This window comes from Sarcophilus harrisii, chromosome 5 (assembly GCF_902635505.1).
Source record: "Sarcophilus harrisii chromosome 5, mSarHar1.11, whole genome shotgun sequence".
Lineage (NCBI taxonomy): Eukaryota > Metazoa > Chordata > Mammalia > Dasyuromorphia > Dasyuridae > Sarcophilus > Sarcophilus harrisii.
This window is the reverse complement of record NC_045430.1, coordinates 49,278,468-49,566,825: the sequence shown is the minus strand read 5'-3', so window position 1 is coordinate 49,566,825 and position 288,358 is coordinate 49,278,468. Positions and strand designations below refer to the sequence as shown.

Here is a 288,358-nt window from a genome sequence, read left to right as displayed (position 1 = left end):
CAGTCCAATAGCCTACGGACATTTATGAAGCACCACTACACAGAAGGCCAATCATTTTGCTAAATGCTAGAAAGACATTCTAATGGAGGAGACAATATGGAAATTTTTTTTTTTACATATAAGATTTATACACTAGTATATAGAAGGTAATCTCAGGAGAAAAAAGCCTTTGGAGATGTCCAAGAAAGGTTTCACCTGGGGGGCAGCTGGGTGGTGCAGTGAATAGAGCACCAGCCCTGAAGTCAGGAGGACCTGAGTTCAAACCTGGTCTCAGACACTTAATACTTCCTAGCTGTGTGATCTTGGGCAAATCACTTAACCCCAATTGCCACCACCACCACCACCACAACCACCACCACAACAAAAAGAAGGTTCACCTGGCTAGGACACAACTGTACAGGTATGAATGAGGAAAATATTCTTGATGAGTGATAGAAACTGTCAGAAATTAGGAGAGAAATTTGGGGAACAAGGAAAAGATTCTAACTAACTACAATCTAAATGTTTCTGTTCAAATTTTGCCTGAGAAGTTACATATATGATCTTAGGCAAGTAATTTAACCTTTTGGGATCACAGTTTCCTTCTTTGAATATAAGAGGGATGGACTGCATGACCTCTTAAGATCCCTTTCTGATTTAGATCTATGATCCTATGCATTTTCCAGTTATGTTTACAGACTCAGTAAAAATGAAGTAGACCCCAATGTTCTTACAGACACCAAGACCTTACAGAGTTATATGACTTGAAGTATGGTGGAAATAACACGGAACAGGTGGAGAACTGAGGCATATGAGTATGTGCTGACTGCACAGGAAGACTTCTGGAAGGAGAGCTTGTGTGGTAGAAAACCATTCCCCTCTGCTGGCAGTCTAATGAGGACAAACAGTTCTGGGAAGCAATGATATGGAAGGTGTTGTTGGTGGTGTTTGGGTTGCCATGGTTACAACAGCACAATTCCCATTTTGAACGGGATAGGAGAGGTATCTATAGTCTTCTTAAAGCAGGGACCTTCTTCTCTGGAATGAGAGACATTCCAGTAATGTGACTTTCCCCTCCCTCATCCATTATTGACTGCTCTGTAGACCTCCTTCCTGGAACACAAGCACCTTAAAAGCAGGTTTATATTTTAATTGAACAGAAAGAAAACTTTGGGGTAATAGATTTAATTTTTAAAATAGCTATAACAATAGGTGATAATTATAAAGTGCTTTGTTTACAAAATATACATTTTACCTAGAGTTAGAAGAAAATATGGCAAAAGGATTTATTTGCTTCTGTCTATTGCCAATAGAGATGCCACCATTTTTTATCCCTAAGGTAGGACAATTATAGTTTTGTGTTGATTATAGAAGGCTTAACAATAACAGCAATAGTTAACATTTGTATAATACTCTGCAAAGTTCTTGAAATGTTTCATCACAATTCTCAGAAATAAGTGCTATTATCATCTCCATTTTATAAATGGAGAAACTGAGGCACACAATACTATAAATTAGAAGTCAGGAAGAGTATTAGAGATTTTCCACCTGGATGAACTCTTGCAGAATTTCTTCTTCTGAGAAAACCAGAGAGAAAGGGTCTCTTGGCACAATTTCTACCCGGTGGCATTTGCAATTGACATAGTGCCACTTGATATTACTTCCACCTGAGAGTGAGTGTACTCAAGATGCCATTGAGGGGAAGAATTGTTTCCATCTTTATTCATCACCTTAGGTTCCACTACCCTAATTCATAACCTATGTTGCCCTCTAGTTTGAGATTTCAATTCTTCCAAATTGGAAGTGCTGAAAGCTGTTAACATAATGCAAAGGCTTCTGAGAGATGGAATTTTCAAAATGAACACAGGGGATATTTCTCTTCTCTCCATCTTTCCTTTCTCTCACTCTGACATTCTAGATCATAGGATCTCAGACCGAGGGAGATCCTTTAGTTCAATTCTTTCAATTTGCATATGAAATCGCAGAGCTGGGACTTAAAAACTCAAGTTTTCAGCTTGCTGAACTAGAGTTCTTTTGTACCATGATGCCATGTATCATGACAAGTGAGTATTTTCTTGGGATTAAAATACTTTTGATTGAACATAAGCTTCACGAAGATAGAGAGGATTTTAGTTTGTATTTTATCTTTGGTGTTTAGATATATGGGTGGCTCAGTGGAGAGAGTATCAAGTGAAAACTCATCTTCATGAGTTCAGATTTAGCCTCATAGACACCCCCTACCTGTGTGACTTGGGTTAAGTCCTTCATCCTGTTTGCTTCAGTTTTCCTCATCTATAAAATGAATTGGAGAATGAAATAACAAACCACTTCAGCATCTTTGCCAAGAAGACTCAAATGGAGTAATAAAGACTTGGACCACAATTGAAAAATGACAGGACATTAATGCTGACATATACTTGGTACTTAATAAATGCTTATAGGTTAATTGGCTAATTAAATGCATTTCTCATAAAAGAAAAGTTAACCCTGTTTAATAATAGCCTTTATTGAAATTCAGTACCTCTTTAATTTGTGATTCCATCCCTCCCCTACCTAATATTGCAAATCTCCTATCTCTTAATAAATGATCTTCAAGAGTATTATGGTCATAGAGAATTCTGGGAAGATAGCAGAGAAGGTCATAAAAATTCCAGGCTCTCCAGATTTTCCTCAGAACAAGACCTGTATTTTAGAATGAATAGAGAGCTATTAAGAACAAACAGAAGTTGGGGCAGAATCCTAGTCCTAGTCTAGGCCTGGGGCAATTGGAGAAGATCTGAAAAAAGATATTAGAATTGATATTTGGTCCCTGTGAAGTGTAAACATCCCTAGGCTAGTTTCAGTAAAACTATTGGTAAACCTTGGGGTTAGCCAGGTTGGGAGGAACTTTCACTTTCCAGACAGTGTGGGGAATTTGTGGTTGGAGACTGGGAAGACTGAGGGAACCTCTGCTGATAAGATATGCCAGCTCTTGCTGTGCTGCTGAGATGAAGCCGTTGGGGAGAAGGAACCAGCACAAACTGGATGAATGTAGAAGCACTGGAGCAGGAACACTGCTAGCTAGGGAGTGAGAGGCATTTGCAGGAGGGTGGAGTTCTTAGTTTACGTTTCCAGGATAAAGGAGAGAATTCAAGGAAGACCTGAGTCTAGAGGTGCCCATCCTCTTTCTCCCCTCTGTCCTCCCCAACACACAGGACTAGAGGATAAATATACTAGCAAAGTTATTTTTTTTTTTTTAAAAAGAGCAGGCAAAGGATAAAGAACTCAACCATAGAAAGTTATTATGGATTTAGGGAAACCCGGGGAGGAGAATACTGAAGTAAAAAAAGCTTCTCCTATCCCAAAAAGTAATGTCAAATGATCACCTACCCAAGAAGAATTCATAGAACTAAAAAAAAAAGAACTTTATAGAAATTTAAAAATAAAATGACAGAAAGGGAGGAAAAACTAAAAATAAAATAAAATCAATCCAAGAGAAACAAGGAAATTATGAAAACAAAGTCAACTGACTAGAAAAGGAGATCCATAGTTTTAAGGAAGACAATGACTATTTGAAAATTAGAATTGGGCAAAGGGAAGCCAGAAGTTCATAAGAGATCAAGAAATAATAAATAAAATATAAAGAATGGAAAAAATAGAAGAGAATATGAGATATTTTATATGAAAAATAACATACCTGGAAAACAGATCAAGAAAAGAAAACATAAGAATAATTGTACTATTTGAAAGCTATGACCAAAAAAAGAATCTTGATACAATAATACAAGAAATAAAGAAAATTGTCCTGAAGTGTTAGAACAAGAAGAGAAAGTAAAAATAGAAAAAAATTCACCAATCACCACTTGAAAAGTGGTATAGGAACATCATTGTTAATTTTCAAAACCCCCAGATTAGAGAAAATTTTTATAAGCAGCAATAAAAACAACAAAAATAATTCAATTATTATTGAATTGCAATTCAATAGAATCACACAAGACCTGTCAGTGACTACAACAAAAGGCTGCAAGTCTTGGAAGATTAAGAGAATTAGTTTTGTTGCCAAAAACATTATATCCAGCTACATTAAGCATAATCCTGAATGGAAAAGAAAATCAATATTCAATAAATTGCTAGACTTTAAGGATTTTGTTGCAAACCCCCCTGAACTTAATAGAAAATTTGACATGTAAGAGTCAAGAGAAATAAAATGTAAACATCAATAAAGACATAGTGCTTATATTTTATATGTGGAAATGTAATCCACATACCTAAGATTATCATTAGTAATTAGGCAATTCAAAAGAAAGATTGGGATAGAATTGAGTATGGTATGATTCTTTTTTTTTCCCCCCACAAAATTTATTTATTTATTTATTTTTTATATTATAATAACTTTTTTTATTGACAGAACCCATGCCAGGGTGATTTTTTACATTATCCCTTGCACTCACTTCTGTTCCGATTTTTCCTCTCTCTCCCTCCACCCTCTCCCCTAGATGGCAAGCAGTCCTATATATGTTAAATATGTCGCAATATATCCTAGATACAATATATGTGTGCAGAACCAAACAGTTCTCTTGTTGCATAGGGAGAATTGGATTCAGAAGGTAAAAATAACCCAGGAAAAAAAACCAAAAATGCCAACAGTTTACATTCATTTCCCTGTGTTCTTTCTTTGGGTGTAGCTGCTTCTGTCCATCATTGATTAATTGAAACTGAGTTAGGTCTCTTTGTCAAAGAAATCCACTTCCATCAGAATACATCTTCATACAGTATCATTGTTGAAGTATATAATGATCTCCTGGTTCTGCTCATTTCACTTAACATCAGTTCATGTAAGTCTCTCCAAGCCTCTCTGTATTCATCCTGCTGGTCATTTCTTACAGAACAATAATTTTCCATAACATTAATATACCACAATTTACCCAACCATTCTTCAATTGATGGGCATCCATTCATTTTCCAGTTTCTAGCCACTACAAACAGGGCTGCCACAAACATTTTGGCACATACAGGTCCCTTTCCCTTCTTTAGTATCTTCTTGGGGTATAAGCCCAGTAGTAGCACTGCTGGGTCAAAGGGTATGCACAGTTTGATAACTTTTTGGGCATAATTCCAGATTGCTCTCCAGAATGATTGGATTTGTTCACAACTCCATATTGTATGATTCTTAAAAGCAAAACTGTCTAGGAAAAGGTCCAAATAGTAATTGTTATATGAATGAAGTGTGAGAGCAAAAAATGCCACAGAGGATGAGGGAGGAAGACTGGTAGTTCTGAAATCCTATTCACATCATGAATGGGGTAAAAAGTGAACAATACAAATATAACTAGAAAAATATAAAATTCTTCAAAATTTATAAAAAAAAATAAGAGGTAATAAAACTATCACTCTTTGTAGATTATGTGATGATATACTTAGAGAATCCCAGAAAATCATCTAAAAATTAACTTGAAACAATTAACAGCTTTAGCAAAGTTGCAAGATAAAAAATAAAACCAAACAAATCATCACCATTTCTATGTATTATCAACAAAGTTCAGAAGCAAGACAAAGAAAGAGAAATTCCATTTAAAACAACTGTAGACAAAATAAAATATTTGGATGTCTACCTGCCAAGATAAACCCAGGAACTAAATGAACACAATTATAAAATCACAGAAATAAAGTCAGATCTAAATAATTGGAAAAATATCAATTGTTCATGTAGGCTGAGCTAATATAATAAAAATGACAATTCTGCTTAAATTGATCTCCTTGTTTAGTGCCATACCAATCAAACTGCCAAAAATTATTTTATAAAACTAGAAAAAAAATAACAAAATTCATCTAGAAGAACAAAAAATCAGGTCTATCAAGGGAATTAATGAAAAAAAAAATACAGAGAATGATGGTCCAGTAGTACTAGACCTAAAATTATATTATAAAGCAGCGTCATCAAGATCATATAGTACTGGCTAAGAAACAGTGTGATAGATCAATGGAATAGGTTAGAGACACATGACAATAATCAATTTCTATAGTAATTTAGTATTTAATAAACCTCAAAATTTCAGCTTCTGGGATAAGAATTCACTATCTGACAAAAACTGCTGGGAAAACTGGAAAATAAGATGAGAAATTCAGCATAGATCTACAGCTCACACCCTATACCAAAATAATGTCAAAATGGGTAGATGATTTGGGGATAAAGAGTGATACCATAAGCAAATCAGGAGAGCAAGGGATAAATTTGCCTATCAGATCTTTGGAAAAGGGAGGAATTTATAATCAAAGAAGAACTAGAGAACATTATGAAATGCAAAATGGACAACTTTGATTACATTAAATTAAAAAACTTCTGCACAAACAAAACCAACACAGACAAGATTGAAAAGGAAAGTACGAAGCTGGGAAAAATTTTTACAGCCAGTGTTTCTGATAAAGTTCTCATTTCTAAAATATATAAAGAACTGTCAAATTTATAAGAATATAAGTCATTCCCCAATTGAAAAGTGGTCAAAGGATATGAACAAGTTTCAAATGATGAAATTAAAGCCATCTGCCGTCATATGAAAAAGTGGTCTAAATCACCATTGATTAGAGAAATACAAATTAAAACAATTCTGAGATATCATCTCACACCTCTCAGGTGACCTCCTGTCACTAAGGTGACAGGAAAAGATAATGATAAATGGCTCACTAATGCATTGTTGGTGGAGTTATGAAATGATTCAACTATTCTGGAGAGCAATTTGGAACTACAATCAAAGGGCTATAAAACTGTGCATACCCTTTGACCCAGAAGTACTACTACTGAGTCTGTATACCAAAGAAATCATAAAGGAGGGAAAAGGATCAACATGTACAAACATGTTTGTAGGAGCTTTTTTGTGGTAGCAAAAAATTGGAAAATGAGTAGATGTCCATCAATTGGGGAATAGCCATAAGTTGTGGTATACAAAGGTAATGGAACGTTATTCTTTTTTTTTATTATAGCTTTTTATTGACAAAACATATGATGGGTAATTTTTCAACATTGACCCTTGCAAAAGCTTCTGTTCCAACTTTTCCCCTCCTTCCCTCCACCTCCTCCTCTAGATGGCAGGTAGTCCCATACATGTTAAATATGTTAAAGTATATGTTAAATACAATATATGTATACATATTTGTACAGTTGTCTTGTTATACAAAAAAAAATTGGATTTAGAAAGAAGGTAAAAATAATCTGGGAAGAAAAACAAAAATGCAAACAAATAATAACAGAAAAAGTATAAATGTTATGTTGTGGTCCACACTCATTTCCCAATGTTTTTTTGCTGGGTGTAGCTGGTTCTGTTCATTACTGATCAATTGGAACTGATTTGGATCCTCCTTGTTGAAAATAGCCACTTCCATCAGAATTGATCCTCATATAGTATTGTTGTTGAAGTGTATAATGATCTCCTGGTTCTGCTCATTTCACTTAAAATCATTTCAAGCCTCTCTATATTCATCTTCCTGGTCATTTCTTACAGAACATAATGGAATAATAATATTCCATAACATTCACATGTAATGGGCTGAAGTTTGAGTTGATGCACTTAGGTCCCAAGTACATGAGGCTAAATAGTAATTGGGCTATATTAATATACATGATTGGATAAAGAATGGTCCCTGCCCACTCTCTGTGCAAGTCCTGATGTGTTGTACAGGAAATGCCGATTTTGGTGGGTGGAGGCAGAGAGAGGAACAGGAAGAGAAGCTGGGAGAGATAGGGCCTGGGTCCATTCTCCTGGTTGCTAGTCGTGTGGCTGCGGGTCTAGCTAGCTTCTTGACTCAGCTGCACACATTGCTATCGCCGATTCTCTTCCACCTCCGATCCTTCTTCACTGAGAATAAAGACTGACGATTTTCCCCTAACCTGCACTCCGGACTCCTGCTGATTTTAAAATACGCGATCTTCACATTCACATACCACAATTTACTCAACTATTCTCCAATTGATGGGCATCCATTCATTTTCCAGTTTCTAGCCACTATAAAAAGGGCTGCCACAAACATTTTTGCACATATAGGCCCCTTTCCCTTCTTTATGATCTCTTTGGGATATAAGCCCAGTAGTAGCACTGCTGGATCAAAGGGTATGCACAGTTTGACAACTTTTTGAATATAGTTCCAAATAGCTCTCCAGAGTAGTTGGATTTGTTCACAACTCTACCAATAACGAATGCACCAGTGTCCCAGTTTTCCCATATCCCGTCCAACATTCAGCATTATCTTTTCCTGTCATCATAGCCAATCTGACAGGTGTGTAGTAATATCTCAGAGTTGTCTTAATTTGCATTTCTCTGATTAATAATGACTTGGAGCATCTTCTCATATGACTAGAAATAGTTTCAATTTCATCATCTGAAAATTGTCTGTTTGTATCCTTTGACCATTTATCAATTGGAGAATGGCTTGATTTCTTATAAATTTGAGCCAATTCTCTATATATTTTAGAAATAAAGGCTCAGAACCTTTAACTGTAAAGATGTTTTCCCAATTTATTGTTTCCTTTCTAATCTTATCTGCATTAATTCTGTTTGTACAAAACCTTTTTAACTTGATATAATAAAAAAATTTTCCATTTTGTGATCAATAATGATCTCCAGTTCTTCTTTATTCACAAATTCCTTCCTCCTCCACAGGTCTGAGAAGTAAATTATCCTATGTTCTTCTAATTTATTTATAATTTCATTCTTTATCCCTAGATCATGAACCCATTTTGACCATATCTTGTTGTACAGTGTTAAGTATGGGTCAATGCCTAGTTTCTGCCATACTAATTTTCAATTTTCCCAGCAGTTTTTGTCAAATAATGCATTCTTATCCCAAAAGTTGGGGTCTTTGGCTTTGTCAAACATTAGATTGCAATTGTTATTGACTATTTTGTCCTATGAACCTAACCTATTCCGCTGATTAACTAGTCTATTTCTTAGCCAATACCAAATGGTTTTGATGACCGCTGTTTTATAATATAGTTTTAGATCAGGTACAGCTAGGCCACTTTTATTTGATTTTTTTTTTTCATTAGTTGCCTTGAAATTCTTGACCTTTTGTTCTTCCAGATGAATTTTGTTATCATTTTTTTTAGATGATTAAAATAGTTTCCTGGGAGTCTGATTGGTATAGCAGTAAATAGATTAGTGTAGGTAGTATTGTCATCTTTATTACATTCGCTTGACCTAACCAAGAGCACTTAATATTTTTCCTATTTTTTAGATCTGACTTTATTTGTGTGGAAAGTGTTTTGTAGTTTTGTTCATTCTTGACTTTTCCTTGGCAGTTAGATTCCCAAATATTTTATACTGTCGACAATTATTTTAAATGGAATTTCTCTTTGTATCTCTTGCTGTTGAATTTTGTTAGTGATGTATAAAAATGCTGATGATTTATGTGGATTTATTTTGTATCCTGCAACTTTGCTAAAGTTATGGATTATTTCTAATAGCTTTTTAGTAGAATCTCTGGGGTTCTCTAAGTATACCATCATATCATCAGCAAAGAGTGAAAATTTGTTTTCCTCATTATTTACTCTAATTCCTTAATGGAATATTATTCTATGAAAAAATGATGAACAAGCTGACTTTAGAAAGACCTGGAAAGATTTACATGAAATGATGTTGAGCATAAGCAGAACCAGGAACACATCACACACAATAACAATAAGATTGGGTGATGATCAACTATGAAAGACTTGGTTCTTCTCAGTGGTTCGATGATCCAAGGCAATTTCAATAAACTTTGAAAAGAAAACTGTTATGTCCTGCTTTGTAGAGCTCCCAAGTTGGGAGTGACAAAACATACTGTTTTCTAGAGCCTCCACACTGGGGTGATTAAAATATATTGTTTTAATGGAGAAGTGATGAGGCAGGACTCCTGAGAATGGGGGAAATATGGAGTCCATTTATTCCCAGTTCTTTCACCCTTATATGCCCTTATGTTACCAAAATACTGGGCATGTGCCAAATATATACTGCACATGTGGGACCACATAAACAACTTGCTATCATATGTAGTTTGCCACCTAGTATCACTCTTCCACTTGGCATCACTCTGCTTCAATCACAACACAGGTTGTCACCACTCCTTGACTTCTCAGAAAGACAAAAAGCCTTTAAGGATGGGGAGCCAAATCAGACATTGTTAGCAGGTTCCCTTTGGGCTGAAGGGTCTTATACCTTACCCGGAGTTCCCCCACTGTTTGTGACCCTCTACAGAAAACTCCATCTGCATCCAGAAAAAGAACTATGGAAATTCAATGAAAATCAACAATGCTATATTAACTTCTTTTTTTCTGTTTTTTCCCTTCTCTTGTGGTTTTTACTCTTTATTTCGATTTTTGTCCCCCAACATGAATCATAAAGAAATGGGTATTTATAAAAGTTAATATATATGCATAACCAAAAAAAAATAAAACAATTGAAAAATAAAGAAATAAGAGGGGAAGGGAATGAGATAGGGCAGGGATGTATAGATAAGGGAGCAGGATAAATTGTATAGATTAATGGGAATGGGATAAAGAGAGAGGGAGAAGGTGGGGATGCAGGATAAAGAAGGGATCCTATTGGGGAGGATTTAATAATAGAAAGTCAAGTTAGTGGGTATAAATAAAGTAAAAGAGTTAGTGGGGTAGGAAATAAAATATATAAATATATATTTATTAAAAATATATAAACATAAGAGTAATTATCAGGAGTAGAATTTATTAGAAAAGAAAGTAGGAGTAATAATCATTGATCTCAGACAAAGTTAAAAAAGATTCAAAGATAGAATTCTAGATTATATGTCAACCATATTAATTTTTAGGCTATCAAAACAACTAGATAGTATAAGGTGGAAATATTGCTGTGGCATAGGAAATGATGAGTTGGTGGATTTAGAAAAATATGGAAAGATTTGGATTTAAGAAAGATGATGTTATTCACCTTCAGAGAAACAGAGGACAAACAACCATAGTATGGCCTTATTTAGATATATATGAATCTACATGTGAATAAATATATGTATAACTATATGTATCTATGGATACATATATATGTGTGAATATATATGCATATATATTCATATACATGTATGTATGTGTCCAAGCTTAACTATAGCCTGCTTGGGAAAGAAGAGGAGGAAAGGGAAAAAAGAATAAAGTAAAAAATAAAAAAAAAAACAAAAATAAAATAAAAATATAAAGAAAAAAGTAAAAAAAAGAAAAGAAAAAAATTAAAAATTAAAAAAAAAACAACAGAGGACAAAAGAAAACCTACAAGGAAGCAAAAAAAAAAAAAAAAGATGGACAGTTTTGAATATAATGTGTTCTATTATTATATAGGCTTTCTTGAAATGGAAATCTATTGTTAAATATTTTGAATCCTTCCCCATGTTTTGTTGTGCACATGACAATATTTCCCCATTTTGTATTTAAGTTTTAAGGAAATAAATACATTTAATAATGAAAAAAACAAAAAATATTGTGACCAAATACTTTACTACCAGGTGTGGTCTGCCTTGTGATGAGCCTCACTAAATAGTTGGGCTCATTCTTGGTCCATGGGTACAGATCACCACTGGGCTCTGCTTGAAGGATTTCTGGCGTGACTGGATTGACCGAGGATCATATTCCTCTGGGTCATCTCCATGGGACTTTGGTGTAGAGAATGTAGTGCAATTTAGAGATAAACCTTTAATCAGCTTTTTAGGTAGTTTTCTTGGGATTAATTTTAGGAGCAGGCAAATTACAAATAGATCTGCAATGTGTGTAAACCCAATGAAATGGTAAGGTAAATGTAAACTCTCCCATGAAAACTTTACAATATTTCTTTAGAATCACAAATTTGTACTGGCAGGTGAAACTGAGCTTTTCATGGTGGATGGAGATCTTGATTTGACTTCTATAAAGGGGGAATGATTTCACTGTAAATGAATAAAAAAAGACTTTTTAGGTCTTGAAGAAAACATATATGAAGGCTCCATTGTTAACAGTATCTTTAATCTACCACATAGAGATACATTCATTGTAAGTGCTCCCTCAAGAGTTATCCCAAGGCAAGCTCCTCTTTTTTTTTTTTTTTTTTTGGGAAGGGGTAGTATTTCCATTATTCTTATAAGGATTGAGATGGATCTAAAACAATGTGACTGGCTATTTGCACCAATTAAATTGCATTGAGATCAACTAGATAATAATATCATCAAAGAATTCTTGGACATGAAGCATCTTATAGTATAGACTTGACATTTTATGTCAGTATTCCTTGACCTTAAATTTTTGATTTATTTGACATAAGGCACCATATTCCCTAGGTTTCTTGTACAGTGTGCACATTTGATTTTCCATTTTTGCTCCCTGGGAATTCAGTCAATAAATATCTATTATTAAGGACAACAATCAATTAATTATTTTCTATGTGCCAGAAACAAGATTAAGTGCCAGGGAAACAAAGGGACAATTTGCTATCAAGAAATTCACAATCTGGAGAAAGTCAGGTAGTTTAGTGGGAAAACAAACAAACAAAAACCACCTGAAATTGGAGCCAGAGGACATGGGTTCAAATTCTGACTCTATTATTCATTACTTTTGTCACCTTAGGAGTGTACTGAATTAACCTTTCTGAGTTTCAGTTTTATCATCTGTAAAGTGAAAATTTCCATCAAGCCCAAGATCCTGTGATCTTGTTTTAACTGAGCATCTTTAAAATAAAGTTTTATTGACATCTTTTTTTTAATCACCAAAATTTCTCCAACATTCTTTCTTCCTCTCACCCTGTATGCTATCCTATACAACAAATAATATTTTTTAAAAAATTACTAAAATTGATCAATACATCAAAAAAGTCTGTGCCACAACCATAGCTTACTTCTCTAAGGAGTTGTGATGTTTGTCCTTTGTAACTTTGTAGCACTTTTTTTTGTTTTCTGTTTTTTTAAATCACATTGCTATAGTTATTGTGGATAATGTTTTCTTGAGTATGTATACTTCACACTTCAGATTTTGTAAATTTTTCCATGTTCCTCTGTATTCAGTACATTCATCATTTCTTCCAGCACCATAATATGCTATTATATTCATGTAACACAATTTGATTAGCCATTCCACAATGGATGGGTATTTAAAGATATATTTACTTTAGTCATCAAATTAGGATTTTTGGCACATATACACGAGAAGCCAAAATTTATCTCCTTCCCTTGCTGAATAAGAGTCTCTTTGGGAACATAGATCCTTACCTACTTCCACAAACACACTTTTCAAGATCCCTACCTGCAGCAGTTAAACAGTACCTGATTGTTGAAAAAAGTCATTAGACTCATTCACCTAACAAATCCAAGGAGCCCATTTTTTTACTTAGCAGGAAGAAAGCACTGTTATAAATAGAATGGTGGCAGATTCATAATCTCAGCAGATGTCTTCCTCCCAAGCTCTGTCTTTTGCATTCCTTCTTGGACAACAAATAGATGAGTCAAAACTTGGGACACTTAACCAAATTTCCTTGATTATAGTTGAAACTTTTGGGGGAAATGGAGCCTCTGTTCCAGATGTTCTTAATCAGAGGTTCCCTGGATCAGTTTTTTTGGGTTCCATGAATTTGAGAACACTTATTTAGTCAGTTCTATATCCTGCTATATTGTTGCCAGTAGGGTCTAGGTGGATTGTTTTACAATTAAGAAACCACGCAGAAAAACTTACTCATGTATTGATTTATTCTCTGGATTGTTCCTCCCCTTCAACAACTTCCTTCCTTGGAAGCAGAAAGCTTGATTGGGTACTTCAAGAAAATCCCCAGTCTCACTTTACCAAATAACTACCCTTTGATGGTCACCTTCCTAAGTTTTCTCCTCTTCCCCAAACTGATTCCCAGTTTTATTCCATGTGTTGTCTTCTCCCATTAGATGTAAATTCCTTCAGGATAGTGAAAGAAGGAAGGAAAGAAGCAGGAAGAAAAGAAGAAAAGAAAGACAGAAATAAGCATATATAAAGTGCTTACTATGTGCTAGGCACTGTGTAAAAGGCTTTACAGGTAGTGTCTCATTTGGGAAGTAGGTACTGTTACCATCCTCGTTTACCTTACTTCCCTAGGGTTATAAAGGTAGTAAGCATAAGTATCTGAGGTTTGATTTGAACTCCCAGTTAACAAAGAACTACATCTTTATTTTGCTAACATTAGATTTTTTTTTGTAAAGTTATGCCCTTAGTTTATTGCATTAAACATTTTATTTTGAAAAGGAATCCATCCATGGACTTTACCAGAGACCCATAGGATGTAGATGATGTTTTATATATTATGATGAGAAGAAACTTGTATAAAGAAAGGGCATTCAGTTAAGGGGTGAAAGCAGGTATATGAGGCTGATGGCAGATAAGTGGTATGCTTGTTAGTAGGGTTGGCATAAGCAATGAACTATCTGATAAGTGTGTGTGTGTGTATGTATGTGTGTGTGTGTATGCATGTGCAAATGTGTGTGCATGTGTGTAAGGGAAATAAAAAGGAAGGGTCAGGAGAAACTTTGTACCAAAGTTCCTTGACTCTACACTGTCTGAAAATATTCCTTTAATTTTGCTTTCTTGACTTGGAACAGATTGCATCCTTTCAGAATACAAAGCAATAATCAGTCAAAATAGGATTTGAATGCAGGTCCCCTGACTGAAAGGATCATACATCAAGAGATGGCAGGAGCTTTACAGGACCCTAACTCCAACTTCCTTATTTTTCAGATGAGAAAAAAGAAGGCTCAGTGAATTGCCCTAGGTCACATGATTAAATGTTGGTGGAAAAATTTGAACCCTTTCTTTTTTCCTGGAGTTTCAATGTTCTTTCTGTTGTCACACCACGAGTCTCTTTTCCTTCAAACATGGAATCTTTTGCCTGCTCTATGCATTGAGTCAGTGACCAAAGGTAAACTGTACTCTATAAATCTTTCTTGCATATCATTTGTGTTTATCTTTGTGTGCCAGACTTCTTTCAAAAATCCTATCTCTCTCCTATGTGATATTTATTTTTAATATGATATTTTCCCTATATAGCTGGGGCAGAATAATGTGTTCCCTGTTGTACAGAATGTAGAGTTATTTCTTGTCCAATAAAAGTTAAAAAAACTCATCTGTTCTAAAGTAATTCCCAAATCATCTGCCAAAGGAAGCTACTGAGAAGCATTTTGGCAATATCCTGGGAGATCAAGGACCCTGTTTTGAACTGACCATGCATTTCTCTCCCATTTGTGCAGTTTGTAATATTCCCCAGAAAGAGAATTTTTATTTTTTTCTACAACACAGAACAAATAAATACTCCACCCAGATGAAAGGACAAAGACATATATCCAAGGTCTTTTGATATGCATATAAATGGGTAAATTTGGCATATATGTGGGCAATGTAGAAATTGAAGAAAAAAGAGATTATTGGTTGAATTCTTCATTGACATCTTTTTTTTCTTTCTCCTTAGGTAATTGGGGATTAAGTGACTTGCCCAGGGTCACACAGCTAGGAAGTATTAAGTGTCTGAGGTCAAATTTGAACTCAGGTCCTTCCTGACTTCAGGGCTGGTGCTCTATCCACTGTGACACCTAAATGCCCCCATCCATTTTTTAAAAAAAATTGTGTTTTGTTGAAACCTCAAGGAATTCCTTGCCTGTGACTTCTTTTTGATAATAACAGCTTATATTATTAATAATATTACATTAATTATATATTATATATACAATATTAACCATGCTTTATTAAAATAGATTTTATAAACATTAATATGTTATCAATAATGACTATAATAATTTTAAAAACAAAATTACGTTCTGATTTTCCATATTAAAATTATTAAAAAGTAAAACTATAAGACTAACTTTTAAGAAAATATTCTATTTATGCTTTTTCTTTTCCTTCCTTTCTTCTTTCTTTTCTTCTTCTCTTCCTCATCCTCTTTGTTTTCCTCCTCTTCTTTCTCCTCCTCCTCCTCTTCCTCTTTTTCTTCTTCTCCTTCTCTTCCTCCTTCTTTTTCTTTTCCTCTCTTTTTCCTCCTCTCCTTTTCTTTCTCCTTCTCTTTCTCCTCTTATCTTCTTCCTATTCCCCCCTTCTCTTCTTCCTCCTCTTCCTTCTCAATATTTCCTTTAAACATAAGCATAATTAAGCAAAAATACCTGAATACATTGGCCAGGTCTGATGATGTATGCCTCATTCCATGTCTATGGTCCACCACCACCACTCTACTAAGAGAAAGGAACTATGTTTTACTCTCTAGTCTCTGTGATCAAAATTGCTCATTGAACAGATTGTTTCATATATTCCAATTTCTCAAGGATCTTTGATTTTGTTGTTGTGGCTACTCCTTCCACATATACAGATTTTTTCCCTACTCTGTGACTTAGTAGATGATCTTTAAAATGAGAGTGGTTGGACTTGTTGACTTTGAAGTGGCTGGACTTGTTGACCCTTCTATCACTAAATAGATCATAATCCTATGATCTTCAGCTAGAGTGGCCATTGGGAAAGATTTATACAATACATCACCCAGGTCCATAGTTGAAGCCATTCCTATTTGTTAAGGTCTGCTAGAATTTGTACTCTGTCGGGTCAACTACATGCCATAATGAAGCAGTGGAACAAGATGTGAGTAGAATGTTTTCTCTCTTGCTGTCAAAATGTTCTAATGCATGAGGCATGAGAGATCAACATGGGGTCTGGGTTTTTTTTTTTAATTTTTATTAAGCTACATAGAGCTTTCAAACCTTGGTCTCTGGACCAGCACTTTAAATATAAATTCATTTATCAGATTGATTTCCTCCATGGTAGGAGAGACATGATGCAATTTGGGGTCTGTCCCAGCAAAGATATGGTGGAGGGCACAGGAAAAATATTTCCTTTGCTTGCCTAAGGGTTGGTTCTTTGTTAGACTAGCATTAGTTACAAAAAACCTTTTAGAGATGATGAGATAGCTTAGCGGTTAAATCAATTCCTTCCGTAAGTCTTTATTAAGAAAGCAATCAGGGTGATTCCCTCTCCCAAAATGGGTTTGGAAACTTGAAGATCAAATGGATTAGAACAAATATGGATAAAGGCACAGCATGTTCTAGACCTAATTGACAAGCTTGATGTAAATAAATCACTGATCCTAGATGGCTTTTATCCAAGAGTTCTGAAGGACCATAAGGTGCAATTATGGAGCTCTTAGCTAAATGTAACATAGTCAAGAAGATACTAGAATGTGCCAGGTATTTGAGGGCAGGTAACAAAGTCCTGCCATAGAGATGATGTTTTTGTCATTAATTTGCTTATCACTTCTATTTCTTTTATTTTTATCTTCTTTATTACTTTATATTAGAGAATTAATATAAATTGACTCATGTGAAACTGCAACCACACACACACACACACACACACACACACAAGTCTTAAAGAAATACATATGCTTGAAAGAGAACATAGCATAGTGTTGGACTTAGAATCAAACTCAAATCTTGCTCTTAACACTAATTGTAAGTCAGTGACATAGTGGATAGAGTTCTGGAGCTGGATATCATGAAACCATGAGTTCAAATCCATCCTCAGACACTTTCTAGCTATGTGATCCTGGGTATATAATTTCACCTTTATTTCAGTTTCCTCATCTGTAAAATGGGGATAATAATAGTATCCAGAGCTATTGTGCAGGTAAAATACTTGTAAAGCACTTTACAAACCTTAAAGTTGGGTAGAGTGTGGGCTATTATTATTGTTATTAATATTCCTAGTTGTATAAATATGCCATGTCACTTATTCCCTTTGAAACTCATACAACTTTCTAAGACATACTTATCAGGAGACAAAATCAAACATTTTAGAATTAGAAAGGATCTTGGCAGAAATCTGTTATAACCCATACATACATATAACCCATATATATCCATAAGAATCTCTACTATACCACACTGGTCAAGTACTGATTTTTTTTTTTTTTTTTTTTTTGCTTTACAAAGAATTTCTTGAACTTTTTTGTTCATGACTCCCTTTGGAAGTCTAGTGAAGTCTATGGACCCTTTCTCAGAAATATGTTTTTAAATTCATAAGATAAAATACTTAGAATTTCAAAGAAAGCCAATCATATTGAAATAGTTATCAAAATATTTAAAAATTTTAAAGACTTCAATTTAGTTGTATTCTTTTCAGTCCAAAGATCATTGGACAAAGAAAATTAAAACAAAACATTAATCAAGTAATTCTGCCTTCTCTCTGTTGTCACTTATCCCCATCCCCACCTGCTTCAAGGAGCAGCCAAACATATTCTTTGATTCTCTTGCTATCTGTTTCTCCAAATTCTCATCTATTGCCTTTTCTTTTTCAGATGATTTATAGTATGTGCTGATAATTTTTTTCTTGTTTGTTTCTTCTTCCTTTGATCATCATTTATGTACTCTCTACCATGCTTGTCCCTTCTGGTTCCAGGATTTTCTCAACTGAATTTCTTATTACTATATAGTTCTAGTTAACTCTACATTATAATTCCTTTGTTCTTTTGAATATTTATGAATAACTTATTAATATTTCAATCTAGTCTTGATACAAACACTTTGATCCTCATAATAGCCATGTGAATAGGCTATTATTTTCCTTTTTTAAAAAATTAATTAATTAATTTTAAAATTATAGTTTTTTTTTTTACAAGATATATGCATGGATAATTTTTCAGCATTGACAATTGCAAAACCTTTTGTTTCAATTTTTCTCATCCTTCCCCCCATTCCCTCCCCCAGATGGCAGGTACACCAATGCATGTTAAATATGTTAAAGTATATGTAAAATACAATATATGTATACATATCTATACAGTTATTTTGCTGCACAAGAAGAATCGGACTTTGAAGTAATGTACAATTAACCTGTGAAGGAAATCAAATATTCAGGTGGACAAAAACAGAGGGATTGGAAATGCTATGTAGTGGTTCACACTCATTTCAGAGAGTTCTTTCTCTGGGTATAGCTGGTTCTATTCATTATTGAACAGATGGAACTGATTTGGTTCATCTCATTATTGAAGAGAGCCATATCCATAAGAACTGATCATCATATAGTATTGTTGTTGAAGTATATAATGATCTCCTGAAGTATATAATGGTCCTGCTCTTTTCACTCAGCACCAGTTCATATAAGTCTCTCCAGGCCTTTCTGAAATCATCCTGCTGGTCATTTCTTACAAAACAATAATATTCTATAACATTCATATACCACAGTTTGTTCAGCCATTCTCCAATTGATGGGCATCCATCCAGTTTCCAGTTTCTGGCTACTACAAAAAGGGCTGCCACAAACATTTTGGCACATACAGGTCCCTTTCCCTTCTTTAGTATTTCTTTGGGATATAAGCCCAGTAGTAGCACTGCTGGATCAAAGGGTATGCACAGTTTGGTAACTTTTTGAGCATAGTTCCAAATCGCCTTCCAGAATGGCTGGATGTATTCACAATTCCACCAACAATGCATCAGTGTCCCAGTTTTCCCACATCCCCTCCAACATTCAGCATTATCTTTTCCTGTCATCATAGCCAATCTGACAGGTGTGTAGTGGTATCTCAGAGTTGTCTTAATTTGCATTTCTCTGATTAGTAATGACTTGGAGCATCTTCTCATATGGCTAGAAATAGTTTCAATTTCTTCATCTGAAAATTGTCTGTTCATATCCTTTGACCATTTATCAACTGGAGAATGGCTTGATTTCTTATAAATTAGAATCAATTCTCTATATATTTTGGAAATTAGACCTTTATCAGAACCTTTGACTGTAAAAATATTTTCCCAGTTTATTGTTTCCCTTCTAATCTTGTCTGCATTAATTTTGTTTGTACAAAAGCTTTTCAATTTGATATAATCAAAATTTTCTATTTTGTGATCAATAATGATCTCTAGTCCTTCTTTGATCACAAATTCCTTTCTTTTCCACAGGTCTGAGAGGTAAACTATCCTATGTTCTTCTAATTTATTTATAATCTCATTCTTTATGAATAGGCTATTATTTTCTCTATTTTATAGATGAGAAAACTTTGACTGAAGGAGTTTTAGTGACTTTCTTAAGATCACATAGCTAAGTAAGTGCCCAATGCAGGATCTGAACTCAGCTCTTCCTGTCTTTGAGTCCAGCATGTTGCATGGCACCACCTTACTGCCCAGTCATTGTTTTCCTGCTAAGTTTTGATATTCCTGACTCCTATTCCATCTTCCTTTCCACTACTCTATAATAACTCTATTTATGTATTTGCCCTTGTCTCACAGTATTTCCTTGTACTTTACACACCAGTCAAAATGGATAGGTTGTGGTTGACTAGTATCAATGCCCATCACTTAAATTGCTTCCATGCTTTTACTTGTTCTGTTCTCTGTGCCTACAATGTCTCTTTTGTCCTTACTTCTGTCTGCTGAATTCATACCCATCTTTTTTTTTAAAAAGCCATAAGGATCTGAAAAGGGAAAACACAGCTCTAACTCTGTTATGAAATTGGAAGATGAAAGAATGACATAGAAAGGTATAGAAAGAAAGACCATAGAACACTTCAAGCTAAGTTAGAGCCACGAGACTGTAATAGTGGAGGAAATTCTGAAAAAGAAGCAATAGATTATGTTCCGAAAGAATAATGAAGGGATTCTAGAATTGCTGCCACATGAAAGATTATCTAATAAGGCTTAGAGGAAGAAAAGATGATTATTGGTGATTGGTGATTTCTGCATGTTACAATTAAAAAGATTTGAGAGGCAGTTTCTGCATAATTTAATCATGTTATTGATAAGGCCAGTGTGTTTTTAATAAAAGGATATCTCTCTTAGACCAAAAACAATCATGACAGTGGGCTCAGAGTTTATATGTTCTTTATTTTGACATTTTTTTTACATTTTTCTTTTATTTAGTACTTTGTTTTTTCCTAGTTATGTGTAAAACTAATTTTAACATTTAAAAAAATAACTTTAAGTTCCAATTCTCTCCCTTCCTCTCACTACCACTCCCTGCACTGAGAATACAAGAAATTTGATAAAGGTTATATATGTGCAAGTCATTCAAAACATTTTCATAACAGTCATGTTGTAAAAGAAAACATAGAATAAAAAAAAGCCTTAAGAAAAATATTATATGTTCTTTTGTAAGAGAAATGGCAAACACCTCTACCTGGTTAACAAAATGGGAGGTAGGTTATATTAAAATACCCAAAATGATCTTTTGTATAGACTATCTCTATGCCCAGACTTCCTTTCTCTCCTCTCTCCTCTACCCTTTCTCCTAGCCTGAGCAGAACACTACCAGGGTGGGGTCTTAAATAAGAAAGTTACTCTGATCTCATTGTCAGCAATATCCTTCCAGAGACTGAATCTTTATAAATTAGAACAAGGGGAGATCTCTGGGTCTCCCCAAATTGTTGGTTATTAATTATCATTTCTCTTGTTCACGAGGAGCTAGTAATCAGTCTGACATTAAAAATAGCCAGGTATATGACTGCCCCAAGGCTTCTCACATCTTAGGACAACTACCCATTTCTGGTGATCTGCCGGATGATAAATGGTGTTGCCAAAAGAAAACTGGAAAGTACCACAAAGATTACGAAGACCTGGGCAAGACAATGAAGACATCAGGGACATAAGTGGTGTTTTAATGTTATTTTATGGTGTCATGAAGCCAAACATCATCTCTTCTATGAATTCTTTGATCCTTCCAATTGATAATGATCTTTTTCTCTTGAGACTTCATAAAGTGAATAAACTTCTCTTATATATTTATCACATATTAATTCATATTGTATTTGGGTTTGTTATATTATTTTATTACATTGTAAACTCTAATAGAGTAGTAATTGGCTTTGTTTAAAAACTTTTCTATCAGTTCCAGTGGCTAGACTCCAATATGATCTGCCTAGGGATGGTCAGGTTCTAAACCTTTCTAGTCCCAATCACTGTCTTTTGTTAATGCTGCCTGGGATTGTTTTGGTTATTTTTTTGGCAGTCCTAACACACTATTTACTGGTCGATGGACTTGCAATCCACTAAGACCTCCAAATCCTTTTCAGAAAAATGTTTCCTGATTGTATAACAGCATAGTTGATTTTTTTTTAATGCAAGTATAAGAATGCATTTATCTCTCTTGAATTTGATCCCATTAGAGAAAATTGAGATTTTTTTTCCTATATCATCCGGATGATTGAAGGAATCAGAAGAAAAAAAATGAAAGAAAATCTCTAAGATAAGTCAGAAAAGATTTAGAAAAAACTTCACTTTTTTTCAGACATTTTTAATATCAACTGAATCAAATAGTGAACATGTTCCTTATAAAACTTGTCTGGGAATAGGACCAACATCTTCCTAACAGTAAAGCAAGTCATTTTAAATTTCATTATATTTTCTTTCTCATTTTCTGTGCACATGGTATAACTATAAAATTACTGTGGGATCCCTGATATAGTGTGTGGAACAGCAAGGGTCTTCTGTTCTGTAAGTATGAGCCAGTCTTGGCTGGCTCATCTGTTCTTTCTCTCAGTGATCTGCCTTCCTCATAGTCTTTTGCCTCTGATTTTGTTGGCAAGAGCAGAGCAAGGAAACTCAAGTGCTTAAAGGGAAACTGTATGACCTTTCCAGGTGCTGCTCTCAGAAACCAGTAGATTGTTTCTTTTTATAGGCAGGAAGTTAAATGGAGTTTTTCTTACAGATGAATATAAATCAATGTTGTCCTCTCAGCCAGGAAGTAAGATGCTCCTTTGCAGCTGCTGCTACCTCTTTGGCAGTTCTCATTATGCACAATCAAACTTTGAATGTTAAGCCTAATTGTGATATTAAGACTAAAGTAATGACCATATAGAGTGTTTCAAAAATCTTAGGGTGATTTTGATCTACTAAAACTAGAATAATTAGGTGGTACTGATGAGGTCTAGATATGGGGTACCTAAATGAAATTAGGGTTTAATTGAGGGCTAGTGGCAGGTTTGGGGTACAGGGAGTCAAATAGAGCTCCCCTGCAGCCCCTTTGAATTCAGCGCAAGGATACGGAGTTAAATGAGGTCTAGTAATGGCATGAGAGTCCCCTGTAAAGGAATTTACAGGCCCAAAAAGCTAGATTGATAAAAGAGGTTTATTATGGGGTTTAGAAGTAAGGTTAAAGTATAGTTAAGGAAATAGGTGAAGGTAGAGATAAGAGGGCACCAGAAACAGGATTCCAGTGGACAGAGGGTCCCTGGCATGCCAGGTGTAAGGCTGGAATGTTTGGAACCTCTGCAAAGAGAGGGCTCCAATTTGATTCTTTTATAAGGAGAGATTTAGCTAATGGGGCCTGTCGGTGGAGTCCCAAGTTGGCTCCTCACTGGATTTCAGTGGGGACTTGAGTTTGCTTGGTGGGGGTTGGGAAACTTGAGCAGATCATTAGAATGGGGACTGGGACAGCCCAAGTTGACTCAGATCTGGGTGGGGACTGGGACAGGCTCGTATCTTCTATTGGGATTCAAAGAGGTGCTTTTGACCAGGATTTGTGAATCAAAGGTCCTAGCTTCCTGGATTGATAATGCATCAGCTAAGAGGGGTTGGGAATCTGAAAGAAAGGAATAAATCAATTCTTAAAGGGACTACAACCTGCATCATTACTATAAGTTTGTAGAGTTCTGTGCCTGCAGTCAGGAAGATTTATCCTCATGGATTCAAATCCAGCTTCAGACACTTAGTAGCTATGTGACCTTGGGCAAATCCCTTAACTCTGCCTCAATTTCCTCATCTGTAAAATGAACTCAGAAGGGTAATAGCAAATCACTCCAGTATTTCTGCTAAGAAAACATGAGGTCACAAAGAATTGGACATAACTGAAGATTGAACTACAACAACAACAACAAAAAAAACACTTAAAAATATGCCAAGACTTTTAGGAACTCCCTTATTTCAAATTAAAATTACTATCAAACAAAAAAAGGTCAATAATTTTTATAATTATTATTAGTTTGGGCATGGTAGATGTAATATTCATTTCAAATAGTATCTTTAAAGCTATCTTTGGTTGAGATTTTTTCCCTGGATTTTGTTGTTGTTTTTGAGTCATTTCAGGTTTGTCCTATTTTTCATGACCTCATTTGTGTTTTCTTGGCAGAGACACTGGAATGGCTTGCCATTTCCTTCTACAGCTCATTTTACAGATGAGGAATTGAGGCAAATAGGGATAAGTGATTTGTCCAAGGTCACACAATTTGTAATTGTCTGAGAACAGATCTGAACTGAAATTTTCCTCACTTTAGGCTCAGTGCTCATATCCACCAAACCACTTTTTGCTAATGTGGGTATATCCTTGTATGCAAATTCCTTTGTCATGATATCCCTTTCCTAATCTCTACTTAACACCAGTCCCATTTTACCAACTGTCCTCTAGGCATTTGAAATTGAAAGTCCTATGTACATTTCAAACTCAACATGTTCAAAACAAAACTCATTCTCATTCTGCCCCAATATTTTCCTTTCTGAACTTACCTATTATTGTTGAGAGCATTACTGTTATTCGGGTCACCTTATTCTGGTCACCTAGGCTTGCAGCCTGTCATTCTTGCCTCAATTTACCAATTGCCTCAACTGCTAATCTTTTGCCACATCTTGTTATTTTTGTCTTCACAACATTACCAGTGTTGATCCTGTTCTCTCCATAACCACTGACTTTTTTTGAGACCCATATCACTTTCTGCCTGGACTATTGCAATAGTGTTCTGCCTGGTCTCCCTTGAAAATAAGAGTTTGACGTTATGGCTTCCAGATCTCTTACTCTAAGAGTCCTGAGTTTTAAATCTATTTCTCAAGTTTTTCCTTTCTCCAAGCCATTTTCCACATAATTACCAAAGAGATTCTCCAGAAGTGCAGGTCTGATCATATTATATCCTTTCTCAGTAACATCAGTGGCTCCCTATCATCTCTGAGATTAAATATAAATCCCATTTTTATTTAAAGTTCGGCTTGCCACTTGACTTCAACTTAACTTTTCAATCTTATTATATATTACCCTCCTTCACATAATTCACAGTTCAGCCAAACTGGTCTTCTTATGATTCTTCATATAGAAGATTCCATCTCCCTTTAGTAACATCTGCATTTGCTATCCTTTATATTGGATTCCCTCCATTCTATTATCCCTAATTCCTTATAAAACTCAGATCAATAGAGGAAGTTTTTCCTAATTCATCCTAACTGCTAGTACCTTTCCCCTCAAAATTACTTTGCATTTTTTTGTATTTATGTCTGCATAAATACTTATTATGTTTCCTTTCTCAATAGAATGTATAATCCTTTAAAGGAGGGATTGTTTTACTCTTGTCTTTGAATTCTCAGTGTTTGGTACAATGTTTCATATATATTTGTTGATAGATTGGCTCAGACCTAATTGTATGATTTGCCCAAGTGACATCTATTCCTTCTCCTATGGTATGGAAATCTGTGTTCCTATATATGAAGGTCATTTTTCTTTTCTGTTTAAAAATCTTGTTTAGGCATTTATTTATTTTTTAAATAATGTATCTTGTTATCACTATCTACAATTCATAACTTTGAACTTCCTTTAGTTGGCCAAAACCTTCATTTTCTAGTTCAACCTGTGCTTCACCCCACCTCATTTTATTTTTTTCACCTCATAACAATCTAAAGTCAGTTTGCCCCCTCCCTACATTTTTGAGCCACCTTTCCTTCTCTGACTTTATTTTTCTCCTTTTAAAATCTCTACTTTTTAGTTAAGAAGTTCAAAATTATGCCCTCATCTGTATCTGTTGCCTCAGTGGTCATCCATTTCCAGACCTACAGCCTCAATGATTTCCATCATCCACTTCCTCTCTTTCCTCTATATGTTGCTTAAACTCTGAAGAAGGAAATTGTGCAACAATAGTGACTGAGCTCACAATATATTTATGTTACTTTATGTTTCTCACTACAGTAAAGCAATACTTTTATTCCCCCCATCCCTGTTCTGCTTGTCATAGCAGATCTTTCCTTCTCTTCTCAAGTTTTCTATATTAACATCTCGTTTCCCTTCAGCAGAAAGTTTGTCTCACACTTATTAAAAAAAAGTCATTTGTTATGAGCTTTTTGTCTTCTTCAGTTCCACTCTTTAGTTACATTAACATTATCTTCCTTTTTTTTTCCTCTTTTGCTTATGTGTTGGAGCATGAGATGGCCTTTTTTTTTTATTGCCAACACTAAAACTACCTAATTGTTAATTTCTCCTTGTCCCCTAGCTCCTTAACAATGAATTTCAAACATCCCCAAATCTCCTGCATTAAAAAAAGGCAAAACAAATAAAAAACACTTTTACTTTATTCTATCATACCATAAAACACTTGGTACTAATGCTAGCACATGGTAGGCACTTAAAAAATTCTTGGCGATTGGTTGAATTCAATCCTATATGTCTCTACATTTTCAGAAAAATCTGTCTACCTCCACTTTTTCCTTCTATTTTCTTACTTCAAAGTGTTTGACACTATTGTCAACAGGTTCCTCCTGGATATACCAGTTTCTTAAGTTTTTGTGATACTGCTCTTTCATCTTTCTCTTTCTACCCATCATCCTCTTTTGTAGAATCAACAACCATGTCCTGCTCCCCAGGTATAATTATACCCCAGGGCTCTGACCTATGGCCTCTTTTCTCTCTATGCACTCTCTAATCTAATTTTATCAACTCTTATGGATCCAATGATCATATCTATGCTGATGACTCCCAAATCTATAGTTTCAACTATTATCTCTTTTCTAAGCCCTAGATCCACATATCCAAATGCCTGCTTGACCACTTGGATATCCTTTAGGCATATATCTAAATCAACAAACTCAATATAGAACCCATTATTTTTCTCCCTATACACATCTCTATTAGGAATTCTCTTTTTTTCCTATTGAGGGAACTAAATTTCCTTTTACTCAGCTTTACAACTATGAGTCATCCTTGGCTTTTTATTTTCATTTAACACCCCTTTCTATGTAATAAGTTGTAAAAAATCATATTGATTTCACCTCCTCAGCATCTATCCATATTTTTCTCTAGACTATATAAACCACAAGTATCTTAATCTAGGCTTGCATCTTTTTATTTGAAATGTTGCAATAGCCTTTTAACTAATCTTGCATCCAGTCTGTCTCCTCTTCAGCTCATCTTCCACACAACTGCAAATTTGAATTACTAAAATGTTACTTAGACTTTGTCACCACCCTGCTAAACAAACTTCAGTTCTTTTCTGTTGCCTTTAGAAAAGAATATACTGTATATTATTTCTCATTCCAAACACTTTACAATCTAGTTGTAGCCAATTTTTCTTTTTTAAATTATTTTTTTCAATTAAAATCTATTTTCTCTTTCTATTAACTTCCATTCCATTGGAAAAGAGACAAAGAAAAATAAAATCCTAATAACAAACATTTATAGATAAACTAAACAAATATTAGCATCAGCCATGCCCATTTACCCCTTCTCAGGAGTAATGTTTTGTCTTCTAGAATGGAAGTTGGTTATTATGTTCATCAGAACTTCTAAATTTTTCAAATTTCTTTGTTTATACAATGCTGTCATTGCATTTCCCCCAGTTTTGTTTACTTCAGTCTTTATCAGTTCATATGAGTTTTCTCAGATTTTACTGTTTTCCAATTTTTCATTTCTTTTCATTTTCATTACATTTCTTATGTTTTAATACTATTATATTACATTCACATACTATAATTTGCTTAACCATTTCCCAGTTGATGGGAACTTACTCTGTTTCCAGTTTTTTGCTATTACAAAAAGAATTGCTATAAATATTTGTGTACAAATGAGTCTTTTTTTTTCTCTTAAAAATGTCTTTGCTAAATGCAAATCTAGTAGTATTATTATTGGGTTAAAGAAGAAGCACAGTCTGGACATAGTTCCCAATTGTTTTCCAGAATGGACAAGTTTACACTTTGAGATTATTTACATATCACATCCCTCAGGTACATTATATTCCTTCAAAATAGACCTATTCAATATCACTTATGAGTAATCTTTCATTTCCCATCTCTGCTTTTGCACTCTGTTTCAGATACTTGGGATGCCCTTTCCTTGCCTCTTTGTCTAAGAATCCCTAGCTTTTTTCAAGATTCCATTCAGATGCTATCTACTTCAAGAGACCTTTCTTGGTTTCCCACAGTGGTTTAGTGCCTTCTATTTCAAATCATCAAGTGCTTATTTTGCATTTATTTTATATTTAGTATTCTATGAATATGTTATGGCTCCTAGGGAAAAGTAAGCTTTTCAAAAAGCTTTTTGAAACTCAGGACTGTCTCAGTTTTGTATCTGCCTGATGCCTGATACCTAATGCCTCCCATCATGGCTGGCATATAATATATACTTGCTCTCAATTGGGCAATCTCTTTTGTTTAATTTAGCAAGAGAATCATCAGTGAAGGCTCTTGAGTTACATTTTTTTAAATAGATACTGCACCAAATGTGCTTTCAGCTTGGAATCACTTTTAGGGAATCACCTTTGAGGGAAACCCAATCTATAACTATAAAAATATTATTATTGCCTATCTTCACAGTCATATTAGAACAAAAGGTCCTCAATTTAACATGACCTTATATAGCCTACATCAAGGAATAGGTTGCCAAAATGCTCTGTTCCCCCCCCACACAGTTCTTTTTTGCAGTTTTTTAAAAATTTGAAATTGTTGATAAGCATGGTAAAACAGAGAGAATGATGTATGTGTGAGATAACTTAATTTTAGAGAATTGTCCTAAATCAATCAGGCACACCTATTTACAAACAAGCAAAAAAAATGGTGCCCAAAAGAAAATAAATACTTGACAATGGGGGGAGAGTCATTAGGCTTAGAAGCCTAATGCTTGAATTCGAGTTCTGCTGACTCCTTAGGTCTCAGTTTCATCCATAAAATTAGCACTTTGAACTATATGATCCCTAAAGGCCCCCTTTTGGCTTGGCATCCTATGATTTAAGGAGCAGTAAGTTAGCAGAGACAGGTATCTGGCAATGTTCTTGTAAACATTGTAAACATGAGAGTGGATACCAGGCTGCTTAAATAGATGCAAATTGATTCAGGTTGGAAATGAAGCTCATAAAGGTTGCTGTGGGAATCAATAGTGGGATAGTTCCACTGTACTTCCAGAATAGAGAGATCTAAATCTCTAAGAAAACCAAATCAAATAGTAACAAAACAAGTTCACGAATTTTTGGTTTACAAGACAACAACAGCAACAACAAGATTACATAATGATCAATTCTGATGCATGTGGCTCTTTTCAATAATTAGATGATTCAGGCCAATTCCAATAGATTTGTGATGGAGAGAGTCATCTGCACCCAGAGAGAGGACTATGGGTACTGAATGTGGATCAAAACATAGTATTTTCCACCTTTTTTTCTTGTTTGCTTCCTTTTTTCTTCTTCTTTCTCATGTTTTCCTTTTTGAGCTGACTTTTCTTATGCAGCCTGATAATTGTGGAAATATATATGAAAGAATTGCTGTTTAGGGGAGGAGTGGGGGAAAGGGACAGAGAAAAAAATTGGAACATAAGGTTTTGCAAAGATAAGTGTAGAGAACTATCTTTGCATATATTTTGAAAAAAATGTGTCCAGTTTAGACACATATGAAAAAGCTTTAATAATAAACTTTTAATTTTTATTGAATGATAACTCCATCAAGCAACACTTATGTCCTTGACTTCCAGTGTCTTTGGAATTATGATCCTGCAATTGACATTAAAAAGTCTTACCCTCTAAAAATAATTTTAAAAACTAGACACAGCTATCCTGGTCCTTTCTTAAATGCTAGTCACAAAACCACAGCAGTATTGTCAGTCCCAACATGGACAACTGGAATTGCAGTGTCATGGAAACAGAAGTTCTTGAAATAGAACAGAAATTGGGTCCTGTTTACATATAAACAAGCTGTTAAAGTTGAAGAGGCTTTTTAAAATTTTATTTTTAAAATAATAATCTTGATTCTCTATTTAGTAAGGAGGAAGCTGGTTATTGTTGAAGTAAAAAAAAGAAAAACCTTAGACTTCCTTAATGAAGTGGATGCAAGGAAGATTTTCTTTCTTCTACCTACTACTTCAGAAATGGTATTTGAATTTAGGTCATCTGTTAACAACTTCATTCATCCAGATTGTAAGTTGGTTGCAGATATCTCTTTCAAAGGGAAAAAGTTAAAAATTCCTTGCATTTCCATCTCCCCACCATTAAGGAAAATTAGCATTTAAAATTAAGATGCTATCCCTTTGAGAGTAAAATCCAAATTAATTGAATAGAAAAAAATAATGGAAAAATTCTTCTACCTATGGGAAACTTTCTGGAATTCACTGGAAAATTTCCAGCAATATCTAATTAATTCATTTTAATTTTCCAAAAAAAAGTTTTTAGTAGACTGAATATATATATATATATATATAATATATATATACATACACACACATATACATGTATATATACACACACACACACACACACATATGTGCACATAGATTGTATCTCTCCATATTTACAATTCTTTCATTATAGCTATCAAAATTATTATAGAGCTACCAAAAGAGATATAGAGAATTTTTGTTTTGTTTTTGGAGGCAGTTCAATTTAAATGACTTACTCAGGGTCACACTGCTAGTAATGTCTGAGACCCTAATTTGAACTTCTGACTCCAGAAGTTCTCTAAAACTGTTCTCTAAATAGCTCTCTTTGTTTTAGAGAAATTGCTGATTTTAAAAGAAATCTGTTCCAAATAAACAAATAAATGTTTATATATGTTTTGTACAAATCTTCTTAGATTAACTCTCAAGTCATTGACATATTTTGACATTTTTGTAAATGGTTTTATTCTATTTCATTTATATTTTGTTAAGGACATGGAAATGTTGATGATTTTGCAGATTTATTTTATATGTTATTATCTCATTAACTCCATTTTTAGTAGGTTAATTTTGGTTGAGTCACTTGAGTTTTTATGGATGAGATGGACTAGGGCAAATGTACATTCAGCAGATCTATACTGTAGGTGAAACAATTGGGATACATTGAGATATTACTTACAAAGTCTGAAGAAGAATATACCAAAAACATGGACAAAATCTTGAACTTTATTACTGCAAAAAAAAAAAGAAAGAAAGAAAAAGACGATTGAAGAAACATCATCAATGACCAAGCTTTATTTCTAACTCACCGTGTACATAAAAAGTTATTAAAAAAATCATATTACATACATATATGTAATCAAGGGCATCTTTGCTCTTGACAGCTTTAGTAGGGAACAGGCAGGCTTTCATAAGCAATATTTCACAGGAAAGCCTCTTTTATTTTCTATTTTATTGATTTCTCCTCTTATTTCACAATTTCTTTCTTTGTACCTGCCTTTTGTACTTTAATTTATCATTTTTTTCAATTTCATTAACTAAAATTTCAACTCCTTGGCTTTTTTCTTGTTAGTCTATATGTAATTGACATCAGATTGTTTCTAATTACTGCCTTGGCTACATCCTATAAATTGTGATATGTTGAATTTATAGTCATTATTTCCAGGAAAAACTTAAATTTTTGTAATTTAGTTCTTCAGCCCAGACATTATTTAGCAAGCCATTTTTACATTTCCACAAATCTAAGTCTACAACTGTTGTTCCTATTTTTCTGATTATTATTTTTGTTGCATTTTCATCTATTGCTTATAATTTCTATCTTTATAACTTTTACATGTCACAGGTCATGTCGCATGTCACATTTAAAAAAAATTCAGTTGTATATGAAACATTAACTTTTGATACTGTAATTGCAATATACTTGCTCAATAATCAATGCTTTTCATATTACCAAAGAAATGGAGCTGTAATATTGAAATTTTCATTATTAATAAAACTTGTCCTTCATTTAGCTCTAATTATCTGTCAAATCTCATTTGTTCAGCATTCTATTTTAAATGTATAACTTTTTTAGTTTATATTTTATTTGATTTATCATATTTCATTAATCAAGTATTAAAGTCTATAAATGTGATTTTATAATACTTAATTTCTTTTGCAACTCAATTAGCTTTCCCTTTTTAATTTAGTTACTATCCAACTGGAACAATAGATTTCTAAAATTATATTCTCTCTTCATTAATATTGTTAAATAGGATGAAAATTCCTTGTTTATTTTTCTTAATAGTATGCTATTGGTTCCAAATTGTGACTACTGAGGCAATTAATGGCATTGTAGATAGAGTTCTGGACTTGGAATTAGGAAGATGCAAGTAAAAACTTAGCCTCAGACACTTGTTAGCTATGTGACCCTGGTCAAGTCATTTAATATCTCATTTTAAAAATTTACTCTCCCATAACACAGGGATCTCAAAGGATTATTATGAGGATCAAATAGGATAAGTACTTAAAAACCTGACACACCATAGGCACTAGATACATGCTTATTTCCTTTCCCACTATTTGAAGCCTAATCAAATATAGAAAGAATCATTATCTAGAAATTGTTTGCTATGTATAAATTTATTCTAATGGGATTGAAATATTAGGGAATAATGTTAGTATAACTCAAATTCTTTGTTTGCTTCTCCAGGGAGAAACATGAAGAGAACTCATCTAATTGCCCCACTTAATATTAATTCTAGCAGTAATCTTTCCAATACCCACTGTCAGGTTTTTATCAAGGTAAACCACCATATTTCATATGTACCTCCAGGTATAGTATGAGCTATGGACAGAAATCCCTCTCTAATTCCTGATCTTTCACTAGCCCCAGACCTTGGACCAGCAGTTGTAGCCCATTAGGATTCTATTCTTCAGCTTAGGCACAGTCCCTCAGAACCTGGAGCAGGTCCAGAAATGGTCCAAGGTTATGAATACTGCTGTCATTATTTATTCTAATTTTTTTGTGTTTCTGAACTATTTGAAATGCATAAACCTCTGTTATGACTTTTTATTAAGTTTCTATCTTTTTTATGGGTCACTGACAAAATTTTTGAATGTTTTATCCCTAGACCTATTTCCCCCATGATTTTGTATAGTGTGGTGATTTTTAGAAAGGCATATATCTTGTTAATAAGCAATCAAGAAAGTTCTCGACCTCTAGAAGCTAACATTCTTTCTAATGGAAGGTTTGGAGGGAAGGACATATATTCACATTGACTTATCAGAGCTGAGGGATTCAGGGATGGAGGCCCTTAACCAGTGAGAAGGAGGTGAACCTGATAGTTTAGAACCTGATAAAGAAGGCTTGGTGTGAAGTGGTAGGAGAAATGGTGCAGAGGCTGGGGCCCTAGGAAAATTAAGGGATAGTATGTGTGCTGTAGGGATACTACAGAAATCTGGAAAGAAACAGAAAAAGATCTGGTAAGTTGAGGCTTCCTTTTAAAATGCTAAACTTGTGCTTTAGAAAAGTAATAAGGAGGTAAAAAGGAAAACATTAAAACAAAGTTAATAACATATATTTTACTTAATAGCTAAATAGAACAAAACTTTATTTTTTGTTGTTGTTCAGTCATGTTCAAGTCTTTTGTGACTCCATGGACCATAGAACACTAAACACTAGGCTCTTCTATCCTCCATTCTCTCTCAAAGTCTATCCAAGTTCATATTCATTGTTTCCACTATCTCTCCATCTTATCCTCTGATGTCCTCTTTCTCTTTTCCCTTCAATCTTTCCAACATTGTTTGTTTGTTTGTTTTAGTTTTGTTTTTGTTTTTGTTTTTGTTTTGTTTTGTTTTGTTTTTACAATTTTTACAATAATAATATGTGGTCAAAGTATTTAAGCTTCAGTTTCAGTGTTTGATTTTTTTAGTGAGTAATCTGAATTAATTTCTTTAAGTATTTATTGATTTGATCTCCTTGCTGAATAAGGGATTCTCAAAAACGCATTAACTAAAAAACAAAAATAATTTCTTAGTCTCCTGCCAAGTCCATCTGAAATTATTGATATTGTTGTTATTATTATTATTACTATTTTGAACCAGACCAGCAGCTATACGACTCTGTGAATAGAAAGCTGGGCCTGGAATCAGAAAAATCTCTTAAACACTTATTAGCCATGATTCTGGGCAAATCATATAACCTTTTCTTGCCTCACCTTTTCCATAGTACCTGCTTCCCAAGGTTGTTGTGAAGATCAGTTGAGCTGATAATTCTTAGCATAGTGCTTGGCAAACAGTAAGCACTGTATAAATGTTGGCTACTACTATTATTGGGATTTTAATTTTATTTGATGGCGAATCCTTATGAGGAGCCCACCCTTACCAAGGAAGATCAGTTTTTGTTGGGCAAGTTACACTTGAAGCATCTTATCCAGAACCATAGAGATGATGTAGATCAGAGAAAGTATTTGAATTTAGATCTCCCTGCCCCAGAGGCTGCCGTTTTATTCATTGCTCTACTTGCTTCTTCTTTATTATATTGCCTTTTAAATGAACATTTAGCACTTCTAGGTCATTATTATTTGTAGCCTTTGGTAAAAAAAAAAAATCATTGAAAGTATTACTTCTGAGATAAACTCCCACCTTTCAGTGTATTTACATATTTAGAAACGAGCCCCAGGAAGACCGTTGGGGTATTACTTGAAACCTCTCCCATTTTCTGCCTTATCTGGCCAAAGCTGTTTTCCTGTTTCTCTGCAGCTCCCAGCAGGAAACCACAGTCGCCCCCGCTTAGCATCTCCCCGGGAGGGAATGACGCCAGCAGAATACTAACAATATGTAACGAGCTACAGTCTCTGAAAATGACCACAGGATATTCCGAGGACTCCGTTTTCACGTCCAAGAGCCTCTTTTCAACCCTAATAAGGTGAAGCAAGCAAACGCCATGTAAGCAGAGGGCACATTCAGCTCTATTTTCTCCATTTTGTTGACTTAGCAACAACCTCTGAGTTGAGAAAGCTATTTTAGGACCAAAACCGTTATTAATCTATAACCAGTGAAACCTGGTCCTATTTGCTAGCCAGAAGGTTGCAGCAAACATTGATTTACATAGTGATATATCACTCTGCAAGAAAAGACCACCATAAGGAGGTCAATTGAGGACCATCCTGGGTCTCATTACTTAAATGATGCTCCTTCTTAAGAGTCCCTATGTCACTATACTGAATCCTAAGTATGAAAACAGCAAAAGTCTCTTCCATTCACATCTTCCAACATGAGAAGCAGATGTTAAAAAAAACAAACAAACAAAAAAACAAACTAAAGCTAAAAGGAAGGAGGCAGTTAAGTACCATAGTGGGACCTGAGTTTCCTTAATTCAAATCTGGCCTCAGACACCTACAAGCAATGGACTAGTCACTTTACCATGTTTGCCTCAGTTTCCTTATCTGTAAAATGATCTGGAGAAGGAAATCACTCCAATATCTTTGCCAAGAAAATCCCAAATGGGATCGCAAAGAGTCAGGCATAACAGAAAAACATAAAAAATGAATTGTATTTGTCCTATAAAGATGTGAATTAGGGACGTGATTAGCAACTTTGATTTTGGCAACTGACTTACTGGCAAAATCCAGCATTTATCTTTTAATAGCAGCTCTAGAATACTCTCCTACTAGAATTCCTTCAGGGTGACTTTCAATCCCAAATCCCATGCTTGATCGATTTAAGGGCTCTCTCCCTGCTGTGAAAACACAAAGGTGCTTTATAGCTTATCTTCAGTGAAAAAAAGCCAAAATTACATCCTGCAAATGTTTAGAACATGCAGAAAGAGAAGTAGGGGAAACAGGAGTGGACTAGAGCAGTCAGGTAGAGAGAGCCTTATGGGCAATGGGGGAGGAAAGGAGCACAGATTAGGTTTTATGTAGATGATGGGAAATGCTCCTAGGATGTTTTGGAGTTGCCAGGACAGGATAAAATATCTGAATGGATCTAAAAACTTCCATTTGCCTTGCTGATTAACAGCTTCTCCGTGGAGAACCAATCAGACTCACCCAGGCAGGACCCCATCTTGTCTATATTACACCTGTACTATTCTGACCCTCAGAATGCCCTGATCTTGTATCTACCCTAACCTAGGTATTGTCTAAATTGCCCAGATGCAAGAACTTAAGAGAGACCTGAGATTTCCAGTGAGAACTTGATGCAATCATTTACTGAGTTGTGGCAGCATGGCTTATTATGAGACCATTACCTGATACCCACAGACCTGGAGTTCCTGGTGACATCCCTGGTTTACTCAGTGACTTTGGAGTCAGAGAGGACCCAATTTCAAACCCTACTTTTGATGTTTTTGATGTGACCTAGGCCCTCAGTTTCCTCTTCTTAGTAGACTTTGAATTCTCTTCTTCAGTTACATATCTCTTCCTAGTCTTGCATCAGTTGTATCAGTAGTAGTAGTCCTAATGTGGGGGCATTAGGTTCATCATATTCCAACCCCTTCATTTTATGGATGAAGAAACTGAAATCCATATTGATATTGCCCTAGTGCCTTTACTCAGTTAAACTATGTTATCTGCCTATTTCTAGGGTGGAGTGAGGATGGAGGATGTCATCCCATGCTTAGGGTAAACACCCCCATAACTCACCAACAGGTTTGAGGCCTGTTGGTTACCCTTAACCTGGTTTAGTTCATTTGCTGAGATAGCTTAGTGGGGTATAGCTCCTGTGTATGCTATAGCTTCTTTGAGCCACAAGTGAAAGTTGAATTCAAGGTAGACACCAAAGGTGAATAAACAGATCTGAAAAAGGCTTTACAAGCCCTTACATGGAATTATACAGAAGGAAGTCAAGAACAATACAGGCCATTTTGTTATTATTCTATTAAAATTCTAATTTTATTATTCTATTAAATTTTATATACATCATATCATATGTAAATTGTAAATTTGTGATGTAATGTAAAAATGTAAATGTAAAATTATAATGCCATTCACAAGGTGGATAACATTATATTATAGAGCATTTTTTAATAAGATCCACTGTTATTCAAAAAGATCAGCAAATGCATCCAAAATAATAATAGAAAATAACATTGTGCAAATTATTGCATATAGAAATGGGCTATCAACTGAGGTATTCCTTACTACATGTATTTTGGGCAGACTTACCGAAGGACAATAATTTGACTCCAGAACTGAATAGGATCTCAGGTTTGGTTAAATTTGCAAAAACTTTGTAGCCATTTTAATCAACCAACAAGTACTTATTAGATGCTTACTGTGTGCTAAGCACTTTGCTAAGTACTGGGGATGCAAATAAAAAGTTGAAACATTTCTCCCCCCAACAAGTTATTTTCCCAGTGGTGAATCATGACTATGAATCGTGTAATATCATAAGCTAAGATGAAATCCATTTGGAGGTTACCCAAAAGGCTTGAGAAAGATATATGATCCATATGAGTAAGGAGCAACATATTACCAACAATGACATACACAAGAAATGATGCAAACCCAAAATACTTCAAGAACAATTATAGTTGAAAAATTAGACCATTCATATTAGATAGGGATAGATAATCAGATGCTACTCTAATATTTCTTAAATAAAGAACCATAGCAAATTGGGGACATTTGGTAGATCTATAAAGGACTTGAGAGACCATAAGATGAGGAGGTCTGAATGGGTTGTGATCTGCACCAATGAAAGCAAAAGTCACACAGGATCACCCAGAATGTTATGCCCACATCAAAAAAGGATGCTCTCTGAGCAAAACAGAACTGTAATAACTCAAAGGAAACATAAGGTGTGCAAATTTAGAGACATCTCCACTCCAAATGTTCATATGGTATTTGTGCTTGAGCTGTGGGAGAACCTTAAGGGCACAGTATTTTTTTAACCTTGTATATGCTCAAAAAAACATTTTTTGAATAAATAGCTTAATAAGCAAAATAATGAACAAGAAAAAAAAATACTAACTACTGGGTAAAGATATTTTTGACAATGATATAATTTAATCATCATTGATTGCCAGTCTGTTGAGTCAGAGAAAAATTCAGAACAAAAACTAATTTCAAAATGGAAGTTTGTCTGCAAACGTATTTAACAAATGTACAATACCTAATGAACAAATTTAAAGATGACACCAAAACATTTTACAAAATTAGCTCAATCTGTTTTTATTATTACCAAAATAGATTTATTTTGCAAATTCTTTTTCAGGAGGTATATAGACTTTGAACAGTTAATTAAAAATCCTGCTTCCTGAGAGAAAACAGTGTATTTGAATTAAAAAATGGAAGCTAAAAGATTTCTTGACGTGTGTGTATGTGCATGTGTGTATGTGTGTGTGTGTTTGTAGACCTAGTAGATTATGAGTTAAAAGAGTGGGAAAAATTTTGTAGTGTAGAGAGTAAGTTCATAGTCTATTATCTTTGTCATTTATATTGGTTCCCATCAGTCAACTGTAGATGTTTTGGGAAGGTCTTCTATGGTCCTGTGTTAGTCTTATGAGAAAGGCAATCAGAGTTGCACTCGTGCTCTGTGTTAATCAGTAGCTAGGAGTTCATCATCTCAGGGGAGTTATGACTTTGCCAGAGATATTGTTGAAGATGGAGGGGAAGCCTTCAGCATGAACATGATCATGGCCATCAATAATTAATATTGACACAGCACATTAAGTTTTGCTAAGTTCTTTACAAGTTTTATCTCATTTGATCCTTACAACAATTCTGGAAAGTCAATGTTAGCTATTGTGACTTGTCCAGGATCACATAGTAAGTATGTGAGGCTTCATGTCCGGTGCTCTAGCAACAGTAACACCTAGCATCTTCTCACTTTGAGATTAGTACAGTTTAAAGAAGAAAATCTGAAGAGAGGTCATGAATGCCTTTGTATATCATTCTTAGGATGGTGTATCCCTCTCTCCATCCTCTTGTTATCTGTGCCTTGGAATTCTAATTCTCTTCTATTGCCTCATTAGGATCCTTTTGTTGTTTATTGTCTAAATCTCTCTTTCCATATTTCCCATTTTCTTATTCCCCCCAACACCTGAAAAAAAAAATCACCTTCATTGTCCACTTTCTCTGTTCACTTATTTTTTCATTATCTTTGGATTATGAGGACTCTCTATTAATAATGAAGATGAGGATGATGTTAGGTAGTTTTAAATAGTACTTTTTGGTTTACAGAAGGCTATCTATGTTATTTCATTTTATTTTTACGCCACCCATATAAAGTAGGTACTATCCTTATTTTAAAGATGGCTGACCTGAGACTAAGAGAGGCTAAGTTATTTGTCCCCAGTGTCATATAGAAGGAAGATTTGAATAGAGCTCTTCCTGACCCCCAAATCTAGCATTTCTAAAGGTATTCCATGTTGTGGGAGAGACAGAGAGATAACTTGAGAAAAAGAATCTTCCAAGAAGCTCATAATTATCTGTATTTTCAGCTTCTGTCAGTCTTCCTATAGCTGACTTTCATGCAGCATTTCTTAAAGCCCACAAGGGATTTGTATGGATTTCAGTGAGTCTCGAGCTTGGGTGGGGAAACAACTTTATTTTACTCTAGTTGGGTTCTCACACTCCTTCACTTCTCCACACAGACTCATGGTTAATTACCACATGCAATTAGATGCAACACACTTAAAGCACCTATTATTTGCTAGGGGAGATATCAAATATAGATATAGCATGCTTTTTGCTTTTTGTGGTTTAATATGGTTGTATGTTGTTGTCAAGTCATTTTTTAGTTGTGATGGGGGTTCCTTGGCAAAGATACTGGAGTGATTTGCCATTTCTTTCTCCAGCTCATTTTACAGATGAGAAAACTGAGATAAACAGGGTTAAATGACTCGCTCATGGTCACACAGCTAGTAGTGTCTGAGGCTGGATTTATACTCATGAAGTTGAATATTCTTGACTTCAGACCCAGCACACTATCCACTGCACCACCACTCTGCTCCTTAATTACAATATACAATAGGTGCATCAGAGATGTTCAAAATGGAGAGAATGACATCTGAAGGCTTTTTAAATCTAGCTAGTTTTTCTAGCCTTCCCTCTCACTAGACTCAAGGAAAAGCCTGGCATAAAGGAAAGCCACCTTAATTCTCAGAGAAAAGCCTTCCCATATTCTATTCAGTGAGTTTGAAATGAAAAGGAGCTCCATATTCCTAAAGCTTGTTTTCTTTTATAAGAAGATCAAAGGAGAAGTTAATGCAGTGTCATTACTAGAGATTCTTATGCTTGGGACAAACGTGACCATGGTAAGCAGTACCAAAAGAGCCCTCAAATGCTCTTGAGGAAGCACTGAACACTAGTGAGGGCTCCAAAAGAATTGATGGTGGGAAGGGAGGAGAGAAGAAAGCCATCTATTTTAAAATATTTATGCTAAGTGCTAAATTCAATAGCTGTTGTGTTATGTACAATCTATGAGTACTAGCAGTGCCCTGCAAATTTCAGTGGCTCTGAGGCAAATCTCCAAATGTCTCCCTACTCTAGTTCTATGTTTTTATTGCTCAGTTATTTTCAGTTGTGTACTCAATTAGAGTTTTCCAGTCAAAGGTATTGAGTAGTTTGCCATTCCTATTTCCAGGTCATTTTACAGATGAGAAAACTGAGACAGAGTTAAATGACTTACCCGGAGTCACACAGCTAGTAAGTTTCTGAGGCCAGATTTAAACTCAGATAAATTTTCTTTTTCTACATCTAGCATTTTATCCACTGTGTACCCTAGATGCCCACTGAAGTTCTAGATTGAGCCAACAGTCTATGAAAAAAAAATCAGCTTTATGTTACCTTTAGGTGTTAAACATATTCTTTTAGGTTGACTAGCCTGAGGACAAAATTCATCTAAAGTAAAGGCATTAAATAAAATTGTATAGTATGAAAAGTATTAATAAAACATTTCTCTAATAAATCTAGGGCACAAAACACTTCAAATCAATGGGAAAAGTGGGCACATGCAGAAAACAAATATGGAACAATCACATAAAGGAACATATGTGGCCAGCAGATACACAAATGGAAAACAAACACGTTGACTTTGGCACATGTGTGATGAGATGACTCATCCTTCAATGCTCTGGGGCCACTGATAACTTCTGGTGTTCTTAGTACCCTTCTGCATGGATAGCCCTCACTGTATGCTTCTATGCTACGCAGAAGGTCTGTGCTGGATACTGCTCCTGGGATGAGTAGTCACTCTTGGGCATGTAGTGCTAAACACTGGATGTTGGGCACTGATTATGGGTTAGATGGATGTTACTCATGTGGTTTCTGCCAGATGCTTCTGGTCGTAGCTCCACATGGGGACGTTACTCTGGAACTTCTTCTGTCTTACAGCTTCCAACAAACATAGTTGTGTTCTGCCCTTATTTTAAAGCCAGAGATTTTTTAGAACTTGGAGAACTTTTTCTTTTATAAAATCAGCCACCTTTGCCTTGGACTTTATTTCATTCTCTTTACACTCAGAAATTACTATCTTACAGGAGAATTTCAGCTTCATCTCTTTAGATGAGAGAAGTTAGCTAATGCGCTCAAGCATAACTTTTTCTTTGGTCTAAATTTCATGATTATTGGACCTGGGATTTCTTTGGATGATTTCACTTTAGCTCATAGTAAACTTCCCTAAGATCTCTTGACTTCAATCTTTGAAGGCTGGATTCTAAACTATGTAAAAACTATTTCCCCAACAACTATCAAGCAGCCCTATGGTTCAGGGTTCCCTAGTTTTTTAATCTTAAATTTCTTTTGTTCTCGCATAAGATCAGTGAATGAAAAAAAAGCACAGACACAAATCTAAACCCAGGACACCAGGATATATAGTCTTTTCTACCTGCCTACCCACATTCCTGGATTTTCATAATATAGAAAAGGCAAGCTAAATCCTGAAAGGGCCATTGGGATCATCCTTACATAGGAAATAACAATCATTGAAATTATTTTGCTGCAATAATTCTGCCAAAGTAAACTTTGTTGCATTGAATACTTAAAAGGGGGCAGAGCCAAACTCTTAATTCCACAATATTCATCTGAACCGAGATCCACACCAAAGAACACCAGTTATGTAGAGATACAGTAAAATGTCTTTCATGCTCTACAAAGGGCTTTCATTTGACAAAAGGAGGTGAATTCTTTGACTCTAAGGATTTCTGGAAGGGTGTAGGATAGATTGTGGCTGTTTCAGCAGTATTTCACTTAAGCAGCTAATTTATCTGATTATGATAACTCTAAAATAAATTAGCTTGGCTCACCTCTACCATACACATGCTCTTAAAAGAAATTTCAAAGCTTGCTGCCCTCTGTAGGTTGAAAATAGACTGGCATCTAAGTCCTAGATTGGGGAATTCTGCTGGATGACTCATCTTTTCCGTTTTTATTACAACCCATATGGTTTTCCATCTTTTTCTCTGATTTCATCTAACTTCAAAGATTGTTTGTCTAGGGCAATGGAAAATGGATAAGATTCTGTATAGAAAAATTGAAATTATGCCGGCTGATTCATATCTAACATTATGAGTAAACCTTGATTTGGGGTAAAGCCAAAATCTTCTTTGAGGACATGCAGTACTTCAAAAATCCAAGCTTTAGCATTGACGTTTATGTGAAAGTCAGAGATGAGCCCTGGCTACTGGATATAGTTCTATGACCCAAAGGCCTTGTATGCTTAAAAATAGCCTGGTAAGCAATAGACAACTAAGGCAATAGCAGGGATATTTTTAGGCCCAGGGGACTTAGGGGTGGACCCAGCAAGGAATAACAGAGCAGAGCTCCAGTGGATGAAGTTCCCTTCTATAGGATTTCTCAACCTTCTGGGAACTATAAATTAGATCCTGGACATTTTAGCAGCCAGCAGAGGTCTGTAAAGAAGAATTGGAGTGAAGATAGGAAATTGATACTAAGGGACTTAAGGAAGGACTAGTGAAAGGGCATGGGAATAAATTATAAGAATGTTAAAGAAGGAAATATTAGGAGAATTCACAGGATAAGAATAAGAAACTGGTGTCACTATTGTGGTATTAGGTTCTTGATATAAATAATTTCAGGATTCAATTTCTTTAAGTATAAATTGAATTTCATTATGTTTAAATACAATTACAGAGCAAAATCTGTATTGATTTATTCACTGGGGAAATTTTAAGTGCAAGAAAGGAAATTTTAAAGAGGTCTTGTTTTGTTTTAGTCTATATCCTACTCTTCATGATCCCTTTTAGCATCTTCTTAGCAAAGATACTGGAGTGATTTGACATTTATTTCTTCATCTCATTTTACAGATCAGGAAATTGAAGCAGCGTATAGTGACTTGTCTAGGTCACACAGATAGTAAGTGTTTGAGACTGGATTTTAGGAGGATTGGAGTCTTTCTCACTCTGGGTCCAAAACTCTATTCATTGAACTACCTAGCCACAAAATAAATAAACCAGCCATTCTTGAATCTGAAAGGGATTACTGCTTCAAAACTAAATGGTGAAATGAGCATAGAATGCACTAGACCTCCCAAAATGCAATAAGAACATTTTTGGATTATGCTTATCTAGTTTTGTTATCATCTCTGATCAGGTGCTAATGTTATCAGAAGAGTCAGATTTCAGGCATAATCAGAGCTCTTCTCAGGCAGCTTGAGAATCTTACCAGTTTTTCATTGCTTCTTTTTTCCTTTGTAACTTGATCTGATAACCACAAATAACCATGATGGATTGGATCTTTGCCACAGGTTCTAAATCAAGTTGATTTGGTGCCAAGAGTTTACACAGGATGCAGCTTGAAATATTCAGATGGAAAAAAATTGAGTTTTCTTTTTCATTTTCTATAACACTATTTTAGGAGATGGCACTGTATGTGAATATCAAAGTGACAATCAATGGAATCGGTCATTTTGAGACTGGTAGACTAGGGAAACACTGAATCTTAATGTTTTGAAATGCAAAGCTTAGCATCAGGTTTCTTATCCTGAGAGCCACCAACCTTTTCCCTTTAAGGAATCCATTGATAGATTTCATTTTTACTTTCACCAACCTTTACTTAATTTCACTAACCTTTGGTTTCTCCTGTAACACTATATATTTTGTGGTATGAATTTTTTAAAAACATTATTTTGAGAAGGGGTCCTTAGGCTTTACCAGATTAACAAAGGAATCTGTGATTTAAAAAAAATAGATTAAGAACTTTAAAAGGTTTAGTGTATTTTAAGATCAGGAGATCATATTGATATAATCGAAAGCCATTCATTTCAGAGATTGTTCCTAAGGGACAGGAGAAAAGAGGGAGATAAATCATTTAGGTACTCTATTTAATGAAAATCACTTTAATAATCTATAAGAAAAGGCAAAATAAGATAAAATTTTTTTCTTTTAAGTACAGTTATTAAAAGCAGCATGGAAGAGTGATATTAGGGTCATCTGAATTAAAATCCTGTTTCAAATGCATAATGACTGTGGTCAGAGGCAAATTCTTCATTCTCAATATAAGTAGACAAGATATCCCTAAAACATTAATACTGTTTTAAGTTATTTAAGCTTTAAACCTGCTCTAAGAGTGTGACATACATATATACAGACATATATATTATACATTCACATATGGAGAGTTTCCACACTGTTTCTTCCCATATTGATAAAATCTCTCTACATCAAACTAATATAAAAGCAAGTATATATAGATAGCATGTATACATATATATATATATATATATATATATATATATAAACATGTATACACACAGGCCAGTCTTAGATATATCTATCTATATATCTATCTATATATATGTGTATATATTCATATGGACACTAACTTGGAACTATATATATATATAATATACATATACATACACATAGACACATATACTGTCCACATGTATATATATGGCTTACATGTATATATAGTAGGTATAATGCATACATACATATGCACATGTACATATAGGTCAGTATGTATATATGGATGCAAAAATGTACATAAATATATACATATGGACATGAACACACCTCTATATGTATACATACATATATGTATACATGTGTCTCTTATGTATGCATACTATTTACATTATATATTTGTGTATATATGTTAATCTGAGATGGAAAGATTTTATCAATGAAGGAAGCAGCCAATGGGGAACCTTTCTCCATCAAAGCAAATTAGCAATTCCTCTATAATTCTCATAGAGAGTTGTATGGGGGAACATGGCAACTGAATGATTTGCTCATGGTCATGAAGCTATTATGCATAACAGGCAGGACTTGAATCTAAGTGTTTCAAATTTCAAGACTGTTCTCTGATGCTTCTTCTATATAAGTAACATGTACACATATTTATTTTACTTATGCATGTAAATGGACTTGGAAAAGGAAAAAAAAAAAGCCCCTCACTAGGTCTGAATTTTCATTGTGTAAACAAAACCATCTGTTATATGCAAAGAATTTTGGTCTCCAGAGTGTAGAACCATAAACAACCAACCCTTGAAGATTTCTTTCATTCATTATTTTAGTTTGAGAAAAAAGTTTTCCCACAGTCCTAATCCCTTTATTTTATCTGTTTGTAATCATTTAAGAATTTTGGAAGTTGTTCTCTTTTCTAATATCTTATGAACTAGTATAATAAGAATAACTTTTTAGCGCTCTATACTTGATTCCATTTTCAAATAAATGTTTAGTTGTTTGTCATTTGAATAAAAATTTCAAAATGTAGATATTGTGATGAGAGGCAGTATGATGTGGAAGCTAGAGCTCTGATCTTGAAGTCAGAAAAATTTGAGTGCCAATCCTGACTCTAGCCCACACACTCTGTCTGACCTGGGTAAATTTACTTAACCTCTCAGTGTCCTAGGTACTGACAAACTCTATACATTGTAGAAAAGATGCCAGCCTGGATTGGTAGAGAGAATTTCCCTATCTAGGATCTCATTATACCAATGAAATCACAGACTCAGACCCTATTTGTTTTTCCATACATAAGAAGAAACAATTATTCCATTTTACAATTGGGAAAACTAAGGAAGAGAATGCTAAGTTCAAGGGCTCACAATTCTTCAGTGGCACAGTGCCATCTACCTTTTTGGACTCCCAAATGAATAATTTCAATACAATTTTTTTGAACATTGAAAGAAAATATGGCTCTGAGAAAAAAAAAAGAAAAAATCCATCTCCAGTAGACCAAACAAACCCAACAACTGGGAAAAAAGTTAAGTCTCAAAAGAGAAAATTAAGCATTTTTTTCTTTCCCTCTTCATCCCAGAAATAAATTTCCAAGATATATTTGAAAACAGAATACATTTGCCTAAAAGAGCAAAAGGAATAAGATTTGTCCTAGCATGTAAGCTTTTTGAGAGGAAGGATTGGTTCATTTCTGTCTTTTTTATCTCTTAATACTTAACACAATATACACTAGATGCTTAATAAAAAATACTTGTTGATTAGTCGATTGATTGATTGATGAACACAAATCATATAAAAGTATGTTGATGCTTTGGCTCAAATGAGATAATGTGTAAAATCCTTTATACATCTTAAAGTGATATGTGAATATTATTATTGTTATTAATTAGAAAGTGTCTTGAACTACATTTACCATAGAACATAAAATCCCAATGGAATTATTCAGAGTAATGGAGGAGGAGATAAAGGTCAGAGATCACCTTAATTCTATCTCTTATGCTTTCACTTTCAGCCCATGAGTCTGCAGGAATAGCACTTTAACTGACTCCCATCATACTCCTGGGGGTGACCAAGAGCTAATTTCTGCTTTTCCTAGGAATAAATTAGGATAGTGAAGAAACCAGAAGAAATCTTCTTCTGGGAAGGGCCTATTATTATTATTATTATTATTATTATTTTGCTAAGAAGAAGAAACTGCACCTGAAGTTTCCATTAGGAGCATATTTCTGCATCTGTTCCAATCTAGACCTGAAATTCCTGTTTATCTTGTTCTGTTTCAAAGAATCATTTGACAAAATTTCTACTATGGTGGAAATAGGATAGTAGGATGATAAAAGAGACCTCAGAGATCATCTGATATAACCTTTTCATTTCATGGCAGTTAGATATTATGATGATTAGAGGGATGGATTTGTAATTAGGAATACATGCATTCAAATCCTGCCCCAAATATTTATTAGCTGTGTGACCTTGGACAAATTATATGACCTCTTTTAGTCTCCATTCCTTCATTTGCAAAATGGGGAAAATGGCAAATAAAGTGCATTGCAAACCTTAGAGCACTATATAAATAATAGTTATTATTTGTTATTACTTAGGATTGGGAAATCGAGGCCTGAAGAATTTTGATTTGCCTAATATAAGACAGGGAAGAAGAGACAGAGCTGGGAATTTGAACTCAGGTTCTTTGACTTTAGAGCTCACACTCATTTCTTTATCTTTGACTGAGTATGCTTGCTGGCCATGGTTATAATTGGGCCTCTAGCTTTCTGGTCACGTGCTTGGGAAGAACAGAAATGTTATACAATCCACCTTCTTAATTTGGATATATAGTAACTCTTTTTTTTTTTTTAAACTATTTACTTTGGCCCTGTCAGTACTAATAATAATTCTCTTCATATTTGCTGAGTCATTTGTTTGGGAACAGGATGTGCCATGTATTTTAAGTGACAAGTGGGACAGTCTTCCCAAGCACAGTTAAATTCATTTTAATAATTTGAAGTAATAAAAAGTTTAAGAAAACACATGAAACATTATGAGGAGGAGAAGAGAGTCAAGCTGTCTACTACCCTTGACTGAGTAAAAGCCCCTTCTGTAAGGCCCATTTGTCCTCCATCCAGTTAGCCAAGAGGAAAAGCTAAGATGACTGTGACTTTTACCCTTTCCTTGCCCACCACCCCTTTCCCCCCAAAATTATTTTTAAATTATATATATTATTATTTTTCATATGCCATTTACTACTACATGTATAGTTAACAACTTCCACCACCCATTATTTTCTCAATTACTGGTCATTTTGGAGCCAACTGTCTCCAAATAACCTCCCATTCTTTTATCTCCATCGATCTCAATCTTATGTTCTAGTCTGACCTATCTATTGTGCCCTCTGGAATTCCTGTACCATAGCAAACAAACTTCCCTTTATCTGGGACCTGTTTCTCTCGTACTCTTTGTATTCATTAGAGACCTGACTCCCCTAGACTAATTTATTCCTGACAATTTTTTCTAGCATTTACTGGACTTTTATGCGTAGCCTCCAAAACCTAACCTTGAACATGGATTTTGAAAATCCATTGTTGAGAAGTGACAGTCACTTCTAGACCTTCCTTTCCTTCCACCACTCATCAGCCTCCCTCCTTTGAATTTTATTTGATTAAAATGCTCTTTTCTAGTCAAATCATGGTGATCACTATTTATTGACCCTCATTAATTTTATTCTTTTTCTTAGGGAGCCTAGCCCCAGATTTATCACTTTTCTTCCCCCACTCCCGGCTCTAATTTCTGCCATTTATTATGACCCTTAACTACAGGTGTTCTCTAAGGCGCTATCCTAGGGAACTTGAATATCCAGGCCAATATTTGAGGGTCCTCAAACTCTCTAATCTCCCAATTCTTCTATTTCCTGAAATCCTATTACCTACTTCTTTATTCATCTCAGTCACATATAGGGTTAGTCATATTCTGGATTTCAACATTACCAATAAGTGTTGTACCTCCTTAATTAAAAACAAAAACAAAACAAACAACAACAACAACAAAAAAAAACATTATGCTATAAATTTATGTTGTGGTTCAGTTGTGTCCCACTCTTTGTGACCCTGCAGACCATACTGTCCCGGTCTTTTTGGCAAAGATATTGGAATGGTTTGCCATTTCCTTTTCCAGTAGATTAAGAGAAACAGAGCTTAGGTGATTTGCTCAGGATCATAAGTTATTAAGTATGTGAATGCACATTTGAACTCACATCTTCTTAACTCCATTTCCAGCATTCTATCCATTGAGCCAACTAGCTGCCTCTAAATTTGTGTTATCAGACTTCAATTGGGTCCTGACTGTAATAAGACAGTCCTTTTATTTCTCTTATTACCGTACTATTTCATTCCTACAGAAGATATATTCCAAACCTTCTCTTCCCATCTTTTCTCCTCTCTCTCTCTCTTCCCTTGAGTTAAGGACCTCACTTCTTATTTTATGGGAAAAATTGAAGCTGTTTACCACTAACTACCTCTTTCTCCCTTCTCTTTATCTCAAAACCCTTTGATATCTTTTACTTTCATCCTTCTCCCATTTTCTCATAGTAAAATTTTTATTCTCTTTGTCAATGCCAACATGTGTTTCCTTGATTTTATGACTTGCCAACTCCTCTTACAGATTATCTTCTCAATCATCTCTCTTTTGATTAAACTTCAAATTCTTTCTTATTCTTTGGTTTCTAGCAGCTTCATGCATGCCTCAGTTTCCATCATCTTACATTTTCTCTGAGGCAATCAGGGCCAAAAAAAGAAAAGACCACATGAGCTTGGTCTAGGACCTTTTGTTGGCTAATCAATGGAAGCCCCAGTGATTAAGAAATAGAACACATCAACATCATCAAAACATATACTGTAATTTACAATCTCCTCAAGTTGTCATTCTATATCTTTCTTCCCTTTCCTAGAAAAATTGTCTATACTCATTGCCTCCTCTTTTTCTCCTCTTCCTAATTCTTCAGCCCTTTATAATCTGACTTCTGATGTCATCACTCAGCTGGAACTGGTTTCTTCAAAGTCATCAATAATCTCTTAATTGTGAGATCATTTAAAATTATTTTATTAGTCCTTATCCTGTGTGACTTCAGTTGCAGTTAATACCATTGACCACCCAGTTCTCTTTCTTCTCAGGTTTTTGTGACACTGATATCCTGTTTCTCAGTTGTTCTGGCTCTCAAAGATTGGTCAACAAAGGTTTCTGGTCAAGCCCACTTGGTCTTTGTTTTGACGATTATTGTCCCCAGAGTAAATGTAAATAGCAATTTTGTCTATTTTGGACAGAAACCCTGAAGGTCTTACTCTCCCAGATCAATTCCTTTATCCCTCCACCCCAACCTTTTTGACTAGGTAAAAAAGGCCATTCTTTGCCTTATTTCTTTCTTATATAATTTGAGTCATTCAATGGGTGTTGCCTCAATCAAACTGAGACTTTAAAGCCCTTAGCTTAATAAAACCATGGTCTTCTCCTGCGTCCAGGGCTATTTTCTAGTCACACTGATCTGTATCTGGCCACTGGACCCAGATGGCTCTGGAGAAAGTGGGACTGGTGACCTTGTACATCACTCCTTCACTGAAATCCACCTCACCTTGGCATCAACTCCCTGAGGTCATGGTCATCTCTTTGAGAACAAAGGACAAACAGCAGCAACAATCTCCCATTTCTCCTGCTAATCACTTCTCACTCCCTTTTACTATCTCACTTTTATTATAGCCCTTCACTGTGGATATTCCCTATGGCTCTATTCTGGGCTTGCTTTTCTCTTCATCTTTCACACTTGATAACCTCATCAACTCATTCCATTTGATTGTTATTTCTATGCATATGACTTGGATCTATATCTCCAACTCCAGTCTATCTCCTGAGTCTCAATCTGTATTGGAAACTTCAAACATCTCACACTCAATATGTCTAAAAGAGAACTCATTATTTTTACTTTCAAACCAACCTCTCCTCTAAATGTTCCCTTTTCTATTGAAGGCAACATCATTCTTCTAGTCTCCTAATGTCATAATCTTGGCCATATCCTTGACTCCACCCTCTCCTTTACCTCATATATGCAATTGGTTGATAAAACCTTACTTTTCTTATTTCTACAATCTCTCATTTGACTCCTTTTCTCTATCCATAGGGCTACCTTAGTTCAGGCCCTCTTCACCTCTCACCCAGACTATTGCAATGATCTCCTAATCTCTTTGTCCTGTCTCTTTCCTCCCTAGTTCAACTTCTCTACATGGCTACCAAAGTGATTTTCCTTAAGTACATATCTTATTTTGTCACTCTCCTACTCAATAAAATTGCAATGGCTTCATTTGGATTTTAAGATGAAACATAAACTCTTCCTTTTAGATTTTAAAGAACTTCATATCTTGAATCCAACTAATTTTTCTAGCCTCAGTGTGTGCAGCTTTCATACCTAGAGTTCTTTGATCCAGCCAAGTTGGCCTTCTCTCCATTTCTCATAAGAAGTACTCAATCTGTCATACTCATGTTTTTGCATTGACCATACCCAATATCTAGAATACACATCTGATGTAAACTGTGTCCTCTTTAATTTGGGGGAAGGGGGGGGCGGATGTAAATTGTATTCTGTTTAATCTGTGGGTGAAGGGTTGAAAAGGCACTGATCTAAACTGTGGGGGAAGGGTGGTCCAGAGTCTCAAACATTCCCAGCCTCTGGGAGGGGCACACCCTTCTATCCATGAGGGAAACTCCCCAGATAAGTAATCTCATTCAATTGGAGATCTTGGCCTGGGGCACAATCACTACCTTCTATTGATGCAAAAAATTAGCTCTTAATCTCCTTGACCTCAAACCTCAGAAGACTAATAAAAGATGACTCTGAACCCCAAATCTTTGCTAAATTTCCTTCTAGACTTATCCCTTTGGGTCTTTCTCAGTGTAAACCTTTGCAGAAGTACTAACAGGATTTTTTGCCCACTGATGAAGATATTTTCTTCTCAGTGTAAACCCATCTGCTCAATAGTCCTAACAGGGTCTTGCCTGCTAAGAAAGTTGTCTTCTTAGAGTACTATCTTCTTAGTGTAAATAAATCCCCCTTTGTCACAAACTTTAGGTTTGTGAATTCTTTTCCAAAAGATTTGTGACACCCACCAGAGGGTTATCTCTCAACCCTCAATTGTCATCCCCCAACACTCCCTCCTCAGTTCTGCCTTAGAATCCCTAGGTTCTTTCAAAATATTACTCAAGTCAATTTAGAACTATACCCAAAGGACTATTAAACTGTGCATACCCTTTGATCTAGCAGTATCTCTACTGCACCTGTATCCCAAAGAGATCATAAAAAATGGGAAAAGGGCCCAGACATGCAAAAATGTTTGTAGCAGCCCATTTTGTAGTGGCAAGGAACTAGAAACTGAGTGGATGCCCATCAGTTGGGGAATGAATGAATAAGTTATGGTAAATGAATATAATGGAATATTATTGTTCTTTAAAAAACAATCATCGGGATGATTCAGAGAAGCCTGGAAAGACTAATATGAACTGATGCCAAGTGAAATGAGCAGAACCAGGAGATCATTATACATGGCAACAATAAGATTATGAAATGATCAACTATGATAACTGTTTTCAACAATGAGGTGATTTAAGACAATTGCAATAGATTTGTGATGGAGAGAGTCATCTGCATCCAGAGAGAGGAAATGAATGTGAATCACAACATAGTATTTTCACTGTTTTTGTTGTTGTTTGCTTGCTTGCTTTTTTATCTCTTTTTTTCCCTGAACATGTTTAAGAATAAATATTATAGTAAGAAATACAAATGTAGTTAAATACTAGATATTATCAGAAAGTTTGCTTGGGTTCAGATTGTGAAACCCTTTAAAAGCTAAACAAAAGAGTCTATATTTTCATCCAAAGACTATTGGAAGATATCAAAGTTAACTGAAAAGATTTGCTTAAAGAAAATCACTTTATCAGACTGAAGTGGAGAGAGGCTTGAGAAAAAGAAACCAGCAAGGGGACTGCTACAATAATTTAGATGAAAGGAGTAAATTTGGGTTAACATGACAGCTGTGTATGCAGAAAGAATGGGTAGGATTCCAGAGATATTATAGAGAGGAACGATAAGGTTTGACAACTAATTGATTATATGGTGTGATGGAGAGGCAAGAATCAAGAATGAGGCCAATGGTATGAATCTGGGAGATTAGAAAAATGGTGGAGCCTTTGACAGAAAATAAGAAAATGTGGAAGAGAAATGGGTTTGGGGGAAAGACAATGAGCTAGCCGAAAATGATCATAGCAGAGGATTAAATCTAGGTCTTTTGTTTTCATTTTTCTTGCTGAACCCATTCTCTTGTTTCTCTTTCATTAGTGGGACTGCAAGATCTTCTATTTCTTAAGAGTCTGGCATTGCTCTAGAACTTATCTCTCTAGGAGAGGGATCTTAGGTTCTTGAACTTTCTAGAAACTTGACATTGTACAGAAAATTTCTCTCCTTTATCTAGAAGATTGGGGCCCAAAGTACTTAAGCCCCACTTCAGATAGTCAGAATTCAGGAACTACTATCATTTCTCTCTATATATTTCCATTCCACTTAGATGTCATCTCTTAAATTTATTTTTTTCAATTTACAAACATTTATTTTCTTTCTCTATTCTATCCCTTTCTCCATTGAACAAGAAATAAAAATAAAACATTTGCAATACATGTTCATAGTCAAACTAGATAAATTCTTGCATTGGCTATGTCCCCAAATATATGTCTCAATCTGCAGCCTAAGTCCATCACCTTTCTGTTAGGAGCTTGCTTCATCATGAGTCCTTTGGAATTATAGATAGTCATTGCATTGACCAGAGTTCCTAACTTTCAAAGTTGTTTGTCTTTTATATGTTTTTATTACAGTGTAAATTAGTTTCCTGGTTCTGCTCACTTCAGCCTGTATCTGTTCATCTTGTCTTCCCAGGCTTCTCTGAAATACATGCTTTCATCATTTGTTACAGTACAATAATATTCCTTTATCTTAGTTTGTTCTTCCATTTCCTAGTTAATGGTAACCTCTTATTTTCTAGTTCTTTACTACTACAAAAAGTGTTCACTGTTATCTATGTCATTTTCCTTTTCCTTTTGTTCTCTTTGGGTTATAGACCAAATAGTAGTATAACAGCTACCATCTTTTGACCAGAAAAAATATACCCCTTTTTTTCTCCACTACTGGGTCCATAGATTTGGAATTCCATTCAGACCTTTAGAATCATAGGTTTAGAGCTGAAAAGGAAATTCCATTCAGGCCATTAAACTCAAAGACCTCGTTTTACAAAAGAGAAAATTGAGGCTAAGAGAATTTAAATGAGTTAATACAAGTGGTGTGTGTCTGAGACAAGATTTAAACTCAGGCCTTTTTGATTTCAAGCTCAGTAGTCTGCCTAATTGGGCCATGTGGCTTTGAGCCCAGATGGATCTCTACTCCCAAACAACTTTCTTTACAGAGACAAGCATTTATCCTCAGACATTTTACTTGAGGAATTTATTCTGTTTTTAGTTCTGCTACACTCTGTATGTACTCAACTCTTTCAGCATCTCTTCCCTACCCAGAAGGTTGACTCTGCTACTGATCTCTCTCTCTCTCTTTCTTTCTTTTTCTTTTCTTTTTTTTTTTTTTTAACATTCCCAGCACAAAGGGGATGGCTCTGACACAGCAGTCTAAACCAACCAGTTTTATCCTCGGTTGAACCACAACAGCCCAGACCTGTGACCTTGTGTAAGAAGGATTGTTTCTGAACTGTATCACATCAACTCTGCTAAAAAAGCATCCCGGGCTGATTTGTTAGACATAACAAATACTTAACTGGATACAGTATATATAGGTTGAGGTGGTGGCAAAAAAAGATAATCTTTTTAAAGTAAGATTTTTGCTAGAAAAAATAATAAAATTCATCTGAAAGAACAAAAGGTCAAGAATATCAAAGGAATTAATGAAAAAAATACAAAGGGTGGTGGCTTAGCAGTACCAAACCTAAATCTATATTATAAAGCAGCAGTCATCAAAATCATTGGCTAAGAAATAGAGTGGCGGATCAGTGGAATAGATTAGATACATAGAACACAATAATCAAGGCCTATAGTAATCTAGTATTTGATAAACTCCCAAACTCCAGCTTCTGGAATAAGAACTCAATATTTGACAAAAATTTCTGGGAAAAGTCGAAAATAATATGTCAGAAACTTGGCGTCGACCTCCGTCTCATACCCTATACTAAAATAAGGTTAAAACAGGTACATGATTTGGGTATAAACGATGATTCCATAAACAAATTAAGAGAGCAAGGGATAATTTACCTATCAATTCTTTGGAGAAAGGTGAATTTATAAAGAACTAGAGAGTATTATGAAAGGCAAAATGGACAACTTTAATTACATTAAATTAAAAAAGTTTCTGTACAAACAAACCCAACAAAAACAAGATTAAAAGAGAAATATAAAGCAGGGGGAAAAAAAACTTTACTGCCATTATTTTCAGATAAAGATCTCATTTCTAAAATATATAAAGAACTTTGTCAAATTTATAAGAATACAAGTCATTTGCCAACTGAGAAGTGGTCAAAGGATATGAACAGACAATTTTCAGATGATGCCACCAGATAAAACCATCTGTAGTCGTATAAAAAATGCTCTAAATCACTATTGATTAGAGAAATGCAAATTAAAACTCTTCTCAGATTGGCTAAAATGACAGGAAAAGATAATGATAAATATTGGAGGGAATGTGGGAAAACAAGGACACTAATGTCTTGTTGGTGGATTTGTGAAATGATCCAATCATTCTGGAGAGCAATTTGGAACTATGCCCAAAGGGCTATCAAACTGTGCATACTCTTTGTTTCAGCAGTGCCACTATTAGGTCTGTATCCCAAAGAAATCATAAAGGAGGAGAAAGGACCCACATGTACAAAAATGTTTAGAGCATCTTTTTGTGATAACAGAGGATTGGAAAGTTAGTAGATGCCCATCAATTTGGGGATGGCTGAATAAATTGTGAATTTGTGAATTGTGAAAAATGAAGATTATCCAATATTATTGTTCTATGAAAAATGGTGCACAAACTTATTTTAAAAAAGCCTGGAAAGATTTACATGAACTGATGCTGAGTGAAACAAGCAGAACCAAGAATACATTGTACACAGTAACAGCATGAATGTGTGATGTTCAACTATGAAAGGCTTGATTCTTCTCAGTGTTTAAGTGATCTAAAGCAATCCCAATAAATTGTTGATGCCATCTGCATCCAAAAAAGAGAACTAGGGAGATTGAATGTAAATCACCTAGTGCTATGTTACCTTCTTTCTTCTGTTTTTTTTCTCTGCCATTGTTTTTTTTTTTCTTTTCATTCTGATTTTTCTCTTCCAATATAATAAAACAATATGTATTCAAATAATAAATAAATAATATTTTTAAAAAGAAAAAAAGCAAGATTCTTTTCACACACATAAAAGTCTGTTTTTTTCTTGAGATGTCCATTTTCATAAAATGATAGACTCATTGCCAAAAGAGGTCCCAGAAGTCAGCTTGTTTAGTCATTTCATTTTGCACAGGAGGTAACTAAGTGAGTAATTCAAGGCAATACAAGTGAATTGGAGAGTTAGAACTTAATGACATTTAAAATGGTAAAGAATCTTAGAGGCCTTCTTCTCAAATCCCTCATTTTACTGAAGAGGAAACTGAGATTGAGGAAAATCAAATGATACTCCCCAGGTTCTGTATGTGGTAAGTGGTAAAACTCAAGGCTTCCAAACCCAACACTTTCTACTGCTTTACAATGTCTCTGAAAGGTCTGTGGAAATAAGCTATTTAGGCCATTATTTGAAAGATTAATTCATTCATTCACCATATTTATTATATACCCATTATGTTCCAGATACCCACCTGGGCTCTGATGATGCATAAATGAAACAGTTTTTGTTTTATTTGATTATTGCAATGTTCCTTCACTAAAGCCCTCCTCTGAGGCCATATTGAAAAAGTGGCCACCATGCATTATCAAAGGCCATAAATTTTCAGTTACATTTTATTGAAGGGAAACAACATATACACAGAGAAGTTAATACGAAGTATGTAATAATAGCTAGCTCTTATATAGTGCTTTAAGGTTTACAAGTTGCTTTATATATGCTATACAATAATTTTAATAATAGTAATTGGTGACTTTTACATGACACCCACTATGTACTAGGCACTGTACCAAGTAGTTTAAAGAAATTATCTCATTTGATCCTTACAACAACTCTAAGAGGTAAATTTGTAAATTAAGAAAATTGAGGCAAAGGAAAATTAAGTGTTTTGCTAGGGTCATAAAACTAGTATCTTAGGCTGGATTTGAACTCTGGTCTTCCTGCCTCCAGGTCCAGGACTCTTATCTACTCTGTTACTAATTGCTATATATATCATATACCAAATAAGTACAAAAGAATTTGTTGAATTCGAAGATCAAATGAAATAATGATTGAAAAGCATTTAGCCCATAGCCTGGCACATAGTAAGGGCAATATAAAGGTTAGCTACTACTACTACTACTACTACTACTACTAAAATAAATAAATAAAATAATAAAAAGACTTCCTATAAAAGGTGGTTCTTCAGTTGAAACCTGAAGGGGTTAGTCAAGTTAAGAGCTGAAGGGGAGAAGAGAGGGAGTGGGGACACTTCTTCTACAATGGCAGATTCTAAAACCTGTATCACTTCATAGATGGTCCCCAAGAGCTGCGATAAGCAAAAAATTAATCATTTTGCAACCTAACTAGTTATGAATCTTTTAGAATTTAGGCAGACTGGTCCAGAGGTGTAGATACAGATTTCTGCCTTAGGGCCCCTAGTCATCTCTTTCCCCAGCCTGTTAGGAATGACAGATGGCAGTTAGGTGGTACAGTGGATACAAAGCCAGGCCTGAAGTCAAGAAGACTTATCTTTCTGAGTTCAAATTCAGCCTCAGACGTTTACTAGTTGGATGATTATGGACAAGTCACTTCACTTTGCTTGCCTCTATTTCTTCATCTGTAAAATGAGTTGGAAAAGGAAATGGCAAATCATTCCTGGATCTTTTTCAAGAAAACTCCAAATGGGGTCAAAAGACAAAGAGTCAGACATGATTGAAATGACTAAACAATAGTTGAAAGAATTGAAAATTTATGGCCTTTGATAATGCATGGTGGCCACTTTTTCAATATGGCATCAGAGGAGGGCTTTAGTGAAGGAACATTGCAATAATCAAATAAAACAGTAATAAATGAAACTGATTCAGGTATTATAAGTCTAGATTGTTTTGGTTTGGACTTTGCTGCTCATGATCTGGATCATCTATAACAAATTATTGAATTTTGTTGGTTACAATTATCCTTTACAAGGAGGAAATTGAACTTGTTGCTCTCTAGGCTTTCTTTCAGCTCAGCAATACTAAAATTATATGATTCTTTAAAATTTAAAGCATAGCATCAGTCCACTAGAAAACATTAAACACTTACTATATGTCAGGTACTGTGCTAAATACTGGGAACACAAAGATCCCTCTTTTCCCCAAACCCTCCCCAAATCCAAAATTATCCATGCTTTTAATGGAGCTCACAGTGTAAGGGGGAGAGACAATATACAAACAGCTATGTACAAATAAGTTATGTACAAAATGTTTGTAGATAATAATTAGAAGAAAGGCACTAGAATGAAGGAGTATCAAGAAAGGTTTCTTTTAAAGTTGGCGTTTTAACAGAGACTTGAAAGAAGGCAGGGATACTAGGAGGAGTTTATGAAGAGGCAAAGAGGAATAGCATAGAAATAGATGCCAAAATACTAATTGAAAAGAAAAATTTTAAATACAAAGTTTGTCTAAATTTTTTGAAGGATTTTTTTCATCCTTTTGTGAAATGTCAGATTAATTGATCACTTTTCCAATTCTGCGTGATTGGAAGTTCTTTAAAAGAATAAATTTAAAGTAATGATAATAATAAGAACAAGTAGCATTCACTTTATAAATATTATCTTTTTGTCTTCCCAATAGACCTTTTATTATTAGTACAATTATTCCTTTCATGTTATAAATGAAAAAACCCAGGCCAAGAAAGATTAAATGGGGGGAAGATTCTGAGAAAATGGCGGAGTAGGTTGGTAAACTTCAAGCTCTTCAGATTTCCCCCACAAGTAGAACGAATTTGCACCTCAGGCCAAACATAGACTCATGAAAAATCACGAAGACTTAGGGTAGAACAAGGTCCTGAGATAACCCGAAAAGATCTGAAGATCTGACCCTGGCTTGTGATTAACCTGTGTGAAGTGCAAACATTTCCAGGTTAGTTCTACTGAAACACAAGGGGCTAGTTGAGTGTGTCTGGATTGTCAGCAGGAACCACAGAGACTTTCACCTCCCCAATTGTTTGTTGAGTTGGGGTTTGAATCCCAGTCTACAGAATGAACCTCAGTTGATTAGGAATACCAGACCCAGGTGTGCTGCTGAGATGTGGCTCTGGGTGAGAAGGAATCTGGTGCATAAGCAGTAGGACAGGAATGCAGTTGGCTGTGGGCACTTGCAGTAGGGTGGAGCTCTTGGTTTGGGGTTCCTAGTCAGAGGGGAGAGCTGAAGGGAAGCTTAAGGCACCACTCCCACCCCATAATTAGGGGGTACTTACACTAATACCTCTTATTTTAAAAAAAATGAACCAGCAAAGAAGAAAGAACCCCACCAATAAAACATATTATGGGGACAGGGAAGACCCGGGTTCAGCTTCAGAGGAGGACACTTTAGCAAAAAAAAGCTTCTACCCCAAAGAGTAATGTGAAATATATCCTGATCAAAGAGAATTTATAGAAGAACTCAAAAAAGAATTCAAAAAATCAAATGAGAGACATTGAGAAAAAACTAAAGAAAAAATTAAAACCATCTAAGAAAAACAAGATTATGAAAAAAAAGTAAACCAATCAGAAAAGAAGTTACAGAATCTTAAAGATGAAAGTTACTCTTTGAAAATTAGAATTGAGCAAAAGGAAGCCAATGAAGCTTTGAAAGACCAAGAAATAACAAAACAGATTATATAAAATGAGAAAATAGAACAGAATGTGAAATATTTTCTAAGAAAAATGACAGATCTGGAGAACAGATCAAGAAGAAAAAATATAAGAATAATTGGATTGCCAGAAAGTTGTGACCAAAAAAAGAACCTTGACACAAGTATTATTGCGAAATAATTTTGGAAAATTGCCTTGGAGTGATAAAACATGAGGGAAAAGTAGAAATAGAAAAAACCCATTGATAACCATCTAAATGACATCTCTTGTAGAAAACATACAGGAATATTATTGCCAAATATTGAAAGTCCCAGAGAAAATTTTTCAAGAAACAAGGAAAAAAAATAATTCAAATAAGTTGGAGCTATAATTAGAATTGTACAAGACTTATTATCAGCTACAATAAAAGACTACAGATCCTGAAATCATATTTATAGACAAGCAAAAGATCTAGGTCTGCAGCCAAAAAGTATTTTATCCAGCAAAATTATCTATAATTTTGAATGAGAGAAAAAATGACATTTAATGAACTTTTAGATTTTTAGGACTTTTTATCAACCAAATCCAAATGTAACAGAAAATTTAACATATAAAAAGCCAATATCAAAGATCAGTTTTAAGGACATGAACAGGGACAAACTGTTTAAACATTGCTAAATTGTTTATGTTTTGTTTTTTTTTTTTTAACATGGGAAATGTATACTTTATGTTTAAGATTTACATCAACAATAGGATAGCTCAAAAGAAAGATTGGCAGAGTAAAGGTAAAAATAGTAAACATGTTATACAAAGGAGGTACAGAGGAAGAACTGACACAGAGGCGTTAGAGGGGGGAGGAGAGCTTGTAGTCCTGAAAACCTACTCACATTGGGAATGAGTTCAATAGGCAGCTCTACATATATATATCGTGAAGGGTATAGCACCTTCCAAAATCTATAAAGAAATAAGTGGGGAGGGATGGGTGGATGGAGAAGCAAAGGGTGAGGAAAGAAGACAAGGGAGAGGTTACATAATAGTAAGGCAGATTATGGAGCATAAATTAATGAAAGAGTCAGCAGGGATGGGAAAGACATGTGTGTGTGTCTAGGGTGTGTGTGTGTGTGTGTGTGTGTGTATGTGTGTGTGCGCGCATGTGCGCACGCGTGTAAGTGTATATCTATCTATCTATCTATATATATCTATAAACATATCTTTTCTTAAGTGTAGCTTGGGAGTGGTGGTGGAGAGGATGAAAGGGAGAAGAAAAATAAAGTAAAAAAGATATGCAGCAAAGAACCAAAGAATAATTTACAAAGAGGTAAAGAATAGAAAGGCAGTCCTGGATATATAACTTCTTCTACTAATATGTATATACTTAAATTGGTATTTATTGTTATATATTTTGAATCCCCCCTGATTTTCTCCTGGGCACATGACAATGTTCTCTTTTGTTTTGTTTCATTTTGTTTTGTATTACTTTTCTTTCTTTTTTTTTTTTTTCATTTTTCTTATTCTGTTTCTTCAAATGAAATAAATTTTGGGGAAAAAAAGATTAAATGACTTGCCTAGGGAGTCATAATTACTGAGTCTGAGATAAGGTTTGAATTCAGGTTTTTCTGACTCTAGGTTATCACTCTATTCCCTGAATCACCTATCTGTCTGGCATTTACAATCTATTATCTTGGTTTCTTTCACTTTATTTCCTTCTTCCAAATCTCCTCCCCCAAACAACAACAACAACAACAACAACAGCAACAAAAAACCAACCCAACCAAACAACAGAAACAACAAAACCTAAAAACCCATGTTGTTCCCTATAAACTGTGAAAAGAAAATAAAGCAAAAAAAAAAAAAAAAACTTAGCAATATATTTATAAGTTTAATATGCTATTTTTTCATTCAGGACCATATCAATGGGTCAATGATGCAGTACATTTTATTCTGTGCTTAGAATTAGGAAGACAAGGTCAAATTCTGAGTTAGACCCTTACTGTGTGATTCTGGATGATAATAATAGTATTTATTTAGTTTTTCAAAGTTTGCAAATATATTACAAATATTTTATCATCCCAACGACTCTGGGAGGCAGGTGCTATTCTTATCTCTGTTTACTTAAAATGACTTACTTCACCTGGAAAATGACAGAATTAGGCTCATTGCTCTCTAAGGCATCCCAGCTCTAAATTTATGATTATAACATGCTCAGGCTCCATGGTCACTTTTGAGGTGGCCACAGGAAGAAGCCAAAACCAGAGTGGAATTTTCTGTTCTGTAACTGGTTTCTAGTTTTTTTAAGATTGAAGTGAAGTTTAATTTATCTCATAAAATTATAAAAAAAAGGGGTTTAGGTCTACTAACAACTATTTCTATATGATAATTGACTGAAGCCTACAAAAAATCCCTAGGAGAGTTTCAAATATAATTTAATATCTGATTTTCCCCCAACATTTTTGGGTAACATTTAAACTTCATTGTTACTAAGTTAAATGGGAAGCAGAAGGGTACAGGAGTTCCTGGTCTGAAATAAAAAGGAAGCTCCTCTGAAGTCTTGTGTGCCCAACAGAAACACTGATCTCTAGCAAACATAGCAAGCTTTCTTAGCAGGGATTGCTTTTATAGTGGAAAAGTGTCTTGTAAATTTAAGAATCTAAAAAAAGTAAACCATTGTGCTTTCTTCCAGGATATTGTTACTTATATTTGGAGTCTTACAAAGAGCTACAAAATGAATAATTTTCAAAAACTTATGATAATAAGAAGGATCATTACAGAAACTGTACAAATCATCTATCACTTAATGATAATAAAAATAATGGTTCCATTCTTATAGAATTTTGCCAATAATTATTGTATAAGACTTTAAAGTTACAAATCCCTTTTTAAGATGAATTTCATCTTCACATCATTTTACCTCAATTAAATTCAATTCTATAAATATTTATTAAGAACTTCCCATGGGCGAAGGCAGCTTTAGTGAAGTAGAAAGATAACTGTCTGGGGAGATAGAAAGATCTGAGTTCTCATTTGTAAAATGAGATGAGAAAGATGGTCTCTTTCATTTTTAAATCTAGAAATATTGACACATACTGATTGTGTGATCCTGGATAAGTCACTTAAACTCTCAGTACTCTAGGCAATTATCTTCCCCCTATAAGTTGTGTTAGGCTATAGGACCTAAAATAGTAAAGGAAATTCCTCATCTGGGAGTTTTCTACATTAGTGAAATCAGCTAAGCTGTTATAATTAAGATCCCGTGCTAGGATTTTATGCAAAGCAGAGCAGGTATGTAGATAAGAAAATGCAAAATTATTCTGTGTCAAAAGCACCAATAATTGAGAGCATCAGGAAAGACTTCATGGTACCCAAACTATGCTTCAAAAAAAAAGAAAAGAAAATGACTCTACAGAGAAGGTAAAAAGGGAAAGAAATTTAATTTGGGGATTATATATCCAAAAGAGATCCAGAGCTGAGAAGGACCTCAAAGATCATCTAGTTCAATCATCTCATTTCATGAATCAAGTGTAAGCAAAGTGTCTAAGAGCAGATAAGCTTTAGGTATAGAGGTTGGATTTATACCAAGGTTTGCTAACTCCTTGTGTATTATTCCGCCCATTGTTTTATACTGCCTTTCACGGGATTTGGGAGGATAAAAAAAATATAGACTCTTTTAAATGCTCACTAAACTTATTAAATACTAAGTAAACATTTCCAAACAATTCTAGAGAGATGTATATTTCTTTCATGTACTCAAAAATACTTCTCTGATGGGACAATGATTAAGGTGAAAAATAAACAAATCTGTATGTTTCATTTTAAAATAGCATCTTATGGGGAAACTCCTTTTCATCTCTGCAAAAAAAAAATGTTCTCAATTAAAATATTGACATAAATATTACACAAGTACTGTGACATTTATTGCATAACCAGCTCAATTTCTTTACTGGTTTCTCTTCTTTCCTTCCTTCCTTCCTTCCTTCCTTCCTTCCTTCCTTCCTTCCTTCCTTCCTTCCTTCCTTCCTTCCTTCCTTCCTTCCTTCCTTCCTTCCTTCCTTCTTGCCTTCATGCTTTGCTGCCTTCCTTCCTGCCTTCCTTCCTTCCTTCCTGCCTGCCTTCCTTCTTTTCTCTCTCTCTTTTTGTTCTTTCTAAAGCATTGTTTTTATAAAGTACAAAATGTCCTCTAGATGGCGCGCAAAGCCTTTTTTTTTTGGACAAGTTCTATTTCAGGGAATAATATTGCAAAGACAAAACATTTCAAATTTCTCTTCCTCACCTCCCGCTTCTCTCACACACACATATTTTTAAAAATACTCTCTTCATTGAAATTTTTTATTCTGAGAGATTTCGTTCTAATTCCTTTGCCTATAATTTACTCTAAAGAATTAAAGGATGGTTCACTGAACTTAGACACAGAAACTACTGAGGACACATAGAGATTAAAAGAAGCAAAAGGTATTCACCAGGGACAGGAGTAGAATTGTGGTGAGAAGGGAAAGCTCTAATACCTGAAAGAGCAAAGTGTCTGGCGAATGGATATTTAGGTAAATTAAGTTGGTAGTAAAAAACTCAAGCAGAAATGGGGGTCATTAATTGCTACATAAAGATCTTTGTGGGCTGCATATTGGCTTAGTTTCAAAATGTAAAGTTACTGATATTATGTTGCATTTTATTTATTCCGTTAAATGTTTTCTTTGCTCAGTTAATCGATCTGGTTCTGCCAAACTTGGGATAAGTGGCTTGTTTGATATCTCTGGTTTATGGCATCTTCAAGGTATTCTCAAACCAGAAATGCAAGATAATTGAGAAATTATGGGTCATTTGTCCTGACAATTTTAGCATTAGAAAGGACTTTAGAAAATCATCTGTTTATAGTATTATGGATTTAGAAATGGAAGGGACCATCTAGTATTAATCTGCTCATTTTACACATAAGGAAAAGTGACTTCCACAGGGTTATACACAAGTGGAATTTGAATCTAAATATTCCTGATTTCAGGTTTAGTCCTCTATATACTTTACCATATACTTCTGCTTCTCGATTTATAGAAGCCAAAGTTCAAAGTCACATTTTTAGTTAGCAGTAGAACTAAGTGTAGCAATGTCTATAGAAGACAAAGAATACCATACACAGCTATTTTGTTGTTCAGTCTTTTTGCTTTTTTCAGTTGTATATGACTCTTTGTGACCCCATTTCGGATTTTCCTGGCAAAAAATTAGAATGATTTGCCATTTCCTTTTCTAGCTCACTTTCCAGATGAGGAAACTGAGGCAAAATGTGCCTAGTTCCATAACTTATAAGTTCCATAACTTATAAGTATCTGAGACTGAAATCGAAGTCAGGTCTTCCTAATTCCATTTTCTATCCACTGTGCCACCTAACTGCCTCTCACACAACTATGTTTGACTTTTAAAGAAGACTGGAAGTTACATGGGAGCAGATTTTGACTCAAAGGGAAAATGTTTAGTGATTCATATTTAGAATAGGTTCTGCTCTTCACTATTATTATATATTGCTCTAGAAATGCTAGCTATGGTAATAAGTTTTCAACATCATCACAGAGAAGATAAAATTGCTCTGCTTGCAGATGATATGACACAGGATTTAGGAAACAACAAATGGCTCAGCAAAAGCCCTAATTGAGATGATTAATAATTTCAGTCCAGCAGCAGGATATGAAATAAAGACATCAAAATGCCCTGAATTTCTATCCCATGGGGAAAAAACTCCACAACCCTAAAACCAAAACAAACAAACGACTCTAGGAAGAAATTATGAGAGAAAATCCATTTAAAATAACCATAAAATGCATAAAAATATAGGAGTTAACTTACCTTGGACGATGTAAACTTTATATAATTACAAGTGCTCTACAGAAATAAAGATATAAATGGAGAAATATTCACCACTCCTGCTTGGGTTATACCAATTTAACAAAATAAAAACTAAATTAATTTATGCATTTATTTCTATTCTAAGTAAATTATAAAGGGGAAACTTTATGGAACTGAAGAAAACAAACAAAATTCATCTAGAATAATTAATTAAAATCATAAAACAAAGCAAAATAAAAAATTCATCTGGAAGAACAAAAGGTCTAGAATCTCAGGGGAAATAAAGCATGAGAAAAATATGAATGAAGAGAGATAGCATTATCTCACTTCTTCTTACTACGGAACAGTTGTCCATGGAACTATTTGGTTTGGATGATAAGCAAGAAACAGATGCAACAAAAGTCCAATGTTTGATAAATCTAAAAACATTAATTATTGGAGACAGGACTGTCTTTTTTAAAAAAAGAATTGCTAGAAAAATTGGAAAGCAATTTGTCAGAAATTAGATTTAGACTACTATCTCACAATGCATATCTCAATAAACTCAAGATGGAAACATGACCTACATTAAAAAATTAAAAAAAAATAAATTAAAGAAATAGAAAAGAAGGAGATAAAGTACCTTTCGCACCTATGGCTACGGAGACAATTTTTAATAAATGAAGCATAGAAGAGATCATAGGAATCGAAATAGATCATTTTTATTGTATAAACTGAAACAGCTTTTGCTGTTTGATGATTATGATGATGATGATGATGATGATAGGCTAAGAAAAGAAACCAAAAATTAGAGTGGAGAAAGTATTTGTATCAAGTAATATCAATAGAAACCTGATGCTAAGGAAATATAAATAACAGACACAAAATATGGTACCAAGAGAAATTCATTAATAGATAAGTAGTCAAAGGAAATGAACAAAGAATTTAAATTTTTTTATTTGATGCATTTTGTGGAGAAGAGCATACCCTGGGAGATTGGTTGAACAGTCCACCTATCCCCGGGGGGAGCTTTATGAGGATTACTTGCAGGCCCTATAGGATCAGGATTGGGTGAATTTGGCTTGGTCACATAAGTACTCTAGATGTGTACCCTACCACTATTGTCCTCTAAGTTTGTACCCACTCTTCCCATAGTCTGTGTGTTTATAAGAAATCCATTCCTAGTTTATGGAGAAAATATTTTGCTGCTATCTTTCTTACTATGCTATCTCATTAAATGGCTTTGCTTTGAACTGATTGTATCTATTGCCTGACTGTTAATGAAAAGCAAATCAGTAGGGGATTGTAAACTCTAGTGTTAAAGAGTATAGCCACTTAGGATTTCTCCTAAAATCCAACCTGTGCGTGAAAGGACAATGTGACAATTTGAAGAGTAGCCCAAAGATGTCAAACATGGGATGTTTCTGTTTTTGACTTCTTTGGATTTATATAATTAGTGTTAATGAATCTCTCTATCAAATGGTATAAAGATTTTAGCTTTTTTTTTTTTTTTTTTGCATAATTCCAAATTACTTTTAGGATGGTTGGACCAATAGCACATCAGTGTTCCTGTTTTCTTCTAGCTCCTCAACATAACTATCTTTATCATCTTTGACAATTTGTTGGACTTGAAGTAAAAACTCAGATTTTTTTTTTTATTTATAGGAAGGAAGGAAATAAATCATTTATGTAGTACCAGGTTCTAAATGATTTACAAATATCATATCATTCGATTTTCACAGCAATCCTATGGAAGCAGTTGATATTATTAATTACATTTTATAGTTGAGGAAATGGAAGAAAATTGAGTTTGTAACTTGCTATGAGCCACACAACTAAGTATGTAGGACTGGATTTGAACTGTTTTTCTTTCCTTTAGCCTTAGTGGTCTATCCCCTTGCTACCTACGCAGAAATATTTATCTATATGTATTTATTTATACATTCACACATATATATTTAAATATATGTACACACATATATATATAACACATATACACATACATATTTATATCTGTATATACATACATATAAGCATACACATACCTAAGTGTGTATATGTATCTCTGACTGATATGTACCTATATATGTATATGTGTTTATAGTATATACATATCTATATCTCAGGGATATACACATCTATATCTCATAGGAGATATTGTTAAATTTTCAGTGTCAGAACACATACATATCAAAAAGGCAAAGGCAAATAAATCAGGACTTGATTTATTGTTTCACTGATTATCTAGAATTAAGAAAGTGAGAAAGGAAATGTTAACCATACAGCTAGGACTCAAAAGTGTGTGGGTGAACATTTCTCTTACCGATAGCTGTTTGTTTAAACATTCATGTATATAATGTATTCATATATGTATGCACACACACACATATATATATATATATATACATATGCACAGTTACTACAACACTAAATAAAAAGATCATTAAAATCAAACTCCAAGAAATTAAAAGAATCAATGAAGCTCCCAGAGATCAGATAATGAAATGAACTTCCTTTCTCACAACAGAGAAGTATAAGACAAAATAGTACAAATTTTTTCATATTTGCTCACTATATAATTTTTTTGGTTACTCCTAGTTTCAAAAGATGGAATTTAGGTGACACCACTGTGTCAAATCTAGCCTTAGATACATGCTAGCTGTGTGACCCTGGTATATTATATAATTTTTATCAGCCTCAGTTTACTCATGTGGTAAAAGGGGATGTTGATAACATCTACCTCACAGTATTGGTGTGAGGGAAAAAATTGAGAAAACACATATAAAATGCTTTGAAAATGTTAAAGTGCTATATAAATACTAGCTTTTATTATTCATTATTACTATTACTACCATTACTCTAGAAGTGGGAAATGTTTTTCCTCTTCTTTCCCAGAAAAGACTGCTACAGAACGCCTCTATCATGTCCATTAATAAATATGCATTAATAAAACTTACATTTTATTTATTTATTAAAGCTTTTTATTTTCAAAACATATGCATGGATAGTAACCTTGTGTTCCAAATTTTTCCCTCTTCCCCCACTCCCTTCCCTAAATGGCAAGTATTCCAATATATATTAAAGATGTCAAATCAAAAATATGTTATATATATATATATACACACAATTATTGTGCTGCACAAGAAAAATCAGTTCAAAAAGTTAAAAAATATGAGAATAAAACAGAATGCAAGCAAACAACAACAAAAAGAGTGAAAATGCTATTTTGTGATCCACACTCAGTTCCCATTCTCTCTGGGTGTAGATGGCTTTCTCCATAACAAGACTATTGGAACTGGCCTGAATCGTCTCATTTTTGATGAGAGCCTTGTCCATCAGAATTGATCTTCATATTATCTTAGTTGTCACATACAATGATCTTCTGGTTCTGTTCACCTCACTTAGCATCTGTCTCTCCAGGCCTCTCTGAAATCATCCTGCTGATTCTTACAGAAAAATAATATTCCATAACATTCATATACCATGACTTATTCATCCATTCTCCAACTGATAGGCATCCATTCAAGTTTTCAGTTTCTTGCCACTACAAAAAGAGCTGCCACAAACATTTTTGCACATGTGGGTCCCTTTCCCTCCTTTAAGATCTCTTTGGGATACAGACTCAGTAGAGACACTGTTGGATCAAAGGGTATGCACAATTTGAGAGCTCTTTGGGCATAGTTCCATATTGCTCTCCGAAAGGGTTGTATCCATTCATAGTTCCCCCAATAATGTATCAGTGTCCCAGGTTTCCTATATCTCTTCTAACATTATCCTTGCCTGTAATCTTAGCCAATCTAACTTTGTATTATTTTTTCTAGCTCTGTAAAATAATTTCTTAGGAGCTTGATTAGTATAGTACTGAATAAATAGATTAATTTAGGTAGAATTGTCATTTTTATAATATTTGCTTGGCTTACCCATGAGCACTTGATATTTTTCCAGTTGATTGAATCTGACTTTATTTGTATAGAAAGTATTTTGTAATTGTGTTCATTTAGTTCCTGGTTTTGTCTTGGCAGATAGACTTCCAAATATTTTATATTATCTACAGTTATTTTAAATGGAATTTCTTTTTGTATTTCTTGCTGTTGGACTGTTGATAGTATATAAAAATGCTGATGACTTATGTGGATTTATTTTGTATTCTGCAACTTTGCTAAAGTTGTGAATTGATAAAACTTATATTTTAAAAAATGGAATGTATTTCCTCATAAGGTCCCAATCACTGGTTAAGGCAGATTGGGCTATTTAATTGAAAGCATTGTAAAATGACATTGATGCAACAGGTAAAGGATTGGGTTGCATTATTTCTGAAGTTCATCCCAATTCTCCTATCTCTTACATGTGGGAAAAAAGGAAGGGAGTTATGGAGGGAGAGAAGAAGGAAGGAAAAGAAGAAGGAAGAGAGGGAACAAAGAAGAAAGGAAAAAAAGAAGGAAGGAAAACAAGGAGAAAAGAAGGAAGGAAAAAGGAAGGAAGAAAGGGATAAAAGAAAGAAGAAAAGAAAGAAGGAAAAAGGAGGAAAGAAAGGAAAAAGAAGGAAACAAATATGGGGAGTGTGCTAAGAGGTGGGCTTAAAAATTACTAGCAAAATGAAAGACAGAAACTTGCATTTGGGGGAAGCTAGGTAGTGCAGTGGAGGACCTGAGTTCAAATCTGATCTCAGACATTTAACACTTCCTAGCTGTGTGACACTGGACAAATCACTTAACCCTATTCTAATGGGAGAAAATAGTATAAAAAAGGAAGCCAGGAAGGGAGAAAACTGGTACCTTGTCATGGGTATCTTGGTTCTAAAATCCAGAAAGTTAGAACAGAATTGGAAAAAGAATGAAGGTAGGCTGACATGGTCTCTTCCATAAAATGGAGACTCTAATAATAACTCATTACTGGGAGAAGTGGGAGCCATATCTCAGAATGAGCAAACTACAGATATCATTCTGTTGTATGACAAGGAAGTGCCAGACATGAAGGGAAGTCCCAGGATGGCAAACACATTGGCTTTGTCTCTCTCTGCAAGTGTCTTAACTTCCCAGTGTCCAAGACAACTTTCTAAAATCATATGTTGCAGCAAAGTTAGCAATATGCCTTAGTAGAAAGTTTCCTACAATAAAGGTTCCTTCCTGAACCCATGAGTTCAGGGTTAAAATAAATAGCCCACTAACTTGAAAACTCTCTTAAAATTAATATAACCATTTCTGGATATTGCTTATTATTATATTACATAAACCAGATAGAAATCTACTAGGTTTTATGTTTTATAAGTGTTTTTATAAATTTATAAATTATAGTTTATTATATTATAAATGATATAACATTATCATATAAATATATATAATTTATAAATGTTTTATAAAAATTGTTTTTTATAATTTAATTTATAAAATTAGAACTAAAATTCATAAATTTGGGGTTTGTAAAACACTTTACATATATTATCTCATTTAATATTTAGAACAACCTAAGGTACTATAATTATTGTTGTTATTTTATAGATAAGGAAATTGAGTTTGAGGAAGATCAAATGATTTACTCAGGGTTACATAGCCAATATTGGAGATGAAATTTGAACTTAAATCTCAGTGACTCAAAGTCTCCTGCTCTGTATACTATCTTACCCTGCCTTCAATTTGAGGGCTTACAATTTAAACTAAGCTTTTCTTTGTATTTTTTAAAAATTGTATCCAGAAAAAAACCTCAGACTATTATTAATTGATATTTATGTTAGACACAAATAATGATGAAATGAAGGTATTTTTTTCTACTTCGTTCCTTTTATAGAAATTCTATCTCAAAAATATCTCACTTAACTCTATTATTTGGAAAATAAGCTGCTAATACCTGTTTTTTCCCTTGTTAATCAGATTTTAAAAAATGCACTTTGAAAGTAAATGTGTTTTGACTTCATCTCCCCCTACTCCCATACCCCAAGACTCAGAATCTAATTTTTAAAAAGAACTTGAGTGTTTATAAAAAAGATCTCTGTGTTATTACAACTAATCTTTGGAATAGTGTGGCCTTGTGTGATTTACAGAGTGACAAGGATAATGTATTAACAATGAAATATACTGGAAACATTCACTCCATTCTTATCTTAATGTCTGTCCGGAGCAGCTTTCACAGTCTGGCCCAACTTGGCAGGTCATACCAAAAATCTAACTTGTTCAACTACCCGAGACAACACTTACTGAATTTAAACAATTCACCAGTAGAGGGCTTTCCTTCACTTAAAAAAAAAAAAAAAAATCTCCTGAAATTAAGGAAAAGTACTGTGTCTTAGTGAAAATTTGGCCATTTCAGGATCCATTTTGAATTGGGAGAGGTGGGGGGGCAGGTGGGCGGGGCGGGAATTCTCTAAAATGCAACATTTACAAAAAGTTGTATTGCTTTTATAAAAGGGAAGAAAGTAATTAACTAGACACAAAATAAGCAAAATTTTACCAAATAAAGAAAATGAACTACTGATTAATAAAGTAAACTATAAGATAACAAGGGGGTTGGGTTCAATTATTTCCTTGATGTAGGGAAGGTCCAAGTAACTGGTGGTTCTTTTTTGCAACTTATAGCCTTATTTACTCAGAGAACTGATAGGTTAAGTAATTTACCCAGGGACACACACACTCATCTGATCTGAGTGTTGGAAGTAGGCTTAGAGCCCAAGTCTTCCTTGCTGTCCACAAATAATGCCAAAAACAAACAAAAAGCCCTCCAAATTCCAAATTCATGCTTTTGAGATTGTCTGACTTCTCCCTTTTCTTGACTATTTGGTTAAATCATAGGAACTCATATGGCCTTCTTGCTTTTATTAACATAATCCATATAAACCTGTGCAAGGATTGGGGCAAACCTAATATATTTTGTACCTAAGACTGGAATATACAGGAATCAGTTTCTTGAGAGACCAAAGGTTATAGAGAAATACAGTCAGGAAAAGTAAATGGAGCCAGAGGCATGAAAGACATTGACAGAGAGGAAAAAATGCTATCACGAAAGAATTCAACTTTAACATACATTTAGGATTATAATATGCAGGGTGTTTTTTTTTGGGGGGGGAGGTGAAGGTGGGGAGAAAAGGAAAGTAAGGAGATAAAAGAATCCTTACTTCCAAGGAATTTACACTTTATTTAGGGACACAAGGCCCATATGTAGAAATATAAAAGCTATACAATGTTGTATATATAATGAGTGGTCAGTGAAATCAAAAGGAAAATTCTCTCAAAAAATGGAAATAATAGGATATATTATGACAATGAGTCCCCAAATGGTTATGTATCTTTTTGAGCAAGGGGAAAGATAAGGGAAAATGATTCTATTTCAGAGTATGTAAGTTCTGCTCTTGCTTTATTTTTGAAGGAAATATCACTGTAAAAACTTAATGATGATTGGATATATGGAATTAAAATTAATCCTTAATTTTTAATTATTAGTTTTTATTAATTACTGGCAGTTATAGAAGGATGAACACATATGAAAGGGGCTGTACATATACATATATATAATATATGCAAAGAAATTTCTGGAGGATAATGTATAGATTATATTAATGTAAGATGTTAATAATAGAATTGGCATTTCAGAGGACACAATGGAAAGGAGGGTTGAATATGAAAAGGATTCTAAGAGGTGGAGATGAAGAGACTATTTTTACAGGTGTGGGGAATGACCTGTATGAATGTAGCTAATATATAACTATAAGCTGCTAAAGTCAATATTTCTGGGGAAGTTGTTCATTTTCAGATATCAGTATTTTCCATGAGCTTTGAGAAGGGTTTTAAGTTTTTTCTTCTAAAATATTTGTGAACTATATACTTTCAATATTAGTGAGTTAAATTAATAGCGTTCCAAAATTTTTTGAATGGGTGTCATATGAGACGGAGATGGAAGAGTCCCTCAAAGTGCCTTCCTACTATTTTCATCAAGAGTCTTTATTCAAGGATTACAATTGAATGCTATCCACAAGTATTTGAAAGTTGATCACCTGAAAGAAGTACTTGACTCTTTCTCTTTCTTTCTTTGTTTTTTTTTTTGTTTATTTCTTTCTTTCCCTTTCTTTTCTTTCTTTCTTAATTTGTTTCTTTCTTTCCCTTTCTTTTCTTTCTTTCTTTTTTTTTTTTTTTTTTTTTTTAGCACCAATTAGCAGACCAGAACCAGAAACAATGTTAGAAAGTTATTAAGAGTTATATTTCAAGTTGATGGAAGGAAAAACTTAACAACTGAAACTGGTTGTCAAAAGTGGAATAATTTGTTTCTGAAGATGATGGCTTCTTCTTTATTGAAAGTTTTCACATAAAGTCTGGATGCCAATTCTTGAGGAATTTGTGGGAGGGAATCCTATTCAATCTGCTATAGTCTAGCTCTAGATGAACTTTTAGTTTCCCTGAAATTGTATGATTCCATGATGTGGCTCATATACAAGTGATTTGAACTTTTTTTTTGACAATTTAGCTCATTTCAGTGAAGAGGATGTTGAAGAAAGGAATTGTAAAGAAAGTCTCAATCAAGTATATTTCTTGACATTTTTTTATTTAAAGGATTTTTTTTTTTTATCATAACCTTTAAATATATGCAAAACAACAACACTGAATGAGCCCATCTTTGTGTGTAACTCACTCTTCACTACTGGTTCATTCGCTGTCCTGCTCCACCACTACACTGCTATATTCTACTTCTACAACAGCTTTTTGGTTCCAATGCCAGTTACTTTCCTTCTCAACCTCTGCCTCTTGCAGATCTCTTTTAGGTTTTAGTTGCCCCATATCAAAATGTAAGTTTGAGAGTAGGAACCATTTTGTTTTGTTTTATTTTTTTATACTTCAAATCTTTTACTCTAGGTTTTATCTGACTTTGAGGCTAACATTCTTTCTACTAAGCACTTTCTTTAGAATCAACAAAGCTTTGCACAAAAAAGGACCAAAGTCTATATCGCTGAAGATCTATATCACTCAATATATCAGAATCAGAAGAAGTCTATATCACTCAATAAGATCACAGATGCATTTGTAAAAATTTGAAGCATCAGTAATCTTATAATATAAATTGCTAAAAATGTAATTATTATATTATATTATAACTTTTTGAAGGATATAGACTAGATTTGTGATCTCATATCTAGAAAGTCTTGGGTGAGGAAACTCCCACTATTAACGCAGATTGGCACCTTTTCTGAAACTTGTAGTCAGTCTTATGTTATCTTTAGAAGTTAAATGATTTGCCCATGATCACAAGCCAGGATGTGTCAGAGATGGGATGAGAACCCAGGTATTCTTGAAGTGCCTTTTTAATACTATATCATACTGTTTCTGTATCTTATTCATTATCATATTCATAAAAAGATCTTCAATAATCTGCTAAGTAACCTGTGCATTTGACATCTTTTATTTAAAGGAGATTTTTTAGCATAGCCTCTAGGTGTATCCCAAACAAATATCATTGAATGAGCCCCTCTTTGTATGTAATTTATTAATAATTCCCATTTTAGATTGGCAGATATGGTAAATACTGTGTCAGCCCAATGTGTCAAAGGTGGAGGAGAAGAGGAAGATACTTCTGAACTCATAGGAACTATGATAGATTCAGAGAATCTTAATGTTGGAAGGATATTTGAAGGGATCTTGTCCAATCCATATCTAAGCAGGAATCCCCTGTAAAATATCCCCAATCAATGGTCATCTGGCTTAGGCTTGAAGATCTCTAAGGAAGTAAAGTTGGATTTGGAAGAAGGGGATGAGCCGTGTTGTAAACTATGCTATATCATTGTTTGTACATGGAAGAAAAGCTGTTAGCAATGACATTTGTCATTTAGGAGAACTTGATATCTCTCAATCTTGCCATCTAGGGGAAATAAGAGAGGATGAAGTAGTATTTTGAAAAACAGTATTTAAATTTGAGAGTCAATTGTTTTGATTTACAATTCTGGTGTTATGTGGATAGGTATTGGGTATTGGACCTATTGTTTCACTGATAAAGGGAAAACTGCTATTATTATAAATCCACACCTTCTCTGCAGCTATGAATCTCCAAATTTTAGATAGTTGCCTAGAGTACAGAGAATTTAAATGATTTGAGCAGGGTCCCCCAACCAGTATATTTCAGAGAGAGAATTTGAACCCCACTCTTCCAGGTTCTGATGCCAGCTCTGTACATAATTGTATACTGCCTCTTGCCATAGTGACCTGAAATAATAAATGAATCCATAGGTTAATATGTGATGAATCAACTCCCTTCTTTGATAAATCAGAAATCAGATAGAAAAGAGAAACAAATAAAAGAAAATTAAGTATCTTATGAAGTGTCATATTCTCATTCAAAAAAGATCTCTCAAATATATAACTTTTAAATTGTTTTATGAAATGTTCCTAAAATTGCCAAGCACTAGAGCTCCTACATGATGTCATGTAGAAGAACTAAATTCAGAATGACTAAAATAGCTCAAAATATTTTTATAATTGCGGAGTGTGATCTTGTCACTTCTAGGCTATATTACTCAGATTTGTAATAATAACAATAATCATACTTCACATTTCTAAAGTGCTTAGCTCTTTGCTTAGGCTTCTCAAAATTATCTCATATGAACTAATATAATTAGCACTGGGTAATTGTGACTAGAAAGTCACAGAAAAAACTCAGGGTGCCAACATAGGGGTATGGGTGGAATATTTTTCTTTTTTGTGGTGACCAACATCCTCCCATATTGATTTAAAATTTTCTTGGGGCCCATGGAGCTACTACTTGGGTTTCATGAAAACATATTTTATAGAAAACTGTGCTATTCTCCTTACATTCGTGCAATACATTTGCAAACTAACATCCATTTTAATATTAGCAGTTATTCTGAACTTTTTTTAATCCAATATATTGGAAACCATTGGTGATTAAACTATCAATATGGTAAAAAACTCTACCTCATAAGTCTGACTTTTTCCTTTTTCATTATTTTGTTCATTGTTCACTCATTTATTAATTCAATAGGTATTTTTTGAGCATGAATTAGGTATGAGATACTCTACTAAGAACTGGGAAGGATATACTGATAAGTGATATTGTTGGTATTTGAACAGATTCATAATTTCAGTGGTGTATTATCAATAAAAATGTCAATTCCTCTTCAACTTTGCCTCCCTTTACGAGGTAATCTTCTTTTAAGCAAGGATTGTTTTAGTTATTGTTACATTCTAATTGCAAAAGACAATACAACTAAGAAAGCAGAGGATATAGAGGAATGTTACGGAAATGTTTCTCTAGAGCAGGGGTGGGGCACCTTTTTTTTTCTGTCAAGGGCCATTTGGATATTTACAACATCATTGGGCATACAAAATTATCAACTTAAAAACTCAATCAGTGGGATATATCTTTTAGCTCATCATCTCCTGTGGTTGCCTTGGCAGGGCTAGACCAAATAATTTCACCAGCTTTATTCGACCTGTGGGGTGGACGATCCCCACTCCTGTTCTAGAGAGATATTTGGAAAGTTCAATTGCTGTGATGATAGGTCAGAAAATTCCTGGAATGAGACTTTTGTAATTTTGGAGGGTGAACAGATATATTGAGGTCTCTTGTTACAGTGAAATTCTGGATCTGCCTTCCCCTACAAAACCTGTAGAATCATTCGTTGAATTCTCTGGTATTCCTTCCTTGTAAAATTGCTTTGTTACATAATTAATCTCCCTCCATCAATGAACTTGTTCCATTTGCCAGAATTCCTAATTACATCTTCCACACCAAAAACCTGACATGTATTTATCACAGAAAAGTAGAGGTACTTTCCAGAGATGACCCATATAATATCAGGGGTCACAATAATAATATTGTGAAATTTTGTGAATTTGTGAAGTTTTTTCCTTTTCTTCTTCTTCTTTTTTAAAAGGAATTTGTTAGATGGGATGACTTTCTGAGAAAGGAAAATTGTAAGATACATTGGGAAATCTAGGCAATGTACAATCAAAAGATATAAATAAAATATAATTTAAAAAAGAAAAAAAATCAAGTGAGAAAATTCCTAATGTTTCACTAGTAGAAGGAATAACATTTATTAAATTCAATATAAATTAACATAGCAGGAGTAAAAAGTTTATGTTCTCCCATTTCCAAGTGGTATTTCTAGAGGTTCCTTACACAGGACAGAAATATGAAATACAGTCCCACAAAAATGTTTCCTTGACTATTGTTTTTAATGTGGACTTTTGTATTGAATGGGTTGAGACATGGCTCAGTTTTTAAAGATCATGTTCCATGTGAGAAAATGTGCCCCACTCTCTTAGCAAGAAGAGCACTTTTTATTCTCCACAATACAAGGCAGCTTCAGACTCCCTTGTTAATTTAATATCTTTTCACAAGCTGATTGTGGACTCACCTGTCTGCCAAATTCCTTTTGTAAGGTGGGAATGAAATACACAAGCTGTCAGCATAAGGTGAACAGTGAGGATTAAGCAACAGTCATGGAGGTATTCATCTAAATCACTCTTTATAGGTGATTCTTCTTATAGTCAAGTCTTCTGCCCTTTGTCTTATTGCTTTGTGAGGAAGATAAAGAATGTTGAATATTTGTGCTTTTATATTTTGATTTTTAAATTTTCTTTTAAAATTATGAACTTGACAAATAGCCACAAACAGGAAAGTTACCAGATAAAAAGGACAAAAAAGGCACATGCATGAAACTGTGATTCTTTTACATAGTTAAAAAACAATAACTTCCTATTATATTTAACAAAATAAAATCAATGCTGGTCTATTGTCTATATCCTTTTCTGAACTTCTTTCAACTCTCTTCTTTGTATATTTTAAAATTTTTTCTCTTTTATTGTTAAGAATTTGACAAATATCAACAAATATGAACATTCCCTTGTACAAAGAGAGAAAAAATAGTGTATATGATACTATGAATCTCTATTATGTATGTGTGTGTATGTATGTGTGATATGTGATAAATTTACTATTTATCATGGTTTTTCCAATATACTGGACCTTGCTACTATCTCTTCTGTATAGTTTAAAACTGTTTCACTGACATTCATTTCTTTCTTTTTTCTTTCCTTTTCTCTTACATTAAGGGGAATTATTCTTTCATAAATCCATTAGATTTTTAGATTTTTTTTCTCCCCATTTGAGGGAGAATTCTCACTTGTGAATTCTCTATGTTTCACTTTTAATATTGGCAATTTGGTTGCCCAGGTTAACAGAAGAGGAAATATATAGATGAAGAAAAAACTTTTGACAAAATACAGCACCCATTCTTATTGAAAACACTAGGGAACATAGGGATAAATGGAGCTTTCCTTAAAATAATAAGCAGTAACAGTTTAAAACCTACAGTGAGCATTATTTGTTTTTTTTTAATTTTTAATTTTTTAAAAATTTAATAGCCTTTTATTTACAGGTTATATGCATGGGTAACTTTACAGCATTAACAATCGCCAAACCTCTTGTTCCAATTTTTCACCTCTTACCCCCCCCACCCCTTCCCCCAGATGGCAGGATGACCAGTAGATGTTAAATATATTAAAATATAAATTAGATACACAATAAGTATACATGACCAAACCGTTATTTTGCTGTACAAAAAGAATCAGACTCTGAAATATTGTACAATTAGCTTGTGAAGGAAATCAAAAATGCAGGTGGGCATGAATATAGGGATTGGGAATTCAATGTAATGGTTTTTAGTCATCACCCAGAGTTCTTTCTCTGTGTGTAGCTGGTTCAGTTCATTACTGCTCCCTTGGAAATGATTTAGTTGATCTCGTTGCTGAGGATGGCCAGGTCCATCAGAACTGGTCATCATATAATATTGTTGTTGAAGTATATAATGATCTCCTGGTCCTGCTCATTTCACTCAGCATCAGTTCGTGTAAGTCTCTCCAGGCCTTTCTGAAATCATCCTGTTAGTCATTTCTTACAGAACAATAATATTCCATAATATTCCTATACCACAATTTATTCAGCCATTCTCCAACTGATGGGCATCCATTCAGTTTCCAGTTTCTGGCCACTACAAAGAGGGCTACCACAAACATTCGTGCACATACAGGTCCCTTTCTCTTCTTTATAATCTCTTTGGGATATAAGCCCAGTAGTAACACAAACATTATTTGTAATAGAGAGAAGGCAGATGCATCCCCAATAAAATCAGGGGTGAAACAAGCATGCCCACTATCACGACTATTATTCAGCATTATACTAAAAATATTGGCTTTAGCAATAAGAAAAGAATAAGGAATTAAAGGAATTAGAATAGGCAATGAGGAAAAATCTATCACTCTTTGCAGCTGATATGATGATATACTTAGAGAATTCTAGAAAATCATCCAAAAACCTACTGGAAATAATTCACAGCTTTAGCCAAATTGTAGGATATAAAATAAACCTATACAAATCATCAGCATTTCTATACCTTACTGACAAAGCCCATCAGCATGAAATAAAGAAATTCCATTAAAATTACTGTAGACAAAATAAAATACTTCAGGGTCTACCTGCCAATACAAACCGAAGAGCTTTATGAACACAATTACAAAACAACTTCTTACACAAATAAAGTCAGATCTAAACAATTGGAAAATAATCAATTATTCATGGCTAGGCTGAACTAATATAATAAAAATGACAATTCTACCTAAATTGCTCTGCTTTTTCAGCACCATACCAAGCAAACTACCAAAACATTATTTTATGAAACTAAAAGAAATAATAACAAAATTCATCTGGAAGAACAAATGATCAAGAATATCAAGGAAATTAATGAAAAAAAAACCCATAAAGAATGGTGACTTAGCAGTACCAAATCTAAAACTATATTATAAAACAGCAGTCATCAAAACTATTTGGTATTGGCTAAGAAATAGAGTGGTAGATCAGTGGAATATTATTACATACACACAATACAATAATCAAGGCCGATAGTAATCTAGTATTTGATAGACTCCCAAACTCTAGCTTCTGGAATAAGAATTCGTTATTTGACAAAAATTGCTGGGATAACTGGAAACTAATATGTCAGAAATTTGGCATAGACCTACATCTCACACCTCATACCAAAATAAGGTACATGATTTGGGCAAAAAGGATGATAGCATAAACAAATTAGGAGAACAAGGGATAATTTACCTATCAGAACTTTGGAAACTAAAGTCATCTATAGTCATATGAAAAAATGCACTAACTCACTATTTCCATTGTAGCTATAATCATTTAATTAATTAGCATTTATTAAATGCTTCCTGGCTACTTTTACTACATGATAGATATGACTGAAGACACGATTATCTTGACAAAGACAAGAATGAAATGGTCCCTACCCTCAAGAAGGTTACATTCTATTGGGATAAAAGAATGTGTAAAAGTAAGTTGATATATAGAAATTAACTGTTCTCATCCCTCTCATTTATAGATAAAGAAACTGAGACACAGAAATATAAACTAACTTGTCAAAGTTCATGAAGATAAGATATAGCAGAGTTGGGATTTGAACCCAGGTCTTTTTATCCCCAATTCCAGGGCTAGTTCCATGATACTACATTATTGAGACCAGCTTTGGAACATAGAACAACAATAATTATTATTCTATACCTTTGCATACTTTAAGAAGGCTAAATTGCAAAACTAAGACCAAAGTTAAAGACTATCAGGTGAAGAAATTTGAGACTTTTTAATTTTCTTTTTAGATAGAAAAAGTGAGTGTGATTTTTGCTGTACATTAAATATATAAAGATGGTGGTGAATGGAATTTTAAATAAATTGAAATTCATAAGGTAGCAAGTACTTTTTTTTTTAAAAGAAAAGGAAATGCCGATTTATACAGGAAATAAAAATTTTCATGTTTTCCTGGAAAAGTTTTCACTTTTCATACAGTTTTACATTGGAGACTTTGTTATAAAATATATTGTCAAACCAGATATTAGGAGAACTTCCTAAGTATAATAACTCTGAATGTTTAATTCTTTTTTTTCCCCCCAAGAAATAAGCTTATTAACTATTTTTCCAGGAGGCTTTGGCTAGTTTCTAATTGAAAGCTAGAATTAAAAAGAACTCCTTCAGTGACACACTGGGAAAACAAAACACCACAAAACAGTATTTTTTAAAAGTAGAATCTGGAGACTTTTCATTGTTTATGTATTGGTTTAATAAGTAGGTAGACAAAACTAGATTTTACTGTGAGCTAGGCAAGGTGCTTAGTAGTTGATTATGGTGATACTTTCTAGCTGTTTGACAATAGATATTGCACTTAAATTCTCCCAGCCTCAGTTTCCTTATCTGTAAAATGCAGATAATATTAACTTATCTTACAGGGTTGTTGTGAGGACCAAATTGGATAAAACATACAAAAACCGTTGAAAACCTTAAAGTATTATATGAATATCATGATTGTTATCATTATTAATGACTGATAATTATTTTTTATCAGTTTGTCATTTGTCATAATTTGGAGAAAGATTGGACAGTATTAGGACATTATTAATGACATCATTAATAATAATAAAAATAAATTGAGATGGAAATTTATCCTTTACAATTAATGTAAAGACAAAGGCTAACATTTTAGAAAGAGCAGCACTGCAGTCAGAAAGATGAGTTCACATCCCTACTTTATCAAAACACTTTATCAAAATTAATAAGAGAAAATGTGATAAAAGGACTGCCTTTTCTAATTTTCCAAATACCTACTCAAAATCTTTGAATCCACTTTAATACATATCATTATCCTTAAAAGATCTCAAATGTATATTTAGGAATTTAGTTGCTAATTTTCTTTTGTGACTAGACTATCATATACATTTATCAGTGATTCGGTAGATACATATTTTAGATTATATTAACATCATATCTATATACACATAAGCCAATTCAATTATTTAACTAAGTGATTTATCCTGTTTAGTTATTTTTCTGAATATGATATAAATTTAATCATTACTAATCTACTAATAGCCAATCCATCAATAACAAATGTCCATCAAATACCTATTAATTGCAAACCAGCCAGATAAAACAATTGAACAAATTTGCATGTATGTCCATAAACATTTATAAAATACTCTTTATGCTTGAATTGTCATGTGAATTTTGATATTCTTTGATCCTTATCTGCATAACTTCATATCTTCCTTGGATTTGAAAATGGGTAATAACATGACAAGAGAAAAGAAAAATTAAAAATATAAAATCTTTATTTTCTGTTTACTTTAAAATTTTTATTTTTGTGAGATATTAAAGAAGAGAAAGGGACATGTATGTGCAAAAATGTTTGTGGCAGTTCTTTTTGTAGTGGCTAGAAACTGGAAATTGAATGGATGCCCATCAATTGGAAATTGGCTGAGTAAATTTTGGTATATGAATGTTATGGAATATTGTTGTTCTGTAAGAAATGATCAGCAGGATGAATACAGAGAGACTTGGAGAGATTTACATGAACTGACGCTAAGTGAAATGAGCAGAACCAGGAGATCATTATACACTTCAACAACAATACTATATGAAGATCAATTCAGATGGAAGTGGCTCTCTTCTGCAAAAAGAGGATCCAATTCATTTCCAATTGATAAGTGATGAACAGAACCATCTACACCCAGCGAAAGAGCACTGGGAAATGAGTGTGGACTGCTTGCATTTTTGTATTTCTTCCCAAGTTGTTTTTACCTTTCTAAATCTGATTTTTCTTGTGCAACAAGAGAACTGTATTATGTACACATATATTGTATTTAAAATATACCTTAACATGTTTAACATGTTTGAGACTGCCTGCCATCTAGGGGAGGAGGTATAGGGAAGTAAGGGAAAAGTTGGAACATAAGTGTTTGCACAGGTCAATGTTGAAAGATTACCCATCCATATGTTCTGTCAATAAAAAGCTATTATAATAAAAAAAAATGTTGCTTTTATATCACCTTGATTCTGGATAGTTCCAAGAGAAGCATCCACTGAAACAAATAAAAAAGAGAAAGAGAGAATTCAGCAAAACAAATGATGTACAAGTATATCCTAATATAATAAAGTAGATTAAACAAATTAGTGTAAATTAATCAAAATTGAGAATATATTCAATATTTTATACCCATATTCTCCCACTTCTACATACATGGGTGAGAGGTCTATATTTACATCATTTTAGTCATTGTATATATTGACTTTATGATTCTTCATACTTCATTATGATTTTGTTGATAGGTCTTCCTTCACATGACTCTCTAAATTCTTTGTATTCCTTATGGCTTATGACATAACAACATTTAATTACATTAAAATACCACAATTTCATCAACTATTTTCAAATTAATGGGATATATTTTGAAACCTTTTTGTAAAATTTAGTAATTATTTACATTTATATATTTGGTGACATGGGTAGATAGTGAAACACGAGAAGTGATGATACATGAAGATAAGCAAAGAAAAGTTGGCTTTAGGATGTATGGAAGTGCATAGGAAATTTTATATAAATCATGAATATGCCTTATGAAAAAAATTTAGAAGGCAAAGAAGTCTTTAACTGGAAAAAATTTTTGCAATCACTGAAGAAAAGTAAGAGATAAATTCTAGTGTTTTGCAAGGGAGAATGATATTTCATTGTCTAGAATTGTGTCAGAATATAAAAGAATTGTGTGAAAATGGGTTAATTATTTATTTACTTTGTCCTCATTTATAAAAATGTAATTAATAATAATTCAGGAAAAATAAATTCAGTAAGAGAAAATATGTATATTTCACCCTATTGTGCTTAATATTCAATTAGAGTTGTCCTGTTGTAGGAATGCCATAGTGAAATACTATATAGGTATCTTATGTGTGAAATTGTAAGAGCTTCCCAGAGAAGAATGACTGATAAAAGGGTTATTAGGTGGCTATTTTGCTATTTGTCTTAAACAATGGAAAAATGAGATACCGGGTAGAAGTCTAGATGAAAGTTAAATGAGTTGATTTTTTTCCCCATCAAGATAAAGAATTCCTATTACATCATAAAGCAATTCTACTTTGTATACATGAAAGAGTCAGTGGGACAAAATCACAGATCCTCAGAGTATTGAAATAAAAATGATTGACATATGTCTCTTTTAATGGCTTCTTGTTTCACTGATGGAGGCTGTAAAGAAACACCTACAGAGACACTTTGACTACATGTTGTATTTTGCATTAGTTTCTCCTTACCCTCTTTGTAAAGCTACTTAATGCATTCTAGGAAAGCAATATCGGGAGATGAACTTAAGTTTCTTAAAGCTTTTTTTTTTTTTTTAAAGACAACAGTGTACTTTATTCATGCAGTGCTTAAAACCCACAGAAATGAATTATTATTGCATCATGAAGAATCAATAACTTTTTTTCCATTCAAAAGTTATAAAAGATTGATTCAGTAAAAAAAAAAAAAAAAAAAAAAAAGGAAAAGATTTTCAGGTCTCTGTGTGTGTGTGTGTGTAACTAATACGAGCTTAAGTAAAGAGTCACCATGCATCATTAATGAGAGACACCCAAGCCAGAGACACTGCAGGCAAAATTTCAAAAGGTTCTGCAGTTGTGTGGAGTAAGGGGTCTTGGATTTTCTTTGTTTTGTTTCCTCATTTACTGTGTTATTTCATATCCATGTTTTTAAGTATTTAAATACACCACAAAGACAGAGACCTCTAAAATGCCCTCATAGCCAAGGCCAGCATTTTGGATATATTTCTGGGTGAGAGGCTGAACTGAAATGAACATTGTGGGAAAACTCAATTTAATGATACCTTGGTGTATTTTCATCATTCACACCCTGCTGTTTTCCTTGCAAGGTAAGGATTATCTTATTTTATTGTATTATTTTTGTTTTGTAAATAATCAGAAGCTCCCTTTATACTTCAAAGATGATTTAAAAATCAAAGGATGGATAGAAAAAAAAAGTATAAAATTCCTCTGAGAAAAACTTTATGATGTTTCATTTTGACCATTAGACCTTAGTTTCCCTCGTCATTCTTATCATAAACTTCTTTTTTGCTTTATTGTCAGGAGGTTTTTTTTTGTTTGTTTTGGTTTTGATTATTGTAGTTTTTATTTTTTTTTCATTGCTTTACAATAATAATATGTTTAACTTTTTTCTTTTTTTTTTTTTTTTGGTTTTGTCCAGACTTGTGATTTCACTGTGTGGGGGAACTCCTTATGTGAAAACCTCTTTCAGTGATATAGATAAACAACTTATCCCTAACTTATACTTTTAGAGAGTTGCCTGATACTGAAAGGTTCAACAGTTTGCCTGTAAGTTACATAGTCAGTACATGTCAAAGACAGGAGATGAATTTAGATCTTTCTTATTACAAGGCTTGATTTCTATGGCCATTTCAACATGCTGCCTCTTAAGAGCTATTTACATTTAATTAAAAAAATTTAAGTTAAATGTGTGGCAATTAAGTATATATATCTCTTCTTAGCACCTCTACTCTAGTTATAATGGGATGTTTTAAGAAAGATAGCTCTTAAAATTGTTAAACAATGCTCAAAATTGTTTTATTTCTTAATTTTTTTTCCTGAAAGTAATGGCAAAGGAAAAACACATTCATGTTCAGTGTTAGATTTTCTTTTTCTTCTAGAAAAATGATGTATATTTACTTTGGACCTATAGAGTAGAGGGAAAAATTAATGGTCTACAAAAGATCATTTAAGTTCACAGGTTTAGAGCTGAAAGAGGTCTCAGAGGTCATTGTACTCAACTCTCTCATTTTACAGTTGAGAAAACTGAGGACTACAAATAGGAAGTGACTTATTCAAGGTCACACAGGAAATAAGTAAAAGTGGAGTTTGAATTTAGGTTCTCTGACAATAAATTCCCTTCCCTTTTCATTGAAAATCATTGCCTTGGGTCTTCTCCTTATAAATGTATTCACTTCCATCTTTAAAGGCCCAGAGCCTGTACCTAGATCTAAAAGTAATTTCAGACGTCATAGATTTTCATGGAATTTTATGATTAGAAAGCATTTTAGAGGCCATCTAAGCTTCATCTGTTTTCTGATGCATGTATTCTTTCATGCTTAAAAAGGAATATAAAAATATCCCACTTTATACACCTTATATAATGAAGAACCAAAGTGCAATCTCAGTTGTAGAAGGTAGTTAAAATAATAACCTATTAAGGGGTGTAAAAAAAGGAAAGAAGAAACAAGGAATCATCTCTCTCTCTCTCTCTCTCTCTCTCTCTCTCTCTCTCTCTCTCTCTCTCTTCTCTTTCCATTTCCTTTTTTTTTCTTTTTTGCATTTTTTTTCCTTTAGGAAGATCTTTCTTTGCATCATCCATCTTGACAAGAGCATCAAAGTGAGTATTATTATTCCTTTATACAAGCTTAAAGGTCAAATTGATTAGATTGGGTAAAGTTAAATTTACATGTTTAATTTTTGACAGAATTAATCATGTAATTCTAATAAAGGAATTTTACATAAAAATACTTCTTGGGAACTATTCCCCATGTTTTAAAAAATCAATAGCTATTACTTTGCTTATTTGTGAAATCAAACAACATAGGATCATAGAAGTTTAGATTTACAGCTAAAAAAGCTCTCAGAGGTCATTTGATTAAAACTTCTCACTTTGCAGCTGAAGAAGTGGAAACCCAACAAAATGATAAGAAGGGCTTGAACAAAGGTCTTGGGACTCCAGAACCAGTGCTTTATGATATTCTTTATTACAATTTCCAAAGAGACATTCTTGGTAATTCCAAATAGAAAAGGACATTGGGAATGTAGCATCTTAGAATATCATTCACTTAATGAAAAACACTTATTAGGATTTTTTAAAAAACACATTATAATCATTTCTGGAATCCATACTTTCGTGATATGGAAAACAATGAAGCAAAATGTGTTTTGCAGTGGCTGAATTTGACCATGTATGCAATGTTCTATTCTATTTGTTTTCCCTTCCCCCTCTTCCACCATAAGGAGGAAGGAAGGTTTCATTATCTATTATCTGGAACTATCACTGGTTTTCAGTTACTTAGATTTTAGTGACTTTTAACTTACATCATTGTCACTATAAATATTGTTTTTTTAGTTCTTTAATTATTTGATTATTCTAGGCTATAGTAGTTTATATTTTTCTTTTTTGCAATTTCTCATGCTTGTCATTTTTTATTGCATGATAACATTCCATTACATTTATATGCCATAGTTGTAGGGTTTTTAAAAATCATTTCTTATTCAATCAATAACTACTTTGTTTCCTTTTTTTTTTTTTTTTTTTTTTTTTTTTGCATCCTTAAGGAGTGCTGCCAAAAATCATGGGCATATAATAGATCTTGACTCCAGCTTTTGACTTTCTTGAAGTATATGCCTGATAGTAGCATTTCTTTTTAAGCTGCTTTCAATGATTGTGTCCCTTCTCTCCCATTATTGAGGGATTTGTTGATATGTGTGTATCACCACTAAACCACATGTATAGATGTGTGTAGCAATCTATCTGTGCCTCCCCAACTTTGGATATGATCCTTAAAAATCCTATTTTTTTTTTTTTTTTTTGTTGTTGTTGTTGAGGCAATTGGGGCTAAGTGACTTGCTCAGGGTCACACAGCTAGGAAGTGTTAAGTGTCTGAGATCAAATTTGAACTCAGGTCCTCCTGACTTCAGGGCTGGTACTCTATCCACTGAACCACCTAGCTGCCCCGGATCACACTTTCTCAACAATTATCCCTCCATTTGCTACGTGATAGACCAGTCATATATTTCCTAAATGGCATCTTTTACAGTACTTCTAGTGTATAGTACATAATAAATACCTGACAAATATTTTTGATCAGTTGCTTCTCTTGTAGTTCTTCATTTGTTATGTGTTGCAGAGTACAAATTTCTACTCTCCCAAGCACAGAACAAACCACATTTCTATCACTGTTTAAAAAGATAAGTTCAATGACTTAAATACCCTTTAGAGAAAAACATGATTATAACAGGAAACACAAAATGTGATTTCCAGATTAAATTGAGCTTTTTAGTGAAAAGTTGGATTTCACAGTTACAAATACCATCAATAATTTTATTTCTCTACTTAGATTGATTCTAGAATTAAGTTTTTGAGGCTAAAACTAAAGAATTAAATTCCATTTGGGAAAAAAATGATCTTTTAGAATCCAATATTTATCAACCCACAACATTCTCTAAAGTCATGGGAATAGAATTGTCTCAGCATTGGTACAACAGCTTTACCCTAAAATTAAAAATTCCTTTATCCCCATTACAAGGCTCCTCCCTAACAGAGAATTTATATTAGAGGCAAGAGAGTTTTGTGGACGATCTCAAATTTTGTAAAATGACACGGCTCCAGCCCCCCATGCCAGGTCCTCAAATCCTCTCCTCCCTCCCAGTCGACCTTTTAAATGTTAACCCAAGAAAGACCTCTTTGATAAAATGATGGAAATCAGGAGGAAAAACAGCAGCTCTCTCTTGGGAAAGGTTTGTTCAGGTTGCTTAGGGACCTGTGATTATGCAAGATCTTTTCTGTTTTCTTTCAGAAACCAATTTAATGCAATTCGACAGAAAAGATCTCCCCTTGCAGCCCAGGTAGGTAGGTCATGCTTCCAATCCAGAAAAAGACTGAGAAATAATCCCCTCCCTGATGGAACTCCACTGTCATTTCAACAATGAAGTCTTTGTGACTCACAACAGGGCAGGAGAAAGGTGGAAGAGGCAAAGATTTTTTATGGATTCTTGGCTAAAATTCTCAAATTCATATTCAATTCTTGATTTTTTTTTTTGCAGCAAAATGTCTTATAGGACTTATCTGCACAGTCTCCCTATTGATTAATTCACATGCTCTTGGAAAACAGAGCTCTGATAGTCAGATACTGATGGAAAGAAAGATTCAGAAATAGTCTGGTAATTAAGGGAACAATGGACAATGAAAGAGTAGAAATACTTTCTTGCAAATGGGATAGTTATGAGCTATGGTGGTTTCCCAGGGTGGAGACTGCTCTTTTCTAGGAAGTAATTTTATTTTATTTTATTTTTTTCTGAGAGGCCATTTGTCTGTGGAAAGAGAATTTGTCATATCATAATAAAAACAATTAATGTTTATATAATACCCTCAAGTTTTCAAAGCACTTTATATATAGCAGTTAATCCTCATGACCACAATGGAAAGTAGGTAATATTACCATCCTCATTTTACAGATGAAACAAGTAAGGTTGAAAGATGTTAAGAAATTTAGGTAAAGTTACACAGCTACTAAGTTTCTGAAGCAGAATTGAACTCATATCTTCCTGAGTCCAAAACCAATAGTCTATCTAGTATGATAACTTGCTACCTCAATTAGAGTTATGTTCAATTTTCACCTCAGATGCTGATTACCAGTGTGATCTTAGATAAGTCAGTTTAATTTCCTGGGCTTAGTTTTTTTTTTCCTTCTTTAAAATGAGGGGTTTGGGTTAGATGATTTCTGAGATCTTTTCTAGATTTAGTTTTAGGATCCTCTGAACCACAGACATGTCAAAATGGTATCATGAACTCAAATTCAACTCAATTCAACTAATACTGTTTATAGAGTTTTATATGAACTACTGGGGAAAAGCAAAGCTGGGCTAAAAGTGGATCCTTTTCCTTATAGATCTGAAAGTTTACTAGTACTATAATGTGGACATAATTGATTAAATAAATGAGAAAAAAACCAAACTTCTATATGAGGACTGAGAAGGAAAAGGTTCCCACTGATGAGATTAGAGGAGGGATCATGCAGGAACTGACTTTTTATTGGACTTTAAAGAATGATGGAGAGTAAGAGACAAGGGTATTTCTGGAATAGGGAATAGTGTGAGCAGTACCATAGTGAATTCAAAAGGGAACAAAGCATTGGCCAAGTTATTTGGAGGATAGAGTTTCCATTGGTAGGCAGAACTATGTTAATTGTCTATGTTTATATTTTGTGGCTTCAAATTTTGATGTTTAAAACTTTGTTGAATAAATGGCTAGGGGGTAATAGAACATGAATATCATAGACATAAACTTCCCAGGTGAAACAAGAAGAGAGTGATTGTCTTAAGTTTGTTCAGCATGGAAATTCTATTATACAGCATTTTAAGGCCATATGCTAAGTTTATAGGAAAGTCAGAATTCTAAACTACAAAATGTGAGATTTCTACCTGTGGCTTTTTGGAGTCTTATCTTTTCCCTGAGGCCTCAGTGTATAGTGGATAGAGGATCAGGTGTGGAATAAGGAAACAAATATTTGTTAAGTGCCTATTACATGACAAATTCTATGCTATTTTACAAATATTATTTTATTTGAACACTTTTTAGAAATATTACTTCATTTGACTTTTATAATAATCCTTTGAAGTAAGTGCTATTGTGCTTTTTATTTTACAGTTGAAGAACTTGAGGCAGACAGAGGTTGTTAGTTAAGTGACTTGCCTAGAGTCACACAGCTAGAAATTGTCTAATGTCACATTTGAACTCCTGTCTCTCTGACACCAGGCCCAGCAGTCTCACCACTATGGTACCTATTTGCAAGGTCCTTTTCTTCTTCTTCACCTAATGGGGTCCTGACTCTAGCTTAAGGTAGAGAGTAATATAGTAGCCCTTAATTATTAAATAGCCCGGAATTGTGGAGTTTGATAATTGTGAGGTGAAGAGGATTAAAGGGTACTTTCTAAGAACTAAGGCACTGGGGCAGCAAGATGGAGGAGTGGATAGAGCACCAGCCCTGGAATCAGGAGGGCCTGAGTTCAAATCTGGCCTCAGACATGTAACACTCCCTAGCTGTGTGACCCGGGGCAAATCACTTCCCCTTAATTGCCTCTCCAAAACAAAACAAAAAAAACCCTAAAACTAAGGCACTAAAACCTTATTCCTTCCAGCAGAAGGAAGTGTGTCCAAAGTTGGATTTCATCTTAGAATGAATTTTAGAACGGAGACACTTTGTTTAGTTACCTTTTATTCATCAGAACTTTGATCAGTGTAGTGGTTATAGACTAAAAGAGTTATTAGCCTGCTGTGGACAATGAGAGATTTAAATGGATTGCTGCAAGGTCAAGACCAAAAGAACCTGTAAACTACCTCACCCAGCAAATACTGGATCTCTTTAATAAACAGAGACTTATCTCTGGCAAAATTAGTATGGAATGTCAACTTGTTGGTACATAGGAAACACTTAATAAATCTTTTTTAGTTCATTCATTCATTTTTAGGGTATAATAGAAAAAGCAATGAAGGGCAAAATGAATTTATAGCAATCTTGGTGAGAGACACAGTGAAGTTATATCAGGATCAAAGCATTTAGAGATGAAATTGGAAAAAGGAAAATGAACAGATGGGTCTGAGGTCACCTAGCTAGTAAGAGTTTGATTTATAATCCAGACCTTGGTATCTCTTGACTGTAAGTGCAACACACTTTGTGGAGGGAAGGGTGAGGAATAAGTATTTATATAGCACTTACTATATGCCAGGCACTGTGCTGTGTTTTTTATAAACATTATTTTATTTGATATTCATAACAACCCTGAAAGGTAGGTGCTATAATAATACTCATTTTACAATTAAGGAAACGGAAGCAAACAAAGGTTAAATGATTTGTCCAGAGTCACAGTTAATAAATATCTGAGAATGAATTTGAACTCAGATCTTTTTGACTCTAGAATGAGTACTCTATCCATTGCAATTCCAGTGCTCTCTAACTCTGTCATGCCACACTGAAGAGCTTTGGTTTTATACAGAATGAGTACCCAGAAAAACATAGTTATGATGATATAATAAAAATAATTATATCAATAATATTCAAATAATGTTTACGCTACACCAGCTCTCATTTGATAGATGAGGAAACTGAGACTCAGCATGAATAAAGAACTTCTTCATGGTTACTCAAGTGCCAAGGACCCCTGATTCCAAATTCAGAATTTTCCGATCATTAAATACCATCACTTGTAATCATGAAATTGAACATAATTAGATAATTACACATCATGAATTATGAATTAGCTAAACTAAGTAATAGAAGAGGATGTGTTTTGATATCTTCAGAAACATGTAATATAATTGGGAGGTATAATTATTTCACTATTTTCTTTTTCTGTTTCAAAGTTTGAAGAGTCAGATTCACGGAATTATCTTTATGAAGCCTCTATTCAAGGAAGGAGTCAATCAATAGGTCAGTGTTTTATCTTTTTTTTTTCTTCTTCCTAAAATGCCCTCCTTCAGGGAACAATACAATGACAGATTTGGTTTCTTTCCTGTTCCCATTTAGCATATGATGGGACTGAGTCAGAGTAGACAGAGGAGTAGCCATTTAAATACCTTTCTCACTGAGTACTCTATGTTTTTAGTAACTTGGTTAAAATAGTATGACAGCTATGATCCTTATTCAGGAAAAGAAAAAAATGACTGGCTGGCAAGAATCATTTTTTTTTTTTTTCAGAAGTGTTGCCACCTTGCATTTTCTTTTATCTATCCTCTGTTTCCAAAGGCTGGAATTCAGATATTATACATTTTCAGAGATGCCTGAAATTTGATTTATTTAATGATGAAGAGATATTCTCCTCCTTGAGATTAAAATTCTTCTTATTTTTTTGCCCTCAAGTTTGTTATTTGATGTAAGTAACACAATTGGACAAAGACTTTAATTTTTAAGAAGAGAAGCTTATGTTTCATTGATTTCATGGGATCCATTGTGCAGACTTTTATTTTTCTTTGTATTTTGAAGCATTGATCCATTTGAAAAGGTATTAATTTTTAAAATAATTTATAAGTGTATCTCTAAAATGTCTCTCTAAAAGATAAAGCATGTATGGATTTAAGAACATGTGGTAAGGACTGGATCTTATATTATTGGCATGGAGATTCTTGGTAGGAGAATTCCTCTCTCAAAGTAGGTTGGCAACTTCTCTGCCAATTTTGTCTTAAAGAGTTGCCTAGAATACAGGAAGGTAAATGGTCTTGTTGAGGATCACAGAACCATTATGGGTTATGCTAGGACTTGAACCCATTTTGGGGGGTATTTGAGAGTGGTTCTATATCTACTCTTCAAAAAGATCCTGATCAGGTATCCGTATTTATGAGCATAATTATGTCAATTAGTTTTTCCTCAATTAAAATGTGTTTAAATTAGAGGTGTCTATGGGCAGCCTATGGGCAGCAGGGTCTGCAAATCTGAGTACAGATCAAATTAGATTAAAATGTAATTGGAAAGTTACACTGGGAAATTTGATTTAAATATAATTGGAAAACAGTTAACAAAACAAATAAATTTACAATAAAACAGATCACATTTCATTTTAAAACAAAGTCAATATGCAGTCCTTGGGAATCCTTATGTATGGATTAGTGGCCCCACCTATTTAGACCATTTACCCCATTATAAAAATAGAAGCATTATAGGACCATAAGGGGGAGGGAATTCAAGATATCATCCAGTCCATCCCCCTGCTTGTACAATGTTTTGTGCATGCATAAATCAAGCCAGGATTATACTTATCTATCCTTTCCTTTTAAAATCTCCATTGAAGACTGAACAAGTTGCTTTGATGATAAATTCTGGTGGCTCACCATTCTTAAATACATTCCCTGATGAGTAACTTAAATTCCTCCAACTGTAATCTGATCTTATTCTCTCTTGTTCTGTTCTCAGTAGATACAAATGATAGCTTTTGACTGACTCATTTACTTTTATTTTTTGAGATCACCCATTAAGTAGAAGCAAAATTAGGATTAGAACGATTAGTTTCTAGAATCCTGCAGGTTAGCTCAGTCCCCTAGGGCCATGTTAGTTTTCTTGACATAAAAAAAAAATTCTATATAGACTGGGAATAACTTTGGTCTTTGCCTTTAAAATATGAGTCTGAGAGAGTGCTTCATTTTAAACTTTTCATAAAGAATAATATACAAACTTTAAATGGAAAATATAGATTATTAACATCAAAGCATCAACATTACAATAATTTTCATATCCCAGTAATGGATGGCTATGAAATTATCTGTTCCCCATGATTCTTATTTTCCTGAATAATATTTTTCGGGAAGTGATGATCAAGGGCATTTTTTTTTTTTTTTTTTTTTTGCAAGGGGGAAAGTAAAGGGGAAGAACTTCTAAATGGGATTTCATAGCTGATCTGATTTCTAGTTGACATTTCTTAATATTGCATCAAGTTCTGAGGAAGAGATGAATATATGAACAATTCCTGCCAAGCTTTGTCAACAGAATCATCAGCAGCTTGTATATTTCTGGTTTTTGTCCACTGGGATTTGGATTCCTTACATGGGAACTTGACCTTTCAATTGCTTGGAAGAGGTTAACCTTTACTCCCACATTAGTTTGAGCTTTGCAAGCCTCTCTTCCTGCTTTTTGGAGCACACACTGTAAAATGAACTGAGGGACATTATTGGTTAACTGTTTTAGTCAGAGACCATAGTGGAACTGGGTTCTGTTTGAGTTAACAGTGACTAAGTTTAGCCTAAGCTAAACCTTGATCTATTGTGTTTATATGAAGCGATGCATTCCAGAAGTCAACTATTTTTTGATTTGCAGGTTCTTGCCCTCATGAATGCCTAAATGGGGCTTTCTGTTCTGCGGCTGGTACATGTGACTGTCAGATATTTCAGGCTCTTGGGGAAAGGTGCCAGATTGGTAAGTTTTAGAGATATGCAGGGGAATCCAGTTTCTTAATTGAGGGAAAATTTATGGAACAGTTTGCTATAGTAGTAGTCATCCATACAGCTACATGGCAATCATAATGTAAATCTACTGAAAACTCTTCAATTCAAGCTGGGTAATTTAAAAACCAACGTAAAAGTAAATAGATGTACTTACTTTCCCATTTCTGCCACCCTATTTTCACAAGCTACTCTTATAGTTTAGACAGAGCCAAAGCTTTGAACCTGGGTTCTCACTAATTGTATACCTATTTTTACAAGCAAGACATTATTTGGAGCCAGTGACTGATCATGACCCCATAACATGCTCATTTGTCATTGTTTTGAATGAATTGGGGGAAGGAAGGTTGAGTTTCTGAGCATGAAAGTAGCACATCACTGGTAAATGAAAAGGCTAAAGTTTGTATAAGGTCAGCCTATTTGATTAAAAACAGTGGTATCATAGACTTATTGGCTCAATATACTTATTTTATTTTTGTAAGTGGCTTATATTTACAATGGTTAATAGCTCTGAGCCTTTTTTTTTATCTTACTAGTACAAATCAGTGTTGGAACCTTTTTGCTGTTACAAAGAAAAAGTTATGGAGAATGGGTAGGGTGAGGAAGAAGAATAGAGACAGAGAAGTCATCTGGTTTAATTCCTTCCTTTGATAGATGAAGATCAGAAGCTTAAAGAAGCAATCAATAATCAATCAACATAGAACATTTTATGTAGTAGCAAAGAACTGGAAACACTATTAATGCACATTATGTTAAATAAATGAAATGGAATCTTTCTAAGAAATTATAAGAAATTTGCAGAAGTTATATGACATTATGAACCTAATGAATACCAATTTTCTGACTTTGTCTAACTCTCTTCCCTATCCTACCTGACTGCCTCTTTAGCTCCATCCAAGTGAATAGGGATGATATCCAGGAAGAGAAAAGTAGTAGGGGTGAGGTGATACACAAGAGGAAGAAACAGTACAGATAAAGCATTTCTTTTATTTGAATTTGACTACAACTTGATATTATAGATTTTAAATTTTTATATAAATTTTTTGATTAAAACATATTTCTCATATCTGTTTAATTTAAGATTAGGCACTATTAGGTCACTGGCATTAGGCTATGGGAACAAACCATATTGTTAGGAAGTATTTTTGCATTTGAATAGATACTGGAGAAATCTATTCTTTCATTGACTAGCCTTCATTATTTGGGGTTTATTGCAAGAGCACTTGATTTGGAGTCAAGGCATGGAATGGATCCCTCGTTATATCAGCATACACTACATAATTCTGGAGAGTCATTCCATCCTAGGAATAAATTTTTCTCCTGTGTAAAATGGAAGGATCATAGGATTATAGATTTAGAGCTTGAAGAAGCCTTAAAAAACTTGAAATCCAATCTCTTCATTTTATAGATAAGAAAACAGAGAGTTTAAGTGATTTAAGTGATACTACTACTAGTAAATATCTGAGGTTGAATTTAAACCTGGGTCTTTGCAACTCCAAATATATGTGTGGGGGTGCCTCTAGATGGCTCTACTGGATTTGCTTATTTCACTTTTCATCAGTTCTTATACATCTTCCTATGCTTCTTTGTAATTTTTGGATTCATCCTTTTTTTGTGACATAAATATGTCATTACATAAATGTATCATTTATTGTTTAGCCATTCCCTGTTGATACCACTTTCATACTCCTTAACAGCATGGAAATCCTACTAGATAACATATATTTATTTATATGCATAAGCATATGTATTTTCAGTCTTCCCCTCCGGAATTTATTTATTTAGATTTTTTTTTTTGGACTGGGTGAAAGAGGAGATTGTTTCAGTTGCTACCTAGCCCTAAGCATGGGTGTGACATTAGTGAAACTGAGACTTGTTGAAGACCTTAGCCTAAAAAGGCCAAAATCTCCTATGTTATCCAGGATCATTTCCAATCTTCTTGATCTATATCTTGCCACTGGACTCAAATAGCTCTGGAGGGGAAAGTGAGACAGCTTACCTTGCACAGCCCTCCCTCACTTAAATCAATTTACTTGCATATGATGGCATCATCTACTTGATGTCATTGTCCTCCTCAAGAACAAAGAAAAACAACAATAGGTATACATGATTTTATATATACATATATATATGCATATATGTATATATACGTATATATATTTCAGCATATGTATATATTATATACATATATGCATAAATAATAAATATGCATATTATATATAAATAAATATATATAATATGTATAAATTTATGTATTACTTTATGATTTGTAAAACATTTTGTAGATAAAATTATTTTTATCTTTTTATCCTCAGGATAGGAGGTAAGACTGATTACTCTTTCCATTTTTTGCAAATGTGGAAACTGAGGGAAATAGAGATTAAATGACTTTTTTTCATGGTCACATAGCTGATAAGTATCTGAAGTTAGATTGAACCCAGGTCTGAAGATATTACAATAGATTCTGCTGTAGAGAGCCACAAATAATAGGGGAACTCTGGGTAAGGTATAAGACCCTTCAGCCCCAGAGGGAACCTGCTGACAATGTCTAGTTTGGCTCCCCATCTCCCCTTGGGAGTCCTTCCTGAGAAGTCAAAGGTGGGTGGCCACCTGTGTTCTACTTGAAGCAAGGGATACTTACAGTAAAGAAGCATTTATATATGAATAGCAGGGTGCTTATAGTTAGCACTTGCTCAGTATGCTGTGGTGATGTAATTGTACTAAGGTATTTAGGTCCTGAGAGGACTTGAAATAAACAGACTCCATTTTTGACCATCCTCATGGATTCCTTGCCTTCATCACTTCTCCACTAAGACCAAGGATTCGAGCTGGTCCTGAGATCCTCCAGAGACCTAGTTCGGATGGTACATTTTAGCACCCCAACTTGGGGGCTCTAGAAAGCACACTACATACTGCAATATTGATTATGTTTATATAATGATCAGAATTAAATATGCACCTTTTAAAATGTGAATCTGAATTGGCTCTTCTGAAGCATTGCAAAAAAAAAAAAAGACAAATTTAAAAAATACTGCTAATTATGACCTTATTTTGTTTTGTTTTCTTTAGTACCTAACACAGGTAAAGAGAGAGATGGAATCTGCAAAACCTGGGGACAGTACCATTTTGAAACATTTGATGGTATCTACTATTACTTCCCAGGAAACTGTTCTTACATTTTGGCAAAGGACTATGGTGCTCAAGAACCGCAATACACTGTTTGGGTAGGTAGCTCAGGGATGGAAGTAACTGTGGTTAAAAAGATCTTAATTCATGATGGAAAATACAGTATGATTCTAGCTTTCTGAACAGCTTCTAAGTAGGGGAAGTAGAGAGACATTGAATGGACTGAATCAACTTTTTAGTATAATTTGAGTAAAGGATCAAAGGTGAAAGGAGAATACTTGGGTGGGCATATACTTATCAAGCCACCCAAAGTACTCTGGAACTATTGATATTTAAAAATCAGTATTTGTTAGGTGACATATCCTTATCCTTAAGAAATATCATTTGAGTATTTTTTTTTTTTTATTTTGAGGGAGTAAGGTGAATGGATACCTCACTGTTTTTCTCTCTCCATATTTCTTTTTCTTCCTCACTACACTTCTTCCTTCTACATATTTTGGGTATGTATGTGTGGGAGAGTAGAGATCTGAAACATTCATTTCAACCATGAGGGGAATTCTCAGTATGAAAACACTTTCCTTTGAGACAGATTGTGACTGCCCTACAACTTTTAGTTAAGAGTGTTGATTGGGGCACTAATTAATTAATTTGCTTTCTCCTTTTTTAGAAAAAGTAAATTAGCTGCTGGTTATCTATTTATTTTGGAAAAATCAGCTCAGATTTGTTTACCAAATAAACATTTTTAAATATTCAATTTTGTTTATCTCTTCTTTGATTTTCAAAATTTCTCTCTCTCTCTCTCGATGTCTGTGTGTTTATTTAGGGGTTAGGTGACTAGGTGACTTGTTCATGGCCATACAGCTAACAGGTAACCAACAGGATTTGAATCATCTAAGTTTTCCTGGCTCTAAGATTGGCTTTCTATCCATCATTCCATACTTCTTCTCTTTTCTAAGGGATGCTTTTTCTTCTTTTTCTTATATATAGCATTACCCTCATCAGATAGAAATATTCCTCCTATTGATAGAAAGAGAGTGCAGTGTTTCATTCAGCACAGATGTATGAAGAGATTACTTGTACATGTTGAAGAAGCATTGTGATGTCATGCAGGATTTAAGAGCTAAAGTTTCCCACTGTCTTGATTTGCTGAAACATTTTTCTTTTTCTCTCATGTCTTTGAGTCATCTTCTCCTCCCACATACGACCAGACATTAATATATGCAGATGGCATAGTTATGATAGCAGAAACAAAGGACTAAAGGCAGAGAAGGAGAAAAAACAGGTGGCCCACTGACAAAGGAATGGAAATAAGTGCTGATAAAAGTAAAAGAGGACAAACGTTAAAAGGATTCAGAGAAGCTTTTTAAAACAACAGCAACAACAAAAAAGGTCATTAAATTCTTGAATCCCAGGCAGGAAATAGGTCATGTTGAAAGTTACTAAATGGAGCGTAATGACTCAACAGGATTACAAATCTGTCTGCAACTGAGACACAGACAGGGCTGGCTCCAGGAAAAAAAAGTAGGTAGGAAGACTTTGTTTGTGTCTAGTGTTCCCATTCTACCTTCCAGGGCTTCTTCTATAGACCTCCCTCAAATGCTCTTTTTTTTCCACTGGCCTGCCCTTTCTCATGCTGTCCCAGATTCCCAGGGCTTAGTGCCATCAGCCCTTTCTGCTAGCCCTTTGTTTACCTGTGTTGCTTGGCTGAATGCAGTGAGTCCAGGTTTGGGAGTCATTTAGAGAATCAATTCTCAGCTTTAAATAAAGGATCCTATGACTATATGTCTCTTTTACATCTAAATCTATGGTGATATGATCATCAGGGCCCAAAGCTAAGTAATAAATGCTTATTGATTCAAATTCAATAACCACTTAATAAGCATAAAATAAATGATCAATGTGCTGGAATTTTTGAAACACATACATCAGATATTCCCATTGCCCTCATGAAGCATACAATCTGATAATAGGGAAAAGACATATACATAAATAATTATAATTAAAAGTAGAGCAAAATTCATTATCTCTGCTGGCAAATATCTTTCCTCTTTCATATCCCAAATAGCACTTCATTATGTACCAACTTATTAATGATTATAATGTATTATAGTTACTTGTATTGGATCTTATCCCTGTTTAAGGCACCTAAGTTTCATATGGGTAAAGATCATGGTTTAGCTAAATTTGGTATTTCATATCTACCATAGTACTTTATATATAATTGTTGCTATTGAGTTATTTCAGTCGTGTCTGGGACACTTTGGAGTGTTTTTTTGTTTTGTTTTGTTTTTTTTTTTGTTTTTTTTTTTGGTAAAGATACTGTATATAGTTTACTATTTCCTTCTTCAGCTCATTTTACAGATATGAAAACTGAGGCAAACAAGATTAAGCGACTTACCCAGGGTTATACATCTAAGAAGTATGTGAGGCTGGATTTGAAATCAGGTCTTTTTGACTCCAGGGCTAAAACTCTATCCACCTACACTACCCAGGTGCATTTGTTAATGTTAATGCACAGGTGATTTGTTAATGTTTTGTGAGTATTAGACTCAAGAAAGGATTATATTTAGTTATTAATTTTGAGATATAAACCCTAACTTTGTTTCTCTTTTTAAAAGGTTGTTTATGTTAGGGGTGGCTTTGTTCATGGATTCTCTTTCAGATTCACAAAAAGAATCTTTTAAAAAAATTTTATTTAAAAGTTTTTTTTCCATGAAATTGTGTATACACCTTCTATACTTTTTTTGTTTCCATCTGGATTTGTGATTTTATTAATGCAATGTACTCTCACTATGGAAATTCCATTCCCTCTACAATCTTGGATTGGCAACATTTGGAATTCTATTTATTTCTTTTCATACTCTTGCTCTCTTCTTGTCATCCCTCTCCTCTCCTAATTTTCCTTTCTCTATGTTTGTATATGTTTCTCTATCTCTATATACTCATATATATAGTGTTTCACAAATATTAATAAAATTTTAAGCTCTTAAAGCATAAAACTGAGCTAGGATTTCTGGGATCACCCAGCATATTAGGGGGACATCAAAATTACCTATAATGGGGAAAATCAGTGCCCATCCTGCAACTTTTAGTCTGAGATTCAGAGGGCTGCCTGGGTCACTGAAGTGTCAAATGACTTTTCCAGGACTGCTTTCCTAATAAAAGTCAGAGACCTTGAACCCAGGTCTTCCTGCCTCCAGCTCTTACTCTTATTCCTCTATATCATGCAGACTTTCAAATATTCTTGGCCATGCTCCATTTAAAACGTATTTCATGATTCTCTAGCAGATGATGTCATGTTACAAACACATTGTCCAGAGTTTGGTAGAACTACTTGTTTCCATGGGTCTTTTGAATTCTAAAACCCTACATGGGTAGTTTCAGGTCTTGAAAAGAGAAAAGTGCTATATAAATGTAAGACTAAACAATGCTAAAAGCAACTCAATGAGATTTAAGTTACATATCTATAATCTATCTCTATATATGTATATATTTTAGGAAATCAATTCTCTTTACTGATTCACAAAACATTTCTAAGCTCAAGATAACATCTCTCTAAATTTGCCCTGACATTTCAGTTGGAGAATGTAATTTGCTCTTCTGTTCTAAACTTTCCATTGATACAGTAAGTGATCCCTACATGTACTTATATATCATTTGTAAAGTGCTAGGGAATAATGGGACTATGGAAATGCAACACTTGTAAACTTATTTTTTATCTTGGTTCTCATCAACCATATTTATTTTTCTCCCTTCAAGGTTCATAATAGCCCTAAGTGCATTGGTTCTGTGTACTATTGCCGTCGGTCAGTCAGCTTGTTCTTTTCAAGCCAAGAAGAAATTCTCATTTCTGGTCATGAAGTAAAAAAAGATGGAATCAGGTATGATCTGATAGTTGCTCAAATGAAATTTGCGATGTAATTTCTTTTTTTTTTTTTTTTTTGCAATGCAATTTCAAAACTTCAGAGTGGAAAGCGTTTTTGGGAACAAGAAAGTAGCATTTTCTCTTTTAAAATAAACCTAAGAATTTACTTAGTGAGAAATATAATTTCACAGAACTCATTAGGATGTAAATTTCTTTAATTCAGGGACAGTCTCACTTTTATCTCTGTATCCTCAGCACCTAGAAAGTGCAAATAATAAACACTTTTCAATTATTCACTATGGAAAGCTACTTTTTTTTCTCTTTGTCTCTGTGTCTGTCTCTCTTTTACAAAACACTTTCCTTACAATCTCCTCATGGAAAAAGTGGCACAGGTGTTATTCTTCCCATTTTAGGGATGAGGAAAATGAGGCAAAGAAGCAAAGACTTGTCCAGAGTTATATAGTAATGAGTCAGAATCAAAATCTAATTCAAATTCAATAGGCCAAACCCTATTTGGTCATTGTTTGGGTCCTGATTGATTCAGATTAAATATAAATATCAGTCATTTCTGCTTTGGCCAGAAACCCTGAGAGTCTTTCCTTTCCTCTCATCCTTCCCTTCCCTTCCCTTCCTTACTTCTTCCCTCCCTCCCTCCCTCCTTCCCTTCCTTCCTCCTTCCTTACTTCCTCCCTCCCTCCTTCCCTTCCTTCCTCCTTCCTTCCTCCCTTCCTCCCTCCCTCCCTCCCTCCCTCCCTTCTTTCCTTCCTTCCTCCCTTCCTCCCTCCCTTCTTTCCTCCCTTCCTCCTTCCCTTCCTCCTTCCTTCCTTCCTTCCTTCCTTCCTTCCTTCCTTCCTTCCTTCCTTCCTTCCTTCCTTCCTTCCTTCCTTCCTTCCTTCCTTTTCTCCTTCCCTCCCTACCTTCTTCCTTCTCTCCTTCCCTTCCTTTTCCCCTCCCTTTTCTTTCCTGTCATGATCCTCCTCCAGATCAAAGGACAATTATCAGAGTGAGGCAAGATTTTAGGATTGATACAACCTAAGTGGAGTGATCATCTTTCCCTCTTCTTGTTCGAAATTCATTTGCCTTATTCATTCTTATTTCAGGTTTAAAGGAAATGGAGGGAAATATTCTGATATTTCTGTATTAAGATTAACATTACATTTCTCACAATGGTTAATGAGCTTCAAGGCCCTATCTCACTAGACCAGATTTTTAAAAATATATTGATGATACCTCTTTCCTCAAAACTCTTTGCTCATTTCTGTATAACATTTCCCTTAATTTTCTATGTTTAATTAAATAATATTAGTAAATATCAATTTAAATAAATATCAAGGCTAAGATCTATACTATTTATTGATAATATAACAGACAATAAAACAAAGACATAAATTCTTGTTTGCAGTCTGTGTGCTATGGGAAATATAAAAGCCAAGTCAGTCTTAAAAATCATTACAACCAGGATTGCATCCAATATTTTAAGAATCATTTTTATAAATACTTCTTCAGCAGATAAAGATTTCAAATAGTTCTCTTGGGAAAGTTCACTTCATCTTCTTTCTCTCTGCACTTTATTTAATCTTTTTAAAACCATGACAGGTAATCTTTTAGAATGTCAGTGAAAATTCAGTCTCCTCCTCATAGACTCATTATCCAAAATTCCATTGCCTTTAAAAGATATGGTAACTATATCTAGCCTATATGGGCGAGGCTCCAGAAGCTAGTGTTATAATAGAATTAAGAATTTAACACTGTCAAGATTCATAGAGATTTTCTAACCCAGACCCCTCATTTTATGAGAAAGGATAAAGTACTTAAAAAAAAAGGATGCAAGTTGATCAGTTATTAAGTTTATATAATGAATGAGTACAGATGCTCCTGGCTTCCTTATTCCCCAAATGAAGACAGATTGTGCCTTGAATGACAATATGGAATTGGGACTCTACTTTCTCTCTCTCCATTCTATCCTATTTGTTGAAATGACTCCCCCCGTACTGATCAGAATTTGACTATTAATGCTAGCTAATCCCATATTTATATCCACTTGCATTCTTAGTTCTGCTTTATGGCCTAAGAAACCTAGTTTAATTCTTTACTACTTGGGGAACTTATAATAACACCCACCAAACCAGATCTTCTTCATTTCTAGGGCACTTTCTATTTAGTGTTCTAATTTCCAATAAAGCATATCAATTGATTATCCTATTATTCTGTTCAGCATTTTTGTGGCTTCTTGGACCATAGCTCTCTTTGCTGCTCACCAATCTGTTATAATGTATTGCTTCCATATTTTAATGTAAGCTCCTTGAAAACAGGAACATCTCAGTTTTGAATTTATTTGCTCAATGATTAGCACCATGCATGGCACATAAAAAGTACACAAATAATGCTTTTCATTCATTTATTCATTCACTCATTAATTGATTTACTATTTATTCAGTCTCATTCATTTATTATACTATATTACTATCTCTCTTATTTTTAATAGAGCACTTTCCTAACAATTACCCTATGAGGAAGGTGGGAAAAGTTTTATTACCCCCATTTTAGAGATGAGGGAAATGAGAAGTATTATTAATGATTTGCCCAGAAACACAAACAAAACACTCAGTAAAGATTTGAACCCCAGTATCTGAGTTCGTTGCCCTTTTAATATACCTTCTGACTTAGGGATGAGGGGAATAGGACACCTTGAGACATGTATTAGCGTTGTTATATCTATTAATATTTGAGTAAATATTGCTTTAAGATAGTAAAGGTGGTAAAGACGTTCCTGAAAAGATGCTGCCAAATTCATATACTGGATACTGAGCATTAGTGATATTTTGGAGCTATTTGGTTGAGAGAAGGCTCTAAAGTGCTTATAAAAAGTTTTTAAAAAGTTTTGTATGGAATAAGAACAAGCTAATTAGTGCTGGAACTATCGGTGTTGAATTATGCTTTTAAAATCCTCAAGTTATGATACTAAGTTAACAAGATTATGTGATGATCAACTCTGATTAACTTGGCTCTTTTCAATAATGAGATGATTCAGGTCAATTCCAATAGACTTGTTGTTGTTGTTGTTGTTGTTTTAAATTTATTTACTTTTAATATATATAAATTATGTTGGGAGAGAAAAATCAGAGCAAAAGAAAAACCATGGGAGAGGTAACAAAAAAATACACAAAAAGAAGTGAACATAGCTTGGGTTGATTTATATTCAATCTTGTAGTTCTTTTTCTGGATGCAAATGGTATTTTCTATCCAAAGTCTACTGAGATTGCTTTGGACCACTCAATCACTGAGAAGAAACAAATATTTCATAGCTGATCACTGCTAGTTCTTGCTGAAATTCTTTCGGGCTAAAATCAACTGTCATTTTTTATAGAATAGAAAAAAAAATATTCCATTATCTTCATCTGCCACAGCTTATTCACCAATTCCCTAATTGATGGGCATTCACTCATTTTCCAATTCTTTGCTACCACAAAAAGAGGTGCTACAAACATTTTTGCTCAAGTGGATCCTTTCCCCTTTATGATTTTCTTGGGATACAGATCCAGTAATGGCACTGCTGAGTCAAAGGGTATGCAGTTTGATATCTCTTTGGACATAGTTCCAGATTGCTCTTTGGTTGGATCATTTTACATTTCCACCAACAATGCTTTAGAATCTCAGTTTTCCCACATCCCTTCCAACATTTAACACTATCTTTTCCTGTCATCTTAGCCAATTTGAAAAGTATGAGATGGTACCTCACAGTTGTGATAATTTACACTTCTCTAATCAATGGTAATTTAGAGCATTTTTTCCCCATATAACTAAAAATGGCTTTAATTTTGAAGGATTTTATTCATTTTTTTTGCTGAAGCAATTGGGGTTAAATGACTTGCCCAGGGTCACACAGTTAGAAGTGTTAACTATCTGAGACTAGATTTGAACTCGGGTCCTCCTGACTTTAGGTTTGGTGCTCTATCCACTACACCACTTAGCTGCCCCTTGCTTTAATTTTGAAAACTGAAAATTGTCTGTTCATATCCTTTGACCATTTTTCACCTGAGGAATGACTTATATTCTTATAAATTTGACATTTTTATTTTAGAAATGAGAACTTTATCAGAAATGTTGGCCATAAAGATTTCCCCCTAGTTTTGTACTTCCCTTTTAATCTTGTTTCTGTTGGTTTAGTTTGTGCAAAACCTTTTTTATTTAATGTATTTAAAGTTGTCTATTTTGTCTTTTATAATGTTCTCTAGTCCTTCTTTGGTCATAAATTCCTCTCTTCTCCAAAGATCTGAGAGGTAAATTATCCCTTGCTCTCCTAATTTACTTATGGTATCATCCTTTATGCCCAAATTATGTACCCATTTTGACTTTATTTTGGTATGGGGTGTGAGACGTAGGTTTATGCCTAGTTTATGACATATTATTTTTGTGAAATAGTGAGTTCTTATCCCGTTTATCAATACTAGATTATTATAGACCTTGATTATCATATTGTGTGTTTCTAATCTCTTCCACTGATCCACCATTCTATTTCTTAGCCAATGGTTTTCATGAGTGCTGCTTTATAATATAGATTTAGATCTGGTACTGTTAAGTAACCATTATTTTGTATTTTTTTTTTCATTAATTCCCTTGATATTCTTGACCTTTTGTTCTTTCAGATGAATTTTGTTATTATTTTTGCTACTTCCTTAAAATAATTTTTTGGCAGTGTAATTGGCATGACACTGAGCAAGTAGAGCAACTTAGGCAGAATTGTCATTTTTATTATATCGGCTTAGCCTACCCTCCAATAGACTTATGATGGAGACAGCCATTTACATCCAGAAAGAAGACTATGGAGACATTATGTGGATTATAACATAGTATTTTCACCATTTTTTTTGGTTGTTATTTGCTTTTTTTCCCTTCATTTTTTCCCTTTATGATCTGATTTTTCTTGTGCAGCATGGTAAATGTGGAAATATGTTTAGAAGAACTGTACATGTTTAACCTATATTAGATTACTTGTTATCTAGGAAGGGAGGGAGAAAAATTTGGAACACAAAATTTTTCAAGGTTGAATCTTTATATCTTTATATGTATTTTGAAAATAAAAAGCTATTTTTATATGTATTTTGAAAATAAAAAGCTATTATTAACAAAACAAAAGAAATTCAAAGCTTTATACACAATTTTCTTTTTTTTGTTCGTTTTATATGGAAATGTTTGGTTGTTGCTATTACTAACTTTATAATGAGATTAAAAAAAAAACTTCTAATGTCAATTGAATGTATGCTGTTGTTCATTTATAGCTTACTCTTGGTGACCTTATTTGATGTGTTCTTGGCAAAGATATTGGAGTGGTTTGCCATGTTCCTCAGCTCATTTTATAGTTGAAGAAACTGAAGCAAATAGGGTTAAGTGATTTTCCCAGGATCAAATAGTTATTAAGTAGCTGAGGACAGATTTGAACTCAGTAAGATTCCGACTCCTGGCCTGGCACTCTATTCACTGAGTCATCTAACTGCCTCCCAATGTGAGGATAGGTAGATGAATATGTGAAGGTCCTGTAATTTCTTTAACATGGAGAATACATCTTTACCTTGGCTGACACAGAAATGAGCCTATGTATTTATTAGATAAGGCATATACAATTAATTGAGATACATAGAAACTACATGACTTGTTCAAAAATCACACAGCTAGTAAGGGTCAGAAGAAGGACTTATTCTAGGACTTCCAAGATCAAAGCCCAGAATTTTGTCTTTTATTCCAAACTGCTTCCACAATTTGGGAGAAAGCAATGATTTTAAAAATAATTTCAGTAGTGATTTTTGTCCAAGTTGAAACTAGTCAAATACTATTGGAGGAAAGAATGAATCTGTTCTAAACATAGTCAGTGCCTAATAGATATTTGTTTAATGCATTAAGTAAATTAATGAATAAGACATGATTCCTGCTTTCATAAGGCTTACCTTCCATTAATGACATGACACAAGTATAAACAACTCTAATATAAAAGGTAATACACAATAAGTTAAGAAAATTAAAATTAAAGTGCCATGTAAATTCCCAGGGAGGGCAAAAAAGTTTTCCTAGAGGTGATATTTAGATTAGATTTTATGGGAAAAAAGAGATATTAAAGAAGGGAAAGGGACCTATATGTGCAAAAATGTGGCAGCCCTTTTTGTAGTGGCTAGAAACTGGAAATTGAAGGGATGCACATTAATTGGAGAATGGTTGGGTAAATTGTGGTATATGAATGTTATGGAATATTATTGTTCTGTAAGAAATGACCAGCAGGATGAATACAGAGAGGCTTCGGGTGATTGATGGACTGATGCTAAGTGAAATGAGCAGAACCAGGAAATCATTATACACTTCAACAACAATAGAACATGATGATCAATTCTGATGGATGTGGCCCTCTTCAACAATGAGAGGATCCAAATTAGTTCCAATTGACCTGTAATAAACAGATCCAGTTACACCCAGAGAAAGAACACTGGGAAATGAGTGACCACAACATAACATTTCCACTCTTTCTGTTAATGTTTGCTTGCATTTTTGTTTTTTTCTTCTCAAGTTTTTACCTTCTTTTTAAATCCGATCTTTCCTGTGCAACAAAATAACTGTATAAATATGTATACGTATGTTGTATTTAACATATACTTTAACATATTTAACATGTATGGGATTACTTGCCATTTAGGGGAGGGGGTGGGGGGAAGGAGGGGAAAATTTGGAACAGGTTTTGCAAGGGTCAGTGTTGAAAAATTACTCATGCATATGTTTTGTCAATAAAAAGCTATAATAAAAATAAAATTAAAAAAGGATTTTATGGGAAAGATTAAAATTCAAGAGATATAAGGGACCCTCATCAAAGGCATGGATAAAGGCCTAGAGATGGGAATGTGCGGGGTATATGCAAAGTATTATGAACCATTCATTTTGACTGCTATAAAGGAAAGAAGTATAACATAAATATGCAAAATCAAATGGTGCTATATTGAGGAGACTGAAAAACCAGACTAAGAAATTTTAACTTCATTTAGTAGGAAATGGAAAGAGACATAAACAAGTCTATATATAAAGAAAATCAATTTGATACCTCTACAAAGGATGAATACGAGGAAAGGAGTGAGGCAAAAAGGAAGCTGTTAGGAGGCTGTGGTAATAGATGGATGATGAGTAAATAAAGGGCAATAAGTGTTTTATTTTTTTCTAGTTGTTTCTAGTGGGAAGAGAGAGGTTAGGCCAAAAATTTTGCAAGACTTAAATTAAAAAGGATTTGGTAAGTGATGGGGACACTTCCTTTTCTCTTAAATCTAAAATATTAATATAATGTAAAGTTGTCAAACATGACAGACTGGGTAAATGGTAATACCTTTGCCTGAGATAATGAAATCAAAAGGAAGTACAAGCTTTATTGGGAAATACTATGTTTAATTTTGGTTATGTTAGATTTGAAGAGTCATTAGGATATCCAGGTAAATACATCCTGTAGATAATTGGAAATATAGGCAGGATCCAAGGAAAACTGTTATTTCCAATTTCTGTGACTTTCCTCTTTGTTGTACCCCACACCAGAATGGACTCATTTCCCACTCCCCTCCCTTCCCTTCCTTTAAGGTTCAACTCTCCTTTATGCTGGATATCTTGATTTCCCCTCTTCTTAAATCACTTTTATTCTTTTCCCCTAAAGCTAGAAGAACAATTATTGTTGTTAATTGCAACACTTTGTGCTTTGCACATGGAAGAAATTTAATACATATTGGTTATATTGGTATAATTGGCTTGAAATGAAACTGATGTCTCATTTGTATTGATCACATTCTGCTTTGTATTATGGCTATTTGTATAAACATCTCAAACCTCACCCCCATTAGATTGTAAATTTCTTGAAGACTACAGTTTAGTATTTCTTCTTTGTATCTTTAGAACTTAGTATATTGCCTTGCACATAGTTTGTCTTTTAGTACATAATATATGTTTGTTGATAGATTGAATTAAATTGAACTAAATTACTGATTGCTTGCAGATTGGATGTTTGGTAACTAAGTCTATTGGTATTAATGTGAAAAAGTTTTCTTTCATTTGAAGAACCAAATCATCCCAGAAGACTTTCATTATCACTGACTTCATATCAGAGCTCTTAGGAACACTATTATTCTATTTTTCCAGGTTGACATTACCACAGACAATTGGGCATGTTCACATTGAGAGGCTTGCTGACTACATTCTGGTGAAAACAAACTTTGGCTTTTCATTAGCTTGGGATGGCATATCTGGCATTTACATCAAGTTGTCTGAGGAGCACAAAGGAAAAACCAGTGGTCTCTGTGGGAATTATAACGACGTTCAGTCTGATGACTTGCAAATACAACATGGTAAGTAAAATGCCTACATCAACCAAAATACAACTTGAAGTAGGTGGGATTTGAGCTGAATCTTGAAAGAAACCAGAGAAATCAGAAGGTGAAGGTAAATAGGAGAGTACTACAATCATGCCAGTGGAAAAGGCAGTGTTGGGAGATTGAGAGATGTTTCTGAAGAGCAAGAAGGTCTGGGTCACTGAATCATAGGAGACATAGAAAGAATTAAAGTGTCAGAAGACTAGAGAAAGATAAGATGAGTGTCTGTTATGAAGGGCTTTAAAAGCTAAATGAGCAAAGTCTTATTTGATCCTGGAATTTATGGGAGCTATTGAAGTTTATTGAATGTTGGGGGAGAGGGAAAAAACCTGAACTTTAGGAAGATCAAGGTTGTGAGTCTGGGAGACAGAGAGAAGGTCAAGTTCTCTTGACCTTGGTACACAGTTAAGTCCTTTAAAAAAATGCATGTTGTTGTTATTCTTGGTGTGTTAGAATGTCTTCTTTCCCCTGTTCAAGCTGTTAATTTCAAACAGATTCTTAGAAATATCAGTTAGTTGGTAATCCCTTTTCCTGTATAATTATTTTAAGTGATGCTTGAGTAGGGTGGTACCTTATTTCATGTGAAACTTGAAAAACAGGAAATACTTTACATTTAACTAAATACAAATATAAATTTGGAATACATTTGGGGCATATTTGCTTGTTTGGGAGAGAGATATTTTATTGCTAATTTCAGAAAGGTTATCTTAAATGATCGCAAATTAGTAGGTTTTTTTTGAAAGATAGGGTGATAAACAGAGGAATGCAAAGAAAATGATACAATTATTTGGAAGAACTTTATTTCCAGGCAATAATTATCTATTTGATTATCCACCCATTTTTGTTTGTGAGATATTTGTTATTTTGTGAATTATATTCCTTTAAACCAGCAAATCACATTAATTCTTAATGTATTAAAAGTGATTATTTCCAAAAGTCTTACTTTTACATGTTAAGATGAGGAATAGAAAAATGAACAACTTAAATTTTATCCTTCACAATACCTGGTAGGTTGGAAAAGGGAGTAAAATTAACTTAAAATCATAACATTTACCTAAGTGAACTATTGAATGTTTAAGTAACAATTATCTTGATGATCTCTTAAAAACAGGGTTTATTTTCAACACAGATACCAACATGTAATGGTCAAAGAATGAAAGAATTGCTGAGAACTATATTGTCGTATGTCCTAACAAATAAATATATAAATGAAGATGAAAAATATTTATCTCTTTAATAAGCAGAGCAGGGCTGGTCCAAAGCAGGTCAACAGAAGTAGCCAAAAGGCTTATGAGTATATTGTATACCCCAGTCATTTTATTTTGCTTAATACCTAATATTGTCAGTGGGATTATTGCCACTTTATTGCCAGAAGTATCCTGTCAAAATGCAAATATTCCCCTCTAAAAGGATAATATTTACATATTATTAACATGGCAGAGATGATTTGTTAAGTTCCTACAAGTGAATAGGGTTCTGATGATGTGATTCACAGCTAAGTTTTGTAGGGGCAAAGGAAAGGTTTGTGCCACAGTCAGCTCCTTATAGGACTTCTTCTAATGAATCTCTCAGGCAAATTTCTATTCTTGCCCTCTCTTTCTAAAATCTTTCCCCATCTTACCTGTCCTCTTCTTTTTGAACAAGATTTGAAGCTTTTTGAGAGCAGTATTCCAGCCATGGGTTTCACTTATCTCACTAAATCTCAGTTATATCTATAAAGTCAAACTTACCTTTCTATGTTAAAGTGCCTACTTCATCTTGCTTATTACAATGCATGCATTTATAGACATCTGAAGCACATGTTTGATTGCTAGATCCTTTCCTTTCTCCCCCAGGTATTATTAATAAGTACACTATTTTTTCTTTTAATTTTCTTTTTATTTAAAAGAACAGAATAGAAAAAAAGAAAGACAGAAAGCAGAACATCAGGGAAAATTCAAAATATATAACAAATTTCTAATTCAAGAAAGGATATATTCTTCTACTATGTAGAAGAAATTATACAGCTCCTTTCTTGAATTTTCTGAATCTCTATTGCTATTCAGCCAAGTAGATCTTCAAGCCTCAAGTCAGAAAGACTTCAGTTCAAATGTGACCTCAAACACTTATTAGCTGTGTGAGCTGGGGAATTCTTAAACTTTGGTTGCCTCGGGTTTCTCAGTTTTTATATGGAGATAATCTAATAGCAGCTACCTCTCAGGGGTATTGTGAGAATCAAATGAAATGATATTATAAAGTGCTACAATACTTGGTACATAGTAGATACTACATAAATGCTTATTTCCCCTTTCCCCTCTCTCCCTTCTTACATTATTGCTAGACTCATATTTGGTAGATGATATTCATCTACAAGAGGAAACTTATAGGCCAGACTTCTTGTTAAGTACATAGATAATTTTCTTCTTAGATCTGCCTTTTCAGTTTAAAGCCATTTTGATGAGTTAGTAATATATCAAGTAAATATATTCTTAGCTTATTAAATGTATTTCATCTCTGACCAGAACCCTGTGGTCCTAGTCAAACTGTGGTCCTAGTAATACAAATCCATTTATCTGTTCATTTCCCAAGGGATCAAAGAAGTAGGTCATTATTGGCTTTAAAAAATACCTAGAGCTTGTTCAGAGATCAGGGCATGGAAACCAGAGCAGAAACTGCATAAGCTTGATGAAGGGAAGAATTAAAATGGTGGAACAAAGAAATCTTTATTGTTTATTGTTTGGAGTTATAGGCATTACTCAGGGAAAGAGAACATATACTGAATGGATGCTATGGTGGGATATTTGGGACAATATGAGAATCCTGGGTTACTAGAAATCAGAATAGATAAGAGAAAATGTAATGACAGGAGCAAGATAGTTTCATAAAAAGGAAAGTAGAAGGGCATTGAAGACAATTTTGTCTCTGGCTAGCTCTGAAATTAAAGAAATAAAAATAATTTTTATAGCAACGTCTACTAACCTCAGGTTTCTCCATAAAGACTCCCCTCCCTCAACCTATCAATACTGCCTTATGCATGTCTAGGTGTTAGGTTTTTTGCTTTTTGTTATAAGAAGATTGGTATTCTTTCTATACTTAGTCTTATATTTCTCTAATATAAATAATATTTAGGGGGCAACTAAGCAGTTTGATTAAATGCAGTTGGGAATGTAATTTCTCATCTGTGATTTAAAAAATTGTATTTTTCTGCTTGTGTGTATCTTATGCTTCAGGGGCTGCATCACAAAGAAACTAGGCTTTTCACTGTGTGTGTCCAGGAAGATTTAAATTTTTTGCCAAGAGGAAATTGAATGTGCCCTCTCCATAATTCATGCCTTCTGAGACTGAGGGCTGCATACAAAATGATCTCCAAGTTCCCTTCCAGCTCTAAAGTTCTCTGATCTGTGATTTTTGTTTCACAGCATTTTAGATTTCAAAACTGCCAAACTAATATTTATAAGGTTCAAGATTAGAAAACTTCATTTTGAAAAATCCAGTTTTTCAGGTCCTTTTAATTAATTACAAGATAAGTAGTGAAATATATGTCATTTATATCCTGGAGTTAGAATTCTGGGAACTGAACTTCAGCAATCCTTAGTTGCACTGAACTTTTGTGGAACAAATCAGGCTTAGAACCTGTGGGCTATTGAAAAGAATATTTTTTTTATTTTTTGATTGCAATAACAGTAATGATATTGAAATTTTTTATAGCAATAGGTATTTTTAATAGAATATGATATATAGTTAGACTTTATATTAATATCACGGAGTTATGAGAGACAGGATGACATAAGGACAGAGAGCTAACTTCAAAGCTAGAAATAGCTGGGTTCAGGTTCTGCCTCTAACACATGTTTGCTGTATGACTTATAGTCAAGTCATTTTTATCTTTTTCATACTCTGGGAAACACCAAAGAAAATACTAATCCACCTTGTTAGAGAAAACTCCCTATATTAATGAAATTGTTGATTGAGTCCCTATCTTTTCCCACAGAACTAATGCAACTTAAAAGGGGAAAAAGGAAGGGAATAAGTATTTATTGAACACCTAATATGTGCCAGGCACTGTACTAAGTACTTTGCAAATGTTATCCCATTTGATTCTCACAATAACTCTGCAAGGTAGGTGCTGTTATTATTCTTTTTATAGATGAGAAAACTGAGACAGAGAGTAAGTGTTCTATCCACTGTGCACAGCCTCCACAAATAACTTGAAACTGTGCTTTTAAAGACGCACATGGTTAAGACACTGACACTTGGAGCTAGAGGGATCTCAGAGATCATCCTGTCCAAGCTCTTCACTTTATAGATGATGAAATTGAGTTTAAGGTCATGCAACTAATGAATCTTAAAGATGAAATTTAAACCCAAGAATCTTGTTTATTGTGACTGTTCCTTCCATGATGCCTATGGTGATTCCCACGTCTTCAACTTTTGATATTATCTCCAGTTTATCATGTATAGTAATTTGAAAGCTGTGTACTCCTTAGATTGCATGTTCCTTTAGGGCAGGGGATTTTTGATTTTCTTGTATCCCTAAAGTTTAATACAATGCCTGGCGCATAATAGATGCTTAATAATTGCTTGTTAACATAATTCTTTCATTGATTAGATCTGAAAAAAAATGCTCAAGAAATTGTTGGGGAAAAATATGTTTGAGGAATTTAGTATTTCTTCGAGTTCCCCTGATGTAGTCCCTAAGTTGTCCCTACAAAGGAGGCTAAGGTTTTGCCATGATTTTCAGGCCATGATTGCTGTTAAAGTGTGGGATTGTTAGGCTCTGTTTCTAATTTTTGACTTCTTGGATTAGGTATATCAGGAAGTCCTCTTCTCCAAGCTGATTGAATCTCTTCTTCAGTCTTTCTGTCCCTCTATCTCTTTCTTTCTCTGTGTGTATATGACAGAAATAGAGAGAGACACAGACAGACATACACAGAGACAAAGAGATACAGAGACAGAGACAGACACAGACAGAAAAACAGAGACTGAGAGAAACAGAGTCAGAGAGAGAAAAAGAGAGACACACGGAGAAACAAAAACAAAGAGAAACACAAGAGAGAGATATTGCAGTGGAGGTGAGGATAAGATTTGGACAAATCTATAACGTTATCAATTGTAGAGAAAACATTCACCTGCTTTGGTGGAATGTTTCCTCACAGGGCTGCTCCCTAAGCTAATGAAGTCCTATTCTCCATCTTCTAATAACATAAAAACATAAGCTCTCTGAGAGTAGAGATTGCTCTTTTTCTTCTTTGTATTTCCAGCATCTAGGATAATGCCTGTAGTAAGCACTTAGAAAATACTTCTTGATTGATAGGATATAAAGTTATTTCTAATCTTGAAATTTTCACTTTGTTTATAATGAGAGAAAAGAGTTTGCATTTGTGGAAAATAATGTTGTTAAATGTTTTTGAGCAGAAGATGAAGTTACAGAAGACATAGCCCTATTTGCCAATAGCTGGTCTATCCATACTGCAGAGGATGATGGGTGTATAGCTACTGACTCAGATTTTCCAAGTCCGTGTTCTACAGGAATACATCCTTTTGAGGTAAATTGCCTTTTTGTCAATTATAACAATGGTATTATGTAGTCATCAGAATATGAGCATGTTGTAGTTGTCCTTCATTCCTGAAGAGGAATAAAATAATGTCACTATGTTAGTCAAGTTATGATGTGTCTAATTGTGGTTGATTCTGAGCCTTATACTACCTCAAAATGCTCTGCCACAAGTTGGATACAAATATTCCATATGAACATTTGGGGTGGATTCTCTAACTTTGAGCATCTCGAGTTTCTTCTGAGCTACTTCAATTCTGCTTTGCTTGCTTAGCATGATGAGGGCATTTCATGCTGGGTGGTTCTGTGCCTCTCTGTCATACAATCAATTCTAAAGTTCTTAAGAAAGACTTTGAGAGAATCCTTGTATCACTTTTTCTGATCACCTTGAGCATTTGCCCTGGGTGAATGCTCCATAAAATTGAGGTTTTTGTGGACAAATTTGCACATTTAGTGCAAATGAAATGTTGCATTTCACTTAAATATTTAGAGCCCCATAAAATTCTAGAACAGAATATTGTGAAGCTTTTTATATAAAATTTTACTAGTAAGTTTTAGCTTTCAGAAGTCACCATGGGGCCTGAAGGTTCCTTTGACTTCTCAAATATAGGAATATAAGATCTAGCAAGACCTATCAAAATGGAAAAAAGCAACAATAATGACAACAAAACCTTAAAGTGTGTATTTAGTGAAAGATCTGAAGACTTAGTAAAAATTTGAAGTCAAAAGTTCAATACTTTGCACTTAGTAATAACTTAAATGTTCATCCATTTCTTTCTAAAATCTAGATTTGAATCTTGGGTCTGTTACTTACAACATTTAATCCATAATAATAATAGTAGAGATTTTCATGGGGCTTTCCATATATCATCTATTTGATCCTTATAACAATCCTTTGAAGTAAATACTATTGTTCTCCCCATTTTATAAACAAACAGGTTTAATGACTTATTGAGGCTCACACATTTACTAGAATTCTGAGGTAGGATTCAGAATCAGATCTTTTTGATTCCAAGCCAACACTTTATCTCCAGTACAATCTAACTGCCTTGTGATGATATTGATGTCTGCTAAGGCATGGATGGAACTTTGATATCTATTAGTGGAAGGGAGATGCACATCACTGGGAGCAAAGATGTTTGTAACCTATTAAAATTCGAATGAAATGGCTTTTGTGAGAAGTTTGTTCATTAAGAAGTGAGTCTTTTTCTGGGATGGAAAACTCCATCTGCATCTAGAGAGAGTACAAAGTCATACACTGAATGGGGATCAAAGCATAGTATTTTCACTTTTTTGTTATTGGTGTTTGCTTGTTTGTTTTTTTTTCTTCTGTCATTTTCCCCCCCATTTTGGTTTGATTTTTCTTAAATAATATGAAAAATATGGGAATAGGTTTAAATGAATTGAACATATTTAACCTTTATCAGATTGTTTGTTGTCTTGATGATGGGAAAGATAATAGAGTGATGGAGAAAAATTTGAAACACAAAATCTTGCAAAAATGAATGTTGAAAACCGTTTTTACATGTATTTGGAAAAATAAAATACTATTGAAAATTTTAAAAGAAGAAGACAACAAAAGTAGCAGATTTTTAGGAATTGTAGCAATTACTTTGTTAACTTATTAGACACTATTTGAATAAATACTAAAATTTAGAAAAAGAAATGACTCTTTTTTTTTCATAAGAATATGAGAGAGACATGGCTTAGGGTATACAGAGTGAACCTCTGAGTCAAGGAAATCTGGGTTTAAGTTCCATTTTTTGGACAAATCATTGAAACTCTCAGTATCCCAGGTTACATACTAAAGCTTTAAATTGCAGAGTAGGGCCAATTCACACAAATGAAGGCAGTTCTGCCCCTTGTGTTTCTCTATGAAGAATCAGAAATCTAGTTTTAAAACATTTCTGAGGAAAAAACTTATCTTATAAATCCTGGGCCGTGTCTCCTTTTTTTTTTCCTGGAAAAAAAAATGAAGAAAATAGAAAGTACATTTTCTGATGTAGAATTTTTTGAGACACATAATGTACAAGATGGTGAGGAAACATGAGAAAAAATGTCCTCTGTGGCTCCCTTCAACAATGAGATGATCCAAATCAGTTCCAAATGTTCAGTAATGAAGAGTGCCAGTTACACCCAGTGAAAAAACTATGGGAAATGAGTGTGGACCACAAAATAGTATTTCCACTCTTTCTGTTATTGTTTTTTTGCATTTTTGTTTTTCTTCTCAGGTTATTTTTACCTTCTTTCTAAATCTAATTTTTCTTGTGCAACAAAATAACTGTATAAAATATGTATACATATGTTGTATTTAACATATACTTTAACATATTTAGCATGTATGGGACTACCTGTCATCTAGGGGAAGGGGTGGGGGGAAAGAGGGGAAAATTTGGAACAGAAGGTTTTGCAAGGGTCAGTGTTGAAAAATTACCCATGCATATGTTTTGTAAATAAAAAGCTATAAAAACAAACAAACAAACAAATAAATAAAGTATGATCCTGGGCAAGTCAAAAAAAAAAAAAGAAGAAATGTCCTCTCACTAACTATGCTCTTCTTCTGGGCAGGTGATTTTCTTCAAGTGTCAGATACTATTGCAGTTTCCTTTCCTCAGCTGTCATGAGTATATTGATCCATATTCCTATATTGCAAGCTGTATCAATGATCTTTGCAAGTAAGTATGACGGGATTTCAGAAAGCAATGGTATCAAAATTCAATTTTCTTTAGCCAATGAAGAAATATTTTTTAATATCTGGGTTAATTTCTAGCCTCAATCAAGAAAAGAAGAAGGAGAGCTATGAAAGGATCTGAAAGTATCAGAATGATGTCACTGGGATGGCTATGAAGGACAGGTCACTCTTACAAAACTATTGGATGAAGGAGTCACTGCTTTTGTTTGCCTTGAAACTTTGCCTTGTGGCCCCTCCTTTCAGAGCTCTTCTTGTAGGGTTATGCTATATAAGTGGAATCTAGGAATAACAGGGATGGTAAATGAGACAATTGGTTCAATGGCTTTTGTTGATCTCTCTCATTTTTTTTTTTAACCAGGTAAACTAGGTGTATTCATTCATCCATTCATCGATTCATTTATCAAACAAGCATTTGTTATCTACTACATGTGGACCAAGTAGTGCTCAGGAAAGATGCAAAATTTGGATAAAACATGCTTCTTCTCAACATATACTTTATACTTCAGAGGAGGATAATCATATCAATACCAATAACCATAATATACACTGTTACATTGTGTACATTCATTAGAAAATATGGAATAAGGAATTTGCTCCAAGAAAGAGATGGCAGTTATCAAATCAGCATATATAAAAAGTGAACAAGATCACTTTCTAGGATGGATCAGTGAGTTAGCCTTCAGCAGATCAATTATTTAGAATGTCATGAGTTAATATTAGCGATTAATATGAATATTTCCAGGATAATAACAGCTGTCTAGGTTCCTAGGATCTCATCAATTCAAACTTAAATTGTCTAAAAGAGGCCATTTTTTTATCTTGAGACTTAATCTCAGTTTATTAAATTTTCTAAGACCTCAATTTGTCTGCCAAGTCATCATTTCTAATGAAATTCAATTAATTGGACTATTTAAACTATAGTCTCTGGTTACAATAATTCAGAATCCCATGTTGTTGAGATGACAACTTGATAATAGGTATGTTGAAAGTATTGAGAGCCAAGAATATATATAACATCTTAATACCATTTATCTGTAAGACTTTGTCCCTATTCTGTTTCATGTGCTTCATCTTTTGTGTTGAAAGATAAATATGTATTTTATAATATCAATTTTACAGATTTTTGTTAGATTAATGTTTCAAGAATTAGCAGAATATTTAAGTTTATTTATGAAAATCACATAACACCAGTCAAAGAGAGACAGTACGATATGGTGGATAAAAAACTGACTTTAGAATCAAGGTCTATATTCACATCCTGTTGATGGCATTTACCATCTGTATGACCCCAGGAAAACAAAATAAAACAAACCAAAAAATCTTGTCTTGTACCTGATCCCGTACAATTCAACAGAGAAATTGCTGAAATGCAGTAGAAGAGGAATCTCTTCATCTGGAGATTCTTACCTCAATGAAATGATGAGTCTCACTCAACCAAATTGTAGTTAGTAGCATTAGTAATTTATAACTTATAAAACTCAAAATTATATTTGAAATGTCATCTTTTAAAAATCAAGACTACTCTGGAAGCTTTACAAAGTTTATGTTCCTAAGAATCAAATCAGATCATAATGAATTTTAAATGACTATCTGAATTGTTTAGTTTTGCTGTAATTTTGTAGTACTTTTGTAATTGCTTTAATAGATGGAACCTCAGGGGGTGAAAGTGGGGCTTGTAAAGGGATTTTGTTGAAATGGAACTTAATGAAACCTAGGAAAATCTCAATGGGACAGGCATAGAGAAAAATAAATATGAGGCTAGGGCCACATATTATTAGAATGGATACCTCTTCCAACAGAAATGAGTTCATAACCCTTCAAAAGGTGTAGACTTCAGAGGTTCTTAATTTTTTTGTGTTTATTTTTCTGATTAAGTATGTCAATCTGCCAGTCTTTTGACATAATGTTTTTAAATGCATAAAATAAAATACAAAAAATTATAAAGAAAAGTAATGATATAAAAGTAAGTTATCAAAATATTAACAAAAAACAATCTCACAAACTTCAGGTTAAGAACCCCAAATCTAAATTGTAGGAAGATCCAACATTAATGTTCATCAATCCAAATATCTTACATTTTTTTATCTTCTGCATTGAAATATACACTCAGTATAAAAGAGAAGAACACCTATTGCCACCAATGATTGTTGAAATTCCCACAAAGTGACTAGCAAGAAAGAGGAGAAACCCAGTAGTCTAGAAAATTCAAAAGCATGATTACTGCTTTTTTTTGTGTGTGCATGATCCTGGTTCTTTTTTTATTTTTCAGAACTAATGATGATCATACTTATTGCCGAGCTGCTACAGAGTATGCTCGAGCTTGTTCCCATGTTGGTTACCCCATTCAAGAATGGAGAGATGATTTTCCAGCATGTGGTATGTTTTCTTCTTTTTTCCAAATTTAATTTATTAACCAAGGCAGAACTTTAATTAGGGTTGGGGCAATGGAGCTTTATCCTAAGGACTTAAATTTAGAAGGTGCTCATTGCACTTATATTCCTTAAGTAGTCCAGAAAGAGCTAGAAAGTAGTTCAGAAGACTGGTTAATTAAAATAGGAAGCTACTAAACAGTGCCTACTTTTAATGATGCTCTCTCCCTCTCTCCCTTCCCCTTCCCTCCCACCATGGTTGCAATTTAAGTGAATGCCTCTTATATTTTACCTGATGCCATGCCATTTTTTTTCTCCCCTTAATGTTTTCAGTGGCAAATGAAAACTTCTGAAAGCTTATTTTATGTAATTTGTCCTAAGTAAACAACTCTTAGTCACAGGACTGCTCTTAACACAATTGGTAGCTTCAAGTGCTCAAAATTGACTTTTGAGTGTGATCTGGGTTAGTAAATTTAAAAAGTATATCTATTGTTACATTGCATGTGATTATAATGTCTTTTCCTCTGAAAAAGTTGAGAATACAGTTGGTTAACACATCCTCTGCTTGAATATTTCAGTGGATAAATGTGATGATAGTCTTATTCATCGGGATTGTATTAGCTGTTGTCCACCCACCTGCACTTTTGAAAAAGAGTGCCTTGGGAGCAATCTTCAATGCCTTGATGGATGTTATTGTCCTGATGGTAAGTGTAGACATCAAATTAATACAATCTTGTGGAGTAGAGTGTCTGACCTTAAAAGAAAAAAGAGGGTATGATCTCAGGTGATTTCCTGTCTTTAGTTATGACTTATGAGTCCTGAAATAATATTTACCTTATAAGCTTTGGTCAAGAGTGTTTAGCAGGAGCTTCAGTTTAGATACTTCTCAGTAAATACAGACACAAAGGCATTTTGGATGTCTCACAGAAGACAAAACTTCTTAAAATGTTGTTGAGTTGCATTTGTACTTTAAAATTTAAGTAAATTTGAGGTGGAGGTAGAGGAGCTAAGCCATACTTGTAATAATACTCTGATTCTCATTCCAATTTTAATATTTTCTTGCATATTTAATAAATATTCACATTTATATTTATATCCCATTCATTGCCTGACTGTGATGGTTTTTCTTGGAAGCAGCTTTAATATCAGTTCAAAGTAATAATCACTTCAAATACAGCCAGCTGGTAAAAATGCAAGCGTTTATTTCTCCTTACAAATTAGCCCCGTTAGTTGAGGCCTATCTCTCTGCCTGGCTCCAAGAGATCTTGTAGCTTTGTCCTTGGCTTCTGCCTCTGCTTTCTTCAGCTCCAGCCAGCTCTGACTCGTGGCTTCTCAATCTCCAGTCTGTGGCGAGTCGTCTTTTCTTCCAGAGTGTTCTGTCTCAGAGGCCTGTTGATGTTCCGGAGAAATTCTCTTTTTTGCTCCAAGAGCTTCCTTCATTTATGTGATCTCCCAAAGGTTAACTCCTCCTTCTTGAGGCAGGGATTATGGGTTATCTCCCAGAGTGCTCTCTGGTCCTAAGGAAGGTGTGAATTCAGACTAAGCCAGGCCTGAATTCTTGTGTGAACTCCATTGAGTATTTAGATACTTGAGCTCTCTAAAGGTGTGAATTCAAGCATTGTTAAATCAGTTCCACTTAGTATCTTGTTTCAAGTTCTGGCCCAAAATAACTCTTAAGATTAAATTAACTCCAATGTCTTTAACACTTTGTAAAGAAATGTCTTAACACTTTAGTAAAGATTCCAACACCTGACCAATAGCCAACTTTGTTGTCAGCTTTTATATAAAACAATTCACTTTTACTCCATTCACAACTGGAGAAAATTTGTTTATTTGGGAAAATATCTGATCTCAACTAACACCAATCTTTGTCCTAATGATTGGAATAACAGTTGTTGCATTCATTATGGCTCACTCTATCAAACCACATTCCCACTGGAATCCACAGGATGCAACAACTATTATCCCTCAGGATTTTCTCCACTAGAATTTATCTTTTAAGACTCTATTTATGCTCAATGAAACCTCCACACGTGACTTTATCATCTTTCCATTTTTGGAATTCTTATGGTACTTAAAATATGTACTATATTAATTAGTAGTTCCTAATAAATTTCTGTCTGATTGCTTCATTCCATTCAACAAACTTTATGTATAATGGTAACTGACACATGTAATGGGAAGCAACATAATACAAAAGAAGAGTACTTAATTCAGAGTTAAAAACTCTGGACTTCAATTCCAGCTTTACTACTTTTTCCCAGGGTAAACTTGGTCAAGGCATTTCATTTCTTTGAGCTTGAATTCCTCATCAGCAAAATGAGCACATTAAATAAGATGCTTCAAAAGTATCTTTGTTTAAATCTCTTTTCCCACTCTCCCTACCAATATTTTCCACCTTTATTTATTATCATCCTCTATTAAAAGGCAAACTTCTTGAAGACAGAACTGTCATGCTTATTTCTATTTGCACATCCAGGGCTGAGCATAATGGCTGAAATAAATTGTAAAAACTTAAGGAATTCTTTTCCCTTCATTTTTTTTTTCAGCCCTGAACCTAGCATCCTTTGCTTTGAATTTTGCTAAGCACCTTACATACATTATAATAGTTTAAACTCCACAACAACCCTGTGAGGTAGAAACTATTTTATAGATGTGTCAATTGTCTATGATCACATCATTACTAAATGCTGGATGTGGATTTTGAATCCTAGTTTTTATAACTCAAAGCCGAGCACTCTATTTATTCTTCATACCATGCTGTTACCTTAACTACATGGTAAATTTCTTGAGGTCAAGGACTGAAAGTTATTGAACTTTCTCTTGGCTTTCCCATAATACTTAGCTTAGTCAACACCTGTAAAATCTTCAATAGGCTTAATTCAGTAAAAATTTGAAAAATGGAGCACTAAAATAGCTCATAAATTTCTAAGTCCTCCACTGACAACTCTGTTTTAATCTTCTTAAGTTTCCAAGTTTCTTCTTCATACCCCAAAGATCTATCATTTCATCACTATTTATATTCCTATTAACTCAGACTACTGTATAATCAATGAAGATATTAGGCACTGACTATATACCAAGCACTGTGATAAGTGTCTACAGTACAAATACAAAGAGACTCTTAAGGAGCTTGTATTCTAATAGAGACAGACAATATATAGAGAGAAGTGGTAGTGAGAGAGAGGTATTTGGCTTGGGAAATCACAAGGATCCTTAAAAATAGTTTGCTGTATATTTAAGCTATATCAATTTACTTGATGTCTTGGGGAAGGAAGAGGTAAGGAAGAGGGGTAGAAAAGTTTGGACACAAAGTCTTACAAAAAGAAATGTTGAAAACTATCTTTATGTATATTTGGAAAAATAAAATGCTATTGAAAATTTTAAAAAATAGTTTGCAAGAAGAAAAATCCACTCCCTTGTTATATTATATGGAAGCGGTTCACTCTAATTGCAAACTACTTTAATTTATTATTTGTCATCAAAAGCCATTTTGCCTTAAGAGAAGATTGACAAGTTGCAAAATGTTTATAATTCTTTATAAAATTGTAGACTTATCATCTATTTTTATATGAAAGGTATTATTGTAAAATAATGCCTGTGTTTTTGAATTAAATATAACTTTTATTTTTGACACTTATAGCTATGAGTTTACAACTAAAATTTATTATTCTGGCTGGCATAAGAAGGTTGATTGACAAGTTCTCTTAAATAACAATGGCAAAGTTGATATGATTATGGTATTCATTGGAAGAGGTAGGACACAAGCAGGGAGGAGTCTACAAGAATAGTTACATTTGGAAAATTTCTAAAGGATTTCTACTTTGTTAGACATTCAAGACTGAAAATGTAATAAAATATGTTGATCTATCCACTGAGTGGATTAGAAGGTCTGTCACAGGAGATGATGGACACATTGTAAACTTCATACCATCCCATTTCCTCTCTCTATGTCTTTGTGCTGGTGATCTTCCATGCTCTGAATGCTGTCTTCTCATTTTTTGGCTTTTAAAAATCTTGGTTTCTTACAAAACTTAGCCAAAGCACTACCTTCTCCAGAAAGCCTTTCTTGGTTCCTTTAGCTACTGGAAGTTAGCTCTTCAAAATGGTTTTCCATCTACTCTCTATATATCTTATGTATGCCTGTTTATTTGAAATCTTCCACATTGGAAAGTTGGCTCCTTGTAGCAGTTACAATTACTACTTTTCCTTTTATCCCCTATGCTTACTAAGTACAGTGCCTGGATCACAGTTAATACTTAATAAATGCTTGTTGAATAAAATATTAGCAAGTAGATAGTTTGGATTTATACCAAGAAGGCAATATTTAATATTAGGAGGACTATAATAAGCATAATTGACCATATCAATAACACAATCAAAATAATCATATGTTTATATCAATAGATATAGAAAAAAGTTTTTGACAAAATACATCCCTTCCTATTACATACACTAGCAAGCAGAGAATAAATGGTGTTTTTCTAAAGATGATAAGTAGAATCCATTTAAAACCAAGAGCAAGTATTATATGTAATGGAGATAAATTAAAGTCTTTCCAGTGTTGGAATTGTGACCTTGTTCAACCATTCTGGAGAACAATTTGGAACTATGACCAAAGAGCCTTAAAACTATGCACATCTTTTGACTTCACAATACACTATTAAATCTGTATCCTGAAGAGGTAAATAAAAGGGAAAAAAATAACATTTTTGGTGGGAAGGAGAGCGGCAAAGAATTGGAAACTGAAAGGAGGTCCATCAATTGGGAATAGCTAAACAAGCTCTGGTATATGATTGTGGTGGAATGCTACTGTGCTATAAGAAATGATGAAGGGGATAATTTCAGAAAAAAACCTGGGAAGACTTATGGGAACTAATATACAGTGACAAGAGTAGCGCTAGAACTTTGTACCCAGAAAAAACAATATTGTCATGATAATGAACTGTGAAAGAGTTAGCAAATCTGATTGATAATGTGATCCACAATTATTATTCCAAAGGATTTATGATGAAAAACATTATCTTCAGAAAGAGAACTAAAGAATTCTGAGTGCAAATTGAAACAGATTTTTTTCCTTCTTTATTTTTCTTGCTTTCCCTACTGTACCCCTCCCCCTGAAGGTTGGCTAATAAGGAAATATTTTATGCATAACTTTATATGTCTAATGAGGATCACATTTCTTGTCTTTTTTTATTAAATGGGGGAAATGATGGAAAGAGAAAGAAGATAAAAATTTTTAAAAATGAAAAAGTGAAAAATGCTTGTTGATTGATTGAAATATGACCATGTTATGCAGATATGGTGTGAAACAAAACTTTAATGTTTTGTTCTTTAATCACTATCTTTAAATATATACTTTCCCACAGGCCTCATAATGGACAATGGAACTTGTGTAGCCTTGGAAAAGTGCCCCTGTAGTTATCGTGGATTATCTTATTCAGTTGGTTCAATAATTGAGCAGGAATGTTCTGAATGGTATGTTGCTTTCTCTTTCTAATTGTTTTTGGTGGGACTAGGGAAGATTTTTCCTACTCTCCATTTTATAACCCAATCATGGAGCCCATCTCCAACATAACCACATCTATCCTGACCTCCCAAGATTCTTTGTTCCTTGTCCCTCCCCCCCCCAACTTTCTTTGTTCCTTGTCCCTTCCCTTTGCTGTGCAAATCTCCCAACATCCACCCCTTTCTTCTGACCTTTGAATTCTCAGACACCAAAAATGGTAGCTGTGCTGGAGCTGTGCAGGGGAGTCCTATCTTGTCTCTTAGTTTACTTTATGATTACCAAAAGTGATCCTTAGAGGGGAGACTCTTTGTAGGAAGAAATTATCTGTAAGTAAGAGTCTTGCTCCCACACTTTCCACTTTGGGTGATTTACAAGAAGTGATCAGAAATATATGAATTACAATTGATATGTAGATTTCATAACATCTTTCTTCCCATCTTCCAAATTTTCATATTGTTGTCAAAGTCACCACCATCCTTCCATTCACCCAGATTTTCAGTCTCATTGTAATTACCTTGACAATTCACTCTACCTCATCCCATGTGCCCAATCAGTTGCCAAATTTTGCTGTCCTATTTCCAGAATTTTTATATCTGTTTCATTTTGCCTACTTACACAAACAGCAACCACCTAAATTGAGGTCCTCATAATTTTTATCATACTAATTCAATATGTTCCTAATTGGTCTCATTTTCCTCAAGTTTCTCCCTCTGCAATCCATACTACACTTACCTGCCAATGATTTCTCCAAAATGATTTCCTCAAAACTCAGGTCTGATTGTGTCATTTCCCCTACTCAGTAAACTCCATTAGTTCCTATTAACTCTTGCATCAAATGTTTCATTCTCATATCATATTTTTAAGATTTCTATTTTGTACATGTTTTATAAAGTGCAAAATTATTAGTAGAATAGTATACACATGTGATTTAGAAATAAGTGCATACATATTAAAGGTATATAATCAAAAACATCTTTTTAATGGAAGTAATGCATGATTTAAAAAAATTGGCAACCACTTCTCTGAGCAATCAATTCACATTTTATGAGATTTTTTTCTAGCTTGATTTTCTTAAAACCTATCAGCATTGCTTTCTGAATATTAGTCAATATAATGTTTGGAAAAATACTAACACAATATTTTGTATTGTGTCTCTTCTAGTGTTTGTGTTGGTGGAACTTGGAATTGCACAAAATTTGATTGTCCAGGTAACCTTATAGTTATTAACTTTTCGATTGAGCAATTTTCTCTAAAAAAAAAAATCAACTTTAAGAAGTAGGTGGTACATTGGGGAAGCTAGTTGGTGCAGTGGGTAAAGCACCATTCCCTAAAGTCAGGAGGACCTGAGATCAAATCTGGCCTCAGACACTTAACACTTCCTAGCTGTGTGCAAGTCACTTAATCCCAATTGCCTCAGAAAAAAAAAAAAAAAAAAAAAAAAAAAGTGGATGGTACTACTGATGTTGTAGAAACACATTGTTTTAATTTGTGTATGATCTGCTCCTGATGGATCAAAGGGCAAATGGTTGTGATGAAATAGAAATTAAGGGGTATGCCAGAGTCCATTTAAAATGGGATTACAAACCAAAAATCAGGATACAACTAGGAAATATCAATTAAATGAAATATTTCACCTGGTTCTCTGACAACATATTAGGAAGTTTCAATGGGTTATGGAATATAATAAGAGTAGTGAAAAAGATATTTAATCATTTAATGAATTTTAAAAATTGGACTGAATAATTTGGAAATTTGTTCCAGAAACTTGTTAAATTAGTTAACTTATCAGTTAAGCTACTGAACAGTTAGAATTTCAGTGATCAAATTATATGATTATTCTATCCTGAACTGAGCTGTTTTTATTCTATCTATCCCTCTTTTTATTTCTAGTTGAGTGTTCAGTGGTTGGTGATTCTCATTTCACAACATTTGATGGTCGACATTATACCTTTTTTGGTGTCTGCCAATACATTCTTGTCAAAGGTACTGGGAAAGATAAATTTACAATCACTCTACAGCAGGCTCCTTGTGATGAGGTAAGAAGGACATCTTAATTAAAAATCAAAATGAGTATGCTACTCAAAGATTTCAGATGACAAGCTATGTAATTCAGTCCTGGTAACAAAAGTCATTGGAAGTTTTTTCATGACTAAATGAGTAAAATCACAATGAAACAAATCCACATGAAATAAAATTAAATTTTTTCTCTGTAAGAGTGATTTCTGTTATACTTAGTTTTTTGAGGCTTTCATGCATGATTGCATAGGGGAAATAAGTATTTGATTACATTAGAACAGGTGTCTTAAAGAGATAAATTCCTTTGATGACAAGATTGAATAAATTTAATACATTGCCAAGTGGATATGACGCATTTCTTAATGTACTAGAACATTTATTTTGTGTAGAATTTCTTGAACTAATAAATATGTAAATAATTTATAGTGGAAGAAATGAGGTCTTTTGTCTACCTCTCTAAATCTGAGCATGTCAGATTTCTGACTTTGTATACCTAGGGCTTAGCACAGTGCCTGGCACATTAAAAACCTTTAATGAATGCTTGTGGACTTATAGTTTTAACACTTAATCTGGCAAATTTAATATCAAGTGTTCAAAAGTATAAAAAAGATTGCATTTATGATAATTAATGTGTACTCATCTTTCCATAATGGTTTACAATGTGATAATATTATCTCATTATATTTTCACAACAATCCTGTGAAGAAGGGAGGCAATTGAGTTTTGCCTTTAAAAAAATGCATGTCAAGAAGTTAAATCTGTTTCAGAGGTTTAAATGTTAATTATATATATATAGTTTTCTTCTGGTTATTCTGAGTATGTGTGTGTGTGTGTGTGTGTGTGTGTGTGTGTGTATGTGTGTGTGTGTATGTGTATGTGTGTTACCTGCATGCATTTTGAAATGTGTCTGGCCTCAATGTACTATAAATTACAAAATGAAATTTTACATGGATACTTAAAAAATTCCTTATTTTCACATTCTATATTGAAGCTGTCAACAAGAAACTATGTGTCAGGCATTAAGCTATATTCTGTCAAAAGACTTGTGAAATATAAGGCATAATTATCACTTTGATTTGCTCCTTTTAATTTACAATTACTTTTGTGCCAAGGATATACATTTTGGTTAATTGTCTCTCTCTCTCTCTTTCTCTGTCTCTCTGTCTCTCCCTTCTTCCCTCCCTCTTTTCCTCCCTCCTTCTTTTCCTCCCTCCCTCCCTCTCTGTCTCTCTGTCTGCCTCTCTTTTTTCCTCTCTCTATCTCCCTCCCTCTTTCTCTCCATTTCTCCCTTTCTTTCCCTTTCCCCCTTTTCCCTTTTCCCCCTCTCCTCTCTCTTTCTCTGTCTCTGTCTGTCTGTCTCTCTCTGTTCCCCCTTTCTCCCCTTTTCTTTCTCTTTCCCTCCCCCAATCTTTCATTATCTGTTTTTTAATATAGGACCTTGAATGGGCCTGCCTTCAATCAGTAGCACTTCTTCTTGAAGATGATTTTAATAAACAGGTAATCCTTAATCGAGGAGGTGAAATCATCACAGGCCCAAACCAAGGTTTTAATTTGAATGGTAAGGAACACTCTCTAAAAATGGTTTTGATTGAGATATAGTTTTTATATCCCCTTAGTTTCCTGTTATATCTCTCCCACTTCTCAGAAATGTAGAGCAATATCTTAAAACAACGAATTAGGAAGAAAAGAACATTTCAACAGAATTAACAACTGCATCAATTAAGTCTGATAGTATCTATCGTGTCCCATATGCAGTCCCTCACCTCTGCAAAGAAGTGAGGATGGTGCATCTCACACCTTTTCTTCAGGGTAATTACATAGGGATTAAATTTGAATTTTTATTGTTACTTCCATTTACATTGTGGTAGTAATGGTATACAATGTCCCAGAGGTCACAAAGCAGTTATAAGCTATTAAAAATTTGTACCTTCATATTAAGACTTTTGAGAATATCCTGTGTATTATCTCCTACTTTTGCTTTATTCCACTTTTCATCATTTTATATAAGAGGAATCCTCTTACTGATTATTTTTTCTCATGATGAAGTCTCAAAGAGTTAGGCAACTAGGTGATGCAATGGATAGAATGCTGTGCCTGGCTTCAGAAATACTTGAATTCAAATATCGCTTTTCAGACTTACCTCATTGGGTTGTTGTGAGGGCCAAATAAGATAATATTTGTAAACTGCCTGGCACATTGTGCTATATAAATGTTTACTAATATTCATTGCCCAGGCTGGATTTTTTGAGATGCTTAAGTGTCAGGATAGTAGTGAGAAAGGAAAGAATGGGTCAAAGATGAGAGAAATTTAAAATAGAAAACTTGATTACATAACCAAGATGTTGTCCACTCTCCTCTCTGCCTTTGTTATCCCCACTTAATTTTCTACATTATTAATTCTTATTTAGTGATTTTTTCACAGTCTTTGAGGAGGTTGTGACAATGTTCTAATGGGTTTATACTAAAAATTCTTCAATGATACTATAAGCACTAAAAACATGTAGGATGCTATCAGTAGTATGTTAAATTACCTTAAGGTTTCAACACACATTTTGTTATTGTTGCTAAAAAAAAAGTCTGAGGAATAAAAATGATCAGAACCAATGCATTATACTTTATTGAAGCTCCAACACATCCATGAAGCCTTCTGTAATCATTTTAAACCATAGGAATCTCTTTTGTTTCCAAATTACTTTTTAAATATCTATTGTTTTTGCTACTCATTTTATGTATCTAAATTTTTATGTGGGTATACCTTATCTACCTAACTAGACTATAGGCATTGAGGATCCAGTTGGGTATGATGGAAGGGGCATTGATCTGGAGTCTATGATGACTCAAGTTCAGATTCTGTCTCTGGTGATATATAGCTATATGGCTTTGAGCAAATCACTTAAGTTGAGACATAAAATGAAGAGGTTGATCTTATGGATGCTGAAGACAATTTGAGATTTAGAACTATGGTTAGAGACATAATATCCTGCATTTTTGATTTCCCACAGCATCTAATGAAAAGCTACTGCTATACTTCACATTCAATACATATTTGTATAAATATAATAAGGCAGTGGGATCATGTGTAGGATAATGAGTTGAAAGTGACTTCAAAGTTTTGAGTTTGAGTGACTTGGAAAATGAGAGCACCATTTACCAAGTCAGTGAAGTTAGGAAGCAAAGAATAATATAGGTAGAAGGGTGGAAAGTTATATGTTGAGTTTGTTGAAGTTGAGGTGTTGGCAAGACATTCCCAAGGAGATGCTCAGCAGTTCATGGAGATCCTGCCCTGGGACTTGGGAAAAAGATGGTTAACAAAATGCAAATATAGTCAGCAGTATAAAGGTAACAATTCAGGCTACTATAATGATTGAGATCTTTAAGAAAAGGGTCTTGTGGGGAGAGCAAAAGTCAGTTGACAAATACTTATTAAGTGATTAGGGTTTTTTGGCTGGGATTGAGACATAAATGTACTAGCCTTGCCATCAAAGAACTTATATTCTATCATGGAAATTAAGATATGCACATAAAAATACTTCAAAATAAATACAAGATAACTTCAGAAAGAGCTGAGTGTCACAATGTTTAGAGTGCCAGGTCTTCAATCAGGAAGACCTGGATACAAATATGGCCTCAGACACTTACTAGCTGTGTTACCCTGAGCTAATCATTTAACGCTGTTTGCCTCAGTTACCTCATCTGTAAAATGATCTAGAAGAGAAAATAGAAAACCACTCAAAGAGCTTTGTCAAGAAAATCTCAAATGGAGTCACAAAAAAAGTTGGATAAACCTGGAAAATGACTATACCACAATGACAACAAACTTCAGGGGAAGAGAAGAAAGCAAAACCCCATATTCAGGGAAAAACCAGTCTGTATATTTGTGAGAAAGCTGACCATCAGAGTCACGAAGACAGGCTCATTTCCTACCTCTGATTCATAAAAGCTGGAAGATTATTACCATGTTATTTCTTGGTCCAGTGTCCCAGGCAAATCTCCCAGAGAGTAGGCTGATCAGCAGAGTGAAAAATAGTGAATAATTTCCCATCTGCCCCTACCTAAACTCTACCCACCCCCAACTCCCAATAAAAAATGAGGAAGAAGATCCAGACAGGAAAATAAAAGAGAAGAAGAAAGAAAATTATCCAGTTTAGGGTCATGGAGAACATGAACATAAAAATATTTTTAATTAATTATAATTTTAAATGTATTATGCTATAATGAATTGCTCAAAATTGAGTAATTTGATTTTTTTTTTCTTAGCAGAATTTTATTTTAATGCACCAGGAGAATTTAGTATTTAAAGAAAAATCATCCCTTAATTTTTTGCCAATAAATTTGAATGTTCATTTATAGAGGTTACAAATATGGATTGGCTATTTTTTCTTAACAGTTCTTTCAGTCTGGGGAAGATAAAGATTTAATTCTCACTACTCTACTATAGTCTAGGCTAGTCCAGAGAGTGAAATGTTATCTCAATAAACCTTGGGATTAACATTAAGCCTGTTGTAAGATGATAGGAAAAGATAATGCTAAATGTTGGAGGGGATATGGGAAAACTGGACCCTAATATACTGTTGGTGGAATTGCTATCTGATCCAACCATTCTGGAGAGCAATTTGGAACTATGCCCAAAGGATTATCAAACTATGTATAGCCTTCGATTCAGCAATGTCTCTAGTGGGTCTGCATCCCAAAGAGATCATAAAAAAGGAAAAAGGACCCGTATGTGCAAAAATATTTGTAACAGCTCTTTTTGTAGTGACAAGAAACTGAAAATTGAGTGGATGCCCATTAGTTGGGGAAAGGTTGAATAAGTTATGGTATACAAATGTTATAAAATATTATTGTTTTATAAGAAATGATCAGCAGCAAGATTTCAGAGAGGCTTAAATGAACTAATGCTAAATGAAGTGAGTAGAATACAGAAAACATTGTACACAGCAATGACAAGAAAGTGTGATGATCAACTCTAATGGACTTGGCTCTTTTCAACAATGAGGTGATTCAGGCAAATTCCAATAGACTTGTGATGGAGAGAGCCATCTGCACCCAGAAAAAAGCACTTTGGGGACTGAATGTGAATCACAACATAGTATTCTCACTTTTTGTTGTTGTTTGCTTGTTTTTTTTCTTTCTCATTTTTCCCCTTTTTGATATGATTTTTCTTATGCAGCATGATAAATGTGGAAATATATTGAAAAGAATTGCACATATTCAACCTATGTTGGATTATTTGCTGTCTGGGGAGTGCGAGGGGCAAAGGAGGGGGAAAATTTGGAGCACAAGGTTTTGAAAGAGTGAATGTTGAAAACTATCTTTGCATGCATTTTGAAATAAAAAGCTATTACTAAAAAATTGAGCCTGTTAAAAAGACTATCAGTTAAACAGATTCACAGAATTCAAAAAATCAAAGAAATTAAACTTTGGAAGAACTGCTAGAGGCCATATAGTCAAAGCCAAGGCCATAAGGCATCTCATAATTTCTGCTGTTCAGTTGTGTCCCACTCTTCCTGAGCATATTTTCTTGACAAAGCTACTGCAATGGTTTGCTATGTCCTTCCAAATAATTTTATTTTATTTTTAAATTTAATAGTATTTTTTCCAATTACATGTAGAGATAGTTCTCAACATTTGTTTTTTGTAAGATTTTGAGTTCTAAATTTTTCCTCCCTCCCCATCTTTTCTTCCCTAAGACAACAAGCAATCCAATATTGATTATACATATACAATCATTTTATACATTTTTCTCTACTAGTTGTATTGCAGCTCATTTTATAGATGAGGAAACTGAGGAAAAAAGATTTAAGTGATTTGCCCAGGATCACACTGCTAGTAAATGAACTCACAAAGATGAGTCTTTTAAATACCAGGACCAGTTCTCTATTCACTGTGCTACCTAGTTGCTCATTATAACTTACAAATGATTGTTTAGTTTCTGCTTAAAGACATCCAAAGTGGAGGAACCCATAAATTTTCAAGGTATCAAATTGGGAAACTCTGAATTGTTAGGAAGTTTTTATTTTTCACCTGACTATCTAAATTCTAAGTCAGACTCTGCTAAGTAAGACCCAAGGATGATACCGTTGCTTTTCTGTGCCAAGCTAAGGGTGGATTCTTACTTTGTTCTTTAGACTCCCAGAACTCTAGAGCCCACTTATTTGATCACTTAACTTCTAAGGAGTGCAATATTTGTGTCTGAGAGCTGGAAAAATCATTCCTGCAATTCTTGGGAAATCCTGGAGAGTTGTCAAACTGAACTATACAAGCTGATTTTATGTGCTTTCTTCTTGTGCAGGACATGTTGAAATTCGAAATCTGTCCTCTTTGTTTATTATTCTGAAAACTAGATTTGGTTTAAAGATTATATTTGCTAAAGATGGGGCAAGACTTTATATTCAGCTCAGTACTGAATGGAAGAGAAGAACAATGGGTCTGTGTGGAACTTTCAATGGGAACATAAGAGATGATTTCATGTAAGTATTACCTTTGTATTATTAACCTGAGTCTAGTGACTGATCTCTTAAAGGATGAATTATTGACTCTAAGTTCTCTAATAGATACTCATTACACTAAGAAACATAACTATGTAAAAATTAATGTAACTTTTAAAATGTCAACTTCATTTAATATTCTGTTGTTTGGTATTCAGGACCAATCAGAAGCAGATGCTAACTTTATCTTTCTAGACTTAGTTATTATTATTTCACTCCATCAGACAAACTGGATAAGTTTCAGGCTCTCAAATGCATATCATGGCCCCCAACATCTATGCTACCGACAATTCCTTGAGATTCCTGTTTTTGATATTTCCTTCTTTTCCTATTTTGATCTGTTAAACACTTCTTTTAGAGCCAATCTCAAGTGCCCTCTTCTTTAGGAGACCTCTGATCACTCCAGTTGTTGATGACTTTCTCTCCCATCTTAGTGTTTTGTCTATCACACTTATTGTTGTCTGTTATTGATTTTGTACCCTTACTAGACTGTGAATCCAGTAAGGACAAGAATTTATTTGAGTAAGATTTGAGTGCATATTTTATTTATACATTGCAACATGTGTACAGGGTTTCTTTACAAAAAAATTACTCGGGAATTTCCTATTCCAATGAAATCACAGATCTGCTCTGAGCTCTAGCTAATGTAGTAACACTTTTTCTAAACAATTTTTTCTTTTGCGGGGGAGTGTCTCCCAGTTTCCTTAGTTTTGGCTATCATACATACTTTATAGACATGGAGATCAACAAATAATTATCAGAATTTTTAAACAGTTGATTGATGTGTTTATTAACTTATTTATTTATAATAAATAAGCACTTATTTATTGTCCAGCACTGGGCTAGGTATCCTGAGACCCACAGAAACTTAGGAAAAATAATTTTTTGCGGTTAAAGAGCTAAGTTGGGGAAGACAAGACTAAAATACATAAATTAATCAACAAAGTACTTTTTATATGTCAGGAACTGTTATAGGTGTATACAAAAATAACCATAATTTAAGATTTCCTTGAAGGATCAAGTATAATTTTATGTCAATTGACTAGCCTGCTTTTTCTAGTATTAAAGTCCTACTACTAAGTCCTAAGCACAGAATCACGAATTTAGACGTAGAAGAAACCACAGAGATTATCTAGTCCAATCCTTTTATTTTATAGATGAGCAAACTTAGACTCAAGAAAGCTTTGTGACTTGCTTCAAATCATATCTTGTCAGAGTCTAGATTTGAACTCAGACTTTTCTGATCCAAAGTTCATTCCACAGCACACTGAAATCCTTCTGGCAATGTAGCAGCAAACCCAGGTTCTGCAAGTATATGGCAAGTCATGAAACTCCAGGACCACTTCATATATAACTTTAATGACTGAGTTTATATGCTGTTCAAAGCACAACCTTCATAATATCCTAGAGGCTGTTTCCATATCCAGAAGGTTGGCCACAGGGAATGATCCTTTTTTGGTCCTAGATACTTATGAACCTATCTATTATGGCCAAAGAGTGAGGGTGAGGTACTGCCATGGAGGGAATACCTATATTGAAGAAATCACAGAGCTCCTCAAATAATAAAGTAAGCCCCATGGTGGCACAGATTCCTAATTATTCATATAAGTAAGTAAATAGTTTTTGACAGTTCTTATCTTTGTGTCAAGAAGTCAAAATGGCACCTTCCAAATAATGCTTTAAAAGACATATCTATCAGGTAAAGGGGAGGAGAGACCCTGGGGGCAAATTCTCTGACCTTGTGATCCAAAGCCCCATAGAGGAAGAGACTTTAGGACACAGACCTATTGGGGGATGTCAGAGACCTAAAACCATGTGGCACAAATTCTGGGACATTATGAAGATGCTACAGGAGAAGCCACCACTGGGCAAAGGAGCCAAGTGGGGCTAAGTCAAGAAGGAGCTCAACTAGGATACAATTGCCAAGAATACTACCAAGTAGTTTTATATAATAACTGATTATTCCTGTTACATGTAACACACCCTGGCTATGTGATTCTACCTGACTCCTCAGTGCTTCACGTAATGTTCTTCTCTAAAATATAATGTTCTCTGGGAGCATATTTCTTGGGGGGCTTCTGGAGGCAGCCTTCCTTTCTGTTCAGTATAATAATCACCTCAAATGCAGCCAGGAGTTAAAGTCCAGATCCTTTATTGTTTCCTCCTTCCTTGGGCCCAGTTAGCTTTCTTAGAGGCCTATCTCTCTCCTTGGTTCTGAGATCTCTTGCCACTAGTCCTTTGTCTCTTCTAGCTTCTTCCTCTAGCTCCCCGAGAATTTTTCCAGCAAGCACAAGGGTGGAAAATGGAATGAATCTGTCTCTGTCTTTGAGAGTGGGCTTATCTCTTAGTGGACTTGTCCTTTAGTGGGCTCCTCCTTATATATGCTCTCTTAAAGTTCTGAATCTTGTGGAACTCTAATAAACACTAAGAACTTGAGAACTGTTCAGTATCATGCTGAATTAGATAATTATTGTCTCTATCAATTCCAAGGACTTAGCACCTTGTAAGAATCCTAACAGCTTCAGAAAATAGAAAGTGCTCCCTGCATTGGCAGAGGCATTTCCTCACTTAAAGATTCCCCAGTGGTTCAAAAGGAGAACTTCATAGGTTCAGACTCTTGCTAGTTAGGTCTTAAGATGAAAATTTTCTGCCTGTTGGGGGAGTGTAAGTGCTATTTTTTGGAATTCTAGGAATAATAGACCCAAATTACACAACTGTAGTAGTTACTATTATCATAGGTCCAGTTGAGGATATGAGGAATACTATAATTAGAAGGATCATAGACATCTTATTGATTATTTCTTTTATCTCATCTCAGATGTGGTTCTCTCAATTTTCATGTTACTAATTCAGTTATGTTTTTAAAGACGATTTTATCACTTGTCATTACTCTGTTTATACAACAGATATATTGAGTAACAAAGAGATGATTTCAATCCATTTTCTTGCTCTGATGTGTATCAAAATAGATTAACAGTTAACATAGGCTAGAGGGTAGAATTATCTACTTAGTTCTAAAGCCTCAACCTCTTCCATGTGCAGACAATCAAAAGTTATGTCAATGTATGACATTATTTCAGGGGAAGAAATGGCTGACAAGCATTTTTTAATTTTGTGTATATGAAGTCAAATTTTACTTCACAAGGAATAGATATGCTCTGGCAAAGTTGAATGGACAATTTCAATCACTTGAAAATTACTTTTAGGTGGATTATTACAATAAGTCAACAATGGAAATAGTGGTATTTATCCTTAAAAAAGAAATATATATGTATATAAAATAATAAACTTTATCTCTCTTAAACTTTTTATTTATTCCTAAGAATATTTAAATGAAATGTGATAGACAAAACTCAAGGGGATTGCTCCCAAAAACTATAACTTTGCTCCTCACCTTTTCTGAATCTGTTTTATCTTTGAACTTTCAGAAGGTAGAAAGATTAAACAAAAAACAGAAAAAGAAGAGAAAGAAAAGAAGAAAAAGAAGGTAGTAATAACAGGCAGAATTCTGGAATAGTTTTTAGGGGGTGCCAGAGTTAGTTAAAACTCAAGAACTAGTTTTTAAATTTTGGATATGAGCATTTGCACCTCAGAAGTTGGCAAATGGTGTGAATTAGGGGTTGAATTATTGTTTTGTTCATTGTCTAGATTTAAGAAAGTGTTGGAGAAAATGGTCAGTAATTTTAAATTTAAAAGCATATTGTGTATTTTTTTTTCTTGAGAGGTGGTTGTGAAACATTTATTAACACATCATTACAATCAGAAATGGGGGCAGAGAATTTAAAATGAAGAATGTGTAAAAACAGTTAACACGTATGTAACATCTACTATGAGCCAGGCACTGTGCTAATCATTTTACAAATATTATCTCATGAACCCTCACAGCAATCTTGGGAAATGAAGTTATTGTTATCCCTATTTTATGGGTGAAAAAGTTGAGATATACAGTGACTTGTCTAAGGTTACACAGCTAATTAGTTCCTGAAGTTAGATTTGAACTTAGATCTTCCTCACTTTACACCAGCCACATTGTGCCACCAGACTACCTGAAATGTTACTCTTCTTTACACCTAAACCTTAACATACTACAGTGAGAGGCTGTATCTATGTACTTATAATTGAATTGTACCAGTGCTGAAACATTTGATTAGTTGGGACTGAGCTGATGGATGAGCTGATATATAGCTGACTGTCAAATTTAGTCAGGAGGACCTGAGTTCAAATCTGGCCTCAGACACTTAGGAGCTCTGTGACCATAAGCAAGTCACTTAACCCCAATTGTCTCACAAAAAAAGAAAAAGAAAAGAAAGAAAAAAAAAAGTTTGTTTTTATTTACATATCTAACTCCAATCAGTGTCTCACAATCATATAAAGAACATGGTGCCTTGGTAATACTGGCTAGTCAGTTAACTAATTTTTTTTTTTTTTTTTTGGCACTGTGCTAAATGTTGGGGGATACCAAAAAGGGGCAAAAACAAGTGTTAATATTGGTTCAGAAAGAGTGTAAATTTGTTCATTTTGAAGATGGCTTTGGGACTTCAAGGCTTTAAACTTCAAGGCTTGATCAAGAGCAAAGATTTTCATTACATCTCATTCTCAGCAAACCTAAAGTTATTTCAGAATAGAAGCTTACAGGGGCAGCTAGGTTGTGCAGTGCATAGAGCACCAGCCCTGAAGTCAGGAAGACCTGAGTTCAAATTTGGTCTCATTTACTTAACATTTCCCAGCTGTGTGACCCTGGGCAAGTCACTTAACCCCAAATGCCTCATCAAAAAAAGCAAAAAAAAAAAAAAAAAAAAAATGGAGGCTTACAGAAGAGAGGGGAATCCAAAACATGAAGAAGCAAATAGAAGAAATACTACAGTTAACCATCAGGGGTATCTTTCTTATCCTTTTTTTTTTTTTTTTTTTTTCCTGTTTTAGGTCTCCAGGAGGTATGATTGAAGGGACCCCACAGCTCCATGGAAATGCATGGAAAGTTTCCTCAGCTTGTTTTGCCCCTGTCAGAGTTCCTCTCTTAGATCCATGTAATATCAACCAAGAAAACAGTAAGCCTTCAGATGAAGGGGGAATTCTTCTGGGCATTAGTAGTATGTTGGGGTTGAGCATAAAATGGGTGGTAAATTTCAATTCTATTTTTCTATAATCAGTCAAAACAATTGCTAGTACATGCACTTATATTATATTACTAGTACATTAAGGACTGAAAAAATCTTGATGTTCTTTTCTTGAAAATAAGCCCCTTGAAAAGACTACTGGGTAGAGAATGGCTGCTTTCATTTACTTTATACTCATAAGTTTGCCCATTTTGTATGTTCAAGAATGTATTATTCACCCTTGACTCTCCCAGAATCCTCTGATACAATCTCTTACATTTCACAGTTGGAATACATCTGTCCTAGGAGACCTGCCATATTCCAACTGTAGTTCCATTGTATTACAGCCAAATATGCAACTACTTAGTTGTGTCTCTTTCTTGCCATCAGATAACAGGTCCAGAGTTAGAGCATAAATAATGGAGAAATGAGCTGGTCAGCAAGGACTCTATGACCTTAGCAAGCAGAGATCCAGGATGCCCCAAACTGAAATTGTTTGAGCTCCAATTTGGAAAGTCTAGGCAACCCACATGCCAAGAATGGCAGGTTATCCTTCCCTTAAAGGAAAGGTGGAAGATGTAAATAAACACTGCATATTTGGCTTTAAATAATATTTTTAGGCTCTTCACATTGTCATTTGGTGTAAAATATATATTGTATAGTATATATGTATATATATTTATTTATACATACATAATTATTATGCTTCTTTTAACATATTCTTTCCTTTGTGGAGTATAAATATATTCCTGTGTTTTCCTTCTAATACACTGGTAACATTGACTGTACATTAAGAAGGGAGCTTCTCTATTTTGCTATGGATTTTGTTGTACTGTTGTGTGGATGTTTTTATTCAATTCTATATGTTTCATGAGGACTTATGAAATAGGATAGGTAGAAAGAAAGAATGTCAGACTGTAAATCAAGTTCAAAAGATCATAGATAAAGCTGCAAGGGAATTTAGAATTCATATAGTCCAATACCCTCATTTTTTGGGGGGGGGATGGTGGTCATTCAGTTATGTCCAATTCTTTATGACACTATAGACTGTTCATGGAATCTTCTTGGCAAAGACATTGGAGTAGGTTACTATTTCCTTCTTCATTGTGTCTACATTTTGCAGATGAGAAACTAAAGCAAATAGGGATTAAGGTGTCCAGAGTCTCACAGCTAGTGTCTGAGGCTGGATTTAAATTCAGATTTTCTTGACTCCAGGCCTAATATTCTATCTATGTACCATTTAGCTGCCCATAAAGGCTATGTCACACCCACTAATGTAGGTATAACCCAAAGTTCTTCTCCTTTCTGTCAACTCCTAATTGCTTGATAACTTTGTTAGTTGCCATGGATTCAATTAACAACCTTATGTTGATTATTCACAGGTCTATATGTTGAGCCCTAGTCTTTGTTCTGAATTACATTGTGCAATCACCAATTGTCTAATGGATAGCTTCAATTGAATGTCCCATAGGCATATCAAACTGAGTCCCACAATGATTCATTGGGTTCTACTCTGCTCCAAATCACTTTTTCATTTTCTTCCTATTGTTGAGAATATCATCACCTTTGTGCCTACTGAGGTTTGCAATTTCTTTCTCAACTCTTTACTATCATCCACCTCACATAGTTATTTGTCAAACCCTGTCATTTCTACCTACACAACATACATCCCCTCTTCATACTGAATATTCCCCATCTGCACTATGGCCAATAACCTCTTGTTTTGTTTCTTTATCTCAACTCCAGCTGCCAAAGTACTTTTGAAAAGCTTTCATCTGACAATGTCACTCTCCTATCCATGGATAGAATACCATATCCATTCCTGTTATGGGAAATGCTGTTGTAAAAATCTCTAGCTAACATAAAAATATTCAAACTATTAATTTACCAGTGAATACTTAATAAAATAATTTTATGTTTGATATAAATATGAAAATAAATTTAATTAAACAAATTTAAAACAAAAGCATGGAGATCTGCCCTTGATTTTTTTTAAATGGAAAGAGATTTAGTTTAATGAATCTATTGACATAATGACTTAATTTGATAGAACAAATATTTATAAAGAGCCTACTATAAAGATAGAATACCAGGCTTGCAGGGTATATGATATGGAAGAGTGTGCTGAAAAATGTTTAACAACCAGCTTTCTCCCAAAAGTACAAAGTTTAATGTGAATTCTTAACAATTTCCTATCACTTTATAAAGTCTAGCCAATCAATAAAACAATCAATCAAGTCCTGATTTGTAGCATTTGTCCATTTTTGAAGTATAAATGCTGATATTGAAATTTAATCTTTCAAGTTGCTATGAAGCCATTTTGAGCACACCCCTGACAAGTGGTATAATATACAAAGAGATAAGTAAATGCAGATATATTAAAAATAATACAGAGCAATTTCAAAGAGAACCATGACACTAAAAAATGAAAGAAAAGAGAAATGCTTTCTACAGGAGGTGATTCCTGGGCTTGTGCTTTGAAATAAGTTAGAGATTAGAGGGAATGTGTTGTTTCTTGGTTTACAACAAGAATTGTGAAAAAGGATTCATTCTTTTCCAGTTGGATTTGCCGCCCACTGTGATGTCATCAACCAAGAGCTTTTTGCTCCATGCCATGACACTGTCAGTCCAGGATTATACTACCAACTCTGCCGTTTTGATGCCTGCAAGTGCGGAAGCAGCTGTTTATGTAATGCCCTAGGACACTATGCCTACATCTGTAGCAAGCATGGCATTTTCATTGATTTTCGGGCTCACGTCTCATTCTGTGGTGAGCATTCCTATTCTCAGAATTGGAAAGGGTGTCAAGGAAAGCCAACACATTTTGAACTACTTTGTGTAATTTCTTGTCCTTTTATGTAATGGAACTGAAAAAAGAAAAGGGAATTTAAACTTCTTGTCCATAGCTATAACTACATATCAACGTAGAGGCCCAATATTGAAATCACAATAGTAGCATCCTAAATGACAGATAACTTAGTCATTTCACAAATCAAATTTGTCATGGTAAGTTTTATTAAGTCTTATGACATTAACCATAAAAGGAGCTCAATGAAATTTAGTAAAATCAGGGAGGGAAGATTTCTGGTAGATTAAGGCTCAATAGCTAATTCTGATTATCTCCTACACTTAGACTTATAAGAGTATGACCAACCAAATAGGGGGAGACCAGAGGGATACACTCACAGATCTGAAAATGAGGAAAGACTTCAGTCTAGTCAGACTCACACATGAAAGAAATCCTGACTACAACTTATTTGAAAAGGGGTCATTTATCTCTTTTTGAAGATTTCCAAGAAGGGGGAAACCATCTCTCTTGTGGTCACCCATTATACTTTTGGAGCTCCTAATTGTTCAGAAGTTTTTCCTGACATCAAATCTAAATTTGCTGCCGTAGCTTCTAAACTCTTTTTTTCTGATTCTTTGAGATCAAACAGAACACATTCAGTTTCTTTCCTCACCATTACTCTCCAGATACTTGAACATAGCTATATACCCCAGAATCTTCTGTTCTCCTGATAAAACATCCTGGTTCATTCAACCTACATCACATAAATGGCTTAAATAATGACTCAAAGCCTTTCCTCAGACCAATTCCAAATTTACTTATGTCCTTCTTAAATTATGGTGCCAGAACTGAAGAAGATATTCTTGATGAGATTTGAGGAGGGTAGAATACTGGGGGAATATCATTTCCTCAGTCTTAGAAGCTATACTTCTTAATACTGTCCAAAATTACATTAGTTTTTTTTTTTTTGACTCCTACTCATGGAATTGTAGTCCACTAAAACCCTCAAATCTTTCTCAGAGAAAGTTCTATCTAATCATATCTTCCTCTTCAACTTCTGGTTGTAAAATTAATTTTTATGCCTAGGTGTAATTCTCAGAATGCTATCCCTATTGAGTGTCATCTTATTAAACTTTAATAAAATATTCTAGCCTGGCAAGACATTTTTAGATCCTGGCTCTGTCATTTAATGTATTAACTATCTTTTCCTTCTGTGTCATCTGTAAATTTGATGAGCATTTCCTCTATGCCTTTATCTAAGTCATTGATAAAAATCTCAAACACCAGAGGGTCAGATATTAGATACCTGGGGTACTCAGTTTGAGACTTCCTGCTAAGGTTAACCACTAACAATTACCATTTGAACCTGGATTTCCAGCTGGGACTGAATCCATCTAATTTATTGCTGTCTAGTGTACATCACTTTATCTGCTCCACAAGAATAATATGAGAAACTTTATCAAAAAGCTTTGGTAAAATCTAACTAAAACTGTGCCCATAGCATTCCTCTCACCTATCAATTTAGTCATCCTGTCAAAAAAAGAACTAACCACAATTTATTCCTGATGAAGCCATACACGCTCTTTATACTCATTGACTATATCCCTTTCAATAAATTTACTTATTTTTCTTTAATAATCCATTCTAGAATTTTTCCAGGAATTACAGTCAGGTTTATTGATCTACAGTTTACCAACTTCATTCCCCTCCTCCACTGCACCTTTATAAAGGGGTAAAAGATTTCCCATCTCCAATCTTATGATACTTTTACTATTTCCTACTCTTTGAGCTATCATTGAGAATTGCACTCAATACAAGTCATTATATAATTTCCTCTAATTTTCATTCTGATTGAGATTTGAAATATTCTTGGTTGCTGTTGTTGCTTTTTAATACTATTTGTATATGTTCATTGTGCAACTCTAAGCAACTAGTTTAAACTTGACAATCACACTCAATTTTCTTTTATTAGTCTCAATAACTTTAATTTTATATTTTCCTTAATGTTCCTTAATCCTGCTTTTCCTACAACTTTCTTTAGGCAGGTCCCAGAAACAACATCTGGACTTAGAGATTTTCCTTCTTCAAATTTATCTCAATTTTTCCTGGATTTGTCCTCCTTGAACTCAATTTCTTGCCTTTTTCACTAGTCCTTAACATGTACAGAATTTTCTTTTTATGCCCTTCTACTCCCACATATTCCTTCTCTCACAGGAGATTAACTAACAGAAGAAGGTTGCTTATTTCTCTAAGAACAATAAAAAATTTAACATTTCTATCATTTCCATTGTTCTTCCTCTAAAATTGAGTAGAATGATTGATCATCAGGATAGGCATGAGACATCCCAGAACTGGACTGTTTTTAACAAAGAAGAAAAAGTTAGTGGCTAGTATGCCAATTGGCAACTAAAAAATCATAAAGAGAAACTGGACAGTTTTGGAACTTCGAAGAATTATTGCAGTTATAAAAAAATTAAATCTCTGAATAGGGAATCATAGTAGTAATGATTTTAGTTGGAAATTACAAATCTAATATGGACTATCACTAAAAAAGGTAACGCCTGGTTATTTACCTCCATCAAAAAACAAAACAAGTAGATAAGTTATAGTGACAAGAAATTTATTTAACAATAAGAAGAATTTGACTGTATATGTAACTAAACTGTAAAATAGGCTTCTAAAGAAGGCTGTAGAATCTCCATCCCTGGAAATGTCTTAAAAAATAAGTTGCTAATGTTTGGCTTTAATGGTTTCATCATAGCTTTATAGCTAGGAAGGAGGCAGAAGATAAGGACTGATGATGATGATGATGAACTTTTGAGATCCTTTTATTACTGGACTCCAGAGTTTTCGTGTGCATATTGATAGTAATTATTTTTGACATTCCTGTTTCATGTCAATCAAAGATGCATAAAGCATTAAAGAATGTTTTCACTCTCTGTAGAAATAAGTAGCTCATGAGTAATGGTGCTTTCTCCTCAGCCGTGGTGTGCCAGAAAGGCATGTTGTACCATCCCTGTTCCTCTTTCTGCCATCATTCCTGTGCTGCTCTTTCCTCCATGGAGAGTTGTGATGATGATTGTGTTGAAGGCTGTAATTGTCCAGAAGGCAAATACTTTGATGAAGCAATTAGCTTTTGTGTGCCCATGTAAGTCATAGAAATAACTTGAAAGCATCCTGCATAATCTCTTTCCAAATTTCTTAGAAAACAAAAGGTTTCATGGCTTTTTGGGTGAGTTTTATATACCCTCCCCCCCTTATTTTTGTTTGATTTTCTTTTGCAAGATTTTTTTTTTTTTTTTGGTGTGTTAAAAATTCAGATATTTCATCCAAAGAATTTCTTCTTCCCAGCAAAAGTAACAGTCAACAGTGACAAATAGCTAAGTGTAAAGGAATTTTTTATTTCTGACATTCAAGATTTACCCTAAAAGACTTATCAGGATAATATCAGAAGCTTACAATCTCTATAGTGTTTGCTATTTAGATAGCTAGGATATGAAAAACTTATGCCTACAAGAAATTACTAGGATAAACTTTTTTCTTTTTAGTGGAGGGCTGGTCCTGTGATTTCATCAGTAGAAGGAATTCCCATTGAATAAACTTCCTGTGTCAGTTTAGATCAACGATTGCTCTAATTTGGAGGGATGTCTGAAACTCTGATTTGTCCAGATAGTTATATACTAGTAGAGAGACCTAAACCTAGATCTTCACTTCTCGGCCAGCTTTCTATCTACTATTTCAGTGCTCCTCAGATGTAATATATTTTAATGTAAATTTTAATATAAAATAAAGGATATAAAAAAGACCTTGCCCTCAGCCTATAGCAAAGTCACCCATTGTCCCCATTTCCCTTTTCAATTTAGATATAGCAAATGCAAAGTCCCAACAAGAGCTGGTCAAGTTCAGAATAATTGCAATAGCTTGGGAAAGTTAGGGTTCACACTGAGAGCTGGAATTCCTCTTTGTTTCACCAATCTCATATAAATCAAAGGCAAGTCAGATCAGAACCAGAATTATAAGCATGCTGGTAAAATGCCTGTGAGATAAATGGTTGTATTTGCTGTGCTCCTGAAAAATTTTATTCTAGCTCTTTATATTTGCTTACTTTTTCCATCTTGGGTAAAGTTGTCTTTGCTAATCATACTGCTGATCGGTGCTTTATGGTCTACAAAGTATTGTCCTTCAATAGCCATAGATGGAGGTATTTTAAGTGCTGCTCTCCCAATTTTACCAACTCAGAGAAAGTTAAATGATTTGTCCCTCCCCTTGACATCTTAACTATGACTATTATTTTTGAAAGTCTACAAAAAGTTGGTACTGGAATCTGCCTTCAGATTCCAATTCCACTTATGTTTTAGTCTTACACATAGGCAGAAAAGTCAGATGTTTTTGGTAATTTCCTCTCAGAAAGCAGCTTTTTCTAGTCAATCTGTGGTTTAATGAAAAAGGCATTAAAATTTCATTTAAAAAATCACTCAAAGTTGCTTTCAAATAGTACTCCTTAAATAAACTCTAATTCTTTGTTAATATTATGTCATAATGCCCATTTTAAACTATAAAGAAAAATAGCTTGCTCCTTTCATCTGAAACATTGAGGTCCTTTTTATTACCTCTCTTTTGTTTATGAGTTATTAATTTTAAACCATTGATTCTTACAGATTTAGCTGCCATTGCTTTTATAGAGGCAGTCAATATCAACCTGGAGAGCTTGTAGCTACACCAACTGGCTTATGGTATGTTTCTGATGTGGGGTTTGTGTTTGTTATTAACACTAAGTCACATTTTGGTAATGTGACAATTAAAAAAAAATCTCAATTATAAAATATGAGGCATTGTGGACATCAGTCTTTATTGAAAAATGCATATATAAGCTTTTTATTGATGATCATTCTGATTAATAGGACTTGTAATGAGTAGGTAAAATTCAGCTGGTATGAAGAAGTAATTATTTTTCATGGTAAGTTCATTCCTAATTAATTGACCCTTAAGATCATTACCTTGTGGCCAACCTATTTATAATAAAAAATTTAAGAGTTTAGTCATCCTAGCTCTGACTCTCTTCTGTTCTTTTCTTCACTTCCTTCTCCTTCCTTTACACTTCCCCATCTCTCCTCTTTCCTCTTTTTTTCTTTATCCTCCTCTTTTTATCCTTCTCCTTCTTCTTTTTTGCTGCTAGCATTAAAGCTTATGCTTTAATGATGACATGGCTTTTGAGAGCCCAGAGTCACCTCTGTGCTAAAATAAGGCACCAGAGAAAGACCTTAGGATTGGTCCCTATGAATTAGTCAGATGACACTGAGGCTTATTATTGATGCAGTTAGGGAACCAAAGGATGCTGTTAGTGGCAGTGCAGAGAGTTGTGGGAACCTCTCTTTGGTCAGTGCAGGTCCAATGTAAAAGAATTCACAAACCCAAAATATTAGACTGGCAAAAAGGAAGTTTATTGTTGCCACTACAGAAGCCAGCTTTTGCTAGGAAGATTGACTTCCAAGTGGCAAAGTCCTGACAGAGAGATAAGGGTCCTAGCAGAGAATCCTGGCAGAGTGATAAATAGAGGTATCAACACTGAGAAGAGGGTATCTCTTTATAGTGGGCAAGGGTCCTGACAGGCAGCTATGCCAAGGAGAGAGAAATTCCTTGACAAGGCATGGTCCTGCTTTGGGCCTCTGAAAAGAAATGAGCCTAAAATTGCCCTTTAACAGGAAATCTGAGACTGAAGTTTCAATTGAATGAGATGACTGCCCCCAGGCCTAGATTCCCAGTTGAATAAGACCACTTAAGTTCGAGCTAAATGGGAGTGGTCCTGGACTAATTTTCAGCTCAATAGAGGATGCAGTCAGCTACTCAGTAGAAATATCAGGTCCAGATCTTCAGCTAAATGAGACCACTTAAGTTCCATCTAAGTAGGAAGTGGTTCTGGGCCAATCATAATGAAACTACTTAACTGCCCCAAGGGTGGGGCCCTGTCAGGAGAGTTTCAGGGCTCACCCCAAAAATCAAGGACAGTTTCAGAGTTCACCCCATCATTTTTTGCTGATAAGTGAGGTGTATGATTTTATCCTTATATCTGTAAACATTTAGTTCTAGAATATTTAAGAGTTTTTGAAATAAAAAAGGAAGATTTGTTTGAGTTATGATTCTAATAACGATGCTTTATTTTCTTCTATTAGTCAGTGTTTAAATGGGACAGTGAAATGTGCTGAGCCTTCTCCTGCTACTGTTGGTGAGTCATAGAAATAGTCTTTTTCCTAAAGCAAACCGCCATTTTACTGTTTTTACTGATTTTAGCATGGCAATTTAGCCATAATGGCAATCCTACATTCAGTTCAACAATATTGACTTTGTGCCTACTCTGTGTGAGGGAAGGGACAGAAATCAAGTTTTTGAGTAAAGAAGATATGAATTCAAGTCTCATTTCTGTCATGGTTCTACTGTATGACTTGGACAAGTATCTTAATCTTTCTCTACCTCATTCTCTAAGACCAGACATTTGCAGCCTCTGAGTTTCTTCATTGGAAGTTTCTTCCCTTTAATCCCACTCAGCGTGTAGGGAGTGGGTAGAAAGAAGGAAGATACCCTTCCAGCCATGTTCACATTAATTTTGGCTTAGTAACAAAGTGCTTTCAGTTGGTTTGCTAATTCAAATCTAGTTAATAGTTAAATATTTTTGATTTAGAGTCATTTAACAGTATTTTAGACACACCTATTATGTGATAGATACTGGGGATGCAAAGCCAGAAATAAAATAGCTGCAGCCCTCAGGGAACTTATCTTTGATTGGGAGTAGGCATTTACTTAAAGTATTTATAAGATTTACACAAAATAAATACAAGGTAACATACTGAGGTTTAGGAAGAAGAGATTGGGGAGATTTGGGTGGGTAGGGTTTTATTTATTTGTTGTTTGTTGTTGTTCAATCATTTTTCAATCATGTACAACTCTTCATGACCCCATTTGAGGTTTTCTTGGCAAAGATACTAGAGTGACTCGCCATTTCCTTCTCTGATTCATTTTATAGATGAGGAAACTGAGGCAGACAGAATTATATGACTTGCTCTAGGTCACACAGTTAGTATGTGTCTGAGACTAGATTTGAATTCAGGTCTTCCTGATTTATGGTATCATGCTCTATCTACTTCTCCTAGCTGCTCCTTCATTTATTAAGTAGGACTACATTAATCTTGTACCTATATCCAAGATGCTGATGTATGAGTTTCGTGTCCTATAGAAAATTTGTCAATTTGTCTGATTGCTGTAAACTACCAACTCTGTTCTCCACATATATAAAAGGTGCAAATAAAATGTAATAGCTTGTAAATAATGTTAGTTACTTGGTTGGTAAATAGATGGTTGGAGACAGATAACAATGGCTGGATCAGGATCAGGATCAGGAACAACTAAATTCAAATCCTGCACCAAGGAGTTAATAATTATGTGACTCTGGAAAACTCACTTCATTGTTCTCAGTCTTAGTTTCCTTATATGTAAAATGAGTGTATCTACCTCACAGAATTGTGAGGATCAAATAAGAAGCCATATGTAAAGTGCTTAAAGTACTATATAAATGCTAGTCATTATTTATTATTATTATTAATAAAATTTATTGTTGTTGTTGTCTGTCCTTCATTCTTGAAAAGAACCAGTTCATCAGGCAGTTGATGCCATGTCATGCAAGTGAATTGGATTTAAGAAAGGGAGGAATGTACAAGGTCTCCTGCCTCACTTTCCCCTTCAGAACCATCTGGGTTCAAGTGGCAAATATAGATCAGGACGACTTGAGATGGCAATGGAGACCTTTTAAAGTTAAGGTTTTCAATAGATCTCTCAGTTTGATTGAGGTCACATCCATTTAGTAATTATGGTTAAGTGTCAATTGGAGTAAAGAATCTCCTCTTTCACCTAGTCAAAAAAAACAAACAAACAACTTAATAAATAAATCTAGGAGGGAAAGATTCTCAGCGTTTCTGGCCAAAGCAGAAATGATTGCTATTTAAATTCAATCTGAGTCAATCACGATCCTATAGAATGGTTACAGAAGGGTTCTGTGAAATTTCCTGAATAATAATTAACCAGAGGTTCCGTAGCTACTTTTGTAGACACATTTAAAACACAAATGTACATTTATGTGTGATTATTTTCTTGCAAATTATGTGAAATTAATAATATCTAATTTATGTTTTCTCTTTGAAGTTCATACATGCCCAGAAGGAAAACGCTACTTTGACTGCAAATTTCCTGACCCAGAATTACCAGCGGCTGGTGTAAACTGTGAGACTACTTGTGTAAGCTTGGCCATGAACTTCACCTGCACCCCATCCCCACCTTGTGCAAGTGGTTGCATTTGTCCCCCAGGGTAAGCTGTTCTTTGAAGAGTGTGAAGATCTAGTATTTGTCAAAAAGAGACCACAATCCAAGGAATTTGATCTATACAATTTTTTTAAAGGGACTTTTACTTGGTGAAAATAAGATGACTGAAGGTCATTTTTACAATTGATTGTTGTTTAGTAATTTATTGAGTTGTCAAATGAATATCTAAGTTTATGATATTATATGGTCTAGGGGATATAATGTTAAGCTTGAAATAAGGAAAATATAAAATGGAAGGAACCCTACAATAATGCTTCCTTTGTGTAAGCACGATATCTTATATAAATAGTCATAGTAGTTGAAAGTGTTGTTCAGTCTTTCAAATCATATCACAACTCTGTGACCCAATTTTGTTTTTCTTGGCAAAGATATTGGAGTAGTTTGTCATTTCCTTCTACAACTCATTTTACAGATGAAGGAACCAAGATAAATCGGGTTAAGTGATTTGCCTAGAGTCTCATAGTTAATAAGTATCCCAAACTGGATTTGAACTCAGGTCCTCCTGACTGTAGGGTTGGGCTCTGTGCATAGCACCACCTAGTTGCCCCTTCATTTTGTGGTTACTTTATATGCACTTTATTGTTGTGTAGATTGGCTCCTTTTATTGAATTTGACCTCCTTGAGGGCATAGACTACTACCTTTTGGTCTTTATCTCTCCAGTGCCAAGTCTGACATATAGAAGCTACTTAAAAAGGATTATTGATTGATTGAATGAATGATTACAGGAATTTTGGCACTTTACCTTCTCTGGTCTAGTTACTTGGTTGGTAAATAGATCCTCTGTACAGCAGGGATAAGAATGCTTTTGTAGTCAGTTCCTTTCTCATTGGGTTGTTATTGGACTAAAAATGTAATGCCAGAGAAACTGAGGCAAGATAGAGATAGAGAATATTTAATATTTTATTTGAAAGGGAGAGATTTACTGGGACCAAATGGATCCATGCTTTGGTCCCAGGGTTGAATGAGACTATCATCTCCAAAATCCAGCCAACAATGTGAGTTCTCAATGACATATATATGTGGCTCAAACACAGTGGGTAGACTGAGGCAAAGGCGGAGTCAGGGTGCTGAGAGCTGAAAGAGACTCTGACAGGGTAGGGTGAGCCACCAGAGATGGGGATGACATAATGGGGGGAGGCATCTTGATAAGCCAGTATCTGATATTCTGATAGCTTGGGATGGGGAGAGGCATTCTGTTAGTCTAAAATACAAGATCTTTTATCCTTATCAAATATTCTGATGATTAAAAGGGAGGGGTGGTCTTGCAGGATTGAGCAGAACAATTAGAAACCCTAGGCAGGACAATTTAAGGAAACTGAGTCAGGACAATTAGGGAAACTGAGTCAGGATAATTAGGGAAACTGACTCAAAATATTAAGAGAACTGTGGCACAACAAAATAACATATTACATATAAAATATTTTGGAAGATTTAAAGTGCAATATGAATGTTAGTTATTATTACTTCAATAATGAAATTATAGTTAGAAACTATAAATAGGTAGCCTACTGTCTTGACTAAAGTTTTGAGATACTGTCTCAAATTTGAAGGATACTGTCTCAAATTTGAAGGTAGCCATTTTTCATCACTGAACTTCTGATATCAACTAATATTTCAGGCATCTTTTATTTTATTTTTTTTAAAAGCAGGCTGTTCTAATGATTCTTCTGCTCTGTTTAAAGGAGTTCTTAGAAAGGAGTCTATAATTTACACAACAATTCATAAGTTTTTTATTCCTTCAATTAATAATTATAAATAAATAATATTATATTAATTATATTATAAATAAATTAGCATAAATAATTATTTTAATGTCAGAAAGGCCTCATCCATGGTGGGAAATCTTCTGGAGGCATATTTCTTTTCTGTAAGATACTCTCAGTGTTGCTGTTTTGATACTGAGCAGAGCAGGTTCTGACAGACATTCTCAAGGCAAATAGGTCATTCAGTCTTAATTAGTACATACATTCAAGGAGATAACTGGGTTGTAGCCCTTCTAAGCTATTAGTCAAAACAGGAGAGGCCCTGTAGTTTATTTACCAAGAGACATGGCATAAATGACCCATTTCTGCATATGAAGAAAATCCAAGTGATTTGGGATAGGTTTCAGACTTTTGACAAAAGAGTTATGTCTGATATGGAGAAAATGGATTATGAAGAACAATTACTTATCCATGAGAATGTAAACAGTGACCAGCAGTAATTAGGTCACAGCAAGGAAAAAAAAAAGCAAAAATTTTGTTTTAGAGAGCAAAAGAATAATCAAAGCTTGTAGGATTGCATTTCTCATAACTTTTCTTTTTCTTTCGAACTGAAGCCATTCTTCCAATGAGGATCTTCTTCTACCATTGCCCATTCTCTTCCCAGAACACTTAAGTGTTTTAAGTAATTGCACAGCCTATAGCATGCCAATTATTATTTCTTTTTAATAAAGCTTTTTATTTTCAAAACTTATAGTTTTCAATACTTACCTTTGTAAAACCTTGTATTCCAAAATTTTTTTCTCCCATCTTTTTCTCCATCTCTTATCCTAGATGGCAACTTATCCAATCAATGTTAAAGATGTGCAGTTCTGTATATATTTCCACAATTATCATGCTGCACAAGAAAAATCAGATCAAAAAGAAAAAAAATGAGAAAGAAAACAAAATTCAAACTAACAACAACAACAAAAAGTGAAAATACTATACACTCAGTACTCACAGTCCTCTCTGTTTGCAGACGGCAAACGCTCTCCATCACAAGATCATTGGACCAATCATTATTTCTTAGAAAATTTTATTGAAGCTTTTTTGAAAACTTCATTGTGACTTCAATTGACAAGCATTTGTTAATCACATATTATACATCTGGCATTGTAGATATAAATATGGAGACAAAAATGAAATAGTCCTGCATCTTTATGAATTCTGAACTTCTATTCCAGTGGACCTATAATGTGGCTATTTAATTATTCAAATCGCAAGTCATCTATACCTTCTTTTCCTCTATATTCTCCAAGAAAAACCTTCCAGAAAAATGAATCAACAGTAAATACTCCATAGAAGCTAAGAACATGAAGCTGTAGTCAGCAGGAGTTTTATAAGACTGTAGACCAAGAACTGGAAGACCTAGAGACCATTTGTTCTAGCTCTAATTTATTGATGAGGAAGCTGAGGTTTAGAGAGGTTAACAGACTTGCCCATGAATACTCAGCCAGTAGGTTTTTGGATTAGGATTTGAACTCAATTCTTCCTCACTCTAGCACTCTCTCTACTGTAATTCACTGGAATTGTGACTTCCTTCCATCTTCAGAGGCTCTAGTGTAAGAATGGAGAAAACATGATAGGAGTCCTCCATGACTGAGTGGCAGAAGGAGAAAGGAGGTAAAGATAGAGGGTTTTATAGTGAACTGTTTTTAAGAAAGGGTCAAGATTATGAAGTGAGGAAACTGGTTTGACCTTTGTTCTGGAATAGGCCAACAATTTTAGAAGGGTGATACCTTAATCAGCAGATGGATTAAATTTAAATGAGATATATAGCTGTATAAAGTCTTCAGCCTCAGTCTGCTTCAAGCTTCAGAGTCTAGTGGCAAGACCTGGGTCAAGAAGACTGTTAAATTTTTAAAGGTTGAGAAGGATGGTGAAGGTCCTGAAGTTATAATGAAGCCAAGAACAGAATCTATATAAAGTATATTACAAAAATCAGTAGAAAGAATTCAGTGAAAAGAATTTGGTAGAATCCAGAAAAAAGTTTTTTCCAAGGTAGAAGATATGGGGTATGAAATCCAAGGTAGGTAAGATGTTTGTTGTTTGTCTTTCATTATTGAAGAGGAAAATTACATCAGGGAGGTGATGCCATGACATGCAAGTGAGTTGGATTTAAGTGAAGGAGGGCTGTGCGAGGTTACCTGATTGACTTTCCCCTCCAGAGTCATCTGGGTTCAGTGGCAAGATATAGATCAAGATGAGTGGAGATGGCCCTGGATGAAATGGCAAGATAGTACACAAAGAAGGAGAATAGGAGACAAAAGAAAAGACTTTTATAGAGGATATAATCTTTTTGTGATGAATGAAAAGTTTGAGAGACATGATTTCTGGATAATTAATTATTTTATTAATTTATGGCTAGCAGAAATTAAAATGGTTATTGGCATTCTCTCATGAACCAAAGACAAATTATGGAGGTCCCTCAACACTTATATGCCCTTGGAAGAGTGGGTGTTCTTGACAGATGTATATCAACTTGGCCTGGTTAACAACTAATGAGAGAATGAATATTATAATGAGAGCTAGACAGATTCTAATGAGGGGCTGGGGAACTTGATGTTAGTTATGTCACTCTTACTTCTCTGTATCCAAATTACCTTTCTCGCAGGCAATTTAGACAAAGACATCTTCTTCCATCCAATCCTGTCTGAGTGGAACATAATTACCTGGAATTCTCCTAGTTTTTTTGTAAGGTTTTATAGTTGGGAGGGATTCTACCCATATACCCACTAGAGCAAATTCAACTATCAGCAATGTCCTTTAGAAACTGGTTAGTAACCTACAGGGGTTTATTTCTGAATGAGGAAAGAGAAAGAAACAACCTTAATCTCAATTAATAATTGGTTATCAATAAAGGAAAGAAATAATCATTTCATTCTTTTGAGACTGAGTCCTCTACTTTTACTTTTATATTGGCATTGAATCATATGTATTATCATATGTTAAAGAAAAATTAATTTTGACATGCTATAAATATTGGTAAGGCATTATTTCAAAAATATCTAACCCTTCAGAGCTATTAAAAATTTAAGTGTAGCAACCTCTCTAGGGTACCTCCCCAATTTAGAACACTCAAGTTTCCAAATGTGGGGAGTGATGGTACAATGACTAAGGTTCTAATACTTAATCTATAGATTTGGGTTCCTACAACTGTAGTTTACAAGCCCCCATCAATGTACTTTCTATTAGCAATCAGAAAGTAGAACAATTCACTCCAAGCAAAAGGATTTATTGAATTACACAGTTATACAAACACATGACAGAAAGATAATTTATTTTCTATTTACTATGTGTCAGATGAAAAAGAACATGGCAAAACACTCCAGTATCTTTATCAAGAAAAACCCAAATGGGGTCATGATGAGTTGGGCACAACTGAAACAATTGAACAACAACAAAAATGTTCCAGATACTGTACGAAATACAAATTAAAGTATAAAAGATATTCCTTACCCTTATGGATGTGTGGGAAAAGGTAAAGAACTTACAGATTCTAAAGTAGATCAAGCCTCAGTTTCGGCTTCTCCGGAGTCACGTGAGTTTAGATAAGGCCTCGACTACATTCCATTGTCCAAGGAAGGGATTATGTGGCAGAAGAAGCTGTATATCACCTTGTCTACTACATTCCACTGACCAACTAGGGGAATAGTAGATTTATGTGGCCAATCACAATATATAGAGGGTGGGATTTGGGAGGTTCTTTGTCTGAAATGTATAAAAGCTGTAAGCATTTTCAAGGCTCTGGCCCTATCCTGCTGTGAAATTTTGCTTGCAGACCAGGATAGCGTCCGCTTCTCAAGATTCTAATAAATAATTCTGCTTTCTATGAGTGATCTCTGTAGTAGTCAAATTGGGTAGGTCTTTTTGTTCCAAACATGCAGATTATGTTCTGATGGAAAAAAAAAAAAAAACTTTAAAGAAGAGTTAGAGAAAGGATGTGAATCTATGAGGGGCATGGCACCTAGCAAGGAGGAGAAGTAATTTGGAGAATTAATCAAGTCATGAGTAACAGAGCAAGAACAGTAATTAAAAACATTCACTCTTCTAAATTTAAGGTATAATCTCCCATTTGAAAAATCAATAAAAATTTAGACACATAGTAAGGCATATACATGTGGCTAAGGCATCTTGCAATACCAGAACTACAGGACATTATTGCAGAATCCTCTCAAAGTTCCCCTGTCTGGTGCAGAATTTCTGGTAAGTTGGTCACTTAGTGGGTTATGAGGGTCTGCTCTTCCCTAATGCTAGAATCGCAGTTTCCAGGGCTAGTAGTCTCTTGAATCTATGGCCAGACCTCTTGTTTCCTACAAGAGATCAACCTTCAAAATATATTGGCTTTTAACATTCATGGACAAGTTCACACAATGGAATTGCTGTCTTCAAACTCAACCAGAAAAAGATGTTCATGCTTCATATAGGAATAACAGCTTATTGACAGATTTTTCACAAATCAGTACGTCAGTGTGTTTACTTACATGTTGTGATTCTCAATTGAATTGAATAATCAAAGCCTCTCTTCCTTACACATTTTCTCTATTTAAATATTTGCCATCTCAAGCAAATCAACCAGAGGGCTTTTTGACAAAATCCAATTTACAAATAAACTAAAAATTAATATTTTTCTCTGAGGATCTAGATCTGGCAGCCAATGGTCCTAAAGATCTTCTAAATGAATATTCCAACTTATCCCTCACTAGGACAAATGGAGCTAACCTTAAAAGAAATCATACAAACTCAGAGAGGTCTTGGAAAGGTATTATGCATTCTGAAAGAGATGACGTACTTGGGAAATTGGCTATTCAGGGTTTCTGGAAGATCAGTTATCCTAAAGTATGTTAGTAAAGCAGATAAGTTATTTGATATTAAGATGAGCAGTGCTGCTTAAATGTGGAAAAAATAAGCCTGGACTAACTACTTTAATGTTCTATTTGCTAAGCACAAGTATTCTAAGAATGCAATATCTTCACTGCTTATATCAGCTATGATACTGATAATGGGCATGGTTATATAATAGACATCATATTTAGATTACATAATAGACATTAATTATTTAAAACAAAATATTGTGACTCATAAAAATTCCGAAAAGCTGATTGTCTTGTCATAATACGGGGGAAAAAACAGAAAAATGCTAATTTGGGGTGCATATTGAATTATATGATTGTTGAAGTCCCTTCTAATGCTAAAATTATTGTAGAACTAACTTTTATGTATTTGAATCATAAAAAATGATATATAATACTAGCTTTTGCTGTTGTTCAATTTCAATTGTATGTGACTCTTTGTGACCCTATTTGGGATTTTCTTGTTAAAGATACTAGAATAATTTGCCTTTTTTTTCCCCCCCAGCTCATTTTACAGATAAGGAAAGTGAAGTAAACGAGGCTGATTATCTTGCCCAGGGTAACACTGTTAGTATTTGTCTCAGAAAGATTACTGTTCCTGATTTGAGGCCAGATACTCTGTGCACTTTGGCGCCACCTAGCTACCCCAATACTAGCTAACATTTACATAATTTATACAATTACATTTCTATTATACCTTACATACTTTATCTCAATGAATCCTCACAACAATCCAATGAATAGGCATCACGGGAATTGATCATTTCTTTTTCTTTTCTTTTCTTTTTTCTTTTTCTTCTTTTCTTTTCTTTTCTTTTCTTTTCTTTTCTTTTCTTTTCTTTTCTTTTCTTTTCTTTTCTTTTCTTTTCTTTTCTTTTCTTTTCTTTTCTTTTCTTTTCTTTCTTCCTTCCTTCCTTCCTTCCTTCCTTCCTTCCTTCCTTCCTTCCTTCCTTCCTTCCTTCCTTCCTTCCTTCCTTCCTTTCTTCCTTCCTTCCTTTCTTTCTTTCTTTCTTTCTTTCTCCTCTTTCTTTCTTTCTTTCTTTCTTTCTTTCTTTCTTTCTTTCTTTCTTTCTTTCTTTCCTTTCTTTCTTTCTTTCTTTTTATAAAAGAGAAAACTGAGGATTGGAGATATATTAAATGATTTGCCCATTTTCACCTCGCTGTTTAGTTAGCGGCTACATTTGAATTTGGATGCCTTGTGATCTTAGAACTACTACTTTTCCACTATAACACACAATATATAAATATTTGATAACATTAAATGGCATCTTTCAAATTTATAATGAATAAACTAAGCTTTTGTTAATTTACTTTAATTCATCTCCTAAATTAATGAAATATGACTATATATAAATATTTTACTAGAATGAGCTATAGTAACTTTCCATTTTTTCTAACTTAAGAGTTTAAGGAAAAAGAGTTAGTATAAGAAAATGCCATGTCATGCACAAAGTGCAAGAGGATTTTTCTGATATAAACTCAGCAATTTAGTTAAGAAAAATCTGATATGTTTTGACAATAAAATTTCATATAGCTTTGGTGCTTAGAATGGTAAAAGATGTTTCTCTTTATCATTCAAATGTCTATTTCTAGTTATTACACAAAAAAAAAATTCAAAGGCATTTTAATGTAGATGAAAGTCAGGCATTGTAGATTAAATGTTGAGTGTAAGAGGGTTACAGGAACATTGTTAACAAGGTTATTAATTTGCTTGAAAGACAGCTTTTAAATTGAAAACCATAATATCAAGGGTTTTAAAGGCAATGGAATACAATTTTTTACATAGAATTTTTGATGACAAGCAAGCTAGTATGAAGGATTTTTTTTTCCCCCTTGCCATAATTGACTTCAGAATTTTTGGGGAAAGTGCTTCTACTAAAAGACAGTATTGAGAATTTTATAATTTTATAATTTCATATTTAAGACTAGCCCTGGGTTTCTCCCATCATCACCACTACCACTACCAACAACAGCTCTTACTTATCAGGGTACCTCCACAAAGGGCTATTGCTGCCTCTAGTTGCAGGAATAACCTTTAGGCACTCACTCCTAAAACTATGCTTTCCAAACCTCTACCAGTGTACTTTCCATTAATAGTCAGCCGGATGGAGAAAGAAATGTATTTTGAGATATGGCCAATTTGAAAGTTTGCTTTATTTGACTACATATATTTGTTATAGGAGTTTTCTTTTTCTTTTTTCCTTTGTCCTTCCAAAAACAAGCTTTGTTAATTAAAACAATTGTTTCTACTGAAAAACACCCTATAATTATTCAGCCTCTGTTCAATGATATACATTTCTGAGGCACCTGTCACTTTCTGATGTAACCCAATCTGTTTTTGGACAGTTATTAATTTTAAGGCTTTTCTTGACATGGTATTTAAATTTTTGTCTACTAGCAACTTCTACCAATTGTCCCAATTTTCCAAGATGAATCTCTCTAGTTCTTAATTTAAATTCTCATCTTGGAAACTTGCTACTATGTCATTGTTCTTAAACTCATTGTTCCAATTTCAAACCAGATAGCATAGAATTCTAATTATTTTTGGTACCATTTCAGTGTCAAAATTTTCTCGATAACTGATTTCTCTTTAATTAGGATGTCTTTCTAGTTTTTCAGTTTGGATTCGGTCAACTATATTGATCATGGATGAATCCTTTTATTGCCGTCAAGTGGAAATATTAATTATATTAGTTGGAGGTGTTGAGCAAAACTTCAGGGAAAATATGAGATAGTCATGGATGTTTTGTTAACTTGTAACTTTCAAAGAATATAGATTTAGAGCTGGAAGTGTCCTTGGTTATTTTGTCTAGCCTCTTTATAGATAAGAAATTTAGGAATTTTAAATAAGAAGTCATTCTCAAATATTCAAATATTCTATAATCTTATAGATTAGACAGTTCCCTTTATTGATGTAGATTACAACCCAGATTACTGCCCATCCCATGAAGCTTCTTGTCCATGTTTTCTCCAAAGTAATAAACTATATGGGTTTGTGCTGAAGGTCTTCCTTACTTTCTTCCAATATCATAAGAGAATCAGTGGAGCAGAATGGTTGTCTACTTGTCATTCCTTGCTCTTGTCACATGTCTACCTTAGCTTTTCTTTCAGTTATTTCAGATAACAAAAAAGAAAATGCTTTGTGTCATCTGAATTCTTTAATAACCCAAGATCATGTAAATTATAAATACCAGAGCTAAGATTCAGTCTCTTGTTCTCTGATCTCTGAATATACAGTTCTTTTTTTTTTTTTAACTTTTTTCATCTAATGTTATTCTCTTTTTTTAAATTAAAGCTTTTTATTTACAAAACATATGCATGAGTGCTTTGACCCTTGCAAAATCTTCTGTTCCAAATTGTCCCCTCCTTCCTCCCACTCCCTCCCCTAGATGGCAGGTAGTCCAATACATGTTAAATATGTTAAAATATATGTTAAATTCAATATATGTATACATGTTTATATAGTTATCTTGCTGCACAAGAAAAATCAGACCAATAAGGGAAAAAAAAAATCTGAGAAAAAATAAAATGCAAACAACAACAGTAAGAGTGAGAATGCTATGTTGTGGTCCATACTCAGTTCCTACAGTCCTCTCTGGGAGTAGATGGCTCGCTTCATCACTGAACAATTAGAACTTGTTTGATTTATCTCATTGTTGAAGAGAGCCATGTCCATCAGAATTGATCATCATGTAGTTTTCTTGTTGCCATGTACAATGATCTCCTGATTCTGCTCAATTTCACTTAGCATCAGTTCATGTAAGTCTCTCCAGGCCTTTCTGAAATCATCATGTTGGTTGTTTCTTACAAAACAATAATTGAATATACAGTTCTTAAAACTATATGATGTATCCTCATTTCATTTTGCAGGATTTAAGATTTTTTAAATGAGAAGTCCAGTAATTTTTATGCACATATTATGGCTTGAAGTATCTAAGAATCTTATCAATTTTTAATATATTGATTTTTTTGTAGTCACAGTGTATCAAAAAGGCTTTTTTTTTTTTAAAAGAGCTTTAGTACAATCATACACAAGATGTCTCTTTTTCACATACCTCAACTTAATGTATGTTCTGATGACCTATATAACAGTGTCAGTATTTTGTAGTATCATCATTCACACATACATATACATATATGTATATGTGGACATACATGGACAAAAGATAGTATTTTGTTAATATTTAATATGAGAATATTCTGCTGCTTGGATATTTTCTTATACTTTTAATTTAAATTAGTATTTTTCACTAAGCAGTTTTTATTTCTTCATGTTGAAGGATGGCAGAACACAAAGGAAAATGTTATGTTCCTGAGAGCTGTCCGTGCCTCTGGAAGGATTGGGAATACCTTTCGGGAGAAGTGATTTCTACCCCTTGTTATACATGGTAATGAAATTTCAATGATTTCACTGTGGTTTGGTTAAATATTTGTACTGGCAGCAATCTCTGGCTGATAATTATTGAATCTGCCTCCTTCTCATTTACCAAAGGCAACATCAACATGAGTCACTTCTCAAAATCTACTTATTGAATGGAAATGGAAAATTCTAGGAAGTGATAAGGAAATCACTTTATTATTTATCTGCTCATTGATTTAGCCTGTGATAAAAGAGTGGACAAATATAAAACCATATGTGATTGAGAGAAAAATATTAAACTTGCCAATAACTATGACAATTGATAGAAATAGGACAATAGAATTTCTTGCCAAGTTTTCCATTTTTTCCCCCTGAGGCAAATGGCGTTAAGTGACTTGCCCAAGGTCACACAGCTAGAAAGTGTTAAGTATTAAATATCTGAGGCTAGATTTGAACTCAGGTCCTCCTGATTTCAGGGCTAGTGCCAAATAGCTGCCCCTTTTCCCATTTTTTTAAAAAAGGGAATTTCAACATAATTTTAAAGAGAAGCTTTTTTTTTTTTTTCTATAGTAGAATGGCCTCTATAATGTGGGCAAATATTTGGAGATTGTAAATAAGATCATCTACCTCATATGAATAAATTTAATAAAAATGAAACACTTTACAAGAGGACTTTCAGGAGGGGACAAGCAGAGACATTTGGGGAATATTATTTCTAGTTCCTAAAGAACTGAAATTGGAACTTTGCTCATTTGACATGGAAAACTTTCAGGTGAAAGACCTCCTCTACTTTTGCAAGTCAGTATCTTTTTTGCAACTTATGATGTTAGAAAGCTATTTGGAGCACTGAGAGATTTTATAATTTCCCCTAGGCTGCCTACTATGCAGGGCCATCTCCAGTCAACCTGTTTTGTATCTGCCCACTGGACCTAGATGGCTCCAGAGGAAAAAGGGAGGCCAGTGGCTTTGTACATATCTCCCTCACCTGAATCCAATTCATTTGCATGTTATGGCATCACCTTTCTTATGTCGTAGTCCTTTTTGAGAATGAGGGACAAGCAACAATAACTGTACTCACAAGTAGTATAGATTGACTGTGGGATTTAAACTCAGGTTATCCTGGTTTCTAAGCCAGCTCTCTGCCCATCTAACAGATGCATCTTCTTAGAAGTTCTAGCAATCTGGAAAGACTTTGAGTTTGGATACAAACAGTATATGTCATCTGATGACCAGTTTAGTATGGTTCTGGATTCACATTATAATGTCTCTTCATTGGAACATTAGCTCAATTCAGTTTACAGTGTCTCATTTCCAGGAGAAGCATTCAGTCAGTAGAGGGTAGTAAAAATTTCTCTGAAACTCAGTTATGATTTATACAAGTGGAAGGAAATCCTACATTGATTAAAACACAAGTTTTCATCTGAAAATACTTAAACCATTGAAGAGATGTGAAGTATTTCCTATCAGGCTTGATTTAGTTCTTGGTTCCCTCACTTACTTTCTGTGTGAGTAGGTTATATATTCTAAATTCAGTTCTGATTCTTATTAATTCATCTATACACAGTGACTATTGTAAAGGTTGGGTGATTTAGAAAATAAGCACTAATGCACTAATGTTTATACTGATTGGAAGAAACTAACAATGAGAAAGCTTCTTTGGAAGGTCAGTAACATTGTCACTCTCATAGTGTTTGTCGACGAGGAATATTCAATTGTACTTACTACCCATGTCCTGCGGTGTGCACAGTTTATGGGGATCGTCACTACCATTCATTTGATGGACTGGAATTTGACTATGTCAGTGATTGCCAAGCTTTCCTAGTCAAGGTAGGTGAATTATTGTTTTTCTATATTTATATTTGTGCAAGATTCCTGTTCTAAAGAATGAGAACTCCTAGTCCATAGTAGGTTTAGATGTTGTGAGTAAAGCCTAAAGAAAGAGGTAGCTGTCCTGAGTCAATTTCCCAAAGACATCTTTGTATCCTATTATGTTTAAAATATAAGAATAAGTAGGGTTTGAATAAGGGATGTATTCTTTCTTGGTTTGATATGGTTTAAAACATAAAATAAAATAAACTTAAAGAAAAAAGATTTTTAAAAGTTATTATAAAATTCAATATAATATACATATAATACATAATATAAAATATATATAATATAAAAACCGAAGATTAATCTTTTTATTATTATTAGTAGTAGTCATAATAATACTTATATATAAGAAGATCCTTATAAAGTGGCCCTATTTTAAGGATACAAAACAGGGAACATATTCTTTATGAGTTATGGAAATCATTTTTGGGGAAAGGATCTAATGCTGTGATTTCATCAATATGAGGAAGTCCAATTGGGAACTCCTTCTTCTGATGCAGACTGGCAAATGGTCTGTAATTTATTCTTCATGTTAAAATTTTTTTGGAGTGTTTGAGTCTTTTAAGTATCTGGGTAGCACAATATAGAGTCCTAGCTCTGAAGTCAAGAAGACTTGAATTCAATCCCAGCCTCAGAACCTAAGTCACTTAAACTCTGACTCAATTTTCTCAACTGTAAAATGGGAATGATAACAGCATCTACCTCCCAGGGTTGATGTGAACATAAAAGGAGATAATATTTGTAGTTTTTGCAAACCTTAAAGTATTATATAAATGCTAGTTACTATTATATTATAGAAATGCCATTACAGGCAATTAGTAAACAGTGAAAGTTATTTGAATTGTAATACCATAAATTTGAAAAAATACTATATAATTTTTTTTTCTGAGGCAATTGGGGTTAAGAGACTTGCCCAGAGTCACCCAGCTAGGAAATATTAAGTGTCTGAGACCAGATTTGAACTTAAGTCCTTCTGACTTCAGGGCTGGTGCTCCCACTGTACCAGCTAGCTGCTCTATATAATTCTTGAAATACAAATCCTGTTAAATTATTAAAAATTTTTTTGACATCTTTGGCTTCAATAATTCAATTTATAAATGAGAATTTTATGCTTGAGAATGTGACATGAATCAATACAATAAGCTCCTAACCTCCAGCAATGTAATCATGTAATTAACTTCCTAATAAATGGAAATTTTTTTGATTATGATCCTTTGTGTCATTAAAGGACTTTTTTGAACTATATTTTAAGTATATCATCATATAAGTATGCCAATTATTCCCATTTAAAAATGATTGCAATTAACTGAAAAGTGATCATTAAAGCTGACAATCTCTCACTCTTTAATAAAGCTCATGTGTTAAGACTCCCCTTCAACCAATCTGATTTACTTTTTTTTTTTTTTTTGATGCTTCATTGTGAGTGATTTTTGAGTTTCTTGTAAAATGAGCTGCTGAGAATGGTGGAATTCTAAAGTTCAAGAAGTTATTTGGCAGTCACATAATGAAGGAAGATGGCAGGTTGCCTCTAGCTTTTCATCAGTGAATAACAAGACACAGGTGATGAAAATGTACTCTGTGAGTATTTGTATAATCAGAACAAGTCTTGTTTTAGCAAAGGGATTCAATATTAGAGTGTTGAATCTTTTTTTAAGATATGGACCTTAAATCAAGAACATGCATAACAGTGTAAGATAAAATCCTGAAATTTCATGGCTCCACTGAAACTCCTGCCTTAGAGATAACTAGAGACTTGTGAGGTGATTGGAAGTAAAGCAGAAGGAGGGAGGACAGAAAGGATGTTTAGGAATAAATACTGTGACATTGTGACAAACATATGACAGATTAGAAGAATTGGCAAGAAATACACAAGGTCTGTCCTTTGTGGGTGAAAATGTGTGTGATTTTGTGATTTCCCTGGTATCTTTAGGCAAAACAAGTAGAGAAATTAGATGTTAAGCTAAGGATGTGGTTTTACTGGTTGGAATTGGAAAAAGGTCCAGAGGACAGTATCTTAGTAGCTAGACCATAGTGTCAAGGCTGGTTATGGAGAGGTAAATGATGTCACAGAGTAAGGTATATTTGTCTTTTTTTATTATTATATCTTTTTATTTACAAAATGTATGCATGGGTAATTTTTTCTACATTGACCTTTGCAAAACCTTCTGTTCCAAATTTTCCCCTCCTTCCTCTCACCTCCACCCCTACATGGCAGGTAGTCCAATACATGTTAAATATGTTAAATCCAATATATGTATACATATTTATATAGTTATCTTGCTGCACAAGAAAAATCTGATCTAGAAAGAAAAAAAACTGAGAAGGAAAACAGAAATGCAAGCAAACAATAACAGAAAGAGTAAAAATGCTATGTTGTGGTCCACACTCAATTCCCATAGTCCTCTCTCTGGGTATAGATGGCTCTTTTCATTACTGGACAATTGGAACTGGGTTGAATCAATTTATTGTTGAAGAGAGCCACATCCATCAGAATTGATCATCATATAGTCTTCTTGTTGTCATGTATCATGATCTTCTGGTTCTACTCATTTCACTTAGCATCAGTTCATGTAAGTCTCTCCAGGCTTCTCTGAAGTGATCCTGTTGGTCATTTCTTACAGAACACTAATATTCCATAACATTCATTTATCATAATTTATTCAGCCATTCTCCAAGTGATGGGCATCCATCCAATACAGTTTCTAGTTTCTAGCCACTACAAAAAGGGCTGCCAAGAACATTTTTGCACATGTGGGTCTCTTTCCTTTCTTTAAGATCTCTTTGGAATATAAGACCACTAGTAACACTGCTGGGTCAAAGGGTATACACAGTTTAATAACTTTTTGAGCATAGTTCCAAGTTCTCCAGAATGGTTGGTTCTACCAACAATATATTAACATCCAATTTTTTCCCCATGTTTGTCTGTAAGACAAGCTTTAAGACAATGTTTGATAAATGATCAGGTGCCTCAATAAGGGAGATGGATTTGAAAAATGATTATGGATTGTAACATTCTCTTTTCTAGAATATAATTGTTCTCTGGGAGCAGGTTTCTTGGGGGGCTTTTGGAGGCAGCCTTAGTTTCAGTTCAGAGTAATAATCACTTCAAATGCAGCCAGGTGTTAAAGTTCAGATCCTTTATTATTTCCTTCAAAATAGCCCCGTTAGCTTTCTTAGAGGCCTATCTCTCTCCTTGGTTCCAAGAGCTCTTGCCACTAGTCCTTTGCCTCTGCCAGCTTCAGCCTCTAGCTTCCTCCAAATCCAAAGCCTTCAGCCAGCACAAAGGTGGAATATGGAATGAATTGACGCCACCTCTGAGAGAGTGGGCTTGTGGGCTTCTGTCTTGTGAATCTCCTGGACTGAATCCTGACTTGTAAAACTCCCTTGAAGGCTCTAGTGGACTTGTCCTTTAGTGGGCTCCTCCTTATATATGCTCTCTTAGAGGTGTGAACTCTAATGTGTGAACTCTCTTAAAGGGGTGAACTCTAAAGGTGTGAACTAAGTACATAAGCATTATCTCTATTAACTCCAGTGACTTAGCACCTTGTTTCAAGTTCTGGCCCATAACAATGGATCATGGGCTTTAATATCACTATGAGATTTAAAGAACAGGTTTGGCTTAAGCAAGATAATGGGAGATATAGGAAGATAAAGGGTTGTAATAGAATGTAAAATTCTAATTTGGGGAGGATGCAATTGTGATAGATGTTTAGGTATAACATATGATGATGTCATAGTTGAAGTGTGGATTGAGAAGGAGAGTATTATAGGAGTTGAGGAAACTGAGGAATTTTATGATCAGATTGTCAAAGGGGTAGTTAAGATAAGTATTTGTGGTGTTCTCTTCTTTTTTATAATATATGATGGTTCTCTGGGAGCAGGTTTCTTGGGGAGGTTTTCTGGAGGCAGCCTTAGTTTCAGTTCAAAGTAATAATCACTTCAAATGCAGCCAGGTGTTAAAAGTTCAAATCTTTTATTGTTTCCTTCAATATAGCCCAATTCATTTTCTTAGAGGCCTATCTCTCTGCGTGGTTCCAAGAGCTCTTGTTGCTAGTTTCAGCCTCTCTCTAAATCTTGGTTCTGCCCGACTGCAGATTAGTTTCTCAATCTCCCAAACTGAACTCTCACTCTGTCAATCTTCTGAAGTGATTTCTGGCTCTAGCTCAACTCCGATTTGTGGCTTCTTCTGAATTGAACTGACTTTACTAACTCAGCTCCTTTTTATGCTCTTTTAGAGGTATGAACTCAAAGGTTGACTCCTCCTCTGAGAAAGTGGGATTATGGGTTTCTGACTTGTGAATCTCATACTGAAACCTGACTTGTGAACCTCTCAAAAGTGTGAATTCCAATGAGTACTTTTAGTGAGCTAGAGAATTTGCTAAGTACCATGCTAAATTAGGCAACTGACATCACTTTGTAAGAATTCTAACAAGTATTGATATCTCTGAGGATAAAAGGAATACAAAGGAAAGCTTGGTACTAAAATAATTGTAAACGTTGGGAGAATAACCTAAATGTTGGTGGATGAAAGCAAGAAAGATGGGTAGCTAGCATTACCTCAAAGAAGAAGGACATTGAAGAATGGTGGTAGAGGAATGGTTTGGAAGAGATGGTAGAGGAAAAAAAGGACATATTCGCTGCTCTTCCTAACCTTGTTAGTTAGGAGGAGAAGAGATAATTGGAAATGAGATATCCTTAAGGGAGAACCAGATTTCTTTTAAATTGAAGATGTGGAGGTAATGAATATTTCTATACAACTTTAAAGTTCACAAAGTACTTTATATATGTTCTCTCATTTAGTCCCTCAAACAATCCTGGGAGATAGATACTACCATTTCTTCCATTTTTATAAATAGGTAGAGGTTAAATGACTTTTTCTGTATTCTATAACTAGTAATTATATGAAGCAGGATTCAAACTCACGGACTCTGTCCATTGTGTCTTTAACTTCCTCTTGAAGATGTCAAATGTTTTATCAGCAATAGAATTGCAGGTGTCAATGTCCACAGAAGAACAGGTTGGGGTTTAGATGAATCAAGTCTTATTTTCTATCCCTATGCTTCCTAGAATCATGTTTGGATATCTGATGGGTACTTAATAACAATTCATTGATTAACTCACTTCACACAATCATATCATCAATGAACCAATCACCTAGAATATTCCAACTCCCACTCAAATCACCAATCTTGATTAGATTTATTGTCCTCTATGGAGAAAATTGGGGTGGGAAGAAGAAGTTGGGGATGACTTGTGCCAGAGACTAGTTGAAATTAATAAGTTTGGAGACAGAAAATGCTTGGAGCAGAAAGGAAGGAAGAAGAAAGATTAGGTCAAAGCTGAGATACAAAAGTCGGTAAATACAAAACTGTATTAAGATGAAGTCAAAGCCTAGAGTTCAAAGGCAAACTAAGAAGGACATCTCTTCATAGGAAGAAATCAGTGAGCTAAATCTGAAAGAAGTGTCAAAAGTGAGAAAGTCTGTGTTGAACAAGTTCCTGGAAGCAACATGTCACACACACACATACACACACACACACACACACATACACACAGACTCCACACCACACATTACATTCTTCATTGTGTTTACACATACCGCTCTTATTTTACTGTAAAAAATATTTCAAGGAGATATTTGCTTGAGTTTCCATCTTTGGCAGAATAGAAATTGTTTGATGCTGAATCCAATGCAACTGCTTTTTTATTTGTTTCAACAGTGCTGATTTGCTCTACTGGCAGAAATTGTTAGCCTCTCTTAAATTCCTTGCTTCCACTTGAATTTTCCAAAATCTCTCTTTCTATTCTAATTCATAGTTCCTGCTTAGTTTCCAAACTTAATAAGTTGCACCCACTTGGATGGAAGGAAACATTCCTTCTTTCTTTCAGTGAGTTAGGAAATTTGGTTTCCTAATTCAATCTAAATAATTAAGTTCTGTCAGCATGTTCTTTTTAATGAGAAAAGAGAATAAGGAATGTTAAAGGAGATGCTAGAAATTTGTGCTCTATTTTCAATTCAACAAACATTCATTAATTGCCTGCAATATGCAACAATATGTAATCTTTCTTCAATATACAGCTCAAGAAATGCCTTCTACTTGAAGTCATTCTTGAATCCCTGGATTGTTAGTATCTACTCTCCCAAACTATGTTGTATTTATTGCTTCATATTTATTCTACCTATACTTCCATATATACTTGTCTCCTTCTTTAGAATGCAAGCTAGTAGGGATTTTTCAAACACTGTTTTTATGTCCCCTATGCCTGGTACATAGTAAGTACCTAATAAATATTTTTTAATTGAAAGCTAGGATAGCTTAAGGAACCCTAACAACTGGTACTCTGCATAATTGATTCCATGATGTATCAAGGACAAGTCATTTCATTTCTGAGGGCTATAGGTAAATTCCTAAAGACTCTTAAGTTGTAAATTAAGCAACCAATAAATGAATGAATGAATAAAAAAAAATATTAAGGGCTTGTGCCAAGTTCTGTGCTAAGTACTCATGATACAAATACAAAATCAAAGAAAATTCCTGCTCTCAAAGAGTAAGATCAGAAAGGAAAAAGACAATTAAGGGAGTGATGGTCAACGAGAAGGGCTTTGGTCTAGAAAATTGCCAGGATGTCGAGTGGTGATTAGAGCCACAGCACCCCATCCAGTAATGACTGTACAGTGAAGAAATAGCAGATTTGAATGAGTGTGTGTGTGTGTGTGTGTGTGTGTGTATGTGCTCGCAACAGAAACACAAAAAATATGGCAGTCTCCTGGGACACTTACCTAGTATCCTATCTCTCCTTTCCTTCTCATTTCCTACTGGGAAAAGAATGAAAGTTGGAAAGAAAGATAAGAAGGAAGGAGAAAAGGAAAGAGGGAAGGAAGGAGGAAGGGAAATAAGGAAGGAGGAAGGAAAGAAGGGAAAGAAGGAGGGAGGAAAGGAAAGAAGATGGAAGGAAGGGAGGGAGGGAAGAAAGAAAAAAGCAGGAAGGAAGGAAGGAAAGAAGGAAGGAAGCAGGGAAGGAAAGACATAAAGATTGGAAGAAGTAAGGATGAAAGGAAGGAGGGGAGGGAGGGAAGGAGGGCAAAAAGGAAGAAAAGAAAACAAGAAAAGAGAAGAAAAGGAAGAAAAGAAAAAAGCTCTTATAAGAAATAAGCATAATCAGATAAAATAAATCCCCCAAAGTTCTTTTTCTGCATATTGAGCCCACCACTATTCTTTTAGGAGATAGGTAGCATGCGTCATCACTGGATCTGGAATTATGGTTGGTCAATGCATTGGTCTGTCTTTGAAAGTTGAATTTCTTTACAATGCTGTTGTTATTACATGAATTGTTCTCTTGCTTCTGTCTGTTGTACTCAGTATCAGTTCTTAGCTTTCTCCAAAACTGGTTTTTTAAAATAATTTTAATAATATTTTAATATTTATATGCAATAATTTATCCAACCATTCTCTAGTAAATGGATTACCAGTTTATTTCCATTTCTTTGGTTTTGTGAAAAGAGCTGCTATGGATATTTTGTATGTATGAAGATTTTTGTTCTTTTTCTTTAATCTCTTTAAGCGTATAGGTCTACTGATGCAAGTCAAATGGTAGAGAATGGTGGTATGACAATCCCCTCTGGTTGGCACACAGGCCCAGTGTGAAAGAATTTGTGAACCCAAAAAGTCTGAATGGCAAAAGGGATTTTTATTGGCATTGAGAAGCCAGCTTTGCTAGGAAGACAGTCTTCTTAGTGGCAAGAGGTCCTGTTAGGGAAACAAAAGTTAACACTGTGAAGAGAATGTCTTCACAGCGGGCAAGAGTCCTGGCAGGCAGCTGTGCCAAGAAAAGAGGTTGCTTGGCAAAACATAATCCTACTTTGAACTTCTGCAGAGATTTGTAGTTCAAAATTGTTTTTTTTATAAGAAGTCTAAGGCTGGGGCTTCTGGTGAATGAGATTCAAGGCCTCCAACCCTGGAATTCCAGTTGAAAAGAGAGTACTTATCTTGGAGTTTCAAGCCACTCAATAGGAATATTTGGCAGAGACCTCCAACTGAATGAGACCATTTAACTGGGACTGGGAGTGTTCCTGGGCTAATCTTCAACTCAATAGAGAGTGCAGCTAGTCCCCACCAAGATTTCCAACTGAATGAAACCACATCACTGACCTGAAGGGTGAGTCTCTGTCAGAGGAGTTTCAGAGTTCACCCTGCCAAAGTCAGGGGGAACACAATTTGAATCACTACTAATGATATTACTAGATCAAAGGGATATATAGTTTAGTGACTCTTAGAACCAAGAATAATTCATAACTTCGATATATAATACGTCTGGTTTCCCACAATTCTTTCAAAATTTATCATTTTTTCTTTATTTTTATTTTTGCCAATCTGATGGGTACAAAATGGAGCATCATAGTTGTCTTAATTTGCATTCCTCTATTATTGATATGAATATTTTTTCAAATGGCTCCTAATTGCTTGCATTCCTTTTTTTGGAAAACTGCCTGTTAATTTGATCATTTTATCTTTTTAATAAATTGACTGTTATTCTTATAAATTTGAATGAGCTCCATTTGGATAGGACACCTTTACCAAAGAAATTTGCTATAAAGATTCTTTTCTTCAGTACTTTTTTATTCTAATTTTAAAAACATTGGTTTTGTTTGTGCAAAAATGTTTTTAATTTTATGTAATCAAAATTGTCTATTTTGTCTCAAGTGATTTTTTCCATCCTTTGTTTGGTCATGAAATTATAGTTCTAAGTGGTAGTTTCTTGGATTATTATTTTGCAAAAGTCTCACTTTTACTAAGAAGTGTAGGAAACACTATGTGGCATTTCTTCTCAGTATAATTCAGTTAAACAACATATGGCAAATCAAAAATATTGTCTTTGGCTTTGCAGAATGATAATAATTTCATACCAGAGATAAATTCTTCTTAACAAATGCAACATGTTTTTCTGGGTTTTGAAATTTAATCAGGCTGCATAGTCAATTTATCACTGCTTGGATCTTTTCTGTTTTGATTTTTCTCCAATTGTACTTTGTTGTCTTGTCTCTCCGAGAGTTGAGTTTTTTCCCATGGCAAAGAGCCTTCACTTTTTTCTCACCATGCTGCTGTGAGATGATCAGTATTTCTTTTGGAAAAAAGAAAAGAATTGTTGCCAATTTTTTTCTATTTACTTAGTAATTTTCAGGGACTAGAATCCATTTTATGAATAGAAAAGAAGTTTTACTATTTTTCCTCTTGTCAACTATTTCCCTTATCTCCTTCAGATTGCACATTCTAACTATTCTTCTTAGGATCAGTTAACACAATCTTAAATTCATGATGCTTATCTCTTCCTGTTGAAGATATAGTAATGAAATTTATAGTCATGAATATTTTTATTATTGTAATTGGTATAGGGAACCTCTCCTTAGGAGGTGTATTTATGCTTATATTAAACAGAAAAAAAGACTTCTTTTTCCTCTCATTTCCACATCCAAAACTTTAGACTGGTTTATTAATATCATTTTAAAATTTGTTTTTTGGAATTGGTATTGATATATTTTCTTTTTATGTAGCTTCTATTCCCAAATTGATCCTTCTCACTCTTTCCTACAGAGAACAAGTCTTTGTAAAAAAAGGAGAAAAAAGGAGTCATTAAGTGACACTAATTTTAGGTGACATTTCATGTAATTGTGACAGTTCTACACTCATAATCTCCCACTTTTGCAAAACAAGGAAGGAAAGTTTGTTTTCACATCTCTTCCTTTGTGGCTATGTATTATCATGTATTATCATCTATAATTATATAACACTCATTTTCTTTTTGTTCTGGTGATTCTTTCCATATGTATTGTGGTAGTCATTAAATGTATTGCTTTGTTGGTTTTGCTTACTTTGTCTTTCATCAGTTCATATAAGAATTCCAGTGACTCTTTGAATTCTGTATCTTATATCCTTTTAAAAACAAATGGCACTGTGGAAATTATTTTTGATTGTAATTCTAGCTCCTTTGCCTTTCTTTGGAATATATATTCCAAGCCTTCAGCTCTTTTAAAATGAAAGCTACTAAATCTTGTGTGATACTGAGTGTGGCTTCATGCTATTTAATTTTTTCCTCTTCTGGTTGTAATATTTTCTTCTTGACCCAGAAACTCTCGAATTTGGCTATAAATATTCCTGGTATTTTTCATTGGGGAATCTCTTTCAGGAAATGATTGGTATATTCTTTTAATTTTTATTTTGTCCCTTGGATCTATGGCATTAGGACAATTTTCCTTTATAATTTCTTTAAATAAGATATTTGAGATCTTTTTAGTTTGGAGCTTTCAAGAAGTCCAATAATTGTGAAATTATCTTTTTTTTTAATCTGTTTTCAAGTTCAGATGTTTTTACAATAAGATATTTCCCATTGTCATCATCTTCTTCTTCCTTTTTTTAATCTTTTGACTCTAATTTATTGTTGCTTAATGCCTCATGGTGTCATTAGCTTCCAGCTCTCCAATTCTAATTTTTAGGAAATTATTTTCTTCAGAGAGATTTTGTAAGTCCTTTTCCATTCGGCCAATGCTGCTTTTTAAGGAGTTCTTTTTTTCATTAATTTTTGTGCTTTTTTATGATTAAGTCAATTCTGTTTTTTAAGATGATGTTTTCTTCATTTTTTGTGCTTCTTTTACCAAGCCACTAATTCTCTTTTCATAATTTACTTGCATTACTCTATAATTTTTTTTTCAATTTTCCTCTTCCATTTTTGCTTACTTGTACAAGTTATCTACTCTTCTAGGAGCTCCTGTTGGGCTTTGCTATTTTTCTTTGAGGCTTTGCTTGTAACAATTTTTACATTGCTATCTTCTGAGTTTATGTCTTGGATTTCCCTGCCACAAGAACTTTTTGTTCTTGTTGTCTGTTCATTTTCCTAGTCCACACCTTAACTTGGAACGTTCTACTCACTTGTAGATAGGAGAGATTGTCCCAAGCTTTAGGTTTTTACAAACTGCTCTTTTCAGAGCAAATTTTGGGGGTCACCTCCAATCCCCTGCAACCACAAACATTAGTGCTGCCTTTGACTCTGAAAATGTGATCAGGACCCTTTTTCCCTTTAACTTATAAGAAATGACACCCTCTGCTCTGGAATTGCAACCCAGAACTGTATATGGTCTATAGAGTTGCTGGTTAGCATCAGCTTCCCCCAGTGCCAGCAAAAGGACATTTGTAATCTCCATCTGGCCAATTTTCTGACTTATCATCTGGGCTGAGAGCTCCTGAAGCTTCTGCCCCTGGTTTTGCAGCTGTCTTCAAGATTTACTGCCACATGTATTTGAGGCAGATCCTCTCACAGTGTCATAGACCTCCCCTTCTTACCATCTAAGTTGTCTTAGATTAGAAAAATAGTTCACTTTAAACTTTTCTTAACTCTGCTACTCCAAAATTTGATTTGAAGTGTTAAGTTGTTTGGAGGTAAATGTTGGGAGGGTTTCTACTTATGTTCCACCATTTTTGAAAAGTGTCTTAAGCTTTTATTTTGTTGATCTGATCTCCCTCTGCTACTGGAATTCATATAAAGAATCATAGAAAAATAATCCTTTCAAAGACTATACATATGTAGCTCCTCCCACCAGTTGCTAAGGTTACCAGTTACATCTAATTCCCAGGCCTTCAGAAAAATCTCTGGCCACTGTCTCCCACAATAGTTCTTACCAATCTTACCTCACTCAGAAATCTTTAGAGGTCTCTTACCACCATCTCACCAGGTGATGGTTCTATGTTCAGCAGAGCACTCCAGGACAGCCACATGCAAGCTTAAGATCTTTATTTCATGTGTTCACATCCTGCCTTCGCTCTACTTCCTTCTCCCCACTCCTTATATCGGGTTTATTAGTTCACACGCACAGCCACTTAGAGAAGGAGATGCTATTGATGACACAATCTCAGTGCGACCAGAGCTTCCACTCATAAAATAGTCCCTGCTGGTCACAGAAAAACCACATCAGGGAATCTTAGTCTTCAAGGCCTTTGTACTTCCTGATTGCACTGTGCAGGGCTCCTCCCCTGACCCTTACACACATACCTCCATAGACCCACATATGTATTTATATTTATGTAGATATAGATCTATCTATCTATCCTCCTTCCTACTGCAATTTTTTGGCTTCTCAGGTCAATAAGCACATTACTATATATTAGTCTTGGTGTTGAGTGCTGGAAATGCAAAGAAAGGCAAAAATATATCAAGAAGTTTGCATTTTAAGGGAGGAGAGACTAAGTGTGTGTATATATATATGTATATATATATATACATATATATATAGTGTGTGTATGTATATATATATATATAAAATTTATATGCATATATACAAATAAAACATATGCATGTATAATATACATTTTTGTTTGTATGCACACATACATAAATTATATATATGTATACACACACATATATGTATGTGTGTGTGAATAAGCTTTCATTAAGCATTTACTATGTGACAGGCACTAGGGATCTTGCCATTCAGGACCCCTCAAAAAAGAGACATACAGAAGAAATTGAAAATAATCTCAAAGAGAAGTTACTAACAATAATATTAAGGAAGACTGAGAAAGGTTTCTTATAGAAAGTGGTATTTTAACTGAGATTTGAAGGAAGACAGGGATGATGAGGTGAATGGGTGTTCAGGCTTGGGAAATAACCAGAGAAAATTCCTGATGGGAGTCAGAAGATAAGAGTGCTTTATTTGAACAAAGGCAAGAAGGCTTGAATCATGGGATCATTGAGGATAATAAAGTATATGAAGACTGAAAAGTAGGAAGAGGCCAGGTTATTATAGGCTTTGAACACCAGAGGATTTTTTATTTGATCCTGGAAGCAACTGAGAGATACTGGAATTTATTGAATAATGAAGTAACTTCATCAGATTTCTGCTTTTAGAAGCTCACTTTGAGCAAGGAGAGACTTGAGACAGAAGGTCCAAAAAGAAAATTAGAATAATAATCCAGAAATGGATAGATAAGAGGCCTGTACCAGAAAGTAGCAGTGTTAGAGGATATAAAGGGACCTCTATGTTGTTATTGTTCAGTTTCAGTTGTGTCCAACCCTTTGTGATCTCATTGGGGTTTTCCTAGTAAAGATACCGTAATGGCCTGCCATGTGCTATCCCAGGTCATTTCACAGATGAGGAAATTGAGGCAAATAGGGTTATGTAATTTGCCCAGAATGACCTAGCTAGTAACTGTCTGAGATTGTATTTGAACTCAAGAAGATAATCTTCCTAACTCCAGACCTGGTGTTCTATCTACTCTGCACCTAGGTGCCATGAGAGTTGTTTTTAAAGATATAATCAAAACAACTGGCAATTGATTGTATATGGGGGTGAGAGAGAGAACAACACTTAGGTTATGAGCCTGGTGGCACTTTCAACAGTAATAAGGAAAAGGAGCTAGGGGATAGATAATGAATTCAATTTAAGATAGCCATATCTATTTCTCTTAATTATTTCTTTATCTTCCCAGATCCTCTTTTTTCTTTCTTCAAAACATAAGCAAGCATACTTCAAGCTTCGGTCTTTATATATTTTATTTATTTATTTTGCTGAGACAATTGTGGTTAAATGATTTGCCCAGAGTTACACTGCTAGGAAGTGAAGTGTCTGAGACTGGATTTGAACTCAGGTCCTCCTGACTTCAGGTCTGGTGCTTTTTCCACTGTGCCACTTAGCTGCCCCTGTCTTAATATTTATTTTTTAAAAGTGTCTCTCTAAATATACAGTTCTTGGAAATCTTATCCCTTCACATGGATTTAAGCATGTATATACAGGTCTAGTTCCACATTTCCAGACATCTCCAGGATTTTTTTTTTTTTTTTTTTTTTTTTTTTGCATCTCAAGCTCAGGAGTGGGGCAGAGACTTTGACTGTGACTTATACAAAAGAGAACTTTTGTATAAGGAAATGCCCTCTATCAATTCAGATTGGCATCTTTCCTAAAATTTATAGTCATAGTTTCCCAGAATAATGAGAAATTGAGTGATTTACCCAAGGTCATAAAGCTAATATTTGTCAACTGTGGAATTTGAAGGTCTTCCTGCCATCAGACCAACCATTTTTCTATTAAGCCATTCTCCATATCTCTTTCTGTAGCAAATAAGGGAAATTTTCTGTGGGAAACAATTTGTTCCATATTCTTACTTGTGTGTGTGTGTGTGTGTGTGTGTGTGTGCTTCAGAAAATCATTGTCACAACTATTTTCATTTCTAGGAAAAAAAGAATTGTGGTTAACAATGATTGTTCATAGATTCTTACTATTTTTTTTTTTTAACTTTGCAGATATATGTTGCTTAACAATGTCTTCATCATCACCTGCAAAGCCTAAGATTAACTGAAACATATTAGAAGTGAAAGTGAAGGGAAGTTATACTTAAGGAATATAATTCCATTTTGTTATCTGCCTAATGTGCTATCATAAAAGAGATTGTATCACACGTAATAATAATAATTATAATAGATAATATTTATTTAGTATATATGCCATTTATAATACTAATATATATATATATTATATATATAATTTGCATAATACTTTAGATACATTATCTAATTTGAACCTCCCAACAACTCTATGAGATGGATGCTATTATCCTTACTTTATAGATGTGAAAATTGATGCTCAGAATGGCTAAGTCACTGCTTCAGGTTTTCACACAGCTAGTAAATGTTTAAGAAAGGATGCAAGCTTGTCTTTCTGTCTCTAGCAGCCTCTAAACAATATAGCCCTCCATAACTATGCTTTAATATAAATATTTATATGGACAAAGTCCAGACTTTTCAGAGAGGGGGAGGTAGGTGGTGTAGTAGATAGAGCACTGGGCGAGGAAACAGGAAGACTCATCTTTTTGAGTTCAATCCTTCCTCAGATGTACTTCCTAGCTATGTGATCCTGGCAAATTACTAAACCCTGTTTAACCTCAGTTTCCTCACCTATAAAATGAACTGGAGAAGGAATTGGAAAACCACTTTATTATCTTTGCTAAGAAAATCTCAAATGTGGCCATAAAGAATTGGACATGACTCAATAACAAAAGAAAGTCTTTTCGCCCAACTTTTCATCTCTCTTCCTCTAAATAACTCTAAGAAGAATAGCAAAATTAAACCTAATATGTTTTTCCTTTAAATTTAAAGGCCTGATATTTTTTTTTTGAGATTTTTCTTGAAAATAATTACTGAAGTGCACCACTAGGCAAATACAAAATATAAAAGCATGATGGTTTCAAGTGACTCATTGGATAATCACCTTAAGGATCCTTATTGTTCTCTTTTTTCATTATCAGGTTAATGCTCGACAAAGGAATTGCTTCATAAGAAACAAAAGTCTGAAGAAATCATTTGGTAACCAAAGACAGTTTAAGAAATGTGCATAGCATAACAGGGATCAGTAAATAGAAGAGAATGATTTTGATCAGCAGTCATTAATAGATAACATTTATATAATGGTTTAAATTTTGCAAAGAATTTGAAATTCATTATCTGATTTGATCTGAATAATAATAGCCTTGTGAATTACGTTGCATTATTAACCCTATTTTACAAAAAATGAAATTGAGACCAAGAGAGATTAACTGACTTGCCAGAGTCACATAGTTTGTGTTAAAGGTAGGATTTGAATTCAGATCTTCCTAGTTGCTTCCTAGCTGCCTCACTGAATCCATTATTAGTGATAGGGAAAGGATAAATGGAGATAATATATTTACTAAGCAGTGATATAACTATGATGCTCAGTCCTAGGTGCAGACATGTTTATTCTTTAGTGTTATGGCGATTAAAATCATTCAGCCTTCAATAAAAGAGACTGAGGCAGAACTCTGAATCTCTGCTTGTTTAGGATTGATTTACCAATTTGTAGATGTGATTTGCTAGGTGCAATCACAAATTCTTCTTATTCACCTTGAGATATACAAATGAATTTATTTTCTTCTCTGTTCATTTTTAGTGCTTCCTATATTCCTTCTTTAGCCCTCACTTTGATTCTTGTGTAGTCAACCTTAAAAGAGTTTGGGAAAATATTTATTTGTATAAAGTCTAATTCATCTCTATAAATTTTCTAATTTTTTAAAAAAGATTTATTTTATCTTTTTTTTTGTTTCTTTTTTAAGGGATTCATTCTCTGTGTACATCATATTTTTATCCTTCCTTTTATAAATTATAAATCAATATTTGCATATTCTAAATATTCACTAAGCTTGTGATTTCACAAAGCAAAATCATGTTTATTAATACAATGTTATCCTTAATCTTTCAAGTACAGATGATTCAAATGTTCTTATTGCTACAAATTGCAGACAATTATGTCAGGATCTTTTAAGTTTCTCTAAGAGAAGCATTTTGTTACATAGTTTTTTTTTTTTAACTTTCAGTTTACAAGCATTCATTTTGTCTCTCTCCCATCACCTCTATTAATAAAAAATAGATAAATAAAACCATTATAACAATATGTAAAGTAAAGCAAAATAAATTCCCATATTGACCATGTTGAAAAATGTTTTTATTCTTGAATCTACTGACTCTCTATAAGGAGGTGAGTAGTCACAGTTGTATGTTGGTAAATATTTAAAAACTGCATTTCTAGAAAACAAGTTTACATGGCATACTTTTGAGTTTAATTTGCTTTACTAACATTTTCTCCATCACTTCTTTAAGTCTACACCCAATCAACAAAATAATAAGCCAAACCCCGATTTTATCCATTGCCAGATTTCTGGAGTATAAATGTTCTCAATGAAAATTTAGTGAGATCTTGACTCTAGCCTAAGCTGTTAGCATCCTCTGGAATCATGGTTGGTGATAGTATTGATCATAATTGTTAAGTAAATCTTTAGTTATCGAGAAGACTAAACAAAACAAAGTAACTTGTTATTTTAAATCCATGTTCACATTTCTGCAGAAAAAAAAATAAGATTGGTGCTTAAAAGGGATCTTTTGATGAATTGTAAGCATGTATAAAAGGTAGGTAGAAGTTCAGTGGATAAAGTACTGGGCCTGGACCTGGGTTCAAATTTCCTTTAAATACTTTTTAGCTATGTGACCTTGGACAAGTCACCTATCCCTGTTTGCCTTAATCTACTGGAAAAGGAAATAGCAATAATTACAGGTTCTTTGTCAAAAAAATCTTATATAGGTCACAAAGAGTTGAACATGACTGAGTAACAACAACAAACATGTATGAAAATTATTGTACCTTAGGGGGTTGTTTGTATTTTTGTCTTTATTTTGTATGTGTATTTTTAAAGTTCTCATTGTATGAATTAAAAATGTTATTTTTTTCAGCATTTTTTTTTGGAAAAATCAAAGTCATGGTGGTCTTCATTAGGAATGTGATTGGATTTTATTCCAAGTGAAGTCATGGTTACTAACACAATGTTCTCCTTAATCTTTCAGAGTGCAGATGATGCGGCTATATCTGTTCTTGCTCAGAACAAAAAGTGCTTTGATAATGATATTGTTTGTTCAAAAAGTTTGCTGATTTCTGTTGGGGACACTGAGATTTATTTGAATGACTCCCCTTACAAACAGGTTAGTGAATTCATTTACTTATTTGGTTTTTCTCTTTAACTTGTCTTAAGCAGAGTAAGCAGAGTAAACTCGGAAGAGAACAGATGTGGCTTTCTTAAGGCTTTTTATGTGCCATAGATGCAATTTCTAGCCTCTGAGAGGCCAGGAATTTTCTTTTTAAAATAAGTTTTATTGGTAACTTTTACTTTTATACTTCAGTTCTTCACTGAACATTTTCTTATAACAAAATAAAACAGTTAAACAAAGTCAAATTATATATGTCATTTGTATATTCCACACCTGGAATGTCCCACTTCTCTACTAATGTCGCTTAAAAAGGTTTCATTATTTGTTGTGCAGGACCTAGATAGATCACTGAAATTATTCACAGTTCATCTATGTTTTAGTGTTGTTTTTGCTTATATAATGAAAGTCATCATATAGACTGTAATTCTGGTTCTGCTTACTTTACCTAAACAGAAAATTTTGTTTAAGTATTTCTATATTTTTTTTGTATTTCACAAACTTATAATCTCTAATATCATTTTAATATTCGATTACATCCATATACAATTTGTCCAAATGTTTCTCAGTTGGATGAATCATAAAACATTTATTAAAAGGCATGTGTTAAATTCTGGGGGTTAAAAATTAATATTTCTCACCCTTTAGGAGAAGGAGAAAACAGATCACACAGGATTGTGGTTACTGAGGAAAAGGTCATGGAAAAAAATTGGGAAAGGGGATGGCAGGAATGAGAAGACAAATAGCATTGGTAAAATGGGACTCACTCTTCAGTTTACTTGTGAATTCTGAATTACCTTGAGAAATAATTTTCTCCCACATTTTCAAAATGGGGAGAATTCCAAATATTTAAAACATAATGTTATTTATTTGTTTTAAATAATTGCCATTCCTATATATTTGTTGTTTCTATTATCAAATAGCCTGGAAAGGTAAGCAAAAGGCTGATTAGTAAGGGCTTTAAATGCTTAATGGTATGTCTATGGGAGTTATTAGCATTGGGTTATATTGTCAGTTCTAAAGATGGTGTCCAGAGCTAAATCTTATTCATCCATCCAGAAACAATAAAAATAACAGAATTTGTGAAAAAATTAATTTATTTTTGTAAGAATAGCAATTTATCAATTTATATTGATAACATACTAAATAATAACTAACCATTAGTGGACCAATAAACCATTAATAAGTACAAAGAAGAGATGAAGGAACAAGGAAGGATCATTGGTTCAGTGAGGCAACACAAATGCCATGACCTGGGACCTATGATAACCATCTATGCTCCATGGGAAGAGTAATCAGCAGGGTATGATATATTTTTGTTAGAGTATATTTTGTGTATCCACAAACACTATTTGTGACTTTATTGAAGTTCCTAACAGAGTGGCAATGAAGTTGGTAGTTCTGATAAAGAATGAAGAAATGCTTTGTAATAAGTATATTAGATTGATAGGTAGGTACGTAGTGGGGAAAAAACATTTATTTAATACTTTGTGATAGTCACTATACTAAGCATTGGGGATACAAATGAAAACATTCTAGATAGTCTGCAAGTGTTGTTTCTAACAAATGAAGATAACATAGAAAGGGAACCTGGAAAGTAGTTTAGGGGAGAAGAAGGAAAAGATAACATTCCTAGTAGCATGATAAGAGATGTCTGCACTGAAGAATCCAGAGGTGGAGTCTAATTTTATCAGAAAGAGGGAGTAGAGATGATTATCTAAGTGGAAAATGCCTGGAGATGTTCAGTGATAATCTAATGCCCCAAACCTGAATGCATTTGTGATCTGGCATTTTAAGACCTATAACCTTACTGTCAGGGCACAGTGTAATAGTGCACAGATCACCTGTCAGGTTGGAAAGTCACTTAGACCACAGATTCTTAAACCTTTTCCACTTACAACTCCTTTTTGCCTGAGAAATTTTTATGTGACCCCAGGTGTATATAGGTATATAAAAAAGATATACAAATCAAACATTTATTATGATAAATAATAATTCTGAGACTCCCACATTCAATTAAGACCCAATATGGAGTCATGAACCACAGTTTAAGGAGCTGGAACTTAGAGAACTCTTTATAAACTGTCCCCTTTCTACATTTGCAGTCTTTTTCATACCTTATTCCCTTTCATGTTTTGTGATCTAATGACATTGGCCTCCTTGCTACTCCTTGAACCTGTCTTTGCACTGAACAATTTTGCTGGTTATCTCCCAGGCTTGGAATTCTCTCTCTTCCTTGATTTCATTCAAGTCTCAGCTAAAGTTCTACCTTCTGTAAAAAGTCTTTCCAGTCCTCTTAAAATTTAGTGCTTCCCCTCAAAGATGACTGCTAGTTTATCCTGTTTGTTTTTTTATTCATGATTGTTTTCATGTTATCTCCCCCATTACACTTTGAGATCCTTGAGAGCAGGGAATGGCTTTTTTTTTTTGTTTTGTTTTGTTTTTATTTTTGCTTTTCTCTCTGACACATAATAGGTATTTAATAAATTCTAGTTAACTAACAACCAGATTGTTAATTAGTAGAGACAATTGAGTGTCATCTGTTCATTCACCTAATGGCAGGCACAAAAGAACTAAAAAATGGATGCCATTGTTGGCTATCACTTAACATATGACTACCTTACCTATCTTAGTTTCTTCAATGGTCTTAGTTTATTCTGAGTCTGAATTGTACTTGCAGTGTAATTGTGTAGCTAGATCACATTATCCTGAGGACACTGCCAGTTTCATGTGCCCTGGCCAGGTCTAGTTGTGCATCAGCTACATGTTCTGGAGTAGAGTTTTCTTGTCTATTTCTTTAAAAAAAAAAGTCTTCTTGTGGGTTGACAACTTTTCACATATCCTTGCAGCTGAGCTGTGTTGAGAAATCAATCTATATCAGGGAGTAGAGAGGGTAAGGATCTAATGTTAGTGATCTTATCTTCCATCCCCAGCTTTTCCAGTATTCTGGAAAAGATAATTACACTGAGAACAAGATAGTTTTGCAGGTAAACCACTCATATGGAACCTTGTTCCCTGAAGCTACAGTTTCTGGAATTCCTTCTTCAACTGGTTCTACGTAAGAATCCATGGACTTCCTCAAGGTCAGAATTTCTGTCATCTGAGAGAGAGGTTTCATTTTTGTGTTCCTAGTAGAATGGGGATCCTGGTAGTAGAACTGTGCTTACTTGTGAACAGCATTAAGAAATTTGGGGATGAACCTGAGCTGCTTACATTGGACAGGGTCACACTGCTAATTAGAACTAATTAGATTCTTGTCTCTGATTTTGGAACTAGGGCTCTCCTTATCTCTCTTACCCAGAAAGGACATAGGAGGAGAATCTCTCCTATTAGCAGGGTGACATTCAATGATGAGAATTGGTTCAGAGTCTCTTGTCTGAAGCAATGTAATGTAATTATTCCACTTTTATTTGGTAATAGTCAAGAGTAGAAAAGAGGAACTGACTGACCATGACACCATGATACAGTGATCAAAAGACATGAAACTATATTATATCAATAGATATTGAAAGAAATAAAGATATTAGATTGGAGAAAAAAAATACACTTCAAACATTTTAAAAAGCACTATCTGGAAGAGCTAAATCTTATTTTAAGTGCCTAGGATCAATGTAGACAGTGGGAGGTCAAACAGTTAAATAGTCAAGTGCCATTCTAGCATTTTTAAGTGCCTATTATATTCCAGGCACTCTGATAAATTGTGGGGACACAAAGAAATGTCAAAGATAGTCCCTGTCCTCCCGAAGCTTAAAGTGGATTTAAAGTAGACCTTTTAAAACTTGGATGTATCTCTGAGCTCAACTGTTCTCTACAATGCTGCAGATTACATCTCATCCATGCCTTTTCATCCTGTGCTTCTCTTAGCCATATTCTCCTGCATATCCCTTCCAAAGAGAGGGAGTCTACTCAACAAGCTGGGTTCTTTTTCTAGGTCTCCACAGATTGTTTCAGTATCAGTGATGCATAAAAGCTTCCTGTTGGTTATCCCTCTTTTTCAATACTTGATCAATTCACTTCTTCTGTTTATACATTTCTCTTCCTTTCAAGCCACTTTTCCACATGCTCTATTCAAATATTCATAGCCCACTCTTGTCCACTTAATACAAAAATATTCCCAGAAAATGAGTTAGCTTTAAAATTGAATGGTTGTCCTTTGAGGGACTGAGTCAATAGAGGTCTTTAAAATGAAGCTGCATGAGGATTTGTCAGTGATAATTTTGAAATTGTTTTTGTATTAAGTATGTGGTTAAACTAGCTTTCCCCAAAGTCTCTTCTAATTCTATCATTCTCTAAATGTGATTTCCTTACTCTTGCCTCCTTTTCTTGATTTGTGCATAATTTCTCTATTTGAAAAGCCCCTCTTTAGTTATTTAAATATTAAATAGCATTCAATTTGGTGCAATCTTCTCTAAAATTAGAAGATTGATTGATGGATCAATCTAACAGGTATTCATTTTGAACCAGATTGTGGTCCCTTTAAGAAATTGTATTTCCTATTGATATGTGATTTCTTTCAGATTCCCAGCCCCTCCTAGCTGAGGCATATCCTCCCCAGACAAGTTGTCTTTCCAGGATGCCAGAGCCTTTGATTCAATTACAGATCCTGGTCAAAAAGCATCCCTTTGAATTCTAATAGGAGATCCGGGCTTGTCCCAGCCCCCACTGGGTCTGAGCCAACTTGAGCCAACTCCCACTGAGTCTGACCTGTTCACTGTTCCAGCCCCCACCAAGACATTATATATAAAAGAGCCAAACTAAAACCTTCTTTTTGCAGAGGTTCCAAACATGCCAGCTATGCCATGCTTGGGATGCCAAGGAGCCTCTGTCCACTGGAATATTCTTTTTCAGTGTTACCCTCTCTTTACTCTCACCTATTTCCCTAACCAGACTTTATGCTTCTCTGTCAGGATTTCTAATCTTACTTGCAATCCCCATAATAAACCTCTTTTATCAGTCTAGGTTTTCAGGTCTGTAAATTCTTTTACAGAGAACCTTTGCACCGCCAGAAGGGAGTCCCCAAAATTCTCTACCCTTGCGCTGAATCCCAAGGGGTTGCAGGGGAGCCAAACCTCTCCATTTGGTTTCCTGAACCTTGAACCTGCCACTAGATCTTATCATTTAATTCCCGACCATCAGGAACCCTAATCTCATTTTGGTTCCCTAAATCTAAACCTTATCAATTTTACCTTCACAAAGAGCTTGGAAGGATTTTATATATATATATATATATATATATAGTGTGTGTGTGTTTGTGTGTGTGTGTGTGTGTGTGTGTGTGTGTGTGTAATGCTGGAGAAACTGAGGCAGAATAGAGATTAGAGAGTTATAATATTTTATTTGAAAGGGAGAAATTTATTGGAATTGTAATGCCGAAGAAACTGAACAAGACAAGAGATCAGAGACCAATTCAATAGTTTATTAAATGGAGAGAAATACTGGGACCAATGGATCCATGGTTGATCTCAGGGCTAGAGGAGACTATCATCTCAAAGAGTATTCCCCAGGTATTGGGACAGCAAGCTTTTTATAGATAAAAAGAACAATGACATAATGGAGGTACCTAGGTGGGGATAACTTAATGGAGGGAGGTTACTGATATTCTAATGACATCTAAAATGAATAAACCTTTATCTTGTCAAACATTAAGAAGGAAAGGTTATAACCTGAAGCAGAATAACTAAATAGGACAATTGGAGAAACTGGGTCATGACATTAAAAAGGGAACATAACAGGATCAAATGGATCCATGATTTGGTCCCAGCGCTGAATGGCACTATAGTCTCCAAGAATCCAGCATCGAATGTGGGGGTACAGAAATTCTTTATAGGGTGACAGGAACAATGACATAATGAGGAGAGGCACTGGAGATGGGAGAGGCATCTGATATTCTGATGGGGAAAGGTACCTGATATTCTGATAGATTGGGATGGCTAGAGGCATCTGAGAAGGTCCTTCTCCTTATCTGGATCATCATGATTAGGAGGGAGGGGTGGTTTTGCAGAACAATTAGGAACTGAGGCAGAACAATTCAGGGAAATTGAGTCAGGAGAATTAGGGAAACTGAATCAGGACAATAAAAGAGAACTGTGGCACAACATATGCATATATATATATATATAAACCCAATAATACTCAGAACAAAAGAGATGACCCATATACTTATTCACTTAATGTGAGAGTAACAAGTTTATTTTTTCTTTTATGGATAACATGGAATTTATCTTTTTATACAATTTTTTTTTTTTTTTTTTTTTTTTGCCTCAGAAACAATCAGGTTTCCTGGAAAATAAACCAAAATATCAGCTTTGGAAGGCTGGGTACTACACTGTTGTACATTTCCCAGAGAAAGACATTACAATTCTTTGGGATAAGAAGACGACTGTACATATCAAAGTTGGATCGCAGTGGAAGGTAGGTCAAAAGTTGACATCTAATTAAAAATTTTTAGGGGATTGGAGACAAGAACCTTTTTTTAAAAAATCATTGTAAAAAAGTTCTGGTGTGAAAACTTCCAATACTGATGCATATCAATAAGTAACTGTGATTTATAGTCTAAGAGTGTTGACTAAGATGCTGAAGGATTAGGTGATTTGCCCAAAATTACACAGTTCAAATGTCAGAGGAAGGGACTGAATTTTATAATTCTGCAGCTGATCTTCTACTCATTCTTTCATACTGCCCTTCTCTATTTATATGAGATATATGAGATAAAAAAGTAAAATGAAATTTTTGATGCTTTGATTAAACTTTTTGATGTTCCATGACTTCCACTGAAAACTTCCAATGTCTCAGCCTGTCCTGGGACTAACCCTAATCTCTCAAAGGCTATGCCAGCAGAGCTCAAGCTCTAAATTCCTCTGGCGGATCATACCAAGCTGGAAAGACTTCAAGTATCAGCCTAGAGAGAGACTATATATCTATCATCCAGAGAACCAGCATAACTACATTTGCAGAAGCTTATCACTAGTTTGGCTCAGGAGAAAAGGAATTTTTGGCCACAACAATTGTTGAAGATTATCTACCAGGTCATGGTGGGTTGAGACCTACATCACTGGAGGGTATACCCAACAGCAAAGAAACCACAGATGTTTTAAATATTGACGAGAGGCTGTTGTTTGGAGTCAAAATAATTCCTGTTTTTCTTAATAGATATTTTCTGAAAGTCTATGGTTATATGTAAGAAGGAAGTTTGGAAGTGGGAAAAGTTTTAGTGGGGGAAAGATAATGAGTTTAAGTTTTGATATGTTATATATATATATATATATATATATATATATATATATATAAAACATCCAGTTTGAGATATTTCAGGCAGTTGGAGGGAGGTAAGATTGGAGGTTGGAGGTCAGCAAACAGGTCTGAGCTGGCTAAGTAGCTTTTTGAATTATCAGTACAGTGATGATATTTGAACCCTTGGGAGCTAATGAGTTTACCAAATGACATAATTTAGGGGGTAAAGAAGAGGACCAGAACAGAATCCCATGGAACATTCATGGTTAATAGACATGACCTGAATTAAGATTCAACAAAGGACATTGAAGAATAGTTAATCAGATAAGAAGGGAAATGGGAAACCCAGAGAGAAGAAAGTATGAAGAAAAATGGATGATTAACAGTGTCAAAGCCTCTATAGAAGTCACAAGGAAAATGACTAAAAATAGGCCATTGCATTCATTTGGCAATTAAGAGGTTATTGGCAACTTTAGAGAGAGAAATTTTGGTTGAATGATGATGTTGGAAGCTAGATTATTGAGAGTAAAGAAGAGATTGGGAGGGAAAAAAAGTGAAGACATCTATTATTGATGACCTTCTTAAAGAGTCTAGCCACAAAAAGCATAAAAATTGGGGGCAATAGAATAGATTGATTGAGGTTTCTTGGAGGATAGAGGAGATAAGAGCATGTTTGTTAGTAGTAGACTAGCAGCCAGTAGCAGCCAAGGAGAGAGGCTGAAGGTGAGTGAGAGAGTGAGGATGACAAATGGATCAATCTGCTGAAGGAAATGGGATGGAATGAGATCAGTTGTTCAGGTAGAGGGGATTGCTTTGGCAAGAAGAAAGCCATCCCTTTATGTGAGACAAGAGTGAGAGAGAAAATAGTCACAGGATGCATCTAAGGAGGTAAAGTCAAAAAGAGGAAAGCAGAGGGAGTTTTTAGTTATTGACCTTAATTTTTTCAGTAAAATATGAAGAAAGGTTCTTAATTGAGATGGTGATGGTAGGCAAATCCATGGAAGGATTAAAAGGGATAAAAAGGTTTGCATGAAGCACTGTGGAGAATGGGAGAGTGAATTGTTCAAGGAGGTGTAGAAGTATTGCCTAGCAGGAGTAAGAGCCCAGTTGATGCTTTGTAACCTAAATCTGAAAATACCATTTTCATATATTTTAACAAAAACAAGAAATCTAAAATTGGAAAAATAGATTAAAAAAATCTAGCATCTTTGAGCTTAATTATGTTTCATGGTTAATCAAATCATTAGTTTTTCTTTATATTTCAACTACACCCACAAAGGTTATTAGTTATTTTCTAAATGGTTAGGTTATTGACTTATTAAGCAATTAGTATAATGTTTTATTCATAAAAGACATTATAAGTATATGATTGATTTTAGATAGATTATATAGTGAGGCATATCTTTTGTATTATTTCCAGCTTGCTTTTATTTTTAAAATATATAATCACTTCAGTCTCTAACTTTAAAAACTATTCTAATTGTATCTCTTTCTGGCCTTCTTTTTGTAATCTCTGAATTTTTATAAAAGATGCCTCAAGGACCTTTATCCTCTGCATTAAAAAATGATGCTTCTATGACCCTCATTTTGGTACTATGTTGCTGTCCTCTCTCATCTTCCCACTATCTCCATAAGCACTTGAAAAGATGATTTTCTTTCTCTTTTCCTCTTGAACAAAATTTGTCATTTTCATTTTGTATTGATCTGTAATAAAATTTAGTGGAAAAAGTGTAGCAATGACTGCTGTGGAAATATTTAGCTCAAATACTTTTAAAATGTATGAACAATTCTAATAAAACATATTTTACAAATACTAGTTTGACAATAAAATATGAGAAATTTCTGCTTATTCTTTAGGGAAGACTTGGAGGTTTGTGTGGAAACTTTGACAAATGTACTTCAAATGATATGACTACATCTAATAATATGGAAGTGAGAAGTGCTCAGGTGTTTGGAGAAAGCTGGACAATAGGACAGGTAAGTTAAATGTTCAAACTTTAAAAAATTATATAAAATATATTTTAAGCTAGTCTTTGTTATTAAGAATTGCCACTTGGGGCAGATAAATGGCACAGTGGATAGAGTCAGGAGGACCAGAATTCAAATCTGGCCTCAGGATACTTGACACTATATAAATCACTTAATCCTAATTGCCTCACCAAAAAAAGAAAAGAAAAGAAAAGAAAAAAATTTGCTATTCTAGTAAAATGAATTTAGCATAACATATCTGCATCTGTATTCTGTGTGATAGTATTATTGGCATCTAAAAACACCTTTCTGGACTTAAGTAACTCGCACCATCTCTAATGGTGAAACTAATTCATAGAATTGATCTTTAATATAGGGATTGTATCATAGATTGACAGAATACTTTAGAGACTATAATTACATTGGAAACCCCTGTCATTTTTATTGAAGGAGAACCTCGGGCTGAGAAGAAGTGAATTGTCCATAGTTACATTTGTACAAGGATCAGAGAGAGGATTTGAATCAAGATTCTCTTGATTCCAGGGCCATTATTTTTCTAACATACTACACTGCCAATTATTCTCCAGAGGCAGAGATGTTTCTTTAATCTTTAAGTCCTTTAAAAAAGCAATAGAAAATGTTTGCTATTCTTGCAAGGAATTCTTAATTATATCTACCAGATGTATCATTGCTTCCTTTACGTGGTATAAAGTTATCTCTATTATTTACTTAATTTATTTTTGTAATGCTTACAGAAATGATTTTAATATATAAAAACTTTTTGAACATATTTTGTTTTTGTATAGCTTAATTTTTCTACTGCCTCTTACCAAAAATCTATCCCATATAACAAAACATATTTTTAAAATAAAAAAATCATCAACATTCATAGATACTTCAGAAATATAAAAAATATAAATAAAGTTCCATACCTGTGGAACTTCAACCTCTGCAAAGATTGAGGGAAATCTTTTCTCATATCTCTAAATATTTTATTTTAATCATGACTTAAAAAAATTAAAAGAAATAGAGAAATTTTGATGAGGGATACTGTTAGGAGAAAATATAACGAGTCTTATTTTAGACATGTTGATTTTGAGATGCCTCTTTTACATAAAAGTGGTGTTATTCAGCCAGTAATAGACAAAATAGGAATGTAGTTTAGAAGAAAGATTGGGACTACAAATATATATTGACGAGTCATCTTTAAGATGACATTTCAACTTGTAAGAATTTATAAGATTACCAAAGTATATAGTATAATTTGGATGTATGATGATCTAGCAAAGGAGACTGGTCAAACTGATAAGACAATAAAGAGAAGAGAATTGAAGAGGAGAGGAGAGGAGAAAAGAAGAGAAGAGAACAGGAGTCTAAGGAAGGAGTATCCTGAAAATGGTGTGATCAAAAGTGTCAAAAAGGCTGAAGGGTTTAATTCAAATAAGAATGAAGAAAAAGGAAGTTAGATATAAAAATATAAATAGATCTCCAATGTTCTTTCCACTTTGAGATTTTGTGATATTATGTCACAAATACTTGCAAAGCACTCCAAAGTGTTTTAGCTGAAACTTATTTAGTATCAAGAGAATATGACAGATATTTTGTTTGAATATAGATAAGGAAGATAGTTTGGGGGTCCCAAAATTAGTGTACTACATTTTAGTAGACTTTTGCCTCTAAGACTGCCTATGAATTTACTTATTTTTTCCAAATAAAATAATACTTAAAACATTCCACTTCTTTTTTTCTCCTCAAAATTTCAGAAATTGGTTAATTGGTACTTATAATTTTATGATTTCTAGTGCATGACACATAGTAAGTTAATTGATTGATTGATTTCCTAATTATAAATTATTGATAAAATATTACATATTGTATATATGTATACCTATATATATATAGAAAGCACTTTTATTCTTGATTATAATTATGTCTTGTTATGCATATACCTTATTATTCTCATTTACAGATAACTGTCTTCTTTTTCTCTTTTCCAACAGTGTGAAAACCCAAATGAAACTGTCAGACCCTGTGAAGCATATCAAAATAAGTTTCCTTATGCCAAGAAAGAATGCTCAATTTTGTACAGTGATATTTTTGCCCCCTGCCGAAATGTGGTAAAGGAATATTTTATTAGATTATAAAATAGCTGAATCTCTAACACTAATATGATTAGGATAAATATTTTATCTATGGAATGGTGTAATTTGAATTTCCAGTCTCTTCTATCTCTCTTCCTGCCCCTTCATTATTAGTTTTCTGTGTTGTTTTTTAAAATTTTTCATTTTATTTTAGGTTCTAGAATGCTGAGATCAACATAATCCTCTAGGTGGCAATGTTAAGCTTATGATAGATCTTTTAAAAACATGAACTAAAATTTTTTTTTTTTTGACATGGACTAAAATTTACTTTAAAAGTGTAGCATATTACTCAGTGTTCAAAACTATTAAGTATATCCATGGCAGTATTTTATAGCTAATTAATTTTTAAAAATTATTGTCATTCTCTCCTATCCATAGATTGATGTGACTTCCTTTGTCAAAAACTGCCATACAGATACCTGTAACTGCAACCTTGGTGGGGATTGCGAGTGCCTTTGTTCAAGTATAGCTGCCTATGCTTACAAATGTTGTCAGGAGGGGGTCTCAGTTCATTGGAGAGGCCCTATCTGTGGTGAGTCCTCAGCATAGAATGCATATCAAAGAGGAACGTGTTTGATGTGAAACATTGAAATAATTTTACTAATTTATAATTAAGATTCTAATTAATCACAAAAGTATGATAATATAATTAGATACAAGATAATGATTTGTAATTATAAAATTAATATAAGATAACATAATGCCCTTTAATTAAGACAACCCAATGTATTCATCCTGTTTATAAGAAAGAATATTTGAAGGGTGTTAAGAAAATTTACCAACTTAATTTTTAGAATTTTATTTTTGTTTGGTTTTAGTTGTCACTATGTTTAACATGACATCAATTTTTCCTTATTTATTCCATATTAAAAAAAATCTTCCAAAGATGTGATTTATGACTCCAATTTTCCTACCCATTTATGAAGCTTTGTTTTTCTGACTAGAAGTTTTTTTCTCCCCAAGCCACGGTCTGAGTTCATTGCCAGACTAGAATCTTTTTACTTATTATTCTACTTGTGTAGGAGGCAAGTCAGTTGAAGCACACTTAATGATTTTGAATTTTAGGCTGACATTTTTAAATTGGGAACACACGGTTTCCTACCTGTTAATGAACTCTCAGGGAAAACTTGCAATTAATTAAGATGTACTATAGTCAGAGAATCTTCATGGATCAAAGTAAATTGCTAGTTTATAGCAGCTGACATATATAGAACCTTTAAGTTTCACTAAAGGCTTTACCTAAATTCTTCATTTGATCCTCACTACAACCCACTAAAGTAGGTATTGTAGCTTTTGTTAACTTCATTCTACAGATCAGGCAAGTGAGGCACAGAGCTAAAAGGACTCACTTATGTCATAAGTAGCATTTTACTGTTACTCTGTCAAGCCTACAAAATCTGCTATCTCAAGTTATCTCTCAGTTGTGATGTAACTTCATGCTCTTTCTACATTGTTACTAACAAAACCAGGTCTTATTTAGCTTGGTATTGAAATAACCAACTGGTTGTGTTTTCTATAATTCAAGATTCATATTTTTTCTTTTCTTTTCTTTCTTTCTTTCTTTCTTTCTTTCTTTCTTTCTTTCTTTCTTTCTTTCCTTCTTTTTTTTTTTTTTTTTTTTTTTTTTTAGCACTTGATTGTGAATCCTACAACCAAGGTATGTGACTTTCCCCCCATAAAGTACAATACTATATTTCAGTAAATACATTCTCATGTGACACTCCTTTGAATAATTTGGATCAGAAACAAAGATTTAACCTCAATTAAAGCTTTTAATTATTAAAAATTCATTCATTTATTTAATTCTGGGATCAATGGATTTAGTGAGTCTTAGAGTAGTAGAGTAAGACTCTTAGAGATTATCTCCAGTTTTCTCATTTTAGAAATGAGGAAATTGAGAGTTAGAAAAGAGAAATGACTTGCCTAAGATTATAGGCATTTGTTTCTCTGTGATTTTTGTTCTTCATGGGTATTTGTGCTCTGAATGATAGAGATGATAACAATATTTGTTTTTTGAATAGAGCAATGCATTAAAAGAATAACTTTTATCAGTATAATAGGGACTGGAAATTCTGTATTAAAAGTCTGTGTTTTGCCATTAGCACCTTACGTTTGAAAATAATAGAAAGATAAAAAAAATTAAAAGAAAGATTTAAAAAAAAACATGAACTTTTATTGCATGTATAATATGTGCAAGAGAATATTAACACATTGTGGTTGGTTGCCTGGTTGGTAGTTGTCTTCTGTTCTCCAAGAGGGCCAAAATGACATCACAATGTTGGAGACAAGGTACAGTGTGTTCAATTATTAGACCAATACAAACTCAGAAAAATTACCACAAGTTGGCCACAGATAGTGCACATCAACACTTGGAGTGGAGATGGCTTTTAATTTGTGCATTTAACATTTCTCTTGAGCTACTGTAATTCTGCTTCATTGATAGAGCACAACACCTTCTTTGAAGTGGGCATGCCAGTGCCTCCCATATCACACATTTGATTTCAGAGAGAGATTGTGAGTAATCTGAAGTCTTATGAGCAGAAACATATATAGGGAGAGAATTGGAATCATGAGTTTTTGTTGTTGTGTTCTTTATTTTCATATTTATTTCTAAATTATTTTATATACACACATATTATTTTTTGTATGTATATATATCTCACATGTTTGATTTTTTTCATTTAATATTTTTTGTTTTGTTATTACACTGATGTACAGAGATACTGATAAGAAAACTCTCCACCAATGCAGATCATCAACTTAAAAACCTTAAAAAGTTGTTTGGTGTCATTGAGATTGTAACTTGCCCAGGGTCACACATCTAGTATGTGTCAAAGTAAAACCAGAACTCAAGTTTTTCTGATTCCAAGTCTTCTAGGTACTTTGCTAGACCAATTCTTTTTACCTTAATTATACTTTAAAAATCCCATCTGAGCTCTGTTCGTTCTTATCCTTTTCGGTCTTCAACACTCTTTTATTTGTTCTTACTTATATATAAATTCTTTTAAATCTTTTAAATTTATCCTTTGAATCTTCCTTCTAGAACTCCCCCTTCTGTCACACTGGTCTTCTTAGATCAATTTCTAAAATTTTCACTTGTGCCTTTTGCACAAACTATTTTATATACAGCTTCCAAATATTTTAAATACAGCAAGAATTACTCCTTGAATTAAATATATAGATATAGATTCTTTTATATACTTATTCACTTTAAAAAGACATTTTATCTTACTGAAATTATCAATGTCTTTTGTTTTCATGCAATATTAATTTTTTTTCTTTTTTTTTTTACATAATAGCTTTTCATTCTCAAAATATATGCAAAGATACTTTTCAACTTAACTCTTTTTTGTTGTTGTTGTTGTTGCCATCATGCTTTTTATTGTTTCATTTTCTAGGGTATCTACCCATTGATTTTAATATTAGCTGAAAATTATAGCTTTTTATTGACAGAACATATGTATGGATAATTTTTACAATATTGTCCTTGCACTCACTTCTGTTCCAACTTTTGCCTTCCCTCCCTTCACCACCTCCCCTAGATGGCAGGCAGTCTTACACATTCTACATTCACTCTTGCAAAATCTTGTGTTCCAAATTTTTCTCCTTCTCATTTTCCCACTCCTCCCCTAGACAGCAAGAATCCAATATATGTTAAACATGAATAATTCTTCTGTATATATTTTTACATTTATCATACTACATTAAAAAAATCAGATGAGAAAGAAAACAAAAAGAAAGCAAACAACAACAAAAAAAAAGATGAAAATACAATGTTATGGTCCACATTCAAATCCCACAGTCTTCTTTCTTTATGCATATGGCTCTCTCCATCACAAGTCCGCTGGAATTGACCTAATTCACCTCGCAATACTAATTTCTGAATATTTCTATCTTTTACTTTCAAGTGAGCCTTATATTGTCTAATAATTTTAACTACTCCAGAGCTCAGGGAGATGAAATGTTGTCTTCTCATCTTCTTTATTAAGGGTACCCCAACTCCTAATCCAGTGCAAAGGATTTTAGAGGATTCTGGTTTCTAATTAAATGGGATAGACTCCTTTACTTTCAGAGGAAATTACCTAAAGCTTAGGTTTGACTCGCATATAGGCTTCTCCAAAAGTAGCAAATAGAAAGATACTCAATGTATAATATGAATGAAATATGGGACAGTTATTTATTCATATTGTAAAAAGTAGTCTATGCATTAAAGACTCTTATAAATAAGTGTACTTTGAGAGAAACTTTAGCAAGTAGCAGCAATAACTGTTATACTCTTTCTGGTGGTTAAAACACCAAGACAAAATGCAGTATGGGGAATTGATGAACAAATACTTTATATATAACCTTGATTCTGAACTTTCCAAATAAGTCCCTTTGGGTCTTGTCTCATGGTAAGCCAGACCAAAGTTGAGCTTTTTCTCCATTTGGTAATCATCATTTCAGAAATTTCCTCTTCTTAAAATTAACTGCAACCAGGGAGTCTAAGATCCAACCTCTTAAATTTGCAAAGCTGTGACTATTTCAAGATCATTGTATGATTCTTACCTGTCTGGATCCTAAGACCTATGCTCAGATTACCTTATTAAATCCTGTCCACCTACCCTATTTTAGATGTCTTATGAGAATGCTTCTATTTGCATAAGCCATCTCCCTATATCCCTCTAAGAATAAATTCTAACAATTCTGACATTATTTGTAGATAGGAAGAAAAGAGAGAGAGACCAATGGAAAATCACTTAAAAAAAAAAAAGCATCAACTGAGTCAATGACTTTCTGCTGGAGCCAATAAGGTACCTTCCCATTTTAAGGTATCCAAATCCTTCAGCCCTGAATTATTTCTCTGGAAGCAGTTTGGACTCTATTCCAAATTCAACCCCAATACATCTGTAATGAAAATTTAAAAAAAAAAAGTTTAGGGAGCTTAGCAAAACTAAACAGATGTATCAACTATGTCTGGTATTATATGCAGTTTTACACTGAAAGTTTTACTTCTTCAATGAAGAGAGTAAAATTTATTTTCTCAACCCTTTTGTGGAACAACCTTAGTCATTAGAATCATTTAGTTTTATTTTGCTATTTTTTTCTATGAACTTTGTTATGTTTATAGGGACATCTAGTTGGTACAGTGGATAGAGCACCAACCCTGAAGTCAGGAGGACCCGAGTTCAAATCTGGTCTCAGACACTTAACATTTGCTAGCTGTGTGACTGGGCAAGGCACTTAACCCCAATTGCCTTGGGGGGAAAAACATTGTTATGTTTATGTATAAACATATGTGCGTATGTGTAAATGTATATACATATATATGTAAATGTATAAAATATTTTCTTGGTTCTGCTTAGGTTCACTTTGTGTCAGCTCATATTTTTCATATTAATTGTTCCTGTACCTCAATGATTTTCCATTACATGTGAACACTGTTTGACTATTCTATAATCAATGGGTACCAACTTTATTTCTGTTTTTTTTTGATTAGTCCTTGAATACTGAATCTCTTCTTCCCTCTGTAGAACCATTTCTTAATATCTTTTGCATTCTACCTCTCTCTTTGAGTTTATTGCAGTGTTTTCTGTTTTGAGTGCATTTTACATTAGGCATTTCAGCGAGACTGATTCTTATTTCATTTATTATACTGTGTAGCTATCACAAAATACCATAGAATTGATATGACAGAGAACCAGCCTTGTCTACATAGAAGCCTTCATAGAGACTGAAGTTGGTTTATTCTCTGAAATTTTTTAAAAAAGTGAATAATAGAAGGCCAGGGAAATGGGAAAGCATGCTGTAGAAGTGGAAAGAAAAGAAGAAAATGATAGTATTATTAATGGGTGATAGGAATAAATGTGAGAAATTTAAAAGTAGCTAGAATGTTAATGTCTGTTAGGAATAATCAGGTAATGAAGTGATTATAGTGGCCTGTTTGGGGCAAATTTCTATTCATAGATCTAGCCATGATGACTAATCCTGAAGATGGGGTCATTTTAGGGGGGATGGCAATGGAGTGAATTCTGTTCTTGTAGGGAGTTAAAGTGGAATAAGAATGAATCTTAAATATGACCAGAGGGACCAAGAAAAATCCAGTGGGAAATAGGGATGCCTTCATGGTGAACTTCAGGGGAATGTTAGTCAACAGGAAAAGAGATGCTTTCTTGACACACCAAAAACTGTATGATGACATCCTAAGGGCACAGATTCTGTCTTATTTTTCAGTTTGTATAGTGGAAAGATCTTTGGTTTGGAAGTCTGTGTATGAATTCTGGTTCTGCTGATTACTTCTCGTGTCTCCTTAGGTCAGATATTTAATTTCTCTGGTCTTCAGTTTCTTGATCTGCCAAATGTGAGTATTAAGCAGCATTACAGGTGTTAAATTCACAGCTCCCAAATTCCTAATGGAACCAAATCAATTAAAAGTAACTAGGAAATATTTAGCAAAATAAATAAAAATACATAGATATGCACTACACAATGTAATTTTAATTTGTAGATTTCTAAATTGATATGCATCCTCCAGGGATCCCTTTCTATTTGAATTTAACTTACTGTAATACATGTTTTCTAAAGTCCTTTCTAATTCTGAGTCCATGATCCTATAATCCTCTGTAGGCTATACAATTGCTTAAATGATTTCCTGTTTTTATTGTACTACATATTATCAAAGTGATTAAGGAGAATAATAGATATTCTGAAGAAAAGTTTTAAATGATTTTAGAAGGCTTGCTAGTATCACAACATCCTTCTGACAAAGGAAAGAACAAGAGACCTTGTCTGTATGTGTTCCTTTGTAGTGTTTGCTAAACTTGAAAGTGGAATTTTTTGATTGAATGTACTTCCTGTACTTTCAGACTCCTTTTATTTGATTAGACATTCTTATTACTGTTTTTAAATTTTTTGCTGCAATGAGTGATTGCCTAAATAGACAACTAAATTACAATCCTCCTTGAAGAAAATTAATGATAGGGTCAGTGCTCTTATTCTCTGTCACTAGTGAAATTGCATGAAAATAAACAGAGAAACAGGCCATTAATTCATTGTGGATTGTATTTAATTCAGAAACCTTCGCTTTTTATACAAATGGATTTCTCAGTCAGTAATTGTTTCTTCAAGTTGCTACAGTAGGAAGTTTATACAGTAGAGTTTGGGAGGAATATTGTTTTATTATGTGTTTTTGCTTTATCTTGATATTCTTTTGGATGACCTTATTGGGTTTGGGAGAGATATAAGAGCTCAAACAGAGAGATAGGTCTCTGGGCTAAATGGGCTAATTTGGAAGGAGAAATAAACGTTTGCATTTTTACCAGCTGGCTGCATTTTGGAGTAATTATTCAATTATAACTGAAACTAAGGCTGCTTCCAGAAAACCTTCACACACACACACACACACACACAAACACACACACATACACATGTATATATGTATGTATATATACACCAAGAAAACACAGATACTTCAGTAATCAGCACCACATCATACATATATGGAACCATCAGTTACAGCAAATGGAGAAGTTTTGGAATGTTGTGGATAAATTCACTTACCTTGACAGTATACTTTCCAATGTATACATTGATAACAAAGTTGATATCACATTGTCAGAACTAGCTCAGTGTTTGGGAGGCTCCAAAGAAAAGTATGGTAGAGAAGAGGTATTAGACTGACTACCAAACTAAAAATCTATAGAGTTGTTGTGCTGACGTCATTGTATGCTGTAAAATCTGAATAGTATACTAGCACCATGCCAGGAAACCAAATCACTTCCACTTAAATTATCTTCGGAAGAGTCTGAAGATCACCTGGCAGGATAAGATGATAGATATTGAGCTCCTTTCTGGAACTAAACTGCCAAGTATTCAAACTCTACTGCAGAGAACATAATTCCATTGGGCTGATCCCATAGTTTGAATGCCAAATGTTCTCTTCTAAAAAATACTATTTTATGAAGAATTTACACAAGGCAAACACTCACAATGTGATCACAGGACTGCTCAGCATGGTGTGCGCTCAGCATGGTGTGCCTTCATTAGAGAAAATGTGCTCTATGGGCAAAGCAGAATTGAATTAGCTCAGAAGAAATGTGAGATGCACAAAGTTAGAGAATCAGCCTCAAATGTTCACAGGAACTATTTGTATCCAATTTGTGGACAAGCATTTGGAGTTTGATCATCATACAGTATTGTTGTTGAAGTGTATAATGATCTCCTGGTTCTGCTCATTTCACTTAGCATCAATTCATATAAGTCTTTCCAAGTCTCTCTGAAATCATCCTGTTGATCATTTCTTACAGAACAATGATTTATGTGGATTTATTTTGAATCCTGCAACTTTGCTAAAGTTGTGAATTATTTCTAATAGCTTTTTAGTAGAATCTCTGGGCTTTTCTAAGTATACCATCATATCATCTGCAAAGAGTGATAATTTGGTTTCCTCATTATCTGCTCTAATTCCTTTAATCTCTTTTTCAACTCTTAATGCCAAAGCTAGCATTTCTAATACAATATGGATTAGTAATGGTTTCACCCCTGATATTATTGGGAATGTTTCTAGTTTATCCCTATTACATATGATGCTTACTGATGGCTTTAAATAGATGCTACTGTGGCAGAGCCAAGATGGCAAAGAGGACATATGCTTCTTTCCAAGCTGCCCTACTACCCTGAAACTATTTACAAAATTCAGCATCTGAATTAGTGCTGGATTGTCAGAGAGTACAACACATTACCAACAGAAGTTAATCTTGAAGATCACCAGAAAAGATCTTTTTTGATTGTGAGCAGGCATGGGAAGAGGCCAGGCCAGGTGCAGGCACAGGCAGGCAGGCTGGCAGAGCATGGAACACAGCACACCCTGAGCAGACTGTGATTGGGGTGTGGCCTCTGCAAGTAGAAAATCTAGGAATTTCCATGCTATACCACTTGGTGCATATACATCTAATACCGATATTGCTTCATTATCTTTATATCATTATCCAGCACCAATTCAGATGCTGAATTTTGTAAATAGTTTCAGGGTAGTAGAGCAGCTTGGAAAGAAGCATATGTCCTCTTTGCCATCTTGGCTCTGCCACAGTAGCATCATTACCCTTCATTACCCTTTAGCAAGATATATACTTTAGCAAGATATAATTTCCTTATCTCTTTTAATTAGATCAATTTTTGCTTTTGCTTGATCTGAGATCAGGATGATTACCCCTGTTTTTTTCTTTTTTTAACTTCATCTGAAGCATAATAGATTCTGCTCCAGTCTTTTACCTTTACTCTGTATGTATCATCCTGTTTTAAATGTGTTTCCTGTAAACAACATTCATGGATTCTGCTGGTCCAGAATGAATTCAAAGGCTGAATTTGTTAATTAGTTGAGGGTCCTAGGAAAAGATCAGAAAGAAGTATATGTCCTCTCTGCCATCTTGGCTCTGCCCCCGATAGAATTTTTCAATATGTATGCTTTGGAATTGTCTTAGATATTATCTTGATCAGAATAGCTAAATCTTTCACAATTGATCTCTTTACAAAATTGTTGTAAAATTATTATAATTGTGTACAATGTTCTGGTTCTGCTCACTTTACATGAATATGTATATATATTCATGTATATACATGAATACATATATATTTTCTTAGGATTTTTTTGAAATCATATTCCTTGTCATTTCTTATAGCATAATGTCTTATAATCAGAAATATATACCATAACTTGTTCATTGAGTCCTCAGTTGATGATTATCTCCTTGATATCCAATTCTTTGCCACCACAAAAAGAACTGTTATTAATATTCTTGTACATTTAGGTTCTTTTCATTTTTTCCTTGATGTCCTTGAGATGCAACTTAGTAGTGGTATTGCTCAGTCAAAAGGTATGCAGAGTTGTATATTCCTTTTGGTGTGGGTCATGTTAGTGATTCTGATAATTGTTAGATAGTCCTCAGAACTATTTTCATTCTGCCTCAGCAAAAAAAAAATGCAAATATATATACAGAGATTTTTTCATTTGCATTTCTCTAATTAGTAATGATTTAGAGAATGTTTATATGAGTTATCAGCTTTGATTTTTTCTTCTGAAAACTAATTATATCATTTGACCATTGGGGATTAGCTCCTATTTTTATAAATTTGGCTCAATTCCCTACATATTTGAGAAATCAAACCTTTATCAGCAAAACTTATTGCAAAAAAAAAAAAAAAAATCTCCAGTTTCCTGCTTGCCTTTTAATTTTGACTGCATTAGTTTGTTTATGCAAAAGTTTTTTTATTTCAGGTGATCAAAAGTGTCAATTTTATTTTCCTGTAATCTCCCTATCTCTTTTTTGGACATAAAATCCTCTTTTGATGTGACCAGAATAATTTTTCATATTTTTTCAGTATACTTATGATTGACATCACCCATTATTTCTAAATCAATTATCCATTATATCCACTTATCTTAGTAAAAATGTGGAATGTTAGTCTATTCCACTGATCCATCACTCTATTTGTTATCAATACTAGACTGCTTTGATGAAGATTACTTTGTAATTTAGTTTAAAATATGGAACTACTAGACTACTTGACATTTTTTCCATTGATTTCTTTGATATTCTTGACCTTTTGTTCTTCCAGATGAATTTTGTTATTGTTTTTCTAGCTCTATAAAATATTTTTTGTCAGTTTAATTGGTATGGAATTGTAAATTAAGTAGCACTATCATTTTTATTATATTGACTTAACCTACCCATGAGCCCTTTAAGATTTCTCTGATTTTTTAGGTCTCTCTTTGTGTTTTCACCCAAATCTAATTATGTTCATATAACTTCTGGAATTGTCTTGGAAAGTAGACTCCTAAGATTTATATTGTCAGTAGTTGTTTTAAATGGAACTTCTCTATCTCTTCCTGTTCTTTTGGTAATATGTAGAAATTCTGATGATTTATGTGGATTTATTTTATATTCTGCAACTTTGATGAAGTGGTTAATTATTTCAACTAGTTTATAGTTGATTTTCTAGGGCTAAGTACATCATCATATTATTTACAAAGCATGATAATTTTGTTTCCTTGTTGCCTATTTTTATTCCTTCAGTTTCTTTTACATGCCTTATTGCTATAGTTAGCATTTCTAGTACAATGTTGAATAATAGTGGTAATAATGATCATCCTTGCTTCATTCCTGATTTTATTAGAAAAGCTTTAAGTTTAGACTCATTACAGATAATGCTTGCTCTGGTTTTTAAATAGATACTATTTACCACCTTGAGAAAGTCTTCCTTGATTCCTATGTTTCTAGTGTTTTTTAATAGGAATGGGTATTATACTTTGTATCTGTCAATATATTATATATATATATATATATATTTTACTGATATGGTCAATGATGCGAATAGTTTCCCTAATATTGACTAAACCTTGCATTCCTGATTTTTGATTTCATGACTCAAGCCCTCCATCCTGGCCATAGTGTAAGATATCTGTAAGATATGTTAAAGTGATCTCCTTGCTAGCATTTTATTTATGATTTTTACATCAATATTCATTTAAAAAATTGGTCTACAGTTTTCTTTCTCTGTTTTTTTTTTTCTCCCTAGTTTAGGTATTAGCATCATATTTTTTGTCACCATACTTTCTGTCATTAAAACAATTTTATAGGACTTCTTTTTATCAGTTTTTCAAATATTTTATACAGTATTGGAGCTAATTGTTTCTTAAATATTTGAAAGAATTCACCAATGAATAATTTGGTGAATCTATTTGACCATGAGGATATTTTTCCTTAAGCAGTTCATTTGTGGTTTGTTCATTTTTAAAAAACAAAATGGAATTATTTAAATATTCTATTTTTTCTTCTCTTAATCTAGGCAGTTTATATTTTTCCTAAACTTATCCATTTCACTTAGATTGTCAGATTTATTGGCATATTTGAGCATAATAACGTCTAATAATTGCTTTAATTTCATCTTCATTATTCATGTAGTCACTATTTTCATTTTTGAGCTTGGTATTTTGACTTTTTTTCTTTTTAAAAATTAAATTAACCAATTTGGTTAAAAGACCAATATTGGTCTTTTAAACTACTCCTAATTTTATTTAGTAATTCAGGTTTTTTTTTCCTTTTAAATTTATTATTCTCTACTCTGATTTTCAGAATTTTCATTTTGGGGCTTATTTGGGGATTTAAAATTTGTTCTTTTTCTAGTTTTTTTTAAGATGGTTAGACAATTTATGGATCTGTACTTCCCTTTTTTATTGATGCACACATTTGGAGATGCAAAATTTCCTTTAAGTACTACTTTGGCTATATCCCACAAATTTTGCAGTGTTGTCTCATTGCTGTCGTTCTATTTAATGAAGTTAATGATTTCTATGATTTTTTTCTTTGACTCACTTATTCTTTTGGATTAGATTGTTTAGTTTCCAATTAGTTTTTGATTTATGCTTTCATGGCTATTTATCAAATGTGATTTTTATTGCATTAAGATCTGAAAAGGGTACATTTGATATTTTTGCTTTTCTATATTTGATTGTGAAATTTTTGGGCAATTCATACTGCTCCTTGGGGCCTGTCCTTCTTTGAAACTGAAAGATACTGTTCTTTAGAGTCTCTGATCCCTTAGAGTCACAAGTGATATTGCATCTCATTGTTTTTAATCCTTTTTAACTGAAAGTGCTCTTTTTTGCCCTTGGACTATGATTCACTGAGTCTAGGCAATGGAGTTTTTTTTTTTAAATTACAGCTTTTTGTTGACAGAACATATGTATGGTAATTTTTCAGCATTGACCCTTGCAATCACTTCTGTTCCAACTTTTCCCTTCCTTACCTTCAACCCCTCCCCTAGATGGCAGGCAGTCTCATACATGTTAAACATGTTAAAGTATTTTTTAAATACAACATATGCGTACATATTTATACAGTTCTCTTGTTGCACAAGAAAAATTGGATTTAGAAAGATAAAAATAACCTGGGAAGAAAAACTAAAATGCAAGCAGTTCACATTCATTTCCCAGTGTTCTTTCTGAGTGTAGCTGGTTCTGTTCATCACTGAGTAATTGGAACTGATTTGGATCCTCTCATTGCCAAAAATAGTCACTTCCATCAGAATTGATCGGCAATGGTCTTGGATTCAGTTAAAGAACAAGAGGATTCTGTAATCTCTTTCTGACTAATTGCCAGGGTTTTTTTTTTTTTTTTTTTTTTTTGCTTGTTTGTTTGTATGTTTTTATCATCTCTGGTTTAGGACTACTTAAGCTGCTACTGCTTCGTTTTCCACCACCACTGGTGTTTTATACATGTGAACTATTGACCAGCCTACTCTATCACTCTCTTTCTAACCTCTGCTGTTGTCTTGGGTTAGAAAAATGTCTCAAATCTCAACTTTTTTGAAGCCCTGACACTCCAGAACTTGCTCTATGTTGTGTTTTAAACTTGTTCAAAGGAGAAGTTTGGGAGAGCTTAACTGAGTGCTTTTCTACTCCATCATCTTGGCTCCATCCTTGAAAGACCTTAATAGACTTTTTATTTATTTGCCCTTTAAACCTAGAAAATGGAATTATCATCTCTAAGAGCAAAAAGGCTTTATCCAGAATAGTCATGAGAGATTAACCTTATTTAGCATAGTGCCTGGCTCATAATAAACATTATGATTGAATTAAATTGAATTTTGAAAGTCATGAAATAGGTTGATTAAGGAAATTCAATCAGTATGGTTTATCTAGATTTTAGCAACACATTTGAAAAATATCTCTTAGGATTGTAACTCAAGAAGTGACAGTCTTTTTTGTGTCTGGAGACCTGCAGTAGTGTTCAGTTCAGGGCACCACAGATTAGGAAGAATATTGATAAATTAGCAAGAATCCAGAGGAGAAAAGTAGTCTAATGAAGCAGTCCATATCGTATGATGATTTTTTGAAGGAACTTGAGAAGTTTAGCTTGGAGAAGTTTCATGATATCAGGATGTGTTCAAGTATTTGAAGGGCTAACATAAAAGAGAGAATATAGTTATATAGTTTGACCTCTGAGAACAGAACCAAGAAAAAATTTCAAAAGTTATAAAAAGTTACAAAAGTTAAAAAAAGGTAAATTTAGGATTAATGTCAGGAAAAATTAAGTTATTTTATTAAGTTAAGTATATTAAAATTTAGAGCTGTAGGAAAGCAAAATGATCTTCTCCAAGGTTACCCATCATGGGGTACTTTCAAGCCCATTTCTTAGGTATGTTGTAGGTGGGATTTATTTTAGAATATTTTAGAATAGGGATTTATTATGGAAGGTCCCTTCCAATTCTAAAATTCTATATTCAAAGAATATAGAGAGAATAGAATGGTGTCAGGATAGATTTTGAGTAATTCCAGTCTTACTGAGGGAGAGGATACAATAGATGAGGTTGAGAAGGACGTGAAGAAGGAAAAAGAAGTTGTACTGGAAGAAAGTGTCACAGAAGCCAAAGAATTTAGGGTTAGGGTGATAAGCAATATCAAGAAGTACACAATATTCAAGTAGAACGAGAAATGAGAGAAATACCTTTGAATGTGCATTTAAGGGATTATTAGAAGCTCTGGGGAGAACATTTTTAGCCAAGCAGCAGATTTGGAGTTAGCAAACAAGAGATTGCGAAGTAAGGGTTAGCTGAGGAAATAAGAGAGTTTAGTTATGAAGGATAAAAGAAACTTTTATAATGATATTCAGAGGATAGTGGGGCCAATACAATGATTTTTTGTTGTTTGCTTTTTCTGCATAAGAGAGGCCTGAGTATATTTGTAATTGGCATGAAAAGATCTAGTGGCTAAGGATGGATTGAAGATGAAAAGAAGGAAATTAGTGATCAAGGGGTCTATAATTATTTATCTGTTGTTCTGATAGAGGACAAATAACAATAACGATGCCGTGACATGCAAGTGAAATGGATCCAGATGTGGATCAGAATGAGATGGCTCTTGATGCACTAGGAGGCCTTGGCAAAATCTTTTTTTTTTTTTAATAGCCTTTTATTTACAAGTTATATTTATGGGTAATTTTACAGGATTGACAATTGCCAAACCTTTTGTTCCAATTTTTCCCTTCCTTCCCCCCCACTCCCTCCCCTAGATGCCAGGATGACCAGTAGATGTTAAATATATGAAAGTATAAATTAGATACACAATAAGTATACATGACCAAACCATTATTTTGCTGTACAAAAAGAATCAGACTCTGAAATATTGTACAATTAGCTTGTGAAGGAAATAAAAAATGCAGGTGGGCAAAAATATAGGGATTGGGAATTCAATGTAATGGTTCTTAGTCATCTCCCAGAGTTCTTTCACTGGGCGTAGCTGGTTCAGTTCATTACTGCTCCATTGGAACTGATTTGGTTCATCTCATTGCTGAGGGTGGCCAGGTCCATCAGAACTGGTCATCATATAGTATTGTTGTAGAAGTATATAATGATCTCCTGGTCCTGCTCATTTCACTCAGCATCAGTTCGTGTAAGTCTCTCCAGGCCTTTTTGAAATCATCCTGCTGGTCATTTCTTACAGGATAATAATATTCCATAGTATTCCTATACCACAATTTATTCAGCCATTCTCCAATTGATGGGCATCTACTCAGTTTCCAGTTTCTGGCCGCTACAAAGAGGACTGCTTGGCAAAATCTTACAGAAGACAAAATATGGAAAGGGATTAGATGGGAGGAAGGAGAGGTACTTGGAATTACTTTGTGTAATAAGTAAACTTAGAATTATATGTTTACTGAAATTCACAAAGATTTGAAGGAGAGATAAGTTTTTAGAAATTATCAATATGCCTGAATATACATATCTCTGGTCATTACTGCATCTGTTTAAGAAGAACCTATAGGGATAATGGATAGAGAGCCAATCTCCAAGCCATGAAGACTTGATTTCAAGAGTGCCATCTGACACATACTGGCTTTGTGTCCCTGGGCAAATTTCTCAAATTCTCAATGTTCTAGACCATAAGTATCAAACATGTAATCTACAATATCCTTGCAACATCTAGAATTACAGAATCAAGGCATGTGATAGCTTAGATATCATCTTCTACAATTCTCTCATTTTTACAGATGAGAAGATATTTCAGAGAAGTTAACAAGCCATACATAAAAGTTCCATTTTCTCCAATTTGGAGCACTTTATCTTCTGAATAAAGTTCAACTTTTTTTAAAACAATGAATTTATTTTGTCACAGCTAAAACACACTTTATTATACAAATCCAATTCTACCTGTTTTTTTAATTCATTAGCAATACATTTAGTAAAATGATAGAAATAAGTAAAACCATCCGTGAAAATTCATCTTTGACTTATCTTTGTTTCACCAGGACTTGGAGAAGGACCATATATATTGGCTAGCTATGGAAGCATTGGCACAGTTCTTGGAGCAAATATTACCAGTAGAAAAATCTTCCCTTTAAAAAGAACTAGTCCACATGATTTTGTGTTTTTTAGTTTTATGATAACTCCTGGACTTTTCAGAGAAAAAAAATCATGTAAGTATGTTTTTAAAAAATCTTTGTCATACATGGATATTAACAAATTTGAAGGAAAAATGCATTCATCAAACGTCTACTGTGTTAGACACTACTGTGTGTACATTTTCCAAATGTGTATTGTTTCATATTGTCTCACTTGATCCTCACAACTAGGTACTATTCCTATTCCTATTTTGTGATTAAAGAAACTGAAGCAGAGAGTGACTTTTGCACATTTACAATTAGTAAATATCTTAGGTTCTATCTGAACTCATATCTTCCTGATTTGAGACCCAGAGCTCTATGCATTGCTCCTAGCTACTATAGATAATAGGATTTTTTTTTCCCAGTGGAATGTTATTTTATTCTATCTTTACATCTTTAACATTTACATTGTAAGAACTTAAATGCTTTTTATTTAAATTCATATAGATATATTAGCTAATGTGGATTCTTTTTTCTAATAAACCATACTCATACAATTTTTCTTATTTTCCAGACACATTTTGCATTCTCAGGAAGAAAAATACTGTTTTCAAACTTTTTTTTTTAATATGAAAGAACAGAAAATAGATATTAATTTGCATATGATTGGAAGATAAAAACTTGAATATTCACAGAGGGAATTTAGATATATTTTAGATTCAAAGGTTTTATTGAGACAATCCGTTCTCAGAAAGTGGAGTTTTAATATTTGATTTTAGGGAGATACTCTTTTTTTCTTCCAAAGTTATTTTATTTGAAGAAATAGAATAAGCAAAAAGAAAAACAGAAAAGCAATATGAAACAAAATGAAATAAAACAAAAGAGTACATTATCATGTTACCCTTTTAATGGTTCATATCAATTCATTTTTTCAAGTGGCTTCTTAAATGGCAACAATAATTTTGAAATAAAAATAAGAATTCATAAATTGACACTGAAAAAGGCTTCTCTTTTATCTATGACTTATAAATTAGGGAAACAAAGAATAATTTAAAAGTACCTGTAAATTCTGTATATATACTGGTGATTGAATGTATCAAAATAGAAAGGTAAATTGAGTTTTTTCTTTAATTCAGTAAAAATGATCATATTACTTCTCTCTCTCTGTTTTTTTCTGCCTTTTAATTTAGTTTTTCTCCAGCTTTTATGCAGTGATACATACATATCTTTTATTGAAAAGTAATCTTAATTGATGTCTGGGTAGGCATTAACTATGCTTGTATCTTTTCTAATGATCAATCAGTCAGTCAATAAATATTAGTTATCTACTGTGTGTCATGTTCTATGCTAAGAGCTGGGAATTCAAAAAGAGGAAAAAGACAGTTCTTGGTATGAAGGAACATACCCACCTAATGATATTTCTAGCTTTATTAAGGGTAGACAATTCCATCAGAAAATAGAAGAAAACCTATCCAAGACCTTCTTGACATTTTAACAATAAAACTAATCCCTCTACTTTCCAAAGTGACAATAAAAGTATTCCTATAGTCTTTGGGGTTACCATTTCTTATAGGAGTGGTTAGAGACCTCAGCAATAACCTATCTATTTCTACATTTTATATATAAGTGAAGTGAAGCTTCAAGAAATGAAGTGATTTGCCTAATTCAAGTATAACTTGGATTTGAACTCATGTCCTTTGATGCTTCATATATTACATTATACTGCACTATGAGGCACATTGAGGCAGCCACTGATGGACCTATGAATAAGTATAAGAATTCTGGAAAGTAATTTGTATTACAAATTACATCAAACAGTACTGAATTCTACATACCTTTTGACCCAGCTATGCCATTGCTAGTTCTGTACCCCAAGCAAATCCAAGAAAGAAAAAAATGTCCTTTATATACAAAAATATTTATTTATAATGACAGTGTGATTTGGGGGTAGGAGAGAGTTAAAATATAAGTTTAGCAGTCTGGTTATATGTCCATTGTTACCAATTTCATTTTTTTTTTTTTTTTTAAGAAACAGAGTTGATTGTCTTTGTTCTTTCTGTGTTACAGCTTTATCACTGGTTTCCTTAGAATCTGCTGAAAGGCCAAATTACTTTCTCTTTGTCCATGAGGATGACACCATCAGCTTGGAACGATGGGAGGCAAACTCTGGTTTTCGCCGAAATGCCACGTTTTTCCACCACCAGGGCCTCTGGATTCCCGGTTATAGTGCATTTGAATTACACAGCAAGAAAGGCTTTTTCATTATCTTCACTGATTCCACTGTCAAAGTCTCCAAATATGATGATTCTGAAGATTTTAAGCACGCCAGTAGTTTCATCATGGAAGGTATGCTAATAGGTCCTTAGAGAATGCTAAGCTAATTCTAACCTAAATAACAACAATAACATTTATTAAGGATGTACTACATACCAGATACTGTGCTAAATACTTTGCAATGATCATTTTATTTGTTTTTCACAAAAATGTTGGGAAGTAAATGCTATTATCTCCATTTTATAGATCATAAACTTAAGGGAAATCAAGGTTAAGTGACTTGCTTAAGGTCCATAGTTACTCAGTGTCTGAGTCTAGATTGGAACTCAGATCTTCCTGACTCTTACTCCCATCAGGTATTTACTAGCAGTATGAGCATGGACCTTATTTAACCCCTATTTGCCTCAGTTTCCTCATATGTAAAATGGGCATAATAATATCACCTTTCAAGGTGTGTTATGAGAATCAAATGAAATAGCAATTGAAAAGTGTTTAATACAGTACCTTGCATATAGTAAGCACTATATAAATGTTGGTTGTTGTTATTTCCAAATCACTTAGATCTGGAGATGGAAAGGAAACTTCGAGTTCATGAAGTTTAACACCCTCAATTCATGCATTAGGAAACTGAAGCTTATAGGTTTTTTACATAAAGCACTTTATTAAAGTGCTAGCAATATAAATATTATGATTCACAGTTATTAATGTAATCTTTGAAAGTCTATCATCATAAAGACAAAACAAAATAAAAAATCCAGAATCAACCTGATCAGTCACCCTGACATTCCTCTCCTAGGTCATAAACCTTTAAGTGACTCAACTGAACATACTGGATCTGATCTTTCCTCACTAGATTTTCTGCCTTCTAAGTTGACATGACTCTGCATCAGATGGAGGAGGGACAGGCTTTCATGTGCTCATGTTTATATGTTTCTTCTAGCATCATAATTTATATTTATATAGTACTTCAAGTTTTGCAAAATACTTTCCCTGGGTTACTTGATCCTCACAACAACTCTGGAAGATAAGTGCCTTTGCATATGAGGAAAATAGAGGATTAAAATGTAAAGTGAGTTGCAACATACTATCTTTGCATTTGCTACTGCCAGTCTCTCCTAATTCCCAGGGCTTCAGAGAAATTTCTGGTAAGTATTTGTATCAAGCTTACCTGTTTCTGAGGTCATCAGAGACCCTCATGACTGACTGATTGTATAAAGTATGGTCCCACAGCTTTGTAAAGATTGCTATAGGATTGTCCCCCATTATGCTGATTTCTATATACAGCAATGGTGGACTTCCTCTCAAATCTATGTCCTTTATATGAGTAGGCATGATGCCATTCTGATAGTAGACAATCTAAAAGTTCTGTTCACTTCCTCGTCACTACTTCCTTACATTAGATTGGAGATATCCTATCCTGAAAAGGGGAGAAGGGAGGCATCCATAATAAATTGGAAGTTGGAAAAGAAAACAAATTATTAGGACGGAAATCCTGAATGTAAAAAAGATAATCCAGAAAATATTGGCAACTTGTGATCTATACACCTACTTTTTCATCTTTAGAAAACAGAATGATTTGCACACATATTAAAAGCGTCTTTAATGATAACATGAGAAGAGAATAGATAGAGTTTCACAATTGGTTTTCTGCAGGAGACCACATTTTCACAGTAATTAACTCAATCATCACAAGGAAACAAAAGCCCAAGGCAATTAATGTTAATTGATTTTTTTTAAAAACGCATTTGACTTGATAGAGCAAAATACAACCTTATTAGTTATTCTCCAACTAATTTTCTCCACATGTCAAAAACTATTTCCAATTTCTTAGCAGGTGCCACAGAAAATATTTCATGCTTTTCTGATTCTGAATCACAAATGAAACTTTTAGATGTAAGCTCCCCCCTAAATTCTGTATCATCCTGAAAGATGCCTACCCAAGAATTCAGAAGGAAGAAAACTTAGATATCATAATGTCCAAAACCCTCACTTTAAAGATGAGAACATTGACAATAAGGTTAATTCAAGTCACAGCACTGGTCATTGACAGAGAAAGAATCTAATATTATATCTTCTTTCTTTATAGCCAGGACTTTCCTGGTCTACCATGTTGTATGGTGAGGTATTCTATATTCTTCTGTGTGAAGAAGACATTGGGCTCTTTATACCTAACATGAACCACAGCAGTCTCCATAATAAGGAGTCCACTCAAAGGAGTCCAACAGCCTAAACAGGAAAAAAAAAAGATGAAGAATGTGTCTTATGTATATATACTGATGAATTGATAGCCTGTTGAGTTAATCTATCAGCACAGACACCTTGAATAGACATTGCAGCTGAACAATGAACCAGGTCCAGAACTGAATAGAATCAAGAGAGGACAGGACTTTAAATGACCCATATCCTGAAACAAAAGGCACATTTTTTTTTTTTTTTTTTTTTTGGAGCAGAACAGTCTCTTGATTACATACCTTCCTGACCCATTACAGTCTGTGAAGAATAAAAGTTAAAGATGACTCAAGGGTCAATTAATAAATGTACAATAGTTACAAAAAGTATCTAAATGGTATAATATTAGCTGAAGACCAGTAATGACATGTATGAGAAGTGATGTTAATATTTTCATTCAAGAAATGAATTGGAAAATGAAGTGTATTTATTATGAATCAACTGGGAGCTGTAGCAGAGAGATATCTGACCAAATGTTGAGTAGGTAATCGTGAAATGTTGAAAGAACTAGAAGAAGTTATCCAAGTGATTCATTATCCTTTTGATGGAAGACTAATATAGATATTTTTAGCTTTCATAATCTGGCCCCTTCCTACCATTCTAGACTTCCAAACTTTGTAGGTTCTTCACTTTTCCACTTACTCCAGCTGCAGTCATTTAGTGGCAGCTCCTCAAACATGGCAAATCATTACCATGTTTTTGCACTGGTTGTCACTTATGTCTGGAATAATCTGCTCTCCTCTCTTTAGCTTCCAATTTATCTCATTCCTAGTCTGCAACACCTGTGTCAGCAAAGGTTGCTCGGCAACTCCTTCAGATGTTATGATCCATAGCTGTGGAGGCTCTCAGAGAATTGATCTGTCCCTTAACACACCTTTTTATTGTACTATGTTATGTAAATGCTTATTTTATTTCATAAATTAAAAAGAAAATAAGAAGAAAGTTTAGGTATCTTACATATGTGAGATCTGAAGTCTATCTTCTAACAAATATTAGCTATGATACTCCAGATAAGTCACTTCCTTAGTGCTCCAGGAAGTTTTTAGAACAAGAAAAAGAAAAGCTGATATCAACCAACATTGGTAGAAAAAGTTCCTTATCTAGAAATTCTTTATAACAATGAAATCATAGGTCCAGTTCCTATCCCAATGATCGAACATGAGGTTTTAGTTACTGAATCTATATCCTTGTATCATCCTCTCATAAGAGGAGCTCCATTTTGGGTTGGATCTCCAGAAGCCACACTGTCAGGTGGCTCCCATGTATTCCAAGATATGGCACCCAATGTAGGGCAAGAATTACAAGAAGAACCAGATCTGTTTGTGAGAAGGATCCTTCCAGAGTTAAGGAAGAAGAGCCCTGGTAAGACTTTAGTTGGGGTAATTAAATGGGCCAATACATCAAAGGGCCAAACCAGGAGACTGATGAGAGACTTAAATGCCTGTTCTGACTATAGTTCTTTTCTCCCTTTGAAAGTTTGCCTCTATTAACACCTGCTACAACCACCCGGAAGTGATAGTGCTGCTTGCATTCTTCAGTGTGAGGACCATGCTGTGGGGGGAAAATAACAGCCAAAACCAAAAAACAGGGAATTGTTAAGGGACAGGCCAATTCTCTGAGAGCCTCCACAGCTGAGAATCATAACATCTGAAGGAGCTGCAAGGCAGCCTTTGCTGACAGGTGCTGCAGATTAGGAATGAGATAATAGAGACAGAGGGAAGAAGAGAGAGGTCAGACAATGCAACAACCTCTCAGTCAGAGAACAGCAACTGCCTCTCAGTGTCCTTGTATCATCCTCTCATAAGAGGGGTTTCATTCTGGATTGGATCTCCAGCAGCCACTGTCAGGTGGCTCCCATGAATTCCAGCAGAAACTGAGGCAAATAGGGTTTCATAACTTGCTCAGAATGAGCCAGCTAGTAACTGTCTGAGGTTGGATTTGAACTCAAGAAGATAATTTTCCTAATTCCAGACCTGGCATTCTGTCTACTCTCTCACCTAGGTGCCATGATTGATGTTATAAAGGTATAATCAAAACAACTGGCAATCCTGTCCACATTAATTTTATTTGTACAAAAGCTTTTTAACTTAATATAATCAAAATTTTCTATTTTGTGATCAATAATGACCTCTAGTTCTTCTTTGGTCACAAATTCCTTCCTCCTCCTCCACAGGTCTGAGAGGTAAATCATTCTATATGTCTAGATCATGAACCCATTTTGATCTTATTTTAGTGTATGGAAACACTGTAATGTTCTCGTTTGGTTTTCCTGGAGGTGTCTGGACCAGGCTTCATTTCAGTAGAGATGTTACCATGAGAATAGCCAGATGTTAAAGTCCAAATCCTTTATTATCTCCTTCAATGGAGATCCCGGAACCAAGGAGAAAGATTCATTCCATCTTCATCAGCTTTGTGGTGGCTGGCCTGGCCTCCTTCACTTCTCCACTGAAACCAAGATTGCAGAAGGCCTCTAAGAAAGCTAGCCCAGGTCCCAGGCAAGGAGACAAATGAGGGTTCATTTGGACCTTGCTCTATTTTCATGAAGGCTTCCCCTCTGTCTTGTCCCAGAAGGGTGCTCCATGCTTTGATAGCAGCAGCAGCATCCTGCTCCTTGCCTGGGGCCTGGGCTAGCTTTCTTAGAGGCCTTCTGCAATCTTGGTTTCAGTGGAGAAGTGAAGGAGGCCAGGCCAGCCACCACAAAGCTGATGAAGATGGAATGAATCTTTCTCCTTGGTTCCCAGAGCTTTAGCTCCCGCCTCCAGTCCTCTGTCTTCTTTGGCTCTGAATGAATTTGACTCTTAGTCTGAGTCCCAGCTTATATGCTCTACACTGAGTATAAACCAATCATTACATCACTAGGAAACCATTATTTGTTGTAAGATTAAATCAATCATACTGAACTTAGAGAACTATTTATCACCATGCTAAACTAGATAACCATTGTCTCATCAATATTAGTAGAACAGTAGTTAGTAGGTGTTAAGTTAGTAGAACGTCTTGTTAGATTCCTTGTTTCAGAATTCTGGCCCATAACAAAACACCAACAATTTATTAAGGGCATACTCTATGCCACACACTTTGCTAGATATTGGGGGTATTGAAATAAATATGAAGCAGTCTTCCCCTCAAAAAAGACCTGTTTTCTAAAAGGATAGGGAAGATGGGAGACAACATATACATGACTCACTTATAGTATTGTCAATAGACTATCTTCTTTCTGAGAACCAGTCTATCTAAGCCAGGAGAGGCTTATCACTAGCTGGCCTGGAGTTTGATGGCAAATTTTTTGCTCAAGAGAGGCAGCATGACAGACTAGACAAGGAGACAGAGAGCTGGCTCAAAACCAGGAAAATTTAAATTTAAGCCCTACATATATAACATGTATTATATGTATAACTTTATACAAGTTATTTTATCCCAGTACCCTGGGTAACTCTTGAGGATTATATATTGAAGGAAGAGTACCTCAAATATTGGTAAAGAGAGTTTCTTATTGGAAGGAAAGAATTTTCCCATTATGTTACGGTGTTCCAAACTAGCGAAAACAACAATTCAGAGACTTCTAATTTTTGTTTGAAAGAAGAAACTTACACAGCATATGAATTCCAAGAAACTAGTTTTCTGTCTTAAAATTCTTGAATAGGTCACAAAGCAGAAATCTTTAGCTTAGATATTAATAAGATTTTAGGAGAAGACAAATTCAGTTGCTAACCAGTCTTACTTGAAATTGTAATAGTATTCACTTATGATTATCTGTTGAAGGTTTCCACTTTCATCAAGAGAAAATGTGCTATCAGACAGTAAAAACTGATATCAAATGTAGTTTTTGGATAACAGGCAATGGATGAATAAGCATTCAACATGAAAATCTTTTATTACTACAAAACTACTCAGGACAACCTGTAATATAAATCTCAGCAATATACTCAAAAGAAAGAAACAATCTTCTAGAAATGACAACTCCTGGCATACATAACCAAACTTAATATCCTTTATCTCTATGCTTTTAAATTCCAAAGATTTGATATCCAAGGACTTTCAAGACTCTAGAATTATCCTTCATACTTTCACTATCATTTTTTCAAGGTATAAATTCTTTAAAATATACAGGTTAACATTTTTGTTTTTGTCTCTTTCTTTCCTAGAAATTCCAGCAGCAGTACCTTATAGAAGGATGTGTGAGTGGCGATATGAACCATGTGCTACTCCATGTTTTAAAACTTGTAGTGATCCTGATGCACTTGCATGTAAATTTCTTCCACCGTGAGTAGTATTTTCTAGTTCAATGGGGAATTTATGTGATACATAAATTGCAACCTCAGTAAATATTATTTTTAGTGCTCAAAAATGCTCCTTTAAATATTGGATATAAGAAAAATTAGGATCTTAAGCTCTTGAAGAAAAATTAGAGAACATCTAGCCTGACCTAATAGAAGAATATCTGTTACAATATTCCTGAAAAGAGGTTATTGGATTTTTTCTTGGACACAGCATGACACAGTAGATAGGAAGGTTTAGAATCAGGAAGATTGGTTCAAATTCTTCCTTAGATACCTACTGTCTGTGAACACTTGTGCAAATTATTGAGCTGTTCTGATATTTTAGTTTCCTCATCTATAAAATAATATATATTGTTATATAATATATAATATCATTACATATATATAATATATAATCATATATTCTATAAAAACTCAGTAGTCTTTAAGGTCTATGATCTTTAAAGCTATGATCCAAAAAGTCCTATCGACAAAGTATTCATAATTTAACAAGATAGATCATAATATTGTATAACTGTCTGCCTACAATTACAAGGGACCTTAGAGGTCATTTAGTTCAACCCTTTCCTTTAAACTGAGTCTTAGGGGATTCAAATGACAGTGAGCTGCAAAGCCATATTCAAACTCAAGTTCTATGACTGATTCAGATTCTCTTGAATTGAGAATTCTCTCCAATGCATGACACAGAGAAGCAATTCTATTTTAATACATCATCTCTAATTTTTAGAATCTTCATCTTTTTATTACACTATAATCCTCCCTTCGGTTTCTACTCACCAGTCCTAGTTCTAATCTTTGAATTTATGAAGAAATGTGCTCCTTCATCCATGGAGTAGATGTTGAAGTATTTGTTGAAAGTAACTGGCTTGTCAGCTCCTTCCCCTGTTAGCATAGAATATGTTTTCTATGTAATGTATTATAGTATTATAAATAGTATAAATACTATAGCATAGATGCCATGTATACTACTAAGTATACCTTATATACACACTGCTATAACATATACATAATTGTATAATATATGGTATTAGGTATACAAGATACACACAAGGTAAACAAGAGATAGATTGTTCCCATATATGATATTCACTATACTATATATATATATAAAATATGATATACATTATTATTATATCCATTATATATCAGATATGTATGCAAGGCACAACACTAGACATTGTATAAATATAATGTTTAATACTATAAATGGTATCTAACATTGTATGGTCACATTGTGTATCTGTATACATTGTAAAAAATACTGCGTAAAGGCATTGCATTTAAACATTGTCAACACCGCATTCTGTGTAGATACAATATATAGCACATATACTGCATAGAGATATTGTTTCTGTCAAATGTTACATAGATACATTGTATTCACATATTACAGATGTCACATACTGTATAGCTATAATGCATAGCATGTACATTGTATGGATAAATTTTATTTATCTATCACAAGATATATTGTATCTATCCATTAGAGACACTATGCACTGTCTGGATACAATGTATAGCATGGACACTGTAGGTTCATCTTATCTCATCTGCAACATGCCTGAGAACTTATATCCATTTGATCTCTATTTGAAGATTTCCGGGCTCAGGAATCCCTCCTAAATCTAGAATACTCATGTTTGTACAGGCTTAATTGTGTGCAACTTTTTCATTGTGTGAAGATTAAAATATGCTTTTTGATTAAATATCTAACTGTAGCTCCTGCTATGATCCTCTGTAACCCATTTAACCAATCTCCCAAATGAAACTCTTTCAAATAATTGAAGGCAACTATATTAAATATATAAAAGAATAACATTGAGACAGCTACTTGGACTCATCATTTCTATCCAAACTCCATTAAAATACGAGAATAACAAATTAACAATAATGATAATGACTTGTATAGGTTTTTTTTGAAGCTTGCATAACACTTAATATAAAAAAGAACTCGTGAGACTCTCGAGTTCCATAGCACCAAAGAAATTCAGGTGGATTTTGATTATCTAGGATATTGTAGAGATGTGTGATTGTTCTAAGGATTAGGTTAGACTATTCCCTTTAATGCTCAAATTTTCTGATTCTTTTTAGAAAAACGCAAGAGGAGGAGTAGAAAAATGGGCATGATAATAGTTGTAAAAAGAAATGATTAATGATGAGCTAACTTTGGAGTCAAGGTTCAGGTTCTGGCCCTGACACATAATAACTATGTGACCTTGAATAAATCACTTATCACCTCCAGAACCTTGGGTAACACTATATGACAACTCATGATGGACAGATTGCTGCTCTGAATTATGGATGAAAAAGTAAAACTGCAAGTTCCCTACAGTAATGAAATCATGGGTTCATACTATTCTAAATTCTCAGTCCTAATGTTCATCATTACCAAACTGCACTTGAGCTAGATATCCTCCACTGGCAAGAAATGTTCTTCTGTTCTCTTACTTGATAGGTGCCAGCCCTATCATGAAATAATTTTTCATGTAATATGATATGCATAATATCATATTATGGATACAACATATTTTATGTCATGTAATAAAGACAAATCCAGACCATGCCAGTAAATGTAAGTTCTGACTCACTCTTGTGTAACCCTTCTCACTTTTGTAATAAGGGTGATGGAGCCATCAAAGGGTGTATAGACAATTTTTAGAATATTTTCTGTTAGTTTTATAACTAGAACAGGTAGTTGGAACAGTGGTAGAATGCTGAATCTGGAGTCAGGAAGATACAATTTCAAATATAGCTTTAGACACTAGGGAGCTGTGTGACTCTAGGCAAGCTACACCTATCTCCCAAGATTGTTGTAAGGGAAAAATGGGATAATATTTGTAAGGCTCTTTGCAAACATTAACACACTCTATAAATGCTAGCTATTATTCTTTACTGTAATGACCAGTAAGTTTCTTGAGGAATCAGACCACATCAATGTTGACCTTCTTTCTATACACAGAATTACGATAAAGAAGATATATAATTTTATATGTGGCATATATATCTATATCTATATAGATTATAGATATATTTGGAAAGATAATTAATGGAGTAATTAATAAAGAGTTGCCTTGCACATCATGGGTATACTTTATGACCCTGGGCACAGAGCACCCCAAATAAATCTCTAAGACAGATTATGACAAACTATATGCCATTGTGCATTGGTAGAAGTTGTTTCCTCATGGAGAATTTCCCACCCAGATCAAAACATTGAATATATATCTACACATATGATGTTATACTTAAACTACTACTAAATATCTACTACTATAGCTAATATTTTATATAATTGGACTGAAAATTTGGTATAGATATGATTTGAAATGTTTATCTTAGAAAGATCAAGTCAATTTTACTGTGAAATAGTATAAATATAGATGGAATTTTGCTTTTATTTATTCCAACTCCTAGTTCAGTAAGTTGTACATGGCCACTGTTTAGAAAATGTTAATTGAGGAGGGAAAAAGAATAAATATTTATTCCTACTAAACATTTAAACATAATATTTGCTAACTTCTGTGCTAATTAGTGCTTTTTACATTTATTATCTGATTTGATACTCACAACTCTACAATTTAGGTGATGTTATTATCTCTATTTTATAGTTAAAAGAACTGAGGCAAAGAGATTTAAGTGCCTTACCTGCAGTCATATAATGAAGAAGTGTCTGAAGCTGTATTTAAACTTGTATCTTCCACATGCCTACTAGCACTATTCATTTTGCCATCTAGTTGCCTCATCCAATATTGAATTAATGAATTAATATTTTAAAATTTGAAAAGATCTGGGATCCAGGTCTGCAGATTGTAATATATCTGTCTTTGTAGATGGAAGTGTGAATGGTGACCGAAAAATTCATCATCTAGTAGACAGACTGCTAATGAGCCTCTCATTACCTAGACTGGTACTCATAAGATATTTTAACACTAGGACTTAAACCCAAAGCTTAAAGCTTAATAGATCCTAAAAAAAACCCCAAGAATTGGTCCTCTATTAGCTTAGTATTTGGATCATGAAATGAGTTCCTCGTACATTTATTAAAAAATAAATTGTTTGCTGAGATTCAATGATACTATGTGGGCTCCATTATTGGTCAGGTATGTAGAAGGTTGTCTTTTTTTTTTTTTTCCTCTCCTATTTTTGTGGTTGACAGGATCACAGTAAAATATAATGGGGGATATGATACACAGTCTAAATGAACACCATGAAAGAAGCAGTTTTGTTCATTGATCATTTTGAAAGGCTTAAGTGACACAAATAACTTTAGAGAGAGCAAAAAGAACCCAGTAAGATCTGAAACCAACATAATTTTTTTGTCTCTAAGAATAGTTCCACCTGTAGGTTGAGTGCCCCCTAGTGGCAGTTTTAGCCTGAATCATAGGCTCATTAGTTTTAGGGCAGAAAGTAATCCTATGATCATAGATTTCAGTATAGTCAGAGAGCATCTTGTCTGCCAGTATCATTTTACAAATGAAGGAACTGAAATTTAGTAAATTTCCTAAAGTTGGATTTGATCCTAGATTTTGACTCCAGATAATTTAATTTTCTATCTCATGCTGCTTAAATTCATCATAATCAAATAATAAGTTAATTATTGTATTATAAAATTTTTCACTTTTAAAAAGCCTTAGATATCATATGGTAGAATTCCCTCATTTTATAGGAGGGGAAAATGAATAGAAATGAAAGCTGTATCTTTGGAGAGAGTATCAGTGTGTTTATATTACAGATCTTATACATTAGACCCAGTCTCTCTTTTGATCTCAAGGCTCACCCTAGATTTGTGATTGATCTAAGGATTTTTAGAATATTCTTTTCAAAGCACAAATTATGTTATTATTTATAGAAAAAAGCAGGAGGAAAAGTAGCACAAATGAATGTTATTAATTATATTTCCCATTTTTTTGGTTGTTGTTGTTGGGTGATGAGGGGAGCAACTAGATCTATGGATCCACTGATATTGGGAACACCACATAAAGAAATTCTATCCCTCCCAAAGTAAATTGTCATCTACATTACTATGTTTAGTTTTAAGAAATTCCTTGAGCACTGAGAGGTTAAGGGATTTGTACAAGATTATATAGTCAGTATGAATGATTTTACATGAAGTGTGTGCAAAACAGAATTTATTCTTTTTCTCTAAGTCTATCTCTTTCTGGAACTTCACTATTTCTATTGAAGCTATTCCAAATTTTTCAGTCATTTAGTTTTGCAATCCATTGATTTCTCAGTCTCATTCATTCAATATTTCAAGTTTTTGAGAGTTTGGCCTGCACAACATTTCTCACATCTGTCTCCTCTTTCCATTCACATGGTCACCATCTTAGTTCAGTCCCTAATCACCACTAGCATGGATATGGCAATTGCCTCCTATCTCTACCTTTAGTGTCTACCGTCTTCATGTGACTGCTCAATTTCTATTCCTAAAACTCATGCTTGAGCAAGTCACTCTCCTGACTTCAAGAATTCCTCTTGTCTCTATGAAAAATAGAAATCCTCTCTTTGTCATTTGAAGTACTTCACAATTTTTAGCTATATTATACATCAATTTCCTTAATGACCTACTTGCTGTTCCTTTGCATAACATAACATCTTCTCTATCTTTGCCTTTGACTAGGCTGTATCACATGACTGTAATGTCCTTTATCCTCAAATCTGAGATATTTTGTTTCCTTCGAAGCTCAACTAACATATCCTCCTCCTACTACCATTGCATTGTTTTTACTCTGTGTGTATGTGTATGTGTATGTGTGTGTGTATTTGTATTTCTTCCTATAGAATATAAATTTCTCAAGGGCAGACACTTTCAGTTTTATCTTTGTATTTTGGAATTTATTTAGTGCTTAATAAATATTTTTGATAGACTTTTTTAAGAAGTATGTGAACAAGTTTTTTTTTAAATTGTACTGACATCATTAATAATGTATTAAAATATCCTTAAATAACACTGAATGACAGAAATATGTTAACATTGTTGAAATCACACAGCATAGTCTCTACCACTTACTAGTGTGTGAAAAGGGACAGAGGTCATGAGAAGCAATTCTTATGGAAGGGTGTAATACTTACCATGTGAAGAAATTATGGAAGATAATGCCTCAGTTAAATATATTATAGTATGTTTTCATAGTAGGCATTTGATAATTTTTTTCACACATTATGATTCTATTTTTCTTACTTTAAGATTGATTCTTATACCTTTTTAAAATACATATTTAAAGGGTTGAAGGATGCTTGCCATACTGTCCTAAAAATATGATCCTTGATGAAGTCACACTTAAATGTGTTTATCCTGCAGACTGTAAGTATGTGTTTTATTTTATTGTGTCAAAATAGTTATAATGGCTAATAATTTTCATATTTGCAGTCATCTGTTGTGATTTCCCTGGATTTCATGGTCGATTTTCATTATATAATTTCTCATCATTCCTCCTTCTTCCTATAGCATATTTTGATCCTTAAAGCTCCCACATCCAGTGGCTCTCAATGTGGGAGTAAAGGAGCTTTAAGGATCCCTTGGGTTTACTGCAATGGATTCAAGAATCCTATGTAAAGCCTTGCCAATCTGATTTTTAGCTTCTAAAATAGATGTAATAAAATTCAGTATAGCAAAAAAGCAGACATGCCTCGTTATATTGAGCAGTAGTTGTATTTATTTAAATGGTTGTATTTATACATACTTGTACATATTGTTTCCTGATAGACTGGAAGTTCCTTGAAGGCAGAGATGATTTTATTTTTATCTTTGTATGCATAGTACCTAGCACTATGTCTAGCACCCAGTATTCACTTAAGAAATGTTTTGGATTAGATCTAACTGTTTAGATTGAAGTCAGGAATACCTGGGTTCAAATCTTGCCTGAGAAATGTACTATTTATGTAACTCTGGGCAAATCCCTTGTCTTCTCTGGGTCTCTATAAATCAGTACAATTATAACATCTACTGCCTAAAGTTACTATAAAGAAGAGCACTGGCATCAAATTCAGAAGACCTGGATTCAAATCCCACTTCTAACATTACTTATATGATGACAGAGATAGGAACTGGATCTGTGATTTGATTAGTGTTAGGAACTAATTAAGGTCATCACCTTTTCTGAAGTTTGTTTTAGCTGTGTGGGGACACTGAGAGATTAAACAACTTAAAAGCATATGTCAGAATCAGGATTAGAACTCAATTCTTTCTGAATCCATGGACAGCTTTCTAACCACTATACCACTAATTATATGACCTGAGACACACCATTTAACTGATCAGTACCTCAGTTTTCTCATTTGTAAAATGAGGAAATTAGACTACATCACATCTAAAATTCCTTCCAGATGTAGCTTTGATGATAATCTATGACATGAGGTATATATGTATACATATATATATATGCATAATATATCTATACTAACCTATATACATATATAATGCTTTGCAAACTTTAATCAACTATGCAGAATGTCCTTTTTATTGTATTTACTTATTTTTTAATAATAGCTTTTTATTTTCAAAACATATGCAGTTTTCAACATTCACCCTTGAAAAGCTTTTTGTTTCAAATTTTTCTTTCTCCTTTCCCCCACCTTCTCCCCAGATAGCAAGTAATCTAATATATGTTAAACATGTGGAATTCTATTATACCTGTTTCCACATTTATCATACTGCACAAGAAAAATCATATCAAAAAGAAAAAAAAGAGAAAAGACTAAAAAAAAAGCAACAACAAAAATGTTGAAAATACTATGTGGTGATTCACATTCAGCCTCCACAGGAGTCTTTTTGGATGTAGATGACATTCTCCATCACAAGTCTATTGGAATTGGACTAAATCATCTCATTGTTGAAATGAACCATGTCCATCAGAGTTGATCATCTCATTATCTTGTTGTTGCTGTGTACAATGTTCTCTTGGTTCTACTAACTTTAGTTAACATTAGTTCATGTAGGTATCTTCAGGCCTTTCTAAAATCATCCTGCAGATTGTATCCTATAGAACAATAATATTCAATAACATTCACATATCATAATTTATTTAGCCATTCCCCAACTGATGGGCATCCACTCAGTTTCAAGTTCCTTGTGACTACAAAAAGGACTGCTACAAACATTTTTGCACATGTAGTTTTTTTTCCCTTTTTTATGATCTCTTTGGTATACAGACCCAGTTGAGACACTGCTGGATTAAAGGATATTCATAGTTTGATAGCGTTTTGGTATGCAGAATGTTTTAAAAGTCTCAGTATGATTTTAAGCTATTAAAGTTTAAAAGTGAATTTTGGGGATAAACTTTTGGAATAATCTAAATAAATTTAAACTATGGATATAATATAGTTTCTTCACATATTTCTTCCTGCTTTCAAATATATGAAGCAGCTATTATGTTGAAAACATAAATTAATTTAAAAGATTATTGTATTCATATACACAACACTTAATTTTTTAAATTAGAGGATATTAATAGTTTACTTACCTTCCTTTAGGGTTCCTTAAAATCTTTTAGAGTTATATGGGATCCCCATGCTTAGGTTGGGATCTTCTGTATTATTTGAATTTTGATAAACCTAATCTCATGAAAATATGATTTAAAAAGCCAATCTCTGTTTCTTTATAGGTATACCTGTGCCAGTTACAGAAGCTGTAATAGTCAAGCCTCCAAAGCCAGGGGAAACAGGTATTATTGGCAGCAATAACATTAAAAGTTACATTACCCTAAATCAAACTTGGAACAGTTCTATCATTAACTACTATTTGCATTCATCTACCCCATATACCACATTCTGGGACTATTCCATTAATTTCAATAATGAGAAAACAGGATGTTGACAAACTTCTTATTAAGAAAAGCTATTCTACAAGAGGTCACATGTGGAAAATTCTTTGATCCTATGCTTTAGAAATGTGGGCAACTGTAAAACAAGGATTGAGAGAATCTCAAGTCAGAGGATGTGGCTTTTATCTCATTAACTGATTTTGGGTAAATTCCTTAACATTTCTGGGTCTCAGTTTACTCAGTTGAGAAAGGAGTTTCTTCATCTATCAATTGAGATGAGATAGCTTTTGAAGTATGTTCTAGTTTGAAATATGCAATTTCTATATAGTACTCTTGGACTTTGCCTCTGTTACAAATCTTAATTATTCTAATTTCATTAAGAGTTCTGACACTAGAAATTCTCCTTGCCTAGAAGTATATCATTTCCCCAGATTTGACTTCATTTTTCTTAATGGAAGTCTTTTATCCAGGGGGTGATTTAATGCTCATCATTATCATTATCAACATTATTCTCTTAATTGGCATTTGAAATTTATATGTAGAATAAATCCACAAACAACAGTAAGATAGCTTAATAAAATAATAAGAATTAAGAAAACCTGTGGGACAGATCAAATGTTCACAATTCTAAGAGGAATTCAAAAGAGGACAAACCCTTCCCCAGTACATTAAATGGGATTCCTGTGACAATTTTAGTCACACGGGATTGTAACTGACATCATGAAGCCATTAAAATAGGTAGCCTGTGATCAATCAAGATTCCTTGCTGACTGCTTTCATTCTTTGCTCAAGGACGGATATTAGTAATTCTTTTAAGTTACCTAAATTTTGTTTTTCCATTTTGAATTCTTTTAAGACACATTTAGCTTACACTGAACCTTCATCTACTTGTAGTTCTAATATGGGTGTACAGGAAAGAGTAGCACCTCTGATATAAGGGGTTGCTGAGTCATTTTCTGGGCTGCTCATCTACCTTTGGTATCTACCTTTCACCTAACTCTCCCCTGTGGCTCCAAGAAGCAGTAACTATAGTGGCTACAATCAAGTAAAATTGTCTGGGCAAATGGATTAAAACAGGTTGAGGGTTTATTGACAGGCCTCAGACTTGTAGATGAGTTAGAGGATTTGTCTACTACAAACATATGAAGAATTCCCCTCACAGAATGGGAGTGAATAAGCCGATTTTATTCTCTTACTCTCTTCCTTCCTCTCTCTCTCCTTCCCTCCCTCCCTTCCTCCTTTCCTCCCTTCCTTCCTCCCTCCCTCCGTTCCTCCCTTCCTCCCTCCCTCCCTCCCTCCCTCCCTCCCTTCTCTCTCTCTCTCTCTCTTTCTCTCTCTCTCTCTCTCTCTCTCTCTCTCTCTTACACACAAACTATTTTTTTTTAAACTCCATTTATAAAGTGGATCTTTATATGCTGAAGATCATTTCCTCGTGGACTTCCATGTAGTCCCACAGGGAAATAAGTTGAGAATTGTGGGATAGAATGGGCACTGGATTTCAAGTCAGAGGAGATTGGTTTAATTCCTAGTTCTGTCACTCAAAACATTATATGACCTTAGACAGGTTTCTTAAATTCTATGTCCTTGAGTTTCCTTATCTATAAAATAAGAATGTTGGAGTACATTAGCAGTTCTTGACATGGGGTCTCTGGGTGTCTGTGAACTTGAATGGGAAGACTATATATTTACTTCAAAATCATTGGTTTCCTTTGTAATTCTATAGATTTATTTTATACATTTAAAAACAATTCAGAGAAGGAGTCTGGCTTCACCAGACCATGGTCAAAGAGTCCATGACATAAGCAAAAACATTAAGAACACTGAATGAAATGATTATGGTCCCATTCAACTCTCAGTGCTATTAATTAAATGGATGGCAATCTAATAATAATACTATATATATCCAAGTAATTCTCTGTCTCAGGATCATATAACAGTACAGAATTTGGCAGCTTTTAATTAACCTGGGCCTTCTTCCTTCCTCCCCTCCCTACTATCACACACACTGATTGTTTTTCTTAGTATTTATACAATCAGTACTTTCTCTTATTTAACACTGGAATCTGTTAGAATTTTCTCCAATATTTTTTTCTAAGTGTTTACTGTGACTGGCTGAAATGAGTAAAAACTTTACAGTTGGGAATAAGATACTGTCATCTAATAATAATTATAATAAGTCCAGTTCAAGGTCAAGGCTTTGGAAGAGGAAATCATGCCTTAATTGATCAAATCAATCCATTTTAAAATTTTAGAAAATGATTTTCATTCAAAATAAGGAAACACTGTACACAGCTGCATTGTCTTCAAGCAAAAATGCAAAATATTTCTTTTCTTTTTTCAGTATTGTGAAATGGGTCTATTGCTCTCAGGTATATCTTCTCCATATTTACTCTGAAGTATTATTTATCCAACCTAGTTGAGTATTTTGAGGATATCTTCAATGACTAGAAGTTACAGATGTCACAGTTTTGTTGTTTATATAATGTTGCTCCAAAATACCAATGGGTGACCACTTAATCCACTGTGCTAATCATGACACTTGATCATTCAATCTACTGTGCTAATTATGGCACATCTAATAAGCATTTCTTCAATAATGATATTCCTATATACATTTCAAAAATGACCATGCACATTCTACAAATTCACAGAGGAAATTTAGTTACACTTAGATGATTTATTAGGAAATATTCCAAAAACCATATTTGTAATTACTAAGGAGTCTTTTGTGATACAACTGTCTTCACTTACTACAAATATAATTTTGTTATAAAGATAATTTTGTTTAAACTATCAAATCAGTCTTACCTGACTCCAGTAAGGATAATAATTTGATCTGTTGCTACTCTGATGTTCTCTACAGAGGCTCCTGCTGCATATGTTCCATCTGAATGCCCAGAAGAGGGGGCTCCTACTCCTGCTTCAGAATGTGTGGTAATATGTCTTAACAATTTGTTAAAAAAATTTCTATATTATTGTATCCAAGGTTCTCTCTCAGTTTTAGTTTTGTTACAACTGTGGTAGTTTGCTTTCTTTAAAAAAATCAAGCTTTATTAAAAGCTGGATATCAAATCTAGTAAATTAAACTTGCTTAGGAACTATTTATATTTAAATTAATGTCAGTATATATAGTATTATAACAGTTTGGAGGATGTCTTTTGTTTTGCTTGTATAGATATATTTTTATCACTTAGCACCTGAAGTGCGGTAATTGCTTAACAAAGATTCTTTCTCCCTTTGTTCTCTTTATTTTTCCTCTTATATGGTATATTCTTCTGGTTCTACTTTTGTAGATCTGCATTATTAGATAAATATCTTCCCAGGTTCATTTTTTATTCTTTATATTAAGAGATTTTAATTTTTATCATACTATACATTAACATCCCGATACTTATTTAGCCATTTCTTTTTTTTTTTAACAGATATATATGTTGTTTCCAGTTTTTTAAATCAATTTTACATAATGTTAAATAAATCTTTGAATAGATAGCTTTTAAAAAATCAAAGTTTTGGGGTATATTTTCAATAATAAAATCATTGGATCAAAGAACATGACTATGCTTATAACTTGTGGCATGAGCTTCCAGATGGAACTCTAAAAGCAATTTTTATGTTTGTAATTCTTTCCTTGAGTTTCGTTGCTTTTAATTATTTTTACTGATTCAGCAGGAATTAGATGATACCTTAAAATTGTTTTATTTAATTCTATTTGATAAGTCATAAGGTTAAATATATTTTTAAAAGAATGCTAACCTAACAATTTGAGTTTTTTCCTTTTATAGTTGTGTATTTCCTTGGATGACTTACACATTGGGAATTATCACTATGATTTCTTAGTTGTCTCATGTTTTTGGGTGGTATTATTATCTGTAATTACCACAAATATTTTTCTCAATTATGTGGAACAGTGACCCTTACTCAAATTAAAATCAGAGACTCTCAAGGTAAAAAAAAAAAAAAAAGCAAAAAAGGGATTTATTATGATCTCATGAAAAAGGACAACTCCCAACAGTCAAGATGTTAGTAGAAAAATGCAAATTGCAAAACACAAAATTGAATATACCCTAAACTGCAGAAGCTCCCACCCCAATCTCTGACCTTTTCTCCCATTGTCTGGAGGAGTCCAGATTTATACTCTAAACATGGAAATTTATCCCAGATACAAAAGGGTGAAATTATTATCTGTAATTACCAAAAAAAAAAAAAAAAAAAAACATTCCATCAAACATAAAAAAAAAGAAAAAACAAAAAAAAAAAAAAAAAAAAAACACACAAAAAAAAAAAAAAAAAAAAAAAAAAAAAAAAAAAACCAAAAAAAAAAAATACATCAAACCCTTAATTCAAATTTCCCTGGAAAACTGCTATACAAGTAGATATTTTTGCATGAAAGAATTCTGGTACCTGAATTCCCAAAGCCAACATCACCTTTAAAAGAAGTACTTAAATGCTGTTTAAGAGGTGGGGGAGAAAAAGAAAGGGAAATTTTCATTCAAGACAATCTATCGGTAGTTTTATAGGTATAATTCAACTTATTATTGCATTCTCAAGGCCACATTCCAATGAGAGGTCTTCACTCAGTTTATGCCATTTATCAATTGATTATTTTCTTTTTTAAAAATTATATTGTTTTGCTAAAAATATTTTTTATTTTCATATAGTCAATCACATCTATTGTATCCCTAATAGGTTTCTTCTATTTGTCAAATTTTAAAATATCTCCTCTCCATAATTTAGATAAATACTTTATTCTATGTTTAAAAAATATTTTGCAGAAGTTTTTTTTCATGTTTAAGTCATTCATTCAAAAGGAAATTTTGGGGAGCAAGTTGTAAGATAATCTAAATAACTTTCACAAAATATTACCAACTAATTTTCTGAATGAAATTTGTTTAGTTTTTTTTTTTTTTTTTTGCTTTTATGGTCCATTATTTAAAAATACAAATGCCTAAGTCTATCATTTTGTTGATAATTGTATTATCTTAAATCATTCGAATATTCCTTGTCAATTTCATTTCTCCACTGCTATAATATATTAAAATGACTAATTGAAAAAATGTTTCATTTAATCAGAATTTTTAACTATTAAAGAAATATTTCAAAATGGAAATTGCATTTTTATATAATATGGGAAACTAAAACATACTGCAAAGTTAGGATGATATGTTTCAAAGTACAAAAGATGTTCAAACAGTAAAAATATTTGACTATTTAAAATGAACTATTGAAATTATTAAAAGTTAGTTTTGGAATTATGAAGATCTGTCTTCAAAACTAATGAATCCTTTAATAATGAGGCTGTGTACTTTTTATACAGTCCAGTCCTTAGATGAAAGAGGTATCTAACTTGTTATCAATGCCTATCTACAAAGTCTTTCCTAATTGTAGTGCCTGCCAAAGCCTGTGTTCTGCTAGTCTCTGAGAATTTGGAATATTATCACACAGTGAAGGAAATCACAGAAGGACTTAAGTAGAAGAAAGACATATCTTTTTAGTTTTCATATTATCTTATTACTATCTGAATGAAAGATAGAAATGTGGATCATGTACATTTGTATATATTCATTTTGGTTTTATTTTATTTTTGAATTCCCCTGATCAAGCAGATATTTTGTGAATTTTCAATTGTTTGAAGGAAATTTGTGTGGTAGATCTTAGGCAAGCATATATTCCCTCAAATAATCTCCAGGCCCTATGACTAGTGAAATTTGTTTAAGTGAAAAACATCTTTGAAATCAATTAACAAGATCCTCTGTGCGACTCCATAATGGCAAAAGAGACCTGATTCATATAATATTTTAGAAGCAACTTTTTGATTACATTAAAATTGGATATATCATTTATACTTCCCAATTTGTATAATTTAATACATTAAATAGAATGAAATTTGTCTCTACTCTATTTAGTTCTCTTTGGGTAACAACTGAAAAATTGAAGAAGGATAACTTAGACTCCAAAAAACCTGATTTCAAGATATAGTGGGGGAAATTGCCAGTTTTTAGATAACCTGGTAACCCCAGTTTTGTCACAACTCCTATGTGAGTTTAGGCAAATCTCTTAATTTCTTTATGTTTTAGCTAATTCATTTATAAAATAAGGTCTTAGAGACATTTAAGCTTTTATCCAACACTTCACCTATTATCCTATGATCTGTAAAGTTTACTATTTGGAAACCATCATATTTCTGCTTCTGGAAATATATTATTGTAAAAGTAAGTTTTCTCAAGAGATAGTTGGACACCATTAGTTTATAATTTTATTTCAAATCTACTCATTATTTAGGTGTCAAAATGTTGTGACAAAAAGTGATGTAGAATTAGCAATTACTAGGTGATTCTGAAAACAAAAACAAGCATTTTCAAAAATTCAGGCTAGAGATGATTGACTAATTCTGGGCAATTATAACTCTAAAGCTACCTTAGATTCAGTCAATATTCATTATTCTACAATAACTGGGCTATTACTTTTAGTAAATCATTAATTGATAATATTATAAAAGTTTTTAAATTAGAGAAATGATCTCAGTTACATTTTTACTTTTGATTTGTATTTTGCATATTTGCATTTTTATTAGCACATCATCCTTTCTACCTCCTTGTCCCTCAACTGTATGTGTCATTATATCCAATCAGTTCTCAAGTTTTATTCTACTTACACAATATCTTTCTATCCCTTTTTCTCTACTCATATAACCCTAGGCTTTGATCACTTTTAAAATAATTGCCTCCCAAGTGTCTTTCCTGCCTGTAGTTTCTGTCCTCTTCAATTCATTATCTACTTACCTGGCAAACTGAAATCCATAGAAAATCCATACAAAAATCACATCACTCTCTCAGTACTACTAAGATCTTTTATATTGATCCTTATTGTTCCTAAGATAAAATATAACATGCTCATTCTGCCATTCTGATCTAATTTCAAATTCTTCTTCTTCATATATTCTTTGTTATAGTCAAATTTACTGTTCTCTGGTCTGTGCATATGACATTTATTCTCCTTCCTCTGCCCTTCTATAATTTTCCAATTTTGGAACATTCTCTTTTCTCATCTTCACCTCACAGAATCATTAGGCTCTTTCAAAGTGCAGCTCATGTTCTACTTCCTGCAAGAGGCCTTAATAAAATCAGATATCTATAAAATTCTTTACAAACCTTAAACACCATATATAGGTTACTAGTTATTATCCTTTTACCTAGAGTATTCCTTCCCTTTTAAAATTATATTGTCTTATATTCTACATAGTTTACATTTTTTTCTTTTTGCATATCTTCTATCCTCTATTTAAATTCCTTGAGGACAGAGATTATTTTTTTTTGTATCCCTAGAGTTTACCTCAATGCCTTGTACATTGCTTTGTAAAATAACATAATATAATTTTTGCTTTAGAAGTTGAAATAATTTCTACTTTTACTTTTTTTTTTATTAACAGCCAGAATATATGGAACCTACATTTACTTGTTACCAATATGTATGTATCAATAAGGAATGGGTGTTATTCAACCTATCAAGCAATTGCCCAAAGGACACAACCATACCTGACTGTGGTTTTCGAGGAATGCCTGTTCAAGTAAACAATGACACCTGCTGTCCTGAATGGGAATGTCCTTGTACGTTTGGATAAGGTGTTCAGAAGTTGACATGTTTCCCTCTAAATACGGAAAGCATGATCCTAACCATTAACAACAATGGTATCAGAAAAAAAAAATTAGAAGTTAAAGGACACAATTATGGGATTAATTTTTATTTTTAGAAATGATTCATTGAAGAGATATGAAAAGATACCTTTTCCCACTTCTTTGCAGAAGTACAAGGTTTATAAATGTAGAAAATTGCAAAGATATTTGGATTTTTTCAGTGTTTTGGTTTGCTTTGCTGATTTTTCTCTTCCCTTTTTTAAAACAAAACAAAACAAAACCTAGTCTTTATTACATGAGGAAAAGGAGGAAGAGTGAGACAGGATAACTTTATGTGATGTTAAAAAAAAAGCATGTCAATAACATTTATTAAAAAAAAATAAGAATAATTTGGTGGCAGCTAGGTGGTGCAGTGGATAGAGCACCAGCCTTGAGATCAGGAGGACCTGAGTTCAAATGTGACCTCAGACACTTAATACTTCCCAGCTGTGTGACCCTGTACAAGTCACAACCCCAACTGCCTCAGCAAAAAATAAATAAAATAAAATAATTCACTAACAGACATTTCAAAGTTGTGAGACCTTTAATAATGTGTTCAAAATAGGAATTGAAATAGATAATGTTTTACCCCTTTTTAGGAAGAACCATTCCCCCCCTTCAGTATAACAAAAGAAATTTTCATGTAAACTTTTTTATACTTAAGTAAGCTATGGAATTTTATTAAGTTCTGGGAAATTTAACAATTTTTGATGATGGGTTTAATGTGAAGAATGGGCTTTGAACTTTGTACATATAAAAGCAAATACAACTGGCACTATTGTGACATTTTAAAATTATTTTTTCTAACCTCATGTAAAGTCTTTTTAATATTCATTTAAATTTTTTTGAGCTCCAAATTTTTTCCTTCCCTTCTACTTGAGAAGGCAAACAACTTTATATAAGTTATATAGATACACACACACACACACACACACATATATATATAATGTATATATATATATGTTGTCAGAGAAAATTTTTCCTTATTAGTTATGTTGTGAAAGAAAACAGCAAAAAACCTCAAGAAAAAAATTAAAAAGAGGTATGCTCCAATTTGCATTCAGACTCCACCTTCTCTGAAGGTGGTTAGCATTTTTCATCAATAAGTTCTTCATAATTGTCTTAAATCATTGTATTTCTTAGAATAGCTAAGTTATTCAGAACTGATCATTGTATAATATTGCTGTTATCTGTACAATCTTCTGGTTTTATTCACTTCACTTTGCATGAGGTAATAGAAGTCTTCCTAGATTTTTCTGAAAGCATATTCCTTATCATTTCTTTTAGCATAGTACGATTCCATCACAATTATATACCACAATTTGTTGAGCTATTCTCCAAATAATTGGCTTCCATGATTTCCAGTTCTTTGCCACTAGAAAAAGATCCTTCATAAATATTTTTGCACATATAAGCCTTTTCCTTTAAAAAAATCTTTTTGATGATATTTGTAGTAGTGTTATTCCTTAGTTAAAAGGTATGCACAATTTTGTAGTTTTTGGACTTTAAAACTAAAAATCATTTTTTAGAAAAATTGAATCAGTTTCCATTCTGCTAACAGTGTATCGATGTTATGTGACATGTTTTTAAAAAGTATTTTTTTCAAAGACTTAAAAATGTTTTTATAGCTTTTTAATTTTCTAAATACATTCAAGGATAGTTTTCAACATTTATCTTTGCAAAAACTTGTCTTCCAAATTTTCCCCCATCCTCCCTCTCTCTCCCCCAGATAGAAAGCAATCCAATATGGATTAAACTTGTGCCATTTTTCTAAACGTACTTCCATATTCACATGGAATTTGATTAATGTCTTTTGTTTTCACATCTACAAGATTTTCCTCTGCACCCCGATCCAAAGAGTCATCCTTAATAGCATTTTTTCAAAGAAGAAAAAAACCAATCAAACCTATGAAGCTATCAAAAAAAATAATTTGACACATGAAATATTTCATACCAATGACTCCTCTATTTCTGAAACGGAAAGAGAAGACCTGTCTTCTCATATTTTTCCTTTTGGATCACATTTGCTTTTTGTAATTAGATTAGGTTAATATCTTTAAACTAAAATTTGAGACTTCTATTTTAAACATAACTTTTAATTTTTTTATTGGTTAACTCTTATTAAAATTATTTTAGGATTTTTTTTTAATTTGTACTTTTGGGGAAATAGCTAAAAGCATAAAGAGTTTAAGCTAAGTTTAATGACTAACTTAAACTTTTTTATTTTTTAGGTCGATGTTCAATGTTGTCAGAACTAAGCATTATTACATTTGATGGAAATAGTGCAGCACTCTATAGTATGGCTTCCTACATTCTAGTTCAGATTCCTGGGGAAATCATAATTGCCCATATTGAGAAATGCCCAAATCATGTAAGTTACTGTTTACTTTATGTCTTTTTTCTTTGTTTTATTGATGTTTTTATTGCAACCACAGTTATTTTCTAATATATTAATTTCAATTGAATTCTTTTGGATAAAAAAAACCAAAGCAAAACCAACTAAAATCAGCTATTTAGTGCAGTACATGCAGCATTCTTAAGTCAATGTCCTTGAGATTTCTGCAGAGAGAAAGGAAATATGCTTTATTATTTGTTCATTAGGACTAATATCAATATAGTTATATTTTTAAAAATAAGTTTTTTTTTAATTTTTCAAAATACATGCAAAGGCAGTTTCAACATTCATCTTTGCAAAACCTTGTGTTCCAAACTTTTCTCCCTCCTACACCACCTTCCCCCTTCCTTAGACAGCAAGTAATTCAATATAGGTTAAACATGCAATTATTCTAAACATATTTCCATGTTTATCATGCTGCACAAGAAAAAGCAGACCAAAAGGTATAAAAAGAGAAAGCAAAAGACAAGCTAGCAAATAATAACAACAAAAAGTGAAAATACTATATTGTGATCCACATTCAGCCCCCATAATCCTCCCTTTAGATGCAGATGGCTTTCTCCATCACAAGTCTATTGGAATCAGCCTGAATCACTTCATTGTTGAAAAAAACCAAGTACATCACAGTTGATCAGTATATAATATTGTTGTTGCTGGTTTTTCTTGGTTCTATATAATATCTTTTTTAAAAAATAGAACTTCAATTAGAATATTCTCTAATTTCAGAAAAACTGAGAATTAGAGGAATTTCAAGAGATTATATAAACAAACACTTTACTTTTGGGGGGGTTATTTTACTCCTAAGCAATTAAATGTAAGTGACCTTAGATGCATTTGATTTTAATGGAAAAACAGTGGTTTAGTAATATATTATTTTTGACAATATATTTTTGTATTTTTTCAGATTGGAAATTCAAAAAGAAAGCTAGTGAGTGTTATTTAAATTTTTTATGTATTCTTCTTACAGACATTATTGTATATTAAATCATAAAGTTCCAATTTTTTGTCTCTCTCCAAAAAGGTTTCACCTGCGAAGACATCAGATCTTTGCTTCAAGAAATTAAATATAACATCACTGACATATAATGTGCTTATCAACCGTTTAAAAAGAAAGGTAAGGACATAATAATTAATGAATGGCAATAGGAATATTCCTATAGCTAATGATATAATATAATTATATCAAAGTAATAAGGAAGGTAATGAATAAAATTCACAATTTTTTCCAGGTAAGGGACTATACTATTGTAAACTTCTGTGCTGCTAAGGTGTCTAATTTGTTCATGACCAACTCAGCAGTGTCAATTAACATTTTCTTCCATTTATGACTCATTTTAAAATAGATTATTTCAATAAAAGTGTGAAGTAGGTACAACAGTGTTCCACTCCACCCCCTCCTCCCTGCCTTTTTAATCAAGACTTTAACATGCAAAAATATTGAATTTCAATATTTCAGTGTACACAACCATCCAGTGGAATATAAAGTACAGCTAGGTGGCACAATAGATGGAGTGCCAGGCCTGGAATCAAGAAGACATCCTGGATTCAAACCTGACCTCAAACACTTTTTTTCTGTGTGACTCTGAACAGATCACTAATCCTGTTTGCCTCAGTTTCCTCATCTATAAAATGAAGCAGAGAAGGAAATGGCAAATTACTCTAGTATCCTAGCCAACAAAACTCCAAATGACATACAAAGAGTAGCATAAGATGGAAATGACTGAAAAAACATTTAGAATGTAAGCTCCATGATGGTAAAATTTTATGGATGGATTTTATTTAATCTTTATATTTTGTCTAGTTTCTCAAAAAAGTTCTATATGTGTAACTACTCCTTATTAAATATCTTTTGGATGGAGTAAAATGGCAATAATTAAAATTTAGCAGGAAATATATTTAAAAAATGAAAACAAAACTTTTTTCATCATTGAACTTTCCTAGGGTAAGATGAAAGAGTGAGATGCTTAGAGTTGGAAAGAATTTAAGAAATCTTTTGATCCAGACTTTGCCCAATGTGGTGTTCTTGTTCTTTAAAATACAATAATGGTTCTCTCTGGGAGCAGGTTTTTCGGGGAGGTTTCCTGGAGGTAGCCTTAGTTTCAGTTAAAAGTAATAATCATCCAAATGCAGCCACATGCTAAAAGTTCAGATCTTTTATTGTGTCCTTCAATATTAGCTTTTCTTAGAGGCCTATCTCTCTGCTTGGTTCTAAGAGCTCTTGCAGCTTTGTCCTTTGCTTCTACCTCTGCTTTCTTCAGCCTCCAGCCAGCACAAAGGTAGAAGATGGAATGAATCTCTCTTGCCTCAGAGAGAGGGCTTTTCTCTGAACTGATGACGCTCCCCTCTCAATCTTTTCAGCAGAAATCCCGACTGAGTCAGCTTCTTATATATCATCTCCCAAAGGTTTATTCCTCCCCTGCGAGGGAGGGATTAAGGGAGGTGTGAATTCACAAAATTACAAAGTTAACTTTGTGATCTCCCATACTCGTGAACTCCAATGAGTACTTAAATACTTATTGCTTATATGAGCTCTCTAAAGGTGTGAACACAAGCATTGTTTCTATCAGTTGTACTTAGTACCTTGTTTCTTCTGGCCCATAATATCTCCTTGTAAGATCAGATCAATCTTACTGAACTCATTAAATGCTAAATTAGATAATTATTTTCTCTATCAACTCTAATGACTTAACAATTTGTAAAGATTCCAACAGCCCAAGTCAGACATTTTGCGTTTTATGTCTTTAGTACTCAGGTACTAGCCTCCTCTCTCAATTCTTTTATTCATGTAGTTGATTTTTTTATATTTATGAATATTACTTTAAATTTCTTCTTATTAACTTCAATATATCATTCATGCCATTGTTCTATAGTTGAGGCCCTTTGAGATACTCTTAAGTATTCATATTAGTAATTGTGTCACACTTACCTTTCTAGACTTCTTACACCTAACTCCCACCCCTCTCCTCCTCAGGTATTCTGAACTCTATTGACACTGACCTCCTTGCTATTGTTATTTGAATAAAAAACTCCATCTCTTTACTCTGAGCTCAAATTACTTTCTCAATCCCTGTAATGCTTTCCCTCTATTGATTATTTTCAAATTATTTTATTGATACATAGTTGTTTGTACGATGTCTTTTCCCATTAAATTGTGAATTCCTTAAGAGAAAGGTCTTTTTTCTTTTTCTTTTTTTTCATGGAGGGGCTTGACTTTTTCTGTATCCCCAGTTTTTAGCACAGTGTCTGGCATATAGTAGGTGCTTGGTAAATACTTGTCAAACAACATTTATTCCTTCATAGGCATAATTAAATTATATTCTACAGAACTGAACCATGAACACATATCCAAATCATTTTCCTAAAGACCTATCTCTGGGACTGGGACTGATAATAGTTTATTAATATCTTAATACATTTTATGGTCTGTTGGTTGTTTCACATATGTGCACATCTAGTCCCCATCTATTCATTACTAAACAAAGATGTAATGATAAACTTTCAAAAGCCTTGATGAAAAATGCCTTTCTATGCCTATGGTATTTCCTTGATTTATTAAAACTAACATGGCATTTTTAGTTAGTTAGAAGAGTATTGAATTTAGAAGCAGATAGACTGGGTTCAAATCCCATATGTTTCTTACTTTTTGAGTTTCCCTAGGCAAAGAATTTGGCTCTATTTTTTTTATTCATAAACTAAGGAGGCAGGACTAGGTGGTATTTGAAGTTTATTCTAGCTCTAAATCTAATGATTTAGAATGAATGAATCTAGAAGGTACCCAAACACAATTTGCATATCATTATAGCATCATTTGTTCTTAATAAACCCTTGCTTGCTCTTGGTGATCTCTTCTCCTTCTGTAAGAATTTACTTGGTGAGGATTAGATTCTTTCTTAGTATTTTGTTTTGTAAAGGTAATAACAAGCTATATACATATATATATATATATATATATATATATCATAGAAACTATTCCATAATTCAGACTGCTTACTGTTTGTATCTTTCATTTTTAGTATATCTCTATTCATACATAAACGTATGAATAAACCTTTGGAGCTCCCTATAATTTTAGGGTTAAAAGAAATTTTAGAACTTTTGTGTTTCATGATTCTTGCTCAGACAAAGTAAGCCCATCTGGCTATGATATCACAATTGATCATTGTTGATACTTAGAAACCAGGTTTTCAGACTTTTTATTCAGTTTCTTTTCTATTATACCACAATACCTTTTTAAGTATCTAACAGAGGCTGATCATTGATTATGTTTTCCATTTTAGGTCAACAGCAACTTCATAGAAAAAGAAACTATAAAATTCAGAAAGAAATAATTCTATCTTCCCTTTCATTTCATTGAAGATATTCATGTTCATATTCACAAAGAGTTACAGCTCCAGAGGCAGAAGAATATAGTGGAAAGCATGCTAGATTTTGAGTCAGCATTATTATATAGGCTCAAGTCCCATATTTGACACTTATTAGCTATTTGACCATTGACAAATTGTTTACCTTTTTTGAACCTCATTTTCCCCCTTTAATAGGGTTGATAGCAATACTTGTATGCCCTACCAAACAGGATTATTGAGAGGATCAAAGTCATATACGTAAAGCAATAAAATAGAGCATCATATAAATGACACCTCTTAAAACAATAGGAGATAATAAAGCCTTCAAGAGAAGATTAAAAAAAAACAAAAATATAACTGCATGTAACAGAAGAAAACAGAGTTTTAAGAAGATAAAAGTAATTTATAAATAAAATCCTGAAAATAACTGGGGGAATAAATTCAAACAAATCAAAAAATCTTTTAAGGTATGAGACATATTATAAGATAATGGAATTTGATCTAGTTATCCACACACCAAAAAAATGTGGATCAAGAATGCCTATTATCTAAACCAGCATGTATTTCTTTGATAAACTCTGCAAATGAACTATGAGATGCATCTAGCTTGAACAGGAAGACAAGAAGGACTTAGATTGTTTTTGGAAAATAGCAAAAAAATTTTTTTTTATAATGTCAGGTTTCTGGAGATGGGGAGGCTCATCTTTTAATGTCAAATATCTTCTGATGTTGCAAAATGTTGTAAGGAATCATGGAACTACTAGAAACCAAAGATGAATTTCAAAGATGATTAATAATATGAAGAAAATAATATGGATTACTCTGATTTTAACTGATATGTGTATAACAAGTTTCATTTATTAATAAGTTATTTTGGAAATGTTTTAGGTAGAAGTGGATTCTATCATTGAACCATTACCTTTCTCAGAGAATGGCCTTTCTATTGAGGATACTGGCGCTATGTATGTTGTTACCACTCCAGGAGGATTTAGAATTCGATGGGCTCATATTACAGGAATTATAGACATTCACTATGATTTTTCATCAATTGCTAATCACAGCACAGAAGGACTTTGTGGTGAGACTTGCTTCTAAAATCTAAATATTTTCAAAATATTCTTTTGTTTTACTGAAGTTACATTCATTATGCTGTGCTCTCATTATTTCTGATCACTTCCCTTTCTCCATGTCTATATATTATAAGCTCCTTGAGTCCAAGGATTATGTTTATTTTGGCTTAGTCTTGATCATGTGGCATACAGAACTCCTTAGATATTAGATATGAATTTCATAAATTGAGTTAAATACTGACCCTATGCCCTGATTTTCTGATTTTAAAAGTGATAATTTACCCTTCTGTTTGACCATGGGAAAGTCTTTCGAACTTCAAGTGTCCCCAAATCATTCAGTTCACCTGTAAGTTTAAAAAAAAATGTTGCCTATTTGTATTAAAGGAAGAAATTTCCATATTAAGATTTCCTCATACCAATGAAATCATAAATGTAGACCAAATAAGGAGGCAGGGAAATAAAGTGAAAAAAGTGACTCTGTGGTCAGAGGACTTGGATTCAAACCCCAATTCTTCCTTCCCTTCCTTCTCCCTCCTCTTCCTTCTCCTTCCTCCTTTTCCTGCTCCTCCTCTTCTGCCAACTCCTCTTCCTCCTTCTTGTCTTTCTCCTCTTTCTTTTTCTCCTCCTTTTCCTTTTCTCTTCTTCTTCCTCCTCCTCCTTCTTCTCTTTCTTTTTCTCCTCTTACTCTTCCTCCTCTGTTTTCTGTTCTACTTTTTGTTTTTGTTCCTCTACTTCTCCTTCTCCTTTTTTTTCCCTGAGGCAATTAGGGTTAAGTGACTTGCCCAGGGTCACACAACTAGGAAGTGTTAAATGCCTGAGATTAGATTTGACTTCAGGTCCTCCTGACTTCAGGACTGGATCTCTATCCACTATGTCACCTAGCTGCCCCTCCTTCTCCTCTTTCTCTTTCTCCTCTTCCTTTTCCTTCCTTCTTTTTTTCCTACTTTTCCTTTTCATCTTCTTCCTCCTCCTCCCTCTTCTCCTTCTGCTCCTTTTTTCCCCTCTACCTCCTTCCTCTGAACAGAACTAGAAGTAACTTGGAGGCCATTTAATCCAACCCTCTTCATTATAGAGTAAGAAACTAAGACCCAAAGAAACTAAATGTCCTGCCTTAGAGGACACAGGTAGTAAAAGTCAGAGGTGATAATCTGTATATGGGTATTTTCTAGATAATTGAAACTTATCATTTGTAATGACAGAGTTATTTTCTTTCCATAAGCCAGGATTTTCATTGCCACTATTTTAAGTGCTAAAATTACCTTTTTTCCCCCTTTGCTTCTTACTTTATATTTTTCAGGCTCCTGGAGATTTTAAGACCTTTTAAGTGTTCCTTCATCCTGAAGCCATGTTCATCTTATTAAACCAATCTTTTTCAAAATCACATATTAAAGTGAACCAGTTGTCTTCATGTCCTTTATGACTCAGCTATCTTCATGACCTTTTTTCTTGTGAATTTTTTTCCAGTAAATGTGATGCCCTCTTTTTAGGTGTTTGCAATGATGACCCAAATGATGATCTAAGGATGCAAAATGGCACCATAATCACAAATATGGATGATATTGGATTGTTTATTGAAAGCTGGGAACTTGACAAATTATTTGATGTTACAACCAGAAGACCTATTAGAAATTGTACTGAAGATGATTGCAGTCACTGTGTAGAGTTGTTAAGGAAAACAGCTTTCATTCCATGCCATAAAAAAGTAAGTACATTAAAAAATAATAATAATAAAATGCCACAGGTGAGAATAAAAACTAATATATTCATTTTTAGGTGCTGATTTCCTATGGTAGGAAGGATCTCATCTAAAATCCAGTCAATCAATGAGAGTTTATTAAGCACCAACTATGTGCTAGGCACTGTGCTAAGCACTGGGGATACCAAGAAAGGTGAAAAATAAAAAGCAAAAACAAGTAGTCCCTGATCTCAAAGAGTTTGCAGTGAATGGGGTGATATAAGGGCTTTTTGGATAAAATAAGATTTTAGCTGAAACTTGAAAGAAGTTAGGGAGGTTAGGAGGCAGAAATGAGGAGGGAGATTGTTTCTGGCAAAAGAAATAATATGGACAAAGAAGAAAACAGGACACAGGGGAAACATCGGGGATCCTCACTATTAGTCCATGAGATTAGAATGAAAATTCATCAAAGAGAACAGAAAAAGAGTCATCAGATGGGAGGGAACCAGAAAAAAATATGTAAAGAGAGAATCAAGTATAATTAAGTTAATCAAGGGTAATTAACAACAGTGTCAAAGGCTCCTGAGAGATCAAGAAGGTTGAAGATTGAGAAAAGACCATTAGATTTTGCAATTAAGAGAACAACGGTAATTTTGGAGAAAGCAATTTTAATTATATTAAGAGGGTGGAAGTCAGATTTCAAAGAGTTTAGAAGAGAATGAGAGAAAAGGAAATGGAGGCCTTAAATCAGCCACAAAAAAGGAGGAGAGATGTGGAAAAATAGAAGAATGGATGGATCCAGTGAGAGTTTTGAAGATGGGGAATACATGAATATGTTTTATAGTCTAATTGGATAGGAGAGAAGGAAGAGTGATAGAAAATGAAATCTATTACAGAAAACAAAAAGAGATGAAATCACTTGTGAACATAGAAGGGTTTGCATTGGCAAGGAAAAAGGCCACTCTTACTATAAAACAGAAGTGAGGGAAAAGATAGTGGCAGAAGTTATCCAATTCATTTAATTCATTTACTGCTAGGACTAGAATAGTGACCTTTTTGCATTCATCTCTATTTTTGTCAGGAAGACATCTAAACTATTTCAGAGAATCTGTTAAGTTATAAAGTAGATGTTCTTCACCTGAGATTAAGAAGAAAGTTCTATGAATAGATTTTAAGGGTCACATGAACTCAGATGGAAAAGGTTTTACCTTTAATTTCATTGAGTCCTTTCACTGAAATTTAGAATTTTTTTCAATTATAAATGAAAGAAATTATTTTGAGGAGTCCATAGGTTTCATCACTGGGGTCAAAGGGATCTATAACATGTATAAAAAAAAATTGAGAAATCTTGGTATAAAGGAAATTGATTCATTAGTATAGAGAATTCCCAGGAAAGAAAACTCCCTCTACTGATGCAGGTCAGTACCATCCACAAGTTATTGTCTTAGTGGGCTGCCTAAAAACAATGATAGGGGAAATGACTTGCTTTCTTTACACAGTCAACATATTTCAGAGGAAAGATTTGATTCTGTATCATTCTGACTTCAAGGCCAGCTCAATATCTACTAGGTCATGACACCATTAAAAGTGAGTTATTCATCTCTTTTGATTGTTGCTGTTCAGTTATTTTTCATTCATGTCTGATTATGACTTCATTTGGGGTTTTTGGACAAAGATAGGCTTTGCAATTTTCTTTTCCCTCTCATTTTAAAGATGAGGAAACTGAGGCACAAAAAGGTTAAGTGACTTGCCTAGAGTTACATAGCTTATGTCTGAGATCAAATTTGAATTCAGAAAGTTGAGTTGTCCTGACTCCACACTCTAGACTCACTCTATCCATTGTTCTACCTAGCTGCTCAATCCCCTTTGATAGCCCATCCTAAAACTTAAGGTGATTAAGAATTTAATATTTTTCTTAAGGAATTTAGAACATGATGCATTATAGTATCATAGATAAGAGTCTCAGGATCAGGAAGATCTGGCTTCTAGTCCTGCATTTGGCACATAGTAGGTATGTAATTGTGGTCGCATTACTTAAACTCTCAGGACTTCAAGCAACTTTTTTCAAACAATTCTGTAATAAATTAAATTGAAGAGTTACTGATCTATTTTGGTAGATGGGATTGCCTTTCTTGGAGTTATGTACATTAATAAAATAACAAATTGGATCTAAAATCAAAATCAAAGTCCAGAAAAAAAAATCCAAAATAAGCTTGGGCAGTTCATGTCCTTGCAGTCTGTAGATGATTAACAGTTCTAGAAGAAGGTCCCTATTACTCCATTTGTATGGTAAGCTAACAGATAAACTCAAAGGAAATAAGGGTAGCCCAGCATGAAAAGACGTGAATAGATTGCATTTTGCATCATTGAAATAAATCTCTTCAATCAGATGATGGATCCATTGCATTTAGGAATTTTGAACAGGGCTAATGTTTAATTTCTCCACCACTACTCCTATCATATCCCTCTCTCATGTTTAATTTACTAAATTTTCTGTTTCTAACTTCTTGAATTTACAGGAATCATATATGCACCAACAGCAAATTCCATCTTAAAAGTAGCAAGGTTAAAGAGTAATTACAAAAGAATTTAACACCTAGAAATCAAATGAAAGAATATAGGAAGTGAAACCAAAAAGACCATCAAATATAGACTAAGGGAAAAATGGATCTTGAAGGAGGAATAACTGGATATGGAAAAATGAAATGATGGAAATACTATGCTAGGAAATAGAAGAAAAGTAGAAAAGGGTTTAAAAGGAGACAAGCTAAGTTGTCAGATTTTAATTTTTATCTAGATTAAATGAGGTGCTTTGTAGGTGCTGAAATGGATAAAAACATAATTATACTCACACATGACAAAGTTACACAATTTATTCACAAACATTTTTGAAGAACATTTCATAACAAAGTTTAATTAGTGATACCATGTTTTGTAAAGCATGCTTTAAGAGATATCATAGCTGATCATAATCTAAATTAGTGTCTAGAGAAGAAAGAACTAGAAAAATGGCAGTATCATAAAGTATCATTTTAACAATCTCTTTCCTGACATGATCAAGAAATTATGTGAAATGACATAGGCAATAGATATCTTACCCAGTATGTGTTTTCTATGATCATAAATCAAAGACATAAATAAAAGACTGAAACTTGTAACTTAATGTTTACAAGTATCTGATTACCTGTTTGAGTCTGTGATGCTTCAGTGGGGGAAAAGATCCTAAATCTTTTTTTTTATTATTTTCTTGGCATGGACCCTTTAGGCAGTCTGGTAAAACATATGACCTATTTCTCAGAATAATATTTTTAAATGCACACATTACAGAAGAAACCAATTATAGAGAAATATAGTTATTAAAACATTAAGAAAAAATAAGTTCATGGACTCCAGTTTTAGAGCCTTTGAACTAAGCAAACTGATAATGAATTTTTACTTTGAATATATATGTATAATTCAAAACAACCCCAGGACTATTAGAGACTACCTTTCAACTAAAGCATCTCTCTTCTCCCCCTGTTTTCAACCCCCATCTCTAGGTATTGCCAGAGGAATTTTGTGAGAAGATGTGGATCAACTATACATATTTTTGGAAGTATGAGTGTGATGTATTGTCTGCGTATGTAGCTTTGTGCAATAAATATGATATCTGCATTGAGTGGAGAGCATCAGATTACTGTTGTAAGTAACCAGAACAGATGATAATTCTACAAACATACAGTAGTCCCATAGAAATGCTTTTTTGAATTGAGTGATGCTTTATATTTCTAAAATATCATTCCCATTTTAGCATAAAGATTTAAAAGAACTTTTAAAAAGTTCTGTTTTGTAATACCACTACTACATATGTATCCAAAAAGAGATTAAAAAACAAAAAGAAAAAAGTCCTATATTCACAAAAGTATTTATAGCAGCTCTTTTCTGGGGGTAAATAATTAAAAATTGAGGGGATGCCCATCAATTGGAGAATAGCTGAACAAATTGTGGTATGTGATTGTGGTGTAATATTATTGTTCTATATGAAATTATGAGCAGGATGCTCTCAGAAAAACCTGAGAAGACTTTCATGAGCTGATGCAAAGTGAAATGTACTGTGTGCAAAATAACAGCAATATTATTAGATGATCCCTATGAATGACTTAGCAATTCTTCACAATACAATGATACAAGACAACTCTGAAGGACTTATAATGAAATTATAAACCAAACAGATAAAGAACATACGCTGTCTGGATACAGATTAAAGCATACTTTTCTTTCTTTCTTTTAACTTTGCTAATCTTAAGGGTTTTTTCTTTCTTTTTTTTTTTTGATCTATGTTTTAATTCACCATATGACTATTATAGAAATATTTTGCATGACTATACATGATAAGCTATATTGAATTGCTTGCCTTCTCAATTAGAAGGAGGAAGGAAGTGAATATAAAACTCCAAGTTTTAAAAAAATAAATGTTAAAATTGTTTTTATATGTAACTGGGGGAAAAGAAACTACTAAATAGAAAAGTAAAAAAGAAACCTGACTTTGTCAATTTGTTCTTTTTAGCAAAAAGTCTAAAACATTTTAGCAATGGATATATTCAGTCTAAGTTCTCTGGTGATGGTTATTTTTTTCTTTTAAAATAGAATATTTAATCTTAACAGTACTTGCAATGATATTCTTTCTCACCTGGCTAAAAAATGCATGTAATCCTTTTTTTTCATTTTAAAAATTATTTTTATTATTCCTCTTCAGAGCCACTGGAGCAGCCAGACCCCTGTGGAGAAGTCTGAGGAGGGAGGATGGATGGAAAAACAGGTGGCCATCCATCTCCCATATCTCGCTTCTTCCATCATGGGCCAACCCCCTCAGTCACTCCCCATCTCCCCTGGCCTGCTCCCTTCACCACTTTCTCCTCTCCTTCCTTTCTTCCTCCACCTGCCTTTCTTTTCTTTTTTTTTTAAACACAAGAGGAAATTAAGATTCAGAGGGTAAATGACTTTCCCATGATTCTACTGGAAGTAATCATCCAGAGCTGGATATTTCAAATATGCCTACTCTTGACCATATTTAGCAGTCTATAAAACCTTTATGTCCTGCAAGATGCAAATTACACAGAAGCTATACTTTAAATTCCTGATATTCAAATTTTATTTAAACAAAAAAAAACATGAAACATCAAGCAAAACATGAAACATCAAGCAAAAACATGAAAAGCTAAGAATGAGTTCTATTTCTTTTTCAACTGCCACAGAGCTTAGCTTAGGGCTGGAAATGGATGCTCAATACATATTTGGTGATTAATTTTTTGTGATGCCTCAATTTAATACTAGAGAATATATTTCAATTTCAGTACTTCAAGGATTTGTGATTTCCTTAATATAGATATTCTCTCCAATGATGCAGATTGCAACTCCTCTATGACTAAAAAATGATGATATTCAGAAATTACTATGGGTAAAAAAATATATATATATAGCATTATCATGTCAGTGCCTCTAAACTTAGCTAAACCTTTCTCAGTTGGCTAGACTTGTCAAAAGTTGCACTCCATTGACATATTCTTCAACTGCTCAGGCAGGGTCAGCTCTGTGCTATGATAAAACATTGAAGATAGGCTTTAGTAAAGGAATACCAGTTAATAATAAAAATGATTATGATAATAGTAATAATAGCAAGTATTTATATAGTGCTTTATCATTTGTATTTTATAGGTATTATCATACTTGAACCTCACAATAACCTTATTGTCATCATCCCTATTGAAAAAAATGATGAAACTGAGATTGAGAAGTTCAGTGATTTGCTACAATCACTATGTGTCATAGTTGAGACTTGGACTATAATTCTGCTTGAGATAAAGATAGGTCTCTATCATTGTAGAAATTCTGTCAAACTCAAATAAATTAGTGGCCACTAATTTATATTGGGCCTCATACTGGCTTAATTTTAAAATGTAATGTTACCTCTAATTTATGGGATTTTTACTTATTTTATTAAATATTTCCAAATTATATTTTTATTGTAATGAGTTTATTTATTTTTAATACACATTGCTTTATGAATCATGTTGGGAGAGAAAAATCAGAGCAAAAGGGAAAAATCATGGGAGAGATAAAAAAAACAGAAAAAAGAAGTAATCATAGCATATGTTGATTTCCATGCAGTCTCCTTAATTCTTTTTCTATATGCAAATAATATTTTCTTTCCAAAGTCTGTTGGGATTGCTTTGGATCAGTGAACTACTGAGAAAAACCAAGTCTTTCATAATTGATCCTCACATATTCTTGTTTTTATTGTATACAATGTATTCCTGATTCAGTTTGTTTTGCTCAGTATCAGTTCATGTAAATCTTTCTAAGCCTTTCTGTAATCAGTTTGTTGTGCATTTTTAAAAGAACAATAATATTCCATTACTTTAATGCATCACAACTTGTCCAGCCATTCCCCAATTTATGGGAATCCACTCCTTTTCCAATTCTTTACTACAACAAAAAGAGCTGCTACAAGCATTTTTGTACATGTGGGTCCTATTCCCTCCTTTATGATTTCCTTGGGATACAGAGTCAATAATGGCAGTGCTGGGTCAAATGTTATACACAATTTTATAGCCCTTTAGGCATAACTCCAAATTGCTTTCCAAAATGGCTTTAACATTTCACAACTCTGCCAATAATGTAGTAGTGTCCCAGTTTTCCCATATCCCCTCTAACAATTATCAACTTTTTCTGTCAATTTAGCCAAGTTGAGAAGTGTGAAGTTGCACCTTAGAGTTGTTTTAATTTGCATTTCTCTAATCCAAAGTGATTTAGAGCATTTTTTAAATTAACTATAAATGGTTTCAATTTCATCATCTGAAAATTGTTTGTTCATATCCTTTCATCATTAATCAATTAAGGAATGACTTGTATTCTTATAAATTTGATACAATTCTTTATATACTTTAGAAATGAGATCTTTATTAGAAATATAGGTTGTAAAGATTTTCCCCCCAGTTTTGTATTTCCTTTTAATCTTGTTTCTGTTGGTTTTGTTTGTGCAAAAACTTTTTTAATTTAATGTAATCAGAGTTGTCCATTTTGCCTTTCCTAATGTTCTCTAGTTCTTTTTTGGTCATAAATTTCCCCCCTTCTCTAAAGATATGATAGGTAAATTATCCTTTGTTCACCTAATTTGTTTATGGTATCCTGCTTTATAACCAATTCGTGTATCCATTTTGACCTTTTTTTTTTGGGTATGGGGTGTGAAATGTAGGTCTATTTTCCAAGTTTGACATATTATTTTCCAGTTTTCCCAGCAGTTTTTGTGAAATAGTTGAGTTTTTATTCCAGAAGCTATTTATCAAATTTGGCAATTTATCAAATACTAGATTGCTATAGAACTTGATTATTGTATTGTGTGTATCTAATCTATTCCACTGATCCAGCATTCAATTTCTTAGCCAGTACTAAATGGTTTTAATTACGGCTGCTTTATAATATAGTTTTAGGTTTGGTACTGCTAAGTCACCATCCTATGTATTTTTTTTCTCGTTAATTCCCTCGATATTCTTGACCTTTTGTTCGTCCAGATGAATTTTGTTATTATTTTCTTGCAGTTTGATTGGTATGGCACTGAATAAATAGACCAATCAATGCAGAATTGTCATTTTATTATATTAGCTCGGTCTTGCCATGAACAATTGATATTTTCCAATTGTTTAGATCTGATTTTATTTGTGTGAGAAGTGTTTTGTAATTGGGTTCATATTGTTTTTGGATTTATTTTGGCTGGTAGACCCTCAAGTATTTTATTTTGTCTACTGTAATTTTAAATGAAATTTCTCTTTCTATCTCTTGCTGATGGGTTTTGTCAGTAATATATAGAAATGCTTTGCTTGGATTTATTTTATATCCTGCAACTTTGCCAAAGCTGTGAATTGTTTCGGTAGGTTTTTGGTTGAATTTTTAGGATCTTCTAAGTAGATCATCATATCATCTGCAAAGAGTGATAGTTTTCTTTCCTCATTGCCTATTCTAATTCCTTTAATTTCTTTTTCTTTTTTTATTGCTAAAGCCAACTTTCTAATACAATGCTGAATAATAGTGGTGATATGGACATCCTTATTTCACTCTGGTGTTATTGGGAATGCATACAGCGTTTTTCCATTACAAATAATGCTTACTGTTGGTTTTAGATATAGTGCTTATTATTTTAAGGAAAACTCCTTTTATCCTTATGCTCTCCAGTGTTTTTAGTAGGAATAGATGCTGTATTTTATCAAAAGCTTTTTCTGCATCTAATGAGATTATCATGTGATTTCTGTTGGTTTTATTATTGATATGATCAATTGTGGTAATAGTTTTCCTGTTATTGAATCTGCCCTGAATTTCTGGTACAAACTTGTATCTGGTATTATCCTGCTGTTGTTGTAATCTCTTTGCTAATATTTTATTTATAATATTTGCAACAAGAGTCATTAGGGAGATTGTTCTGTAATTTCCTTTCTCTGCTTTGGGCCTTTCTGGTTTAGATATCAGTGCCATATTTGTGTCATAGAAGGAGTTTGGCATTACTCTTTCTTTGTCTATTTTTCCAAGTAGTTTACATAGTACTGGAATTAATTGTTCTTTAAATGTTTGGTAGAATTCACTTGTGAATAAAACTAGACCTGGAGATTTTTTTCTTTTTTCAATTTTTTTTTTCTAAAATGGGATTATGTAAGTATTTTATTTCCTCTTCTGATAACTTGGGCAATTTATATTTTTGTAAATATTCATCCATTTCAGTTAAATTGTCAGACTTGCTGCCATAGAGATGGGAAAAAAAGCTCCTGATAATTGTTTTAATTTTTTGTTTATTGGTGATAAATTCTCCCCTTTTATTTTTGACGGTGGTGATTTATTTGTTCTTTGAGTTTTTTTTTTCCTTTCCTTTTCTTGATCAAAATAACCAAAGATTTATATATTTTGTTAGTCTTTTCATATAACCAACTCTTGGTTTTATTATTTCAGTAGCTTTCTTAGTTTCTATTTTATTAATCTCCCATTTGAGTTTCAAAATTTCTAATTTGATATTTATTTGGGGGGTTATTTTGTTCTTTTTCTAGCCTTTTTAGTTTCATAGCTAATTCATTAATCTCCTCTTTCTCTGTTCTATTTATGGAGCTATTTGAAGATATAAAATTTCCTCTAAAAACTGATTTGGCTGTATTCCATATATTTGATATGTAGTTTCATTATTGTCATTTTCTTGGATGAAATTATGGATGTTTTTGTGATTTGTTGTTTGACCCACTCATTCTTTATAATTAGATTATTTAATTTCAAATTGGTTTTTAGTCTATTTTTCCTTGTCCCTTTATTAAATATGATGTTTATTGCATTTTGGTCTGAAAAGGAAGCATTTACTATTCTACATTTTTGCTTTTGATTATGAGTATTTTATGCCCTAATACATGGTCTGTTTTTGTGTAGGTGCCATGTAATGCCAAGAAAAAGGTACATTCCTTTTGTTCCTTATTTAATTTTCTCCAGAGGTCTATCATATCTGGGTTTTTTAGGATCCTTTTAACTTACCTAGTCTTTTTCTTGTTTATTTTTTGATTAGATTTGTCTGATTCTGAGAGGGGAAGTTTGAGATCCCCCACTAGAATAGTTTTGCTATCTATTTCTTTCTGTAACTGGCTTAAAATCTTCTCTAGGAATTAACCTCCTCTACCATTTGGTGCATGCACATTTAGTATTGTTACAATTTCATTATTTATGGTACCCTTTATTAAGATGTACTTTCCCACCCTTATCTCTTTTAATAAGATCTATTTTTACTTTTGCTTTATCTGAGATAAGAATTGCTATCCCTGATTTTTTTTTTACTCCCGCTGAAGCATAATAAATTCTATTCCAAATTTTTGCTTTTACACTGGATGTATCTCTCTGTGTCAAATATAAACACATTTGTAAACAACATATTCTAGGATTCCATTTCTTTTTTCTTCCAATATAGTCAGTTTTATTTATATGATTCACATGAAGACTGAAATTATCTGATTTATTTCAACAACTGAATCATTTAGTTTGGTATTCTTTAATGATTAAATTATTGCTAATGCAATTTAGTAATAAAATATTTTTTTTAATTGGAAGTTTTTTTTTTATTTAATAGCCTTTTATTTACAGGTTATATTCATGGGTAACTTTACAGCATTAACAATTGCCAAACCTCTTGTTCCAATTTTGGGAATTCAATGTAATGGTTTTTAGTTATCACCCAGAGTTCTTTCTCTGGGCGTAGCTGGTTCAGTTCATTACTGCTCCATTGGAAATGATTTAGTTGATCTCGTTACTGAAGATGGCCAGGTCCATCAGAACTGGTCATCATATAGTATTGTTGTTGAAGTATATAATGATCTCCTGGTCCTGCTCATTTCACTCAGCATCAGTTCATGTAAGTCTCTCCAGGCCTTTCTGAAATCATCCTGTTGGCCATTTCTTACAGAACAATAATATTCCATAATATTCATATACCACAATTTATTCAGCCATTCTCCAACTGATGGGCATCCATTCAGTTTCCAATTTCTAGTCACTACAAAAAGGGCTGCCACAAACATTCGTGCGCATACAGGTCCCTTTCCCTTCTTTATAATCTCTTTGGGATATAAGCCCAGTGGTAACACTGCTGGATCAAAGAGTATGCACAGTTTGATAACTTTTTGAGCATAGTTCCAAACTACTCTCCAGAATGGTTGGATTCATTCACAACTCCACCAACAATGCATAGGATTCCGTTTTTTAAGCCACTCTGCTATTAGTTTGTTTTATGGAAGAGTTCATTTCATTCACATTCACAGTTATGATTAACAGCTCTGCATTTCCCTTCCATTCTATTTTTCCTATATATATATATATATATATATATATGTATATATATATATATATATATATATATATATATATATATATATATTTGTTCTCTCTTTCCACCCTGTCCTTAGTTTTGTCTTTTTATTCACTCTACCCACTACCCTATTTTCTATAATCCTCTCCCTTCTCTTAATATTGTTTTTTAACCACTCTACCCACTACCTTATCTTCTATCAACCCTTTCTCTCTTCTTTTACCTTTTCTCCATTGTTTCTGCCCTCCCTTTAATCCTGTCCCTCTCTTTTCTATTCCTCTTTCTCCTCCTCCTCCTCCTTTTTATATGGTTAGATAAATTTATATAGCAAATTGAATGCTTAAATTATTCTCTCTTAAAGTCAAAACTGATGAGACCAAGCTTCAAACACTGCTCATCCCCTTCCTTTCCTTTGATTGTAATAGGTCTTCCCTCTTCATGTGAACTAGTTGTCCAATTGCCTTCCCTTTCCTCTTTTTCCATTACAGACCTTTCCTTACCCATTAATGTCTTTTTCTTTTATCACATCAAGGACCATTCATAACTACACCCTCATTCCAGATGATATTCCCCTTCCTCTCTCCTCCCCCCATCTGTTCCAGTGACAGATAAAGTTCACAAGAGTTACAGATATTGTTTTCCTATCTAGGGATGTAACTATATATATATATATATATATATATATATATCCCCACTTACCTTTTTATGATTCTCTTGTGTCCATAAATTTTCAGTTTAGGTTTGGCTTTTTTGATAGAAATGACTAAAAGTCTCTTACTTCATTAAAGCTCCAATTCCTCTCCTGAAAGATGATGCTGAGTCTAGCTAGGTAGTTAATTCTTGGTTGTAACTGCAGGTCTTTTGCCGTTTAGAATATAATATTGCAGCCCTTCAATCCTTTATTGTAGAAACTGCCAGATCCTGGGTAATCCTGACTATTGCTCCGTGATATTTGAATTGTTTTTGTCTGTTAGCTTGCAATATTTTCCCCCCTGAGATTATAGTTTAAGAGTTTCCTTGGGGTTTTCTTTTTGGAATCTCTTTCCAGAGGTGACATTGGATTCTTTCAATGAATATTTCCTCCTCTTTCTAGAATACTGGGGCAGTTTTCCTTAATGACCTTTTGTAGGCTTTTTTTTTCCTGGTCCCGGAATTTAGGTAGGTCGTTTTAAAAATGTCTCTTCTGGATCTATTTTCCAGGTCAGCTATTTTGCCAATGAGGTATTTCACATTTTCTTCCATTTTTTCATTCTTTTTAGTTTGTTTGACTTACTGTCTTGCCCTGTTTTGGTTTTTAACATGTGATTTTCATCAATTAGCTTTTGTATCTTTTTTTCCACTTAGTTTCTACTGTTTAAGGAGTTGTTTTCTTCAGACCATTTTTTCCCCCTTTCTTTTCCAAACTGTCGACTCTTTTATGTAAATCTTTCATTTCTTTTCTTATTTTTTCTTCTGCCTCTCTTATTTGCCTTTTGAAGTATTTTATGAACATTTCCAAGAAGTTCTTTTGTCTTGAGAGCAATTTATCTTACTCTTTATGATTTCTTCTGTGGACATTCAGTCCTCCTCTGAGTTTATCTTTTGGTCTGCCCTGTCACATGTTAGCTTTCTATGTTCAAGGTTTTTTCTGTTTCTTGCTTATTTTCTTTCTTTCCTTTTCTTTTGGTATTTCTTTCTTTCTTTCTTTCTTTCTTTCTTTCTTTCTTTCTTTCTTTGTGGAACTGGTGCTCCTGGAGTAAAAGTGGAGCTGTCCCAAGCTTCTTGTGCAGTTCTGAGCTTTGGCTTTGAGCACAGGGGCTCCTTGTGTTTGTAGGGGGGTAGTTTGGCTGTTTTTTCTAGGAAACAGCCTGGTTTCCTGGAGTTTGCATTCTGAGCTGGTACTAGGGGTTGCCCCACTGATTTTCTTCTCTATTGAGCCAGGACTGAGAATTTTACTTGCTGATTTTTCTTTTATTAAGGCCCTCTCGCCAGCTTTCCCAAAATCTATGTGGAGAGTGGTTTCATCAGATTCTGTTCAGAGGCTTGGTTCATTTGGTTTTTGAGGGAAACTTGGAGAGCCAGAGCAGCTTTTTGACTTTATTCCACCATCTTGGCTCCACCCTCCTCAATTACATTTTAATCTGGTTCAGGCTTTAGGCTGCTCGTGACCTGTGGGTTGAATGGTTGAAACTTATGCATTATACTATGTTAGCTCTCAATCCACTCAAATTTATTTTAATGAAAAACTGATTCAATTTTTACAAAATTTAAATTGACAATTTCCTTTTTTGTCACCAGAATGGTTATTATTTGAATGGAAGTTCCTAGTTTCATTGGTGTCCCTAGCACCTAAAACTGGGCTTTAGATATACAACTTGTTGACTTTTTAAGAACTTATGACTTATTTTTGACTGTATAGTAGTTAATTATCACTGACTGAAAATCAACAGATTTTGCTAATGATTCCAGAGTCATTTCAATTGCAGTACTCCCAAAATGTTATTTTTTTAAAAATTAATTTAATGTTTTGCTTAATTTAATTTTTTCCAATAGTATTTTATTTTTCCAAATACATGTAAAGATAGTTTTCAACATTTGTTTTTGTAGGACTTTGTGTTCTAAATTTTTCTTCCTAAAATTTACTTGCTTCTGCCCTCTCTGAGATAGCAAACTACTTGATATAGATTATATATGTACAATCCTTTTAAACATATTTCCATATTTGTCATATTATGCAAGAAAACTCAGACCAAAAGGGAAATAAAACAATAACTACAACAAAACTCTGTTATCTTATTCACAGCTTTGAGTTGTCCTGAAGGGATGGAATATCGGCCTTGTATTCAATCTTGTACAGCCAAAACATGTCAGAATAAATGGTTCTTTGAACAAGAATCATCTTGCCAACATTTAAGAGAAGACTGTGTGTGTACAAATGGAACTGTACTTCATAGGTCAGGGTCCTTTATGTGTATTCAAGAGGAAAGATGTGGTAAGTAGCACTTAATTTGTAAAAATAATTACATTAATGTTTCCTTCCCAAAAATTGGAGATAAAAGTGGAGAAAAAAGGAAAGTAGGGGCAAGGAAAAAAAAGACTTCTTGATATAATTTTAAATGAGAGAGAAGCTTAATTGGCTTCAAAGGTGAGATATTTTCTTCTCAGCCACACATCTAAATACAAGATATTTTATCTACTTCTAGTCACTTTTTCTTCATTATGCTAGCAGATGAAAATAGTACAAAGTAAAAGACCTTGCTGCTCAACATAATATGTGTTAAACCATTAACTTTGTTAATTTCCCATCTTTTCTAGCTGCTGTAGAATCATGTTTCAGGTTGTCATAGTTAACGATCATAAATTTAAAATTAGGAAAAAATCCTTATAGATTATTTAGTACAATCTATTCATTTTCAAGATAAAAAAAAAAAAAAAACAAAACTCTGAGGATCAAATAGTTTCAGTGACTTATCCAAGATCACAGAGTGCTATTGGCAGGATTTGAATTTTAATTTTCCTGAATAGAGTTCAGTACTCTATTTCACCATATGACCTCTACTAGGGTTAGATGGTCAAATGAGAGGAATGATACTGACAGAATAGGATGTAATTATTGTATGACAAGTTTAGGGAGGAAAGATGTTGGAAATGGAATTCACATCAGAAACAAACTTACCATTTTAAAAACTCTATGTACAAGATAAGATAAAAATCTATGGTCATACTCTTACTGAACATACAGACATGGATATGTATATTCCTTTTAGGACTATGAAACTAGGTGACAGTAATATGCAGTCAGCATTGGAGAATGCAAACACTGATTTGCTTTTGGATCTCTGTTTCTGTCACTGTGTCAAAAAACTCACACTTTCTCTGCAATAAAACTTCTATGATAAATAAAAATAAAATATCTACATTGTAGACATGATTCATATTTATAATGTTTAAACGTTTACAAAGCTGTTTTCCCACATTGTTTTATTTTATTGTCACAAAAGTCATATGACATAGCGGATGTCAGTATCTGTTAGCATATCTACTTCACAGTCAAGAAAGCTGAGGCCTGGACTGATTAAATGATCTTCTCATGGTCACATGGATAGAAATAGCATAAAAGAATATGATTCCAGGTTCTTTGACTTCAAAGCCTTTTTCCCCCATTATACTATAACTTCCTAATGTAATCATTAATAAATTATTCAATAATAAAAAGAGCAAAGCACTTCACATATTTGAGATGTCCCAAACATCTTAGTGTAAAAAAGATGATGAATTATCTACTTGGATCATCATAACAACTCTTGGAGATATTATGATTACCCCAGTTTTATTGATAGTAGCCTTGAACTTCTCAGAGACCTGGAACCACTCAGTCTGGAAGTCAAGACTCAGCTCTCAGTCACCTAGACTATATGATACTAAAATATCTGATTTAAAAAATTTTTACAGAAGAGATGCCATGACTTTAAAAATTAAAGCCATTTTGTCCTTATTATCTAGTTCTGTTTATTTGTAACAAATTGTCATTTTCAAAATTTCATTAGGGAGACATTATGATAGAGTAGAATGAAGGCTAGATTTAAAGGAAAAGTGCTGGGTTTCAAGCCTGATTCTATACTCCACGTTTAGATGAGTCACATAACTTTTATACATTTATAGATTGTTTCCTTATATGTAATGTAAAAATGATTAGACTTGAGATCTCTACATTTAAATCTATGAGTCCTAGAATTCATAAGTGGAATGAATTGGATTGGTGAGCTGATAACCCCATTCCCTAATTTTATAGAAAAAGAAACAGATCTCTTCTCAGACTAAGCATTTATAGGATACATTCATTACCTTTTCCCCTAAAGTTTTCCTTCTGCATTAATGTCATTGATTTGCTTATACAAGTCTTTTCTCATTCTTGTCTATCCTCCCCTCCCAGCTGACACTTTTATTTTTTTAAAAACAAGTTTGACTATGTCTTTCTCTTTTACCTTCCCCAATTCCAAAAACTCAAGTGGTTTTCTATCACATCCAGGATCAAGTATAAAACTCTGGCTTTTAAAGACCTTCATAAACTGATCCTTTCTTACATTTCTACCTGAATCTTTTCCCACCATCCTCTTCACCAGACTCATACATAAACACAAACACAGACATAGACACACTACACACACACACATACACACACACACACACACACACACACACACACACAGAGCAATACATTGATATTGGCTTCCTCTCCATCTCTGGACTTGATGCATTTTCAATGGCTATTCTTTATACCTTAAAATTTTCCCCTTCTCCTTTTAGGCAGAGCTAAAATCTTATTCTTTGTGTAAAACCTTTCCCAAGCCCAGCTAATATGGGTGCCTTCCCTCTAACATTATCTTCCTTCTGTCCTACCTATATCTACTTCATACATAGCTGTTTTTGCATGCTATCTTCCTTGTTAAACTGCAAATTCATGAAGAATGAGTTTTTTTTTTGTTTTTTTGTTTTTTTTGGTCTTTCAAACTCAACATGTAGCACAGTGCCTGACACACAGCAGGCTCTTAATAAATATTTGTTGACCTGATTTGACTTAATTTCCTCATAGAAATAAAAAAGAACAAAATCTCAGAAATATCAGAAAAGAAAATTTGTGGGTATGAACCAAAGGAAAATTTTATCATATAGAAACATAAAATTTTAAGATCAGAAATGGTGAAATAACAGCTGGTAACTATAATCCTTAAAACTGTGAAAAGTACTTCATCTGATTGGACCATTACACACTTGTGAGACAGGCACTATGTATATTACTTTATTTTGTATCTGAAAAAACAGATTCAGGGAAGTTGGATGATTTTTTTTAATCACATGGCTAATAAATGTCAGGATTTAGACCCAAGTTTTTCTGACTCAAAAGTCAGTCCTCTTCTAGATCAATGGTTCTCAAACTTTTGTTCATGGTATACCTTTATACTATTAAAATTATTAAGGATTCATCCAAATAATTTTTGTTTATGTGGATTATAATTAGAGATATTTTACCATGTCAGAAATAAAAATTGATTTTGAATTTATAGACCCTCTGAAAGAGTTTCAGAGCCCTTCAAGATTCTCTTCCTACTCTTATAGATATTACCTTACTTCTTCTATAGGTAGGGACCTTAGACCAGTGACATTGCCTTTTGTCATATGTAAGATTGCAGAATAAAATCCCTTAGATGTTTGTTTTTCATTTTGTAATAATTTGTAAAACCATTTATTTCTGTTAGCATGTACTGACAGTCAGGGCCAACCCCGTTTTGCTGAAGAGGTTTGGAATGGGACAGAGGAAGGGTGCTGCCTGTATAAGTGTTTGGAAAATGGAAACGTGATTCCTCTGGAGCCCAATTGTACTGAAGAATTGTCACCAATTTGTAAAAGAGAAGGAGAAGTTGTCATCACCATGATAAACATGCAGTCTTGCTGTCCAAAGGAAGTGTGTGGTAGGTATGCAGCAGGTGGATTTTGACTTCCCAAGAAAAGTGGTCATATCTTTTGGGAAAGCCAGTATCTTCCTGGCTCCTTATTATTGTCTCTGTTTTATATGGCATTAGAACTTAGGCTTCATCTTTGGGTCACCTTTGCTTTCCAAAAGCAAGCCCTCAAGAAACTTGCTTTTAAGTTCTTATTTTTAAAAAAAAATACACATTCACAAATTCAGGAAGGAATTTTCTATATCATCATTAATGGATAACAATCTAGTTTTCTTGAAATTACTTTCACTTTATGAACTCTGAAATTTGGGGATATTTACTCTTTCTTTTCCATTCTACATTTTAAAGAAAATAAATACATATTAAAAATAGCTTGTTCTTCTAGATTAGAATGAGATCATCTGTTCTTACATTCATGAAAATCTGAATCTCATTTTTCTTCTTCAGCCTGTGACATGACTATATGTGAAACTGATATTCCAACTTGTAAAAGTACCGAAAAATTATTTGTAGGCCACAGCCCACTTCACTGCTGCCCACAATACCAGTGTGGTAAGTAATACTTCAATACATACATATATACACATATAGGCATACATACATAAGTACAACATATTTATATATCCATCTGTATAGTACACACAATATACAAACTTCAATATATATACAAATATACATATATAATATATATATATATACACATATGTGCATACACAGCATGTACACACATATATACACAAAAAATACAAAATAAGATTTGTGGATTCACCTATACAGATAAATACATACTCATACACACACACACATACACTATAGGGAAATATATCTATACAGATAAATATGTTATATATGCACATGTCAGTATAAGTGTGTACAGCATAATATACAATACTGATATATACAATAATGTACATAGACACAAAATACATATTCATGTGCATAATATACAGGAACATATACAAATATATGTGAATATGTATTATATGCATATAAAAATACATTATAAGTACACAGATCTGCATATACATGTAATGTACAATATATCTTGGGGGGGACAGGAAGAGAGTTATAGTTATGCATATACATAAATGTGTAGTAAATATAATATACAGGTATATATAAGCATTGTCCATAACATGCACATTATATATATATATTTATATACATATCTAAACATAGTATATATACACTTTTTTATATATTTAGCTAAAGACATATAACAAACATATGGGACACATACATATCTATAAGTAAGTGTATAGTTCTGTGTGTGTGTACAGATGTAGTTATAATCCATGCATAGGATATGAATGTTTATATGCATGTACAAATATGCATCCACAATACACACACATAAATATATACATATATATAGTTTCTCTAAAACCTTAGTGTAGTTTAAAGCTAATAAAACTATTAAATATGTAAACTATTAAAGTTATTAAGGCATATATATACACACACACACATATATCTGTTTAAGTGAATGAAATACAAAGTCTAATGTAGAGTAATGGATTATAATATTCTTTGTAACACTTAGGAAACTTTATAGAGCAGGATGATCTGTTTTCTTTTTTTTTGCAGGAAAAAAAGAGAGAGAAAAATAACTTCTTTGCATTGGTAGAGGTTGATGACCACGGGTACAGAATATTGCATATAATTTGTTGGGCATCTACTGCTCAAATTTGTCTATTTTCATAGTGATAGGATATAGTAGAAAAATTCTGATATTTAATAAATGGAAATGAATAAAATTTATTAATCGAGAAACTGCTATTTTTTAATTCAAAGAAAAATAAAACCATCTTGTTTTGTTTTAACATATTTGTAGCTTTCTTTCTTTTTTTTTGAAACAAAATTTATTTGTCTTTCTGTAGAATGTGACATTTTGGCTTGTCCTGATCCTCCACAATCAGAGTGCAGAGAAGATCAATTTGAGATTCAAGTTCAGCAGGGAGAACCTTGCTGTTTCTCTCCTTTTTGTGGTAAGAAATCTTTAGTACATTGTACTTACAGAACGGAAGAACTGAATAGGACCACCTTTGTCTGATAATGATTTTATGAAACTTCTTGTCACTAGGTGTTTTGAACTTTCAATTCAAGAATATCTGCAGAAAGTTTTTAAAAACAGTGACCTCTTTATTTCACATCTACTTCTAAAATGACAAAAAAGTAGATTTAAAGATATGGTTATATTTGAGATAATATATCAGTTGTTATAACCTCTCTTTAAAATAGGGGATTCTAAATTAGGGTTGTGAACTTATTTTGATGAATGTCCTTCAAAATATTTAGGGTTTCTTTTGTAATCTGATTTACTTTATTTCTTGCATTTAAAAGTATTATTCTCATAAAGGCTCCCTACTCTTCCCTAGACTGTCTAAAGAATCTATGACACACAAAAAGTTAAGAAACCTTGGCTCATCTAATAAAAGCTAGAAATTGAAAAATATGAGTGGTAATAATATTTTTGTTTGTTTATGTACTGCTACAATGTAATATCTACATTTAAAGAAAATTTTTGAAGTTTACCTAAAATGACAATTGTTTGAAGAAAAGGCATTTTTATAAATTATGACTCTCTAGCACTATCTTTATATTTTAATTGCTAGATAACTGTGATGTAAACTATAACTATATTTAATGAGAAAGGCACAGAGTATGACTCTCTTAATAGAGATGTAATTTCTGCTTTATTAATGAAAGCCTGAAAAATGAGAGCCTTTAATTCCCTCTCATTTCTTTCTTAAAAATGAAAAAGTTGCATTTGTAAGCAATTTATATCCATACACCTAAAAAGTCATGCTTGACATGGACAGTATACAATAAACATATTTGGGATATCCAAAGAGATTGAGATAATTGCAAAAGAAGAAATAGAAAACTTTGATTACAAGAAACTAAAATAATTTTGCAAAAAGAAAATTATTTCATTTTCAGTTAAGAATAGAAATGATTGAATTGGAAAATATCTTTGTTTCAAATTTCACCGATAAGGGTTGGTATCCAAAAATTTTTAATAAAAAAAGAACAGATATAGGTATATGTGTATATATATATATACATATATACATTTATGAATGTGAATAATATGATGTTATATATACATATATTCATCCTAAAATTCAATCTGCAATAAATGGTCAAATAATGACAAATGATTCAATAATTCAAATAATTCAATTATGAATTATTAATAACCAGTTTAAAATAAAAACTTCAAATAACCAAAAACAAAGAACATAAAAATCAAAATAATCCTGAGGTTTCTCTTAGAACACAGCAAACTGGTAAAATTGACAAAAGATAAGAATCATCATTTTAGTTTGGTTATGGAAAAAAAAAAGCTCACTAGTGTATTGGTGAAGCTATGATCCAATATAACCATTTTGAAAGCAATTAGGAATCATATAGATTAAAAGAATACATTATCTTTGTGTTTTGATTTAAAGAGTCCAAGGAACTCACTGATGAGAAGAAAATCACCAAACACACCCAAATTTTTATAACAACATATTTTTGGTGATAGCAAAGAACTAGAAAAAAAATAGATACTTAATGATTAGGAAATGGCTAAAAAAATTGTGGTACATCAATATAAGAGAATAGTATCATGCTGTTTATGTGATAAATATAATGAATAGAAAAGAATATTTATGCACCAATATAAAGTAAGCAAAGCAAAGAAAACATTATGCATAATGACTACAACACAGAAAACACAGTAAAGAGAAAGAACCCCCACAAAAACAAATGCTGTAGAATTAAGAACAGCATGGTGTGTGTGTGTGTGGAAGAGAGAGAGAGAGACAGAGAGAGAGAGAGAGAGAGAGAGAGAGAGAGAGAGAGAGAGAGAGAGAGAGAGAGAGAGAGACAAAGACAGAGAAGAAGACTGCGCAGGAAGGTAGGGGAAGAAGGAGAGGTTTAGGGAGAGGGAGAAATGAAAAGATACCTCCATCACATACCCTTTTATAGAAATGGGAGGTTCACAAATGTTGTACATTACCTGAATTTTTGAACTTATTCAATGTATTAATCAGTCATACTGAGTTTTTCCATTTTTCTTTCATTTTTAGAAAATACTCTGGAATGGATCTCTGGGAGGGGGAAGGAAAGGATATGAGAAAAATTATAATGAGGACATAAAAACTTATTAAGAAAAGAAAAATATAACAATATAGACAGTGTTGTGTGCTAATATTCTTAACATAAAATAAACATGAACATATGTTAAATATTATTAATAAATAATATAGTTACATTATATTTCATGAAGTCCAAGTAGAAACCTTTTTAGGACAAATCCTACATGTTTAATGTTCAGTGTGTTTTAATTAATCACTTTTTATATTCAATTTGAATATCATTGTCCATCTTCTCTAGGTTTCCTGAAAGCATTTTTGGCACAATTATATTAGGAGACAAAATTATATATATCATAGTATTCCCGTGTGGTCTTAAATTCTTCTACTTTGTTTCTATATTTTGAAAACTTTCATGCTACATAGCTTGGAAATGATGTGTGTTTGGCTTGGTAATACCTCTAACAAACCTTGGTTCTTAAGTTTTCACAGAACAGTATTTGTCCCAGTTATAGTGGGTAGAAATTTTCTCATTGACAATGTTCTAATTAGGCAGGTGTGTTGACTCCTGTAATGCCTATTAGTGAGCAGGTTGGGAGATGTTTTGAGCTTGGTGGTTCTGAGCTGCAATGAGCTAATTTGACAGGGAGCCTGCACTCTGCTCAGCATTAATATCATGATTTAATGGCATGAGGAACATCAGGTTGCCTAAAGGAGAGCATACCAGCCCAGGCTGGAAAATGGAGCAGCTACAAACTCTTCTGATGATTCAGTGTTGGTGTAAGGCTCTTGATTAGCTCATGAAGCTCTGGCCTGTGTGAGATAGAGACACAATCTTAAAAAAATCTGCCCTCAGTACAGTTTATTCATAGAATGCTAAAGAATCTTTGAGTGGTATTTTATCAGTGTCACAGAATTTCTTGTCTGCTAATTTTTAAAGACCACATAAATTTCTGGCTATGTAAATAGTGGTTAATAATGTTAATATAGCCCAACACCAAAATGTTTTACCTGGTAAAATCTTCATTTGCTTACTTTTTTCCTGAAGTAAACTTTGCATATCTTTTTTTGAGCATATTTTTCCAAGGAAGCTGGGAAGTAATAATAATAAAAAAAAGCACCTGTTTTATTTCAAGGCTTTTGCTAGGTGATAGTGATATAAGTGCAAAATATGAAACAATCCTTCCTGCAAGGAATCACATCCTAATAACACAATCCTAATCCTAATATCTTTAGTACCAGTTTTATTGTTTGTGGCTTTTGATTTTTACCTCCAGTTTGTGAACCTTGCACTGAGCCTATTCCATTGTGCATGGAGGGAGAATATCTCACTGTGGATCTCAGTACCACACATCATTGTTGCCCTCAGTATTACTGTGGTAAGTTAATTTTAACTAAAAAATTACTATATACTTAGATTTTGCTGTTGATTGAGATAACTTAATATTTAAAAAGAATAAAATTAGATGCTTTCTGTGAGACCACTGCTATAATCCACACCTGATTTCTCCAGGCACAGGTTAAATAACATTGTTGTTTTGGTGTATCTAAATTTGGCCTGTTCCTCTGCTCCCCAAAGTGGGTTCTGAATTCTCTGGTTTTACTCTTTAGAGTGAGAGTCTCATAACTAGCTGCATTCTTATTTCCAACTCCCTCACCGACTGCCTCTATTTCCTGAGAAAGTCTCATGGCTTTGATGTAGCATAGACATTAAAGCTGCTATACAATCTATGAGTGATTTTATTTGTTCCCACTAAGAAGGAATACAGTGTCTCATAAATAGTGCCAACATCTTAGTTTGGTCTAATGCTAACTGAAGAAGGACACTTTTCATTAGGGAAGACCGTTGAAAATTGACTGCAAAAGGAACAATAGATTTATGGATAGAATTCATCTTGATGCATGTTATGTCTTTTTTTTTCTTTGTTTTTTGATTTTAGTATGTGAGAAGAGTCTTTGCTCTTCACCTCTACTTAACTGCCCAGAGGATAGGAAACTTGTGAAAGAAAATGTATCAGGACAATGCTGTCCAGAGTGGCATTGTGGTAATTAACCTTGATCTTTGGATACTTTATTTTACTAATATGTTCATGCACTTCACACTAATTTATTTTGACTGATGTTAATATGTTGTTTTTTTCCCTCTTTAGAATGTAGCTGTGAAAATATTGTTATGCCAGTTTGTAATGTGGTAAGGACATTTATTTTGTACTGGATTATATAAAAAGATAATTTGTTCTTGCTATCTTTTAAAAAAGAATTATTCAGAGAAGCAGATGATATGGATTCAATTTGTTTTCTAGTACTAGAAATCAAATGGGATTGATGATAGCTATTAATATATTATTTTAAGCTTTTACTTATATCATTTGATTTGCATGGCACTCCTGATAGTAGATGTCATTATTATCTATATCTTGTGGATAAAGACACTGAGACTCAGAGGTTAAGGAACTCTCAGTGTCATGTAGTTCCTAAGTTCTCAGGTAAGATTTCAAACCAACCCTTCCACACTCTGAGATCAACACTCTATATGCTGTATCAAACTGACTCTATCATACCACACTCTTATGTCATTTAAAATTCAGTTTGTTCATTTACAATTTTTTTTAGAAAAGGAAAAGAAAGATAACTCATTAATTTCAAAGGTAGCTAAAACTATTAACTTAATTCATCTAGATTAAGATATGACTGTGAAAACATAAATATTTCTACAGACAAAGAAAACATTTTAAAGAGACATTAAAGATTCTCAAGTATAGAGATCCCAAAATGAATATTCATAGTTTAAGAAAGGGGTAGAAGCCAGGAATATTTGGAGCATTAGTAGAGGGAGTTTCCTCACCTGAGAATTCCCTCCACCAAGAGAAATACAAATTCAATCTCTGTCCCAAACATTTACAAAAATGACTTACAAAAAGCTCCAAAGATTCCTAACTCATTCTACAGGTTTCTATTCTTGTCTCAAACTATGAATATTCGTATTTAGATGCTTCTTCATTGTGGAAGAGTCTCTCAGTTCTCAAAAACAGTCTCTTAGAATGCAGTCTCTGACAGATTCAGGTTGGAAAAGTTTAACATCCACCAGAGCATGGCTGTTTTCTGAAGACCATCTTAATAGGCTTAGAGAATGTTGTGATCAGCAGACTACCCACATGGAAATGAATTGTGGGGTCACAGCAATCCCTGAAACAAAAGAAAGTGTAAATCTACTCTCCTGTAAGAGTTCTTTCTTTCTCTATAGTGATAGTGACAGAGCAGCAGAAAAATGCCTGATAATATTTAGTTTTTAGAGTGTCTAAATGAATATTAACTGTTATCCCTCTAAATGTGAGAGCCTTTTCCAATAAGCTCATGCTTAATGAAAGACTATACAGTTCACATTTATCTCAGTGCCCTGAATCACTTCACTCTTGATATTATTGCCATAAATGAAATGAGTGGACAACAGGAACAATTTAATGGAAGGATGGTTCACATAGTCTCCTTGCAAGGCAAGGAAGAGAGCTGCCAGATTTTTTTGTATTCAAGAAAAATAATTTCATGGGCATTTAGTCATTTTGTATAGATATACTCATAGTAAATAGTTGCGAAAAAGCTAACTATAGCTCTCTGAAGGTTGGCTAATGGAAAATAATGGGCAGCTCAAGCAAGGGAATTTTTCTCAGATGAATCTCTTGAAGATGTCCTCAGCAGCTGGACTTATTGAATATCCTTCTTCTGCTATAGCTAAGAGTTTTGAGGATGTAGTTTTGTATTTCATCAGGGAGGAATGGAAACATCAAGCATAGGTACTTTGAAGGAGCTCTATATGATGTAATGCTAGAGAATTAAGAAATCCAGTTTTATTTGGATTTCTAGTCCTCAGACTTGAGTCTTCCCATTTGTAACAACTGGACAAATCATAGATCACTAATATTAAGATATAGCAACTATCGTCATGGAATTTATAATCTAGTAATGGGATTTAGCATATGTAAAAATAAATGCAATACGAAGTAGGATATAAATACAAAAGGAACACACAAATAGAATGCTGTATGAGAGATAAAGCTTCTTGAGGTAGAAAGATTGTTGGACCTGGAGTCGGGGAAATCTTAGCTCTGTCACATAACTATGGGCAGATCACTCAAGCTCTTTTTCTTAAGTTTCTTCCTCTGTCCTATGGGGATAATAATATTTGCAGTATGTTCTTTTCAGGGTTGTTATAAAGAAGTTTTATAAACTTTTAAATTGTGTATGATTGTGAATTATATAGCTGAGTTAAAAACCACATCTCAGAAACCTACTAGTTGTATGATACTGGACAAGTCAATTAACTTCCCAGTCTCAGTTTCTTCTCCTGTAAAAAGGGATAACAATAGTATCTTTATTCCAGGATTATTGGAAGGATAAAGTGAAATAAATATGTAAAATACTTTGCAAATCTTAGAGCACCATGGTAAATGCTAGTCATTATTCTTATGTGAGATTTGAGGTCTTGAAAAGGAAATTCATGTGTAAGAAGTTAAGAGGATTTGAGTCAGGAGGAATGGCTTTATAGAGCAAAAAACCACCCTAGTGTCCTAAAAGAGTTTGTGACTCTTCCAAAAATGCTCTTTTGGGTAGTAGTAATAAAAGCAACTCATTTTGTATTTTACAAAGCTCTTTCCTCCTCTCTGGAGAAGAAACAGTATAAGTATTTATATACCTATATTACTGATGAGAAAACTTAGGTTTAGAGAGTCTGTGATTTTGCAAATTGTGTCTCTGAAAAAAAAAATGTTGTGCAGTCATATTGATATTCTCTCTCTCTTCATCTCCCCTTTCCTTTCTCTAATTATCAGGGAGAACTCACTCTACTAGATCAGTCCTTTCAAAGTGATTGTGGATGCCAGAAGTATCTCTGTGGTAACTCTTCTTGTTATATATTCCTATCTATAATAATAATACATGAATACATGATATATAACAGTTATTATTACCAACTGTTAGAAAGGATTGAAAATCATTTTTATTTGTGTATGACTGGTTCTTTCACTCAGTTATTTTAGAATGTAAATAACTCGAGAGCATTAATCTGCTTGCATTTTTAAAAATAATAAAAATGATTGAGATCATTTCATTTCACTAATTCTGAAATGCCATTAATCCTGCTGTTTCATGATCTCACCTTAATTTCTATACCCTATGAATGCTCTGTTTCCAGTACTTTAAAAATATTAATCTTTAGCATTTAGCACATTTACCTAAGAGGTAGTGAACAACCATCTGAGAAATGTTTATTGGCTACACAGTTTGTCTATGTAAAATGGACACCAAATGGTGCAGTGGATAGAGTATCTGATTTTGAATTTGAGTTTAAGCACTGAACCCTGTGTTATCTTGGCCAAATTACTTATACTCTTTCAATCTTACTTTTCTCATCTGTAAAATGGAAATAACAATAACATTTATCCCACCTACCCTGGCTTTTGGGAGTTTCTTATAAGTTGTTGTGAGGATAAAATGACAATGTAATCAAGGTGTCCTGTGAAGAATGAAAAATTCAAGAGATAGAGTTTCTGGGCAATCAACACTCAATTTATTAATTAGGCTAGCAAATAATCAATAAATTGATGATTAGTTGTTTCTCTCTGTCATTAAAGACAAAATCATGCAGATTCCTGAATGATTACATATCTTGGGAAAAAAGAAGTGTCCCTGCCAGGTGAAAATCAACCCTGATTGGTAAACAATTAATGAGAAGGTAGGCTAAAAGTCTTGAGTTCCTCTTGCTGGAAGTGTGACTTGATCATGATACAGCTACCTCCAGCAATCTGGACAAAGGAATTCATTTCTATCCAAATTGTTCCAGTTATTTTTCTTCTTCATAAGCTGTGTACTCCCTAAACTCCAATAAGGAGCTACAAGGGCATAGAATTATTTCTCAAAGGCAAGGATTCAATTAGATTAGATTTTGTTTGTAAGGTATTCCATTTGGGTGGGATCTTACCCAAGATCACAGAGCATGCACCTAGAGGATTTGGGCAACTTATTCATCAGCAATATCCTTCAGAGAGCTGCAACCTGTTGATTCCAGTATGAGAAAATAGAATTACTTCAATCTAAATTTAATAATTGACTATTAATATTATAGAAAAATAATCATATCTCTCAGCTCTAAAAGTCTTAGGGATTTTTAAAACTAAAACTGACCCTTTTTTTCTTTTTTGGGATACCCTGAATAAAGAGGTTTACAATTCTTGAAGCTTTATATAAAACTTTATCATATTATCTAGTCATATGTCCATATGTGTATGTGAAATTAATGTGATAATATTATATATCACATTCCATCCAGTTCAAATATAGTAAAAAATGTTAAAAAAATCCCAATCACTAGGATAGAATTTTGATTTTGTTATAATTGAATCATTTCAGTAATTTCTGACTTGCTGTGACCCCATTTGAGGTTTTCTTCATAAAAACAGTGGATTGATTTTCCATTTCCTTTTTCAGCTCACTTCAAGGATGAGGAAACTTTAGGCAAATAGGTTAAGTGGCTTGCTCAGGATCACACAACAATAAGTGCCTGAGGCCAGATCTGAACTCATGAAGATGAGAATTCCTGATTCTGGACCTGGAGCTCTATCCACTTAAACACTTAGTGGAGGATGACATTACTTCTATAATTATGTAATTATATAAATTATACAATTATATAAATATGTAATATGCAACATTGCAATACAGATACGTACAAAGGAGGAAAGGAAGGAATCATCAAGGAGCAGATGTTATTATGGAAGGTTTGATAAAGAAGTGGTAATATATAATAAATTATAGCAACATTGTATTGAAGGAGTGAAGAGTTGAGTTCGAGTCCCACTTTGATACAGAGACATAACACCCAGGGAGGAACTTAATCTCTCAGTGCCCTAGGAAACTCTATTATACGTAATTGAAAAGATGCTTATTGGCTTTAGTAGGATATATTTCCTTGTCAGGAGTTCACTATAAAAATGAAATTATAGTTCCAGTCCAAAACCAAATCTGCCATTAGTAGCACCCTATATTAGAGAAAATGGTGGGAATAAGCTAGAGATCAAAAGATCAAATATGAGCAGCTGTAGTAAGTCATGGCACAAGATGAGACAGAGAGAGAGAGAGAGCGAGAGAGAGAGAGAGAGAGAGAGAGAAGAAATGATCAATAGGACTTGGTGACTTATTTTATCACCAAATACTTTTAGTGGGTATGGTATATTTATTTTAGTGAAAAAGCCATCTAGATGCCTAACTGTAAAATCATCATCATCATCATAATCATTGTCATCATCATCATCTTCTTCATCTTTTTCTTCTTGTTCTTGTATTTGTTCTGTCTGGAAACACAATGCTCTGAAAATTTTAGAAATTTTCATCCTCAACTATATAGGGTCAGTCTAACTGTCTTAAAGTCCCAGTCTTATTCGGGTATTAACAAATACTTCTAAGCACAGTTTTGAAAAATGGTGTTGAAAAACAATGTGATATAGTAGATAGAGACCTGCAATCCAGGAAGACCTGAATTCAAATTAGCCTTTGACACACACAATGTGTGATCTTGATAAATGATTTAAGCTTTCATTGCTTTATGCCTATGTACTTCTCCAAGACTTTAAATTGAAAAAAAAAGTGCCAACTTATTGGCAGAATAAGTTTCTTCTGAGAAGTTTCCAATCCCAATAAAATCCTAGGCGTACACTCTATTATTATCCCATCAATGGTGCTTTTGTTTTTACTTAACTATAATTTTCCATTCCAAAAATCTATCTATCGTACCAATAAATTTTTAAAAAGAGGAGGAAAAGGCAATCTAGTAATACTGGCCAGCATAATAACCCAGTTAGCACATTTTGAAGGATAAATAAATATTTTATAAGAAGAGCAATCTAGCATGATTCAAAGATAGCTATTACCTGGTCAGCAATAGGATGAAAAAATTTTCAGTCACAACTTTTTAAGACCATTAGCCAAATTAGAGATGGTTATTATCTATGTCCTTGGAGGGCATATCTATACCAAAAAGAATATGAGGTCCATATGGGAATGATTGAGATGCTAAATTCTGCATTATTTTGAAAACAATCAGGTTAAGAATTCAAAACAATACAAAAATAACACATTTTCTTCTGGTTAATGAGTAGAAAGCTGTCCTTGAAGCTAGGAAGCCAAGGATCGCCTTATTAAGGGTGACTCTGGACAAGTCACTTCTCAGTCTTCTAAGTACCTCTTTAAGACTTCAAATTGCAAATCAAGTTGTGACACTCATTAAGAGAGCATTTCCTTTATTGATGAAATCATGAGTCCACTCTACATAGTTTTTTTTCCTTTAATGAAAAATTGAATATAGTCTTTCCCCATTAAAGGTTGGTGGTTTTTTTCTTTTCTTAGAAAAGGATAATGTATGTGTATTCCAAGAAGTAAATGTCTTGAATCCTGGAGAATCCATGATAAAATATTTTGAAGAAGATTACTGTCATCCAATAGAATGCTTGGAAAAAATGGATAATAGTACAGGCTATCATGCCATGAATATTTCTAGAGTGAATTGTTCAAAAGAATGTGAAGCGGTAAGAATCCTATTAAAACAATGTTCTGGTATTAGCCTGCTTTTATATGCCATTAACAATTTTTCAAAGTGCTTTTCATACATTATGTTATTTGATGGGATGTAAATAGAAATTCAAGAAATTATTTGGTGTCATTTGAAATAGTGACTGTTGTAGGGGTTAAAGGCTTTAAATTGAGTGGAGTTTTGGCAATTAAGATAATGATAGACCTAATGTAAATTTTTACTATCTGCTGTATGTTAATATGTACAAAAGATGAGCTTTTGGACTTTATAAAGCTCATGTTAGTCTCTCAAGATATTCAGGGGACAATATGCATCATTATTGATAAATACAAAGGTTGATACTGAAACCATCTGTAACAGCACCACTTAAAGTTAATAATTGTTTGAATTAATTTGATGCAGTATTAGCAATGTGTACTTGCCCCCAGGAAAGTGTGTAATTATGAGAGTAGGATTAGATGCTGCTAAAGATCTCTAGTTCTCACATTTTATCATTTTATGTTGAAAAAATACTTATGAAGATTGGCTAATTTGTTTTAAAGGTGATAACAGTGATAGGTCTGGATTGTTGTGAATAAAGAATCTCTGAAATAATTATTTTATTTAAAATCACATGGTATGATTTCACTAGACTGTAGTCAAGGACCATACTTTATGTAAGTACAGCCTCAAATAGAGCAAACTAAAATATATGCAGTCATTTCACAGGATTCATTATTCATGCTAATTGGGACATATATATGTTCGCATGGTTTATTTGATATTTACTTTAGTGTTTTATTATTTCACACAGCACCAAGAATACATTCCTTCTACTAGCGATTATGATTGCTGTGGTACCTGCAAGAATGTATCCTGTAGTTTCAAGATTGAAAATGATACATTTATATATGAGGTATCAAGATTTAAATTCTATTAATAAAGCTTTATGGGCTTTGTGGAGGCATTAAGAACATATTAGGAAGAAGCATCTTTCTATTATAGATGTTTGAATACCAAATGTATACTTTTATACTGACTACCTTATTATCAAAATTCAATAATATTTGAGATATAGAAGAGATCTGAAACAAAATTTTCTAAAAACATATGTGTGTGTGTGTGTGTGTGTGTGTAGAATGTTCACTACTAAATTTGACAAAGGGTTAAATGAAAATGTAAGGTTTATAATTAGGGGAAGATTTTTGGTTTTGTAGAGAAATTGGAGAATAGAAAAGATAATATATGTGTTGGACACAAGAATAACAGTAAATTTTGCTACAAAACAATTTATAAATTTATTAGTGATAATATATTTTAATTTGAGCTTTTGTTTCACTTCTTGGAAAGTTAACATTTTGTTATTTATCCATTCAGATTCATTGAGGAAGAACTTACTGTTCCCTGACTTTTACTTTCCTTTCTTATCTTACATTTCTATTTTTATTTTTGGATACATTTAAAACTACATTTATGGAATATAACTATAATTTATAATGAAATAAAAAATATTGAAAAATAGAATTTCAATTCTAACGAAACCCAATGAAACTTTTTTATTAAAAAGTCTTTTGATTTTGATTTGATTCTTCACCAAGGAGGTCCATATGGCCATTCCATTTGAAAACTGCACTAATTTGAGTTACTTAAACTATTGTCATAACTTTTTGTTTTCCAGGAAGGAAATTCATGGGTATTTAACTGCAGTAAATACGAGTGTATAAAGACAGATACAGGAGCAGTGATTCTGAGCTACAGCATTGTTTGTCCTCCTTTTAATGAGACTGAATGCAAAAAGGTTTGTACTTAATTTAAAATGATTACAATCCAGTATTTGTTATTATCCAAATATATTTTACAGACTTATATTTTGGATTATAGTTAATTAAATATTTCCATTCAACTTTCACACATAAATTCAAGAAACCTTTTGGACACCAGTATCAAGGTTTACATGAATCTTAGAGCTAATCTGGTCCAAAGGTTCTTATTTCATAAAACGCAAATGTGTCTTTTACTGGACTTCTTAAGTCCCCTTCCCACAGAATTTCCTTTTATTTAAAAAAAATAAGGGAGTTATAAGTTTTTCTTAACACCTATCACAAAATTTTCCCTTTTTAGATTATTGGAATTTGAGCACACTCTATTTAGATATTTAGGTGATTTTTTCCTTTTTTCCTCCTAGAATGAAGGCATTATAACAATAACCAATGAAGGCTGCTGCAAGATCTGTAAGTGATAACATGTTGTATTGCACATTACTTTAGTTTTTGCTAATGAAATGTACTGTGATTCTTTTATTAAAAATTCAGAGAGGAAAGCTGATACCATCAAACTCAAGAGAGTTTAATGTTATGTGGCATTGTTTGGCTTTACTTGGCCACCAGGTTTGTGACAGGGTTTTCTTTCTGGAGTATAATTAAACTTCTCCAAATGCCACATGTAGATAGTACTTTGAGATTTATTTAGTCACCTTCATCTGAAGAACTCTAAGAGGGTTATGTAGTACAAGTATTATCTCCATTTCATAGGCTTATCTCCCCACTGTTCATGTCAGGATGACATATGTCTATCTCAGCAGGGATTTACCAACTATCACTATCTCTTCTTCCTCTGATCAATACCACCAGCCTAATTTCTGGGGTGACCTTTGTATCCAAATCATTATTCTTTGGAGCATAAGAAGATGCTTCCTTCACAGAGGTTCAAATTCCCCCCAGTAAGCGAAAAACATCATATCTGTTACATGGTTCCAAAGGGTCAGTGATCCTTCTTTTCTTTGACTGTGAAACATTGATCCACATTCCACTCACCATGTATTCTTATGGAAAACTAATATACCTTGAGGTCTTTTTGAGCTGATTTATTACTGCATTGGGTACTGAGTCATCCAATTAATCATATATCCTTAGATAATATTTCCTCTCACTCTTAGGTGTGTGATGAGACCAACTTTGCTTCTCTATTAAGAATCATCTTTTAATTTGATTGCAGTTCCTGTGTGTCTCCTGTTTTAGTCAGGATAATTCAGCAAATATTTGCTAGGTGCCTACTATGTGATCCTGGGAGTATAAAGACAAACATGAAAACCGATCCCTTCCCTGGAGGAGCTAACACTGTCCTGGAGGAAACAACACTCAAATAGATAATACATTCAGTTTCAATATACAGACAATCTGAGGAGGGAAGGAATATTGACAAATACTGGATAGAAAAAGGCTGTCAGAATGATTATATATTTGGAACTAGAAGGATTTTAGGAGACATTTAGTCCGATGACCCATTTTACAGATGAGACTAGGATTGGAAACATTGTAGATATTATACAGGGAATAAATATCAGAGCTAGGATTTGAAATGGGAGCCTCTGATTCCAGGTACAGAACTTCTTTCATTAGACACCCCCCACTTTTTTAACACTTAAATGATCATGTTTTTGTTCAGCAGATATAATGATATAACCTTGATTCTGATTATATAGTCAAAACTTTTCCAACTGTGTAGAGACTTAAAGAGCCTATATTGTGGTAGCATAACTTTTGAGAACCCAGGAGGGTTTTCAGGCCATAATGAAGCATTGGAATAGGATATTTGTAGAACATCCTAAAAATTCAGTATACTAAAGATAAAGTACTAGGGCAAAGAACAGGAAGAAAAGGAACCAATGACTGCACAGTTTTCCAGGCTGGTATTGTCCTCTGTTGTTTAGTAGAACTGATGTGTTCCAGGATCTCAGATCTATATATAGCAGGGTTCTTAATCTGACATTCAAAACCCTTTAAGAACCATAGATTAATTTTAGGGAATTCTGTGAACTTTGTTGGTAAAAAAAAATCTTTATTTTTGCTAAACTAACTAAAATGTATTTCTTTCAATTATGGATATTTAAAAAAAAATAATGGAAAGGGTCCATAAGCTTTGCCCAGGTTCCAAAATGGTCCATGACACACATACATAAAAAAACTATGTCCTAGAGTACTGGGTTTTATTTGCATAGAAACTAAAAGCATCTATCCATTTTACTCCCTGGGAAAATTCAGCCAAGATAACAACCATGATGGTGACAACAACAATCATCACTATTTCTAGCACTAAATAGCAATGAAATAATAGTTATGAAAAACTATAATAATAAATACAGTAATAATGAATACAGTAATATTGACAACAATGAGTACAAAATGATAATGCAAAGTGACAAAAACAAAAACAAAATGACAAAAAACAAAAACAAGAATCATGAAGACAACAAAATTATAGCAATAACAAAAACATTCATAATCGTTACATCACAATAATAATGAGGATAAAAACAATAATGGTTAAAGCAACTAAGACAACAATAATGATGGAAACAGTTAAAACAAGGACAACAATAAAAATGGTAACAGCAATATTTATGAAAACAGAATTGTAATGAAATAGCAACAAAAATCCACATCAATGGTAACAATAGTAAGAAAACAATCTTGTTGTAATGATAATATAAATGGGGGTAACTAGATAGTGCAGTGGAGAGAGCACTAGCCCCAGAGTCAGGAGAACCTAAATTCAAATCTCAGTTCACTCAACACTTACTATCAGACACACAACACTTATTATGTGTATAACCCATTGCCTTGTCAAAAAAGAAAAAAATAATAAAAATAGTAAAAACAATAATACAATAGCAACAACAATACAACAACAACAAAAAGTTATGACAACAATTGGGATTAATATTTCACTTTGAGTTTGCATATTTGTTTACATATTTTTTCTTTAAGTTTCAAAATGACCCTATAAAACATCATTATTCCCAAATTCTATATGAGAAAACAGGCTTGGATGAGTTAAATGAATTTACCAGCTTAAAATCAGCAAGTGTCAGAAGTGAGATTTCCTGACCTCCAACCCAAGGCTTTATACACTGGAAATAGAGAACTTCTCATTGTCCTTGAGTTGGGGGTGACTCCTATATTCAGAAGACCTTCAGATTTGGGATATCCCTTAGTTTAACAGGAAGTGTTGAATCATAAATTAGACAAAGGCAATGTAGTAAGGTTGATAAAGAGTTAGAGCTGTATTGAAGTTCCAAATCTGAAAGATATGGTTCTGAGATCCTAAGCAAGTCATACACAGTCTTTTAATGGCTCAAATAATCTTTTAAGACTAAGTTAGAGACTAGATACGGATTTGTACTGATAGAGGAAATATCCTTGCTTGAGAGTTCTCTGCATTAATGAAATCATAACTCAGGTATAATTTCAGACAAAACTATATCGAAAATGAAGGAACATATCAATTAGACAAAATTCTGATTAATTCATGTTCTGATATTGCTTTGATTTATTCATTCTCCCAAGCCATATAAGTCAGTGAAAGGATAGTGAGCCACATATGTAAATCAGAAATGTTGGTGAAAATCCTAAGAGACTTCTCTGTCTCACTCTCTCTTTGATCCCCTGCCAAGAGCCAGGAACAATAAATAATAAGCTCACAATCCTAAAATAACCTCCAGCAGCTCAATTCCAGCTTAGGTATCAGTGCTAATTACTTGATTTAAGAAATTCTGATATCCAGAGCTTTCTCTTTGGGAAAGTGCCCAGTCAGCATAGCTTTTAGTTTATTCTACTTGAAAGTGGATGGTTTTCTTCTTTTTTTTTGTAAAGTGTATTTTAAAATATGCTATTATCTAGTTAGTATTAACAAGACTATAGTAGATTCACCTTTTCATATAATGTTCTTTATTTAAGTTGTAACAGAATACTTGAAAGGAATACCAAATATTCTATCAGGGAAAAGTTACTCCTGCATATACTTACTGAGAAAGCAGTTTGGTTGTTTATTTTTTTTGAAGAAGAAGATATATAGGAAATTTGTGTTTAAAATGTGCATATGGTGTGTGTATACATCTATATGTACATATATATGTTTATATGTATAGATACATGCACAATATGTATATATCTACAGCCATATTTATATTTATCTCAGATTATGATAAATCTAGCAGAAAAATATCATCTAATAAATAAAAGAATTTAACTTGAAAAATGATGTCTGTAATTAACTAGGGAGTATATTTTAAATTCAAAGTTCAGTGATTTCATGGAAAGAATTATATTTAAAAAAATCTTTTTTGGTCAAATGTGTATAAGGATAAAGCACATCAGAATCACATGCTACTGCTTGTGGAAGTGTTTCTAAATGAAAACATATGATATATAGCAGCAAGACCTATCTATAATATACTTTCCCCACTATGAGAATTGCTTTTTTGTGTATTTGGTTTTTTCTTTGTTTTTGAGGCAATTGGGGTTAAGTGATTTACCCAGGTCACATAGTTGGGAAGTGCTAAAGGGCTGAAGGGGATTTGAATTCAGATCCTCCTGGGCCCATGTTCTATCCACTACACCATCTAGCAGCTCCGAGAGTTGTTATCTTAACAAATAGTGTTTTTTAAAAATTATTTGATACATACAAAATGAATTAATTACATTTCTGTTACTTTTTCATGGTAAATTTGTTGCATGAGATCAAATTCTAGCATAAAATAGGAGGAACACAGATATCAGTTCTCACACTCTTATTTTCCAAATGAGAAAACTGAGATGCAGAGAGGTTAAGCAACTTATTGTTGTTTCTTTTTTTCATAATTATAACTTTTTATTGCCTGGATAATTTTTTACAACATTATCCCTTGCACTCACTTCTATTTTGACTTTTCCCCTCCCTCCCTCTACTTCCTTCCCCAGATGGTAAGCAGTCCTATACATGTTAAATATGTCACATTATATCCTAGATATAATATATGTGTGCAGAACTGAACAGATCTCTTGTTGCACAGGAAGAATTGGATTCAGAAGATAAAAATAACCCAGGAAGAAAAACAAAAATGCAAGCAGTTTACATTCATTTCCCAGTGTTCTTTCTTGGGTGTAGCTGCTTCTGTCCATCATTGATCAATTAAAACTGAGTTAGATCTCTTTGTCGAAGAAATCCACTTCCATCAGAATACATCCTCATACAGTATCGTTGTTGAGGTATATAATGATCTCCTGGTTCTGCTCATTTCACTTAGCATCAGTTCATGTAAATCTCTCTAAGCCTCTCTGTATTCATCCTGCTGGTTGTTTCTTACAGAACAATAATATTCCATAACATTCATATACCACAATTTACCCAACCATTCTCCAGTTGATGGGCATCCACTCAATTTCCAGTTTCTAGCCACTACTAAACAGGGCTGCCACAAACATTTTGGCACATACGGGTCCCTTTCCCTTCTTTAGTATCTCTTTGGGGTATAACCCAGTAGTAGCACTGCTGGGTCAAAGGGTATGCATAGTTTGATAACTTTTGAGCTCACCTGATCTCTAGCAGAGCCTTCTCCTTGCTGCCTCAGGGATTTTTTTTTTATCAGTTCCTAGGCTAACCATACCTAAAATTGAAAGGCCAGGTTACTTCATTCCTCTGAGCCTAAATTTTCTCAGATTTAGACTAGATGACAAGGATGGGAGAAAAAGCCTGTTATTACTTTTAATTCAGTGAGTTTTCACCCTTACATGCTGCATTAAGAACATTAAAAAAAAAACTATTTCATGCTTCATCAATCATGTGTTGGGTCTGTGAATTCATCACCTGTAGATATTCCTTGTATTAATCTAAATTTCAACTCATCCCATAGATGTGTCTCCTTATCTTTTGCAAATTCTTAACCATGTTTTCTTAAGAGCAGATATGTCAAACACATTACACACATGCTGAATGTAGCCCACACCCCTCCTGAGGATAGCCCAAATCAGATTAAAAGATAATTGGAAAATATTTAATAGAATAAATAAAAATACCATTAAACATGGATAATATTACATTTATAGCTAAGTTAATATGTGATCCAGAGATTCTTATGTATGGCTTTATGGCCCTTGTTTCTTTATGAATTTGATAGCATTGCTTTAGATCGTGCATCTCTCTCAGTGGTAGTATGTCTCTAGGTATTTTTACATTCTTCATACTTCTTGTAAAGCCTTTTGATTACCCACTCCTTTTAAAGGAATGAAATAAGCATTAAGTATTTGTAAAATACCATCTCTTTTGATCTCCTTGAAGGTAGGTATTACTATTATTATTATGATAATTATTATGCTATTATTTAATGCAATATATGTATTTAATATTACACACACACACACATACACACACACACACATATTAAGGTAGACTACATCATTTTACAACTGAAAAAAAAATAAAGCAGAGGTAGTTAGCTTGGCCAGGAGGACACATGTCTGAATGTAAACTTGAAGTCAGTTCTTCCTGACTCCAGTACAACACTATCTACTGAGCCACCTGGCCACCTCCTTTTAATTGTTGGATGTTTTTCCAAGGATGTTTCAAAAGTTGTTTCTTGTATGTAGGTAAACACTGGTGAGATCACACTAGGAGTCAGGAAAATCTGCTTTCAAATTCCAGGCACCTATTTTCAACTCCAAGAATTGATTAAGTTTGAGCAAATAATTACCCAATTCATCCAGGTCCCAGTTTCCTCAGCTGTGAAATGAAACCTTTCAGATTCCTTCTGAAGCTAAATCTATAGTGCCATGATCATTTCTTCTTTGCTCTCTGGGTCAGCTGCAATACTCCTCTCATTTCTATTTTAATTATTTATAAATTGGTTATCTTGTTTTATAAGGTACCTTTTTTAGGTATAATATCCTGTTCATTTTTATATAGCTTACCATACTTGATTTGTACCATTACAATTTAGTGCTGTCATGAACATTTCATTCTTAAATATAGAGACACCAATAAAATTTTAATAGTAATATGGGAATTCAGTATTTTGGCTCTTCAGTTGCCTTGCTATACCTATCACAGATGTATTATTATGTTCACGCCCATTGCATGCATAGAAAATAAGCTTTTATTAGGTCCATTCCATGTCCCAGTGCACTATCCTAAACAAGGGTGATACAAATACAAATGTGAGACAATCTATCTTCGCAACGACTTTACTGGAACAGTGTCCAGGTAAGGAAGTGTCTGTATAGACACAAGGATGACAACTTGATCCATAATGGGGAGGGGCAGGTCATGGAAGATGGCAGGATAGCCTGAGTGAACAGAATGAATCATGGCCTAATAATCTGACCTGTTAGAAGCCTGGGCCTAGCTCAGTCATGTATCACTCAAAGCTGCATATCTGCAAGAAGAAAGTTTCAAAGAAGAGTATATTGACTCAAGGTTTTCCTTTTAGGATATTTTTCTATAGTCTGGTTCAGTCTAGAAGTACTGTTTCAGATGATGAGACGCAGTTATTAAAAAAAATATGTGGCAGTAGAGATAAGGTGTACTATTAGATGGGATGGGAAGGAGGGTTTGGTGTAAATTTAAATGTATTTATGCTAAATTCAGCATGCCATCTTTAATCTTTTAAATCCTATAAAACTATGCACAACAATCCTATAGAACTCTAGATCAAACACACTAAAGGAGTGAAAATATTCTTCTATGTCACTATAAGGATTACTATATCACTGACATTTAGAAAAAGTAGTACATTAAAATCAGTGAATGATGTGAACAATTAAATGCAAAGAAATTATTGAAACAAGTATATTCTATTAATTCCCAAAGATTTCAAAATGATATGTTAAAGGAACTGCATTTTCTCTCTTTTAATAGGCAGAAGGGAAGAAAGAATGTGCCAGAAAGTTACAGTAAAAACAACCATTAAAAAACAAGATTGTACAAGTCAAAGTCCTGTGAGTATGCAAAATCATTATTTTTGTTTAACTACGGATATTTCTTTCCAGGAGACAGACATATGCATAATAGAAATAGTTTACATTTTTTGTGGGGGAGGAGGAAATTAGGGTTAAGTGACTTTCCTAGAGTCATACAGCTAGTAAGTATTATGTGTCTGAGGCCAGATTGTCCACTGTGCCAAAAAATTGTTCCTGGAGCTCATATTTTTATAGTGCTTTTTATGAAGTGCTTTTTTCATGATAACTCCAAGGTAGATAAATGCAAGTTTTATCATTCATATTTTATTTCATTTTTTATAATATATTTTTATTTTTCAAAACACATGCAAAGATAGTTTTTAACACCCACCCTTGTAAAACCCTGCATTCCATATATTTCTCCCTCCCTCCCCTAGACAGCAAGTAATCCGATATATTGGTTAAACATGTACAATTCTCCTAAACATATTTCCACATTTATCATGCTGCACACACAAAAAATCATATTAAAAAATTAGAAAACAACAAAAAAGATGAAAAAGCTGTGTTCATATACAGTTCCCATAGTCCTCTCTCTGGAAACAGATGGCTCTCTCCATCACAATTCTATTGGAATTGGTCTGAATCACCTTATTATTGAAAAGAGCTAACTCCGTCACAGTTGATTATCACATAATCTTGTTGTTGCTGGGTACAATATTTTCTTGGTTCTATTCAGTTCACATAGCATCAGTTCATGTAAGTCTCTCTGAAATCATCCTGCTTGTTGTTTCTTATAGAAAAATAATATTCCATTACATTAATATACAATAACTTAATCAGCCATTCCCCAACTGATAGGTATCTATGCATTTTCCAGTTCCTTGCCACTTCTAAAAGGCTGTTACACATGCGGGTCCTTTTTCCTTTTTTCTGATCTCTTTGGGATACAGACCCAGTAGAGATACTGCTGGATCAAAGAGTATGTATGCATGGTTTTATAGCATAATTCCAAATTGCTCTCCAGTATCATTCACATTTTATAAATAAACCCAGATAAATGGAACCGGATTTTTGATTTAATTTTTCTTATTCAAACAATGAAGAAGGGGCAGATCGAGGATTCAAATATATATATTCCTTGATTCCAAATCAAAAACTCTCTACATTATATTACATATACTTGTTTGCAGCCACAATTTGGGATTATTTTTCAATCAAAATGATTAATAACTTCTTTAAAGACAGTGTGTGAAAGTGTGAATTATTCTTTGCTGAAATTGACACCAACATCAAAGCGAAACCACTAAAGAGAGAAGAGAAACAGAAACAAGAGGGCGGAGTAATGAGAGACTCAGACAGAGACAAAGAGACAGAGAAGCAGAAAAGACCTTGTTTTAGGTCTTGCTCCTATGTATGACCTTGGGCAAATTCTTTACTCTTGGTATACCCCAGGAAACTATTTTAAACTGTTTAAAAGTTAGGAAGAATGATCTGAATTTGTGGAGGAAATTTCCTCACTTGAGTTTTCTATACCTGAGAAATCAGTTAAATGAATTTATTTTGGAAATTTCCTGCCCTATAGCAATTTTTTTTAAATGAAAAGAATAATTTCCTTTTAACCTTCTCTTATTTTCCAATTATTTCCAGTGATTTCTAATTATTTTACAATAATTTTGATGCCTATATTGAGAACTCTCTCTAAATGTTCCATGATCTTCATAGGGGGTAGTGTAATTCTGATAACAATAGACTCATTTGTCATTCCTAAAGGTATAATCCAATTAATTTGTACCTATGTCATGCTTGCTTTATCATTTTACGTTTTTCCCCTGACTCACATCTGCCAGTTAGTGTTATTTTACTTGTTGTGGGAATTAATTTTCTTTGACTTGCTTATCCTGATCATATTTCCTTTTTGTTAAACTTATTTTCTAGAATCTGCCAGCAGACATAGACATTTGAGAATTGTAATAACTAGGAATGGGTCTGGGGGAAAATGATACTGAGTTGTTCTGACTTCTTATTGGCTCCAACCAGCCATCATGGCTAGAAGCAGACCATTGTGAAAGTCTGCCAGGTTTCCTAACCGTGAGCAGTCATTACATTACCTGCCTCCATTAAATACAGGAGTGTGAACACCTTAAATGGTTATCTTTGAATGGTATTTTAGACATAATTGAGAGTTATCTCTCATTCTTTCACTAATGGTAAAAATGGAACTTCTCATGGACTCACATTTCTTCTTCCTTCTCTATAACAGATAAGCGTTGCTTCTTGTGATGGGAAATGCCCATCTGCTACCATCTACAATGTCAATATTGATAACCATTTTAGATTCTGCAAATGTTGTCGGGAAAGTGGAGTGCGGAATGTGAATGTGCCTCTCTACTGCACAGGAAATGGTTCAGAAGTTATATACACCATTCAAGAACCCATAGAGTGCTCATGTCAATGGAAATGATCTCTGTATTGAAAGTAAACAAAAAACTCAATCCATCTCTATTCTCATAATGACCATTAAAGTTAGTTGTTGTTTTCCTATCATTGGAGAATTCTATACTTTTTTTTAATCTTAAAAAAATATCAAAGTTTGGACCCCCACAATTTTATTATTGACTGCAAATATCCTAAGTTGCTATAGTAAAGCTACATATTCTCTTATTTAGTATTTCAGAGTATTGTGCTATCCATTTCAATAAAATTATTTTCCTATGTGATGTAGAAATAAAATAATGTATACAGTTTTTAAAAGTAGTAGCTTCAGACCATTGCACTGACTAGAACATAATTTGGGGGAACTCTCCATTTTGCTTAATTTCAGTTTAAGTCATCATGAATGAAATTTTATCTCCCTTTGTATGAATCTTGGAAGCAAAAGCCAGTGTTACTTAATATCCCCAAATCTCTTATTTTTTATTCCACATAAGTACACTGGATAAAAACTGGCTTCTATATGGGTAGATTTAATCAAACTTTATAGACTTACAGAATTATAAGATCATATAATATTAGCACTATAAGGAGTTTTTGAGGTCACTTAGTTCAGCTATTCTTTTATTTTTTTTGAAAAGTGCCTTTCCCTCTACCTTCCATCATCTCTATATATATCAGATGGCATGGGAGCAGAAAGTGAGGCTGGTGACTTAGCACAGTTCACCCTCACTTAAATCCAATTCACTTGCATATATTGGCATTATCTCTTTTATCTCATGGTCCTCTTGCAGAACACGGGACAAACAACAATGCATCTTGGAACTACTTTTTTATATACTTGCCCCCTACCCCAATAGAATATAAGTTCCTCAAAGACAGGAGCTCTTTGATTTTTTTCTTTTTGTTTCATCAGCACTTAGCACAGTGCCCTGGCACATTGTAAGCACTTAATAATAAATACTTGTCAACTGATTAGTAGATTAACTTGTCCAGTGTCTAAGTAAGCAATGACATAACTTAAGCAAGAATGCAGATCTTTTCTCTTGCATCCCACGACATGCAGTTACTTATATCTACAGGAATAGACACTGGAGTCTTCATTTGTAAAGGGTTAAAAGTTTGTATATTTCTGACTGTCAGGTTCAGGTTCATTACTTATTGAAAATAATTAATGAAAATCCCACAGATAGTATACTAGATACAGATAGTGTAATAGATAGGGTGGGGAAAATGCATCCTCAGCAGGCATGGGGAGGAGGAAAATCTTGTACCTTTATTTTTATATCACAAAATCCTTGGTATTATGTATATTATTATTATTTAACATACTTGATAAGTAGTCTAAAGTACTTAGAAACTGACGTTCATATTTAAGATATAACTATGGATTGTAAAAGATCATGTGGAATTGTTATTTTGATACTTATGCCACTTTCTCTGTGATGGGAGAATGGGATAAGATTCTTTGAATGTATTAATGCTTTTGTAATAGAATTTTGTGCCTTTAAATTAACAATTAAAATGATTGTGCTTGCTACAGATGTGTATTTTCTCCTAAAATTAATATTTTCCTTTTACACAATAACTGTCAGTATTTAGAGTAAATGAAGAAAATATTTGGTTACAATAAGATAACACTGGCTGAAGAGCAATAAATGAAAGCATTAGACAAAAGATGTTACCCATATTTTTGTATATAGGCTATCATCTGTACTTTTAAATATATTATCTATAAACCACTGATATTTTATAGGAAATCTCCATTTAACTTCAAAATAATTTTTAACAAAAAAAAAAAAACACTTTGTCATAGAAATTTAGTAGTGATATTAGGAAGAAAACCTGTGATTTCATTTAAGTAGGTGAATAAACTTCTCCCAAATCAAGAGAGCACATGCTCAAAAGTTTATAACTCTAGAAAGTTATCATAGAGGACTGAAATGTTAAGTCTTGTCCAGGAGCTCATAGCCAGTTCTCCAAACATTGTACATGGCCTTTCATATGAAGATTAATCATTCTGAGGTGTGTGTGTGTGTATGTGTGTGTGTATGTGTGTGTGTCTGTGTTTCTGTTTCTGTGGAAAGAAAAGTTTTCACACATGTATGTATAAAATATTATTTTAAAATTTCAAAAGGTATAGAAATTTTATAATTTTATATTGGAAAGGAACTCAGATATGTATTACAATGATTTTATAATTTGTATTTTATCATATAACATTCTGTATAATCCTTTGTATTTTAGCATAGAGATAGCATATATCCATGATGATGATGATGATGATGATTATATCTGAACATGTGATGGATCCATGTTGGGAATTCCCAATAATGAAACTATCTCTGCTGACTGGGCTACTATTCTATTATTCTGCCCCAGGACACCATGAAGTTAATGATCACCTAGCCACTTATGCTTCAGAGGAAGAGGCCTTTAATGCAGGTTATCTCAACACTAAGACTAGCCTTCTATCCAGCAGGATAGATTTTTGATACC

The 288,358-nt window shown here is 33.6% G+C and overlaps 1 protein-coding gene across 1 annotated transcript; it reads left to right on the top strand.

The window, feature by feature from the left end:
- Positions 1-92,978: 92,978 nt before the first annotated feature.
- Positions 92,979-287,594, top strand: OTOGL (otogelin like). The gene is made up of 55 exons (XM_031940155.1): positions 92,979-92,991; positions 94,670-94,768; positions 97,864-98,018; positions 101,680-101,801; positions 109,937-110,142; positions 115,561-115,691; positions 118,268-118,374; positions 120,661-120,767; positions 121,339-121,464; positions 126,130-126,238; positions 127,431-127,477; positions 128,160-128,305; positions 129,720-129,843; positions 134,578-134,755; positions 139,697-139,821; positions 142,430-142,639; positions 145,640-145,805; positions 147,316-147,390; positions 148,828-148,880; positions 150,848-151,010; positions 161,901-162,008; positions 163,669-163,807; positions 181,244-181,378; positions 187,646-187,792; positions 190,469-190,588; positions 192,580-192,696; positions 193,099-193,252; positions 194,351-194,377; positions 209,004-209,171; positions 211,146-211,424; positions 217,727-217,844; positions 224,086-224,165; positions 226,465-226,524; positions 229,487-229,557; positions 234,050-234,227; positions 236,525-236,664; positions 237,593-237,616; positions 237,710-237,802; positions 241,920-242,109; positions 243,589-243,803; positions 247,316-247,457; positions 257,417-257,605; positions 260,871-261,083; positions 261,522-261,626; positions 262,955-263,062; positions 266,437-266,538; positions 267,100-267,204; positions 267,310-267,350; positions 269,986-270,049; positions 273,554-273,732; positions 274,531-274,632; positions 275,395-275,514; positions 275,902-275,947; positions 283,386-283,465; positions 285,690-287,594. Exons 1-55 carry the CDS (start codon positions 92,979-92,981, stop codon positions 285,888-285,890), a joined length of 6,822 nt encoding a protein of 2,273 aa, XP_031796015.1. The 3' UTR covers positions 285,891-287,594.
- The last annotated feature ends 764 nt before the right edge of the window (positions 287,595-288,358 follow it).

Coding starts and splice junctions, on each gene's coding strand:
- OTOGL (XM_031940155.1), top strand. Junction 190,589..192,579: donor AAAGCTGGACAATAGGACAG/GTAAGTTAAATG, acceptor CTTTTCCAACAG/TGTGAAAACCCAAATGAAAC. Junction 263,063..266,436: donor CTGTTTCTCTCCTTTTTGTG/GTAAGAAATCTT, acceptor TTTTACCTCCAG/TTTGTGAACCTTGCACTGAG.